Source organism: Chrysemys picta, chromosome 5 (assembly GCF_011386835.1).
Source record: "Chrysemys picta bellii isolate R12L10 chromosome 5, ASM1138683v2, whole genome shotgun sequence".
Taxonomy (NCBI): domain Eukaryota; kingdom Metazoa; phylum Chordata; order Testudines; family Emydidae; genus Chrysemys; species Chrysemys picta.
Window position 1 is genome coordinate 9,635,013 of NC_088795.1, and position 266,912 is coordinate 9,901,924.

The 266,912-nt window shown below is 44.2% G+C and overlaps 4 protein-coding genes and 1 non-coding gene across 11 annotated transcripts; 1 reads left to right on the forward strand and 4 right to left on the reverse strand.

The window, feature by feature from the left end:
- Nucleotides 1-23,345: 23,345 nt before the first annotated feature.
- Nucleotides 23,346-23,417, reverse strand: TRNAA-UGC (transfer RNA alanine (anticodon UGC)). Its single transcript has one exon. It is a non-coding gene; the product is annotated as a tRNA-Ala (tRNA).
- A 6,418-nt stretch (nt 23,418-29,835) lies between these two features.
- Nucleotides 29,836-110,669, reverse strand: CENPC (centromere protein C). 3 transcript variants are annotated; one of them, XM_065595859.1, is made up of 19 exons: nt 110,490-110,669; nt 81,425-81,471; nt 79,788-79,852; nt 79,372-79,469; nt 75,532-75,622; nt 75,140-75,422; nt 74,509-74,712; nt 70,236-70,648; nt 68,412-69,294; nt 67,102-67,140; nt 64,828-64,910; nt 64,401-64,469; nt 61,463-61,567; nt 52,679-52,765; nt 48,259-48,354; nt 47,739-47,893; nt 46,999-47,089; nt 46,358-46,430; nt 29,836-30,102 (listed from the first exon to the last, which is right to left on the reverse strand). In XM_065595859.1, the coding sequence occupies exons 1-19, from the start codon at nt 110,652-110,654 to the stop codon at nt 30,060-30,062; spliced, it is 3,090 nt and encodes a 1,029-aa protein (XP_065451931.1). In that variant the 5' UTR covers nt 110,655-110,669; the 3' UTR covers nt 29,836-30,059. The 3 variants fall into 3 exon arrangements, with proteins under 3 accessions (XP_065451931.1, XP_065451933.1, XP_065451932.1); XM_065595861.1 differs by lacking the exon at nt 110,490-110,669 and adding an exon at nt 109,117-109,645; XM_065595860.1 differs by lacking the exon at nt 110,490-110,669 and adding an exon at nt 91,043-91,313.
- STAP1 (signal transducing adaptor family member 1) lies at nt 95,707-126,687 on the forward strand. 2 transcript variants are annotated; one of them, XM_065595863.1, is made up of 10 exons: nt 95,707-96,226; nt 103,089-103,160; nt 105,864-105,977; nt 107,460-107,516; nt 113,152-113,324; nt 116,592-116,720; nt 118,265-118,334; nt 120,699-120,798; nt 121,260-121,400; nt 123,531-126,687. In XM_065595863.1, the coding sequence occupies exons 1-10, from the start codon at nt 96,104-96,106 to the stop codon at nt 123,605-123,607; spliced, it is 1,056 nt and encodes a 351-aa protein (XP_065451935.1). In that variant the 5' UTR covers nt 95,707-96,103; the 3' UTR covers nt 123,608-126,687. The 2 variants fall into 2 exon arrangements, with proteins under 2 accessions (XP_065451935.1, XP_065451936.1); XM_065595864.1 differs by lacking the exon at nt 107,460-107,516 and having other exon boundaries at nt 95,976-96,226; nt 123,531-123,747.
- A 362-nt stretch (nt 126,688-127,049) lies between these two features.
- UBA6 (ubiquitin like modifier activating enzyme 6) lies at nt 127,050-178,273 on the reverse strand. 4 transcript variants are annotated; one of them, XM_008173256.3, is made up of 34 exons: nt 178,093-178,230; nt 176,186-176,300; nt 168,866-168,928; nt 166,315-166,409; nt 165,179-165,207; nt 163,818-163,912; nt 163,137-163,248; nt 161,952-162,032; nt 160,463-160,585; nt 158,521-158,644; nt 156,848-156,951; nt 155,565-155,627; nt 154,329-154,405; nt 152,541-152,607; nt 150,701-150,844; nt 150,053-150,120; nt 149,581-149,659; nt 148,366-148,446; nt 147,750-147,827; nt 145,273-145,454; nt 143,877-143,982; nt 142,653-142,742; nt 142,442-142,522; nt 140,731-140,859; nt 138,658-138,709; nt 138,491-138,554; nt 137,262-137,331; nt 136,752-136,823; nt 135,625-135,742; nt 134,472-134,665; nt 132,076-132,203; nt 131,067-131,154; nt 130,647-130,741; nt 127,050-128,520 (listed from the first exon to the last, which is right to left on the reverse strand). In XM_008173256.3, exons 3-34 carry the CDS (start codon nt 168,904-168,906, stop codon nt 128,385-128,387), a joined length of 3,066 nt encoding a protein of 1,021 aa, XP_008171478.2. In that variant the 5' UTR covers nt 168,907-168,928; nt 176,186-176,300; nt 178,093-178,230; the 3' UTR covers nt 127,050-128,384. The 4 variants fall into 4 exon arrangements, with proteins under 4 accessions (XP_008171478.2, XP_008171479.2, XP_008171480.2 ...); XM_008173257.4 differs by having other exon boundaries at nt 176,186-176,404; nt 178,093-178,226; XM_008173258.4 differs by lacking the exon at nt 178,093-178,230 and adding an exon at nt 176,405-176,543.
- Nucleotides 178,274-190,933: 12,660 nt separating this feature from the next.
- On the reverse strand, nt 190,934-258,820 carry LOC101946165 (transmembrane protease serine 11B-like protein). The gene is made up of 12 exons (XM_065597430.1): nt 258,770-258,820; nt 254,092-254,198; nt 249,406-249,527; nt 248,372-248,490; nt 240,035-240,205; nt 226,734-226,801; nt 223,203-223,366; nt 202,589-202,627; nt 198,338-198,533; nt 197,351-197,610; nt 196,345-196,487; nt 190,934-193,580 (listed from the first exon to the last, which is right to left on the reverse strand). The coding sequence occupies exons 1-12, from the start codon at nt 258,818-258,820 to the stop codon at nt 193,419-193,421; spliced, it is 1,602 nt and encodes a 533-aa protein (XP_065453502.1). The 3' UTR covers nt 190,934-193,418.
- Between the last annotated feature and the right edge of the window lie 8,092 nt (nt 258,821-266,912).

Below are 266,912 nucleotides of genomic sequence, written 5' to 3' on the forward strand. Positions count from 1 at the left end.
AATATTGGTCAGCATAGTAGGCCGAGGTCTCAGCACACTAGCAGCCTAATCATTGTCAAGTTTTTTTGTAGGCATCACGGCAAAGGAGAGTGTTAAGGAGGGATTTGAAGGACAACATGTTAGCTGAGCTTATTCCATGAACAGACACCAAACATACATTCCTCCCTCATCCTTGCATTGTTCAACACCAACAAGCAACTAATTGCCAAAGGAGACTTGTAATTGAGAAAGGAATCAGGTCTCCAGACACTGAGCATTACACCGGTGGGAGGGCTTGGCTTTTGGGGAACGCAAGGCACTATTTCATGGCCCCAGTAGTGGTCGATAAAGCAGGGTCAACATTGGCTTTGCTGGACTAGGATTGTGAGCCGGTGTGACGAATATAAATGAGTGTTTCAAAGGGGGGGAAAGCTACAAAAACAAATAAACGATACATTTTATTTTTTCCAATTTCAAACCTTACCAGGAATTGTGTCGTCAGTTCAGTACAGAAAAGGGGCGTTTATAATCCTTAAAAAAAAATTGCTTGTATTACACTATGTCTTTTAGAGTCGGTTGAAATAAAGCAGCTATAATCTCTGTGACAGTTGCTACCATTAATGCCTATCATAAAAGCCAGTAAGGAGGCAGATATGTTGATTTATCATGCACTGCTACTCCCATATATCCACTTTCTAATAAAAAAAATCAGTGAAATTATTACTGACTGTGGGCTTAGTGTGCCCACATTTGTATTTTAACGTCAGCTACTGTAAGGTTTTAAAGTTTTATTTATGCTTTTTTTGTGCGGGGGGGGACAAAGTGCTAGCAATCGGAGTGTACCCCACTGCAGCACCATGCTGTGTTAAAGCTTCAGACTAACTGATTCTTTGCTGGAGAACCAAGTACTTTTAACTGAGGTCTAATTCAAGCTTAGAATCCACGTGCCACGGTACACAAGAGGCACCATGACTCAGTGGGTGGTGTACAGGAGCCCGGAGACCTGAGTTCTGTTCCCAGCTCTTCCTCTCATCTCATGTGTGGCCTTGGGCGAGTCATTCACCTCTTTGCACATCTGTTTCCCCTCCTCCTCTGGCTATTCAGAAGTATGGTCTCTTTGGGGCAGCAGCTGTCTTATGTTATGTAGATGTACAGCGCCTAGCACACTGGGTAGGGCACCTGAAGGTGCCACTGTCATACAAAATATAACGTATCGCTCTCTATACATTCACCCGGGTAGGGTTTTCCCCAGCCTGATTAAGTGTTATCGGTCAGAGCTTCAACGTAGCTCCCTTGCAGTCTCTGCAGCAGGTATGCCAACATACACCCACCGAGGATTGGGCCCTGTGTCTGTTGTTTCACATCTATTTTTCCCAACACATTTTATTGAGTACATAAGTACAGCACACGCTGAGAAGATGGATACATAATTCTGAGCAGGGCCTCCACTGCTAAACCATTTAGCATTGTTTTGATTCATCTCCACTTCATGCTTTTTCAGGGGTTGTAAATACATTCCATCAGCATTCGGCACCACATGAAGCGTTCTGAGTGTTATGAGGAAGAGCTACAAGGAGCTGATACTGGGGGTTAAGCGCCATTGGGAGAACATACAGATGCCTTATATCAAAGACCTCTAGGGGGAAGGGAGTGTGTTTCACCAGTATTAAAGATCATGTAATTATGACCACATGGGGTGTGATTCTTTTGCAATATAATGCAAGCCAAGTACTGTAGGATGGGGTGAGTCACAGCAACATTTCCCTACCTGACAGGCAAAGGAAGCAAACAACTGCAAGGGAGTGTCTGCTGTGGGAGGGTTCCCAAATCAGGTCAAGACAGCAGAGCTGGTCAAAGATTTTCTGATGGAACCAGTGTCCATCGGAAAATGCTGATTCCATGGAATTGACATTCTGTGGGAAAAATTTGATTGAGTCAAAACATTTAACAGAAACCAAGCAGGTGAGACAGTGCCCAGCCTGCCAACCCATCTTTTGGTGGGTGGCCCACTTCCCAAACTTTTTCATGAAAAGGATCCAGTTTTTCACCCATCTCTACAAGACAGCAAGGTAGCATCACCCTTCCTGGGGGCAGGGCCGGCTCCAGGCACCAGCTTACCAAGCAGGTGCTTGGGGTGGCACGTCCAGCTGTTTGGCGGCAATTCGGCGGACGGGCCCTCACTCCTGCTCGAAGGACCTTCCACCGAATTGCCGCCGCAGATCACGATCGTGGCTTTTTGTTTGTTTGTTTGTTTGGCTGCTTGGGGCGGCCAAAACCCTGGAGCCGGCCCTGCCTGGGGGCCCTCTGTGGCTCAAAGTACTGACAATAGAATTTCAGGGCAATGGCTTTAGATTGTAACGACTGGTTTTTAATTGGTTGATCAGTTGTGACAGGCAGCATCTTGTGACACGGGCCTGTACGAGTCAAAATCAGGGCTCTCTCTGGATCTTTAAGCTGGGATTTGCCCAAGGATTTTGGGCACCTCATTCCCTTATACTTGTTTCAAAATGCCACTCCTAGATAATACAACTGCTGTCTTTCAGGAAATGCAAAGGAGAACCTGCCAATACATTTCAATAGTTTTTAACCAGAGTTTCAAAATGGCTCAGCGTGCAGTTTCTCTAAAGTGATGGGTTTTCAAAACAGGTGCTGAGCACTTTATTTAGCAGTTTAAATGGGAGCGAAGCTCAGTTGAAAATCTTGCCCCTGTTGTGCTTGCTGCGCACTTTTGAAAATCTGGTCTAGGACATAGGATGATAGGAATACACACTGACACTGGAAAGCCAACCTTTTATCAGGTCAGTATTTGGATCAGCGCTAGAACAGGAAAAGAACAAACATAAGAGCAGCCATACTGGTTCAAACCAAAGGTCCATCTAGCCCAGTATCCTGTCTTCTGACAGTGGCCAGTGCCAGGTGCCCCTGAGGGAATGAACAGAACAGGTAAATCATCAAGTGATCCATCCCCTGTCGCCCATTCCCAGCTTCTGGCAAACAGAGGCTAAGGGACACCATCCCTGCCCATCCTGGCTAATAGCCATTGATGGACCGAACCTCCATGAACTTATCTAGTTCTTTTTTGAACCCTGTTATAGTCTAAACAGAAACAAGCAGCCAGCATAGAACACTCGTGCATCTAAAGCAAAACAAGAAGCAAGCATATTGTTGTAGTGTACGATGACTCCAACCACGGTCTTTCCAACATGATCGTATCGATGGTTGGACCTGCCATGTGTAGGCTGGAAGCGCTGAGTTTATAAATGCTAGGAAGAGAATGATGAGCAGGGAGCTCCAGGAAACTTGATCTGGCATGAAGAGCACTACTGGGATTGTCACCAGGTTGCAGCTTCCTGGCATGAAGAGTGAGGCCTAGGATGACCATATGTGCCTTATGTGCACTGATAATCATGCCAGAGGAACACTTTGGCCCGGCTACAGCCCCGGGGCCGGAGGAGATCTCTGCCTTCCTCACTATAATGAACCCCTGGCTATACTGAACAAATGGCTTGGCTCCCCAGGAATTCATTATAGCAAGGGTGTACTGTATAAATGACGATGCTGGCAGTACAACATGCTCTGACACACTAGCGGACCGCATGCATTCCTCCAAACAGAAGAGTGACTTTCCATCGCCCCAGTGATAAAATGCCAAACGGAAACAAAGCAAGAGCAGTGGTGAAAGAGAAGTTAATTTAAATCCTTATGACAGTGCTATAGTAACAGGTCTGATGACTAGTCTGACCAGGCCCCTCCCTTTCACTAAATTTGAAGCCTGGAGATTATTTTTCAAATGAGTATCCTCTTCTGCTCCATTTCGTGTTCCATAACCAAGCTGCGCGCCTCCCGTGGCTGCTGTTTTGTACATGAAAAAGGGAGGAGATCATTGCCAGCTAGGGGCACAGAATACCTAGGACAAGACAAAACAAACAATCCTTGGATCTAAAAACCATGAGCATTGGCTAATTAATTGTAAGTGCTACCCAGGTGAATTTGTCAAACCACTGACAAAAACAACACAGAACCAACTTGGATGGTGCTTGCTGGCTGAAATTAATCATGGAATCTAGGAATTAGAAACGCTTGGATGTTCCCGGGTAACCGTAAGCCCAACGGTTATCCAAAGGGGAGATGTAAGAGGATGCAACAAAGTTAAGATTTTGAATCAATCTTTCCTAACTTAGCCCCTGTGTTTGGTAAGGAGATTCGCTCTTCCTTGTTCCCACGAAACATGTTCTGGGTTCGAAGGTTTGGGAAGAGGTTGCAGTCTTTTGATGAGGCCAGGGGACTGGGAATCGGGACCTGTCCAGTCCTTTCTTGCCTCTGCCCTTGATTCTTGTGACTTCGGGCAAGTGTCTTACCCACTGTGCAGTTCATCTGTCGAATGACTAGAACAATATTTAGCTGCCTTCATGCTTGTGTTTCCAGACCAGTTAGGTGCGAAGCTTGCAGCATGTATAAACTGCTCTGAGATCTTCAGACGGGCTATGTAAGTGCCCACCAGTTGTTTCTAAAAACATTTCTGATTAGAAAATGCTGGTGGCTGATTTGTTACTTGTTATTTTTACAAAAAGAAAAATACCTAACAATGCTAAAACTGTATTATTTAAATGATGGTAGCACCTACAGGTGCCAACTGAGGTCAGAGCCCCATTGTGCTAGGTGCTGTACGTAGTAAAGGCATCTCTGCCCGGAACATCGGACAATCTAAATAAACAACACACACAAAGGGGGCGGGGGAGTAGAGGCAGAGAGAAGGGAAGTTACTCGCTCAAGGGCACAGAGCAGGTCAGTGGTAGACCAGGAATAGAGCCCAGATTTTGATTTATTTCTTTTAAAATCAAGGTTACAGAATACAATCCTGCCTGGTTTCGTCATCAGATTAGAGCCAGCCAGCAGAGAACGAGAAAGGAACCAACATCCTTAATCCTCTTCCAAATGATGTGCATTAGTGGCCTAACAGTGGGATTGATGTGGAGGAAAAAGCTACCTAGTTGTTAAACAACAGGTATAAATTAGAGCTTTATACGCCAAAGGCACAAAAACTGACTGTGCTTCTGCAGAAACCGTATAGAGTTCATGAACAGAAAAAGACGTGCTCCAAAGCCAAAAATAGCACAAGAACACAGAGCTGCCAAAACCCATTCAAATGAGACCTGGGCAGAAAAAGCAGGTTGTCACGTTAGGCAAAAGACGTTTGAGCTGGGGGCTTCTGTTTGGTCCCTGAACCTGGAAAAATTTGTAAACCACATTAGTCACTGGTATGCTCCCAAGAAACCGGACCAGGATTTGAAATTGGCCATGGTGTCTGACACACACAAGAGGAAAGGAGAGGAGGTAGAAGGCATGCCAGCCCACCCTGAACGGTGAAATAGCCCTGTCAATTCACGTTTAACATTTGCATTCCAGAATCCCAAAGAATTTAGCAAACTCAAGAACCACCCAACCCATCCCTCAAACACTTCCACCTCTGGGGTGGGGAATGCAGGAAGGAGAGAGAAGCATCTCCCCACAGCACTTAGGATAGGAAGTGAAGGACAATGTATCCTTTTGAAACCAAAGAGTTTTAGGTACTCGGAGCTGGTCAGAAAGTGATTTTTTTCCTCCATGAAAATCTTCATTTTCATCACTATTTTTGTTTGAAATTTTGGAGGGGGGAGGGGGGTTATTGAAAAAACTCCAAATTGAATTTTGGAAGGGGGGGGCTGTTTGTTGGCGGTGGTCAAAATCTATTGCAATCTAAATGTGAAAATTTCAGTTTAGTCAAAAAGCCATTTTTCATTTAAAAAGAAAACAACAAACATCTTGGACTAGGGTGACCAGATTTCCGGATAAAATCGGGACTGTCCCGATATTTAACCCTTTGTCCCGCGTCCCGATCAATGTACGATCGGGACGCCATTTGTCCCAATATTCAGGTAAGAAGGCGAGTGGGAGGGAGGCGCCAACTCCGCGGGTGCTCCAGGGTTGGCGCACCCATGGGGAAAAATTGCAACCAAGCTCCCCTCTCAGCGTGCCGCGTCCCCGCTCCTCCCCCTTCCTGTTGCTTCCCGCTGCCTAACAGCTGTTTGGCGGCACTTAGCGCTTTCTAGGAGGGAGGGGGAGGAGTGGGGATGCGGCGCGCTCAGGGGAGGAGGTGGAGAAGAGGCAGGGGCAGGGACTTGGGGAAAGGGGTGGAATGGGGGTGGAGCGAGGGCGGATGCTTGGGCGGGAAGAGGCGGGGGTGGGTGAGCACCCACCCTGCAGAGGGGAAGTCGGCGCCATAGGGGTGAGTGGCGGGCGGGGAGGGGGAAGAGGTGAGCAAGCAAGCAGCGGGCGGAGGCGGCAATCAGTGGGTGGGGGACTGAGGAGGGACACAGCAAGCCAGCAGGGGGCCAGGGGATCAGGAAAGGCGCGGGTAGGGGGGGCAGAGAGGGGACAGGACCTGGGGCAGAGTGGGGGTGGACTGGGGGTAGGCTGACGGCACCCCAATGTGTCCTGATATTTTATTGTTGTGATCTGGTCACCCTATCTTGGACCCAAAGTTTCAGACAGGTTCTACTCAGAGTGTAATTGCCCAAACTGCAATTCAGAGTTCACATTCTTGCAGCAGATACTTACGATCTCAGCATGATGGGGGTCTTGTGCTTAAGGCACAGGGAGAAACCTGGGTTCTATTCCTGGCTCTATCCAAGAAGACACTGGGGAAGTCATCTAACCTGCCTAGGTCTCAGCACGAGCTCTATGGTAAACCACACAAGTGTGTGCCCTGGAATAAACATTTCTAGAGAGCATGTACCAATGTATTAGCAATCAATTAACTCAAGTTAAGAATCTCTAGTGTAGACAAGTGAGGATGGGAATTGTCTCCTACTATGCATATGTACCTTACCTAGCGCAGCTGGGCCCTGACTCAGGTGAGCCCTCTGCCCTACCAATAAGTCTCAGATCTTTTGGAGAAGATGTTTTTATTGTGTGTGTGCCTATAAGCTGACAGGTAGAGGCAGTACACACATCCTAATGAAATATACGACTGAAGATAGTATAACTAGAGAACTCTACTCCATGGATTTTAGCCATTCAGTATAGTGGCCTACTTCCCAGTGTCTAACGTGACTCTTTCAGGAGAAAGATAGGGGCAGTGAATGGGACGAAAATGTCTCTCTCTGCCATTTAACATGCTGATAGTGGATCACAGAAAAGCCAAACTATATAATGAACCTCACACAAAACTCATGTAAGTTCCAAGCCTAAGGGCATCTCAAACTGGGGCCCTTGAAAAATTAAACCACCAAGGATGAAATCCTGGCTCCGCTGAAATCACCTCGAGTCATTTTGACAGTACACTTCACCTGCAACCCATTCAGTACTAGAAACTAGCACTGATACCTTTCTGGTCTTTGAATCAGGACCTTGAATTTGAAATCTAGTCTGGAATTAAGTAGAGCTGGTCAAAAAAATTGGCAGTTTTCCCTGTGAAAAACTTGACATGAAGAATCTCCAAGAGAAATTAAATGAAAATTTCTTGTGTCAGTTTTCAAAATGCAAATCAATTTAAAAATTCTCCTTTTGTTTTAAAATTTCCTACAGAAAAATGGAATGAAAAATGACACTTTTTTCCTGAGACATTTTCGTTTTTGATTAAACCCATTTTTTCAAGCAGCTCTAGGGTGAAGAGGGTCATGCCTATGAAAAAGATAGGAAAACAACTTCCAAAAGTAAGCAAGGTTTGTAACGACCTTCCTTTATTACAGGCTAGTGAAGGCAAATGGCATGCTAAAAATGGGGAAGTGTTATTGCTCAACAACGAACATGTCATCAACAGCAAATGGGGAAACTGAAATGTCCTGGTTTTACAGAGGGATACACTGCAGGGACATGAAGTGCTTGTATTAAAAATGCATAATTTAATCAAGAGAAAGCCACTAATTAGGTGGAAATAGGCAGACCTGATATTGGCTCTTTAATATTATAGTCAAGTATCAGAGGGGTAGCCGTGTTAGTCTGAATCTGTACAAAGCAACAGAGGGTCCTGTGGCACCTTTAAGTCTAACAGAAGTATTGGAAGCATAAGCTTTCGTGGGTAAGAACCTCACTTCTTCAGATGCAAGTAATGGATAAAGTCCCTGCCACATGGGGCCACAACAGGGGTACCCCTAACTCACCCAGCAATATCGTCAATTTATCCAGCTACACACTCAACCCAGCAGAAGAGTCTGTCCTAGCTCGGGGACTCTTTTTTTGCCCCAGCACCCCCATGAACATGATACAGTTCTGCGGTGATCTGGAAGCCTACTTTCGCCACCTCCGACTCAAAGAATACTTTCAGGATAACACTGAACAGCGCACTGATACACAGATACCCTCCCACCAACAACACAGGAAGAAGAACTCCACATGAACTCCTCCTGAGGGTCGAAATGACAGTCTGGACCTATACATAGAATGCTTCCGCCGACGTGCACAGGCAGAAATTGTGGAAAAACAACATCACTTGCCTCATAACCTAAGTCGTGAAGAACGCAATGCCATCCACAGCCTCAGAAACCACCCTGACATTATCATCAAAGAGGCTGATAAAGGAGGTGCTGTTGTCATCATGAACAGGTCTGACTACCAGAAGGAGGCTGCCAGACAACTCTCCAATACCAAATTCTACAGGCCACTTTCCTCAGATCCCACTGAGGAATACACTAGGAAACCGCACCATCTACTCAGGACACTCCCTACACTAACACAGGAACAAATAAACATACCCTTAGAGCCCCAACCGGGGTTATTCTATCTACTACCCAAGATCATCTGGAAATCCTGGATGCCCCATCATCTCGGGCATTGCCACTCTCACTGAAGGACTGTCTGGATATGTGGACTCCCTACTCAGACCCTACGCCACCAGCACTCCCAGCTATCTCTGTGACAACACTGATTTCCTGAGAAAACTACAATGCATTGGTGACCTCCCAGAAAACACCATCCTAGCCACCATGGATGTAGAGGCTCTCTACACAAACATCCCACACACAGATGGAATACAAGCTGTCAGGAACAGTACCCCTGATGATGACACAACACAGCTTGTTGCTGAGCTCTGTGACTTTATCCTCATGCACAATTATTTCAAATTTGGTGACAATATATATCTCCAGACCAGTGGCACCACTATGGGCACCCACATGGCCCCACAATATGCCAACATTTTTATGGCTGACCTGGAACAACGCTTCCTCAGCTCTCGTCCACTCCTGCCCCTTCTCTACCTACGCTACATTGATGACATCATCATCATCTGGACCCATGGGAAGGAGACCCTGGAAGAATTCCACCATGATTTCAACAGCTTCCACCCCACCATCAACCTCAGCCTGGACCAATCTACATGGGAGGTCCACTTCCTAGACACCACAGTACAAATAAGCGATGGCCACGTTAACACCAGCCTATACCGAAAACCCACCGACCGCTACATCTACCTTCATGCCTCCAGCTTCCACCCCGGACACACCACACGATCCATCGTCTACAGCCAAGCGCTGAGGTACAACCGCATCTGCTCCAACCCCTCAGACAGAGACCAACACCTACAAGATCTTCACCAAGCATTCTCAAAACTACGATACCCACACAAGGAAATAGAGAAACAAATCAACAGAGCCAGACATGTACCCAGAAGCCTCCTGCTACAAGACAGGCCCAAAAAAGAAACCAACAGAATTCCACTGGCCATCACCTACAGTCCTCAGCTTAAACCTCCCCAACGCATCATCAGTGATATATAACCCATCCTGGACAATGATCCCTCACTTTCACAGACCTTGGGAGGCAGGTCAATCCTCGCCCACAGACAACCTGCCAACCTTAAGCATATTCTCACCAGCAACCACGCACCGCACCATAACAACTCTAACTCAGGAACCAACCCATGCAACAAACCTCAATGCCAACTCTGCCTACATATCTACACCAGCAACACCATCACAGGACCTAACCAGATCAGCTACAACATCACTAACTCATTCACCTGTACGTCCACCAATGTTATATATGCCATCATGTGCCAGCAATGCCCCTCTGCTATGTACATTGGCCAAACTGGACAGTCACTACGCAAGAGGATAAATGGACACAAGTCAGATATCAGGAATGGCAATATACAAAAACCTGTAGGAGAACACTTCAACCTCCCTGGCCACACAATAGCAGATGTAAAGGTAGCCATCTTACAGCAAACAAACTTCAGGACCAGATTCCAAAGAGAAACTGCTGAGCTCCAGTTCATTTGCAAATTTGACACCATCAGCTCAGGATTAAACAAAGACTGTGAATGGCTATCCAACTACAGAAGCGGTTTCTCCTCCCTTGGTGTTCACACCTCAACTGCTAGCAGAGCACCACACCCTCCCTGATTTAACTAACCTCGTTATCTCCATACTGATTTATACCTGCCTCTGGAAATTTCCATTACTTGCATCTGAAGAAGTGAGGTTCTTACCACGAAAGCTTATGCTCCCAATACTTCTGTTAGTCTTAAAGGTGCCACAGGACCCTCTGTTGCTAATATTATAGTGTTCTTAGATTCTGCAATGATTTCGTACAGAACCACCAAAATGTAAATTAATATAAAAAGAAACAGTTAACAAAATTAAGGGATGAGATCAAACATTGCTGATTGTTGGCAGCGTCCTGCTGACTTGTGATATTAAGTACAGCATAAAATGCTCAGAATAAAACAAAACATGCATTCAAGCTCGTATTTTGCCCCTGGTCACAGTAGCTTGAAATGAACACGGGCGCACTTGTTCACCTAGTTAGTAAAAGAGGAGCTAGGGAACCCATTACAATTGCGACAATGATGCAACGCTCTCAATCTCCCAGCTAAGATTGAGTGTTCACATGTGATTTGCACCACGTTCTATACTCCCCTTCCCCTCCCTCCCATTTTCCAAATGAAGATGAATAGGATGTTAGGACTTGGGGTAATGCCAGCTCTGTACTAATTGGCCATTACCTCCAGGGTACCAGTAGTTTCCTGCCTGAGGTTTGTGGTGGGAGGGGTTCCTTAGCAGGCAGGCAAACATACTGACATGCAGCATATTAGATGTTTTACTCTGCCATAGACCAGTGGTGGATTCATGGGTTCCTGTTCCTCACCAGTGGACGGCTTTCCAGATGCTTACTGACAGCTATTTAAAACATTATTTGCCCTTCTGCAGCACGTCCTCTGAGGATCTCAATGCTTTTTATCTATGTTAATTATGCCTCATAATTAGCTATCATCTGCATTTCACAAATGGGTAAAGCGAGGGGTCCAAGGTCACCCAGCCGTCATACAGGAGTCTCGGCTCCTAGCCCTCTACTCCAGCCATTGTGCTCCATCTCTTACGCATACAATAGAAGGAAACCCTGATACGATCAATATGTTTCCAACCTGAACATTTTCTAAATCCAAGACATTAAAAATGTCCAGACTAACTGGTACTTAAACATAGATGAGCCATCCCATAATAAGAATGTAACCGCATCAGGGATGGTCCTCTAGGTGACACAGCAGATCCCTGGCAGAGCTGGGACTAGAACCAGGCCTGGTTTCCATTTCTAGTCTAGTGAGATCGTGCATGCAGGCAGTCGGCACTAGGAACAACTGGAATGTACATTATATACTTGTCTTGGGGAAAACATCTGTAAGTCAACTAGTCTCAAACACTGAAAATGGGCCACTCCCTTCCCCTCTGTCTAACTCACCATCCCAATTTAATATTTCCGAGATGGCGATCAATATCAGAAGAAGGGTGCTCTTGTTGTTAAGGCACTAGGCTAGGACTTAGGAGACCTGACACATCAGCCCCTCCTCTGCCTCAGACTGAGAGACCTTGGGCAAGTCACTTAACCTCTCTGTTCCTCACATCCCCATCTGCACAATGAGGGTTATATAGTTATTTTGCAATAGTGCCCTATTGTGCCAGGCACTGTATAAACACATAACGAAAAGACAACAATACTTTACTGCCCCTACCCATTTAGATTGAAAGCACTTCAGGAAGGGAGTATTTCTCACCATGTTTGTACAGTACCTTGCACCATGATGTCTACATGCAGCTGGAATACAAATAATAATAAAAATAGGAAAGAATAAGGAGAGTCTCAGAACTAGCAGAATTTGCACTTTACTATATATATAGAGAGAGGGAGAGAGTTAAATAGAACAACCTAAGTTAAAAGAAATGGAAAATATAAAATTACAATATCAATCCTCTGCCTATGCAAAGGGGTACTCCGGTATTTCCTCAAACAAAACCAAATCTTTTATTTACTTTTTGCATTATTTTCCTTTTATTTCATTTTCTACATTAAGATTAAAGATTCATTATTTCTAAAAACACTCCGTTAAGATTCCCTCTCCTGCCTCTCTATTTTCTTCAGTCTCAATCATCAGATACCTGCACCTGCACTTAAAGGGCTCAATAAGGGTACGTCTATACTTACCTCTGGGTCCGGCGGTAACCAATCGATCTTCTGGGATCGATTTATCGCGTCTAGACAAGACAAGATGGATCGATCCCGGAAGTGCTCGCCGTCGACGCTGGTACTCCTGCTCCGCGAGAGGAGTACGTGGAGTCGACGGGGGAGCCTGCCTGCCGCGTCTGGACCCGCGGTTAGTTCGAACTAGGACCTTGCCTACACTTGCAAGTTACAGCGCTGTAAAGCCTCCCCCAGCGCTGTAACTCACTCCCCGTCCACACTGGCAGGGCACTTGCAGCGCTGTATCTCCCTGGGTACACCGCTGCAGGTACTCCACATCTCCGAGAGGAATAACAGCTGCAGCGGAGTGGCTACGACTCACAGGTGTGAGTGTAAACACTTGCAGCGCTGTACTAATCACCTTGTCAAGTGGCCAATCCTCTCCATTGTTGTGACCGGCTGCAGGAATGCGGAAGTGCCGGTTTCAAAGCTCCTACCGCAGAGAAAAGCAAACAGTTTGCAACTTGCTTTGAGTGAGTAAACGAATGAGCAGGGGGCCGGGAGTTCGGAACTTGCAAAATAGAGAGCTGACAGGATCCAAAAAGCACACTCTCTCCCCCCACACTCCCTGTCACAATCCACCACCCCCCCCATTTTGAAAAGCACGTTGCAGCCACATGAATGCTGGGATAGCTGCCCATAATGCACCGCTCCCAACACAGCTGCAAATGTTACAAGTGTGGCCACACCACTGCGCTGGCCGCTGTCAGTGTGGACAGACTGCAGCGCTTTTCCCTACTCAGCTGTACGAAGACCGGTTTACCTCACAGCGCTGTACAGCTGCAAGTGTAGCCAAGGCCTCTGATACTTCGACTTCAGCTACGTTATTCACGTAGCTGAAGTTGCATATCTTAGTTCGAAGTGGGGGGTTAGTGTGGACCAGCCCTAAGTGTAACATTATTATATTACATACATATCAGCCATTGATAGTGTTAGATAAGTGCTTGAGGGCAGTTATGGTTTCACATGCACAGAGCCAGATTCTGCTATCAATATACTCCAAATTTCCACTGGTGTAAATGTGATCTTTATTTTCTTCTATTTACAACAAAGCATTCGCCTTTCGCTGTAGTTAAAGACAGCGAAGGAAAGGTTTCCAGGGAGCCATTTGCCACATCCCCCAGCTGGTGAATGTTCAGTCCAGCAATTTACATAGTCTTCCCTTAAAGGTTCAGAGCATCACACCATGCCAGTTGCTGAGGTGAGGACATCATTTCCAGGTGGCACTCCTGAGAATGATTTAAATAGGGAGGCCAGCACTTTTCGGAGTCACTTCTAACCTAATCGCTGCCGTGGATTCGAGGGAGACAGGAGACTTTCCAAGCTCTCGGTAAGGCCAGTCTCCTGCGATGTCAGTTGGGGGGCCAAAACTAGGAAGTAGCTCAGGTAAAACGACGGGAGAGTTTACCCGCTCACATAGCTGTTGATCTCGCCAGAGGGGCTCGGTGGGTAGGAACTAACAGTTCAAATAACGTTCTGTGTTCCTCCTGCGCAGAGGCACTAAGGAATGGGTCTGACAAGCTACAAAACACTTTCAACACCTTCCCATCAACCATACGGTGTCCCTTGCTGACTGGTGACAGGAAACCGGGGTTCAATCCCCAGTTGTTTAGAACCTTTCCGTGCCTCAGTTTCCTCTTCTAGCTATGGTACTTATATGGCCCCTATCGGCATAGTAACTGACCACTTCATTTCTCTTCATAAACATCCCAGTGAGGGAGGGCAGTGCTATTACCCCATTGTACAGATAGGGAACTGAGGCACAGAGAGACTAAGTGACTTGCCCAGGCTCCCACAGAAAGCCTGTGGCACAGCAGGGAATTGAACCCTGGTTTCACAAGTGCCAGGCGACCATCCTTCCTTTCCGGATAATGGGACGGTAATGCCTGCACGCTAAGACCTATAAAGGGCCATTAAGTACTAACTATTATTACTGAACAACAATCAAGATTTACACACACAATCCCACCTTTTCACCACCCAAACCATTTTCAGCTGAAGAAATCCAGACAGCTTGGCTGCTCCGTGAACCGACACAGCAGCAATGATGCAGGATGAGTCAGCCCCAGGGAAGCTTGCCCAGCACCGAGCTGAAGGCAGCATTATCACGTCTCTTTGCTAAACCCTAAATTCCCACACCATTTTGCCTAAAGACTAAAATCAGGCTGACAAAGGAGAACCTGTGGTTTGTCCTCACACCTGGAAATCAACCCCGCTTTCTTCAGAACGATGGACCATTGTGCATATCGAGATGCCCGACTGTGAACAGAGAATGTAAAGCCAGGAAAGTTACACCCAAACAACCGCTGCTTTGCTTACATTACACTTGTAACAGTCTGAATGTATGGAGATTATTCTAAGACCACATTTCTATCTAGTTATTACAAACAATGGGAATTTGGAAGGAAACCATGCATCGCCCCCTGAGCAAGTGGAGAAGAGATTCTTTAGTTCATCGGAACTTGTTGCCCTAGGAAATCCTGAATGGGAGCATTGGCAATTGAATTCCACTTCATTGGAGTGTGAGCCATTTCCAAAGGAATAAAGAAACGCTTTCACTACCAAGGTGGAAATTGAACATGTAAGCAACAGGTTTAGAAGGAAAGAAAGGACTTTTCTGCAGAAAGACCTCATTCGTTCCCTTACATCTTACTGCCCTCTAGTGGTGATTTAGCAGAGTGGAAAATATACTTCTATATACACAGTATATGCATGAGTGTACGCACACAAGGAATATGGGTCCAATATTCTGTATTAGACACATGAGGAGTTTATCCACTACTGCCAATGGACGAGCCACGCTTGTAGGCAGGGTGGGGACTTGGCACTTATAGCTAAGAGGAGATTTTTGCCCTTCTTGGTAATAGAAGAAACAGCACCATCTGTTTGTCTGTACCCTTGACATTCAGACGCACTCATGAGGGGCGGAAACAGTATAAAAAGCCAACACGTTCTTCCAAAAAACAAAACTGCAATCTAGTCTGGGAAGGAGTTTGCAGCAGACATTCAGAGCCGCCTTTCAGTAAAATGCCCTTTTCTATCCACGTATCCCTTTGTTCCCATATACGTTTTCTTACTAACTGCTCTCCACAGAGGAAAGAGAGAACAGGGAAGAGAGAGAAACTTTCCCTATAAGGCGACCCCTTGGGTTTGATTATTTTTGTATTGCTGACTGCATAGCCACTGTAGCTGCGTGCTCTAAATGTTAATGCCTTCACTCCTTGGGTCCCAGCAGCTTGGCTACTCACACGGCGAGTTAGCGTGTGGCAATGGCAAGCCAGTGTGAATCTACCGCACATTAGCGTGCCGTGCATCAGCTTGACATGCGGACCCCGCTACTGTGCATTAAAGGTTCTGCAGTGTACTTTGACGTACTCCGGTTTCGAACAGCAGTACGTCAAAACGTACTGCAGAACTTTTGGCGCCCGGTAGCAGGGTCAACACAGCAAGTTAGTGTGCGGCGACCTAATGCGCTGTAGATTCACACTGGTTTTCTGTGCACTAATTGCTGTGTTGACAAGCCCTGAGAGGACACCAAAATAAAGACATTAGTGACTATCTGGTAACAACGCTCACCTAGCATCTAGAATTAGCAAACAGATGGGATATGGATATATTTTTAAAACACTACATTTAGGGGCTGATGCTCATGTCAGGCCAGTTTTACACAGTATAGCACCACTGACTTCAATGCAATTACTCCTGTTTGTACTGGTAGAGGTGAGGAAAGAATCAGACCCAATTGATTAACTATTGGAAATCAGGGAGAACAAAACAGCACCTTAACAGGAACTAAGGAAGTGACCCCCAAAAAGAGAACCACGAAGTCAACCTGAGGAAGTCAGTCCAAGGCTTACACGGGTTTGAGAGATGTCAGGTAAAAATGAAATGAGCAGACCACGCATGGCTTTTTGGATAGAAAAGCTCTCTCTTGACTGGAATTGGTTCAAGTCAAGACCCTATCCAGCAGAACTCAGCCAGTCTGTGACACGTTGTCAGAAGATATAGCAGGAATTACATAGGGCCTCTCTAAAAGCAGCAGTGGTGGTCACTGGGTAGTGCAGACTTCTTAAAATTGTCTGCACTTTAGTTTGTGTATTGCCAGCTGTCCTAAAACATTTGGTTTCACTGCCTCCTGTAAATCCTGGTGTGTCAGAGTTAAAGCGTGTTGTCTCTAGCCCTGCTGAGGTTTTTGCCTTGCTTAGCACCCCTCAGGTGGGCAAAGTAATCCTCACTTATAGCCCCAAATGGTGGAAGACAGGACATGTGCTCTGCAGATTCTGACCTTGTTCTGTGCAACTGAAGTGCGAGGCCCTTCCCCAGGCCACAGAAAGAGCTGCAAGGAAGGACGTCATACCCTATGCCACCCGGGGCGGACTCATACACCTGGTAACCAGAACAAGAAGGAAATGGCAGAAGGTACATTGTTCGCATGAACACCGAGAGAAAAAGAGCAACGCAAAGCATCACAAAATGGCAATACACATTGTGGAACCAGCAAGCTATTTCCTGACTATTACTTTGTTCTGTTGCATCTCTTTTCCACCCTTTGTGTTTTGTTGATTTAGCCCTGGGTGCAGGGACCTGTCAAGACAAGCTTGTGAAAAGCCTAGTGCGCCTATGAGAGCTGAAGAATAATAGTTACCAACATGATGCACGGCTACTAATTAATTACACATCAGGTTAACAGACTTGCCTAGCAGGCACGGAGATCTACGGAGTTAGGCTTAGGCCTGAGTGCCAGGTGACTTGGCGTCAAGTCCTGGATCTGACTTATTTGCCGTGATCTTGGTCAAATCACTTACCTTCCCCCTCTGCGCCCTGGGGATTTCAGTACTTGCATACCTATTTCACAGGGATGCTGTTAGGATTCATTAGGAATATTTGTAGCCAGATTTTCTGAAGCACTAAGCAGCTCCCATTGTTTTCAAACATATTCCCCGCCAGCTGGTTGTGTTCACAACTGGTGGGTGCGGGGCACTTTCCAAAATCTGTTAGAGGCCCAAATGGGAGCAGAGCTGTTTTGAAAACCTGGCCCCCAAACTCTCTATTTATTTATTAGTTTCTGCCCCTTTCCTCGGTCCCGAGCCTGGAGATTTTCAGGCCATAGAAGGTAAGGAATGGAAAGGATAATATGGAGCAATGTTTGGCACAAACCATCCTCTCTGGTGAGAGAAGCCGATTTAAAAGGAAAATGAGAAAGTTCCCAGAGCAGCAATTAAGCATTTTGAACTGTATTGAGGGGAGGGAACAGCAGCAAAAGGAATAACCAATAAGGCCAATCAATCTCCACCCACATTACCCAGCAAGAAAGACAATTGTTTCCTGGTACCTCTCACAATTCTTCCCAGCGACCCTGAGGTCTCAAATCAGGACACCACAGTTTCTGCTACATGCGTGCACAGCTAGCAATTTTAGGCATTCCCTGTGAAAATCTCTGGCCCTGGATGGTGCCATAAGCAAAAACGCAGCTGCTGTGACAGTAACAAAAATATTTACCACGCAAGACTGGGCACAAAGGTAAAGTCTGCCTGAGATGGACCAGACACACCCTGGGTATCGGGCACTGTCTGCGGCAGTGGAGAAAGTACTGAGGCACCGGGGTGCGGGGGAGTCTTACATACCCTGCAGCACCAAACATTCAACAGGGCGAGGAGATGCTTGTTCACCCCAATAGACACGGCTTTAAAGAGGGTTTCATGAGCTTAACACCAGGGGTGCCTCACAAGTGGGAATCCCTACAGGACCTTGTAAAGACTGAGACTGATCACCAAATCTAGTCAATGGCCGCAGGCCCTTAGCAAGCAGAGTCCTACCTCCTAGGGCTCAGTTCCTGAGGTAACAAACTAGCTACTAACCTAAACTGCACTTGCAGTGAGCTCCTGAACGCAGCAATCGGGCAGTGGGTGTCCCAGCCTGATGTCTTCCTCACTGCTGGTGGGACAGGCAGAAGTTCCAGCAGCTGGAACACAAGTCAGCTTACAGAATGCTCCAGGCGGCAAGTAACCGCCCTCTCACCAGGGCTCTCGTGAGTGCCTCATGGAAATCAGCTCCTCAGTTTTAAGCCATCCAAGGGCAGACAGCTGGGAGCAGCAGCTCTGCTCTCTTCCTTTTTCCTGGAGAGAGACTGCTGGGCAGTGGGCTCTGTTGCTCTTCTTTGCCCTCCCAGGTGAGGAAAGTGTTGTAGCAATGATCTGCTCAAAGGCCAGCCGAGGGATCCAGGAGCCCTGCGTGAGCTCATGCTCTCTGGGTCTTACTGGTGTTCGTTCTCCATCCTCTTTTGGGGGGAGTCTCTGAAACCTGCAATTAACAGCCCTGAGTCTCCGCATTATAAATACCAGGTGTCTGTCCCTCACAACTTGATTTCCTTAGGCTCTGTATTGGTCCAAGACCTGCTTCTACTGGAATAATGTTAAATGTGCTGAGAAGAGGCTAAAAGAGCCTTATGTTCATGTCATAGGTTTGGTAATAGTCAACCACGGGAGCTCCTGACCCGCTGTTACAAAGTGCTTGCCCTACTACCACCTGCAGATCTTGTGCACAAAGTTATAGTAGGTTTGTTTCTCTGATACAGGGCAAGCGAGAAAGATGGCAAGAAGGAGCAGAATCTGAGATCACTACACTGAGCAGGGGCAACTCTCCTGCAAGACCAGTATAAATGCAATGCTCCTCAGACAATATTATATGCTGTCTCCCTGGTCACGTTGTCAAACCAGAGCTGGGCTCTGTTTGGGCCCCTGTAAGGATGTTAGCTGTCAGAGGAGGATCGCTCTTGGGTATCAGGCGAAGTCTGGCCCATACTCCCTGCCTGCCCGTTTTGGCACGGCTCTACTGTCCCATTGTCGGCTGCAGATTACTAGGTTATCAAAGAGGAAGACTAGCGGGGAGAGAGTGCCCCTCAAATATAGGTGTGTGTGTGTATTCCAGCACATGCTTCATTACCAACACCACAGGCAGGTGAGAGCCCTGGAGTCAGAATGGAGGATAAGGGAAAGGCTGACGCAATACCAAAGGAGAAAGCCATCAAACTGTAATTGTGTCCACCTAGTCCTATCACTCTGCCTACGCACAATAAAAAAACTCCCGCATCCTCTCAATTCCTCACATTATCAAGCCTAGCTAGGTATCTCACACACAGGCAGGGTACAAAATCCAATTCAGAATAGTTAGCCAAGGAACAGCTTTCATATGATACCCAATAATGATTTAGTTAAAACTGCTTATTACCCATGAAACACGAATCTTGTTTTTGCGAGCGCTGAGTCCCAAGAGAAAGCAATCAGACCATAGCACTCCAGTGTACTTCAATCCAGTGCAAACGATATAGTGGCCTATGGGAGTGGGCAGATCTGATTTAAAACCAGATTAGACAACAGCACTGGAAAAACATACTGTATTGGCCAGTCCCGAACTGCAAGGTGCATGGTTAAATGTGATCTCAAGTAATAAATCTCTTCCTTCTCTATCGGACAACAGAGCAGTCCTGAAGTCTCGCCTAGTGTGCTAAAAGGAGTGAAGTGTTTATCTCTATCACACCGCAGCGTGCCTCAGAGAAGTGCAGCTCCTCCAACAAACATGTTCTGATGGCTCCTCTAGGGATGGCCAATGGCCATTATAGCCCTGTACTATAATTAAGTCTCCTGTGTGCACATGTACAGAGCAAGATAAAGCATTGGTCATATTCTTGTTTAAACTAAGGCCCTTTTACTCTACTTTGCCAGTGTAAAGGGGCATTTGTGTGAATCAGAATCAGGCCCATAGTCTTGTTTTCTGTGTATTATTACTCAAGAAAATATGCAACGCTTTTAACGAGGGGAAGAATTTCTCTCACTGTGCTAAACACTGCTAAATCTGAAATCAATTCAGCCTTCTGCCCTTTTGAGCCCTGTGAAAAGCATTGCTTTGGGCTCCTTACCACTTCTCAATCCCTGCCCTGATTAGTGGTTTCCAACCTTTCCATGGGTGACAAAAAAACATGAAGCAACAGGATTGTGATCACTTGAACAACGCTGGAACCACATACTGGAGGAAGGGCCAAGACCGGCTCCCTGCTTACTAAATGAAGGGGCCATACCTTCTGCTTTAGTTCAATGTATTGATTTGACCCAAATAATAGAGAATCTGTTTTCTCTTTTAAGAGTTGCTATCCATGGAAGAGATTTTCAAAAGTGCCTAAGGGATTTAGAAGCATAAAGTCCCATTGACTTTCAATGTTTAAGGGACTTAAGCCCACTGAAAGAGCCTTACGCTTTTTGGAAAATCTTCCCCTAAAATGTACAGAAATGTAGAAAACCCTTGTCTATTGAACTTAGAAAACAGTTTAGATATTGGTGTTTGCAGTTGCTTAGTGCTAGCACAGAGGTGATGAGGGTAGACAGAAGGCAGGCATTCCTGCTGCGTGGCTCCTTTGGGTCTGCCATCAGAGAAGAATGGTCAGGACAACCCCTCATTCTGTCAGCAATTAAGTGCATAATCCGCACCAGTTCTGAGATCTCTAGTCAGCTACCAAAGAAAGGCCGCTGGACTGTGTCCATGCCACTGCTCAACTGGTAGTTCCTTTTCAGCCGAAAAGAAGAAAAACTTAATTGCTTTCTGCACTGCAACAGGACTAACAATATCACATTGCAATGAACAGCAAAGCCCATTAATAAACATGCAATGCTGGGGGGAAATTCCACTGAACCTCCTCCAGCTCATTAAATCCGTAGTCGTTTGATGGGCATTAAACAAAAGTGGGAGGCCGAGTGCAGTGCTGGTATGGCTGGCAAACAAACAGACCTCACCGCATCCACCAAGGAAAAGAAAAGCAATTACATATGACATTTAAAAAATAGATCATTAAAATATTTCATGAATAATTGGTTCGGAATAAAACAAAGGGAACGCGGCACTCACTTCTCCACAGAATGGAATTAAGAGGAACATTTTTATCAGTGAGGGTAATTAAACACTGGAACAGATTACTAAGGGATGGGACAGGTTCTTCATCATTTGGAGTCTTGAAATCAAAAATAGATGTATTTCTCAAAAATATGCTCTAGTTCAACCACAAGTTATGAGCTCCACACAGGAATCACTGAGTGAAAATCCATGGCCTACATTATGCAGGAAGTCAGATTAGATCAAGTGTTCTCCACCAGGGAGTTGGGACTAGACAGGTGTCAAGGTAGGCAACCACTCTGCCCTTCCCATACTGCTAAGTTGGAGGTGGTCCCATAATAAAATTTCCATGGTGGGACAGCCAAAGGTTGAAAACCCCTCTACTAGATAATCATAAGCTTTAAAAAAAGAAATAGTTACTAACCTTTCCGTAACTGTTGTTCTTCGAGTTGTGTTGTACATGTCCATTCCATTGTAGGGGTGTGTGCACTCCAGTGCACAGTTGTCGGAGAGTTTTTCCCTTAGGAGTACCCATCAGGGCATCACAAGCACCTTTGGCTGCCTCGCACGCCGTGCATAGGCATAAAGGGGAGAGCTGCTCCGGACCCCTCTCAGTTCCTTCCTACCAGCAAGACCTCGACAGACAGTGGAAGGAAGGTGGGTCATGGAATGGGCATGCACAACACACCTCAAAGAACAACAGTTACGGAAAGGCTAATAACAGTTTCTTCTTCAAGTGATTGCACATGTCTGTTCCACTGTAAGTGGCTCACAAACAGTCCCAGCTGGAGCGGGGGCTCGGAATCTATTTGAACAGGGACTACAAGTCCATCAGTCGAAATTTAGCATTGTCTCTAGCTTATTAGGAGATAGAGTAGTGAAAAGTAAATGTATGACATGATGACCAGGTTGCCACGTTGCAAACATTTAATATGGGAGCATGACCTGGACAGGACACAGAGGCTGGCTGGGACCTAGTCAAATGACCCAATGCTCTATCCAGAGACTTCACATTAGCCAGTTGGTAACATAGCTGAATACAACTGGATATCCAGGACAAACTCCTTTAAGTGGATACAGAACAGCCCTTCATTCTGTCTGCAAATGCAATGAACAATTGAGTCAAAGATCTGACAGGTTTAAAACGGTCTAAATAAAAGCTAAAGTTCTTCTAACATCTTGCGTATGCAGCCTCTCCTCACCTTTATGAGCATGAGGTCTTGGGAAGAAGGTCAGCAAGAAGATTGTTTGGTTAATATGAAAACTGGAAAACACCTTGGTAAGAAACTTTGGGTGACGACGAAGGTAAACTTGGTCTGTATAGAAAACAGTGTATAGAGGATTTGATACTAATGACTTCAATTCTCCCACTCTCCTGGCCAACATACTGGCCACCACAGAGGCCATTTTCATAGAAATGTGCACCAGAGAGCAGGTCACTAGAGGCTCAAAAGTAGCGGGGGAGCGGGACCCACCAGTGTCATCAGGACTAGATTCAGGCTCCACGGGGGAATAGGATTCTGCACCTGTGGAAATAGTCTGGAAATATTCTGTCCAGGCCCTTTAAAACTCTTACAGACATCAGATTGTGCTGAATAGAAGTGAGGACTGGGGAAGCCTCTTTCAGTCTTGACCAGACACAGAACCTCTTCCATTTACCCAGGTAAACTCCTAGTTGGTGGTTTTCTACTATCTAGCAGCACCTCCTGAACTTCCCTAGAGTAGTACTCCTCCTCCCATGTTAATCATGAAGCCTCTAGGCTGTCAGGTGAAGGGTCATAGATCATAGATGTGATCATAGAAGATCAGGGTTGGAAGGGTCCTCAGGAGGTCATCTAGTCCAACCCCCTGCTCAAAGCAGGACCAATCCCCAGATAGATTTTTACCCCAGTTCTCTAAATGGCCCCCTCAGAGATTGAACTCACAACCCAGGGTGTAGCAGGGCAATGCTCAAACCACTGAGCTATCCCTCCCCGCCATAAAGGCAAATGTGGAGATATTGGGGAATGAACCCAGGGCCTCATACATGCAAAGCATGCGCTCTACCACTGAGCTACATCCCCAGATGTAGATTGGGATGTAGGAGGAGGCCACGATTCTGTGAAATTAAGTGTGCATGAGGTGGGAGTGACAGAGGAGGACTAGCTGAAAGGGCTAAGAGCTCTGAAAATCAGTGCAGACAGGGCCAGGCAGGGGCGATCAGTATAAGATGAGCCTTGCCCTGCTAGACCTTGCACAGAACTTTGGGCAGAAGAGGGATTCGGGGGGTGGGAGGAAGCATACAGGATTTCCTCTGAGCATGGCAGTAGAAAAGCATCCATCAATGAACCCGGGCTGTGGCCCGTTCGGGAGAAAAGCTGGTGACATTTTCTGTTGACTTATGTTGCAAACAGGTCCACTCGGGATGCTCCCCAGAGTTGGAAAAATAGATCTTATGTCTGGGCACAGGGATCACTCATGGTGCTTGATAAACCACTGCTCAGATGATCTGCCAGTCTATCCTGGGCCATTGACAGGTAAGCCGCTTCCAGAAGTATAAAGGCGGCAATGCAGCAGTTCCGAAGTAGAATGGCTTCCTGGCAAAGCAACACAGATCAGGCACTGCCTTGTTTGGCATAAAACAATGCTGTTGTATTGTCAGTCAGAACTCTCAAGTTCCTTCTCTTAATGTGGGGAAGGAATGCCATGCAAGCTGATCAGATAGCTCACAATTCCCTGACATATATAGGCAGACTGAGATCCTATATCAGATCCTATATCTCCCCTATGCCTGGGGAGAGCAGAGACCTTGCTTCTGCAGGAGATCCAAGGGAGCCCTCCAAGGCAGCCACAGCTAAGGTCAGAGATTGTTGAAGTGGGGAGCAGGGAACTCCCTTGCAGACATTCCCAGATCTGTCCACCAATCCAGGGACGATAACACTCGAATTGGAATGTGAACGATTGTGTCTATGCGGTGCTTCCTTGGTGCATACACCTCAGCCAGCCAGCCCGCCCTGCAACAGTCTGAAACATAGCCTGGCATACTGGACTACATAAGTGCACACTGCCACATGCCCCAGCAGCTTCTTACTGTGGTGGGGGGGATAAATTTTTAAGTCTAGAATAATGATTTGTATCGTCTGAAACCTCGCCTATGGTAGTAACGCTTTGGCTCTCGTGGAATCCAGGACTACTCCAGTAATCGTCTGAAACCTCGCCTATGGTAGTAACGCTTTGGCTCTCGTGGAATCCAGGACTACTCCAGTAAATTCTACTTTCTGTAGAGAAGACGGGACTGACTCCTGTGTTGATCAACAGGCCAAGCCCATCCAATGTGGAACAGATTACGTCTAAACTGGACAACACCTGCGACCTGGATCGACCTTTTATTAGCCAGTCATACAGATTCGGAAAGACGTGGACTTCTGACCGCTGAAGGAATGCTGCTGTGAATACACGAAAGGCAGCATTGTGAACTGATAGTGGGAACTCACTGAGAATGAATCTTAGAAATTTTCTGTGGCTCTGATGAATTACCTGGTGGAAATAAATGTTCCTTAATTTAAGAGCAGCAAACCAGTCCCCCGGCTCCAGGGAAGGAATAATAGAAGCTAGAGTAACTATCCAGAATTTTGATTTCTTTAGGAATTTCTTTAACTCTCTTACATCTAAAATAATCCTAAGACCCCCTTTGCTTTCGGGATCAGGAAGTATCAGGAATAAAAACCCTTTCCCTTGAGCAAAAGAGGGACCTGATTTATAGATCCCACAAGAAGCAGCAATTGTATTTCTCGCAACAAGAGTTTCATGAGCGGGGTCCCTGAAGAAGCATGGGGAAGGGGATGGGAGGAGGGGTAGAATTTGAAGGGTGTATCCCACTTCTACCGGATGCAAGGAAACTCTGTATTGAGGGGGAAACATCCACGGTTTCCTAAATGGCCTCTGATACAGTACCGGTCTCCAACTGTGTGCAGCCCAAGGGTGTTTTCGGTATGCCCCATGCTGGAGCTGAGGCTGAAACCAAGGTGGGGAGGTACTGTATGCCGACTGGTGGGAGCAGTTACGCTGACACACATAGGAGCCCACTTCTGACTCTGAAGAGCCATACTCATCGGTACCGGAGAGGCAGGCTCAGAATCAGAAGGGGATCATCTGCGGCTTTCCTTTAGACGGTACCATCTTAAGTGGTAGGCTAACGGCTGAATCCGCAGGTCTCAGGTGATGAGGTGGTGAATCTGCTAGTGTCAGTACTTGGGCGCCAATGCCAGGCAAGACCCCTGAACCGTCGGTGAAGAGTCAATCTCTCTCTCACAGCCTCAAAGACCCCAGGATTACATGGAACCAGGAAAGTGTTATAGCCCTGTGGTACCAGAGTCTGAAACGATACCGACGATGGCACTTCAGATGTCATCTAAACAGGCCTGTGCTGGGCTCTGGAGTCAATTAACTCCCCTGCACTCCCGAGACTGTCTCCTTTTCGAGCACACAATTTGAGCTCAGTCTCTGAGTACCTGGTACCGAGCCTGACTTGCAGTGCTGCCTCTTTGGCACCAATGACACTGGTCTGCCCCTTGGAACAGCAAGGCCAGAGAAGCCCTGCTAACTGATGCTGCAGCGCTCAGGACCTGGGCCAAGGAGGACAGTTTAGATGGATGCTGGAGTGCGGATTCCAGACGCAGATATTTAAGCCTGGCTGCCCTGTCCTCCTTCGAATGGGGCTTAAAGCCCTTACAGGAGCTGCATCTGTCATTTACCTGAGCCTGCCCCAAGCACTTAAGCCAACTGGGATGTGGGTCACTAATAGGCATTGCCTTAACACAAGAGTGGCAGGGCTTGAAGCCTGGAGAGCACGGCATATCTCCGGTACCAAGACTGGTACTCAAACTAGGTGCCAGACGCACAATTTTTTTTAAAAACTAAGCTGTACTAACTACACAGAATCTTTTACAGCACTAGAAGAGAATTGCAGAGGCAAGAATGGGAGCTCCAACAATCATCCCAGGAGACAGAAAGAAACTAAGAGAGCTCAGGAGCAGTTTGACTCTTTATGCCTGCACATGGTGTACAAGGCAGCAGAGGGTGCTTGTGCCACCTCGACAGGTACTGCTAAGGGAAAAACTCTCCCACAACTGGCACTGGAGCACAAACACCTGTAGTGGAATGGACATGTGCAATCACTCAAAGAAGAATCTATACATCTAGATCCCAGATAGCTTTTAGTAAACCTGATTAACTCTGCTCTCTAATAAGAAACCACTCCACCTAGGGGCTATCGTGCAGATTTGAAAGGGACAAATTGAGCAGTTAAGTTCCATGTTAGTGGAACATGGTAAGCGCCTTGATTTTGCTGAGTGATCAGTGATATTTTAGTTAATTTTTTAAAATAAAATGCTATTTAGGAAAGTTGGATCTGCTTGTATGTCCAATGTATTATGACAAGAATATCTGCTTCCAGTAACTAAGCACAAACAGCACTACTGTAGGATGATCATAAAATGCACTGCATTACAGCATTAGAGTTGTGAGAACATACGGCTTTGCAAAGGTTAATTCTTAATAGTATCTAAAAGAGAGGGAGGGGAGATGAAACCAAATGCAGAAAGATGCTAGACAGGGGAAGAGTCAGACCACGGTTATAATATTCTGTTAAGGCAACTGATACACATCTGAGATGGATGTCTGAAAAAAATGTGAGAAGTACAGGAGATCAACATGCACAATACTGGATCACAAGATCAATTTTGTTGGACTGCAGTCCTACTGTGAGATTTATGACTGGATCTAATCAGCATAGGAAATGCATGTTCAGATTTTTCAGATCCTAGTAGAGAGCAGAGACCTGCATATGAGATCTTGTAGTCCAGTCCACCCCCCGACAGTGCAGGACTGTTCCCTGGAGTATATTCCCCAGTGCTTTGACCAAGCCTTGATAATTAGACACTAGATAATGGACAAAATTTTCAAACATGCCTATATGACATTCCATTTTCAGATGTGATTTAGGGTTGCCTTCAGGGCAGTGTCAGTTTGAGCTATAATTCAAATTTTGCCCTTAACCCGACTCCCGTTCTCACACACAAGTCTCTAGCTCAAGTTAAGTGGTGCCTTAAGCTCAAGCTAGCTATCCCATCCAAGGGGATTCAGCAGGGATTGGATGGAGCTCCAGTGCTGCTGAAGCTTGAGCTAGTAATGCCATGTGGACGTTACAATAATTCACCAGCTGCTAATCCAATCAGTGTGCAGCTCCACTGTTGTTTTGCAGTGTAGTTATTGACTCCCCTCTCACTTGAGCTTGGCTAGATCCAGTGGAGTAACTTGCGTGTACTAACTGAACTGTTGCGGTGAATTGCAATGTGATTTAGGGAGACAAGATGGGTGAGGTAATAGCTTTTATTGGTTTCCCTGACCTGAAAAAGATCTCTGTGTAAGCGTGAAAGTTTCTCTCTCTCGCCAACAGAAACTGATCCAATAAAAGATGTTACCTCCCCCACCTTGGCTCTCTAATATCCTGGGACTAACAGGGCTACAACAACATTGCATACAATGGGACTTAGGCTAATTTTGGAACTGGGAATTAAACGCTTTTGAAAATGCTACCCTATGGGAGTAAGTTAACCCCTTAGTGAACGGACTGATTTATTGTGATTTGATTTAGTCAGCTTTGAAAACACCATCACCTATCCTTATTTTACTTTCCATAATTCCTTATTTTTAAATTCTATTTTCATCAAAAAACATCGGAATTCTTGATTCTGTACGTTGGCTAAGCAACCCAAAATTCAGTGAATTCATCAGAACACAATACGTGTAATAGGTGTATTAAAATTACATCAGCTCCTGGGTGCTGTGTATTTTCACACGAGGAAGTCACCCCAGCTCTTTCTCCAATTTTCTATAAGCTGTATACTTATATATAAAGCACATCCTCAAGTAGGCGTGAGTCTTCTCCACTGAAGTCCAGGGGAGTTTTGGCAATTACTTCAGTGGGAGTGAGATCGGGATCTAACAGCATTGGAACAGCCTTAGCCAGAATTATGCATTGAAAGATTCTAGCTGGCAGGAGGCCGACACAGATTTTCCTGTGCAGTGTGAATGGGGGTGATCTGGGTACTAAACTAGTTAGAAAACCTTGCCAAAGGCCAGATTCCCACAAGTTTCTCTACACCAGTTTTATATAGTGGTGTGTAGCAGAAGTCACCCTGTTCAGGGAAACTTTCCTCTCTTTTCCCCCCATTCCAAAAGCTCTAAGGTTTCTCTCTCTCTCCCCCTTTACCCCCCGGTACATCTACACTGCAATCTTGGGCTGTGACTGCAGCTCACTCAGACATACCGACGCTAACTTGGATGAAGCTAGAGCGAGTACCAAAGCAGTGAAGCTGTGGCAGTATGAGCTTCGGCACAGGCTGTACAAGCCCACCCAGAACCCTATGTAATTATTTCGGTGACTAGTATGCACTGAAGCCCCTGCTGCTGTGGTACCTGAGTTTGTGCAATAAAAGCTAACTCAGGTATATCCACACGCGCTGCAATCACATTCCTGACTGCAGTGTACATACCCCTAGTTTGTCAGTGCTGCTCCAGACCCCCAGCTTGAATCACATGACAACACTGCCTCAGCCCAGAGCACCGTCTTCTTATAAACTAAGAACTGTAAGGATGTTTGGTTTTAAAAACACAGCCGTATCCACAGCTTACCTGAATCCAATTCAGATTTTAAATGGCTCTGGGGAGACCTACTTTTATGACCTATAGTAAAGATTTCTGAGAAGCTGAGCTTCTTGCTGTGGTATTAATAATAGATCTATGCAGATTGATATTCCTGGGAGATAAAAGGAAAGGAAAAATATTAAAAACTGATGCTTCTGGCAAATGAAAAACTAATGGACCATATTTTCCTGAGGGGATGGGAGGTGCTTTCATTTTATTTCACTCTGATAACTGTCGGAGACCTGCCATAGTGGGTAATGCTCAGAGATCACTGTCTCCAGCTAACAGAGAACGTCTTGAAAACAAAGGATGCTGAAGGAGATGCAAGTGACCTGTCAGATATTTCAAGATGACAGTAGCGAAGGCACAGGATTATGCACCAGGCTCTAACTAAATTTGTAACCCAGCTCAGCAACGGGAAGAATCCTCCGACGCTCACCTTTCGGTGTGGGACTCTGGGCTGCTTCTAAGACACAGAAGACCACCTGGATTTCAATAGCAATTCAGCTCAAAACTAAAATCACAACAATTACAGGCAGGATTTGCAAAAGCGCTCTCACTGAAGTCAACCATCAAACTCGCTTTGGCTTCAATGGGAGCAGTTAGACCAGTGATGAGCACTTTTGATGAACCCCCTGAAAAGTTTCACCGGTGTAGCTCAGATTTTAATGAATGTTACAAGTGAGACGCTGCCTGTTGTCATACGAACATCTGGATTTTTGTGAAGAAACCCCATAAAGTGCCAGAAAATACATTCTTAAATGTGCTATAAAAGTGAAGAATTTAAGGCTCTGATTTACACTATTTACTCTTTATTGATACAAAACCAGAACTGACTTGTGTGACCACAAATGGTTACATAAATTTACAACTTACAGCTGACAAAGAGATCTGTTTCAATGTCCGTGAAACAATATATTCCCAGACCTGAAGAGAATTCCAGCCAAAAAGTAATTATGGGGACTTCTTTAGAATCCCCCAATATCCAACGTAAGATGATCTCCAATTTGCTGGACAGGCTATGGGGAAGAGGACTCATTTAATGAACGTTCTATAATTGGCCTGAAATACAAAAAAGCATGGAAGTTAGTTTATTCAAACTAGCAGATAAATCTTACAGCAAAAATTTACTGCTCACCCACTTGCCCATACCATTACCTAAAAGCAGCCAGTGGACAGTATGGCAAATTTCATTTGTAACAGCAAGGAAACATTGTCCAGATACAACAGTGATTTTCACAAAAAACAACAATCCCATTTACACTAAAAAAGCAGGTTAGCCTCCACCAGATTAATGAAATCTGTTAAACCTATTCAATTTGACAGCTCCAAGATTTTATGGTTCCCTCAACCACTATGTCAGTTGTCAGTACAAAATCACTCCTTGCTATGACATTGCATTTTATCTATAAATGTAATTCATTTTATGCTTTATTTTGTTGATTATTGTGACTATGTATTTTGTGTAGTCAGAACAAAAATTATTTGAAGAGCAGAAATTACTGTTAGAACTTTTAGTACACATTTCAATGCACACAGTATTCACTCTACATGCACCACGTTATGTGGGAGGTTGCAACAGGGTGCTCTAAAATCCACATATATAATCAGACTGAAAACTGCCGTACTAGTTCTAGGCCTGGGGTAGAGTTTGTGGAGCAAGTCTGGAGGCATTTGATCAAAGCATTCCTAAGATAAAATGCCTTATTTAACATTTTAATTTTCTTCTAGTGCTTTTTCACATAGAGATCAGGGGAGGGATTTACAGGCATTACCCACACAACATTTCATTGAACTTCCCCTGCTGAGATCTCGAGTCCAGGACTAAGAACCAGCACCAAAATATAACTACCTAAAATGTATTAGATTTTCTTTTTAGTTCTGCAAAGTTGCACTGGGTTGCTATGGGATACGTATGAGCTCTGTTCACCACCACTATTTCATATGCCTACTGTAGCGGGAGGCAATTTACATTTAGCTTGCTTTGCAAACGGGAGTTGCAGAGTCACTTCTAAAGCAGCTGGGATTAGAACCCAGGACTCTAATATGAAAGACCCAAGACACTTAAAAAAATTATGGCTGAATGTGCCAGAGCTGAATTACCTTATAGCAGTAGTCAGAGGATGTGAGTCTGTGTATTAAAGAATTCAGGATGTTCAAGAAATTAAATATGGCCCATGTCCCTGTGGCTGAAACAATGGAGTGAGTGGGGGACAGAGAATTCTGTTCAGTGGTCTACTCCAGACTTGGTTTGTGAGGTCAGGAAGTCACCTGAACCAGAATTTTTAGAGGTGGTGGAAATCGCCCTCTGGGGTCTGTATGGAAAACACCACTCCACACCCCATGAGAGGCGGGAAAGATGGTCTTGCGTTTAACACACTGGACTGGGACTCAGGACTTCTCAATTCAGTTCCTGGCTTAGCTTTTGTCAATTCACAGTCTCAATGCCTCAGTTTCCAAGCCAGAAGGCTATTTTGGCTCTTCAGGGGACTGACCGCTTTGGCTGGTTTGATACAAGGAGCTTTCCAAAGCTGCACAGAGATTCTACATTGGGAATCACCCCCTACTCGAAGTGAGGAGCACTCTTTAGAGGTCCTGGAGGGCACCAGGAAGACATAGGATGGACTCTGCAGGTCTGGGGGCCAGTGCTGTGCTTGGTGTAACATTTTTAGATTAGCAGTGGTTATTAGGATCTGTCTTTTGCTGAAATGGGGACAGTTAAAGAGCCATTGTCTTTGCAAGCTCTTCTCAGCATGGGTGACGTTGAAAGCGGATTCTGCAACCTCTCTAAAATCCATAGAGGTCTGATTAACTGTCCTCTCTCCCTCCCCTTCAGTAATGCATTTCACTTCCAATTCCCCTTCCCACAAATTCCTCCCTCCAGGCACAGCCTCCTCACATGCCCTCCTGAAGTTCACTGTTGCCAGCAGGAACAGACCTACTCTCATTGTGACAGGTGGAGAAGAGACTCAGGACTTCCACTTCCTCCATGAACAGGGAAGGGGGAAGCCATACAGCCCTTTCCCTCTATCAGGAAACCCCTGAGGTATGCAACTGCACAGATTCCAATGAGAAGGGATTCCAGGGCTCCTCTTTTCTGCCACTACTGGGGAAAGGGGAGTGCAGACGACCCACCCCCTAGCTCGACTGGGAGGTGAAGTAGGCACGGTGCAGCTCCTCTCCCTCCCAGTGTTGTATCCAGCTTGTAACTGGACTCCTTGCAGCTCCTCCACCACTACCTTCCCTTCTCCTATTGGTCACTCAACCCCAACGGGTGGGCCTGGAGAGGCCAGGAGAAGAGGAGGTGCTGACAGATGAAGAGAACTAGGGAAGCACCACCTCCTCAGCAGTCGTGCCCTCCCCCTCACTACCTCAGCTTTCTGGAGGGGCAGAGGGAGTAACAGAGGGAGCGTGTAAATTCACTTGCTAAAATGCTTGTTGACATGGAGCTACAATTGCAGGGACAAAACAGGCCCTGTGCTCTTCCAGAATGTCAGAGTTTGAGTCCCAGAACCCAAACAACCTAGAAAAGCTGCAACGAAATGTAGACTTAAGGTGACGCTTCCCACACAACACAATCACATAACTCATAGGAATACAAAGAGAAATTGGGAAGGTCACAGTACTTTACTGTCCCTGCACACAACCCCAAACCAAGACAATTATTCATAGTCCAATTGATCCTCAAAGTGCTCTGTGCATCAACAATCTGAGAAGTATTTGCTGCTTATTGGCAGAGACAACACAAATGGACAAAAAATGCTAAGGGAGACATAAGATGCTGTGATCTTCCTAAGAACACCTCAGCGCAGGGACTACAGAGGTCAGAGATAAGGTTGTGTGAGAACTGTCACCTTAGCACTGGTGACAGTGCTTGATTTTTTCTAAGGTTTGTGTTTTGGTTTTATAACATTAACACTGTTGGTAAGGCATAGGTAGAGGGACCATACTTTGCATTCTCTTGTTTTCTAACTTTTGGAACATGATGTTCTGGAAAGGCATAATTTATTCAAATTCTGCATATGAATATTTATAATAGACAAATTGCATATTCACTTGATTCTATTACTTAGAAAAATACTCTAAAAATATATTATATCTAGATATGTCGGAATGACAGTCTTTGGAGAGGGTCTCCCCTCCCCCCCCCCATGCCTATATATGATTTAGGAGCTGGCCTGCGCCCAAATCCCACAAATTTCTGCACAAGCTTAACTTCGCACAAGTGAAGAAGTTTAATGCCATCAATGGAACTATTTATGTATGTAATATTAAGCATATATTTAAGTGTTTGCAGGACCAGAGCCCCTAGTTTGTTGTTGTAAAACAGAATGTAATAAATTACAAATTACTCTAAGCAAATCCAAGAGATTTAAAATCAAGTTTGGCACTTTGTTGTACACTTACTTAAAATACAGAAAGGTAATGACATTGAGGCAATAATTCTGATATTATTTATCCAAGTGGATAAATTACAAAACCAGAATTGGATTGTTTTGAGGAAAACTGAGGTGCAAACTGTATTATTGCTATAGTACACATTTAATTTTTGTTTTTTTTTCCATTTTCTGTCAGGTTCAGAAAGCAAAACAGGTTCTTCATTTTGTATCTGGAGAGTGTCGTTAGTCTGTCCATTCAATGACTAAGTCATTTTACTGAAGCAGAAGACTAAATTAATGAGAATAAAATGACATCTAGCCTAGATTGTGACTGGATGAGACTGATCCACTTATACTTTCATTTGGTTTATTTGGTTTAACCAGGAGGAATCAGACTAGATCACAATGGTCCATTCCTGGCCTTGGAATCTATGAGCTCTAAGGAGATCCTGAGACAAAAATACAAAAACAAAATAGGAACAAGTAGGAAAACATAAAAGTAAACATTAAACATGATCAAAACTTATTTAGCCCTTAAAATCTATTGAGCCGCATTTATAAGTTAAAATATTTGTTCAGCTATGACAGATGGGTATTAACTTATTACTACAACAGCCACTGTGCCTTAGCTATGAATTTTATAAAAGTGTACAACAAATTCTAGTTACTCAAAAAGCAAGTGTTTGCATTTACCAATATTAGTAAAATCAGCTACAATAATAATGAGGTGCAGCATGACCTCTACAATTATCACTTAATTGTACTTTATGGGCCAATACTGGGAGCCTCATACTTTCCTCTCAAGGTTTGTCCTTCCTTCAGCACTTTTTCCCTGCCAAGCTATATAATTAGTCCTATTTCATAAGCTTAATTGTAAATTTGTTTTGATTAATTAGCCCCAGAGCTGACTTGGCACTTATTGAGACATAAGGGAGGGTTCTTGGTCTATTCAATGGACAGACTACTGCACCCTAGGGGAGTCTCCCCATCAGCAATAAAATTCACAAATTGTGTTCGAAAAACTTTTCTATATTTAATTAACTTTAATTTCTTTAAATTGCCCATTTTGTACTATAATGAAGGTGAGGTTAGCATAAAGGAAGGATACAATTTATCAAGTTCAGGTATCACATTCTGTTGCTTTTATGGAATAATCACCAGGTGAACCCTGCCTTTTGGGTTGTTGATGAAAAAAAACTCATTGCTCCTACATGAGTAATGTAAGAACTACTGGAAACCTAGGACAGGAATTTAAGGTACCATGGTGGCTATGTTCTGTTGATAATGGCAAAGGAAATATTTCACTTGCACAATCAAACTGTGTTCTGCTCTTCCATTTCAATAGACAAAGTTCCATTCAATGGCATATTTGACTTTGAAGCATCTAAAGAAATTGTTTTTCTGCAATCTTACCATAACACCTTCTACCATGTTACTTAACTCTTGATAGGGTGACCAGATGTCCCGATTTTAAAGGGACAGTCCCATTTTTGGGTCTTTTTCTTATATAGGCTCCTATTACCCCCCAACCGCCGTCCCGATTTTTCACACTTGCTGTCTGGTCATCCTAACTTTTGACAATGTTTATACTTTACTCTAAAAAACAAAACAAAACAAAAAACTATTTGTGACCTTGGCCCATTCAGTTGCTTCTTTCCTATCACTCCCTTTGATTTTAGGCATGTTGGTTTAGGTACGTTCATATACTGATAGTTGATAATCCCTAAACTCTCTTCATACAACTGCAGTATTGAACAGGAGCTTTCATGTTTACTACAGTTAGAACAAGAAACCACCAACTACTGAATTCCCAAACTTTCTTTATTCAGACACTACATTCTTAAAAAAACTGTTGTGAAGTCAACAGAGCATTCAGCTGACATACAACCAATGGTATAGGTGCCATAAAAATACTTTTATAACTTGTCTCCTATTAGGCAGAAAGAACTGTGATGTTATCACCTCCATTTTAATTTTTTACAGTTAAAGTTTTCATTTCATTTGAAATTAAAACCTAATGTTTCTAGTATCAAAAGCTCTCATATGTGTTATATTTCTGTAAATATTTCAGAGTAACATGTTCAAAATAAAAAGGAAACGGGGCATGGTTATAGTATAAGACTGTATTAAGACTATCAGAAAATACTATGTAAATCTAATGAAAAGTGACCAAGAATTAAGTCAGATGTTAAGATAACTTTCCATGTTTTAAAGTATTTTAGAATTCCATTTAAATCATTCTAATGTTCCTTCATTTGACTCTTTCCAACTTACAGAACCTGTATAGACCCAACATTGCACAAGGTCATGAGAGTAACCTGGAGTCTTAAAGGAGATGTATCTTTTAAATAAAAACATCGACAAGTCTCATCTAGCCTTGCAAAAACCTACTCAGAAGAAAATCTTCAACTTTATAGTAGAAATTGTGTTGTGGAGTATTTGGGCATACAAATGAGGTTCAGGCAGATCACAGAGCATTTCAGTTGGCTGCCCCCAGACCTAACAAATGACCACTACACCAGATGAAGTGCACACACACAAGAGATTTCACTCAGTGTTCTTTCACAACCAACAAAAAGTGTCTTTGTCCACAGGCAAGTGTCTGGTTCAATGGATCAGGAATGAACAAGGATCAATCTCTATTGCAAACTAGTCCATAAACTGGGCCGTCCTTTGCTTCAGGGAGGTACTGGTAAGTTGTTCCTCTTTATCAGGAGAACATACTACAAAATCAACAGAATACACCCAGACCCTTACTTAAACAAGTTTCAGAGTAGCAGCCGTGTTAGTCTGTATCCGCAAAAAGAAGAACAGGAGGACTTGTGGCACCTTAGAGACTAACAAATTTATTAGAGCATAAGCTTTCGTGGACTACAGCCCACGAAAGAAGCATCCGAAGAAGTGGGCTGTAGTCCACGAAAGCTTATGCTCTAATAAATTTGTTAGTCTCTAAGGTGCCACAAGTCCTCCTGTTCTTCTTTTTACTTAAACAAGACGCTTTGTTCCAGAGGCTTATATGATGCACTTGAATCAGTTATATACTACCTGGGACTAAGGGTGTGTCTGCACTGTGACACAGAGTCTCAGAGCCCAGGTGAAGTGACTTGGGTTCACAAGAATTGAACTGCAGAACTAAAAATAGCTGTGTCGATATTCCCACTCGGGCTGGAGCAAGGACTCTGAGCCTGAGCTCCAGCCCAAGTGGGAAAGTCCACACTGCTATTCTTAGCCCCGCAGCCCGAACCTTGCAAGCCCAAGTCAGTTGATGTGGGCTCAGACTCAGCACAAAGCAAATAGATCAAACATGTTAGAAACTACACTGGGGCATAACACGTTTTTGGCTTTAGCTCTTGATTCGTTTTCATAAAATGTACTCAACTGACAGCCTTGAAGCCTTAAATCTTTGTCAACAGACCAGGCACATCTCTGGAGGCATCAATGGAATAATACACTGTACTGCCATTGTCTCTTTTCATGCCCATGATCTGGATGTACCACCTCCAGCAGTAACAGAGAAGTTCAGTCTTCAGGTACCTTCGATCCTTGATCTCTCTGCTAAGCCTACCAAAAGTATGGTAACTACGATATGGATGTGCCCAGGAAAAAGTAAACTGATGTCACTATTTCATCTCATACCTCAAAAAGTACAACCAACAGAAAACATTGATCTTGTTAAATACTAACCTGCCTCAGATCTGAACAAGTAACTTACTAGATAAAATGCTCTGTATTCTATTACCTAACTAGAGTCATCCAACCTCACTTTTATATAGCATTATACAATAGGCATCATTATGGTCTATCAAGTAAATAAAATGACAGGTTGTCCTATTTCCTTGGATAAAGTTATTGTATCATGTAAATGATGTGCATTATACAAACTCCCTAAAATAGCCGAATACAGATGCTGAACTAAAAAATAACTGTGCTTAGAGTTCCACCTACTGGAGTATATCGGAAACATTTCTAGTAATAGACTAGACAAGATTTATAAATGTAGGACTACGTTTTTTAAAAAATGTTTGATTTTCACAACTACCAGTATGTTTTTCTCTTCTGCCTTTCCTTCTCCCACAGAGAAAATTGTCCATAAACTCTGTCCTTAGAGCCAGTTTTATGTGTATTGCACTTCCTATTTTAGGAAGTCAGACTCCTTTTTCATGGCATACTGCAAGATCAAGGAAAAGTCTATTGCACCACTATCATTAATTGGTTTAATAATGTATTCCATTATTTATCTCAAAATGAAGTCTGTCCAAAGAAGATTAAATTAGGTCTGTGGGCAGAACAAGAAGGTACAGATGTCCACTGAAGAGGCAAGGCACCTATTAGGAGATATCTGCACACCTTCTCCAAACTCTACACACTAGACAGAGCAGCTTTGGCTGGGGCTACATTTGAACAGAATAGTTAGTACCAGGATCATAAACCGGCACTGCTACTTAAATAAAAACCAGACCTTCTGAGACCTAACTTAGCTCAGATTTTTTTCTTTACAAGCTTAAATGCCTTTGTCGCTTGTGTTATCTCAAGCACATTGGGCTTTCTTGTTAAGGAAGCTACCAGAAAGAAGCTACCAAACTTCTCCACTCCAAACCCCCTCTTTCAAAGGAATGATATTGTTGGAATGTCCAAGCACGTTTGCAGACAGCTTGGAAGTTAGTTAGCAGCTGACAAACCAAATACAAGGTACTGTGAAGCCAATTCATCTTCACTATTTTCATGTGTGCCAGAAGTTTAGCATAACAATCACTGCCAAGACTTTCTAAGAAGTGATTCACAGGTAGGGGTCATCAAAGAGCTTTCAACTCCTATTCAGCTTTTTCTACTTTCTCCTTTTCCTGTGCAATGGCAGAGGTAATTCAGAGAAGGGAGCCTATTTGAATAGTTGTGGTTTATCCTTATCTTAGGCCATAATGAAATTTGACTAGCCTGGGAGGCTAACGTTATCCACACCATCTGCTGTCTAGACACTTGGTTTCAGGAGTACACTGTAAGTTCCTGATTTTCCCAGAGGTCCTCATTACTATCCAGGAATTCATGGAGAATAGTAGAGGTAAACGTTAACAATTCTAATGCGGTTGGCAGTTGCCATACTATCAAGGTAAAAGGTGCAAGGTAAAATAAAATACGCACATTTTCAGAACTAACCATACACTCATTCTGTAGTCTTCATATACATCTAAATGCATAGGATGAACTGGGGACACAGTCCAGCAGCTCAACTATCTTTGGTTTATTTAAGATGACAGCACATTCTCTGAAGGGCAGGCAGTGTGGCTACACATTTAAATAGAGATTATTTTGAGAACCTTGCTTGGTATCAGGTTAATAAATATTCTACGTTCTACAAAGCATTTTATCTGAAGATCTCAAAACACTTTTCAGATATTAAACTTCACAATACTCCTGTGAGGTAGTTAAGTATTTTACCCATTGTATAAGCGAGAAAGCTGATATACTGGGAGTGGGTGGGAAGGGGGAGGAGAAGAGTGATTTGCCCAAGGTTTCACTGCAAGAAAATAGTAGAGGCAGGAATAAAAACCTGGAGTCCTGACTCCCAGTTCTCTTCTCAAGCCACTAAAAAATATCCCCCAGAATACTTGGGAAATAGTTCTGGTGCTGAGAACATGGAAGTCTCTCCTCAAGAAATTGCTGACATTTTATACTGCCCTTGTCAAACAGGGTGCTGTGCCTGTGGAAAAGATCAGATAGCCAGCGTGTGAAACTGTGACTTCTACAAGCCTTCAGAAGCGACTGCATTAGTAAAAACGTATATTCAAATATATATATATATAGCATATCCGGACACAAGGCTCAATATTGCACAGGAAGTGATATGCTCTACTCATGTCTCAAAGAAAATATTCCAGCTACTTGAATGGCAAGAAGTATGGTTAAAGAACTAGTGAAATCATTATTTTTGATTGAAAATCATGGAACGATTGAACACGCTCCAACATCTGACCCAAGACAGTTCCAAACCTATGCAACTCGTTACCAGATAAGAATGACCGCTAACCTCGCAGCATTCAGAAGCAAATGCAAAACCCACCTTTCTATTCAAGCTTTCATGCAATATCTTTACTCATACCACCATTCCACGATAAAAGCCAAGCCTGACTTCCTATCAACAGGAAAGGAAGAGACATGTCATTTGTAGTCTTTGGAGGTGCTCCAACTACGCTGATGGGCATCAGTATAGGGGAGGAGAGATTTATTTTACTTTAAAAACAGAGACTGACTTTTGTGGCTAAAGTCTGGTTTTTAGTAAGGCTGTTGAACTATTCTAATTTACGAACGGGTAGCTGTACTTTAAATGCAGGCTGTTCCCTTACCATGCCTTCTGCTTTATCAAAGTGAGTCTCTGCGCCAGTCCTAAACCAGGCATATATCTCTTCCTTCCTAAGCATCTGTCTTTGCTTTCAACACCGCTCTTTCCCTGGGTTCAGCTCTAGCCCCTCAGGGGCTCTGCTCCGTCTCTCTGTCCACTCATTCTTCACCCCTTGCCTCAGCCTGCCCCATTTCTCCTTCCCAGGGCCTCTTCCTACACTCCCTCAGACTTATTGGCTGCTCTCCCACTCCTTTATAGAGCACTGACTCCCATGGACGTTCTCCCTGGAATTCTTCTCTGCCTGGCTCTCCCACAGGCTGTTATCAGTCCCCATCCCAAGCAGGCCTGGTTTAGTCACATGACCCACCTGTGACATAACTTTGCTCTTTTCTGCCACATGGGGAGGCAAGTCAAGTGTGGCACAGGTGCAGCTGAGCCCCAACACTCAAAGGGCCAGCTCACCCTGTGACACCAATGCAGTTGTGTCTGTCCAAGTCAGCAGACAGCCTGAAATGCTAGCTCTGAGAAGCATGAACTACTCCTACCATCTCAATGACAACACCACTGAAACGATTTACAAGGTCAATACTTAACCATTTCACTACTGATTGAGGCCCGCAAGAAAGGGGAAGGATGATCGCTTCATGACTATATGAACAGTCTACTGCAAATGGTATCCCTATTAAGGGAGCAAGGCTTGAGAGTCCATGAAGTCCAGCAGAGGCATCTCATTATGGCACCGCAGGTGGGAACAGCTCAGAAGAATATGACGTCCTTTTCCAGTTTAACGCCTAGCTGACATGGATCTAAAAAAGGAGGCCTCTAGAAGTAAACTGTAAAGCACAGCCAATCCTTAAAGTCACTAGAATCTCCCAGTCAAACTTGAAGGCTGCTGCTTCTACAGAAATCACTCAGCGACAGCATTACAACACCTTTCATAAGAATGAAATGTTTTTAAACAAATGTATAGCTTGGCTAAATGATGAATAAGATGCGATAGATATGTTAACTTTCTACTACAAGTTTCTGAAACCTGTAAACTCCAAGGATTAGGTTAATTATGTGTAAATGAAGTTAATGGAAAACATATGCTTAATATTAGAACACTTCAGAGATGTGAAGGCTGAAGAGAAGGAAGGTAGAGCATCCCCTTTGCTTGTCTCATCAACAGGGTTGAAAGCTAGGATCTTTAGATCCACAACGTGAACTTATCAGTTGAGCTAATGGAGTAGCAGGTAACAATAGTAGGCTGTTACTCTCTCTGTGGACCAACCACAAGGGGGAGACAGTGGCTTACTCAACTAGTTGCTATATAGTAGAGCAGGGGTCCGCAACCTTTCAGAAGTGGTGTGCTGAGTCTTCATTTATTCACTCTAATTTAAGGTTTCAGGTGCCAGTAATGCATTTTAATGTTTTTAGAAGGTCTCTTTCTATAAGTCTATAATATATAACTAAACTATTGTTGTATGTAAAGTAAATAAGGTTTTTAAAATGTTTAAGAAGCTTCATTTAAAATTAAATTAAAATGCAGAGTCCCCCCGGACCGGTGGCCAGGACCCGGGCAGTGTGAGTGCCACTGAAAATCAGCTCGTGTGCCACCTTTGGCACTTGTGCTATAGGTTGCCTACTCCTGTAGTAGAGGAAAGGTGGGAATCCAAACTCCTGGGTTCTATTTTTGGCTTGGAAGGGAAGTGTGTTTTAGTGATTAGAAACACAGATTTGTCACATTCATTCTGAAAATCAGCATAGCAAAGTGGAAGGGTAGGGTTTGTCACATTAGAGCGCTGCTATCTATTCCTAGCTCTGTCAGTTGTGTCCTGGTGCAACTTTTCAGTTATCCCATCTGCACAATGGAGAAAATGTTATTGCTCACCTCCTCAAGAAAGTGCACAAAATCTTACTCAATAAGGGCTGTGAAAAGCATGGGATTCCCTTACCAGTTAGTGGAACAGCTGAAATTACAACTCATGATCTCTTAGTTCCCAGCCCAGAACACTTTCCCTAGGCCAAAGCATATTCTGCAGCTGCTGTAGTGCCTGTTTACCCTGTGGAGGCAGGCAGGGATTTCAACGAGGCCTTGGATCAAGCTCAGTGCAATTAAAATGTTCAGAGTTTCAGCTACAAGCCACTAACAAGTTCTACTGAGCATAGGCAAACAGTGGTTTTCAGAGGCTTATAATTTGGACAAATCTGGATGGACTTTCACAAGGACAGAAAAAGGTATTTCTCTGAATCATCCCCCAGAGTGTGCCGATGATCAGGACCTTGGAGAGCCGGGAGCTTCCCTAGGGTTTCAAGGGAGCCAGTGAGGAAATGAGTGGGACATAGGAAGCCAGTATGTACCAGGCCATGACTCTCTGTGCCTGCTGTAGAATCGGTCTCAGTACCAATGCTCTTCCTCTGATGGTGGTTTTAGAAGACTTTGGCAGCTGACACCTAGGAGGGGATGGAGAAGTAGAGGACGACTCCAAAGCCTGCTGCAAAAGATCCTCCAGGTAATCAATAGGGAATGGAGAGGCCAAACCTGAAAGGGCCACTAAGTGTCCTGCTCTGTCTGTAGCCCATGGAAAAAACAGCATCAATACCAAAGTCAGTACAGTAGTCAGTTCCAGGAGTACCGCATGAGATCGAGGGTACATTGAGAGGCGGAACCAAGAAGGGCTTTGGCCCCGGTGCCAAGATATAGGACACCATTGTTACACTGTTCAGAGAACAGCCTGATATTGAAACTGCAGAAGCCAAGATGGAGGCTGATGTTGAGGCCAAAGAAAAAGCCAGTACCAACAACAGTGCTGGGTTTTCTTCAGCAGGCTTCCTAGGCAGTACTGACAATTGTGCCAGTAAGTCTACACTGCAAGGCAGCCTATCTGGACAGGCCAGGAACTGAAGGGTGCATCTCCACAGCAGAAAACTCATGAACCAGAAGAGACTCTGGAACAGAAAGGCACAGTAAGTCAGTGGCTGCCTGATAAGCCTGTAGCATCATGGGTACTGACAATGCCAGGACTGAAACCGAGCTCATTGGTACTGGACTCAACAGCTGTTACCCAAGTTGATGGCACAGTATTAATGAATTCTGGCCTCATTAGCATGGAGCAGATGGACATTTCTGATCTATCCTGGGTGCTCAGAGTGTCTCGGTGATGGTCCACACTCATTTTAGAAGAGGAGAAAGTCTCTGAGCTGGAATGTCCCCAGTCAGTCTTATCAGTTCTCTTACATAGAAGCCCAGAGGAAGCAGAACAATCTATTCATCTCCAAAGGAAGAGTCAAAATCTAGAGGTCTATATGAGACCACTGCCATCTTTGAGGCAGTGTGAGGGGCCGGATGATCTGTCACAGGCCCCGGTGTTTAAGCAGGCCTCCTGGCTTTTCCATGAGGTGCTGTTTGTGATGCAGTTCTCCATGAATTTGCATTCTCTTGAATGACCAGCAGATACTGAACATTTCTGTTGTGTCCCTCATTGACAGGGTTCCCTCCCCACTCTGAACTCTGGGGTACAGATGTGGGGACCCGCATGAAAGACCCCCTAAGCTTATATTCCACCAGCTTAGGTTAAAAACTTCCCCAAGGCACACATTCCTTTCCTTGTCCTTGGATGGTATTGCTGCCATCACCAAGTGATTTAAACAAAAATTCAGGGAGAGGCCACTTGGAGCCTTATCCCCCCAAAATATCCCGCCAAACCCCTTCACCCCCTTTCCTGGGGAGGCTTGAGAATAATATTCTAACTAATAGGTTAACAAAGGGAGCACAGACCAAACCCTTTGGTTTTTAGGACACTGAAAATCAATCAGGTTCTTAAAAGAAGAGCTTTATTATGAAGAAAAAGTAAAAGAATCACACCTGCAAAATCAGGATGGAAGGTAACTTTACAGGGTAATAAAAAGATTTAAAACCCAGAGGACTCCCCTCTGGACTCAACTTCACAGTTACAAAAAACAGGAATAAAACTCTCTCTTAGCATAGGGAAAATTCACAAGCTAAAACAAAAGATAATTTAACGCATTTCCTTGCCTTACTTACAATGTTTGTAATCTTAGATGCTCATTTCAGGTATGTTTTTAGGAGATGTTTTTTCCTGCTTGGTCCCTCTCTCTCTGTGCAGAGAGGGAACAAAGAGTGCAAACAAAACCTCCTCCCCTTTCACACCCAGATTTGAAAGTATCTTCTTTCCCCATTGGTCCTTCTGGTCAGGTGCCAATTAGATTAATTGAACTGATTAACCCCTTACAGGTAAGGCAATTCAGTACAGCTACTCAGAAGGGATTTTATGCTACCCTTAGCTCTATGTTTATGACACTCATCGAGACACAGCAAGCACTGTGTGATCAGTGTGTGGGGATCACCCCACACTACTGACAGGGCTTAAACCTGGTGAGGGCATATCACCAGATTTCTAAACGAACTACTTAAAATGAATATAAACTAAGTAGTGGGTACTAAACTATTAACAATCTTCAGAAACAACACAGAGAAAACTCACTGTGATGCAGTAACTATGAGGTAAACTGTACAGGGATCTCCGACTCAGGCTGTGGGTAGTGAGAAGGAACTGGGGGCGCAAGGGCAGTGCCACCCTTTTATATAGCCTCAGAACGGGGCCTGAGGCGGCACAGGGCACGTGCACCAACCCGACAGGTAGTATTACACAAAGTTCTCCAGCTATGACACACTGAGCATGTGCACACCTGAGTCCAACATACACCTGCAAACACTTGAAGAACAACTATTGGCATTAACACTAGCTCTGCCTGTAATATTTTTATTTGAGTTATAAATATATTTTGAGTGCGATAATTGGCCTAATTGCAATGAAAATGCTTTCCTATTGTCTTTGGTTAGTCATTTTAACAATGAACTAACAAACATTTTATGAGGATAATTAAACTGCTTATTGATAGTGAAGCAGTCCTAATGCCAAATAGATCAAATTCATACAGAAATGCTCTAAATATGTACCTAGACAATTAAAATGTCTTATTTAAACCATGGCAAGCTGATAAGTATACAAAGGAGTGTGCCTAGCAATTCAATGACTCCCTTTGATCCCATTTACATATCTGTTTTGTCAAAAAACTGTCCCTAATGTTGATAAGCAAATTTGAGATCTTATATCTCAGCATTTTCCTGGTTTAGAATGTTAACCCCAACCCATTAAATAAAATTAAATAAAATTCTTGGCTTGAAAGTCATCAAGTTTGGTGAAGCCTCCTGGGATCACTGGCCATGGACACCTGAAGAGAATAGTACTCTCTCTCTGACCATTTCAACTTTCAATGTTAGGTGGGATTGCAGACAAGGGATTTTAACAAGCCCTCAAACATTATAATAAACCTTTTGGATGGTCAACTTAAACATTCATATTTTCATCTGTAAAAAAATAATGTAAAAGCTGTATTTTATTTTCAGTTATGACCATCAATTCTGTTAAAACTTGACAAATGAAACTATACATGCATCCGACGAAGTGGGCATTCACCCATGAAAGCTTATGCTCCAATACATCTGTTAGTCTTAAAGGTGCCACAGGACTCTCTGAAACTATAATTGTTAGGCATTAAACAATAAATTGATAAGGACATGAAGACTCAGCATGCAGTATGATCAGACTTCTAAATGATTAAAATGAAAATCTATATTCCAATATATACAAAAGACAATTTGGAAATGGTCCAGCATTCAGTCAGATTGTTACTGAATTGGGGGAGGGGGTTACCAATGAGGTGAAGGTTCATTAATTTCAATGAGAGGTAATTTGTCAAGCAACATAGGATGTGTCAAGAGAGATTACCTAGATCTCATCTTCCTTTTTCAAAAAAAAGATGAAAGCACTGAACTGCCAGGAGAAAATATAGTTGTTACAAAGAGACATTCAGAGATACCCAGAGCTGACAACTTTTATCTCTGCTAACGTCTTGTCCCCTGAGATACATTACAGTGCAGTGACATCAAAGCTGGACAGACAATTGTGATTGCTATTATCAATGACACAAGGATAAAAAGAGGCCTGAGGTATCTCAGTGACAAACAATATAGAAAATCTACCATAAAAAAATACTGCCCAAAACTTACCCAAATACCGACTTTCCATTGGTCTAGTTTCTCAAAGTGAGGCATTTTGCATTTGAAAAGGGCATGTGAAAATCTCAAAACTGTCTGCAACCTCTACTAACAGCCACCATATAGGACTTGAGGAGAGGGCATAGAACAAGGTGGTATAAGCTTTCAACCATAAACTATAGTTCATTTATTAAGATATGATTTTTTTAAAATTAATACCTCTACCTGTCTGTTACACAATCAAGTCTTTATACTGTATACACACAGGAGATCAGAGTTAATTGGTACAAGGGACCCTTTAAGTGTCTTAATTTTCTTAATTCCATAGCTCAGGTATCCTATTTTAGGTAGTGGAAAAATTGCTTTATATATGCACAGCTATAACATTTAAAAATGCAATTTTTTAAGAAATAGAATGTTGAGATGGACATAAAAGGCCTTTTTATATTCAAGAGTAATTGGATAATAGAAAACCACACTGCATACAAACTTTAAATGTATTTTGGGTGAAACCTTTATGTACAAAGTTATTTTCCCCACCTTTCTCCTTTCAGCTGTGTGAAAAGAAGAATACTTTCCTCATTCAGGAGATTGCGTATGTTGTATCCATTTCCTAAGAGTAAAAGAATAAAAAGTCATCAGAATGTTTTATAGCATTAGGACCAAGTTGCTGTAGCAACACTTAACTTTGAACACTTTTCCTATAGACATTTTTAACTCTTTGGCAGCTAGGGTAGGTCAGCAACTTAAACAGGATTTCATCCATAATTCCGAAGAACAATAATGGGCAAGCCCCCAAAGTCTCAATGTGAATTTAAAATTTATTAATAGTTGGGAGGAAAGAAACTGCACCTAGAATTGTTAACTTTGATATAGAGTTAGACTCACTTTAAGAGGATGTGTATTGAGGAGTGTCTTGAAGGGAATGTGTAAGATTGGGCCATTCGCCCTCAACAGCTATAAGAAAACTTTAATCAAGGCTGTGATTTTCATACCAAAATCAATCAATCAAGGCTATCCCCTCAAGGGGTTCAAACTTGTAACTGGAGTTATCAAATTTCGCAAAGGTTGTCCAATTATTCGCTAACTTTCTCCTAACCTCCCTTCAACTTAGTTTCCACCACTTATACTCTCCCTTCAGCTGGTCCCTTTACAACAAGTTGTTTTTAAAATGTACTTACCTTCTGGAACATAGAAAAAATCTCCTGTAGTTAGATAGTAGGATGTCTTATGAAGGGTAAAAATAATCTTGCCACGGATAACATGGAAAGCCTTCAGAAATTAAATCAAAAGCAAATATTCTATCATTAGTGAGATATTTTCTTTGCAAAATGATCATAGTACTATCGAAGAAAAAAATCCTTTATGCTGGAACTTTCTCCTCTCATATACACTAAAGCTTTTTGTACAAATACAAATTAAAACCCCAAAAAAATCTCAAAAACCAATAAGCCCCCAACTCATCTCATCACTCTCCCCACCCCACTGCAAATTATGGTTGTGAAATCAAGCATTTAATAAAGACACGTATTTGAAATGTAAAGTTTTCTTCTATATTAAGACTTTTACATTGTTGCCTACATTTTATGGTACTTATTAACAATATATGGATATTTACCATATAATGAAGAACACAGGAAGACTAACGTGTGCCAGGTGGCTGAGTTACTTTTGTAGAGCAAAATTTAACTTAGTGAATTTCCCTTATTTTTCAGTGCTTCATTCTACAATTTAAATGTTTCATTAATGTGTTTTCTGCATGTATTCCTTAAGAAAACATGTAATAAAAGTTACAAATACAGCATTAACTTCAAGTAGTAAAGTACTTCTAACAATACTAAATAGGTCTTTAAAGTATCAAAGCCTTTCAGTACATGGTATTTTGCTATACAAGAATATATAAGGAAACAGATGTACTCACTATATTATCTGTGTAAACAAATTGGTGCCCCTTTTCTTTAAGCGGTTTCAAGATCAATTTACCAGCAGCAAAAACGGATGTATTCAGGTTTTTATATATTTCCACTGACTCATCATTAAAGAAACAAGAATGATTACGTCCAGTGTTGACACACTCTACAGAAAAACAAAATTGCCACATATCCACATGTATATTAAATATTTTTGTCATTAGCACAGCACATCCTCCAATTTCTTAATCATATTGAGTACTCAGCATAGTACTTTGTTGTAAGATTCCAGGTTCAGCAGACTGAAAAATTCTAGAGTAGTATGCTATCTCCCTACCTTTTCCCCCTTCTCTGGCTCCCCTGACTTTCTGCATGAGGAAGAAAGAGGGATATCTCAGCACTTCAAGAGTTTAGGTGTGCAGAGGAAGCCCTGATCAGCATACTTCCCTGTATGACCCCAAAGGAGGACCAAATTCTGCAATCTTGTAACAGAACTCCTCAGAACCCAGTCATGTCACTTCAGCAACTTACCTAGCAAAACCTCTTCATTAATTGTTGGGTCCCATACAGCAGTTGGCTTAGAAGTATCTGCTAGGGAGACATTCAAATATTCAACAACATGATGCCCTGCAAAAGAAAAGCGTAAAAAAAACCTAATCATTGTACATTTTTAAACCAACCTGAGATGATGTTATGCCACTATCATTTCTCAAATAAACCTCTACCCCGATATAACGCGACCCGATATAACACGAATTCGGATATAACGCAGTAAAGCAGTGCTTCAGGGGGCGGGGCGGCGCACTCCGGTGGATCAAAGCAAGTTCGATATAACGCGGTTTCACCTATAACGCGGTAAGATTTTTTGGCTCCCGAGGACAGCATTATATCGGGGTAGAGGTGTATTTTAGAATTCAAATGCATAGTTAAGGATTTAAATAATTCCTCAGATTTTAAATATTCAAACAGGTTGAAAGACTACTCCCTTAATAAATGGGAATTACTTGTAATACAACATTTTTGAAGCTGTAATTTCTCAGTGGAGTCACTCTCTTATGCAAGACAGGCAGGGACTCCCTAGAACAGTGGTAACTGCTCCTGTCACAACAGTAACAACAATACATCTCCAAGACCATCTACCTTCTAAAGTTCATTTGCTACTTTAAAGACAATGGAGTTCCTGAAGCCACTTAACATTTTAAACATTTTATGAAGTCCCAAAAAAGCCTTTCCCCTACCAAATTCTGATGGAGGTGACTGAGTGAGTGGGAATGCTCAAAGATGAAACCTTCAAAGAAAAATTATTACAAGTGAAGGTTTTCCTTTTCTTTACATGATTACAGGATCTTCACTTGGAGATTAAAATCTCAAGGGATATTTCTAAAATAAAAGGTAAATCTTCCAGCCAAACGTCAGGAAGGCAGTGTAACTTCTTCTTGCAAAGTACAGAAAATTAAGACTCCTCTAAGGAAAAATCTTCAGGACGAGTGACGGTAACCAATCCAAAGTAAGATATCCCAAATCTCACACAAACTAAGAGACAGGACAGTTTGGGCACCCTATAACTGGAGAGTAATTCCTTCAAGTAGTCAGAACCTGGATTTCTTTCTTGATGTCAAATGCAACCTATATTGTTTCATAAATACATAGAGAATACCACGTGGCAGCTTTGCAGATCTCCTACACAAGGACAAATCTAAGGCTGGAAACAAAGCCACTCGGCCTCAGATAGATAAGTTTTGACTTGACCCTCTTCAAACTGCAGGCCTTTGTATGCTATAGCAGTAACAGATGCAATCAGATAGACATTTCAACATAATTCTCTTGGTTTCAGTAGAATTTAGGGATTCATGTTAGAAAATTTCTCAGGTTTTTTTTTTTTTTTTCATTTAAGGGATTTAGTCTGCATCAGTGAAAAATCCAATGATGTTTACTCACAGAGTTTATGCAGGAGTGCCTCTGGCTTATTAAACTGGAAAATTACCACCCCCTTTAGAGGGAAATTCAGAGATGTCTGAACTACCAGCTAGTCTTATGAGATTTAATTAAATATATATATAGTATAAAAGGTTTGGTCACTAGAACCTAAAGTTATTTTGCTACCAGCTGAAGTCAGAAATGACTTACCAGGTTGGAAACATGACCCCAAAAGTAACGTTTAGCATAATCAGGAACATATTACTATCCCATGACAGAGGGCTCTTTACAGGGGGTTTCAAATGCATGTCTTAAGTGAACTTGAAAAATGACTGCAGAAACTCATCTTCTTTCAGTGATTTCATGATAGGTCAAACCTGCTGCCAAAAGGACATTTAGTAAATGGGTCATGAATCCAAATTAGAGCTGTCGATTAATCGCAGTTAACTCACACGATTAACTCAAAAAAATTAATCGCGATAAATTTTAATCGCAATTAATCACAGTTTTAATAGCACTGTTAAACAATAGAATACCAATTTAAATTTATTAAATATTTTGGATGTTTTTCTACATTTTCATATATATTGAATTGTGTGTTGTAATTGAAATCAAAGTGTATATTATTTTTGATTACAAATATTTGCACTGTAAAAATAATAAACAAAAGACATTTTTCAATTCACCTCATACAAGTACTGTAGTGCAATCTCTGTCGTGAAAGTGCAACTTACAAATGTAGATTTTTTTTGGTTACATAACTGCACTCAAAACCAAAACAATGTAAAACTTTAGAGCTACAAGTCCACTCAGTCCTACTTGTTCAGCCAATTGCTGAGACAAACAAGTTTGTTTACATTTACAGGAGATAATGTTGCCCTCTTCTTATTGACACTGTCACCAGAAAGTGAGAACAGGTATTTGCAAGGCACTTTTGTAGCTGGCATTGCAAGGTATTTACGTGCCAGATATGCTAAACATTCGTATGCCCCTTCATGCTTCAGCCACCATTCCAAAGGACATGCTTCCATGCTGATGACGCAGGAGAACTGTATGTCCCCTGCTCTGTTTTACCCGCATTCTGCCATATATTTCATATTACTGCAGTCTCAGATGATGACCCAGAACATGTTGTTCATTTTAAGAACACTTTCACAGCAGATTTCACAAAATGCAAAGAAGGTACCAACGTGAGATTTCTAAAAATAGCTGCAGCCAAGGTTTAAGAATCTGAAGTGCCTTCCAAAATCTGAGAGGGACGGGGTGTGGAGCATGCTTTCAGAAGTCTTAAATGAGCAACACTCTGATGTGGAAACTATAGAACCTGAACCACCAAAAAAGAAAACCAACCTTCTGCTGGTGGCATCTGACTTAGATAATGAAAACGAACATGCGTCGGTCCGCACTGCTTTGGATTATTATTGAGCAGAATCTGTCATCAGCATGGACACATGTCCCCTGGAATGGTGGCTGAAACATGAAGGGACATATGAATCTTTAGCGCATCTGGCACATAAATATCTTGCAACACCAGCTACAACGGTGCCATGAGAACACCTGTTCTCACTTTCAGGGGGCATTGTAAACAAGAAGCGGGCAGCATTATCTCCTGCAAATTGTAACCAAACTTGTTTGTCTGAGCAATTGGCTGAACAAGAAGTAGGACTGAGTGGACTTGAAGGCTCTAAAATTTCATATTGTTTTATTTTTGAATTCAGTTTTTTTTTGTACACAATTCTATATTTGTAAATTTAACTTTCATGATAAAGAGACTGCACTACAGTACTTGTATTAGGTGAATTGAAAAATACAATTTCTTGGTTTTTTTACAGTGCAAATACTTGCAATCAAAAATAAATATAAAGTGAGCATTGTACGCTTTGTATTCTGTGTTGTAATTGAAATCAGTATATTTGAAAATGTAGAAAACATCCAAAAATATTTAAATAAATGGTATTCTATTATTAACAGTGTGATTAATCGCAATTCATTTTTTTAATTGCTTCACAGCCCTAATCCAAATTCACAAGTGAAAGTCTTTAGAGTTTTTGTTTTGTGCATTTTAAAATAAAGCAGTTTTAGTGGGAGGCCTATCTGCCCTACACCACAAACCTTTTCCAAGTTAAAATTATATTTTTTTCTGATAGACTCCATTCTAGAAAGTAGGAAGTCTCTATACCTCTGCTCAGAAATATCAGGCTTCTGGAATTATACCCATTACCAGATAACAGATTGACAAGGAGCCCCGGCTTCTTTACTGGGATGAAATATGGTGCTCTGGTTCTAAGTGATCATCTGCGGGACCAACTCAATCATAGAAAATGAGATCAGTCACCACCATCTGCAGTATGGACAAGAACTCTACCTATCTCATCAGCACAACCAGCTAACGTTTTTAAAACAACTGTCCTCATCCACATTGAGGGTAAAATCAGTCAACATCAAATTAGTTAAAACATGTTTGTTAACATGTTGTCTAACATAATGTGTTTTCCCAGTATACATAAGACCTTCGTGCATTGCCTTTTGGGATGATATTGGTGATGTTTGTGTTCATGAAATGTTTGATAGTTACAGTAGCTTACCTACACACAATAGGAGTACATGCATTAACTTATATTATCTAACCAATAAGCGGATCAATGACAGAACTACAGTTCACCTTTTTTACCCACTGCGCTGAATTTATCACCAACCTCCCACTCCCTCAAGTAGCTCCCCCTTTCTCACCACATGAAGTTATTCTTAATCTAGGGTTAGCCATAACCAATATTTTAAAGCCCAATGTCCCTGTCCATATTAACATGTTAGTTTTAATTCATATTAATATTGGAAGACAGGATACTGGGCTAGATGGACCTTTTGTGTGACCCAGTAGGGCCATTCTTAGGTTCTTAACATTAAACGTCTTACAAAATTTCCCCCCAAAGGATTACTGAGGGGTGAGAAGAGCTAGCACTGTGCATAAGCTGAACCATCGCGCCATACTGCTATTGAAATAAAAAAGCAAAATAAGTTTCAAGGAAGTTTATACTTGTTTTTGGTGTATGTTTTCTCTTTACGCTAGCCTTCTTGCATGGATCCTTTTCAGGAGACACTATTCCACCTACCACAAACCCTCCTGAAACAAAAGAAAAGTAACAAACATTACTGCATAGTAGGCATTTTAAAAATTAGTTTTATGAAAAAGCTTATTCTTTTTTTTAAAACAGTGCAGTTCAGAATTTGCTCTGTCTGGACACATTGCTTTTTTGGTTAACCTGTTTTTTTTTTGTTTGTTTTTTTTAAATCACCACCTTTGAGAAGCAACCCAGACACATTTGGGAATACAATCCAAAATCTCAGATTCTCTCTCAAGGCTAGATCCACAGATCCCCAGTGTGGGTCTATAGCTGTGGGCAGAATCAAAGCTGATTGGACTACTCCTGGGAACTAGTCCCCACCTTCCAGAGACCCACTGAGTTTTGCTCTGCCTCCTGTAACTACTTGCAGGGCAGTGGAATTCAGTACCTGCTGTGAGAGAATCAAAAATCCTGAAGAGGCAGTCTCCTGCCTGGGATTTCCACAGTGCCCGCCCGCCCACCCACCCAGCCCCTTGCCTGCCCAGGTAACAGGCTCAGGGGATGGTGAAGAAAGGTCCAAACTGGAGCCCAATGGTGTATTCCTCCTGCTCTGTATCCCGGCCGCATGGAGCAGGAGGAGAGGTTTAGGTCTCATGTGCACTCCAGCTTCCTCATCTGCTGGGTTGGAAAGGCTTTGCTTTGGCCACCTTACTCTGACCCAGGAGCCAGTTCCCCAGGAACACCCTATCAGTGGGGAGTCTGACAGCCGGGCTGCAAATGTATTGAAAAATGGCAAGAAAATGATCAGAGCCCTCAGCCACCAAAGGGAGTTTCATCAAAGGGTAGTGGCCCTGGGAAACCATAAGCAGGACCAGCGGAATCTGCCACAGACAGAGCCAGGAGCAGACTGGTTCAGACATGCACCCCATCACAGCGCAGGTTTCATCATCCCCCATCACTTCCATCATCGGACAATTTGGTCTCCTTCCTGCAACCTCAGGGGAAGTCAGAAATTCTGCATAGAGGAGAGGAGAAAGGAATCTCCTCCCCAACCCAAACGAAACGAACACCCTCTTTGGCTAAGGAGCTCTTGGATTTGGCAAGAAACATGCCTGCCATCTTGTGAGCCTCAATCAGCAGCTCCACTGTCCCCTAACAGACCTTTTACCCACTCTTAAAGGGGCAAACATAAAGCGATGCCGGTTAGCGAAACAGGTTCACAGTACTCATCTGACTCAGGTTCCGAATCCCACCTCCCCAAAGGAGTAAAATTTTAAAAAGGATTCAAGAAATTACCTCAGATACTTAGGGTATGTCTAGGGTTAGTTGGACTCAAGTCAGCTGACCCGTGTCAGAGAACTTTGGGCTTGAGCGTCTACATTGCATTTTAATCCTAAGTTGAGGACTTTCTAACCTGCACTTGAACCTAGGGATCTGGCGTCCACACTGCAGTGTACAGACCCGTCACAGTAAACATCCCGAAATGCTTAGCGCCTCCACCCCATGTCAACACTCTAGCCCTAAGAATGTGGTGCACTGTGGGAAAACTCTACTCCCCACCCTGTTTCCTAACCGTGGCAGTGTTATTAGTGGGACTCAGGTGCCCATAAGGAACACCTGGGTACATAAACGGCATACGCAGCTCCTTTTGTGGCTGTCTCAGTAGAATGACTGCAGTTTGAGAAGGCCTTATATTGAAGTACCATCTAACCTGAGAACTAGGCTCTCCATCTCTAGGCTGGGTCACGTTGGCAGGAAAATGCCCATGTGCAGCTGTTCTGAAGATAATTGGGATATCAGTCTGCAGGTCTATCAAACTATTAAAATTAAACTTTGCGATTCTTAATTTTTAAAATGGGAGGTTCAGCGAAGGTGTTTTTGGTTGGTTGGTTTTTTATTTATTTTTGCCTGTTTTGAAGTTTGACATAACGTGTAGGTTTCAGAGGAAAAACACACACGCATCCCAGCCTGACTGCTGACGGCTGCGGAGCAGTGAAGTGTATCCCCAGGGTTTGCGGTGCAGTGTGCTCCAGCACCCCCTGGGATCCCTTATCCCCACCCCAACCACATTCCAGGAGTCAGGACTAAAGGATTCCCCGGAGACTGCAGGGAAGTTTTGAGGCTGGCTCTCACTCACCGCCCTGACAGTACATGCAGCCTGGGTGCCCATGCACATGCAGCCCCAGGGAGGGTGGGGGGGCCAGGAGCAAGGGCCAGAGAGCGGAGCAAGAACCAAACAGCTGCCCTGCAGGGAGAGGGAGTGGCAGGGCTCCCAGTTCAGCATGACCAGGGGAGGGATGATTCCCAACATCCCGGAGCTGCCTCCCAGCTGTTAGCTTTGCTCCCTGTTCTGGGCAAGCTCCATGCAGCAGTGAAGATGAGCCGGAGCAGGAAGGGGGAGCACACTTGACCAGGCAGCTGCTGCTGGGAACTCTGGGATACATCCGGAGGTCTTCCGGGACCCAGGCCAAGCCAGAGTTTTGTGCCCACAGGAAAGCAATAGGGCTCGGACCCTAGGTCCCAGCTTAACACAAGCTTGGACCTTCCAGCCCTTCAGGGTCCTGGAACCCTGGGTCCAAGCCCTAGCTTAACCCAACTGGTGTGTGGCTACCACGGGGGTTTGATTTGAGCCTGGGCTCAAGCCTGGACATATACTTATGTGTAGACATACCCTTAGGAGAAAACTGGCCTGTTCTCCTGGGATAGCAGCAATTCCTCTGACTCATCACCAGGGGGCACCAGAGCTAAAGGCTCTGCTCAGAACATTTTCACACAGAGAAAGAAAAAGCATAATAAAAGGAATAGAATTGTGTCTCGGGTGGTTCTTCAGCTTCATCATCATTTAATTCATTTTCATCCTCTTCTTCATGGTTATCACAAAATAAAAAAGAAGGTTAGGAAATCTGTTCAATCTAAGTCCAAGAAAGGAAAGTCAGGATCGTCACAGAAGGAAGCTGAATTCTCAATCTCAGTCTGAATCAACGAAGCAAAAGCACAACGATCTTTTTTCCACCTGAATCATTTGAGACAATGTTACGAAAGGTGATTAGATGCTTGGGTATTCCATGAGATGAGCCCATTAGAAAAGATTCTAAGGAGAAGAAGAGCGGATTGGTACAGAAATTACAAAAAAGTATTTTCCAACCAGTTCAAACCCTGAATCACAAATTCCGCTTCATCTCTATTTGGAAAAAGTAATTAAGGCCAAGGGGGAAACACCGACAAAGTCCGTGAGATTGTCCTCTAGGACTACAGCAAAGCAAATGGAACCAGTCTAAGCCCAGACAGTGAAGAGGCCAGTCTTACCGCAATGAAACTGAAGACACCAGAAATAATGCCTGAATATGGTCAGGAGAGTTTGGACAAGCAACACCTTGGGGGGAGACTATTAAAATTCAAGGACCAATGGCCTCTCTGCACATCAGATAGATGGGTCCTGGATGTGGTTCAAGAAGAGTACATCACAGAATTCTCAAAGATGCTGAATGATCCATTTCCTTCCTTCTCCAGTATCCTCAAATCCACAAAAAAAGATAAATATGTTGAAGACCACAGCTCGTCTTTTGCAAATCAGAGATTGTTCCAGCCACTACTTAATCTTGTTTCTGTACCCAAGAGATCCAGGGAGGACTGAGTAGTGTTGGACTTAAACCACCTGAGCAAGTTCATAAGGAGAAACACATACAAAATGCAGACCTTGAAGTCCATAGTGGTGCAATCTGCCAGGGGGACTATCTTGTGTCAATCAAATTGAAAGAAACCTATTTTCATGCTCCAATTCACTAAACACACAGGAGATTTCTACAATTCACTCAAGGGACCCATCACTTTCAATACAAAGCACTGCCTTTCAGACGGTCATCCGTGCTTTGAGTGTTCACGAAAGTCCTTGTTGTTCTGTGGCTTTTCTCAGACAGAAAGGGATATAGATTTACTGCTTCTTGGACAACATTCTCATCAGAGCCCATCCAAGGAGGGGTCCACTCAAGCAACTGAGTCAACAATCCAAATGTTGCAACAGCACAGATTTATAGTAAATTTAAAAAAAAAAATCGTATCTTGGAGTATCGATAAAGAGAGGTACACAAAATCTTTCAGTCAGTTGAAAGAGGAACAAGATCAGATCAGCAATTAGCCTCCTGAGGAGGTCAGTAGGCACCCTCCTGAACTTCTAGGGATGACTGTATCCTGCATAGGGATAGTGCCTTAGGTAAAAAATGCATGAGGACTCCGTAGAATTTTCTGCTGTCCCTTCCCTGAAATGTTCTGAATTTCCCATCTCAAAAAGTAAACATTCCATCACTTGCGTTGAAATTCCTGCATTGGCGGATGAGTCCAGAAATAGTCCAGGGAGGGTTGGTCACAGCAGAGCCAGAGAGGTCTGTCATAACAAGAGACACACCATGTCCTCCAAGTCAGTGGCTCAAAAGACGCTGTCCTTGAAACAAAAAAAAACAAATTTTCTACAGCTGAGAGCATTAAGTATGCTCTTTGACAACTGGCCCCAGTGTTGCCAAATGATCATATTCTGATAACGACACAACCAAGATGGGAGTACGAGGTCAATGGATTTACAAGAGGAAGTTGCATCATTAATTCAGTGGGGGGAAACCCATCTACTGTCTAACCGGCCTTGCATATCAAGGGCACCACCAATATGAAGGTCAGCTGTCTGAACAGAAAGAAAATTGATCAGGCAGAGTTGTCTTCACTGCAAGTCCTTCGAATTGATCATCAAAAATTTCGGTGTTCTGAAGTGGATCTTTTTGCATTCAAGGCAAACTGGAAGGTTCACAATACTTTACAAGAAAAGGAAAGCCAGGAGCTCTCAGTATTAATTAGGTAAAAGTTTAAAATTTTAAAGTTTTTAATTTAACTTTTGCCTAATTAATGTTACTGCAGGATTCGGAGTATTCCCTGTACTTAATGTAGGGAACACCATAAATACTGTGTTAATGTTAATTTTCTTGCAATTCGTAATTGTAAAGATTGCTTTAATTTATCTATCTATCTATATCTAAAAATTACTGGACAAGAGGAAACAAAGAGATGTAATATTTAGATGTTGTTAACCATTTTTCTAATTCTAGCTTAAAATATACTTCGTTCTGATTAATTCACATGTATAAAAAAAGGCTAAAAGCTGGTAAACAAAGCATGATAGAGAGCAAAACAACACACATCCAATGCATAAAAGAAATCTGGCCAGCATCGATGGTGAAAAACTTTTTTTTGACACGAGTTTGCAACTTCATACAAAAAGGTCAGTGCAATTTTGGCCAGCACGTACAAAGGTATTTTATCATACATTTATACCTTTTTATACCAGGAACCTTACCTTCAGCTCTGAGCTTCACATCACATTACCAGAAGGATAGACAAACTGAAGGTAGTTTGGACAAAAAAATCTCTAATAAATTCTTGCAATGTACCGGGGACAACTTTTTTCAAAAGGTGAAGAAGATAATCGGGGAGCAGTCATTTTAGAGTTGATTCTAACAGGGATTAATTGGTTGTAAATCTGATGATAGAAAGCAACATGGGTGAAAGCAATCATGAAATGATAAACAGATTTCATGATTCTAAGGAAAGAAAGGAGAGAGAGCAGCAGAATAAGGACAATGGACTTCAAAAAAGCAGACTTTTACAAACTCAGAACTGGTAGGCAAGGTCCCAGGGGAAGAAAATTTTAGAGAAAAAGTTGTTCAGGATTGCTTGCAGTTTCTGAAAGAGACAGTATTAAAGGTCCAACAGCAAACTATCCTGATGTGAAGGAAATATAAGAATAGCAAGAGGCTAATATGCGGCTACATCAGCAGCTCTTTAATGACCTGAAAAATCAAAAAGGAAACCTACAAAAAGAAGTGGAACCATGGACAAATTGCTAAGGATGTATACAAAAGAATAGCACAAGCATTCAGGGATAAAATTTTTTTTTTTTTTTTTTATGGAGATATCCTATCTCCTAGAACTGGAAGGGACCTTGAAAGGTCATTGAGTCCAGCCCCCTGCCTTCACTAGCAGGACCAAGTACTGATTTTGCCCCAGACCCCTAAGTGGCCCCCTCAAGGATTGAACTCGCAACCCTGGGTTTAGCAGGCCAATGCTCCAACCACTGAGCTATCCCTCCCCCCCCCAGAAGGCCAAAGGACAAAACAAGTTACACCTAACAAGAGACACAAAGGGCAATATTAAGAGGTTTTATAAATACACTAGGTACAAGAGAAACATGAAGGAAAGCATAGGTCCACTACTTAGCAGGAAAGGAGAGCTTATGATGGATGACACCAAGAAGGCTAAAGTGTTTAGTGCTGATTTTGCTTCAGTATTCACTTAAAAGTTTGTGACAATAAGGAAGATAAGTCAAAATAGGAAAAAGATGGGTGAAAGAATATTTTGATAAGTTAGATGTATTCAAGTCAGCAGGGCCTGATGAAATTCACCCTAGGATACTTAAGGAACTAGCTTACGAAATCTTGGAACATTTAACAATTATCTTTGACAACTCATGGAAAACGGTGGGGTCCCAGAGGACTGGAGAAGGGAAAACATAGTACCTATCTATAGTACCTGGGGAATTATAGACCAGTCAGCCTAACTTTGATATCTGGAAAAATACTGGAAAAAATTATTAATCAATTTGTAAGCACTTAAAGGATATGAGGGTAGTAAGTAACACACAACATGAATTTATCAAGAACAAATTATGCCAAACCAACCTAGTTTCCTTCTTGGACACCGTTACTGGCCAACCAGATGGGGGAGAAGCAGCAGACTTGATATATCTTGATTTTAGTAAGGCTTTACCTCTCAGGGGTGCATATCCATGATCTCTTGAGACTGAAGGGTGCCTACCAAAGAAAGGCTTTTGACACAGTCCCTCATAAGCAAACTAGGGAAATGTGGTCAGATGAATTACTATAAGGTGGTGCACAACTGATTGAAAGACCATAGTCAAAGAGTAGTTATCAATGGCTCACTGTCAAACTGGGAGGATGTATCTAGTAGGGATCACACAGGGGTCTGTCTTGGGTCTGGTACTAACCATCATTTTTATGAATTACTCTAAGGTGCCACAAGTACTCCTCGTTCTTTTTGGATAATAAAGTGGAGACTATGCTTATAAAATTTGCAGATGCCATAAAGCTAGGAGGGGTTGCAAGTACTTTGGAGGCCAACATTAGAATTCAAAATGATCTTGACACACTGGAGAAATGATCTGAAATAAATAGGATGAAATTCAACAAAGTCACGTGCCAAATACTACACTTCAGAAGAAAAAAAAATTAAATGTACAACTACAAAATAGGGAATAAGGCACTGCTGAAAAGGCTCTGGGAGTTATAGTGGATCACAAATTGAATATAAGCCAACATTGTGATACAACTGTAAAAAAAGCAAGTATCTTTCTGGGGTGTTTTAACAGGAGTGTCATATGGAAGACACTGGAGATAGCTGTATCACTCTACTCAGCACTGGTAAGACCTCTGCTGGAGTATTGTGTCCAGTTCTGGGCACCCTAAGAAAGATATGGACCAACTTGACAGACTCCAGAGCAAAGCAATAAAAATGATAAAAGTTTTAGAAAGCCTGACCTATGAGGAAACATTAAAAAATTGGCATTCGTTTAGTCTTGAGAACAGAAGACTGCGGATGAGACCTTGATAACGGAGTCTTCAAATCCGTTATGGGCTTTTATAAAGGGGAGAGTGATCAAGTGTTTTTCCAGTCCACTGAAGGTAGGACAAGAAGTAATCAGCTTAATCAATAGCAAAGGAGATATAGGTTAGCTATTTAGAAAGGTTTTCCCAATATAAGCATCATTAAGTACTCTAACAGGCTTCCAAGAGAGGTTATGGAATTCCCATCACTGGAGGTTTTAAGAACAGGTTAGACAAACACCTATCAGGGACTGTCCAGATAGGTTCTGCCTCAGCCGGGGGGGCTGAACTATATGACCTCTCAAGGTTCCTTACAGTCCTACATTTCTATGATTCTAAAAGCAAGAAAAATAATCAAGCAGCATGGAGGACTGATCTATCCAGAAAGACTAAAACCCAAGATATGTAGGTCAGACATTCAGAACAGCTTAGCACAGTTTGGGCTGATTTTCAAAACGGCTTGGCACTCTTACAAGACACCTAAAGCAAAGCAGCCAGATTTTTTAAACAAAACCTCAGGATCAAGCAGCTCCCATTGAGAGCAAATGTAGCTGAGTTCTTTCGAAAATCTGGCCCTACCTCTAGGTATGTAATACGGAAGTAAGACAAGTCAACTATTTAAAAAACAAGGATGGAGAAAATGTAATGCAATCACAGACAGTGCGATTAAACTAAGGGAAAATGTAGGCTGATGGGCAAGGCAAAAGTCCTTGATAGTGAGATGTATTCCATTACTTGCGAGATTTTAAATTAGACTGGATGAATTAGAACAAAGGACACAGAAAAAAAAATAAATCACAAAAAAAGGATCAGAGTCAGCTCAACAGGTCTTTTCCTTCTCTTACCTTCATGATTCTGTATTGGAATCATCTGTATTCAGATCTGGAGAAATCACTTTATTCCCCCCTTTAGGAATACAACATTAACATACAGAAGTACAGAATGGACAGCTTCGCTTTCTGAGGGTGTGGAGCAATCTTCTGACATTATTTCTAGTTATATATGTTTTAAGGAGAAGAATAAGTCTCGATCTATACTCTGATAATGCACTGAATTAAGATTAAAGACAAGCAGAAATATATATAGGAACAATACCTGAAGGTCTCATCATATAGTTCACGCGCTCCCCTCGCCAATACTCCAAAGGCTTTAGTCGTATTCTTTTTGTCCGACGAACATTGGGTGTTTGGGATGGCATTACTAATGAACAGATTTAAAGAAAAAAATAATTCATATTGGATAAAATAAACCCAGAAGTTGTCAGAAGAAGTCCAACACACTCTAATTAGTTCCTCTGAATCATTACCCCTGTCGAAGACTCTAAAGTAAGCTGTCACTCCCCACAGCATAAGATATTTTACAAGTTTTTTAGGGATTTGTTTTCAATTGTGCATATTTCAATCTGGTGACTGTAGCATAGTATGAAATTTCACTAGCATGAGAGACTGTTGCTTTACAAAATGTACACTCTTTTGCAAAATTATTGCACGTTGTTTAGCTTTCAATTAGGCCTTTTAAAAAAAAATACAGCCATCTTTCCGGATAATATTCAAAATGCAGGTCTACTGGCAAGCACACCACGACTGGTAACATTTGAATAGTGTTCAACAACTGCTTTCACCATCAGAAGCTCAGAGATTACAACATTAATTAATATCAAACTATTTATTAGTCAAGTTTTTATCTGAATAGTGTTTAACAGACTACTGGTATTAAACCACTAGCACTATTTATTAGGCTAATACAGAATATTCATCACATTGTTAACACTTAGGCTATAACACATTGCTTTTATGACTGCGCAAGAAAACAAGCATTGCCAATCGTATTTCACACGCACACGCAGCACACAGCTATTTCACCCTATCTGTCCAACAATAGTCCCCATACTGGTTTTCCATTACATTTCATTCCATTTATCTCAGCAACCTCCTGAGGCATATCACAAAATGGGTTCAAATAGCAAGAGTAGTGAAGAGGCTATAATACATTAGAAGCAAGAGGAAGACCAAAGACAGAGTAGGTCCATTATTCAATGAGGAAGGAAAGACAACAGAAAATGCAGCAATAGGCAAAATGTTAAATGCCTTTTTGTTTCAGTTTTTAACCAAAAAGGTAGCAATGATCAGAGGACTAACATAGTGAACATCAGTGTAAATGGGTAGGACCTGAGGCTAAGAGAGGGAAAGAACAAGTTAAGACTGAGTTAGACAAGTTAGTGTCTTCAAGTCAGGGCCGGCTCTGGCCTTTTTGCCGCCCCAGGCAAAAAAGCCTCCCGGCCCCGCCCCGGAGTGTGGCGGGGAGGGCGCCGAGCCCAGCCATGGGCCGCTCTCCCCGGCGGCCAGAGCGCCAGGGGGAGGGCGGAGAGCTGGCCGGGGCTCCGCTCTCCCCAGCGGCAAGAGCGCCCGGGGGAGGGCGGCGAGCCCTCCGCGGTTCCGCTCTCCCTGGCGGCCGGAGCGCCGCGGGGAGGGTGACTAGCCCAGTCGCGGCCCTGCTCTCCCCAGCGGCCAGAGCGCCGGGGGAGGGCGGCGAACCCGCTGCGGCTCCGCTCTTCCCAGCGGCCAGAGCGCCGGGGAAGGGCGGCGAGCCCACTGCGGCTCCGCTCTCCCCGGCAGCCAGAGCCACCGCACCACACCGCCCCCCTCCAGGTGCCGCCCCAAGCACAAGCTTGGTGGGCTGGTGCCTGGAGCCGGCCCTGCTTCAAGTCAGCAGGGCCTGACAAAAAAAACATCCTAGAATACTTAAGGAACTGGCTGAAGAGATCTCTGAGCCATTAGTGGTTATCTTTGAAAACTCAGACAAGAGAGATCCTACAGAACTGGAAAAGGGCAAATATAGTACCTACCTATAAAAAGGAGAATAAGGGAAACAAAGGGAATTACAGACCAGTCAGCTTAATTTTGGTACCCAGAAAGATAATGGAACAAATAAATGAGTTTGTAAGAAAATAAAAGGTGATAAGTAGAAGAAAATATGGTGATAAGTAACAGTCAACATGGCCTACTATAAACCTTGGATTATACAAGAGGAAGTAAGAGCTCTCGCTACATCCGAAAGCACCTCATGGAGTGGAAACATAAGGCACTGGGGTTAAATGAAAAGAAAAGAATAAATGGCCAGGCTTAATTTAAAGACAAGAGGGTAAGAGCTTTAAAATATACAGAGAAGTTAGAGTATGTCTTCACTACCTGCCGGATCAGCGGGCAGTGATCGATCCAGCGGGGGTCGATTTATCGCGTCTAGTCTAGACACGATAAATCGACCCCCAAGTGCTCTCCTGTTGACTCCTGTACTCCAGCTCGGTGAGAGGCGCAGGCAGAGTCGACTTCAGCTACATTATTCACATATGAAGTTGCATAACTTAGATAGACCTCTCACCCCCGTCCCCCGATCCCCACGTAGACCAGGCCTTAGAGTTAGACAACACAATTTATAATATTTATAACAGAAAGTGGCAAATGTTAAATACCAAAATCCACGTGTTTAAAATATTTGTTAAGACATAAAAGACCAGAGTTTTAAACAATTAAATAAAAATGAAAGGGGTAAAATAAGATAAAATACTGATAACTAAACATTATTAACATTAGCATGGTGAGGCTAAAAAGAAAATTGTTGAATATAACCAAAAAAGAGAAAGTTCAGAATTTAGTCTACATATTTTTATATTTAAGGCCAGAGTTTAAATTTATTTTAAAAATTAGACATGGGTTAATTACGTTTTTAAAAGATGGAACTAACAAGTCTTGCCTATCACCATCATGACCACTTCTGCTTGTTTGTTGCATTCCATTCTCCCACCCTTGACATATTTTTCATCTTAACGGTAGGCTCTTGGGGATTGCACCTTTCTATGTTTGCACAATGGGACCATAATCTGATTGGGATTATCATACTACCATAATATAAAAGAGAAAATGAACAGCATATTTCTTATTTTTCCCCACAAGAGTTTTGTGGGTCTTTATTGCAAAATTGAAAGCCTAGTTGTATTTCATGCACTTACATAAAGGAACTTAAAAAATAACCTTACCTAGTTTATGCTTTAGTGGTGTGTTTGACAAAAATTCACTTGCATCACCCTTCAAGGCTATAGATTTATCTGAAAAATGCAATATAAATCACCAAACAGGGATTACCATGATCACATGCTATTTTTTTCCATAGGACTCTGGCCTCGTTACCTTTACATATAATTCAAAACCAAAGATATTTCAAAAATTTAGGTAAAACCCACTTTCTGAAGAAAAAAGCATTATATACATATGTTAGTGCATTCATGGATGATCCCAGAACTAAAGAACAGACCTTCTGCCTCTTGGTTCCTCCGAAACCTTTCATGATACTGCATGCAATTTTAAATTAAATTGAGTAGTTTTAAATACTGTAAATTAAATTTACAATATTCTCATGTATATATAAAAAAGGAACTCAAAGAAAATGCCACCTTTAAACCTTACCTGAAGATGAATCCTCCCACTCACATGCAATAGGCTCGTCATTTTTTGAAGTAAATTTTACATAACGTTTCAGTACAAGCCCACTTTAAAAATAAAAAAAAAAACATCGGCATGAAAATGTTAATTATGAAAAATAAAAACATTACAAAACGAATAGTATCAAATTTCAAGGTTTTTTTTCATAATGCATTAACAATTTGTCCTTCTAAATATGTCAAATATTTGTCAATGTAATAAAAAAACATAAATGAGGGAAGAGGAAAAGAAGCCGTGGAAATGGATGTAGACATTCCATTGTATGTTTGCAGCCTAGTATGGGGAAATGGGAACAAAACCACATCTGGTATTTAAAAATTAAATTGATGAAAATATTTGTAGAATTGGAGTTGCAGAACATCTGTACTTAAGGGGCTTGGAAGATAGAGGACATGGTATCTATAGATGCTCGAGCACAATGTAAGTAATCCAATGAACTTCGTAGATTGTTTTGCCCAAACAACAGAAATGCTTGACTGACAGACATCTGGGTCTGATTAGAAGCCAGAGCAGCCATAAAGAGAAAGTTTTGCACTTGCCCACATAAGACTCCTGACCTAGAAACAACAATCTCACCACAAAACCCTTTCTAGCTAAACAGCTGCATAGGCCATTGAAACCACAGAGACACAACTCTGGAGTCTTAACTATAGATCCTTGATTTAGGGGAAGGAATTGAAGGGCAGTTGGGTCCATGCTCCCTCAAATATGAGTACAAAACTAGGCAGTGTGTGCACACTGCCCAACAGACATGCTAGCTACTAGCAGAATGTGTGAGCTTGTGTGCCAGGGAGCACATCATTCAAGCGTGTGGATCCATGTAGACAATTATCGTGAGGAACCAGTTTACTCTAGTAAACATCAGTTCTATACTTAGCATTTATATGGCCCTTTCTATTGGTAGATCTCAAAGCACATTACAAACCTGTGTAAGTATTGTCCCCATTTTATTGCAAGGAAATGGAGGTACAAAGGTTAAGTGCTGTGTTTAAGGTCAGCAGCAGCTGGGAAAGGGAGGGACAGCCAAGCTTCCAGGACCTCTCATTGCCCCCATTTATACAACAAACAGGGAGACCCATCCAGGTCCCACCACCACATGGCTGCCAGCAGACAGGAGTTGAATCTGGACATTCCCCAGATCTTCTAGAAGCCTTAAAGCAGTCAGCTTCTCCCGATGTCAGAGCTGCATTTCTTCAAATCAGCACTTCATTCTTTGACTCCTTCACTTCCTGCAAACAGACTTTTGGTGGCATTTACTCCATCTCCCTCACCACCCTTCCTCCTCTCCTCCTCCTGACAGACACCAAGAACCTTTCCCCACTCCCTTCTCTTCTCCATGCCAACACTCTTTGCTCCTCATCATTATGCCGCCTCATCTTTCCCTTCCTTCCCCATAATGTTCCATAGGTATCTATAAGTGCTTTAAAAAATGTTTTAAAAGGAGAAGGGAGGGGACAGAAAATAGAGAAAATCGTTTGGAACTTGGACTATGTTAAGCCCAGTCTTGAAACTTGATCCTCAATGGCCCAATAGCCTGCTTGCATAGAGTCCCAATGAAGTCAGAGGAGTTCTCCACAGATCAGACTGCAATAACAGGGCTTCCGGGAGCAGTCTTATCATTGTTACCTCCCTTCCTGCCTATTGTTGGTTACACTAACTCCATTAAGGCAGTTAGGACCCAACAGTCTGTGTTAAATTATAACCAAAATACTCTACAGCAAGGTGAACATAAAATTTGCAACTCCACTCACTGAACTCTGAGACACTGGTGTGGCAACCAGAAATTCTGCAGCAGCTTCATTTAAATTAAAATATTGAGTTTCATTGAATTAAGATATGAAAATTAATAATAAAATCAACAGATGAGCCCCTGTATTATTTATTTTGATATTACATTCCCTGACTGTGGATGTATGCATATATACAATGCCTAGCACAATCCCAATCTCAGTTGGGACCCCTATTACCATTAATAATACACTCTTACATCAATAGTAATGCTATTGATACTACTGATACTACTATTAGTATTATTGGTACTACTGTTAACAGCTATTTACCAAGCAAGATTTAAAAATGCCAATCTGATTTGGGATCAAGGCAACAAGTCTCAGGAAAAAAAGCAAAATCCTGGTGATGGCTCATTTATCCTACCGAGAAGGCTTTGCAGCGCTGCTATGGTCTCTTAGTGCTGAGAAATATTAAGATGACAGTTCTACACACAATAGAGGAAATTACCTGTTATGATTCTTGTTTTTCTCAGGTGCAGGAGAGACTCTAGAAGAGAAGCAATTGTTAGTAATCTTACTGAAAGTAATTCTTTATAGTAAAGAGGGGCATATGGACGGAATTTTAGAAAAATACTGATACAAAATAAGAGTACAGAAGTTAGTTTGGCTGAATCAGAGACAGGCTTCATCAGCAGTAATGACCAATCATAAATCTAATACTAACTTCACTGCAAATAAATATTGTGCAAAAGTAAATATGACATCTCCTCCCACTACATTTGTTAAAAGTAATTGATCAAAGTAACAGATTCCTTTTTTTAAATAAGTAATATCAGGAAGTCATAAAATTGCTTTTTCAAGCCCAACGCTAAGGTGAATAGTTTGGTCACTTCTCTTTATGCTTGTCACTCATATTTTGGACATTATTCTTGGTACTTAGGATTAAGGTGAGTGGTAATTTTTAGACTGTAATAATGACTATTATTAATAGAATTTACTTTTCATGGTCTCTTCTATTTACTATATAAATCCACTCACCTTGAAAAATATCAAACTAACCAATTTGATTTCTTTTTGAACAGTTTCCACACTGTTTAATTTGTGTCTATATATTTCTAACATTTCCCTCCCCCCATTATCTGGATGTCAGACTCATAGAATGCTGCAATGTCTAGCTTAACTATATTATTCAACAAAAAACCCTACGCATAAGCAGTTTCCAAAGAACTATTTCTATCAGTCTTGGTTTTGGAGAATTTGGTATTTTACAGGTCTAGACATTTATATGATAAGAACAGTTGCATTAGACAGAATAAAACATTTAGATATCAAGAAGGAGTACAAACTCTCTTGGATCAGGGCATAAGTCAAACACTAACTAATAGGGTTAGGAGGAAGCACCCCCTTATGAACAGGTTGTTACGTATTTGTCCACTATAGGGTTTCTTGCATCTTTCTCTAAAGCATTTAGCACCGGGCACTGGGAGACAGGATACTGGATTAGACAGGCCCACTGGTCCTATTTGGTATAAGAATTCCTAGATTCCTATGTTTTGTAAAAGTATTTTACCAAAAAAAAAAAAAAAAAAGTGAGGTCCCAACTCAAGCTGATTGCATCCTTTAAAATGCAACTGATTACTTTTTAAAATTAACAGCCATGAATATAAATTCAACTCTGAGTTTCCTCTTAAGGCTCTTCAGAAATTTTACTGAATTATTCTATACTTTAATAATGCCTCAATCTTGACAGAAGATGTTTTATGAACATCTTAAGTTGCACTGCGTATTCATTTAAAAAAAGTACACAAAACCACTTACTGTGATCGGTGGAGATTACTCTGTTTTTTATATTTTGTTTTCACAGATGCATTTGACTTCTTGTGGTTTTGTTCTGCCATGTCCTGGCCAGAAGAACCCTTGTGATCTGTTGTATTCCCAGGTTCAGCATTTTCAGGATTTGAACAATCAATCATATTTGTTCTTTGATTAATCCAAGTAGCTGTCCTCTGTAGAGATTTAGCTGATGCTCTTTTCCCCTCAGAGTCTTCTGTATTGTCTATGAAAATCTGTGAAGGTTTTTTAGATTTTGCAGGAGTTTTGATATGTACATTACCAGATGATTCCAGTGAATGTATGAAGTTTTTAGGTTTGGGGGATTTATGGGACTTCTGTAATGCAGAAGTCGGTGATTCCTGTTGCAATGACGGGGCAAACACTTTGTTTGACTTTAAAAGCTCTCTTTCAGCCACCTCCTCTATGGACTCACTTTCAGAACTCTCCGAGATTTGTATCCTGGATTTTCTACTACTGGATTTAAGGGTAGATTTTCTAACTTTGTTTCTTCGGTTTTCTACCAGTTTTTTAGACGATGCAATTTTTGAAAGTTTCTGCTTAGCAGTTTGTTTCTTGTGGGATGAACATAGAGCAGTTTTTAAAATGGACTGGGGAGGTTTTGGAAAATTATGATCCTCTTCTGAAGACACAACTTTCTCTTGAGGCTGCTCAGTCATACTACAAGATCCAAAGGGATCTCCATTAGGTATTTCTGTTGGTTTAGGTTGTTCTGTATCGGAAATATCTGTATCCGATTTGGAAACTGAAAAAGTGAATTTTTTGGGCTGTATCTGTTTCAGGGCCGTGGAGTTTTTCTTGTTTGGGGTTCTTGTGGATCTTTGTCCGTGTGTGTGTTTTTTACTCTCTTCTGCCAACATACAAAAATGCACATGTTAATTTCCTTCTTTAACACCATCAGAACAGCTTTATATATAAAACGATATCATACGATTAACTGAAATATCATGAACATAAATTTTTCTCTGGTGGGTGATTTCACTTAAAGTTCTCAAAGCAGCACTATCTAGTGAATACTCTGTGTACAATGGTAAACATTCAGTGTATCACAGTCCGTTCATCTACTGGGTCCTAATCCCTAATCTAGAAAGATTTGCAGCAACTTTTGCTCTCACACAGCTGTTTCCAAGTCAACTTTCTACTCTTCCTGTTAAGTAGTTCTCCCCCATTATTCCTCAAATGCTGATTCCCTGCAGACACACCACATATTTCTAGCTCCTTCCCACAAAGTTGGGAGTGGAACACAGATGTTACCACCTTCCTTGGTCCCCATGACAACAGGGAAGCAAGTAATCACTGCTACCTTCCCTGATATCTCCACATGTGGGAAAGGGGGAAATGAGTCCCTGTTGCCTCCCTCACTGCCATATATACACATAAACCATAGTTCCTCAGTTGGTCCTTCCATCCCATTCAGGACTCTTCCAACCTGCCTCCCAACTGCTGAATAATCATAGAGAGTCTCAGGAATAAGGGGACCTAGGAATATTTTCCTATGTTCCCCATTCCCTGATTTAACATCTCCTGGAATCAATCAAAATATCCCCAAGGAGATCAGCTCCCAGTAGAAGTACCACCATTCTAAACCAAAGGAAAACGTCTTCGGTTGTTGACAGATTCGGTTAAGAACAGGCAAATCAAGGGCAGAAGGATCTCCCATTAATAAGGAATGTGAAAGACTAATTGTTTTCTTTCAGCATAACAACAATTCAATTTTCAACATTTGCCTTTGCAAGTATAAACATTCGAAGAGTCTTTACATCTTGATCTGTTTTTCTAAATATGACTTACCCATGTGAGGACTGCTTTGCCTTACAGATTTAAGAGCTTCTCTCTTTTTGTCAGCTAAACCTAGATTTGTATCCGAAGCATTTTGTAACTCGGCTTGTATCCGTTCAACAGCGTCACATGTTTTCATTTTCGACTGTTCCATACGAGTCAGTTTAACAGGTACTTCATTCTGTGCCTTTCTATCCTTGCGTTTCTTGCTTTCTTGTACAACTGCCTTTTTCTTTTCGGAAGGCTGAGATTGTGGCTCAGGCTTTGATAAGGCCTGCTTCTCTATTTTTTTGTTCTTTTTGGGAATTGAAAACCAGGATGTAAAAGAAAAACCATCCGATTCGTCAATTAAAAACTCACACTCATTTTCCATTCCTAAATCTTTTACAGGAGAAGGTGGTGGTGGTGGTATTGAGGCTGAATACCTAAGGATAAAAATACAAAAAAAGGGTTCTCATGTAATTTGGTTTAGCAAATATAGAAAACAGTTTTAAAAATCAATGAGACAAAGTATTAAAGGAAAGATAAATGCCTAGAATGTTTTGGGTTATTTACCAACTATATAATATATGGGGGAAAAAATCACCAGTAATTTGAGCATTGTACTACTATGGACAATATAACAATCCATACAGCAAAATAATTACAATTTTAACTTGTTTTTCCTGGAATGTTCTTCAATACTTTACACTTGTATGTTCAAGATTTTAACCACCAGTAAACAATTTTCAGAAATTGTCTTATGCCAACTGGGACTAATGGGCTTCTGTTTTTCATTCCAACTAAAAGGAAGATGATTTAATTCAATTTGAACTTTCATCTCTGAGCAGTATTCAAATGCTTCAGTTTAAAAACTCTGAGTTTAATTCTGCAAATCTAACAATGACTTTACAACATCTGAGCATGTTACAAGGTACTGCTCAAATGACTGCAGCATTCATCATTCCATCCTGTTCTTTTTTCCTGCCACTTGACCAAATGGGGACAACGCCCCTTTTTTCCTATCTGTGGCCACAGGTTTGTACCTCATCATTAACTCAGACACTTTGGAGAGCCATAACACTGCTCCCACATGATCCCCATCCCAACTAACTTCCTCTCCTATTAAGTTAAACTCCCTGGAAAGCAATATTCTACCTCAGGCTAAGAACCATACACCCAACTTCCAGAGAGCATAGCTCTACCACCGCTCTTAAAAGTCACTTCCACACAGCCTTGCCCCAGCATAAATCCACCTCCACCCCACTCAGACACTACTGTTTTTGTATTGAATCCACAAAAAACTAGGCGTTATACACTACTTTGGCACACACAAGCAAGAACAATAAATGTCAAACCATAAAGGTACAAAATTGGTTAGGTTCGTTGGTTAGTTCTAATGCTATCACTTGGACAGCGCAGAGGCCATTGAATTTGTTATGCACCTCTATGATATCCTAACCTGAGCCAAATCTGGCACTTTACAATGTAAGATCCCAATGAGGGACAGATGTTTGTTGACACCCACTAGCCCTAATGTTCTAGGTTTTCCTGGGGGTCTTTTCCTCCCAGCTTTCATTGGGACAAAGTTGAAGATTATTCTCTCAGGGAAGTCGGTAGGCATTCAGAGCAGATAACGATACTACATTAAAGAGCATTGGGCAACCATTTGAGTGAGTGGAACCTGTTTAGTTAGAAAATGGATCTCTTCATTTGACTTGAATTTGTACCCTTTGATGTTTTTGATCGTTTGGAGATGCTTCATCTGAACTGTATCCAACTTCTTTTCAATTTTGACAGGGAATGACCATATTTCCGTAAGAAAGGTCAGAATACTGACCACCAGCTTCACCTCTCTACTTAAACAATATTCAGTTTGCAAAAGACATTCTTGATAAGGTGGCCTCCATTACTGACAACACTTTTGCAGTGCAGGTTTCAAGTTTTCTTGATACCACTCATGTTATAAACAACAGACGGAGGTAGGTGAAATCACAGATGATCTCAACTGGGTGTTCACCCACCAAGATGCTGGAGCCCGCAGTGTGTTTGAAATTGCTGACTGATAGAATTTTGGTTTTACCACCAACTAATTTTCAGGCTGACATTTGCCATTAAGCTCTCCAGAGCTTTAAGGGCCTCAACTAGCTTGTCCGTTGATTCAATGACTAGTGCTATGTCGTTGACAAAATCAATGTCAGTGAGGTTCTTGTCATCAAGGCATATGTCTGAAATGCATTTACTTAGTGTCTGGTCAAGCACAGAGCCTTTAACGGCACTGGAGAGTTCTGGGCAGCAATGTATCCTTGTCAAATGCCTGACCTAATTCAAAAGAAAGTGTTTTTTTCCCCCATTTAAAAGAATGTAGCTTGAGGAGTCATCATCTAGAAGATGGAACATTCTACAGAGCTTTTAAGGAAGGCCTGCAAGTTTTCAAGTTCAGCCAAAGCACTACTTCGTCAACGGAGTCCAAGGTGGCTTTAATATCCACAAACACAGTGTGAATGAGGCATATCTTCTCAATAAGCTGGCACAGAATGAAGATTTGCTCCATCATGAAACTGCCAGGACTAAAGCCAATTTGCTATAGTCTTCTCTTGCTCCTTAAAATATCAGCAGCTCAGACCAACAAAACAGAAACATATTTTTTCCCCAGGACAGACAGAAGAGTAATGCCACAATAGTTACAATAGTCTTATTTGCTGCCTTTAGATTTCCAAAGCAGTAAAATGACCCGTGTGACACTGGTCAATGATTCATAGCTCCGGAGGCCAAAAAGGACAACTTTGATCTAGTCTGGGAGCTCATGTTCAGCTGATTATCTACCACTACCCCCAAATCTTTTCTAGAACCACTGACGAATGATGAAGAGTCCCACATCCCATAAGTATGGCCTACATACGTTCTTTGTTCCTAAATGTACATATTTACATTTAGCCACATCAAAACACATATTGTTTGTTTGCACCCTGTTTACTAACAGATCTCTCTCTCAATGACCTGCCCTCTTCATTATTTACCACCCAACCCTCCATCTGTTTTATCTCAAACTTTCAGTGATGATTTTATGTTTTCTCCAGGTCATTAATAAAGATGTAAAACAACATAGGACTAAAAATGGAAACACACCTGTTCAATGATTCCCCATTTACAAATACATTTTGAGACCTATCAGTTAGATGGCACCCATTACATGTATTAAAAGCTATGTTAATTTTATATCGTCCTAGTTTTTTAATCAAAGTGCTATGTGGTACCAAATCAAACACTTCACTGAAGTCTAAGTATACTACATCAACACTATTACCTTTATCAAGCAAACTTGTAAATCTCATGAAAAAAGATATCAAGTTGGTTTCATGAGATCTATTTTCCATAAGCACATGTTGATTGGAATTAATTACATTACCCTCCTTTTATTCTTTATTAATTGAGTCCTGTATCAGCTGCTCCATTATCTTTCCCGGGATCAATGGCAAACTGACAGATCTATCATTACCCAGGTCATCCTATTTGCCCTTTTTTAAATATTGGCAGAGCAATAGCTTTCTTCCAGATTTCTGGAACTTCCCCAGTGTTCCAAGAATTATTGAAAATCAGCATTAATGGTCCAAGAATCCCCTCAGTCAGCTTTTAAAACTCTTGGATCAGAGTTATCTGGACCTGCTGATTTAAAAATTAGTCTAACTTTAGTATCTGCTGTTTGACACCCTTCTGAGATACTAATGGAATGGAAAGAGTGTTATTTATGGACTACATCAACTGTTTCCCCCCCCCAAATACAGAAATATGTATTGAACACTTCTGCCTTTTTTGCATTACTGTTGATAATTCTACCATTTCCATCTAGTGATGAACCAATACCATTGTTAGGACTCTTTGTTCCCAGTATACTTAAGAACTCCTTCTAATTGTCCCCAACTCCACTGGCCATAGATTTCTCCTTTGTACCCCTTTGCTTCCCTTATCAATTTTATATCATTCCTACTTCTGATTTATATTCACTACTATCAACTTCCCCTATCTTCCATCTGTTATATATCACTCTTTTTATAGCTGCCTTCACTTCCCCTCTAAACGTTGTCCATTTTTTAACCACTGGCCTTTTTCCTCAATTGTGGCTTTTTGGGCACCTTAAAAACACTTTATTAACTGCCATTATTTCCAATTATCTTTTTTTTTTTTATTACTTTTAGTAATCAGATGGACTGCTCTAATACATCATTCAGTATTAGATAAATTTGTTGCTACAGTACTTCAGATGGTGTTAATTACTTGCTAACAATTAAGTTTTACTTCAATGCACCTTTTTTCAACAGCTCCTGTTGTTAAAGCCACTAAGAATGCTGAAGAAAGCGACTTCTTTTTCTGTTCAGAAGGTACAGTAACACATTTTGCTCTTTCCACTGGAACTATCTGCTCTTCTGTCCTTGCCGGAGGACCTTCTGACCTTTGAACTTCTGTCTGTCTCTTCTTCATTGCTGGAGTTGCTTTTTCATCAAGACTTAATCTATATGTAAAAAAAATAGTATTTAGAGCGGATACTGTTAATCTCTAAATATACTTTAAGTTTCTTCCTAAATCCTCCTCCAGTTTACATGATGTTTCTTAAAAAAGTTATGAAAATATATCATTAAGCTAAGAGCAAACATTCTGTCAAGCAACTTAAAATATAGTTTTGCAGGTGACTATTTTAGCAGCTCTACATTTCTATTTCTGTGACATAGTCTAACATTAACTTCTTCTACCATGTCTGATAACTTGAAGTGAGTTTGCAAAAATTTTTTTGGAAGGAACCAGGGCTATCCAATACTCACACAAAAGTCTCATTTTAATCACTACCACTTGACTTAAATTTAACTGTGAGCACTGAAAACCGCTATACAGTAGAATTTACAAACATTTCTTCTGTAGATTTAGCAAGTGAAGCAACTTACAAGTGTACAGATGTTTCTGCTTCCTCAACAAGAAGAACAGGTGATCCAATGACCTCATAATTATCCTCATCAGTATCAAAGATGCCAGCAGGGCTTTGGCTTGATCTTTCAACAGCTTTTAATATACTATTTGCTTTTTTGTTAGAGCCAACAGGATCATTGGCATCAAAAAGCTCATCTTCGCTTGAGCTTGTATCTTCTTTTAACACACACTGCTCCTTTTTGTCAGAACTAACTATGTTACCAAGTGCTATAGATTTCTGATGTGCTTCAGTTGACTGTCCTGTTATAGATATTAAACAGCATTAGTGTTTTCACCTTAAAAAACAGTGTAAAAATCCCAAGAAATATTTACCCCACAAATTTTACAATTCAATGATAATAGCACCAACCTGAACAGCTGATTGATTTTAATGGTGATGCATCTACAGAGGATGTAGATTTAAATATCTTCTTCACAGAGTTAAATAAACCTGAATTCAACTGTTATGTTTGACAGCGAACAGCAGGAGAGGTAGAAAAGAAAAAAGTTTGTTATGATACAGCAACAGTAAAAATATTAACAAATAAAAATCCTTACATTACATCCCTATTTTCTGATTATAATCTTGCTTAAAATCAATTAAAAGCAGATTCTCATCTCAATTTAATACTTACATTTCCAGTCAGTAGCTGTCTGTAAAGTGATAAAACATTCAAGTAATTAAACCACTTCAAGCCTCTCACCACAATTCAATTCTTAGTCCTATAAGATGCTGAGCAAGTTATTTAGCTTCTGCATCAATGTAGGTTGATGTAAGTAATTGATTTAAATCACCTTTTTTTAAAAAAATCACTCATGAATCACATTGAGGCTTTGTAAAAACTAATTTGAAAATATGTGCTATTGAAACTTTAGTTTAATATATAATAAACTAAATTTAATAAACTAAATTATAAATGCTGAGAAAGAGGGGTCTTAATACCACTGCTGATGGAGTATCATTTGATTTTTACAGAACTGCTATAACCAAACAAAATACTGAAAATTAAGGCCCTGTCATAAACATACAGCTAAGGGTAGCATAAAATCCCCCCCTTCTTACCTGTAAAAGGTTAAGAAGCTCAGATAATCTAGCTGGCACCTGACCAGAAGGACCAATGAGGAAAGAGGATACAAATTGCAGGGGGGGGGCTTTGTTTTGTGCTCTGTGGGTATTCTCTCAGGAGACAAAGGGAGAGACCAAGCAAGTAATCCAGTTTCTACTAAAATGATACATCTAATATTACAGAAATAGTAAGTAATAGCAAGAAAATACGTTAGAGTATCTTTTGTTTTAGCTTGTGAATTTTCCCTGTGCTAAGAGGGAGGTTTATTTCTGTTTTTGTAACTTTAAAGTTTTGCCGAGTGGGGAAATCCTCTGTGTTTGGAATCTTTTTGTTACCCTGTAAAGTTATCTTCCATCCTGATTTTACAGAGGTGATTCTTTTATCTTTTTTTTAAATAAACTTCTTTTGAGAACCTGATTGTTTTTTCAGTGTTCTAAAGACCCAGGGGGGTTGATCTGTGCTCACTTTATAACCAATTGGTTAGGATATTATTCTCAAGCCTCCTCAGGAAAGGGGGTGCAGAGACTTGGGGGATATTTTCGGGGGAGGTAGAGCTCCAAGTGGCACTCCCTGAATGTTTGTTTAAATCACTTGGTGGTGGCAGCGATACTAAGGGCAAGGAAGGAATTTGTGCCTTGGGGAAGTTTTTAACCTAAGCTGGTAGTAATAAGCTTAGGGGGTCTTTCATGCGGGTCCCCACAGCTGTACTCTAGAGTTTAGAGTGGGGAGGGAACCCTGACAGGCCCTAACGCTGCAAATTCTTAAGCAGGTTTGTAACTTTACTTGAATTGTGCCATTGACTTCAATGGGACTATTCAGGTGTGCAAAATTAGGCAATGTGCATAAATGATTGCAAAATCAGAAATTAATTTTTTTTATTAAAAACTTATCTTAGTGCCATCAAATCTTTGTTGATTTAAAACAAAACTGCTTCACAATGAAAATACAATACATTAAATACATTTCAATACATTAACAAAGTTATTGTGAACTTTTTTTATACACAGGCCAAATTTAAAAAAAAATTGAGTTTAAAGTTAAGCTCTTAAACCTCAGATTTAGCCACCTAAGGGTGGGATTTTCAAAAGCACCTGAGTACCTTAAAAGCAAAAATCCCATTGACTTCAAAATACAAATTATGATGGACTATTACTGCCTCGCCAAAGGATTTCAGTTTTATTGTTTTGTGGAAGTAAAATGTATCAGAAAGTGGTATTGGTTGCAAATATAGCAGGGGCTATTTGCTTATTAATTTTTTGCTTGAGTTTGTATTATTCTCACAGTCAAAATGTTAAGTGAAGCTTTGGACTTGTCTTTTTCAGCATAGATAAGCATGTTAAGCGTGAAATTTCTTAGTACAAAAAACCTATATAAAATTTGAAACTCCACTAATGAGCAAGAAGCTAATTAAAGTGTCACATCTACTTCAATAATTTAGTAAGACTATAAAAAGGGAAGTGCTAACATATAAATTAAATGTCTTAAATTTGAAAAAATGTAATTAAAGATTGTGATTTAAATAAAAGTTTATTATTGATTTTTTTAAAGTCATGATTTTTATCAACCCCGGAGTAAAATAAGGAATACCTCCTTACTCAGTGGTATTGTAAGGATAAACTGATTAATATCTGTAAAGCAACTGGATAGGATGTTGACAGGGGCCATATAAACGTCTAAGTAGACCACACACATACAGAAGCACTTGTTCTGATAAATATAGGACCCCTACAATGAGCTGTCTTAGTTGAAAACCTGAAATATGCAGAATAGTGGTAAACTATGGGTATGTCTACACTGCAGTAAAAAAAACCCCAAGACACTGAGTCTGAGACTCAGGTCAATTGACTTAGGCTTGCAATGCTCGGGCTGCAGGGCTAAAATTTGCAGTGTAGACATTCAGGCTCAGGGTAGAGCCCAGGCTCCGAGACCCACCCTCCTTGCAGGGTTTCAGAGGCTAGACTCGAGCCTGAACATCTAGACTGCAATTTTTTTGGCCTGCAGACCAAGCTCCATGAGCCCAAGTCACCTGATGCGAGCCGGCTGCGGGTCTTTTATTGCAGTATAGACGTACCCCAAGAGACTGCAGATTGACCCCTTTGGTAGCAGAGACTACCCAGGCAGGTGCAATCACAGGGCAAAGACTTTCTGTTTCAATGAAGCCAGCTAGGAAGTGAATTACTCAACCTCTTACAAACAACTGAAGATTATGAGCTAACAAGCTCCTTTTATTCAAGCGTCATCCTTCAACACCTCAATTATACTACTTCCATTTGATTGCTGGGAAGAACACCACTAAGAAAGATCTAACAAACGCAACTGAATTCTCTTGCACTAGGGCATAAGCTAGCTCTACCAACCAGCAGTGGGAGGGCAAGGAATCATTCATTGCTTTTTGCAGCAGTGGGAGTTTTAATTGTAAAGGTTTAGTGGGACCAACGGCTAAAGCTGGGAGGGTGACAAGAGAAGCACATGTTCAAGGGAAGTTTGAACCTGAGAGACTACCAGGGAAAGTTATCAGGAATGAAAGCTGGGTAAGCTATTATGAGAAAAAGGATGAGGCAGGGAGACAGACAACTTGTTAGAGAATATGCCCAAATTGTTTTAACATGACAACTGAGGAAAATAATGTTATCAACTGTTACAGTAGAGCAGCAGTTCTCAAACTGTGAGTTGGGACCCCCTTTGAGTGGGGTCGCCAGGGCTGGCTTAGACTTGCTGGGGCCCAGGGTTGAATCCCAAGCCCCACTGCCCAAGGGCAAAGCCAAAGCCCGAGGGCTTCAGCTCTGTGCGGCAGGGTTCAGACTGCAGACACCATGCCTGGGGCTGAAGCCCTTGACGTACAGCTTTGGCCCCCCTGCCCAGAGCAGTGGGGCTTGGGCTTTGGCCCCCCCACCCGGGGCAGTAAGGCTTGGGCAGCCTCAGGCTTCAGTCCCCCTTCCTGTGGTCATGTAGTAATTTTTGTTGTCAGAAGGGGATCACAGTGTGATGAGGTTTGAGAACCCGTGCAGTAGAGGGCTAAATTATGAAACAAATATAAAGAAAATGTACAGACTGTATACATCAAGAGATACATGTATAAATGGGAACAAAAGGGAAACTGTTCCCCACACCAAACAGTTACATAGTTATATTAACAAACTGACCTCTTTGCTCAGTAATAAATCCTCCTTTTGCTTTAAAATGACAGGGGTTGAGCAATGTGTTATGCTTGGAGAATTTATTGTCGAATCACTAACACAATCTAAAAAGAAAAAAGTAAATGTAACGAGATAAATGGAATAGTACATAGCTTGCATGTTTTCAAAAATATGATTTACTCAGAATTAATGAGAAAATATCCAGTCAACAGGGAAAGATAGAGTTTATGTAACAGGTTATAGTGCAGTTTCCATGCATTTTTAGAAAAATCATTGCATTTTTTTGCATTACGCTATAGACATGCTACATGAAAAATCAAACCGCTTATATAACTACTTCTTTTCCACTAGGTGAAATTAAGGAGAGTGTTACGACTTGCTCATAAAAAGATAAATCAAACAGACAAAAGTTTGAAGCTTACTTTCAAAACAATCTCGTATAATTTTCAGTACATTTTGGCCTGGCTGTACATTAATCTGTTGTTTTCTAGAGGGAAGAAGGAAAAAATACATTGAATGAATCATTTGCAGTAAAAAGTTACCTACTTTAAATTTGCACGTAGCCTGTTTATCTCAGCATATGCAGCAGCAAACACTATGCTTACCGTTACATAATGGTTGACAGTGCAATCACTATTTACATTAGTTCATAACTTCCTGTAAACTTTTCATTTACCATGCTTAGTTTTCTTCATGGAGTGTTTTGATTGGGTTTTTTTGTTTTGGTTGGTTTTTTTTTGTTTTTTTTTTTTTTTTGTTTGTTTTTTGAAAATTCAAGGGAAAACAGCTCAACCAACGTTGAGTGTTAGGGGAGTGAAGGAATGTCTTCTTCCCATAGAACAAAATTTACAACTTTTTTCCTAAACTGCCGTACAGGTAAAATGGTTTGAAAATGAAAGGTGAAATCTGGCATGAGAGCAGCCCTCATTGGGTATCACTGACTAGTGGATAGGAAGAAATAGTTTTTTTATATGAATAAGTTACAAGGTTTTAAAAATCAGATATTAGGCAAGCAGGGTAGATTTTTTCACTAAGCTAATAAAGTGTGCACCTAAAAATGGACTCCCAGCATATGCATGTGTGACTTAGATGCATAGTAAAATAACAATGTATTATTGCAAATTGGCAGGGACAACTGCAAATAGGGAAATGGCTCCTGCAGAAACTAAGGTGTGAAGGGGCTGCATAAGGTCCCCAGTGGAATTTGCAATGGAGGAACAGGTTGAGGAACAACTCCTGCAGACTGTTAAAGTGCACAAAGGCCAATGAAGCATACCTGAAAATTCTGTGAAGTGCTTTACCTATCTGGTGGGGTGCACAATTATAACCCCATCCACACTGGAAGCTAGGATAGATGGGGAACAGAAACAGAAATTTCCCTCCATCAAGTAACAACCAGTGAAAGCACAGCAGGTTGGTCCCTGAAGTGAGCACTGAGCTTCCTGCTCCAGAACTGCCTGCATCCACCCCCTTCCAGTAGCTCTTTGACAAATAGCTTGGTAAGAGAGACCTGCAAGTCCTTCACCCTCACCACCAAGATCTCTATCCAACCTGGGGTGGCTGAAATCAATGCTCTGAAAAGATCCTGGGGCCTGAGGAGGGAGTATCAACAGGCCCTACCTTCACTCAACCTCTTACCCAGAGGCAAATCAAAGGGTTGCTGGATGGGGTAATGCAGTAGCTAATAAGCAAAAAGCAAGATTAAGGTTGTGTACACAACCTAAACACTGGCATTAACTGACTTCTGAGTGACCAACCATGCACTCGCTTTTCAATGTCCACCTCAAATATTCTATTTAACTGAGGATTGCTCAACTGTCCATGACATCCAAGAGAGAGAAAAAGAGATGCTTCCAGTATAGCTACTTCAGTATTTAACATCTTAACTTCCACATAGCCACAAATAAAAGCAAAACACTAAGCAAATTTGATAACCAATTTCAAGGGATATAGCTGATAGGCTGCAATTATGATATTATCCTGATATAAACCAACATAACTTTCACAAGTGGTCAGTGTCTAAGAATTAAAATTTAAAATGCAAGCACAAATTAATTACCCTCCTCCGCTGCAGAATCTTGCTCTGTAGTCATTTTTTAAATGATTCTGTTAAAAAACAAAAAAGTCAATTTCTTGTTATCAAACATGATACTACTTGGAAAAGAAAAGAAATGGAAATTAATTTAACTAGTTCTTGTTCCCCGAGTACATCAGTCCAGAGGATTCCCAGGCTTTGGTTTTGTGCTGGTGTGAAACAGGTAGGAATTCCCTTAGCTGATGTTTTTTGGCCCTCTACAGTACTGGTAGCTGTGCCCACACATGTATACCAATAGCCAGTAACTCAGCTTACCTCTAAAATAGGGGTGTAAAGCATCCAGACAGCATGATTTAATTACATGGCACACATGACATTCAGGGTCTCCAGAATCTAAGCTTTCACTTTAAAATTTTCTAGTCATCATGACTGCAGGGATAATTTTTCTAAATGAACAACGAATGTAACTGATGCAGTCATGTCTCCCTGAGTCTGCAGACTGCCTGAAACAATGACTCAAACAGGTGAACTCCCATGTCTTCTATCAATCTGATTGGAGCATCACCTTAATGTTGACACTGAAGTGTCATTTAAATAGTTTAATTCAGAAGGTCCCGAAAGTGTGGGGCGCATCCCCCTAAGGGGGCCTGGAGGAACATTCGGAGGGGCGCAGCGCGCCAGCCCCAGCTCCTGACCCCACCCCCAGTCCTGCTCCCAGCCTCGGCCCCGCCCCCAGGCCGGGCCGCAGCTGCATTCCCAGCCAGGATAGGGAAGAGAAAGAGCCTGCCTTCTTCACAGCACCTATCAGGCCAGGTCAGGAGACAGGAGATATGGGGAGAGAGAGACAGCATGGGGTTGCTGGGGGGTGGTCACAGACGGGGGCTCATAAGGGCTAGTGGAGGAGGGCAGACTGGGGCAAGGGATGAATAGGAATGGAGGTGCAGGGCCATAGGGGGGAGGGAGGTGCAGAGCTACAGGCGGAAGGCTGTGTGGGGGCACAGACACACATGGAGACAGGGGATGCAGGGACACATGGAGATATAGGATGGGGACTGGCTGAGGGGGGGAAGGGACACCTGGGCAGAGGGGGAGGGGGTGCAGAGATACAGGGGGAAAGGAGGATGGCTGAGTAGTGGCACAGAGACACATGGAGACGGGGCAGATGTGCCTGACTGAAGGGAGAGGCTAGGGGTCAGCCAGGGTCTGCATGGGGACACTCCCTAATAATTCCTCCAGGCCCTCCCAAAAAACCTGCTCCATACTTTTTCCACCCATATCCAACAACCCTTCAAGTTTATACCCAGGCTCCTTCCCACCAATTACTTCCCTCTCCCTCAGCTCCTCCGTTACCCCGGACTCCCCCAAGCCTTTGCACTGCTTCTGAGGGGTGCAGGAAATACAGTTCTGTACTGTAGTTTAAATGACTTATTACTCAGAGTTCTGTATTAATATGCCTAGTAATTTGTCATAAAACATTTCCTGAATCCTTTTTGTTGTCTGTATTGTTAGACATTCTTGCTGGCAATTATTTTGAAAATTACCGAAAGAATTGTATGCGGAATTAAAATAGTGTGTGCAGAATTTTTAATTTTGCACAGAATTCCCCCAGCAGCATTTAGTGGATGGAATGGAGAAGGGGAGGGGAGTGATGCTCATTGGGCTGGGAACTAAGACTTGCTGCAGAGAAAAGAACAGGGAAGACTCTCAAACTGGGAAGGAAGAGAGAAACGGGGAAATGAGGATGGGGAAGAAATAGAAACAAAAGGCACAAATAGCAGCAGGTTTAAAGGGGAGCTTATTTTCTCACTGATGATTAATGCAACAATAAAGCACCGAACAAATATAATCTTCTTCTCTCGAGCTATATAAATCTCCTGCTGGCATCAGTGAATTCTACTATGTATTGTGGAGAGTGCATAGTTCTGAATTTATACCATAATTAAAACAGAATTCAGCCCTCTCCTCCAAGTGAATCTGGCGCCCTGCTCTAGAACATTCCTACCTAGGTCCTTTTTAAGCAAGAAGCAATGGCTACAAACAATATTTCAACACGGTTCTTTTGGTAAGAGAGGCAAACACACACACACACACACACAAAAGGGTTTGATGGCTTTATTCCACTAATAAGTCCTTGGGGTTTTTAACCTTAAACTTGTAACATGGCTAGGATGGGCATGCAGGCCACTGAAGAAAATTGCCAGAATATTCTTATAATTAACACCACATAGATATATTGTCATGGCTCTGGTCCTGCAGTTCTTCTGTGTTGTCTTCAGCACAATTTGTATTGAGTCAGCTCTTGTGATGCCATTAGATTTTGAGGCTTAAGGCAGAGTAGTCAGAGTCTGGTTGAGATGAGAAGCTTCTTCATCAAAGGTGAAGCAACAATGGTATATTAGAGAGCTACTGGATATTTCACTACCTCGGAGCACTTAGGTTGGAGCTGTCACAGCTTTAGTAGAGCGCCTCTTCTTGGCCACACACCAGACTGTTGATAAATCCTCTATCTAGCCCCCCCTTTCTAAGAGCTGCAACAATGTTACCCATTGCCCAGTCCCTAGAACCAGCAGGGGCCCCTCAACGTTTAATGTTAGACAGTTACAGAGTCATGTTAACACCTTGATTCCATCTAAATTAACACAAGTCCCTTTGTCCTGGATCAGCCTCTTCAGGTGATCCCAGACACTTACCAGGTCACTTTATTGATAGGTGATCTCTCCTCTGATAAGTCAGTTCTCCTGGATGGTAGTCAGCCAATTTTTTAGAATGATTCAATGTCAATGGGAAAGCCCTTAAATCAAGGACCATCTATTGTTAGCCCTTTGCCATCAACCTTTGGAATTTAAGTCCAGCATGGAGGTAACAGGACAATAGAGAACGTAAAAAACACATCACAAATGGAGTCTGCAGTCTGATATAGATACATATAAAAAGACCCCAATATCAAACAGAATAGATTGCACACTCTGATCCCCCAAATTGTCACAGGAGCAAAGCCCCAATGCTAATGCACAAAAAGCTATTCAAACGAGAGATTTTTAGCTTGTATGAAGATACAAACTGTTTCAAGACAAGCTTCAAAATGGCACTGCTGGGATTATGCCAACCTAAATAATGCCACTGCAGAGTACCCAAGCACTCCGCAGAGAAACGACAGGTTTGTACTTTGAGGTAGACAACTTTGAAAACAGTTCAGATCAGCCTCAGGACAGCTTTTAGCAGAGCGTCTCAGAGGACCTAAGATAGAATTTCAGGTATTCCTGTCTAAACCTAATGGGGTCCTTGATAACATCTGCTGGCACATCCAATACTCAATGCCACACTATACTCGACTCCCAGGCACTGAATACAGCTCTCATGCCTAGGCATGACTGAATGCGAAACTGCACTCAGTGGACACTTTAATGCCTCTGAACTTCCATTCTTCCACCAGCTAGACAAGAACAAGGATGACATCCTGTGAAGCACTAACCAGAGCAGCCACGCATCAAGACAAATCCAAAGGGCTCTGCGGTGAAGAATACATCAAAGCCACCACTTAACATGAAGCAATCTTCCTCAAGCATCAAAACCCAATGACAGTACAAGAGCTGATTCAAAGCAAATAGCGATCATGTCAATGGAGAAACAACTGCAGGACCAGAGCCTTGACCACAAACCTATTCGCTGGCTATGACACCAGGCAACAACGAACCCCCAGGACTATACTGTCAAGAAAAGCAGTAGCAGAGAAGTCATGGAGGTCCAGATCAATTAAACCAATATACACATGGATCAAGAACAAGTTACAAGTTAGCTCCCAAATAAGAATGAGTGACTAGAATGCTATTAATCTAATGCATGGAACAAAATCTGGTAAAATCAGAGACTAGGAACTAGCAGCAGACGTACAGATCCAGCAGGGAGTTCCATTGCTTGAACATGGTCAGAAAGATAAATTAAATAAATTAAATATAAATTAATGGAGATATCCCATCTCCTAGAACTGGAAGGGACCTTGAAAGGTCATCGAGTCCAGCCCCCTGCCTTCACTAGCAGGACCAAGTACTGATTTTGCAGATCCCTAAGTGGCCCCCTCAAGGATTGAACTCACAACCCTGGGTTTAGCAGGCCAATGCTCAAACCACTGAGCTATCCCTCCCCCCCAAGTTGGGAAGGATGTAGAGGGAGCGGAGATACAACAGTCAAAATCTCCATACTGATTTATGATAACTGATAACCTCGTTATCTCCATACTGATATATACCTGCCTCTGGAAATTTCCATTACTTGCATCTGAAGAAGTGAGGTTCTTACCCACGAAAGCTTATGCTCCCAATACTTCTGTTAGTCTTAAAGGTGCCACAGGACCCTCTGTTGCTTTTTACAGATTCAGACTAACACGGCTACCCCTCTGATACTTGACACCATGCAAGGCACTGCATTTAGCCGTATGGAATGGAAATCTGTCAACCTCATGAAGAAACTTGCACAAATACAGACAGATATCATCTTCCTTTCCAAATACAAACGGATGGACATCATACCAAATGGACTGAAGGTGAAAAATCCATTGCTATCTACATACTGCACAGACCACAGTGAGAGATTATGCCATACACTATCAAAGAAACTGAGGAACCACCTGATCAGCATCCTATACAGCTAACAGGAAAACATCAAGAAAGAGCTCTCCAACCTGAAGACTTTCATAAACAAACAACCCTCCACACAAATGGACTTTACTAAAATAAGACAGGAGATCTACATTACACACTTCACCTCTCTACAAAGGAAAAAGTACCGTAAGCTGTCTAAAATCCTACCTGCCACATGAGGCCACAACAGGGATACCCCTAACTCACCCAGCAATATCGTCAATTTATCCAGCTACACACTCAACCCAGCAGAAGAGTCTGTCCTATCTCAGGGACTGTCTTTTTGCCCCAGCACCCCCACGAACATGATACAGTTCTGCGGTGATCTGGAAGCCTACTTTCGCTGCCTCCGACTCAAAGAATACTTTCAAGATAACACTGAACAGCGCACTGATACACAGATACCCTCCCACCAACAACGCAGAAAGAAGAACTCCACATGGACTCCTCCTGAGGGTCGAAATGACAGTCTGGACCTATATGTAGAATGCTTCCGCCAATGTGCACAGGCAGAAATTGTGGAAAAACAACATCGCTTGCCTCATAACCTAAGTCGTGCAGAACGCAATGCCATCCACAGCCTCAGAAACGACCCTAACATTATCATCAAAGAGGCTGATAAAGGAGGTGCTGTTGTCATCATGAACAGGTCTGACTACCAGGAGGAGGCTGCCAGACAACTCTCCAATACCAAATTCTACAGGCCACTTTCCTCAGATCCCACTGAGGAATACACTAGGAAACTGCACCATCTACTCAGGACACTCCCTACACTAACACAGGAACAAATCAACATACCCTTAGAGCCCCGACTGGGGTTATTCTATCTACTACCCAAGATCCACAAACCTGGAAATCCTGGACGCCCCATCATCTCGGGCATTGGCACTCTCACTGATGGACTGTCTGGATATGTGGACTCCCTACTCAGACCCTACGCCACCAGCACTCCCAGCTATCTCCGTGACACCACTGATTTCCTGAGAAAACTACAATGCATTGGTGACCTCCCAGAAAACACCATCCTAGCCACCATGGATGTAGAGGCTCTCTACACAAACATCCCACACAGATGGAATACAAGCTGTCAGGAACAGTATCCCTGATGATGACATAGCACAGCTTGTTGCTGAGCTCTGTGACTTTATCCTCACACACAATTATTTCAAATTTGGTGACAATATATACCTCCAGACCAGTGGCACCGCTATGGGCACCCGCATGGCCCCACAATATGACAACATTTTTATGGCTGACCTGGAACAACGCTTCCTCAGCTCTCGTCCACTCACGCCCCTTCTCTACCTACGCTACATTGATGACATCTTCATCATCTGGACCCATGGGAAGGAGACCCTGGAAGAATTCCACCATGATTTCAACAGCTTCCACCCCACCCATCAACCTCAGCCTGGACCAATCTACACGGGAGGTCCACTTCCTAGACACCACAGTACAAATAAGCGATGGCCACGTTAACACCACTCTATACCGAAAACCCACCGACCGCTACGCCTACCTTCATGCCTCCAGCTTCCACCCCGGACACACCACACGATCCATCGTCTACAGCCAAGCGCTGAGGTACCACCACATCTGCTCCAACCCCTCAGACAGAGACCAACACCAACAAGATCTTCACCAAGCATTCTCAAAACTACGATACCCACACAAGGAAATAGAGAAACAAATCAACAGAGCCAGACGTGTATCCAGAAACCTCCTGCTACAAGACAAGCCCAAAAAAGAAACCAACAGAACTCCACTGGCCATCACCTACAGTCCTCAGCTTAAACCTCTCCAACGCATCATCAGTGATCTACAACCCATCCTGGACAATGATCCCTCACTTTCACAGACCTTGGGAGGCAGGCCAGTCCTCGCCCACAGACAACCCGCCAACCTTAAGCATATTCTCACCAGCAACCACGCACCGCACCATAACAACTCTAACTCAGGAACCAACCCATGCAACAAACCTCGATGCCAACTCTGCCCACATATCTACACCAGCAGCACCATCACAGGACCTAACCAGATCAGCTACAACATCACCGGCTCATTCACCTGTACGTCCACCAATGTTATATATGCCATTATGTGCCAGCAATGCCCCTCTGCTATGTACATTGGCCAAACTGGACAGTCACTACGCAAGAGGATAAATGGACACAAGTCAGATATCAGGAATGGCAATATACAAAAACCTGTAGGAGAACACTTCAACCTCCCCGGCCACACAATAGCGGATGTAAAGGTAGCCATCTTACAGCAAACAAACTTCAGGACCAGACTCCAAAGAGAAACTGCTGAGCTCCAGTTCATTTGCAAATTTGACACCATCAGATCAGGATTAAACAAAGACTGTGAATGGCTAGCCAACTACAGAAGCAGTTTCTCCTCCCTTGGTGTTCACACCTCAACTGCTAGCAGAGCACCTCACCCTCCCTGATTGAACTAACCTCGTTATCTCCATACTGATTTATACCTGCCTCTGGAAATTTCCATTACTTGCATCTGAAGAAGTGAGGTTCTTACCCACGAAAGCTTATGCTCCCAATACTACTGTTAGTCTTAAAGGTGCCACAGGACTCTCTGTTGCTTTTTACAGATTCAGACTAACACGGCTACCCCTCTGATACTTAACAGTCAAAATGAACAGGAGTACTTGTGGCACCTTAGAGACTAACAAATTTATTAGAGCATAAGCTTTCGTGGACTACAAAACAGTCAAAATGTGATTCTGAGTGTACAGCTACTGGTAACTCAAACCCATCTTTAAAATCTGGAGCAGATCCCACCTGTTATCACATGAGAAGCAGAAGACTGAAGAGTTACAAGCCTATGGATATGGTATTGCTTGAGAAAATTTTACTTGTTGCTAGTTCTGTTTCTCATAGTCCTTAGAAGGCCATGTCTAGGACCTGCTACCAGAAAATGGAGACGGGAATATTTAACATTTATGAGACTCTCCAACAGCTGAGGAAAACTGCCTGAGAAACTTTAAACACAATAGCACAAAGTTCACACAAAATCCAACTACTGTAAAACTAAGTTTGATAGGAAATCATGTATTGCATTGTGGAAGCCTGCTTAACAACAGTGTTGTGGTAAGACAGCAAGTTTAAAACACATATGTAATACACATGGTAGAACAAGCTATTGGTAATTAATCTACAAACTCTTAAGTAAAAAGCATTTGTCTGCATCTCAGAATGATTACTCAGACTGACCTACAGAAGTCACCTTTAAAAATGAACTGCAACGGATTTTTTTTAATTTAAATTTTTTTTTAGTTGATCCCAATTTTTGCTTCTTCATGAATCATTTGCTTAAAAAAGGACTAAATATTAGTTTAGCCAAAAAAAGGTTTGCGTATGTTTTCTTTATTTAGCCTGAGAAATATTAGGATGTCAATCCTGACCTGCCCTGAAATTGCTGGCGAACTCGTTGGTAATCTCAAATGTGTATGAAAACCTCTCACACCTTAACTAAAGAATTGGGAATTCTGGAACTTCAGGAAAGACTTTCTTTCTCATAAATGTTTTTGAATGTTTTTTTTTAAGTCATCATTAAAAATCTATTCAATTTAAACTGCTGAGCTTTCAGTCCTTTGTGTTGTCATAATCCCACTGGTTCTTCTACATAGTTCCAGACCTGAATTTCTAATATTTAAAATAAGTACATCATAAAGAAGCATCATAAAGAACACAGACTTCTTTCCCCCCTTTGCAGGTCACCATTAACAAGTCAACATTTGCCATTATATACCAGTTACCATAGTTATTTCCTATTATAACTACATAAGAAAACTTCTCCAATAACCCTAATGCGCAGTAACTGCTGGGAATTGTTGAGTTTAACGAGGATCCTGCTGTAGCAGGGAGTACTAGAAAACAGATTATCAAGTACATTAAAATGTCTGGATGATAGGCACTTCCTAAACATCCCCTTGTGTGAGACAAAAAGCCCCAGCACAGGAGACTTAGGGCTTGTCTACACTACCGCGCGGGGTCAATCTAAGATATGTAACTTCAGCTAAGTGAATAGCACAGCTGAAGTTGACATACTTAAATCTACTTACCGTGGTGTCTTCACAGTGGTAAGTCAACAGCTGACGCTCTCCCATCAACTCTGCTTGCACTTCTTGTTCTGATGGAGTAGCGGAGTCGACGGGAGAGCACTCACCGGTCGATTTATCAAGACGCGATAAATCAACCCCCGCCGGATCGATCGCTGCCCGTCGATCCAGCAGGTAGTGTAGACAAGCCCTAAGAAGCCAGGAAAATCTACCTGGCTTGCAACGTGCAGCCGCCATCACACAGGGCAGCATCAGCCCACTTGCAACAGGAAGGAGACCGCAGGCAAGATGGGCTGGCCTGTGCCACAGGTAGAGTGGACAGCTGACACCACCTTAACACCTACATCTGATTGGCTCTGCCCACTGTTGTATGCTTAGGCAGTCAGCTCCATAGGGCATGGGGGGCAAGCTTTGTATCCATACAGTGCCTAGCACAATGGGGCCCTGGCCTATGACCGGGGCACTTGGGTGCTATTGTAATACACCTAAAGATCTACCCCCTGGGAGGGGGCGCCTGGGTGCTACCGTAACCCACCTAAGAAATAACTACCCCCAGAGGGGCTCCTGGGTGTTACCATAATACACCTAAGAAATAACTACCCCCAGAGGGGCTCCTGGGTGTTACCGTAACACACCTAAGAAATAATTACCCCCAGTGGGATTCCTGGGCACTACCGTAACTCACCTAAGAAATAGCTACCCGCCGGGGGGCTCCTGGGCACTACCGTAACGCACCTAAGAAATGACTCTGTCCAGGTAGGGTCCCCACATTCACCTCCCCAACCCCGCCCGGCATCCTGCCCCGGAAACCACCCCCCGCCCAGCAGCCTCAGCCCAGACCAAGGCGGGGGGGGGGGGGGGGGGCCGCCAGCAGTAACCAGGCTCGGGCCGAGGCACCCCCAGACCCTCCCCCCGCTCTCTCACCAGCGGCTCCGCCATGTCGGCGCCAGCGCTCCCTCAGGCCCGCGCCGCTCCCGGTCCAGATCGCGCCCGCGCGCGCCGCCCGTCTCCGCTCCGGCTATTTGAAAACTCGGGGCTCCTCCGCTGCGCACGCGCTCCCGCCGAGGGAGGGGATGGGGAACGCTCATTGGTTAACGGGGGCGTGCGTCAGAGAGAGCCGTTCCCTCCTCATCGCCTGCCGGGGGGGGGACCGCGCCTGCGCACGAGACCCTGTTTCCCACCGAGTCGGCGGCCCTAGGCGGGAGGGGTCAGAGTAGAGCCAGGGAGCAACTTCGCACACCCGCCCCCCCCCCGGCCCCGCCCCTCGGCACACCTGCCCGTATCCCCGCCCCCAGGCACACCTGCCCGCCCCCCGCGCGCTCCCGTGCGTCCCTCCGCCCCACGGGCACATCCTCGCTTATCCCCGCTGCCCTCCGCGCGCGCCCCCGCCCCCAGGTACCCCGCCGTCCGCGCGCCCCCGTGCATCGCTCCCGCCCCCCCAGTCACATCCTCGCTTATCCCCGCCGCCCTCCGCGCGCGCATCTGCCCCCCAGACCCCCATTCTGTCCGGCCCGCGCACACATGCCTCGCCCCCTTGTACACCCAGCCCTGCCGCCTGGGCACACCTCGCCCCCCCAGCCGGCCCCCCACACCTCGCCCCCCACGCAGTCTCCCTCACACTCACTCAGCACCTTTGCCCACCCAGGCTTTGTTTCATTGTGTGCCCACTCCGCACGCCTCCGCCCTTCCCTACCCCTGAACCACCCACTTACCCTACCCACCCATTGCCCGTGCATGCTGTCGCCTCCCGCCACGCCTCGCTGCCTCACACAGACACCAGCCTCCCCCACTCCATCCTCTACCACACAGCCCTCACTCCGACCTGTGCCCACCCTTTCAAACACATGCCACTTCCTTGCCTGCTCTCACCCACCCCTTTTTACTCACACTTGGCCGCTTTCGCACACCGTGCTATCCCACGCCCTGCTCTTGTGCATTCATATACCATCCCTTTGCAAGCTCCTAGACATACACCCCACTCACCCTCTTGTTGCATCAGCCACGCTAAGCTAGCCTGTCATGAACTCGCAGCCCCTCATGCCTTCGCTCTGAGCTGTGTGGTAAATAGTAAACGATCGCAGCAAGTAATGTGGCAGAGCCAAGGCTAGAATCCCGGCGTCTTAGACCCACAGCCAATGCCTGACCCCCTCAATCAGTGGTTTACAGACCAGCTGTAGAATCTCTGGGGTGCTGAGTCAGCCCCCTGGAGAAATGTGGTTAATAGACTGGTTTTCATTTGTAGAACCCAAAGCAGTTCACAAAGGTGGGTACAGTTGGTATGGCAACACCCATTTTTTCCATGTTCTCTGTGTGTGTGTGTGTATATATATATATACATCTTCCTACTGTATTTTCCACTGCATGCATCTGATGAAGCAGGTTTTAACCCACGGAAGCTTATGCCCAAATAAATTTGTTAGTTTCTAAGGTGCCACAAGTACTCCTTGTTATTCTCTAAAGATACAGTACTCGCTGTGCAAGATTCTCACTCCTGCATATTGGCTGCCTAACATGGGACAGGTGCTATTCTAGCTTTGAGGCCCATGTTTTTATTATTATTTGTTTTGTTAAGGGCTGTAAAATGCGTGTCTCATTTTCTGGGTGCCCAGCTCTGGATACAAGGGCCTGACTTTTTAGGAGCGCTGAACACCCCTCACTCAAATGGAGATTCATTGAAGCTGCTGGTGCTTAGCTCTGCTAAAATCTAGGCTGTTGGTGCCAGAGGTGAGCACCTAAAAATTGAAGAATCAGAGGCCCTTTTTGAAAATGTGTCCCATAGAAATTGGAGGGACAGGGAAGCTCTGTCATTTGACCATTCTGGTCCCTTTTTGGCAACAAGCTGCATAGTCTGCTTATGGCAGAAACCACATGCTCCAGCTGTTCATCCATTCCAGCTGTGTGCTGCTGAGTACATTCTCTTTCCTAGGGTACCTCTCTTGTGGTCAGGCCTGGATTATTTTTAAATTCACAGTCTAACAGTCCATTACTATTGTGACCACAAACACCAACCAGACATCAGCCCTGTGACTCTGGCAGTTTCTACCATCTTTCTCCATTGGCATAACTGACACACAATCACATCGAGTATTCGGATAAGGGCAATTTCTCAAACATTTTACTTGTCCCAGAAAATTGCATCTTGCTTAAAAATGAGTGTTGTAATGGGATTTGCATAGGTAGATGTACATAGAGACACACTAGATTCTGCAAAAATGTAGAAGTAAAGACATTTTGAAGTCTTCTGATTTCAGCCTCAGAGATACTCTCATTTGTCTGAGGCTGGAGTAGCCCATTGGGGTCCTTCCGGCAGCCAAAAATAGCAGGAGTTCAATGGCATTGTGGTGATAGCCCTGGCATTCCTTCTAAACTGGAGTTCAAAGGGAGTGGCAGAGAGCCATTATAGTCAGTTCAGTGCCATCCAAGAAACATCTGTGCTAGTGATATTCCCTGGTAAAAAGCTCTGCTGTCTTCATGGTACCTTTTCTCCACTGGAGTGGAGTAAAAGGGCCATAGGGCAATGCAGAATAGGTTAGCATCTTAACAGAGGTTTTGAGGGGATCCGCTAGAGCCAAATGCCTCAAGTGAAAAAATCTAAGTTTTATGAAAATATAAAACAATATTGAAGATGTGCCTGGAATTTATCTGGTTGTTGTTTTGTTTAGTTTTATAAAAACAAAGTCACAAGAAGTTTTTGGAAACAGGTTGTGAAAATTACCTTCCCCAGTGGAAAAGGTATCATGGATGACATTTCATCATAAATGACACATCTCAAAAGAAAGGGAAGCTTCAAACAGGTCTAAATGCCACCTCTTAAAGGGTACAACGTATCCTACAGTTTGTGTGTTCAAAAAAAAAAAAAAAAAGATGAAAACTTCAAAAGGGAAACTGTCACACTCTGCTATAGAGCTGAGAAGGCAACTCACTGAGAACAAACAGTCACTTTAAAATACAACCAAAAAAGTAATTTAAAAAAAGAAACATTATTTATTTAGGAATAGTTAAGAGGTTTACAAATCCTTGTTATTTAAATATCAGTGACAAAACAAGATTTCCACAGCAAGCTTCTGTTTAGAGAAACATCACACATTGATATACTTTAATATGGTAACACCCTGTTACAGAGATGTGGTGATTAAAGAGTGAGAATCTTTACACTGTATGTGACATGCTGTTTCTGGTGATTTTTTTAAAAAGAAGCATTCTTAAGAGTTAATAAACAAAGGAACTGATACTCCAGCACCCTACAATGTATATAGTCATTCACGTCCCTGCAATGTGAGTATAATGCTACCATTCTGATTTACTAGCATTTTACACCCGTTTTGCATTCGTGATGTACAAACACCCACATAAATTGCAGCACAGTGATCAGTCAGGTCTAGTATTATTTAGATAGTAATGCTTTAGATCTCAAGGGTCTACCTCTGAGTTGAAAAAAAAATCTTTTGGGGTCAAAACCTTCACTAAATCATGTTGTAATCTGTCAATGTAGTAAGAATGCATCAATGTAGTAAGAATGTATCAGTTATTACATGTTGATTTCTGTTTTGAACTGATGGTGGTTTTAGACTGTGCTGGCTTTCCAAGGCTGGGAGTATAGTAAGTGCCCCTCTTTAGCTACTGAATGTCGCAAAAATGGTGCATATCTTGCCCCATTGCTGAATTGCCCCAGTAGAGTCAAGTTCTGCCATTTTACTACAAAAACATGCCAAAAGTAGCACAATTGGAAAAAATTTGCCATCTAATAAATTCTTACAAAAAGTTAATAATATGGACTTTTCCAAGAAGTCATTACTTGCAGAGTAAAAATAGATATTTTACTTTCACATAGTTCTGGGAAGTACCAGATTTTCTGATATTCTTGCCTAGCAATTGCACAGTCTAAAAGTTCCTTTGCAAGCAGGTCACATATATTGGATCTGTGTGAAGATTGCAGGGAAGCAGAAAAGGAGCCCTGAAGGTAACCCACAAGAATAAGGGGGAGAAATGTGTTCCCTTTTTCTACAGCACGCTTTCAAATACTTTTTGCTTGTTTAAAGCAACAGAGGGTCCTGCGGCACCTTTAAGACTAACAGAAGTATTGGGAGCATAAGCTTTCGTGGGTAAGAACCTCACTTCTTCAGATGCAAAGAATTTGCTTGTTTGTTACCTATAGAAATATCCCAATGTCTTGCTCTCCCTGTTCTTTCTTGAGGATTTCTGGAAGGGACACAAACCTGAAGATAAATCCTGGCCCTGTTGAAGTCAACAGGAGTTTTGCCATTGACTCCAGTAGGGCCAGAATTTCACCCTGGGAAAGGGAACTCTCCCACACTTTGTCTGAACTTTTGGGGATGATGGATTTTTCACAACGAAAGTTTTCCCCCCAAGTGTTTGTCAGAAATCTGAGTTACACATGCATCAACAACAAAAACAGCAGTTTTCACTAAAAATACCTTCTTCTCTCAATCACTCTTATGTCAGAATTCCACCAGATCTCCAGCAAAAGCAATTGTCAGACGTTCTTAATGTAAAAAGCCAAGTGGAATTTTAAAAAGCCAAAACAAACATTTCAGAAGCAGACGGGCACAATCTCTCTTTCTTTGCAGATCACCTGTAAAGATTCCAGAGTCTGTGAACTGTGAGAGGGAGGTTTCTCTGACAGACCCCCAACTAAATCCAGTAATGATAATCCTGGTAAGAAATGGCATAATTATCATTTGTGATTGTGAACCTTGGTCTGCAGGATGGAAACATACAAATAGCGGGCTAGGAAAGTTCCCTTTAATCCATTTAACCTTGTTCCTCTTCGGATTATACAGTGAGCAAGGGTCTGTGCGGTGTGTTGTTTATTTAAAAATAACTACCGAGACTTCCTCTTTGTACCGTCACCTTGTTCTCTCAAACCGGGGTGAGCTTTCCTTTGCCAGAGGCTGAAGATAAGCAGACAAGAATACACAGAGGAAAAGAACACAGCCAAGATTCAGCGGATAGGGAGGGAGCAGGATGGCTGAGCCTGAGAAAATCCCTGAACCAGCCCCACGACGAATCTTCCAGGAGAGACAGAGGATTACTGCTCTTCCTCTGTACTTTGAAGGGTTTCTATCTATCAGACGTGCACAGTACCAGGTAAGGTGCACAATCCGAGCAGCTATGTTCAATTAAACTTTTTCTGAGAAATGTGTTGTAACTCATTACAGGTTTTGAGACCTGTTCCTGAGGGCTGGTCTGCAGCACCCCAACCTGCACTGAAATAATTAAATCTGTTTTAATTCACACCTTTAGTTATTTTAGTGAAAGTCCTGTGCACACTTTATTTCAGAATAGAAGTGTCCCATTACAATTTAGTTGAAGTCAATTTTTTACCAATTTAAGCAAAAGCAAAATCAGAAACTCTTATTCTGAAGTAAGTATCTACACTGAAATAACTAAAGGTATGAATTAAAACAGATTTAGTTATTTCAGTCAAGTTTGTGTGTAAATAAAATCTGAGTATCTCTTGGCAGTTTCTGCTGTTGCATCAGGGAGTAATAGTTCCCATACTTGAAACTACTTTTTTTTTGCTTTCAGATCCTTATTTATATATATTCAACTAAATAGACTCTTTAACAAAATAATATAAATATAAAATGTACCATAATAGTCTCCATATTTCTAGACATGCATTTCCTTTTATGTAGACAATATTATAAGAAGCAAAGATAGAGAAAGATGTTGATTTCTGAAGCTGTAGTTTATTTTGGGTTTTCCAATGGACTCTTAGTCCATCTCAGTTTTATTCTGTATATATGTATATTTATATTTGTATATATGTATATTTTATTCTGTATATATGTATATTTATTCTGTATATATGTGTATTTATTCTCTATAAATGTATATAATCAAAACAACTGCATTACACACCATAATAATTATTCAGCACCCCATCTTTTTTTTTTTTATAATCTACAGGAAAGTTGATTGAGACTGATTTCAGAGCTGCAATAATGATGAGACACTTAGATTACATTTTAAGCCACAAGAACAAAGTTTGATTTGTTTATATTGTTCTGAAATATCCCATACTAGTCTTAAACCTGAAATTCTCCGTCATCTAGCATTTAAAATGAGCATGTCTTACAATAATTAAAAATATATAATGCTGAAATAATTAACTTTTATTTATGGACTACTTTGGAAACACAGGACAGTGGAATTTTTCTGAGGCAGGATAATAATTTATGCCCTGGTCCTGTATGCATGTGTGAACATTATTAGTAAGTATTTACAGATCAGGTCCTTGAACATACTGATTGCTTTTTAGTATATATTTCTTTATTTTAGCTCCTGATAGCGATCATTAGAGTTAAAATTGCAAAACAGTTTCCATTATAATCCTTTCGCCTACCCAGTCATGGCTATAAAAGATTTAATATTTTCTGTGCTTGATCACTGCTCAAATATGATTTTTTTCAAAAATAAGTTTGAAGGTAAACTTGTATTTCCCCATTATTCGTTTTTAGTAGACTCGGGGGGGAGGATGCACTTTATCTCACAAAGAGAAAAGTAACTACTACCTTTTTTTTTTTTTTTTAAACTACAGTATAGCAAGAGGAAGTTCGGAACAGTGATATTTTTGAACATTGCTATTAATGATGTATCCCAACATGGAAGATTGGTTGAAGTTTCATTATGCTGCATAACAGTCCAGAAATAAACAACAGATATTTTTCAAGTTCCCCCATATGTGGAAGCTTTTAAAACCCACTCTCTCTCTAGAGTCACTAGCTCACATACTGGCAGTTCACTGCATAACACTGAGATCATACATGTAACTGATCATTTTTCAGAACTGCAATATGATTTTCTTGGGCATCAGAAAAAGCCATGGAAACTTGTAGTGAGACTATTCATTTCAGGAATGGGAGTGGTATGTTACAGAACTAATATCTGTTAGTCTTAAAGGTGCCACAGGACTCTCTGTTGCTTGTTACAGAACTGCATTTCTGATGAAATTTTAATAATGGGAGGGGTTGCTATCAAGGTTAGGTCAAAAGGGTCCAGGAGCAGGGGTATAACAATAGATATTAGCAAAAGTTTGGCTTTTGCAGACATTTACACTCCATCTGTATTCCTCTTTCCCTCTTTATGGTCTTAACTTAGCCCTCAACCCTGCCGAGAGATTCACATAGGTGGACCCTTATGCCCATGCAGATTCCTTTTCGGGAGCAGGGCTTTCGGCCATGCGTTCTCTAGGGCCTGGAGTCTGTCTGTATCTGTATTTTAAAGCACCATGCACATTTATGGTGCCATGTAATTAATAATAATGATTGGGTATGCTAAGATAGTCAAAAGATTTGAAGGCAGCTTCAATACATAGATGGGATGGAATAAAGATACTTCTGCCCATCTCTGCTCTCCATAATTGTTTTGCCTGCCACCAGAAAAGATCAGTTTCCCTAGAATGTTGTTTCAGCAGGGGGTTAAAACTCTAGCAGGTCTCCCCAAGCTCCCCTAGGGGTGTGCGGTGTTGATAAACATAGTGGGGATTGCTGGTAGTATGTGAAACCTAATATGTGTAGCAGTGAAAGGGATAAAATAAAAATAAACAGAGCCATTGACAAAATGTGTACTGAGGTGATTACAGATGGTCCTAGACAAATGCAACACCCACCCACTGCTACACCAAGGGATCAGCGTAAATTTAAGGTGCAATACCTCAGAAACCGTCATGGCTAGAAATATTGTAAATGGTGTCAGCTGTTGTGGTCCAGGGGAGATAGCATTGCTCAGCTCCTCTGAATATCAGGTCATTTACTTAGGCCTAAAGGAGAGTTTAGGAGCCTAACTTTTAGACTTTCATTTTTGAAAATCTTGATGTTTCAGGACCAATACATGACTGAAGCTCTCATCTTGGACCAGTGATTAGAAAAATAAAAACTTCAATCTGAGATACGACCATCATTAACAGTGTTATGCTTGTATACGGAGCATACTATAAAATAATTTAATAGAACGTTTATGTGGGACCGTTCATCCTGAAATAGCCTCCAAAACGTCACATACTGAAAGACAGCCAGCTGTAGGGAGAGAAGATGATGACCCACTGGCACACAGTACGCAATGTAACAGACTGAGGAGGGGAAAACATTGGCTAGGAAGACCAGGACAGTACACCTCTCTTCCAAACTTTCACATGCAATCTTTTATGATCAAGCGGAGCACCAGGAGCTCTGTGTTTGAGGTATCCGTCCAAATGTGTATCTGCTATTAATAAAAAGTAGAGCCGGAACCAAGCTGTGAAGTTTGCAGTTGGATCTGGAGTCAAATTTCCCCAAAGACAGGATGTGGCTTGGATCTATGATTCTCGGTCAGGGCCTGTTTATAATAAACAAATTAGATACTGCACATTCATTATTTGCCCTTAAAAGTCTATTTGAATGTGAACCACATGAGCAGACCTCTGTGCCCATGTGGATTCCCCATTGACTTCTATAGGGCTTTGCACAACCAAAAAGTCAACTTGCACAGTTCTTTTTGCAGAATCGGGTCCTTAAAGACCACCTTACCTGTCTCTCCCTGTTCTCCTTTCTGTCAGCTCCAAATAAATGCCAATGTTGATGTCATAATTGGCAGAGCCATGAAAATCAGTCAGAGAAACAAGGATCCTCCATCTGTTTATATCCAAGTCTAAAGAATGACTTCTGTTGACAGTGGTAGGCTAGTTGGCATTGACAGAACATAATTTTGCCAAAGCTACTTTTTAAAGATAGGTATTTTTAAAAATACCTATTTAAAAATTGAGGCACCAGCCATCAGAATTATTTAAATTAAAATTTGGTCAAGAAAAGGTTCATAACATGGAGGAAACTGCAGTGTAGATGGAGCCAGAGAGCACACAGGCGTTACATGCTACTAAGGATGGACGCGGTTGAAAGACAAAAATAGCACAGTGATTCACATGCATAGTAATAGGTAGCACAGTAAACCGAAACACCAAGAAACCACAAGTAAACTACTGATCTTGCTATTCAAATAGCTAGCAGCAATCAGACTTATTCTAAAACATTTCTTCATTTTATCTAGCATGATGGAAATAGCCATGTTTAGTAGCACTTTCCCACCAACAGCTTTAATATTAATAAATGTGCATTTATATAATGCCTCTGCTCTTAATCCCCAAGCCTTTTACAACTAGGAATCGCTTCACTCACCTCTGAAATCCAATAACGCCTTGAGTAGAACGTGGCCATTATTACTCGGGCCACAGCATTATCACACAACAAATCGGAAAAGGGAAAACTAACATTACATGCAATTGAAATGGCAGTTCTGGACAGCCAGTTACAGAGCAGGTGCTATGCTGAGAAGGCAGCACGGGTTCACAGTTTTATTAATTTTAGTTGGAATAAAGGTGACCAAGTCTGTGCACCTTATTTGTAGGCAGTGAGGAGGTTGTTTACCCGTGACCCAAAGACATTCCTGAATGCATAGAGCTTGTAGAGTGACTGGTTTTGCTCATTCTTATTAGGGTGAAATTCATGCCTGTGCAGAGGGTCCATATAAAGACTATGCACTACTTAAGCCTTCAAAAGAGGGGGTTATGGGAGATTAAAGTGGTGCATAGCCCCTGTGTCAGCTCACTGTGTGTGTGTGTGGGGGGGGGAATTCATTGACTTCAATGGAGCTATAGTGGTATGTGGAGAATCAGACCCCTCTTCTTTTACACGTTATCCAAAGTGGGGAGCCTGACAACTATATCTGTATGAGAGGATCAGGTCTCCCGAGTACTCATTTTCAAAAGTAAATCTTCTTCTCGTAAAATGTTGCCAATTTCCTTGGTCTAAATTGTAGCTTTGCCACAAGGTCATTTTTGAGAAGCAGATAAAGATTCACAGTCTGCGTCTGCTTTGCAACGGGGCTGGAGAGGAACATACCATGTATCAGCTCCATGCTTGGTGCAGTGTACATCCCTCAGTTTATCAGTTCAGGGGTTACAAGGATGCTGTGGGGAGAAGCACACTAGTCCACAAGTGGTTCTGGAGAACTCCTGAAAAGAATTATTAGGAGACTGAAATCTATGGGGGAGAGGTCACCAGGTAGAGGTTTGGGGGGAAATATCCTGCATGCCTTAGTTTGTCAGGCCTCGCACACTTGCAGTTTTTACCCTTGTGTGAGAAACTCTCCCCTTTTTTTGCCAAAAAAGTACATCTATTTTACAGTTTTACTATCTTCATTCACTAGTCCATAATTAAGGCCCTTCTTTTTTGTTTCTCTTTTTAAACCAAATTTTACTAAAAAATCCCCAGGTTTTACAAAGGGTTTTACTGATTTTTCACCTGAATTTTGGAGCACTCAAGTATGTGACCATTCTGGTTATTTAAAAAAAAAATCCAATCCATGACATTAGGTGGATGGGTTTAGGTTACTAATAAATTAGTCTAAGTGTAAATGTGAGGTTGTCTGTTAAAATAAGGCAAGGTAGTGGAAGAGACACAGGCCTGCATGGGCATATGTATACATACTGTTAATGTAGAGTTCATGAAATACACCACAGCCTGAAACTGCTTTTACGTTCAATACTCTTCCTTTTCTCTATCCTGTCTCTCAATATTAACCACCCTCGTATTTACCCAGAAAACTATTACGTTAATTTTATGCACTGATTTTCACTTGTTTTTTAATTTTTGTAATGAACACCAATAAATACTTGGGCAATTTTAAACAAATAAAATCCCCAAATGAAAGGCTTTGCCCATAATATATGCTTCTCATGCATCCTCAGACAAGAGACCAGAGTGTTTAATTGCAATTGTCTTACAGCCTTTCCCATCACTAACTAACACGTTCATTGCAGGGAAGATTGAGAACAATAAGGCAATGGTTGGTTGCAGATCGATAGTCTTTCGTCATTGAAAGGGGAAGTAGATAAAGAGTCACTGTGAGTGTAACAATCTAGCTTCAGGTTAGAGGGAGATATTGCTGAACAAACAAACCAGTACAGTTAATATTAATCTTTGTGGGACTAGATTGTTCAGGGGAACAATGACAGGATGTGGAGGCTTTCATCTCTCAATTTGTTTGCCTTCCACTAGTTTCCATTTGGCCCAGGTTAGTAGAGACATTATCGGATGACTATTTTACAGCCTGTATATCAAATCTCCCACTGAAATCAATGATAGAATCCTAGAAATGTAGATCAAGTCCAGCCCCTTGTGCTGTGGCAGGACCAAGTAAACCTAGATCGTCCCTAACAGGTGTTTATCCAACCTGTTTTTAAAAACCTCTAATGATGGGGATTCCACGTGATTGTTTCTGGGTGATAAGCACTTTAAAAAAAAAATCAGATCCCACTTAGTTAAGTACTTAGTGTGACATCCTGACACCCCAATATTCATCACTGTCATGTAATTAGGATGTGTTTTGTACAAAGTATGTCTTGTGAGGTATTCTAAAGGACTTGATCTGCTAGACATTTTTATGCAATTTAGGGAGAGCAATGTGAAAAATAAAAGCTATTAAACAGTTCTCTCCCCCAGGCTGGAGCTCACATTTTAAATAAGGGGCAAAAATGTCAAAAAATATAAACTATTTGGTCATCAGTACTGAGAAATTGTCAGTGCTATTGATAATCCATACTGATACCAATACTTGGTCAGTTACCATAACCAAGATATTGAACGTGGATCACTACGATGCTACTCTAGTTTTAAACTTGAATAACTCCAGTGAAGCCAATAGAGTTACAGTGGCGTAAACTGGAGTAACACAGTAATGAATCAGCCCCGAAGTCTATATATCGGAACTCCTGACCTGGAATGAAATAATTTTACAAATTGTTTCATTTACTGGAAGTTAGAAGCAGAAGGTCTTTGACCTTTACCAAACTATAAAGCACTGAAATAAACCCACCTGGGTTATGGTAATTTTCTTATCCATATTTCATTCACTTTTCTTTGGGGGCTAAAAAGATTTTTTAGGTAAACTGACACTTGTTCTTTTCAAACAGGATTTTGAACAGTACTGGACAGAACTCAGAGGAACTACACTTTTCTTTTATAGTGATAAGAAAACCCCAACCGTGAGTAGTAAAACATGCTTGTGTGTATGTATATATGATTATTTTTAGTAGTCATTTTCACCGAGTATATATTCATTTACTGCAAGTGCCTCTCCCATCCCTGTAACCATGGAACATGTATCAAGCACTGTAACAGAGAGCCTGAGCTACAGCATATAAAGTGAACAAAATAATAAAAATAATGTGTCTGCTCCTAACAAAATGACTAAGAACCTTCCTTCAGGCTATTCTGTGTATTCACTTTTGAGATGAGAATTAATTGAAGCCACCCCATTTACCATACAGGGTCATTCAAGAACATGTTGCACACGGCACTTATTAGAGCAGGGGGGTTGTCCAGTCCTTGACTAAGACTTTCCCTCCCTCATGTTTACCTCAGATGCAACTGCTGTATGTGTGTATACACTTTTTTAACTGTTTGGAGATCAGTCAGGGTGAAAGGTGCGGTATAGTTATAATATGCACATCCTCTGCATCTTGCATATGGGTACTTAAACCAGTCTGTCCAATAAACTGCTCCAACACAGAGCTTCTGCCTTTCTAGCTGAAAATCTGCACCTCAGAAATGAGGACCAATATAAAGCAAAAGTTCTTTCATATCCCACATGGACATAGTCTGTCTTGTTTGAGCTATGGTTGAAATTCTGCTCGCCACAACCACGTGTTGTTTATGTATAGCTTCTCAGAGCAGCATGGGCAGGGTTTTTTTTCTGAGACCCAGTTTATAGATAAGGGCTCCAGTTCTTCTCTCACATACAATATACCCTGTTGTGGATCCATTGACTTCACTGGGTTTATTCTTGATTACACTTGTGCAAATGAAGAGCGTATCAGCCCTGTTGCTTTAGGCATTCTTTATAGCATGGTTTATAACATGACTCAAACCAAAAACTCCAATCCACATTGCTCAGTGAAACTACTTCAGTTATATTAGCAACAACTCTGTTCAATGAATGGAGCTGTAAGTGCTGTTCATTTCAAATCAGAAGGTGACTGAGCAAGACACTCACACCAGCAATTGTCAGTAATTACCCTAAAGAATTAACACACTTTTACTGTACATTTCCACAGAACTCAAGCAACATCCCCAAAATGTTCCCCATCACAGGCTGTACATACTGAAATGGACTCATGATGGGAGAAAGATGTTTTCTCCTTTATCTTTTTCTCCAGCAGATCCATGCATAGTCAGACACCTCCTGTGCCCCCAAAAGTTAACCACAACAGAACTTCTAGAGGAAACATTTAGTGAAGTACTGTAACTCCTGTTGTTAGTCTACAAGGCTCGAAGCTAGAACGTTGTGTGGGTGTTTTGTGTAAGAAGTGTCACCTTAAAGCTGCATTTCCCGGCTTTCTAACATTTGTTATTTGTTTTTCACTGTAGCTCTACTGTTCTTGCCAGTGGCATGCTTGGGGGAACCTTAGGGCAGAGAGAAGAGTTTTACCACTTCATCTCAGTATAAAGTAGCCACAGTGAAGTGGCCTCAGAGCAGTCAGATGTCCACAACAGACACCCCCTGGAGAAGGGGCAGCCTGGGAAGGGAGAGCGCAGATGAGGAGAGCTCAAACTAAAGTTTATGAGCCTATCAACAGCATGTGTCATCCATATGCACCCCTTGCTGCCAGGTCCAGCAGTGAAGGTGCACCCTTCCTCCATTTCCCTGAGTGGCTTTAGCATGTCACACAGCATCCCTATTACCAAGGGTCTGATTTACTACTGGGAAGTTCACAGAAATGCATGACTGAACTACACCCAGGCTTCTCAGCCAGGAAACAGACTACTTCTGAGTTTATCAATCCCACAGCCAAGCCCTTTGCTAACTCTCATCCTTGATTTTTCTGCCGGAGCCAGGGCTTTCCTGCTAACTGCAACTCTTCTCCCGACGACACATGGCTGTAGGGAGCCCAGCCTGTGAGGAGCTATTTCCTTTCCTTGGGAACCCCTCTTCTTAGGAGTAGTCTCCCTAACTGACATCTGGTGCCTTTTATCAGAGGCAGGTGGTCATTAGCCGCCAATCAGCCACTTAAGGAGTTGACTGCTTACAGGTGAGCTGAGCTCATTCTCCTTAAAGATGCCTGTCGTGGGTACAGTGGACCCTGACTTCCCTTAAAGGGGCAAGCCACCCCATGACGGGCCCTATACCGCCAATAAATAACATTTATTCATATTGTGTGTTTATTGGCATGATAGGGCCCATATATTTTACCCTGCCCTCTCTGCTGAGTGGGCCCTTCCTAGAGTTTCTCCATGCAGGACAACCTCTGTCCCACCATTTAATTATCTCTTGCTCCAAAGAGACTAAACTTTTTATGCTCCTCTATTGCAGCTAATGAGACCCACCATATTTGGCTGCCAGAGTGAATCAGTAAAATAGCTACATCTCCACATGGGACACATCAATGTAACCCAGGGCTGAATCTAGCACAATTTGTAATCAGTCTGGGAATGTTGTTAAATTCTGGGATCCGTGCTGCATACCCACACTGAAGAGTGGTGAGAAGTTTGCCCAAAATGTATATTGTAGCTGAAAATAGCTTCTAAAAGAAGCAATGACAGACTTTGTATTGCCATGTATGTTAATGGCACCAATCTGAAATTTAAGAAAACCCTGGAGTGTTCTTGTTTCAGTTAGTGTCTGCTGGGAACAGCTGACTTGTTTAGATGTGCTCTAATGCGTGCCCCATCTCTCTTTCCTTTCTCAGTATTTAGAGAAACTAGAGCTGACGAATTTGACATCAGTAGTGAACGTTTATCCAGAGGAAAAGTGCAGTGCACAGTTTATCCTGATGCTGAGAAATGACAAAGTGGAGCTGAAGGTGAGTGAACCCAGTGAAGCTGGAAAGGCATGACTTATGCACCTTTGCCCTGTTTGACCCAAGCTGCTCCTGATCCCCATAACATAGCAGAAAGCAATGGCAGGGCTGTTGTTTTCCAAAGGTTGGTGCACGATACCCACTGCCTTTTGGGGGTGGGGAGGGGCATTTTGGAAACAAACATTCTAGTTCGTTTAAATAACAAATGCACGCAGAATGGAACCTCCTGCCTCTGGGAGAGAGCACTGCCACTCCTGGCCTGGGGAGGGGTCTCCAGGGCTTCATCTTCTGGGACCATGGCACTCCCCTCTTTCCAGCCCTGTTGCTCTCTGCTGAAGCGAGGGGGCTCCTCCTTCTCCTCCCCCCGCTCCTCCTGGCCAGTGTCAGGGCTCAACTTCCGCCTGTCTCTACTTTCCCTTCCTCCCATGTCATCTCCTTCACTTATTGTATGCCTTCTATAGCACCCCAAGCACGAGTGGCACCCCATTGTGCGGGGCACTGTACATACACTTAGTCAGAGAGGCCCTCCCTGCCCTAAAGAGGTTACCGTCTAGCTAGGCAAGACAAACAGGACGTGAGGTGAAACAGAGGCACAGAGCTAAGAAGTGACTTGCTCAGAGTCTCACACAGCAAGTCGATGGCAGGGCCAGTTAGGGAACCCAGGTCTGCCTCTGGTGCAGCACTCACTTCCACTTCCCTTCTCTCTCACGTACAGTGAGGGTGAGGGGGAAGGGACGAGGAGAGGAAGAATGGGAAAGGGGATAAGAAAGCAAGAGGGAGTGGTGAAGATGAATGTGGGGCATGGAGTACATGAGGGGGAATAGTACTCTCCCCCCCGCCTCCAAAATAGTTACGTGGGGGTCTTCATCCCCTACTGTGCCACTCCCCATACACACAGAAGCAGAAGTGTAGTGATGAGGTACTGGTGCCTTTGCTTCTCTCTAGAGCACCTGTTCTCACCCTCCACCTCTGCTAAGTACTAGGCAAAGGGAATCAGTTTTCCATAGCCTACCACCCCCTCCACATTATGTGAGAAGGGGTTTGAGGGTGTCATACAGAGGGATTGTACCTGTCTTCAGTCTCAAGGTAGGTAGTCACTATGGCATCCTGAGCATTGAATCAGAGGGGGAGCTGCCAGAGGAGGTCAGAGTTAGGTGACCATATGTCCCGTTTTGACCTGGACAGTCCCTTTAAGCCCTGTCCCAGTGGGGAGGCAGAGCTTGGGCAGGGGACAGGCAGAGCCCTGCGTGGTGTCCCGTTTTCCCTTTGGGAAATATGGTCATCCTAGTCAGAGTACAGATTGAACACTCAGTGGCGGTAGATAAGAGGTGACAGTGAGGAAACCTGGTTTCCTTTGGAAAGTTGTGCTCAAGTCAACTTAAAAATGCAGACTCAGAGGGGATTGTGAGAGGGACACACACAGGAGAGACCAGGGAATACTTGGTTTTGGAGTCACTCTTAGGTTTCTACTTTTTATTCTCTCAGGTCGAGGACTATGACAGTGGGGAGGAATGGAAAGGCTTTATCCTCACAGTCACACAGGTAGGGAAGCTCTTTAGTGCTGGTTCTCAGCAGATGGTAAATTGTATTGTCAATTGCTTGATCACATGTTGGTTTGTATGAAATATACTCGAGACCAAATAACCAATATCAGCCTTGTTTATTGTGGAAAAATCAATAGTATAGTGCAGGGGAAAAAACAGCTCAATACAATACCAGTTTTCAGGAAGCCATCTCATGCCGTATTAAGTTCACCTTACATAGGAGGTGTGCTTCCAAAGTAACACCCCAAGGCTATCCTACCTGTTCACCAGTAAAATGCCTCAGCTGAGGCTAGATTTAGCCAATCATCTTTCCACCTTGTTTTTAATGGTACCAGGTGTACCTCTTATCTCTTTGTTCTGAAGAAATGCATTACCACTACCAAGGTCATGAAGGCACCTCCTAGGCTTGTACCATGGTACAACATCCATCTGCTTAAGCCAAAGCCTACTTCAGCCAACGCAAGGTGTTATAGGATACTGAACATAAGTGAACAGGATTATAGAATTCAGGCCAAGTAAATCGCTACAAATGTGTGTGATTTTGTATCTCACACACAAAGTTACATTGATAGTGTGCTAAATATTAATGTGGTAGTGATTAATTATATCAATATGAATTATTCAAACATATATTAATATGCATTAAAGCATAGTATATATATACACACATATATATATATACACACGTTTATGTATATATATATATATATATATATATATGTTCTAATTGTGTGCTTAATATATATATGTGTAAATAAAATGAATATATGAATTTCATATGAAATGATATACAAATAAATAAAAATCACACACATTTCTAGCAATTACTCGGCCTGAATTCTATAATCCTGTTCACTTATGTTAAGTACCCTTAAGTATACCCTTAAGTATAACACCTTGCATTAGCTGAAGAAGGCTTTAGTTTAGCCCAGCGTACATTTGTAGCGCCCCTCTCCACCTAGTTACCTCCTTTAATGGCAATCCGCTTCCAGGTTTTGATGGACAGGTCTGGGTTCTTTTGGATCCCGCCACACACTCAGCAGGGTGAATCTTTTTTGTTTTCTATGAAATTATTTGGCGGTGCCTCCACCCCCCTCACTCCTTCCTGGCAGGGTCACCAGGGCAGCTTGGGCAGAAAATTCTAACTACAGAGTAATCCCCACTTACTTGCCAGATAGTTGCAGACTTCCAAGAAATAACACAACACACAAAAATATATTCAACACAATAATTATATTAAACAGGCAACAAATACAACATAACAGGGTGAAACACTATTTTTAGGGTCACCGGTGCCCACACTGAAAATACCTGTGACTTGATGTAACAAATGTAAAACTAGTGTCCTATTGGTACGCGTACTTTGCTGGGGCCCTTGACGACCTATACAATTCCCTGCAGTGGTTTAGCAGTGTGGCTGACTGGGTTCAGTACAGCCCAAAAGTCCCACAAGTGGGAGGAGGTGGTGAATCCCTCCACAGGTATAATAAGCAGCAGGTTATAAAATCCTCAAACCCTCACTCCCTGGCTTGAGGACACAGTTCAGGGAGTAGGGGGTCCCCAAAACAAATTCCTTAACTAAAAAACGGTGCACTCACGAACTCCATGAACAATCTTCAGGTTGGAAGATGACGCTGGACTCTTCAGTCACTGCAGAGGAGCTGCTGTCTGCTGTCAGGGATCCTCCTCAAGCAGGAATCAGGCTGCATCGGTCCCAGGATTTCCCCTCACCACGAAGGGGTGTAGGGCTCAAGGTGTAGGTTATACAACTACCCTAACATCCAAACTGTAGCCTCCTAGCCCAGCCTCCAGTCACACACTCGGCAGGCAGCTTCCCTGGACTAGCAGAGCTGACCGTGTGGTGACTGGTCTCACCTAGGGGGCTGGGGGTGAACCCAGCCTGGCTGGGGAAATTTCTCAGCAAACGCTACCAATTGGGACTCATCCGTGGGGAAGGAAAACCCAGGTGAGGGATCGGCTGTCAGGTCCCTAGAGGCCAGTTCTCAGGGAGAACCCTGCTTGCAGGCCTGGGACTCACCAGCTCCCCACTCTCCAAAATGGCTTCTCCCCTCTCTTGAACTCCCTGGCAGGGGCATCTCACTCCCTATGGGTTGCGGGGCAGACTCTGAGTTTGCCTTGGCTCCTCCTCCCTGAGCTGCCAGCAGACAGAGCTCCAGGAATCTAGGTAATCTCCTGGGGGGTTACACATTGGTCACAGAGTTCTCTAGGCCAGTATTGCATCACACCTGCTTCTTTCCTGGATATCAGTAAAAGTTCATCCATTTAACAGAAGTTCCTTTGTTCAAAGGTTATTCAGCTACTCACAGCTGTGTGCCAAAACCTTACTCATCCATGAGGGCCGGAGTTGGTCAAATGCCCTGTATGTGACAGACTGGCTCCTACTTGTACAGAGTCCTGCCATCAGTGTACTTCTCACTAGTCACATGATTCAAACTGAGCCAGTGGAACTGGTCATGTCATACCCAGGGGATTTCTTTACAGCAAAACCCTCAGGCTGTACTTTTACTGAAGGCTCAGTCTACCTTCCTTAGATACACCCATGCTGTTGTACTGGGTTAGAGAGAGATCCAGGCCTCAGTCTATATGCTTGCCTTGGAAATGCACCCGACAGCTGTGAAACTGGGAGCCTGCTGTGAGGTAAAGCTAGGCTCCCTAAGGCACTGATGCTGCCAACACTTTAGGCACAAGCTTAACTTTTAACATACCCATAGCCCTCTAAGTCTTTTCACTCACTGCACCACCCCTAGCATTAGGGCATGGCATTGCAGGGGTCTTTGCATCTAGCACCCCTTAGGTGCTTCTTGGGCCCTCCAAAGGCCTGTTTCTGCCCACAACTTTGCCCACCAGCTAGTAGATAATGTTTTCACCCCTCAGCAAGGAAAGTCTTACAGGAGTTCGGCTCCTCTTCAGCCCACCCTCCAGGCTCGGTTCCCAGCCTCTTCTAGGTTACCTTTAAGTCACTCTCTGGCTTTGGAATAGAGCCCAGACTCTTTTCCTGAAGTCTCTTTAGGCCCTTCTTCAGGAAACTGTCACGGTCTGTCGTTCCTACTGCAAAGTGAACCTTCTCGGCCCTAGTATGAGGCTGGGTGCTTAACAGGCTGTCACCTGACTCCATTAGTCACCTGACTCTCTCTCTAAGATGCGGCTAATTATGGCACAGGTGGGCTGACTGAACAGACCAGGCTGGCCCCAGGCCTGCGGGTCCTTACAGGGGAGGACCACCCTGTTTCAAAATACCATAACATTAAGCATGTGCCTTTGTGTTTGCAGGATTGTGGACTCGAGTTCATTTTTTACAATTTTGAGCAGTTGCAGTGTTTGCCATATTCCCTTTTAGTAAAATACTAAATTTTAAAAAAATTCAATAGTTCAGTATTGCACAAAAAGGGATTTACCCGTTGGCAGACTGAGGTTTCTCCCCAGGGTCCAGGATAACCCATGCTTTATCTCTTGTGCTGTTCTCTTCGGACGTTAAAGTTGAAACACCTGCAATACTGTCTCTTGTAAAAAGAACCTATGGAAAGACTGCTGTCCACGAAGGGTGGTTTCTTTTGGCTTAATTTGAAGTTTCTTCGCTCTGTGACAAAGTCTGGGCTGTTCTGTTTAGTTTTATTTAATTGTCATTATTAAATATAATAACTTCTGCTTCACTTATAGTTTTTCTGTGGACAAGATGCTTCTTTGCAAATAATCTCCCATTGTGCTCAGACCAAATCACTGGAGTGTGATTCTGCTTTGGTCAGAACACAAGCCTTGTCAAATGCTATTGGGTTAGTAGAAAAGACCTGAAATAAGCTGTTTGAAATGTCTTAACTACAACAGCCTGACCTATACAGCCTTCTCCCTTTTTCTTTCTTTCTTTCTTTCAACCCAGTGGTTTTCAACCTGTGGTCCACAGACCCATAGAGGTCCTCAGACTATGTCTAATATTTCGAAAGGGGTCTGGTACCTCCATTCAACATTTTTTAGGGGTGCGCAAGTGAAAAAAAATTGAAAACCGCTTTGTTCTAGCCAATTTACAAGGGATTGTTCTTCACCAGGCTCAGACTTAAGCCACATTTAAACACAAAATTTACACCAGTTTAACTAAAATAAGTTTCAAAATCAATTCAGTTAAATTGGTGCAAACTCCTATGTGGACATACTTCTGTTTGTTCACAATTGGCGTATATCAGTTTTGCTTAAATGACCAAATCGGTGGATAATGATTGGTTATTGATATAAACCAGTTGTAAACTGATTTGAGTATGTCCACCTGGGAGTTTGCATTGGCTTAATTAAATTGATTTAAAACCTGATTTTAGTTAAACGTGCCAATTTCATATGTAGACCAGCCATTAAGGGTTCATCGTCACTGCAATAAAATGTCCATGACATGGCTGTGGCTGGCCCAGGCCAGCTGACTTGAGCTCACGGGGCTAAAAATAGCCGTATAGACGTTCGGGCTGGAGTCTGGGCTCAGAAACCCTGTGAGGCAGAGGGTCTCAGAGCCCAGGCTCCAGCCCAAGCCTGAATGTCTACACTGCAGTTTTTAGCGTCACAGCCCCAGTCCTGTGACCTGGGCTCTGAGGTTCAGTGCAGTGTGGACACACTCCATATGACTGATTTTCAGAAGTGCTAAGTATCCACAATTCCCATTGAAATCAATGACGCTATGGGTGCTCAGCATCTCAGAAAGTCAGGCCACAGCTGCATTTGGTTGTTACGGCTCCCCTGCCCTCCCTTGGTTCTTGTCACGCAGCCAGAAAGCAGAAGACCAGAGTCCAAAGCGCAGGCAATGTGATGTTTATTGGGGTGAACGAGCAAGCATATCCCAGCTCTTTACACCAGTAGAGCTCTCCTGTTTCCCCCCCCCCCTTCTCCTTTTTAGTAGGCTTAATTATACCTGTAGTGCTCACCCCTGGTACCACCCCTTACAATTTATGGTCATATTCCATTTTGGAGGGTCTTGAGTCTGGGGGCTTTGGTACCACCTCTTTTGTGCCCATGGGAGGGGTAGGGAGTGACATTGTGTTTCAGGCAGGATCACCATTTCTTTGGCTTTTATGTTTCTTATACCTACTCCCTCACCCCTCCCGCCTGGTTGCTTGACCTTGGCTTGGGAGAGGAGTTGGGCAGCCTTCAAGTGTACGTTCATATATTTAACTCCCACCCTACCCAGCAACGCTTTAACTCTATTCCTTATCTTTTCTCGTTGTGCTATAAACCCCAGCTGGCTGTGGGCAGATGCAACACACACTGTCTTTGGTCACACGTTCGTAAGGATATAAGAATATCTAAAGTCAAACGGGCAAACAAAACCCAAAATTCTATCTCAGGCTAATAAACAGGCCTAGATACTATATTTCCATCGCCAACGCTACTATGAACATCTAGCTCCACTTGCTCGGAATCACTTTGGAGTTTTTATCCAAAGGTAGAATTTTATCCAAAGGACACAAGGCAGTACTAAGTCCAGCAATTAAAAAAAGATTTCTGCTTTGTCGTTGTCTTTTATTAGAGTGTTGGGGTGGGGGGGGGGGGGGGGGGTTGGGTTCACCACCGTTAACTCCCACCAACGTTGTTCTCCCCATTCCATTTCTTTTGCAACTTGATTTTTTGTTAATTCTCAGTTGTCAGTTCCCATGTGTATATCACTGCTACCTGGACAGCTCATTAAGCTGCATGACGTGCTAGAGAAAGAAAAGAAAAGGAGGACGGCAATGGAACAGTCACCCAGTGCATCTTTGAGCACCGAGAAGACAAACAATGGAGACTACGTTAACCTAACGAACACTATGCCAGAGTAAGTTCAGACTGAACTATGTCAATACAAGTCTGATCAGAATTTTCTCTTTTCTTTCAGAGCATTTTAATTTTCCTCTGTATAAGCTACAGGGGTCTGTACTGGGCCCAGACCTCTTCAACATAGGGGTAAACAGGGAGGTGGCAAATTTTTTAGATGATACAAAACTACTCAAGATAGTTAAGTCCCAGGCAGATTGCAAAGAGCTACTAAAGGATCTCTCAAAAACTGGATGACTGGGCAACAAAATGGCAGATGAAATTCAATGCTGATAAATGCAAAGTAATGCACATTGGAAAACACAATCCCAACTATACATATAAAGTGATGGGGTCTAAGTTAGCTGTTACCACTCAAGAAAGATCTTGGAGTCATTGTGGATAGTTCTCTGAAAACATCCACTCAATGTCCAGCGGCAGTCAAAAAAGTGAACAGAATATTGGGAATCATTAAGAAAGGGATGGATAATAAGACAGAAAATATATTGCCTCTGTATAAATCCATGGTACGCCCACATCTTGAATACTGCATGCAGATGTGGTCGTCCCATCTCAAAAAAGATATATTGGAATTGGAAAAGGTTCAGAAAAAGGGCAACAAAATTTATTAGGGGTATGGAACGGCTTTCATTTGAGGAGAGATTAATAAGACTGGGAACTTTTCAGCTTAGAAAAGAGATGACTAAAGTGGGGATATGATAGAGGTCTATAAAATCATGACTAGTGTGGAGAAAGTAAATAAGAAAGTGTTATTTACTCCTCATAACACAAGAACTAGGGGTCCCCATATGAAATTAATGGGCAGCAGATTTAAAACAAACAAAAGGAAGTATTTTTTCACATAATGCACAGTCAACCTGTGGAACTCCTTGCCAGAGGATGTTGTGAAGGCCAAGACTATAACAGGGATCAAAAAAGATCTAGATAAATTCATGGAGAATAGGTCCATCAATCAGTATTAGCCAGGATGGTGTTCCTAGCCTCTGTTTGCCAGAAACTGGGAAAGGTCAACAGGGGATGGATCACTTGATGATTATCTGTTCTGTTCATTCCCTCTGGGGCACCTGGCTTTGGTCACTGTCAGAAGACATGATACGGGGCTAGATGGATCTTTGGTCTGACCCAGTATGGCCGTTCTTACAAACAAAACCAATTATTTATATCAATCATTAGTAAGACTATGTTTTAGTCACAGGTATTTTTAATAAAAGGGTATTTTTAATGACAGGTCACTGGCAGTAAACAAAAATTCATAGTCTGTAACCAGTCCATGACTTGTACTATATACCCCTGACTAAAACTTGGGTGGCCTGGAGACCCCGCGGGTGCTCTGGGGCAGGGGGTGGCCCAGGGGCGCTGCGGGTGCTCTGGGGGGGAATGGCCCAGGACTCCAGCTTGTGCTAGGGGAGGTGTGTGGCCCGGGACCCCCACTGGTGCTGGGGGGCAGCCCACGGCCTGGGAACCCCACTGGTGCTGGGAAGCAGGGGGAGGGCTGGCAGGCTCCCTACCCAGCTCTGCGCAGCTCCCAGAAGCGGCAGGCATGTCCCTGCAGCCCCTAGGTAGAGGGGCAGCCAGGGGGCTCTATACGCTGCCCCCGCCCTGAGCGCCCGCTCCGCAGCTCCCGTTGGCCAGGAACCGCGGCCAATGGGAGCTGTGGGAGTATTGCCAGCAGGCGGAGACAGCACACAGAGCCGCTTGGCCATGCCTTCGCCTAGGAGCCGAGGGAGGGACATGTTGCCACTTCCGGGGAGCCCCCTCCCCCCGAAGTAAGCACCACCCAGAGCCCTTACCCTCCCCCCCCCCCCCCGCACACCAACTCCCTGCCTCAGCCCCGAGCCCCCTCCCACTTCCAAACTCCTGCTGCTGCTGTGTGAGAGAGGCACGGTGGCCCGAGACTGCCCCAGCAGCGGTTGGCAGCCCCCAGGCCAGCCACACCAGCCACTGCAGAAGTCATGGAGGTCCCAAAAAGTCACAGAATACGTGACTTCTGTGCCCTCCATGCCAGACTCGCAGCTTTAATCATTATACATTCAGGGGGCTACGTTTGACTTTGTCAGGAGTAGCACAGAATTTTATGCATTTGTTCTTCCACTGAACACTGTACTACACTTGTCCCTTTTGGTTTATTGAGCCAGTGCTTGAAAATATCTATTGCATAAAAAGAAGAGGGAGCCAGAGGTCTGAGAGCAACTGTTGCTAGCTTGTTTCCTTGTAGCATATGTTTATATGTATGTATGTGTGTATTTGATGGGTGCATTCTTGGTTTCAGGAACTATCACGTCATTATCTTCAGAAAAAATCCCTCATAAACAATAGGAGCCATGATAGACTGCAGGTTCTTCCACAGTGATGGGCCAAAGCCACCATGTCAGGATCTGGATTCTGACCACATCAAAATTCAGGCAGAGGTGTTCGGTGCTGAGATTTTGTTTTAGCCCATTGTAGAGATTGGGATCATTTGCAAAGTTTAGCTCTGGATTCAGCTGTGGGTTTCAGTGCACAGAGTTTGGGTTATTTGGATATGGGGGTTTGGTTCAGGCTCATCTCCGTAATTCAGTAATCACTTAGATTACTCTATCAACACTAGAGAATTCTGGCATTTCAGCCCCATCACTCCTGATACTTCCAGTTACTGTAGCAGCATTCCAGAAAGGACACTGCCCTCATCTTGTCTCTCTCCACGCGCCAGAGATTTTTGTCCTTGCTGTTTCAATGTGTTTTGTTTTGAGAAAGTACAAATGGGCCATATGCTGCTTCCCTGGAAGCTTTTTCAACCAGGCCTTAGACTGTCACATATGTTTGTCTTTCTAGGAAAATTATACTGTACTAGGTAATATATTTGCTGGTGATGGATAGTCAAAGTATTCCACGTAAGGTGAGCAAAATGGGTCAGTTTACATTACTCGCTTTCCTTTGGGTATTAAGCCTTGTTGGTTACACAGCCTGCCATCTGAGCTGTGCCCCATGACCAACACGGCTACCACTCTGAAACGCTGAAAGGGATGAATCATGGCGATCTGGACTTCTGCCGATTGGCTAACATGGTGGCATCGCTCTATGGAATGACGCTTTCAGGTGTGAGACTTCTTGGAGCGACAAAGGCAAAGGGCAGCCCCGGATACCTAAGTTACAGGATACTCTACAAATAGGCTGATGAGGCAGGTCTAGTCCTCAGGTGGCCTCATGCTACTTGCCCATAGTGGAGTGATCGGCTTCTGCTAGTGGAACTCAGTGTGTTCATGCTGCTTCTCTCCTCCCTTCTTTGCAGGTGCTTCTATGCAGTGTCACGGCAGAAAGCGATTGAGATGTTAGAGAAGAATCCTTCTTGGGGAAACTTGATCCTGCGGCCTGGTAGTGACAGTAAGAACTACTCAGTCACTATCAGACAGGTGATAGAGTAGGTTGAATCCACAAGTTATTATCTAACTGCTAATTGACATGTACTGCGTTATGATGCCTAATTTAGAATTCCCAGGGATCGCTTGTGAAATCTGTCCCATATTGTGAGAATAATCGGGAGAAGGTAAATCAGGCATTGAGCATGGGCTCAAGAGACAGTGTGATTGGCTTACGGAGGAGGAGAGGATTGACACGTCGACAAATAAGATACAAATCAGCCAAAGAGTGCTGGCCTGATGAGGCGGGGGCATGAGCCTGGTCCTTGAAATGTCTTATCCTACGTCATGGAATCTTAGACTTTCAAACGCCAGAGTAGGCACCAAAAAACACGTGCACACGCTGAAGCCATATCTAACACTAGAACAAATGGTCAGAGTTAAGGCTAATAAAATTGAACTCGGCATCAAACCACACAAAACTGGTTACATTTCAACGTTTGGAGAGCTTCAAAACCAGAGGCAGCTGAGACCCAAAACAAAGTTCTGGGGCTGTAGGTAGCAAACACACTTCTGCTCTCCTCTTCCTGGCCTCACTCACCTCAGGGACTAACCTTTTCTGCCTCCTTCCCTAGGGGGACCAGACTTTCAGCCAGGACCCCAACATAGACAGGAGTACCCAGGAGGGTTTGGGTTGGTGACATGGGCACTGGAGACTGGGGGGGGGGGAAGGGCAAATGGCCATTGCTAACCATTTTTAAAGGGGGGGGGAAACCATGTGCCTCCATGTTTGAGAACCTGAACTCGGAACAATAGAGACAGGGGGCCCAACCCCTCCCCCCCCCACTTTGTCCCCTGTCTGAAGCTGAGTGACAATGACAGAGCCCTTCCCCACTGGAATGACGGAGGGGCAGGTAGGCCAAATTCGAGTGAGGGGTGTTGTGACCTGGTGCATGGGGTTACACCATCACTCAAATTTGGCCCATTTGGTTCCTTCCTCCCACACACACACTTTTGCAGTCCTTGTGGTGCCAGTGGTTGGAGACCGGGATGGTCCATGACACAGAGGGTTTTGGCTGCTGGACGCACAGAAGGGTCCCCTCCGCCCCGGTCTAGGGAATTCCTGTGCTGTTTTGAAACACGATGTAGACCATTTCTATAACTGTCTGAGTCTGAAATCTAAAGTCATTAAAGTTTCTGGCATTCTTTCTATGAGATTTTCACCTAGAAACCAGAAAACAATTCCAAGAGGCCCCACACCCCGAGGCCCTGCTGCTGTTTCTAGCGTCCTCGAGCAGAACCTCGGAAGACAAAACTTTCTATTCCTGGTATTTCTAAAGTAAAACAGAGACCTAAAAAATACCTTTCCAGCTTCTGCTTGATACATCACAAAGCAGCAAAAAGGCAAACAAACCATTTTTTCCCCCTTAGCTGGTCACCTTTAAACGAACTGTTTCAAAAAGAGATTAATAACATTAGTGTATTGAAACTTTCCACCAAATGAACAGCTTAAATAAAAGACAGGAAACCTGCAGCCATCACCATTCATTTATACTGTATTTTATGAACAGCAATGTATTAATACTGTATTTTCTTTTTGTTTCAGTGGTCCAAGCATAAAGCACTACAGAGTGGTGAACATGGGCAAAGGTTACACCATTGAACTGGCAAGACCAGTAAGTGGGTGTTTCCTTGTTGGAGATATCAAACCATGTCTTGGGTCTGTGTTAGAAAGTGGGAAAGAATATGGAAAAGTAGAACAAAAAAAAGCAGGGATTTGTCTGGTTCATAGATTCTAAGGCCAGAAGGGAAAATTGTGATCATCTAGTCTGATCTGTGTAGCACAGGCCAACAAACTTCCCCAAAATAATTCCTAGAGCAGATTTTTTAAAGAAACATCCCATCTTGATTTCAGAATAGTCAATGACGGAAAATCCACCACGATCCTTGGTAAATTTTTCCAATGGTTAATTACGCAGTTAAAAATTGATGCCTTATTTCCCCTCTGAATTTGTCTAGCTTTAATTTCCAGCCATTGGATCATGTTATACCTTTGAGAAGTTTATTCGATGTCTGTGACCAGCCTGGAAATTGAACTCGTATCTGAACTTGTCTACACGCAGAGTTGTACCAGTTTAACTAAAAGTGTGAATTAAAATCAATTTAGATAAAACAGTGCAAAATCTGGGTGGACTCTCTTATTTTGCTTTTAGCCAGGCTTGTTTCAGTTAAATCAATTAAGAACAGGTTTAAGCTAAACTGAAATTACCCTGGTTTATACAGAAATAAGTGTCCATACAGCTTTTTTTTTTTTTTTTTTTTTTTTTTAAACCAGTGTTGAAATTCACACCTTAAATTAAATCGGTGCAACGTTCTCCTGGGTGGCTCACACTTTTCTTCTATCTAGTTCTGAAATGCCTGGTCTTCCATCACAATTTAGAAATTGAAACTTGAGAAATCAGACTGCTTGCCCAATATTACCATGGCACTACAGGATGACTTTTAAGGTTTCATTTGGATTTGCAGGTTGGTTAGATCTCTGTGCCCATACTGGCCCTTGCCAAAGTAGGCAATTGTAACCTCTTTTGCCCTTGACTGGGTTCTGAAGGGTGTTACCACACCACACCCTCCAACTCAGTCTCCTGAAATCTACAAGAAGTTTCCTTTTCTCTGAGGCATCTGCCACTGAATAGCCCCAGATTAACTGGAATTGGATGTGGGGACTGTTAGCTCAAATAAAAATGTTATTGACCTAGTACAGAAAGGAGGAAAAGGACTAAACCAAAGATGGTTAAACAAGTACTAGTTCAGTGGGTTGCTATAAGTGCCCAGAGGTAGAGCCCAAATGTTACGTCAGAAATTGGTTTAAAAAGCTGAATTAAAACAAAAGACCAAATGAGAGGCAATGTTGCCTAGTGGAGAAGGCATTGGACTAGGACTCAGGAGACCTGGGCTGTATTCCTGGCTCTGCTAGATCACTTTCTGCCTCCGTTTCCTCACCTGTAAAATGGAGATACTGAGCGTGATCTCCTATGTAAAAGCACTTTGAGATCAACTGATAAAAAGCACTGTGAAACACTAATGACAATTATTTTGAACACCAGACAAATAGTAAAGCCATGGAGCTTCACAAACCGGCAATGGTAGAGGTTGCAGCAGCTTCCAGGGATCACAGACAAGGGTGTCATAGGCGTGCAAACCTAGGGGGACTTGGCCATTAGAGGGGAAAAATCTGGAAAGGGAGCACATGTTGTACTTTGCATTGGACCCCCGAAAACATCAGGCCAGCTCTCCACTCCCCTGTTGTCCTGGAAGCATCTCTCAGGTATGAGCATCTCCTCCTGCTAGTCAAACATCTGCCTTTGATGATGATCCTAAAATGAAGCTGTGCCATGATGGGGGTGGTGGAATATCCTGCGGAGCCATTTTATTAAAACATTTCAGCTCATTTTCTCCCTCTCCCACAACAAGATTAAAATCCAAGGCCAAACCCAGGAGTTCACGCTCAACCCAGATTCCCACTGTAGGATCTGATAGCCTGTCTAGAAAAGCTTTGAGCTGAAGAGGGGCAGAACCTCAAGAGACAAGTATTTTTCTAGTGGTTTGTGTCATGTTTTACTTTGGGGACAAGGGAGGAACCCACGCTGTATTGTACTAGCACTTTGCCCGGCTGGAGCTGCACTTTGCACTGAGGGAGAGAAAGATCGCAGGAGGGGTTTCCGGGCAGCAAGCCTAAACTGCAGCCTTGTTCAAGGCCCAAGCCTGCGGTGCATCCCCCTCAGTGCCATGCATAAGCCCCCTCCTACAATGTGCCTAACACACAAGGCTGATTTTCAGCAAGTATTTTGTCCTTGTATTTGGGTGCTCCGGGAAGCTCCTGTTTTCACTGCACTTCTAGTAGGTGGCCCTTGAAACACAGTGCATTGGGGGTGAATCCAGTTTCAGCTACTTGACGATATCTTTAAGTACCTACCTGCTAACACATTTCTGACTGAAAATGTAGCTCACAGTAACTTTTCACACCCCTTTTTGTTACCTAGGTTATACGCCAGAGCCTTCATGATGTCATCGATTACTTTGTGAATCAAACACAAGGGAGCTTGAAGCCATTTGTCACACACACGTATGACAACAAACTGGGTATGCGGCTTGTTTCTACACGTAGGCACAGCTTCTGAATTCCAGCTCTTAAACTGCGTTAGTGCGAGGGGTCTATACTGGCAGTAACCAATCTGCAAGCAGGGCTGAAACGTGTGGGCATAAAACATGGATTGAATATTTTGAACAAAAACATCTCATGTTACAAACAGAGGAGTTAATTCTATCAGGTACATGAATCACTCTAATTACAAAGTAACTGAAATAAGCCACCTATTAATTCAGCAGAGCTGGGAGGGTCCGAGCTTGGGCTGCAGCCTGAGCCAGAAGTCTACACAGCAATGAAACAGGGCCACACCCGAGCCAACTGGCACCAGCTAGTCGCCTGTTTTTCTTTGCTGTGTAGACATACCCTTATTCTTAATAACTGGGGCTAGGTTCTTCAGGAAAGAGACTGCTCCCACACACAGGGGAACATTACATCTTCTGTCCTTTTTCTGCAGCCGGACTTTCTTTAGAGCATGTCCCAAGAGAGATGCACCCGGCGATTGCCCCTCAGCCCAGAGCCAAGCCTCCCCGGAGATCTATGCCTGAGAAAGTAGCAGCACCACTTCAGGAGTATCCTGTAACCAGATACGTGCCTGGTGAGGATAGGACAGCTTTGGGGGCCTTCTGTTTCTTTGGAAGTTAGGTTTGAAAACGGGAAAGTGATTTTTTTGGGGAGGGAAGTGTCACGTGCAGTGAGGGATACAGCAGCATTCGGAGCATCTCTCCTGATCTATCAGCCTGCACACCCCTATTATCAAAAGCAGCATCGCTTCTCGCTTCTCAGGATGTGGGGTAGATGCAAGCAGATATGGTCAATGAACAGAGGGAGGGATTAGAGATGGAAGACAGAGGTTTTTGCCTCCAGCTTATTGGTTCAACCCAGATGAGGACGGCAGTGACTGACACCTGTTCAGCGCCCCGTGTTAAATGAATTGGTGTGGTCTGTCCATTTCTGTGGAGCACGAGCCCGTTGATACTGACACTTGGCAGTCTCAGGAACGAGGCCAAGGACTGCATGGGCTATGGACACTGTCCTGCCCCACTCTCCCTACACGCGATCACATGAAAGTGGCACATGGAAACCGGGCTGCTGCCAGCGGGGCTAGGAAACTTGTCTTCAGCCCTGCCCATCACAGCTGCGATTCCTGTGCAAACCCCTGATTTAGGCAAAGCCATAATTTGCACTGCCACAAATGGCAGCTTGGAGTGGCTTTGCCTGGCTGGTCCCAGGCTCAGAGAGAAGGTAGATACGGTCCAGTAAAAGCTATTCCCTCACCACCTTTTGTCTCTTTACATATTCATATTTTTCAATCTTGCTTTTTCTTACAGCTCTCTAACATCTAGCCATTCATCAGTCCGTCTGTCCGAAACTCTCATCCAAGCTCTTCATTCACCTCTGGGACTTGCATCCTTGCTCTCTAAGTTCCATTCAGAATGCTGCTAAAACTCTCTTGGATTGTCCTCTGACCATGTTAATCCCCTCGGAGTCCCTCAGCTAGCTCCCTCCTTCACTGCCTCATAAGAGGCCCTTCTTACCTACTCCCACCCTCCCTAGCTGCTCTAGTAATCAATCATAATGTCAGCCCCTGGCCTTTGCTCCTTTTCTCCCCCATATTGCCCCTTGTACATGGGCAAAACTCTGAAAATCTGAACAGTTCCTAACCGCACGTCCTCTTCAAACCTCACGTTCGCCCTGATGCCTCCAAAAACCGCCATTCTGATCATGGCCAGGCAGGTGACAAGCTGTGACTCTTCCACTTCCCCAATTCTCTTCCTCTAACCCGTTTAAAAAACCACCTTGAATTGACAAACCTGTGTCACTTCACCAGATTTGCTTCCATGTTATACCGTCATCCTCTTTCTATCATTAGACTGAAGTTCTTCAGGGCCTGGAGCTCTGTTTGTACAGCACCTGGTACGTTAGGGCCCCAGTCACAATTGGGGCCTTTAGGTGCTTCAGTGTGAATATTTACTACTAGCCACCTCTGTTGGACACTTACCTTGCTTATGCTGCAGGACACGGACTTCAAATTTGCCCCCAATCTTAGACTTTTGTCAGAACAAACTTTATTAAAACCTAGAGCCAAGGGAAATGCTTCCCTGTATTAAAGTAATCCAGTTGATTCCTCTGCAGAGGGAGGAAGCCAGACCCATGCAGTGCTGAGAAAATGACTCAAGGATTTTCAGAGAAATTGAAAAAAAAATGGTGACAAGCAACAGAGTTTTAAAAACTGTTGCAATAATCGAAGCTGCTCTTACCGACCTAGGAAAAACACGTACAGTAGATAATGTGAAAGGGCCTCTGATCACGGTGGATAGAGTAGACAAAGCACAGGTCTGCTAGTGCTGGCTAGGGCAGCACTTGAGTTGGAAGTGCACTTCTCCCACCCTACAATTTAACAGCTTGAATATTTAAATCATCTCCCTCCAGCTTCTCCTGTTGTCTTAAGACAGAAGTCAGGGCTAGCCCAACACAGAAGGAATGGAGTGTTTATGGCAGCTGTAGTATGGAAAATGAAACAAGTGTGTAGGTACGTGTACAGTGCCTATCCCAATGGAGGCTGTAGATTCTACCTACAATATAAATAAGCAGAGTGAGAGTTGAGAAGCCATGTTGCAATGACAGTGAAGAGTGCAAGCCCTGCTGGGAAGCTGCTGAAGTTGGAATGGCTCTGTCAGGACACTTCCGCTCTCTATGTTAACAAGTGTTTTTCCCATTCTTTCAGAAACTCTTGGCAAAGAGATGAAAGAAAGAAAGAAGAGACAAGCAGCTGACAGACAACGTGCAAATCAGCCTCTTTGAAGTGGAGTATGTAGGAGGGACAGATGTTTTCTTAGGGAAAAAGTGTCACATTCTAGCCCCGGAAATCCCTGTGGGCTAAATTTAGTAGTACAGTCTCACCTTGTATCAACTAATCTCAGAAGCCCGTGGAATAAATTACAGCACATTAAACTGGATATCTGTTTCCTAAGGCTTCCAGTTGGTACAAAACAAAGTCCATCTCCATGGCTCTAAGCACATTTGTCTCAGCAACCTTATGAGATTTTCTGGAACACACTAGAATGGTCCCACCCCCAGTCTGACAGCCTCTGTGCTGTTGAGGAGGATGAAAGTCTCAGGGAAGGAGAATATCCAACTGGAGCAGAGGGAAATGCTCCCATAGTTGGGACCCCCCTTCCAGATGATGATGTGGTATCCTCTCGCACGGAGGTTACCTCTCCGGGGGAGGGAACTCCAGTTATTAGGAAGAGACAGATAATAGTTATGGGGGATTCAATCATTAGAAACATAGCTGGGTTTGCGATGACTGGGAGAACCACATGGTGACTTGCCTGCCTGGTGTGAAGGTTGTGGATCGCTCGAGTCATTGAGATAGACTTATGTGTAGTGCTGGGGAGGAGCCGGTACATGTGGTACATGTAGGTACCAATGACATAGGGAAGGATAGGAGAGAGAACCTGGAGGCCAAATTTAGGCAGCTAGGTAAGTCACTGGGGGGGGGGGGGTCAACAAATGAAATGGGCAGATTTAAACAAACAAAAGGAAATATTTTTTCACACAATGCACGGTCAACCTGTGGAACTCCTTGCCGGAGGATGTTGTGAAGGCCAAGACTATAACAAGGTTCAAAAAAGAACTAGATAAGTTCATGGAGGATTGGTCCATCAATGGCTATTAGCCAGGATGGGCAGGGATGGTGTCCCTAGCCTCTGTTTGCCAGAAGCTGGGAATGAGCATCAGGGAATGGATCACTCGATGATTACCTGTTCCGTTCATTCCCTCTGAGGCACCTGGCATTGACCACTGTCGGAAGACAGGACAGTGGCCTAGATGGGCCTTTGGTCTGACCCAGTATGGCTGTATTTATGTTCTTATGTTCCTCAAAAGCAGGAAGGGGGGGACCCATTTCAGCCCTAGATCTTAATGAGTGTACCTTCCCTCCCCATACCCTGCGAAAAGAAATGATCTTCAGAGAGCCCCATAAAGTCTAAGGCTTGGGCTATTGTGGCCCAATAAAGAGGAAAATGAATGTTGAAGTTCAGAGGCCCTCCCAAAGGATTTGCTTCCACCAGCACTTGTATTAATTGAGTAGCTCCAGCTTGAGCAGTAAATAGCAACTGCAGCAGCACTGTATCGGGGGAGAAAAACAGTCCCTCACCTAGGAAGCTTCCAGTCCCTTTAGAGCTTTATAGTTCAGAGCTAAACACCACTCAGAAATCAACAGGTAATCAGTGAAGTTTCCCCACTGAAGTTGAAGTTAGTACACTCTGCACCAGCTTCGAAAGGATAATGTGCTGTAGAGCAAAATCTTGAGGTGATGGACCGTGCTTCTGTAGACAGTGCCTAACGCTGCAAGAAATGGTAACATCTGCCTAGCCAGATGTAGCTCAGAGGTCACTGCTGCTATGGGAGCATCTAATAGCAACTCTGTAGTAGCCCTAGACTGCGAACTGAGTAAAAAGAAGCGGACGGATGCTCTCAATATGGCAGAAATAATCTTCATTTCTGGTAGGTGCTTTTCCCACCACTCTTCAGTCTTATTCAAATGGAGAAATAAAGGAGAGCACACTGCTTTTCCCACTGTACACTGTTGTATCCTTTTTGCTGAACAGTGATTTTTCCAAAGTATTAGAGAGCAACTTCATGTTTATAAAAAAAGCATTTCAGATTCTTTCAGTACATTCAGAGGAGGACCATTCTGCTGAAGTCATCTGTCTGAGCAGCATCACTTAGCAGAAGTTTGCAATACCCAAAATTGCCATTTGAACATTGCTGTGAATTGAAATAATTGGGAATTTCTATTCTCCTACACTACATGTGTGTCTTGTACTTTCCATGTGCAAATTGTGGCTTTGCTAAAGTGATTAGCAGTAGCATAGTTCATGTTGTCATTAGGGCTCATGCTTAACGTATCATTGATATGAATCAGTGCACACCTGGCAACTATGATGTACTGTAGACATCTCCATTTAAAAACATGTTCATTCGCTTTGTCAGTAGTTCAGGTTATTTTTAATGTGAAAAAAGATGAAGAGCAATTCTTAGTGGCAGGTCGGGCAACATATATCTCTGTCATATTAAGTTCTCTTTACATTTGTTAATAAAAACCTACTCATGTCAACCTCTGTTCAGACAAATCCAGAGAAGTACATATCAAATGGAGAATGCGCAATGACCTAGCATATATACTACTCGAAATACATCGGTTCAGCTAGGCAGAAATCATCCACAGAACAGACATCCAAAGGGCACCCACTGTTTGTGAGACGTGGAGATGTATCTATGTTTTGCTAATTTTGGCCCCCAATTCCTGCCACCTGTATATTTAGAGTTCACAAAAGTGCACGAGTGTTTTCAAGTGCCAACACTGCATGTAACTACATACTGTCAGGCAATGAGAAGCTGTTAACAAAGGCCACTCAGCATGTTACATTTGAATATTGACTTTTAACCCTGAAGAGACCATCAGATGTAAGTCAGGAAAGCACCCAGGCTAACAGACTTTTATAGACTCCTTTTCAAAGGTGTTCTGTGTGCTATTAACATCCAGCTAACATACCCGACTCCGCTTTCAAGTTGAGTAAATGAACAAAGAAGTTAGTTACTCAAATTACATTTTATTGTTTCCCAGCCCCTGACTTTTAGAGTTCACAGCGCTTTACGTTTGCCCCAAACATTGAAATAAAAAATAAAACCCAGATCACAGATTTCATTTGGGATTTACACTCCCTGCTATTGCTGGGGGGAACACACATTTCAGTCAGCACTCAGAAGCAGATATTTACTCTCAAATAGTCTTCCCTTTCTGCCTTTTGCCCTATGTCGATTATGCACTTTGCCATCTCTAAGAATGCCATCTCTGTGCCTGTTTTACAGAATGTTTGTTTTTTTAAAGAATAAGTTGTAAAAAAAATAAAATAAAATAAAAAGTTAAATAAACCAGCTGGGTTTCAAATCAAATTTGTTAAAACTATAAAATATCTATAAACTATGTTGAGAGTAAAAAATATATACACCTTACAAAAGAGGTACTACATTTAAGACTTATTCCCAAATATTGGAATAATTGTAATGGATTCCAGCTTGTATATTCAATACATATTTGGTGTCCAAATGCCCAACCATCCAGATATTTTGTTCTTGAATAAGCAAATTGGGAGGAAAGGGAAGATGAGAACAAGCACAGTTATCCAATATTTTAGGCTTCAAAAGATCCCTAAAGGTTAATAAACTGAATCACACATTGACATCACTGATTTTATAGCGGTGAACAAGTTTTGCATCATATGCAAGAGATACAGTAAATGCAAACTATTTCCAAAGCAAAAATAATAATGTTCAGGGCGATGTTAGTAGATTCGATTTTGTTCCCATCTCTCTTGCTTTAGTTTTTCCATAATCAGGGAAACAATTCACAGAAGCTCACCTGTCCGGGGCATAGATGCTGAAGAATTCTGCCACTGATGCTGTCGTACTGCCCCAGCATTTTCTACTAACTGCTATAGCCAAAATGATTTCCTGATTGTTGCTAAATTAAATGGATCTATCAGACTTTAGACGCCTCAATTATAGATTGAGGCCAATCTAAACTCGATTTCCAGATGAACTCAGATTTGTGTTGTAGAGACGGATACGCTATATAAAGTTTCCTTCTAGAGTTATGGCGCCAAGAGGAGATAAAAGGAACCAAATGTTTGATATGAAATACATAGAATACCCTCTTGACCCTCCCCCTTCAAAAAAGTAACAATTTGCTACCTTGCTCTTAATTTGGAGGCAAAAAATTTTAGCCATAACTTCACCTGCCTCTTCATCAAGCAGAAGAGCTTAACTGGGAGAATAAGGACCCAACTCTCCAACAGATTTCAGCTTTCCCCATACTTCACTGTTCCCAAATTGTGCTCTTGGGGCAGAACTCACTTGTCGCCACTCGGTTGACTTCAATGGAGCTCTGACAGTTTACACCCTCTGAGAATCCGCCCCCTGCGTTTCCACATCCAGACTGACCTAAAAGAACTGCCCCAACATACAGTAATAGCAATGGCTCAGAAGAGAACACCAACAATGTAAATGAGGCAAATTCATTTGCTTTTTTAATCAAATTACACTTGGGATGAATTTGGCCCAGCGCTCAGATGATGCAGTTGGCACCCCAATTTTAGAAGAGAGTCATGAGAAATGGATTATAAAACATTACTGACCACCATGTTATAAAACAATAATTTCCCCAATTTTTGCTCTCTCCCTCCATTTAACATTTATCTTGCATATTGAAATAAGATGCTAAGTTTGCCATTTCCCCCCTCCCCCATAAATTAATATAAATCTCTTCTTTGTGGTACGCATTCTACAGGACATTCCATTTCAGCAAACCTCCAATCCTCGTTATGAGCAGACAGATGTATGCAGAGACTAGGGACAGGTGAACGGTAAATCCAGTTTGACAGACCTCTTCAGTGCAATTCACTGACTTCAGCTGTTCCTGTTTTAATTAAGGCTTCACCAAAGAAATATGTATTACTTGTATTACCGAAATCAGCACACTCCCTTCAAAGCAAATGGTCCTAGAGCATTACCATCAATTGTCTTCATGGATGAAGTAGTATCTCACTGGTGGCCCCGGCAAGTCTTCATCTCCATCTGTTTCTGGAGCAAACGACACTGTGAGATCCACGTATTTTTTATCAGCTGATGGTTTCACTAGCTTTTGCATCCTGCAAAGAGAGGAAGACGAGTTTTGTAAGAGCAGGAAAAAGAGCAAAGAGCTGGCTGGGCTGAGCTATCCTGCGTTCTGGAAGTTGTTTTATTTCCACAGCTCTACCAGGAGTGAAGTCCAACGCAGCAGAAGTTTGGTTAAAGACAGTGAAACTTCTGCTTATGCGATGTCCCAAAGTTGCTCTGTCTTGGTTGCGGAAGGTCATGTTTCAGTTAGTGTATTTCTGCTTTTGCTCTCCGAGCAGCCAATGTCTGAGCTACTACGTTGCTTGTGATAAAAAGCAAAGAAACGTTTTTGTGCAGGGCTGGGAGACTGGAGGAAAACAACAATTCTTTCCCCCACCATCCGCCAATAGGGCAGACAGATCCATGCAATGGCTGTTGTCCCGATCATATGGGCAGTAGTCATGGCCACAGCCCTTTGTACACTCGCATGTGGTTTTGACCAATGGATTTATACTGTGTATGAACAAATCCAATGGTCCCGCTTCTAGAACCACCCCTGTTCATCGACAAGGGCTCTCATAGAGCTCTGCGTGCAGGAAGTTATGGGGTCCCCTTGCAACGGGACTGTTCTGCTGCAGTTTGGGCCTTCTATTGCCAGGGATTTGGGAGTTGGGTAGCGGCGGTGGCAAAGAGCCGGGATTGAGCCCTTGCTGAATACTAGCTGCAATGCTAGTAGACTAATTGCAGTAGATAGCATGAAAACATGCCTGTATGTGGCTTTATTATTGAAGTACCACCCTGGAAGAGTGGCCTCACTGCACAGCATCTTATTCTTAAAAAAAAAAAGTTTATAGTCAAATTCTGAACTGCGAGAGCCAACACTGTGTTTAGATTACACATTTACCAGTTATCCAAAACTATTTTGACTATTTCGATTGAGTTGACACAACATATCAGTGCTCTGCAGTCAGATTCTATGAGTTTTGCCGTCTTCATTTGGAATTTAGTTGAAGTTTGCTCTCTTTGAAATTATTTGCTATATTACAAGAACCACTGAAGGTGTAAGTCTCTTCTCACCTGAACAATAAGGGTCTTACCCTTCCACAGTAAATTCAATGGAGCTACCCAGCCATCCTTAAAAGCAAGTTTCATAAGACAGAATGACAAACTCATGCAGCAGATCATCATTCTGAATGCCAGGATGGTATCAAAACGCCTACATTGGCACATTTGAGCCATTTGGTGGTTGCAATTATTTTTAAAGGAAGAATAAAAATGTGCAGCACGTTGGAAATAAAAACAAATTCGGATTTATAAGGTAATTCAACATGCACTAGTCACCAGTGCAGCTAAAAACTAAACTTCAAGAGACCAAAGAAAACAATTTTGTAGGGTGAATAAAATATAATCAAAGTTATGGGGGACGCCATTTTCACTGTGGAAACGCCTGCTGGTAGCCAGCTATAAACTGCAGCTTTGTGCCCCCAGCACTCAGTACTCTGGAAATGGAGGTTACTTACTGTAACCGGAGGTCCTTCAAGATGTGTGGACCCTATCTGTACTCCACACGTGGGTACGCATGCACGCCATGTGCCCAAGTCTAGAGATTTCCCAGAGCAGAATCCATTGACACGCACATGCGTAGTACCTTCCCTTGTGCTCCCGACCAAGGGTGTGAGAGGCAGTGCGGGTCGATGCCACTTCAGTTCCTCCTCTTAGCACAATCCAACAGGATCCGAAGCAGAGGGGAAGAAGGGCAGGTAGTGGAATACAGATAGGGACCACTCATCTCAAAGAACTTCCAGTTACAGTAAGTAACCTCCATTTCTTCTTTGAGTGCTGGTCCCTATGTATATTCCGCATACTGGTGACTGGCAAGCCGTGTTCAGAGTGGAGAAGGACATAGAGAAGCTGTCGGCAGAGATGCTTGTAGTACTGCCATCCCTACAGTTGTGGCTTGAGTTAGAGCGTAGTGTCTGGTGAATGGGTGGACAGAACTCCAAGTTGCTGCTCAAGAATCCCTTGAGGGAATGGAGCTATCAAGAGCTTTCATGTAGGTACGCTGGGCCTATCACCATGGTATCTAGATGCCAGCCACATTAAATAAGTAAAAGGAATCAACGTACCAGGTCACCTCCCTGGATCCACAGTTTGTTTTTACTACCCTATTAATACTTACGTCAGCTTTAATCTTTTGATGTGACCAGGCATCACAGGAACATACAGCATTTTGACGCCCTGTACAACCATTGTTGGCTCTATTCCGTATTTCTCCTACAATTCAGGAATGCAAACATGTTAGCAGACTGCACCATACAGACAGACAATTAGTTCCAAATGATGGAACCGTTTTTAAAAGTCAACATCCCAGACAGAAAAATGTCCATGCATTAAATATAAAATTGACCAATGGTTTATTGAAATTGATTTGATTAAATCTTTTTATATATTCAATTACAGCACGGATCAGGAGCCACGCAAAATGCACTTAGTCCTAAAAATTATTTTGGCATTAATAGGTGCTTGACACAAGCCAGAAAAAAAATGAAGCCATTTTCCCCACATCTCTACTAAACCATTACAATAAGTGAAGTCTTACTCTAACAGCATTTATGAAGTCCAGTAGAGTGAAATCTTCTTTCCCATAAATAGTCCACCTGTCCCAGATTGTAAACGATATTCCATTTCTGTTTGAAAAAGAACAGAGTGCTAAACATTCATTTGATCTTGCACCCTGAAAGTGTAGATTCAAAGTATTTTTTTCAGAAATCGATATTGTCATTATCAGTAGCTCTGCTATTAATCTATGTTTAACTTTCCTCCTCTCTCTGCCCCTATTTCCTCTCCCTCCCTTTGTCTGTCTTATCTATTCAGACCAAGTTCTTCGAGGTAGAGACCATCCCTCAGTATGCATGTACACATTACCTAGCACAATGAAGCCCTGAATCCAGATTAGGCCTTTACATACTACTGTAAAACAAATAAGGTGAAGAAAGATACTGGCAAACTTGTATTTTTATACTGCATAGATATGTATATTTGCAACCAAAGATTATGCAGACTGAACAATGTTTGACTAATACATTTATTAACTGAAATAATAGTTAAAAAGGCAGTAAGTAGGGGCCAAACATTCAGAATTGTTCAGTAATCAGCAGCTCCCATTGAGAACAATGCTGAGCACTTAGGAAAATCTGGTCTCCGGTTCGTATAGGTCAGAATGGTTATGTTGGCTTTCCAAACCCTGGCACTGTACATTTGAGAACGGCGTCACCAGATCTAAGGATACTAGTAATGCTTCGTGTAGTGATAGGAATTGGGTACTACCCCTCCAAGTGCTCGCTGTGTTCTGTGGTTTAGAAACCAGCCAGAGCTCTAGGAGGTAGCGAGGCCTTGTATGTCTGTACAAAATTAACGTGGTTGCTTGGAACCCAACTGTGGGGTTTCTTCATATTGTTGTTGTGTGAAGCCCAAAGGCCAGGTTGTATGGGTTCCCTCCAACTCCCATACATACTAACTGTGTGTCTCCAGATCCTGATGTAACATTACACCCCTCTCAAATATCAAATGTAAGTTCCTAGACAACACACCGTCATTGTACTCCTTACCTTATTTCTGTTTTTCTTACTTCAGCAGCTTCTGTGAACACTATTATTGGAATGGCTAGATTTAAAAAACAATTCTTATATGCTTCAAATGGATGTTCACCCACAACTTTGATCAGTTCCAGGGCAACCTAGGGTAAACACAAAGACAGAGCTACTTAATACTTTACAAATTACAGGATTTCTTGGGATAAAGCTGGTACATAAAATCTGATGTAATCAGCAGCACGTCGATTCAAGTAAAAGGACTTACAGCAGGTTAAGACTGGTATGCAGGAGACATTTGGTACGGCCTTCTATTAATATTAATAGGAACAACAGAAATCACTGTCAGAGAAAGGGGACAGTGTCAGCATGGCAGGGCATACTTAAGGTTAATGCTAACCTTCCAGTGTGCCCAATTTCAAACACCTTCCTAATATCTCTGATTCTATGTCCAGGCACATGTGTTCTTACAGTAGGGTAGAATTTTCTGGAAAGCTTGAGACAAACCAGACAAGGAACTTGGGAGAGACGGGTTCAGAAAAAATAAGGTGGTGATCTCAGATCTTAAACATTTTAAATATTTTGGTTAGTAATAACCCAACATCTTGGCCTACTAACTCCAAGTATGTTTTATTCTGCTGGTTTTGGAAAGGACTAAGAGCTTTGAGTGTTTTTTGGTGGGAGAGCGGAAGAGAGGCTGGGTTATTGGTATTGCAAAGAGTTCTGAACTCCAATACAGCAAAGTTCGCAGCACCTCGGACATGGAGAGCAGCAGGCTTAGGGGTCGTCTGGGGAAGGGGTGGAGTTTATCCCTGCAGAAGTTGCAACTTCCTCAGTCACTGCATAGCATGAAAGTTAGTCCCATCACTGACACTTTGCCATCATTGTTGGAAAATGAGGAAATTCCCAGCCAAAAATGGAGCTGGGTATAAATAACTAAACTTTGAGAGCACTCACATTACAATGGATTTTCCAGTTTAAGATTGATGTTTTCTGCAAAAATGCCAATAGCATCTTCAGGTTTTTTCTCCCTCGTTGGTAATATATTTATTGCTTTAGATTCAAAATTAATGATTTTTTTAGACCTTGACATTTGTTTTTATTCTGCTACAAATGAAGTTCTATTATCATAACCCAGATATGCAGCAATCACGAACATGGGCTGGCTCACACCCTCCTCTGGAAAGGTTCCCTCTAGTGGAAGAAGTTAAGAGACTGTATACTTTGAAGGCTGAAACACCCCACCCCACCCCAAAACCCAGCAGACTGAAAGGCACTCTTAGCTCTGCTAGTCCCCCACTCCCACAGCGTTACTGCTCCTGTTGGTGCCATGCCAACACTGGCCGTCCAACAGCAGTGGAAAGGACCCAAAGTGAGGGAATAGGACTCTTCCACCTGTATTACTATGTAGAAATTGGTGCACAGAGCAAGGGATGGTGCTGCAGAGAATGCCTACCCCTCTGTGTGGAAGTGACAGTGTCCTACTTTTCCTGTGGAAATTTCGAGATCCATACACAGATCAGCAAGACACAGTCCAGGCCTTTATTCTTCTGGACTATAAACAATTTTTTTGCTATTCCACTGCTAAAAATACATGACCTCTTCGCAACAGAAAAAGGAAGGGGCATGAATTTAATTTCAAGTAATTAAAAAGACTCTCACCTACTCTTACATTACATAAGATTAAACTCAGTGGCAACTGTTTCTCTCCTTGACAGCACATGGCCTGTATTGATCACAATGGAGTCAACATTTCTCAAATATAAAGTGAGGAATGTAAGTGAAAATAAAGGATTGCAAACTGACATTTTACCTCAAGTCTGGTAGCTGACACCTTCTTGCTAAGACATGACACACTCACACTGATGTTAACACTAATACCGGTTTATCCTACTTTAATACTAGTTAATCAAATCTTTTGTAAATGCAGTAGTTACCCTTAATGTTTTCACATTAAGGTTTCCTTCTAATTGCCAAACTAGCATTAAAAGCATGATAGAAATTGGTTTATAAACTGTGCTATCGGATTCTCATACTGCTAACATCAAATACTGTATCACATTCAAAATGGTGAGTTTTCACACACACATTCTATACCACACAAAACACTGCTTCTTGCCTTTCAAAGTTTTCTACTTGTTTAAAGACAAGTATATTATACTGGTAATTAATACCCCCTTCCCAGTCTTTCCACAATGCCATAAAGCCTACGCTACAGGATCACAGAAGCAAGAGGCCACTGTGAAGTTATACTTAGATTAGGATCAGTTTTACCAAAAGTCTTGCAGCAGGGATGTATTAGCATTAACCAGCACTCAAACAATGAAGAACAGGCAGAAAAGAGGGTCTTTGCTTCTCGCAGATCAGAGGTGGTTTTGCAAAATAAAGATTCCTCACTATGTAAACTCACTCACCAAGCCAGACACTGCAGCAGTAGCAGTTGCAATAGCAGGAATAATCTTTCCAGCGATGCGCTTTGTTTTGAGCCGATCCGCTGGTTCAATGTTATACATCTTGGCTCGCAGATTAGATGCTGCTGCTATGAAGTCTATATGCCCGTTAGCATCATCATCTTTTTCAAAGGAGAGCATCTTCATTTGCAAGTCATCTGTTCACGAAACAAAAATCAAATGTTCACCAATAAGATGAATGAATTCTAAAATAAATGACTGCTGTTCTGGGTCTATTTTATTAATACACTTTCAATTATGTGCTTTATAAAGATTAGGGAGTATTAGGTCCTGCTACAGGGGTATCTGTGCTACAAAGAGAAGCAGCTGCTATATTTGATGATTGAGTTTATTGCATTTGGGTGGGGGGTTTTTTTGTTTTGTTTTGTTTTTAATATTAACAGAGACACCAAGCACTTAATTTCCTTTGCAGTGTCAGGAATCAGGGTTGGACTGTTTTGTGGGCATTCTTCCCCACCCAGGCACGGGGTTTTTCTCCCCACCCTGTACTGTATGGATCCCCTTGTGTAAGTATTAGCCGTTTCACTAAGACTAGAGTTACATCTAATTATTACTTTTTAAGCATCAAAATCTTCATGTGTCTGAAGTACCTGACCAGGTACCCTTTTACTATTAGAGCAATTACAAATCAAGTTCCTCTTTAGAAAGTAATTCACCTTTTGACCACTTCCAATCTGGCTGAGATCTAGCCAGGACCCCCCACACACGCATAGCAATGGGGAAAGGGCAGGGTGGTCACAATGCTCTGACACCCATTTGTGACTCCCAGGTTGGGAACCTGTACTTCAAGAGATACAACAGTCATAATGGCAAAGCCACAAGGACTTAGATGTTTATTTCTTAGGGAACCCTTGGAAGCCATTCTGCGTCTTTTATATTTTTAAACAACCAGTTATGGATAGCTATTATCACTTAAAAGAAAGTTTTAGTTTTGTAGGTGATACACAACAAGAAAGCTTTACAAGCCCTCACCAAAGTGAAAAGCTGGTGAGATACTGAACTATTTTTCCAAAGACTTGAGCTGCACACTGCTGGCACTACGGTAGCAGCTAAAACTCAACAAGTAGTGGTGTATTTTACAAAGGAAGTTACTCACTTTTCAGAGCTTCATTGGATAATATGGCTTTTTCCAGCTGGAAAATAGCATTCCTCTCATCTTCACTGCTTACTGGAATATGGTCTGGTTTCCTTGCAGTTTCATCTGTCTGCACAACCTATGAATATATGCAACAACTGAACATGTAGCATGGTATTACCCTTAACCCAAGAGCCAGGTTTGCCCAAACTGATTAAATGTGGCATTTGCCTTGCATTATCACCACATCTAACCAAAAAGCTGATGTTTTCTCAACGTCTAGGAAAACGGAAGAAATCCACATCCCTGAGCGGCATCGTTAAGCCGATCTAACCCCTGTGTAAGCAGCACTAAGTCAACAGAAGAATTCTTCTGTCGACCTAGCTACTGCCTGTCAGGGAGGTGTTCTTACCTGTGCGGGCAGAACCCCTCCCATTGGTTTAGGCAGTGTCTCCACTGAAGTGCTACATGTGCAGAGCTGCAACTGTGCCGTTGCTGGATTTCAAAGGTAGAGAAGCCCTGACATGTATCTTTCTGTCAAACTATCAAGATCACCAACAACATAACAGTACTACACATGAACAGGATTTATAGTCTCAACAATTAAAAACTCCATTCTCCACAGAGCTGCAACATAAAACATTACAAGAGACAGTTTGCTGCCATGTATTTTAAGTGGTTGCAGCCTGATCCGACCCATTGAAATCTTTTTGGTTAATACAGCTCTAAAACATTAGCTTTACGTCATGGAGAAAAATAATGCCGTTCTCTTGCCTAGTATTAAAATAATGTAACCCGGAGCATTTACTGTAACAGTAATTAAAAGTTAACTAAAAAACTTTGATGTGCAGGTATAAAAAAAGCCTGGAGGCTTAAAGTCATGGACTGCACTTATAGGATTCAATTTAAAAAAACAAAAAATAATTGTGAAGAGCCCAGATCATTGTCAGCTTCATTTGGGCTCGATTTAGCTGCGATATTTAAATGCAAAATCTTGACTATACAACATGGGGAAACAAAACAAGAACCTATGCTACACAAACCATATTCTCACCAGGAGTTCCTCCACATAACGGGAAGGGGAGAATTACCAACATCACAAGAAAGGTGTTTGCTTAACTTAGAGCTTAATAAAATATTAAACCTACTTTATTTGAAGGTCTGAACTCTTGTATATTTACTCCTGAAATGATCTTCAAAATAGTTTCTTCTGACAAATCCTGTTTTTTTAAATAAAGATAACTGCAGCTTACTTTTATAAGAAATAGACAAAACCTTATTAGATCTACTACATTTTTTTTAAAAAGCAAAGAAAAAAGTTTAAAAAATCTTTGTAATGTATAGTTCATTTACAGCAGAATTACAGTTTTATGGGCCAGGTACCCCGCACTTACTTAACACTGAAGAATCATCATAAACTATCAGGCTGGGGGACACAAAGGCATTTCATGGATTAATATGGATAAAGAGCAGCAATGGTGGCACTGGACCATCATGCTGAAGATTAAAACACTTGAGGGATCAGTTGTAATTCTAAGAGTATTTTGTTTCTCAACAATTTATTACTGAAGACCCAACAGAAACAGTAGCATCTGAATGCATACCGAGTATCAAGTGCATCTAACCTCTGCTCTAACTATAATTGAATTATTTCCTACCTTTTCTGTGACAGCGACACAGTATACTCTTGCAAAGAGTTTTGCACCACTCACTATGAAACTGTAGTGTCTGTTGAAAAAAAGAGAAGGCAATTGTTCTTGTACCAAAATCTAAATTCAGATTTTAAAATAATATTTGTGTTTCAGTAGCACCCTGTAGCTCAAATCAGGATTGGGGCGCCAGTGGGTCAGGCTCTGAGAAAAAACAAGAAGGTAAGGTTCCTGCCCTGAAGTACTTATGATCTAAAAATGAAGGAGGATGTGTTACCAAAGTACTAACAACAACGTATCATGGGATGCTTCTACACATCAGGGAACTATTGCCCAGGAATAATTTTCCTTACGTGACAGGATCATTAAGAAAGTAGATGAAACACACGAGAAAAGGAGGATTTTGGCTAATCACAGCTAGTACAATCAAAAACTATCTTGTCAAAATTTTAAAATCCTCACTGAGGGCTTGTCTTCGCTACCGGGGAAAGATGACCTAAGTTACGCTACTCCAGCTACGTGAATAACTGCACTGCGTCGATGGGAGACGCTCTCCGGTCGAGTTACTTTAATCTTCTCCGGGAGCTGGAGTACCGGAGTCAAGCAAAGAGCGCTCTGCCATAGATTTAGTGGGTCTTCAGTAGACCTGCTAAATCGACACCCGCTACATTGAGTGCAGCAGCATAGTGAAGACAAGTCCTGACACTGCACAACTTCAAGGCCTGTGTGATTTACTTTTAGTCTTCCCCTTATTCTTGTCAGTGTCACACCAGAGAGAATTCAATGAAATGCTTGTTACAGGAACTGCATACCTTTCACACGCTCAAACTACATCCAATGCACTGCCATATATTCCCATTTGATCCCACTTTTTAGGACTCTGAGTTCATAATCTAGGTGAGTGTTCCCCAAGAGCGGGGAGCAGTTTCCCAAAGGAGAAGTCGATATTTCATCTGACAAACCTCAAGACATTGACATGCTTCTTTTGCAATAAAACTTTGAGTTTAGTTATTTGCAACACTGAAGTCTAGCCCCTTGGTTACACTGAGGTTGCTATTAAGGGGAAGGTGCGGGCGGCAGTGAATCCAATGCAAACCTCACTTCAGTTTATGTGGTCTTAGCTCAGTTCAAAACTTCAAGTTCTATAGACAACAGTTTTTCTGCTACACAAGCCTATTACATAATATCCCTCCCTTCCTCCATGTATATATAAAATATCATAGAGGTACAATACTTACAAAGGATCACTGAATTCAAACTTTATTGGAGAAGGTGGCCTCTTTGGTGACTGCCAAAACAAACCTGGTAATGGGAAGAATTTAAAGTGAAATTCTAAGTAGTTAATAACATAGTAACGCAATGATTTACTATATAAAGTCACATCAAAGTGGCTATTTATACTTACTTCCATCTTTTAATCGTGTATCAAGGGGAAAAGAATGAAGTAGTTGAAGAGCCTAGAGAAGAAATGTCAGAGGACTATTAATACTCCATCATACACAAATCAGCGCTTCAAAATATGAATGAAAAAGAAGAGATGTCATTGTGGTGCTCTAAAGTCTTGATCCAGCTTTGTCATATTTCCCTCTGATAGAGGGAAAGTTTTCTAATCAGTTATGAAAATAAAAGAAATTTATGTTCACGTAGGGTAGGGGTGGGTAAACTTTTTGGCCCGAGTGCATACAGGGCCACGAATGTAATGCAGGGCAGGGGGTTGGGCTGCAGGAGGAAGTGCAGGGTGTGGGAGGGGGAGCGGTGTGCAAGAAGGGGCTCAGGGCAAAGGAGGAGGGGTGCAGGGTGTATGAGGGGGCTCAGGGAAGAGGGTTGGGGTGCAGCAGGGGTGCACAGTGCGGGAGGAGGCTCAAGGCAGTGGTGCAGGGAGGGGTGCGGAGTGTGTGGGGGGGCTCAGGGAAGAGGGGTGGGGTGCAGCAGGGGTGCACAGTACGGGAGGAGGCTCAAGGCAGTGGTGCAGGGAGGGGTGTGGAGTGTGTGGGGGGGCTCAGGGAAGAGGGTTGGGGTGCAGCAGGGGTGCACAGTGCGGGAGGAGACTCAAGGCAGTGGTGCAGGGAGGGGTGCGGAGTGCAGGAGGGGGCTCAGGGAAGGGAGTTGGGGTGCAGGGGGTGAGAGGTGCAGCAAGGGGCTCAGGGCAGGGGGTTGAGGTGCAGGCAGGGGGCTCACGGCAGGGAGTTTGGATGCTGGCTCCGGCCTGGTGCCGCTTACCTGGAGCAGCTCCGGGGTGGCAGCGGTGCGCACCGAGGCTAGGGCAGGCTCCCTGCCTGCATGCCTGCACTGGCCCTGGCCCTGCACTGCTCCGGGAAGCAGTCGGCACCACGTCCTTCTGGCCCCCCGAGGAAGGGGGGCAGAGGGTTCCGCGCGTTGCCCTTGCCTGGGGGTACCTCCCCCGAAGCTTTCATTATCCGCGGTTCCCCATTCCCGGCCACTGGGAGCTTCGGGGGAGGTACCCACAAGCAAGGGCTGCATGCGGAGTCCTCTGTCCTCCCCTCCCCTATGGGCCGCAGGGGCGTGGTGCTAGGCACTTCTGGGGGAGGGGTGACAATCCCGTGGGCCAGATCCAGCCCACCCTGATGTAGGGAGCTCCTTCCCAATTGTTCAGAACCACGGGGTTGAAGTAATTAAAGTATTCGTGCATATCAGAAGATATAGGTGCCAACTGAATATGGCACTCTCCCGTCTTCATCCAAAAATGTTGGTTAACATGTGAAGTACACACTAGCAACCAAGGAACTGTGCATGCAATTAGTACATTTTTTTCCAACACAGTCACCCATTTGTGTACACATAATTTAAGCACATTACATATCACACTTTCAAAACTACATCGACACAATAGGCATGTTTTAATCATCCTGCCTGCTATATATTTGAGAAGACTGAATAAATACACGGATAAAAGAAGTAAGATGACAGCAATCTTAGTGCAATATTAAAAGAGTCTACTGGAACAAAAGAGAGACAGGGTAGGTGAGGTAGTATCTTCTATGGACCCACTTCTGTTGGTGAGAAAGACAAGCTTTCGAGCTTACACAGAGCTCTTCAAAGTCAATTCACTGAAAGCATAAGCCATATTTTAATAGAGGGGCAACCTTGTGGGATAGCAGGACTATGGTATTTATTCAGTGGATACACTGCCAAAAAATACAGTAAGTCCCACCTGAAGTTTCAGTCTAGAGACACTAAGATAATGTGAGGATTTATAAAATTAAGTTAAAAACATCTAATACTTTATGCAAGACTATACCCAATGTGAAACCTTCTCAAGAGATGAGCTGGGTTTTGCGTTTTTTAATTGTAGCATTTGTGGCAAAGATTCACTGTCTGGTAATTCTGGAGGAAAGTGACAGGAAACTTTTTGCAAATAATTTTGGTATTTTATCCATGAGATAAATAAACAAACTCTTTTGTAAGCCTCAATTAATCAAAAGCCATTTCTCAACATTAACAGGTTTTATATACAAACCTTATGTTTAAAATACTTCTCAAATTTTATTCTTGCAAGTTCCACACATTGAGACCAATTTCGGGGTCTTCTACTGAGTGATTTGATAGCTTGAAAACAGCCTTCTAAACTCTCTCCCGACTTTATTCTCTGAACAGAAAAGGGGAATAGGAAAACAGTATTAGACTGGACAAGCTCCGTTACAACCATTTAATAAAATAAAAGAGTAAATTAAACTTTGTTACCTTACTAAGGGAAAGTGGAAGTCTAGTTTAGGAAATATTCTTTATTCTAGGCTTCACTATTTCACTTCATACCACCCTTTTTGCAGCTTCAGCTTTGCAATTTCTCCAAACACTATTGCCTAACATAACAGTTCTGAAGTTACCTGCTTGTTAGATGTTTATTCCATTTTGTTTCTATCAGCCTCAATCCTGGTTACCATGAGGTAATCAATGTTCAGTATAGAGAATGAGTGTGCAAATCCTCTTACTGGAAGTTGCATATTAATTTACCATGCAGAAAAATGAAATTATTTACTTGGAAGCAAATTCGTTTCTTTCTAGTTTCTTCAGATTAGTTGATACACCAGTTCTCAGGAAGATGCTCAAATATTTTCTCAATATCAGAGGGCAGTATAACTCCTCACTGCTCCCACGCACGTGTACAGGTACACATCAGCTAGAGAAGCTTTTTACACACAACTGACTCAGCTTTGGGCTACTAACGGAGACAGTGGCAATTCGGGAAGTGGTAGAGGTGTTCCTGATGATAAGGCTACAGTGGATATTTATAACTAAACTTATTTTGCACCCAATGTGATCAATGATTATTAAGGCTACGTTTTAGTCACGGGTATTTTTAGTAAAAGTCACAGACAGGTCACGGGCAGTAAACAAAATTCATGGCCCGTGACCTGTCCGCCTTCCCCCTCCCCCCCAGTTTTATTCACTGGTATTTGTAGTAAAAGTCACGGAGATGCAGCGGGCTGCCCTGGGGCCCCGTGGGTGCTAAGGGAGGGGGTGTTGGGTTAGCGGGGCCAGTAGGCTCCCTACCTGGCTCCGCGCCTCCCCCCCAGCAGCAGCAGAGTTTGGGTGTGGGAGGGGACAGGGGGTTGGGACATGGGACAGGGTGAGGCAGGCTCTGGGCGATGCTTACCTGGGGGGCTCCCCGGAAACGGCAACATCCCCCTTGCTCAGCGGCTAGGCAGAGGCGTGGCCAGGCAGCTCTGTGCGCTGCCTCCGCCTGAAGCCACCACCCCCGCAACTCCCATTGGCTGTGGTTCCCGGCCAGCGGGGGCTGCAAAGCCAGGGCTCTGGGTGGAGGAAGTACACAAAGCTGCCTGGCCACACCTCTGTCTAGGAGCTGAGCGAGGGGGATGTCGCCGCTTCTGGGGAGCCCCCCAGGTAAGTGCCGCCCACAGCCCGCCTCACCCCATCCCGTGCCCCAACCCCATACCCCCTCCCACACCCAACCGCTCCTGCTGCGGCGGGGGGGGGGGGGGAAGGGCGAGGGGGGTGTGCATGCGCGTGCCATGGCGCACCGGCTGCTGCAGAAGTCACGGAAAGTCATGGAATCCGTGACTTCCGTTACAAACCTGCAGCCTTAATGACGATCATCAGATCACAGATTCTGTATAAGGAATGAAAACAGAACTGAACTTGAATCTTGATCTTAAAATAAGAGCCATTGCTTTAAAGCCCTTATTTTAAATCACAACATTTATTCCTACCTGCAAGACCTCTTCTGCGGATGGGTAGGTTTGCCAAAATTTGTTAAACAATGAAGGCTTGTGAGAAAACGCACTTTCAAACTAAAAAACAAAAGCAGAAACATGGTGTTGTGCAGGTCACTATTCTCTAAGTTGATTTCCCCCCCACCCCCTCCACACACTTTTCTAAATACAGAATGAATGCGTGTACCTTGCCAGGCAATACACTTACCTTATCCCTTGCCCACTGTATTGTGTGCTCAATGGCTGCTGGGAAAGATTTTAAAGTGCAAAAGGGTATTTCTTCTTCTGGTGGATCTCGCTAAATTAAAAAAAAAAAAAAAAGAGCAGTGTATACGGACAGACACATTAAAGTAGATTACTACCAGTGCCCTGTAAACGTCTCTATTATCTGTAGGTTGAACTTCAGCTGACATTAAACAAAGGGTGTTGGGGGGTGTTTATAAAAGCATTACAATTAGATTGCCAGAACAAAGCTAAATTGCCACAGTGGCATTAGACGTCTCTTTACAGGCAAGAGGGATGTTATAAGTAGAACTGTTTTCACTACAACTGAAAAACAAAAAACTTAAAAGGCAAGAGGATAGGAGCTCCAAAAGCAAAACTGACCCATGAAATGCTATTGGACAATGGAGTGAACTGCATTTATGTAAGGGCATCACTTCCCCACTTTCAAATAAGAACAGGTGCCAACATTTTAAGAAGTTATTTCAGAATTACTTTTAATTTCTGATCCCACTGGAACTGCTGGTTAAATAGAGGAAACAAAACCCTTAAAACATATTAGGTTGGGTTCTCCTCTGCGAACGTCTTTAGAAAAATAATTTTTGCCACATTTTTAAGTCTGACTTTCCAACAACAGGAGGTGCACCTTCAGTGACTCAAACGGGTGTGTGTCACTTGTGTGACGGAGCAGGGAGCGGGGCAGATTTGACCTGGGACCTGTTGCAGGGGAGTTACATTGGGGATAGGAAGGAAGCTACCTGAGCTGTAACCTGAGCCAGGAGGGGGGTTGGGAGAAGTGACACCTTCTGGCTGGGAGACTGAACAAAGGAGAAGAGGAGGAGCGGGGAGACGGGAGAGAGCTGGTGGAGGAGTTTTTTTGTTTTCAGTTTGGGCTGGGTGGTGCAACGCAGGGAACCCCGGGCTGGGATCTAAGCTCCCTAAACCCCCCAGAAGGACGTGATTGAGGGATTCTGGTTGTATCTACACGCTCTGCTTGGGACTGTGTTCCTGTCATCTAATAAACCTTCTGTTTTACTGGCTGGCTGAGAGTCACGGTGAATCTCAGGAAGAGGGGTGCAGGGCCCCGACTCCCCCACACTCCGTGACAACTTGTATTTAAAATACACAAGAGGTAAAAAAAGTATAAGAAAAAAGGACCTTGTAGGATCAGCCACACATGGTAAGTTACTGTTACAAAAAGAACACTTACATGGCTGTTATAGGACTCTGTCAGATGAGGCACAATCGTTTCTGTGTGTCCTTTAGTTCCCATTGTTCCAGAGTCTAAGAGAGGACGCAGGTTTGCTACACAACGACTAAAGTGGAAATACAACATAAAAGATATCAGGGGAAAAAAATCATTCGGAGAGGTCAGCGAGACCCTGGACTATCTGAAATCAAGCCAAATGCCCTTAAAAAAAATCTTCATGGATACTCTTGTTTTGCTTCTGGATGTTTTGGAAATGAAGGATAGTTTCATTAGAACTCAAAAACAAGGTTTGCTGTCAAACCTGATGTTTTAGCCCTTGACAGTGTTTGCCCTGACTACATTCAAGACCTCTCTTTTGAGCATTCTCTGGCTGGGATTCTGTGCTTGCAAACCATCTACTGGTTGAGTTTTCCTTCATAGTGTCCTGGAGTTGGCAGGTCTCATTTTTCCTATGGTGGACCATTCATGATAGAACTTGTGTCCTATCTCGTGTTTCTCTACACTCTTCGAAAGCATCTCCATGTTTTTTCCCCATAAATGTGTTTTCACAATGTCTACTCTTGGCCCTTTATTATCTATTCTCTCCCAATTACACTTCCCTTTAAAGTTGCTACCCTCAAACCCTTTGTATTTTAAGTTTCTATGCTGTATTTATTATCCCATCACTAAATACTTTGCTGAACGGTGAGTTATATAATCTCGGTAATAATACATAGCAAGTTCAATATGGAAGTCACTGAGCCACAACAAAGGGGGAACCTCATGATGCAATATTTAAAAAGAGTCGCTTCTCAGACCAGAATCAAGTTTCTTATATCTGTGCTCAATGTTTCCATTTTCCAGGCTAGATGGGCATTCAGTGTGCAACTAGAAATGGACCTCGCTTCCCTCCATTTTCAGGAACTCCAAGGTCATGCATTATCCAGTGATGTCACAAGTATCCAGTAGTCCAAATGGATTTTAAGGATATAGGAAAGACTTAAAAAAAAAGACTGAAATTGGCTCCTGAACTTGTCTTGGGCCTCGTCTCACTGGGGATTTCAATCACTTATGCCATTATGAACTGATTTGCACTGGAGTAGCTTATTCCTGCTTAAAACTAGGGGAAGCCACACTAGAACAAATCAGTTTATTGCGGCCTTGCTTGTCTACACTAATGGATGGCCAAAGATGGCCGTAACTAGAGCAATTCTCAACACCTCTGAGGTGGATTTTGCTGCATTTTTTTTTTTTTTTTTTTTTTTTTTTTTTTAAGGCAATCCAGTTTGTGGCCTACGTTTCTCTCAAGGTCTGAAAGACAAGATTGAGGATACTCCTGTCAAGCCATATTTAAAAAAAGATTTGGGGCGGGGGGGAACCAGAAGAGCAGATATGACTCCCATCTCACCACACTTACCTGTCTATATATCGCCTTGCCTCCACATTGTCTAGAGCTGTAACAATGAGGTCTTGCTTGGTGTAGAATTCATCGTTGTAAATGTTCTCGGTGGCTGGACACACTTTATTAAGATACGGATCTATCTTTAACTGAGGATTGATGTTCAGGGTTGCTGCTGCTGCAGTATAGCTTTTAGGTTTCTAATCAAATGAAAAATAGGTTTCTTTTATTGCAATATTCGTTCTAGAACCAAGAGTGAAACAAGGTGGCTAGATTTAGGTCACAAAAGTTCCTCCAGGATTGCAGATTAAACAACCATTCAGCGTATAAAATGTATAAATCTGAAGCCCCACTGCTGAAAATGAGGAAATAAAAAGTTAGACAGGAAACCAAGTTATGGTTACTCAAGAGATGAGTACTTCACCTTTAATCATCCTATTCATCCAAAACAGGCTGTGAAAGATCTGCTCGGAGTGCCTGGCCAAACCCTATCCAGACAAGATGCAATACTGGTGGTTCGGGGACACTGGAGAGAAAGTGTCTATAGCAGGGGTGGGCAAACTATGGCACGGGGGCAACATCCGGCCCTCCAGACGTTTTAATCCGGCCCTTGAGCTCCAGCCAGGGAGCGGGGTCGGGGGCTTGCCCCACTCCGCGCGGCTCCTGGAAGCAGTGGCATGTTCCTACGCGTAAGGGCAGCCAGGGGGCTCTGCAGGCTGCCCCTGTCCCAAGCACCGCCCCTGCAGCTCCCATTGGCTAAGCACTGCGGCCAATGGGAGATGTAGAGGCGGCACCTGTGGACAGGGTAGTGCGCAGAGGTGCCTGGCCGTGCATTCGCGTAGGAGCTAGAGAAGGGACATGCCACTGCTACTGGGAACTGCTTGAGGTAAGCGCCGCCCGGAACCTGCACCCCTGACCCCCTCCAGAACCCCAAACCCCCGCCCCAGCCCAGCCCGGATCCCCCTCCCGTCCTCTGAACCTCTCGGTCCCAGCCTGGAGCACCCTGTACCCCCAACTCCTCATTCCCAGCCCACCCCCAGCCAGAGCCCTCACCCTCTCCCGCACCCCAACCCCCAATTCTGTGAGCATTCATGGCCCACCATACAATTTCCACACCCAGATGTGGCCCCTCAGGTCAAAAAGTTTGCCCACCCCGATCTATAGGATAGGGTAGAGATGGTGTCTGCCCCTATTATTCCAGTAGGCTTTCTGCTTGTGGTGCTTCTGAATCCCCTATTGCCCCTAGGTAGCTTTTGTGGCTAAAAGTTTATTTCAATTGTATATAGGCAGAAAAATGTGACCAGTGCTTACCCAAAGTAGACCTCAAACAATAGCCAATAGCATTGTGATTTCAAAACTGAATTATTGAAATGTCATTTACATGAGGCTGACCTCAAATGTCACAGTAAAATGCCATTATCCACCTAATTGACAGCATTAACTGGGGGAACATGTTATTCCAATTTTCCAAAGACTTGCACCTAGAAATAAGTGCACTTCAGTGCTGACATTGGTCTGTAAAGCCCTATATAAGCTGGGTTCTAGCCATGCAAGACACCATCTCTCCCCTGATTTGCTGCCATTTCCGTCTTTGCTAGCAACAGCTACATCTGAATAACTGAGGGGAAGGTCTTTGGGCTATGGAACTGGCGTTTCCCATTGGTCTGCCAAACCTTGAGTCTACTGCAGGTTGCAATGCAAAAACAACCATCTTTCTCCTTTTAGTAGCTTTCAAAGAATGAACTATTGCTTTGTGTTGCCCAATGATTAATTACATGCATTTTTCAAAATATTTAATTACTTAATGAAAAGAGACTAGTTAAGACAGCGTATATTTATAGCAAGGGTGCACACAGGCAAGCAAGTTGATTTGACTATTATGAACTGCAAATTAAAACATCTAGTATCATAACTCCAGGGTCTCCATACCAATATTTCAGAAAGTCATGGCTGAGGTATTTAAAGCAGACTAACACTTTTCCATAAATGCTGTTTTAATATTTCTGCTCACACGATTCCCGCCATTATTTTTATACTGCTTTACCACAGTTTTCAGTTAAGTAATTCTGACATTTCAATTGTCAACTCACAGCAACCTGATGCAAGATGTTTACTGCTTGTAAGTTCATAATTCGCATCGCTCTCAGTGGCCTGCCAAAGCTCTTGGTTCGGATTCTTCACTCACAGCTACGTAAAGGAGGAATAGCTTCACCGCAGTCTATGGAGTGACACTGGTGTATATGAGTGGAGAATCAGGCCCTTTGAGTCCATTAAACTGGTGTCAATATAAATAGTAAATTTAGATGTATGAATAAGTCTAAATATTCGATTTAGTATTGTTAAAGTCTATTCCCTCCTCCCCTCCCCCAAGGCTTCTCAAAGACTCCTTTCTTTGCACACAAATATTTATATGATTAAGCTAAGGTCTCACAGTGAGTAGAAGCAGCAGCACATACTCTGGCCGGGAGACACTATGATGCAAAAAGAAAGTTTACCTGTATATGATGGGGTCGAAAAAGAAACTGTCTGTTCAAGTTGGATTTCTCTATCAAGTCTGGATCTGTAATTGTGACCTACAGCAAGAAGGAAAAAGAGAATAGCTGAAATTATAAATTAAGTGTGCTATTCAGCACTGCTCTTTTTGTACAATCTAGTTTCCAGTGTCAAAAGAAGATTGACAGATGGTAACATGAGCATTAAGACTGTTACAATCATCTATTTTAACATCTTAGAGTTTAAAACAAACTATTTCCCAAGAGCGCTGCTCATGAGTTCTACTTCCAAATTACACATGAACATCCCAATTTACACGTACCTCTCTTCCTCCTACCCAAGGACTCAATCCAAAACAAGATTAACGCCTTAATAAGACTACAATGGGATACAATTTTTATTTAAAATATGTATCTGTAAGAGGGTATTTAAACTGGTTTTCATTATAAACAATCCTCTTTAAAAGAGGGGGAAAATTAAACAAGCACACATCTCTGTATACCATCATCACTTTCACCTCAGTCTCCAATACATCCAAAGCATGCCATATTTACAATAAACGGTCTTGTGTTATTGTTTAGATATGTAATGACAAGTCAATGTGTGCATAAAACTTACCATGCCTTTGTCTCCGCCACTACCAACACCAAGAAGTGCAAAATTTTTTAACATTTCACAGCCTATTGCTCCACACCCAACCTAAAGAAAATACAATTAAAGTGGTCAAAGACATCATTTATTTCTATGACTTCAAAAAATAGGAGGGGACTTCATAACATAAGATTAGCTGAAAAAGTATATAAATTACAGTATATATCGAGGTGAAATTCAAAATTCAGATGTTTAGCTACAAAAGTCCTAGTTATCAGAGACACCTAGTTATCAGAGCCACAACAATTTCACTCAGAGGGAATGCTCCAACCATGTAAATGAAGGGTGAAACCTTCAACAACTAGGAGGAGGATGTTCTTCGTGGCAAGCCACCATCAACTCACTGCCAATTATACAATTAAATCCTAACCTAGCCGCTCTCTGAGTGAGATCCAAGACATTGTTTGATCAGGCTTTTCACTAACTTGCCTGACACTTTTTATACTAGCTTCTAGCTACTTCCATGGATTCTTTGAGGAAAATTAGGTTGGCTGCTTTGATGGACTGCAAAGCAGGAAAGACTATGTTCGGAGCTGTTTTATGAAAAAGTAGCCCAGAAACCAAAGCAGTGGACAGCTAATAAAGAGAATTTTTCACTTGACCAGAGCTCAAAGAGCCGGGAAGCGATTACCATTAAAGTTTACCCAGTTAGGCTGGTTAGATGAGCTTTTTGGACAACTACAAATAGATTTTCTCCAAATCACTGTTCACTTCTTGCTACAAGATTTTCTCCGAAGATTTAATACATCTTGTATTAATAAGACTTGTTTTCTATATACAGACACAGTTCCTTTTCATTTAGGACATTATGAAGCACCACAGCAGGAACCAAGCGGTCATTCTAAAAACTATAATTTAGCAATGCATTCTTGGTATACTTTATTTTTATTCCTTTGCTCATTAAGACCCTGATCTTCAAGGAAGGCCACATGAGCAGCGTCTCATTGTACATAGCTCCTTGCAGGTTCAAGGCATCATGTACACAATTCAGTAATTGACAATGGGTCTCTTAGACATTAGTGTGTTTTACTGAGAATCTACTTTTACTTTTGAATGGTTATCTGGCCAGTTATTCATGTAACTACTGCAGCTCTGGCTAATTTGAGGAGAATTATAATGACTTGCACCATAATGTAAGACAGGTCACATAACACATGACTTCGTATCATAAGCCAAACTTACCAGGAAAACATTCAACTTGTGCAACTTTTGGCATAGCGACTCTCCAATGCAAACCCTCAAGGCATCATATTTATCTCCCCTGTGCAGACACATTCAGGTAAAGAGGGAAAACAGTAAACTGGCAAGAGTGATACTAACCTACATATGATAAATGGCATAGATTGTGCTTCAATATTAGCTAAGATAACGAGATGAAAACTTCCCCACAACTCAGACAGAATGAGGACTCATTACTTAGTCCTGCCTTGAGTGCAGAGGACTGGACTAGATGACCTCTCGAGGTCCCTTCCAGTCCTATCATTTTAACAATACGATATGCCCACCTAGGGAACATTTCCTCTAACAGATTAAAAAAAAATGTGCAAAGTATCTACTGAAGTATTACTAGGTTAAAATCTTAAAAATTGGATTGCATGCCCACAAGTGATTCAGTACATAAAACACTACTACATTTAGAAAATGTCAGCTTTACCTTGGGAGGAATTCTTCACAACTGGTCTTGTCTAGAGATATAGCAATATCCAATGCATCAATATACAGCTAAGGGGGGAAAAATAATTTGATCACGTGAAAATATTTCAGATTAATGTGTAAATGTATTTGATTTAGAAGGAGACAATTAGGAATGCACAATTTCTGTGTACAATATGAAGCCATGAAAATTAGGAAAATTCAAGATGAAAGACAAAAGCTAAATCTCTACTGTCAATATACGATTAAATAGCATCATTAACTTGGGAGTCATTTTTCCTAGCTACTAAAAGTTTATAATGAACTTGAAAATACACGTTTATGCCAGAGAAAAAACTGGTACGTTCATAGCATTCAGATGTCTCTTTTGAGCCATGACAGTTACATCGCTTATCCAGTCCTTTTGAAAGTAGTTCCCAATGAATCTCAGACTGTTTTTAACCTAACTGCATTCTAGAGGCCAGTCCCAGCACCCTTGGCAGCACCATTCTTATCTACAGTAGTTCAAGTTAGCACACACCATATATTATACCTTAACACAGACAATGACAACAATAAGTGTCTATGCATGCCTTCAATTTCAGCAGGTGGAAACAACTATGTATTAATAAAGCTAAACATCAAAAAAGAGGAAAAAAAAAAAACTTACCCACTGCTGCAAAGGAGAAAATTTTCCCGTTACTGCTTTCAAGACTTCTTGGCTAGCAACACCACCTACTGCTGCAGCAAGGGGAGCTAGAAATCCCTGAGCAGTCCTAGAGAGCCATTTCACTATGTCTTCATTCACCTGAGGCTGAAAGATAATCCACAATAAAAACAATTTTACAAATTTCTCCCAGAAATTAAAAATATTCTGTGCTTGTGAGATAGTGCTATCAATCCGGCAATGACATGCACTTTTTATCCAGAAAACAGGAACGGCAGTCAACCCTGACCCGAAGGTACCAGCACTTCTAGAAGTGACAGTATTTCAAGTCTCCAGACCCATTCAACCTCTGGCTTTTAACATCATCCAACTCTTCTGACAATGGAGCCAACAGATGTGGTTTTCCTATGGGGGAAGAGACACTGAAGTGGCTAAAACCCTACAGATTAAGGAAGTATGCCCTACAATCCTGGGAGAAGGCCTGCCACTCTTAGTCAAGACAACATCAACAAGGGACATGACATGCTAGAAGTTTTGTTTTAACTGATTTGTTCAAAGGCTAAGAAATCTGCACTGCTTGGGGCTAAAAGTGGTTTTGAGAAGCCTAGTGTAAGTGTCTGGATAGAACAATGAGAACTTTTCTGAGGGACTGAAAAATAGAAAGTGCACAGAATTTGAAAAGGTGCTTGTCAGTTTTGGATTTATTTGCTCAATGTCTGTCTGCTCCTTTGCTTTCCTTTCCTTTTCTGCTCCAAGTTGCAGCTGTAATGGATAGATCAGGGGTAGGTAACCTATGGCACGCGTGCCGAAGGCAGCACGTGAGCTGATTTTCAGTGGCACTCACACTGCCCGGGTCCTGGCCACTGGTCCGGGGGGGATCTGCATTTTAATTTAAATTTTAAATGACGCTTCTTAAACATTTTAAAAACCTTATTTACTTTACATACAACAATAGTTTAGTTATAGATTATAGACTTAGAGAAAGAGACCTTCTAAAAACGTTAAAATGTATTACTGGCACACGAAACCTTAAATTACAGTGAATAAATGAAGACTTGGCACACCACTTTTGAAAGGCTGCCAACCCCTGGGATAGATGGTCTACTGGACCTTGGGCTAAGTCATTTTTCAGACCCAATAGCCCCTCCTAAATGGTTCTGGTTTTGAACCCTTGCCTGCTCATGAATACAGGGGAGCAAAAACAGATGCAACTAAGGTGTGGAGTAGCAGTTCTGTGGTAAGTGTCCCTAGCGAGCCTACAGGAACACCAAGTGGGGATTCCAGGGCCAAGGGGAACTGCCACTTGGAGGCCAGTTCATCTAATAGCCACCCAGAGTTCCAAAAGGAAACCCTTATTGGATTTAACCATGTTTTAATCAGCAATAGCTCTCTCTCGCTATGCTTCCTAAACCACTACCCTCAAACAGGGCATGGTCAAAACATGCAGGCGAAAGCAAACTGCAGACAGGATGGAAGGAAGGAGGTTTCTAGAGAGCATCCTACATAGCCCAGAACCGCACAAGACTCGAGATCCAGGGTCAACGGAGCCTGGTTTTCATATTAGACTCCAGGGAGTGGTCCAGCCTGTATGAGGCCAAACCCTCCCTGAGGAAAGGATGCATAGTTCTCTTTTCCTGCATGTCTTCCTGCAGCAGGAGTTGTAGGTTCTTCTTTTTCAAATCCATCACAAGAACAACAAAAGCTGGATCAAGGGCCAGAAACTAAAGCAAAGCAGGTGTACATGTATTTAAAATGATCTATAATAAGAGTATTAATCGCATTCATACTATAACCACCTACATAATACTGTAGAGTAACTGCAACTGAGCTAGGAGCTACTCACTTTGCTTTCCAGTGTTTCACTGATGGATACTGCTATTTTCAACATCTCCTCAGCATCTTGAAGGCATCTAAATCCCAGGACAAAAACAGCAATGAAAGCTTAATAGTAAAGATTTTTTTCCATGAATATGGACATAGAAGAACAATTCTCTATGCAAAAAGCCAGGAAGCAAACTCAAGAAATTTGTTTAGTTTCTGACTGTAAAAGTGTTGAAAATACAGCTTAAAATCTGTTTTAAAAGTGTAATATTTAGTTCAAAAATAGGTGTCTTTACTGGATATCTCTACACAAAAGGTTTTCATGTTGGTATTTTAGCTCTGACAATATAAGCTTAGAACAATACCTGAAGTCAAACTCCTAAAGCAGGGGTGGGCAAACCTTTTGGCCTGAGGGCCACACCTGGGTATGGAAATTGTATGGCTCGCCATGAATGCTCACAAAATTGGGGGTTGGGGTGCGGGAGGGGGTGAGGGCTCTGTGGTGGGGCCAGAAATGAGGAGTTCAGGGTGCAGGAGGGGGCTCCGGGCTGGTGCAGGGGCTTGGGATGCGGGAGGGGGTGAGGACTCCAGCTGTAGGTGTGGGCTCTGGTGAGGGGCCAGGGATGAGGGTTTTGGAGTATGGGAGGGGGCTCCGGGGTGAGGCAGGGGGTTGGGGTGCGGAGGGGGGGGGGGTGAGTGGTTTGGCATGCAGGAGGGAGCTCCAGACTGGGACCGAGGGGTTCAGAGGGTGGGAGGGGGATTATGGCTGGGGCAGGAGGTTGGGACATAGGAGGTGGTCAGGGGTGCAGGCTTATCTCAAGCAGCTCACGGAAGCAGCGGCATGCCCCCCCTCCGGCTCCTACTCGGAGGCACGGCCAGGTGGCTCTGCATGCTGCCCCATCTGCCCCCACAGCTCGTGGAAGCTGCAGCATGTCCCCCCTCCAGCTCCTATGCGGAGGTGCGGTGCCAGCCAGGTAGCTCTGCATGCTGCCCCGTCTGCAGGTACTGTCCCTGCATCTCCCATGGGCCGCAGTTCCCAGCCAATGGGAGCTGCAGAGCTGGCACTTGGGGCAGGGGCAGCATGCGAAGCCCCTTGGCTGCCCCTACATGTAGGAACTGGAGGGGAGACATGCCGTTGCTTCTGGGAGCCGTGCGGAGTCACAGCATGCACGGAGCGGGACAAGCCCCCGACGCCGATTCCCTGGAGCACCGAAGCGGGGCAAGCCCCTGACCCTGCTTCCCAGCAGGAGCTCCAGGGGTGGATTAAAAGGTCTGACAGGTCGTATGCGGCCCGCAATTTGCCCATCCCTGTCCTAAAGGCTACTTATGTGTGTATGTGTACAGAGACTTAATTATATGAATTTATTGGTGGTGAAAAGTGAAGACTAAAATTCTCTCTTTATCCATGCAAGAGGTAGGGGATCACATAATGCAGTGGCAGTGCAAACTTCTGCACACTGCTCCATCAATGGGAAACCCCCAGGACATACAGGGACGGCCACTGAAGAAAAAGTAGGTAGAGATCTGGCCTCTCCTGGTGAGACTGACAAGGAGGTGCCAGATAGAGGGGTGGTTTTTGAGTGTGTCATGGACTAAGACGAAACTAATTAATGGCTGTTCAGTGGCATATCCATAGATTAGTAATGATAGAAAGTAACAAACTGGCCTTGATTTGAACTCATGATCTAGAGATGAAAAACTCCAGGTACCTCACCAGTAACAATCCATCACATTCCCCTGCAATTGTCCGATATTGGAAATGAAACAAATTAAGCATCAGAAAATAAACACGGTATTAAAATCATATTACCCAATGTTCGGCATGCGACCAAAGTTTTCCTGGAACTGGTTCAACGCAAGCATGGCAGTGTGAATTTGCAAAGGTGCCTGTTAAGGAAGAGGAGATGTCTGCTTTACACGGAACTAGTCCATGGCTAACTCAGGGCTCATCTACACAGCGCAGCAATGCACACCAGAGGGATATAAGTTGTAGAATGCTCTAAAGTGTTGCACTCTAACTGACCTAGGTAGACCCTGCTGATGCGCTCTAAAACGTACCTAGTGCACGTTGATGTAGTCCCGTTTGAAAAAGTACTACGTTAACATGCACTAGGAACCTTTCAGAGCACAGCAGCAGGGTTCACCCAAAACAGTTCGAGCACAGCACTTTAAAGCACTCTAGAATTTACACCTCTCTGGTGCGCACTGTGTACACAAACCCTCAGAGGACACTGCCAAATACTTTTTTATAGTTAAGATAAAACTTCCCTTTCCCCCCGCACATTTTGGTCCTTTTTCTAGATGGCAAACATTTTTCCACAGTGTTCTGAAAGTTTTGTTAGTTATCTTCTTGCTGGAGCACAGGTGAAGGTCAAAGTTAACACTACAGCCCTAACAAAAAGCGTTTGAATGCAAGGCTTTCCAATACCTAATAAAGCAAATGATAGTTACTTTCTGCAATACATCCGCCAAACACTAGTTGTCAGGAAAGGAAAGCCCCCCAAAAAAGAGGGAAAAAATGAGTGTGGGATGGAATCACCAGCACAAACGTTTTAATTCAACATTTAAATGGGATTAAAGTTGTGAGAGTTTGAGGTCCATAGTACTGTTACTAAATCAGTGGTAGGAAGACAACAGCACTAGATTCAAGTATTAGTAAGGCAGTTTTTAACATTCAATATCTTGGTTAGGTAGAGATTAAAGATTTTCACCAGGGAGCTCTCAGATTTCAAGCAGCAGAAATCATTGGTTAGTAGCCCTAGCCAATCACAAAATATTATACCTTATAGTTAGATTATATATATGAAAAATGAGAATTCTTAACAGGTTACTGAATTTGGCTCTTATATTTTCCCACAAACCCCCGAACAGGGCTTTTACAACAATAGGACAAAACATACATTTTCACACTGAGACCCCCTTTGCCTTCCTACTCCATACTTTCCAGTACACTCTCATTTAACCAATACAAAATTAGATAGATATGCAACTTCATATTGCTAAATTATGGGAAATTTAGTCTTAAAAAAATCCACATGCTAATTACCTCAGGTTTGCTAAAATCTGCAAGAAGGTAAGTTGGGTTTTTTAACTGCTTCTCCAGCCGTTCCTAGAAGAAAACAAGATGTCATGAACAGAATGTATTACACCTATTTACATACATATCCTGTTCTATTGTGGGGCAATGAATGGGGCAACAAAATAGAAAGCAAACAATGGTAACTGATCTGTAACCCAACACATGAAGCACTGAAATCTGCACATACCTTCTTTTCGGTGTTCTCATCTCTATTACTCTTCATTTCACTAATGCTACAGAAGTTAATGTATTTCTACTTTTGCTCAAAGAGTTCCTACAAATGACATTTTCAGCTGCATTAGATATCCAACTGGCTATACCTATTCCAGCAATACTTCTGCCTGTTAGTTACTGGTGATTCTACACCAGCGGCCAGTTCTGTGATGGTTTTGTAAGTGCACAAGGAGAGACTAGATAAATGCACTTGTGTATCATTGAGTGGTGGCTTACAGGATGGACCTCCCACCACATGAAATGCTATTTCTGGTTGTCCATTAGGAGCTCTTGGAATCCTCTGGGAACAAACACTTTAAAGTAACAGAAAGTCCAAAATTTGAATTCAGGTCTCCAGAGGTGATAAGCCAGTGCACTGTTCCATTGCACCATCTAGCTATCACTTCACACTTAATGATAGGAGCAGAAACAATAAAATCAGAGAACAGTTGAGCAGTTAAGATTATATGCAAAAAATCTGGTGTAGAACCCAGACTAAATAAACAATTTAAAGGAAAAGTGTGTGTATGTCGGCAGTGCAGTGGGGAGAGGGCACTAACCTTTCACTTCTAGAGACATGGGATAGTAATTTGGGCTTGCCACAATACAAGCGACCACATGAAGAGTTAACAGTGGAAATGCTATACATATTCACATATGTGAAATGTAATCCAATAGTCTTGTTCTCTCAGTATGCTGCTGAAAGCACTACATATTCTCCAACATCCCAGCCAAGAAGTATTCTTACAGCATTCCCTTGTGGTAGGGTTAGGAGGCTTATCAAACATTCAGATTTACTGGACTGATGAATAACAAATTTAAGTTGACGTTTTCAGGCTTCTCTGCAATTGAATAATGAAATTACTATTTTTCTGAGCATATGAGGGTACCACGTTAGCCAAAAAGTTACCTGTCCATTCATCCTATTTATACCTTCTACATATACCTTTATATGCAACCACTCAATTCTCATTCCACTTTTTTAAAAACACGCTTCCATTTAGAAGAAAAACATGCTGCACCAAGTGCACACTTACAAAGCAAAATATTTTGGGTGTCTTTACTTGGACAGCTATGCCTCCATGTAAGTAAGGCTCCATATCGGAAGTATCGCCAATGCTGAAAGAATAAGGTGACACCACTGAAAAGATAAAAGATTAACCATTATTTTGGTGACAATGTCATGTACTAAGCAGCTTAGGTACATAGAGTTATTCCATTTCTCAGGAATGTACATTATTTCTGCTAATACTTCTACTCTCTCATTGCGTCTTTTCAGGTTGTAATTGCTATAGTTCAACCCTATGACAAAACCAGGATGGTCAGTGCAGTTTACCCATTTTTCAAGATTTCATGTCTTCTCCCAGGTATGGGCCTAAAGCATTAGTTTAAAATAATTTGACACTGACACTGACACACACACACACACACACCTTTTAAAGTGTCAGGATCTTTTCCTATCAGTTTGGCCGTAAAGGAACAGGAAATATGAAGTATTAGTTTCCCCTGGGACTGGACAATTAGAGCAACAATTTAGCCCACTCAATACTCACTTACTTTTGCACTATCAACCAAGCTCAGCACCATAGCAGAATAATATGAAAATAGAGGCAGGAACTTTTGCAAAGCAGCTGGAGCACTTAAGGGCAAACCTACCCACCCTGCAGTCACTGCAAGGCTGGGCCTGGCTCCCTGCTAGGGGCATGGAGACTCGGCACATGGGGTCACAGCGCCACTTGGGTTTGGCCTGTCTACCCCTCCATCTCCATGGGGCTGATGGGCCAAACCTGAGTGGTGCTATGACCCCATGCATCAGGTAGCAATGCCACTAAGTTTGGGGACCTAATCAAATGTAGTTTTACATTCATTTCCTAGATTTCAAGGACTCAATTCAAATGCATGATTTCCATGACCTCCATGCCAAAATTGTAGCCCTAAGCATCAGGGTACTTTAGCAAACTGGAAAACAAAGGCAGGAAGAGGGACTTGGGGAGAACCAGGGAAGTTAGGAGGAAAGAACAGAAGCGTTCAGTTCAGAAGAGCTCAAAACAAGACAGACATTTCATCACCAGCATTACTGGACTCTGTGCTATAGATTTACAGTTCCTACCTCCAACACAGCTAGGATAAGATGTTACCCAAGAAATTTTGCACTACAAAACCTACATGATGACATTAACATAGCCAGATGTCACCACAAAAAATTAAGTACTATAATTTGGAGGTCCGTGATAAAGAACAAAGAACTGACTTGAAATAATTTGGCACAATTGTGCAGTAAATTTCCCCTTCAGAATTTAAATTTTACCTCAAAATTTACTTTAACAAGTTTACAGTATAATTAAATTTGAGAGACTGGCTGAGATTTAGATACGATAGGAATTCCATGTTTCTAGAATACTATCAATGACTGAATGCTAAAAATATCAGGTGTCCAAACTCTGTAGATGGTCCCAAACCCAGTGGTTCTGACCTCTTCATACTCATTTTATAAAAAAAATCCTTTCACACCATCTCAGCGTGTTCTAATCTAGCAGACCACCAAGCAGAGCTCCACAAACAGGAGATCCTTTAATTCAGTATTGATCTACACCAGTGTATCTACATTCTTCCTGCTGCAAGCATACTGGCATTGTAGTGAGGGAAAATGCACATATCTACCAACAAAGTGTTCCTTTTGCACAAGTAAAACAATAGATATAAGGCCTACCCGTTATTTGTTGCATGGATCCATTTAAACAAGACATTCCATTAACTTCCCGAAAGGTTAAGCACTGTCCCGTTTCCAGCTTGTGAGGATGATTTTCAAGGCAAGTGACAATCCCAGGGTTTGACTGAAAATGGAATCGACTGCAAAGTTAGTAAGGAACGGTCCTGAATGTGTAACCTCAGAAGCAACTAAACACGTAGAAGAGGTAGGAGCAGGGCTCTGTTACCTTACTGGTAATATCTTTGTTACTAAAGACAAAACTGCAAAGAGGGCTGGCTACAGAGTGCGAGCCATGTCTTAAAGCAGTTCGTGAAAGACACCTGTTACACATTCCTTCCTTTCCCTAAAAAAAGTCTTCATTCCAGAATTCTGTATCCAAAACTGATCTTACTACCACTTATCTGAATTCATCAAAATACTATTCCCTAACAGATGCTGGAAAAAATTCTTGAGATCCCTGGAGAGAAGTACAGTACTTCAGAAACTTGAGTTCAATAAACCCGGGAAACCAATACATCATTTAAAAAAAAAACCCTGGTCTTTGCCCCTCTCCATACCACACTCCTAATTCATTTCTTCAGTTCTGCACTCCTGAAACCAGAAAGACCCCTTGAAGAAGTTGGTCTCCGCACCCATACCATTTTTAACATTCAGATGTAAAGATAATTACCTGTTCTACTTTGTAAGAAACAATTCCTGTCCAAGAAGGCATTAATCTGATGGACAATGTAAGGAGAATTATGGATCTATTCCACCCTCACTAGATGAAAGAGAACGCTGGCCAGGTCAAACAGAATGTTTTTATTTAAATGTATGTAGTTTTCCCTTGGCCAAACTAATTTTATTCCTCCTCCTTACATATCCCCAGGAAATCTTATGTTATTTAGAGGGGTGCATCTGCAAGATAGGGACTAGTATTAACATATCTATTACACCAATATGAACCTCTGTTGCACTATATAACACCATTGTTCACTGTACTTTAAGCTTGTTGTAAAAACAAAACTTGGAAAATAGAACTCTAGCCAGATCAAGTCAGTAACTGGAGTTTGAGAAATAAAAACAAACAAACAAAAAAAGAAATGAACCCCCAAATTTTTAAACAAACAAAAGGAAAACAATTGTGGCATTAACATGACACTGCCAAGCCATCATCCTGCTTATACATTATATTCTTTTCCCTTTGTCTGCTGAGCTATTGAGACCATAAGTTTTCTTAGGCCGAGACTGTCTTCTACTGTACGTTTGTACAGTGCCTAGGAGCAAAATGAGGCCCCTCTGGATTCTAGGTGATACCACAATACAGACACCTAACAACTAGGCGGTCATAGATTCTGTAGGCTGAGCTCTTTGCACACACCAGTGCTCCTTGCATCCCTGTGCCTCCCCCTCCCTCCAACAAGCTCCCTGCATGCTACCCTCCCATGTCCCTCTACTTCAGGGTTTGCCTGCAATCCCTGCCCACCCTCTCCTCTATGGCTCTGTGCACCCCTCCTTCCTCCCACCCCCGTAGTAGGATCCTCCATTCCCCCTCCCATTCCTTACTCCCACCCCTCGTATTTCTTTTCTTTCCATCTGGGAGAAAAGTCATGCAGTCATGCATTTCAAACTGTACTGGTATGATGAGCAAAGCTAAGATGGGAGGTATCATTGTTAGTGGCTGCCATCAACCCGTTCTGTGATCTATACACAATTACAGAGGTAGTTGAAACTGCTCAGTCTGCTAACCACATGCCAGGGGCTGCATGTGTCTCTTACTTCTCCCTTTCAGTTTCCATCAAATTAGGATTCTGTCTACTGATGCCTAAACCATTCCCTGAAATTCTGGAACTGATCAGATGCAGCATCCAAAATTTACCATGTTACAGACAGACGACATCAAGTTAAGTGTAGATCATAAAAAAACAAGTCAAATCATGGCAGTATGATTACTAGCTCTTACTTGTGTTATGTTTGAAATGAAGATTTCCTTTGGTTCTTCTCCTGTAGCATCCAGCACTTCAAATTCATCACCAAAGTCACAAAACAAACGTGACCATATTCCATACACATCTGCACTGATAAACTATAAAAGAAGGGAAAACGATGAACATTCTTAATGGTGCACAAAACAGAAGTGTTCTTGTCACTTAAGGATACTAACCAATGTTGTTAATTTAGGTGCAAATTCCACCTTGTGTACTGTATAGAATCCAACAAACACAGTGCCAAAAGACAAAATTTGGCCCTACATCAATCTTTCTAAATGAGCACGTACAGCTGGAACCAGAGATGGCATCAGCACACAACAAAACTAATGAAAAAGATGTTTTCCATCTCTTGTACTTCATCTTAGCACATTCATTCTGGATCAGATTCACCACAGAATCATAGAATCTCAGGGTTGGAAGGGACCTCAGGAGGTCATCTAGTCCAACCCCTTGCTCAAAGCAGGACCAATCCCCAACTAAATCATCCCAGCCAGGCCTTTGTCAAGCCTGACCATAAAAACCTCTAAGGAAGGAGATTCCACCACCTCCCTAGATAACCCATTCCAGTGCTTCACCACTCTCTTAGTGAAAAAGATTGTCCTAATATCCAACCTAAACCTCCCCCATTGAAACTTGAGACCATTACTCCTTGTTCTGTCATCTGGTACCACTGAAAACAGTCTAGATCCATCCACTTCACTTTAAAGCTGTAAAACATTTGTACTCCTTTTCTAGCAGCTCTCTCCATCAAGCTGTGGAGTGTACCCAGAAAGAGATAATAAAGCTACAAGTTCTTCTACCTCCCACTTGGGCATCTATCCAAAAATCCAGGAGCAGGGCAAGGAATGGTACCATTAAAAGTAATATCTCCCCATAGCATGCCAGCAAAAGGGGATTGTGGAAGGCAATGTGTTACACAGGGCTTTGGAGCTGTGCTCCAGCTCCAGGCAAAAACCTGCAGCTCCACTGCTCCGGAGCTGCTCTGCGCTCCAGCTCCGGGCTCCGCTTCAAAGCCCTGGCTGTGAAGGTAGCATTCCCCCCTTCACACTTCTGTGTAAAGAGGAGGATGAAGGAAGAATCCTCCACACATGGATCAACACAGGATGATCTGGACCAGGGGTAGGCAACCTATGGCACGCATGCCGAAGGCGTCACACGAGCTGATTTTCAGTGGCACTCTCACTGCCCGGATCCTGGTCACCGGTCCGGGGGGATCTGCATTTTAATTTAATTTTAAATGAAGCTTCTTAAACATTTTAAAAACCTTATTTACTTTACATACAACAATAGTTTAGTTATATATTGTAGACTTATAGAAAGAGACCTTCTAAAAATGTTAAAATGTATGACTGGCACGCGAAACCTTAAATTAGAGTGAATAAATGAAGACTTGGCACACCACTTCTGAAAGGTTGCCGACCCCTGATCTGGACCAATAAGTCCACCAGAGTTTAGCATTACCTTAATAGGGGGGTGTTGAGCATGGCAAAAATCATTAATCCTCTTCTGCAGCGCTAGCCTCGTTTCAGTCAATATGACACACTGTTGACAAAAAGGTACAAGAAATAATGTCTAGGTGTTGCTGAAAGCCAGTAAGAAAAAGAGATGCGCCTTTCCTTTTAGAGTGCAGGTGTAAGAAAGCCTCTATTGTGCAGATTTAACCATCACAATTTGAACAGATGTGCTTCTGTTCTATTAACACAGTCTTACAGAAGTGTCTCCAGACAAACAGTGACAGCAAAGGTGAGAATTCACTCCTCCTGTACAGTCAAATAACCCCTCCTGCAAGTAGTGAGGTTCAAAGCCTAACTCAGACTATTTAAATGCTTGTATTAGTCACAAGGAATATCTGCTTTAATGGGGAAAAAAGACAAATTCAAGTAAACCGTGTTAATACAATATTTAAGGTTAAAGCCATAAAATTAGGAAATGCAAACAATATTGGCTTAAAAAAAAATTAAGAAAATGTGCACTGTCATATGTTCTAATGCAAATGACTTGTACACACTGCAAGTGTTGGTCAATGTCCAAGCTGCAAACTCACACCAACATGCAAACATGCTTTTAAACATGTAGGACTGCCATAGATTTATAGATTCTAGGACTGGAAGGGACCTCGAGAGGTCATCGAGTCCAGTCCCCTGCCCTCATGGCAGGGCCAAATACTGTCTAGACCATCCCTGATAGACATTTATCTAACCTACTTTGTTGCCACTACATCACTAATTTGATCACATTGCATACATGTAGCATTTTCCATTCCTGTGTTTTTCAGGTTAAATATGAAGCTCAATAATATAACAGCTTGTATACAAATATAATACAAGTTGTACAATACAGCCAGGTCAGTGCTACAGTAGAAACTGTAATCTTTGCCATTCTCTGTCTTTGAATTTAAATCGTGAAACAATCGGACATTTAACTATGAACTGATAGCTTTAATTTCAATGTCAGGAACATGTTCTTTCAGTCTTGCACAATTATGTTAAAATGTTTACCAGCCCAGGCACAATACCTATTCGTCTTCTTTTTAACATGATGAAAAAACGAGTTTGAGGTTTTTGTTTCACTTCAGACAAAAAGGAGAAACTACTCACTCTGGTCAGGTAGAATATTGCACAGCTACTTTAAATAAATACTACATACCTGATACTTTTTTAGAAAGGAGATGTCTGTGGTTTCATCAAGTGGTGCAGTCGATGATAAAACATGGACGTATGGGTTGAGCTCTGCGATGTGAGGAAGTGTGGCCTCAGCTCTGAAACAACAGCGTTCTGGTTTTCAATGGCATCTTCCAATCAATTCCCAAAACACTTATTTCTTTATAGTCTTCTTTTACGACAAACACTTACTGCAAATGACTACTCATGCTTCCTCACATTTAAAATGTGCTCTGATAACTCTGGCTCCATCAACCAGATAGTAAGATTTAGAGTCTGACCACTAACACTTTTTAATATTTGCTTTGGAAGAGTAAAGACTACAAATAAGGTGTTTATTGGCTTTCTTCAGCCAACCTAGGAAAGATGGAAGAGAAATGCATTTCTGCTGTTTCATTATCTACAAGGAAACAATCACTGCTTAAATGCTGCTAGCTATGGGAAGTCAAGATGCGCAGAGCAAACAGGACTCAATCCCACTTTAGAATGCTCTCCCTTTATACCTGGGCACTGCGCTCAAAGGCAATGACTCCAATAGAACAAGATGTAATGCACACAAAATATACAACATAAAATATATGTCACGGCCAGTGGAAAACTAACATTCTTGTTACACACAAGTGACAGACAGTAGATAGCTCAAATACATCTAAATAAATGTACTGACCTGTTCTTTAGATTTATAACATCATCTTCACAGATGAAGAAGTTGGTTCCCAAATCCCATGTCTTGCACTGCTTGGTATCATGAACTGTAAGAGCCTTCAAAGACGTTCAGGAGGGGAGTGTTAAAACCGACAAATCATGGAAAGAAATTCACATAGTCACGATATACTCCAGCCTAGGTATCATGTTCAATACGGAGATTCTGAAGAACTAATACTGCAGTAAAACCAAGTGAGCTAAACAGAAGTGCTAGATGTACTGCTTTAATTAAAAACATTAGACTCCACACCGTTTCCTACTGCTATTGAATAAATAATTCAATCAGAGAATATGTCTGCATTTCAGCGTTTTGCTCAGTATAACATGGCAACAATGACGCTTGTTTAAGGTATGAAACTTGATTATTCATAGCCACTAACTGTAACTGGTAAAAAATACGTAAAAGCTGTCACTGCAAAAAATGGAAGATTCCCTCCCCCCCCCCCCCAGAAATGGGCAGCAGTGCTGCTAGCCGCCACTAGGAGCCATGGACTCATCAGAGCCCAGTTGCACACAGAAGACACTTCCGGAGGGAGGGAGAGGGAGCTAGAGGGTTCCTGGCAGCTGCAGTTCCCAGCATGCCCTGAGAGAAGGAGGGGGTGGTGCGCAGGAAACTCCCTGCAACCCTGGGACCCAGCATCAGGCTGTTTCTCCCTCTGGATCCTTGAGCTCCTGAGGGGGGAGAAGGAGACAAGTTTCTGGGCAAGGAGAGGCCCTGCAGCTGGGCTCTGGCGGGAGAGGGGATGTGGGTATCTAGGCTGGGGGGGCCAGTAGTTGGGCTCTGGGAGAGGGAAGGGATTGTGAGTGTCTGGCTCCCCAGCTGGACTCTGGGGGAGGAAGGGGGCAGAGAAACAGGAACTGGGTTGTCAAAGAGGTTTCTTTAACTCTATAGTTCTGGGGGAATTTTTGTGTGTGCCTGTATTGTTACCTGTCAGCAAGTATGTTTGTATTTTGAAATAAATTACCAACATAATTGAACCTGGCGTGATTATGTAATGTTATTTTGACAAATAAAATTTGCAGAATTTTAAAATATTGTGCGCAGCATTTTTAATTTTCTGGCACAGAATGCCCCCAAGAGTATGTATTTCAGAGTTCTTTTTCAAAAGGGCCCTTCTATGTGAAGACGACTAAGGAGAGAATCAGAATGTACTTCTGGAACAAGTATAGCCTGTCTTATCAGCACTGTGTGATAAAACTATCGATTCCTCAATCATTTGATCCCTGAACAAGAACATTCCCAGTCACTGCAAAAATGAAAATGTTACTGAACTAAAAGGAAATTTATAACAATTCCTTTTACAACAACAAAAAATTACATACCTTTATTCCAGCTAGAACTATGTTCTTAGCTGAAAGAAGAAAAAAAAACAACAACAACATTTACAGGATTGAACGTAAAGCTCTTAATCAGCAGTTCTCAAACTGTGGATCAGGACCCCAAAGTTGGTCACGACCCCATTTTAATGGGGACACCAGGGCCAGCATTAGACTTGCTGGGACCCAGGGCTGAAGCTAAAGCCTGAGCTCTCCCCCAACGCGGGGTGGTAGGGCTCAGGCTCTGGCCCCCTCTCCCTCCATGCCTCGCCCCCGGGGTCATGTGGTAATTTTGTTATTAGAAGGGGGTCGTGGTGCAATGAATTTGAAAACCCCTGCTTTCAGTGATTGAAAAGTTACCTGCCAGGAGTGAAATTGCTCATTCCTTCTATTTACATAAAAATTTAACAGCTTGCAGCCGTCACATCTCTTTCTGAATAACTTTTTTTTAAAAGAGTCAGTTCAGCTCCTCAATGGAAATCTCAGAGAACACAGAAGGAGCTTTTTATCCCTCACTTGTGAACTGCATTTATTTTCTGGCAACCCTCTATCCAACAAGCATCATTACAGGAACTCTAATTGAAAGAAGGGCTATCATTACCATTTCAAAAGACCATGCACCCAATTCTGGTGTCAGATAAAACTCCCAATATGGTCACTAGAAGGGACCATATGCCGGATAAAAGTTGCCAGGCACAGGAGCACTCCGGTGACACGCCCCTTCCCATCCAAAGCAGAGGTCCCCTATACCAGGGGAATTCTCAGATGACCAGTTAGGGCCAAATTCTAAGAACTTTACCCCACTCATCGAGTGAGAATACGGCCTGTAGTTTCAGATTATTTAATCGTATAAATTCACAGATTAAGGCCAGAAGGGACCATTATAATCAAGTCTGACCTCCCGCATAACACAAGCCAAAGAATTTCACTCAATAATTTCTGCATCAATTTAACAGCATAAATAGCCTTACAAATGTATTTCAAAATGCTTTACAACATCTAGCTACAAAAATATTTCTATATTACATATTGTGGTCCTGTTCTATGTACATAAATTGTACATGTATTCACTCATGTACACTAAATTTAATTTTTTTAAATATACCTTTAATAATTTATATATAAGTGCCACCCAAACTTACCAATCTCCACACCAAGGCCACCCATACCACTCAGGAACACATTGGACTGGGCCATCTTCTGCATTGCTGTGTCTCCAAGAACATACCTCTGCCGACTACAAGCAAGAAACAAAAAATAAGTAACAAAACAACACACCAATAGAATAAGTACACACTATTTTAAGAATTTGCAGGTATTTTCACGTGCAAATTGCCAGCCCTGCAAATTTAGCCTGGGTTCTGATAGCCAAGCCAGCTTGTTTCCAACTCTCACACTGTTACCAGCGATACAAGCTCTGCAGACCAAATGATGCCATCAGTAAAACGTATACAACCCCATTAGCCATTCAAAGACTTGCACATATGTAACTAAGGACATTCTAAAAACAGTGGGATTGCAGAGTAGTTTAATGACACAGAGATCCTGCAAGCCAAAGTATTAGTAATGATGCATGAATTGAAAAAAGCTCTCCTGAGTTTCAGAGGCCAAGGAAAGTTTGTGGGGTAGGAGTTAGAAAACATTTTTAGTTGCAAACTCAGCATAATTGATATGGAAATCTGAGCAATACAAAGAAAAATTAATGCTGTTCTGCCCTAAAATCTGGCATTGTGGGGCCTGTATTCGTTGTAATGTAGTTCAAGACTTCTCTCTTCAGGATACATCAGGGCATACTTGGAACTACATTTCTTGCAGGCACAAGCATGCTCAGAACCAGGAATTTTCCTCACCAAATCAGAGTTCAAAGTAACTTATGTACATCCAACTGCTGAACTTTTAGAAATCTTCAGCTCTCTAAAAAGTTTCCAGCCATCTGGTTTCAACTCAGTATATCCAATTATTTAAACCATTTTTAATTTCATTTACTGTATCAAGAGCAGTGACTTATTTTGTAAATGATTAAGCAAGAGAGAGAAATTAAGTTTGTTTGATATGCTTCTACAAATACCAGTACTACAGTAATTAGTCTACCCAAAGATTTGTCACATACGTTTTCTTTTGGGTAGGGTGAAGAGGAGGGAGAAGTCCTGGGGCAGAGGGGATGAGCAGGAGATCACAAGAAAGGCAAATAGGTAAGTGTATACGACGTGCAAAAATACCATGCCACTAAAATGTAAGGGAATTTGGTATGTTTAGAGTATCAAGTTAGGTGCATGGAACATCATTAACGGAGAACTTATATCTTTCCAACAAATAAACTTCTCTCCCTACTTCACCATCTTCAGGGCTATGGTGTTCCAATATAGACGGGTCCTGTTATTGTCATACTGTAGGAGTCACTTATGAGTTACAAATTGCAAATGGAAGTCTTAGAGTCCAATTCTGCCATTTGAGGACAAAGTTTGACTTTTAGCACTTCCAACAAATATTGTGAAAGACAATAATAAAATATATAACAAGATATTAAAATCTACCAACTGTTTAGTTAAAACACATTTGTCATGATTTACAAACATGAAGTAGAAGGATTTTAATTTCTACAGTATGTGTGATGGAGCTGAACCCACCCTTCTAACATATCAAATTCAAATATCTTGCTTTGTCTCTCTCTGTAATAGAATTATAGAAGTTTCGTCTCCAAGGAAGAAAGAAGTGGCACAGCTGAGGTTTTTGAGGACAGCAAAATTCAATGAGCCCATCAGCACACCATCTTGTTAAGAGGTCTCAGGAAGCTTTGGATAAAAGGATCACAAGGATTTTGGGTGCACTAAACTCCCAGCCTGTTCCAAGGGAGCACATTTCTACTGGAAGAATGATGAAAAAACTCCATGAGCTGAAGCAGCCAGGGTGGACAGGGAGTTTCAAGTTTATCAGACCCTGAACTAGTCAGCAATCCCCAAGGAGGGTTCAGCACAGTGATTGACTGGGTAAGTTAGAAAAAAGAGAAGTGTAGTACGGACAGGTTTGGAGGGGGAAGAAATAAAGAGACAGAAATTATGTTTTGGAGAACACAGAATACAGTGTGGAATAGGCCGGAAGAAAGATAAGGGGTGGAGGGAGAGAGAAGGAGAAGAGGAAATAAATAGAAAACAATTGAAGAAAAGATACACTATAGTCTATTTTAGGAAAGAAACGGTGACTGTGGATTGACATCAGGAAGGAAGAGAAAATTTACAAAACATAAGGGGTGTAATTATGTATGGCTGATCATACAGTCATTTGACAATTTTTATTAAATAATTTTCACTAGTATTGTTCAGATAATTTGGCACTTACTCTGCAGTATCTGATCAGTTCTTTAGCTGGACAAATGTATTATATGGCAAGTACCAGTAAAATGAATTAAGTATACAAAAAATAGTCTGCCATTCAGCTAGCCCAACAGCAAGTTACAAGTTTTGAAAGACTGTATTAAATAGAAAGTGGAGTCACAATGTTACTTGTGTGTACTGTACTTTGAAATGTTTTATTCCTTTAAACTGCAGAGGACACAGCAGGAGATGTATTTTCACTCTGGCTAGTAGGCAGCAAATACATTTTTCAAATCCGGGTATTAATGCTACAGCAAAGTATCTATTTGCAGTAATATCAAAGATACACCTTACAGCGATATATCAGGTATGACATTCTTACCTGTATAAAGCATCATCGATCTCCATAGAGTCTGTTGCCATGATGGGATATAATTCGTTTGTGCTGGGGGGGGAAAAAAAGGATGACAAAATTAATAGAGCATGCTTACAAATGAAGCAACTTTATAAATACCTACTATTGTTTTCTTAGGTCACATCAGAAACAAATTAGGTATAGATTAAATACAAAAAACAATACTGATTTGAAAGTCAAACAAGATAATAATGGTTCCTTCCAGCTTTTAAAAAAAATAATCTGTGAACGGATGCAGTGTTATATACCCAAAAGTTGAAACACACAAGAGTCAAGAAACCAAAAGTTAAGGATCTCAATGCCATTTTAAGTCTGTCCTCTTAGAATAGAGACAAAATCCCTGCTTTAAGTGCAAAACTCAACCCTAACTATGGAGCTGAAACTGACTTCTTCATAATGCAGAATTACATGTTAACTTACTTAGTGCAACATGTCCAAGTTATGCCAGATGAGAGAGACAACTTTGAATTTCCTGGCTTTGAGCATGTAAAATTTCAATAGCTTTACATTTTTATTTTTGTTATGAAAGTAGGTTCGATGGATTTGAAGAATAAGAAAGAATAATTGGAAGGAATTATCTGAACCACTCATTAACATTGCTGGGAAACAGATACTGTACCACTTAATGAAAGCCAATTACTCAGCAGAAGTAAAAAAAAACCCAAAATATTGGGATGTGTAAAGAATGGAATAGGAAATACTGAAAACTGAATGCCTTTACATAAATTCAAGTTTATGACAGGGCTTTTTTTTTTTTTTTTTTTATCACATTTAACCACAAGGTAAAGGCCAAGAACTTGGTAGGATTCAAAAAGGATTAGACATTTTTATGAATATAAACATGTAGTTACATTAGACAGAACAAAAATACACTGGATTTGGGGCATAAGTTCACCACTAAGAGATGAATTTAAGAAGAAACTTCCCCTCTGGACAGGTTATTCCATAATTGTCCAGTTTGGGAATCAAGGCATGTTCCTATGAAAGATCTGGTAGTGGTTCCTAGAAGAGACAGGATACTTAACTAGATAGACCACTGGTGTGATCCAAAATGGCAATTACGATAGTTGTCATTAGATGACACGTTCAATTCCAATTTCCTGAGCTCTGAGAGTGATGAAAGTGCACTGCACTTAAGAGTGCAAGATGTGGATATTGTGATAAGGGGTCCAACAGAAAGACTACAAGCCCTTTCTATCAACACATTGAAGGTAGAGGCCCAGAAGGTCTGAACAGTTTTCCTGATGAGAATTCAAATGCTGCAGAAATAGCTTCATTTTACAGAAACGTCTGTCACGGTTGTTAGGTTCAAAGGTTAAATTTTTGTTTGACTCATCAAATGCACCCTAACATGGCATCTAACAAAAGTAAGTCAAACAAAATCATATACTCTGTCTTATATCTCCTTTAAAAAAAGAAAAAAATTGCTCAAAAAACAAACCAACTGCTCCAACCTCCCCCCCGCCCCAAGCAAACAGCTGAGAATACATGAGCATCACACCATACTTTAAAGGTAAACAGAACTTTTATTTTCCCCATCACCACATTTGTTTGCAACATCCAGACATTTCTTGATTCATGCTTTTTATTTTTCTAATATACATTAATGCTATTTTATCTGGCCTTTTAGTTCAGTGGTCAGTTACATTTAAGATGTCTTCCTCACCTCTGATACTGTAAATTAGATATCCTCTAAGAATAAAGCAAATAAGAAGTTTCTAGGCCAAGCCTTTTTTGATATTTGTTTTTCAAAAAATTGTTAGACTTTTCAAATGAAAAAACATTTCTCCCCTCACATCAGCAAAATAAAATCTAGTATCCCAGAAAAAAATAGCCTGATCAATTCAAACTTTCCAAAAAAATGTCTCCCATAGCCAGCTACAACTCATGTCACGTTTCAGGCAGAATGAATTTTTACTGAAAGTTAAGAAATTGCAGGGGTAGATGCAGAGGTAAAAAATATGTTTATAGTGGAAAATGAGCTACAACACTTTACCAATTAAAGTGTTTCCACAGTTTATGTATACTGTGCTCCACAGTTTATGTATACAGGGACCATTTTCATGCAACTTTATACCTGCTGGCTCATGTATCAGCCCTTAGGGACAAGATGTCACATATATCCATATTCTCCTCCTTTACAGAAAGCCCGGCTGCTTGTACTGTAGTGGTATGCTGCTGGTGGCTGATTCACCTCCCTGTCACTCACCATTCACTGAGAACGTACTACCACCTGTAAATTCCCAGTCTTGTCTGAATAGTAAGATTGAATTAGACATGAGAACCTTCTCCTCATATATCCAGACTTGGAAGGATTCAATTTTTATCAGTAAATGGAGGTGAACATCGATTTAACCATATACACACCCAAACCGGCCAAAAAATATTTCCATCTATAATCATCAAAATTTACAGATAGGCAAAGTAAGAAAATTCTGCTTGAGAACTTACTAGAGTTCGATTTAAGGATATTTACTTCATATATTTTGACACGTGATGCTGACAATGTGTTTTAACAGTTATAAAGTTTTAATTTTTTGAATCTCAACATCTATTACTAAAGTAACTATAGTCTGACCTCCCATGATTTTCTGCAACTATGAATATTTAAGTCAATAGAAATAAAAAAAAACCTTAGTTTTGCACAACTGTGAAAGTTTAAATTGATAATCGAAAAAAATGCCTGAAAATAAACATTGATATTATCCATCAAAATTATAAAAAGATAAAAATCTAATTCTGCCAAGCTTACGTATACCACACACAACTTGCTTGGACATTGTTCCTTCAGTGTACATATAAATTCCAGATTTCCCTCCAGTGTCTTTTGTACAGCCATGCAAAAACATCGCTGCCAGTAAGCCCATTATATTTAGCAGCAGATACATCTCTTATTCAATAAGAAACCTTAAGGATACTGTTCTTCTTAAACTCCTTTCAAGCAAACCGAGAAATATTTTGCTGTAACTAAATCCTGTCTTCATTTGAATGTCTTTCAAAGGACAAATAAGCTTACGGGACAGTTGGACCAAGATTACTTTCTGCAAGTCTCTCGAAGATGTGCATATTTGGTGTTTTGTTGTTTGGCTGGTAGTGAAGACATACCCTGAGTGACTTGCCCAAGGCCACACATGAACTGAAGTGGAACAGAAACTGGACCCAGATCTCCCGAGAACCAATCTGGTGATAATCAAAAGACTATCCTTCCTCCCCGTGGATAGAGGACTTCAGGGCTGTCAGACTATTTCTCCAGCATACATTCATACTTAAAAGAGGAGGATGTGACAGAAATAACATACTGTCTTCAGAACATCCATCATGCTCAACAAACTCGTGGCTAATTATTAAGCAGTATTGATAGAGATTCTCTAGGTTATAGTCAGGAGCAGAGGATAGAAGAGGATAAAGTAGGGGCCAGATCAGACGAGAAACATTCACATAAAGAATAGGACACATCAGAAAAGGGCAGACAAATAAACAGTGACAAGTTTTTAAAGTGCTTGTACACAAATCCTAGAAGTCTAAATAATAAGATGGGTGAACTAGAGTGCCTTGTGATAAAGGAGGATATTGATATAATAGGCATCACAGAAACCTGGTGGACTGAGGACAATCAATGGGACACAATCATTCCGGGGTACAAAATATATCGGAAGGACAGAACAGGTCATGCAGGGAGGGAGTGGCACTATATGTGAAAGAAAATGTAGAATCAAATGAAGTAAAAATCTTAAGTGAATCCACATGTTCCATAGAATCTCTATGGATAGTAATTTCATGCTCGAATAAGAATATAACATTAGGGATCTATTATCGACCACCTGACCAGGACAGTGATCGTAATGATGAAATGCTAAGGGAAATTAGAGAGGCTATCAAAATTAAGAACTCAATAATAATGGGGGATTTCAATTATCCGCATATTGACTGGGAACATGACACCCCAGGATGAAATGCAGAGACAAAATTTCTCTATACTTTAAATTACTGCTTCTTGGAGCAGCTAGTACGGGAACCCACAAAGAGAGAGGCAACTCTCAATTTAGTCCTGAGTGGAGCGCAGGAGCTGGTCCAAGAGGTAATAACAACAGGACCACTTGGAAATAGTGACCATGATATAACAACATTTAACATCCCTGTGGTGGGAAGAACATCTCAACAGCCCAACACTGTGGCATTTAATTTCAAAAAGGGGAACTATGCAAAAATGAGGGGGTTAGTTAAACAGAAATTAAAAGATACAGTGACTAAAGTGAAATCGCTGCAAACTGCATGGATGCTTTTTAAAGACACCATAATAGAAGCCCAACTTAAATGTATACCCCAAATTAAGAAACACAGTAAAAGAACTAAAAAAGAATCACCGTGGCTTAACAACCATGTAAAAGAAGCAGTGAGAGATGAAAAGGCATCTTTTAAAAAGTGGAAGTCAAATCCTAGTGAGGTAAATAGGAAAGAGCATAAACACTGCCAAATTAAGTGTAAAAATATAATAAGAAAAGCCAAAGAGGAGTTTGAAGAACAGCTAGCCAAAAACTCAAAAGGTAATAACAAAATGTTCTTTAAGTACATCAGAAGCAAGAAGCCTGCTAAACAACCAGTGGGGCCCCTGGATGATCGAGATACAAAAGGAGCACTTAAAGACGATAAAGTCATTGCGGAGAAACTAAATGGATTCTTTGCTTCAGTCTTCACGGCTGAGGATGTTAGGGAGATTCCCAAACCTGAGCCGACTTTTGTAGGTGACAAATCTGAGGAACTGTCACAGATTGAAGTGTCACTCGAGGAGGTTTTGGAATTAATTGATAAACTTAACATTAACAAGTCACCGGGACCAAATGGCATTCACCTGAGTTCTGAAAGAACTCAAATGTGAAGTTGCGGAACTATTAACTATGGTTTGTAACCTGTCTTTTAAATCGACTTCTGTACCCAATGACTGGAAGATAGCTAATGTAACGCCAATATTTAAAAAGGGCTCTAGAGGTGATCCCAGCAATTACAGACGGGTAAGTCTAATGTCAGTACCGGGCAAATTAGTTGAAACAATAGTAAAGAATAAAATTGTCAGACACATAGAAGAACATAAATTGTTGGGCAAAAGTCAACATGGTTTCTGTAAAAGGAAATCATGTCTTACTAGTCTATTAGAGTTCTTTGAACGGGTCAACAAACATGTGGACAAGGGGGATCCAGTGGACATAGTATACTTAGATTTCCAGAAAGCCTTTGACAAGGCCCCTCACCAAAGGCTCTTATGTAAATTAAATTATCATGGGATAAAAGGGAAGGTCCTTTCATGGATTGAGAACTGGTTAAAAGACAGGGAACAAAGGGTAGGAATAAATGGTAAATTCTCAGAATGGAGAGGGGTAACGAGTGGTGTTCCCCAAGGGTCAGTCCTAGGACCAATCCTATTCAACTTATTTATAAATGATCTAGAAAAAGGGGTAAAAAGTGAGGGTGGCAAAGTTTGCAGACAATACTAAACTGCTCAAGATAGTTAAGACCAAAGCAGACTGTGAAGAACTTCAAAAGATCTCACAAAACGAAGTGATTGGGCAACAAAATGGCAAATGAAATTTAATGTGGATAAATGTAAAGTAATGCACTTTGGAAAAAATAACCCCAACTATACATACAATATGATGGGGGCTAATTTAGCTACAACAAATCAAGAAAAAGATCTTGGAGTCATCGTGGATAGTTCTCTGAAGACATCCACGCAATGTGCAGGGGCGGTCAAAAAAGCAAACAGGATGTTAGGAATCATTAAAAAGGGGATAGAGAATAAGACTGAGAATATATTATTACCCTTAGATAAATCGATGGTACGCCCACATCTTGAATACTGCGTACAGATGTGGTCTCCTCATCTCAAAAAGATATACTGGCACTAGAAAAGGTTCAGAGAAGGGCAACTAAAATGATTAGGGGTTTGGAACGGGTCCCATATGAGGAGAGATTAAAGAGACTAGGACTTTTCAGCTTGGAAAAGAGAGACTAAGGGGTGATATGATAGAGGTATATAAAATCATGAGTGATGTGGAGAAAGTAGATTAGAAAAGTTATTTATTTATTCTCATAATACAAGAACTAGGGGCCACCAAATAAAATTAATGGGCAGCAGGTTTAAAACAAATAAAAGGAAGTTCTTCACACAGCGCACAGTCAACTTGTGGAACTCCTTGCCTGAGGAGGTTGTGAAGGCTAGGACTATAACAGCGTTTAAAAGAGAACTGGATAAATTCATGGAGGTTAATTCCATTAATGGCTATTAGCCAGAATGGGTAAGGAATGGTGTCCCTAGCCTCTGTTTGTCAGAGGGTGGAGACGGATGGCAGGAGAGAGATCACTTGATCATTACCTGTTAGGTCATTCCTCTGGGGCACCTGGCATTGGCCACTGTCAGTAGACAGGATACTGGGCGAGATGGACTTTGGTCTGACCCAATACAGCCGTTCTTATGTTCAGTACTGATGCTCTTTTGAGAGAAGTTCAGCTCTGACTTTTGCAATCCTGAAAGTTGTCAGAGTGACAGCTCTAGAGGCTAGGGTCATCTAATCCATAGAGCATTTATTATTTATGCAGAACTATAAATGCACATGGCACTTGTCACAAATGCTCTGCCTCTGGTATGTTTCCCCCATATACAGCACCAATGGGCTTTCTTTACGCTGTGAATATCTCATCATTACAGCACCAGAGAACTACACCAGCGCTAACAGTAGAAGCAATTAACACATACTGACTTCTAAGTTTATCATCATCGTATCATCTAGACTAGACATACTAGAGGTATGGCCGGCCTGACTTATAAAAACACCTGCAGCTAGTCTACACTAGTGCCCCCCACCATAGCTAGCATCAGTGCTATGCACCAACAATGACACCATTTCACAAAAACTACAGCCAAGACACAGCCTATTTGCCTTAACCCATTCTAGATCACATCCAGGGCAGGATTGGTAATTCAGTCTCTATTTCTAATAATCTGAGCATTTTGTTGAGACCACCAAGGGTGCCAGTCAGCTCCAGTTACAGGATTTTTGCTGTCCTACACACTGAAATGTGTGCCCCACTAAGCTCACAATCTCACACCCCAACAGCACCCTATTTGCCTAATGTTTAAAAGACTCCTGCAGGTATCCACCCTAACTTCAAGGCAGAGACAATTATACTGTCACTTCCTATATGAACATATGTGCTACAAATTAGATTGAAATCCTAATCATTTGGGAGGAAAAATGATATGTAAGATTTGTGGTATGAAACTCTGGCACTTACTCAAAAGGGAGAGCACACAAATATTCTGGTATTTGGTTAGTTCAGATATATTGGGAGGTCAGCAGGATCTGTTTCAGCCACTTCTGGTTGCTGGTAAGAGTTCAGAAGGGCTTCGCTGCATCAAGAAATAGAAGGAGAGGAAGGATGAAGGGGAAAGTGGTTTGTATGAATACGAAACACCTCAGAGATGACCAATGACTGTAAAGGTAATGCACACACCTGTAAGAACAGTAAAACACTTGGTAAGATTTCTGCTACCACTGACGGAATGGGATTTAAGAGCACCAGTGTTGGGTTGGGGGGAGGGAAATATGGGAAATGAAAAGGGAGAAAGGGCTACAACTGTTGTGATATTTTATATGGAAAATAAATGACCTCACATGTCCCATATGGAAAAGATGAGACCTAAATAAGTGCCTCATACAACCATATCCCTCCCTATATCCCCCATACTCATATTCCTATAACCCCGACCATCCACCAGCACCCATTCATTCTTATTCCTCTCAGCTCATACCTCCTCCCTCTCTACCCCCCACACCTACCCCAACACTCACCCCCCAAAACCCCACACACACTCCAGCCACAAGTCCCTCCACCCAACACACCCCTTCTTACACCCTCCAGAACCTCCCTCACGCACCCCCACCCCACTCCTGAGTCACCACCATGGGGGGCGGTGTCAAGCATATTTCCCGTGGGGCCACAACTGCACCTCTCAGAACAGATCCACCCCCCCCACTCCACCTACCCCTTTCCCTCCCACCACACCTGCACCCCACCTACCCCCACCCCTCCTACCCCCCTTTCCCTCCCACCACCCCACCTACCCCCACTCCACCTACCCCCCTTTCTCTCCCACCACCCCACCTACCCCCACTCCACATACCCCCCTTTCTCTCCCACCACCCCCACCTACCCCCACAACCCCCACCCCCCTCCCCACACTCCACATCTGCACCCCACCTACCCCCCTTTCCCTCCCACCACCCCACCTACCCCACAACCCCCACCCCACCCCCGCACCCCACCTACCCCCCACAACCCTACCCCACCTACCCCCCTTTCCCTCCCACCACCCTACCCCACCTACCCCCCTTTCCCTCCCACCTACCCCCACTCCACCTACCCCCCTTTCTCTCCCACCACCCCACCTACCCCCACTCCACCTACCCCCCTTTCTCTCCCACCACCCCACCTACCCCCACTCCACCTACCCCCCTTTCTCTCCCACCACCCCACCTACCCCCACTCCACCTACCCCCCTTTCTCTCCCACCACCCCACCTACCCCCACTCCACCTACCCCCCTTTCTCTCCCACCACCCCACCTACCCCCACAACCCCCACTCCCCTCCCCACACTCCACATCTGCACCCCACCTACCCCCCTTTCCCTCCCACCACCCCACCTACCCCCACTCCACCTACCCCCCTTTCCCTCCCACCACCCCACCTACCCCCACAACCCCCACCCCACCCCTGCACCCCACCTACCCCCACAACCCCACCCCACCTACCCCCCTTTCCCTCCCACCACCCCACCTACCCCCACAACCCCCACTCCACACCTGCACCGCACCTCCCCCACAACCCCACCCCACCTACCCCCCTTTCCCTCCCACCACCCCACCTACCCCCACAACCCCCACCCCACCCCTGCACCCCACCTACCCCCACAACCCCACCCCACCTATCCCCCTTTCCCTCCCACCACCCCACCTACCCCCACACAACCCTACCCCACCAACCTCCCCCTACTACCCTACCCCACCCCACCGCACCCCTCCACCCTCCCCTAGGCCGGCCGCAGCACGGCGGGGGGAGGATTCAGATGCGACCGGGCCTCGCCCCGCCTCACCCCCCGGCGCGGCCGGGCCCGCTCCCCGCTGCCCGGCCCGGTTCTCACCGCCTGGCGGGTTTCAGCGGCTGCGAGGCCTGGGCGCCGCCAACGGCACCGGGAGGTGAAGCAGCAGCCGGGCCGGTGCCTGAGCCAGCGCTTCCCCGCCTGCGCGACAGAGGGGCCGGGCTCCCGCCGCCGCCAATCCCCGCCGCCCCGGCCCGGCAACTCGCCCCGCCCCGGCCAGGCCTGGCGCCCAGACCCGCTTCCCGGCACTGCACAGCCCCTCCCAGCGCTGCACAGAGCCCCGGGCACCCAGCCCAGTCCAGCCCAGCCCCGTACAGAGCCCCGGGCCCTGTACCCAGTGCAGCGCCGAGCCTCAGAGCCCCGGGCCCTGCACCCAGCCCAGCCCCGTACAGAGCCCCGGGCCCTGTACCCAGCGCAGCGCCGAGCCCTAGGCCCTGCACCCAGCCCCGCACAGAGCCCTGTCCAGAGCTCCCGGCCAGCCCAGCACACACAGAGCTCCCCAACCCAGCCCTGTACAGTGCCCCAGCGTCTGTGCATCCCCTTCCCCTCGGCTAGGGTGACCAGACAGCGAGTGTGAAAAACCGGGACTGGGGTGGGGGTTAATAGGTGCCTACATAAGAGAGAGCCCCAAATATCGGGACTGTCCCTATAAAATCGGGACATCTGGTCATCCTACCCTCGGCCTCTGTAGCCAGCCCCACTCCTACACAGAGCCCAATACAACCGGGCCCCTCAGCCCCTACAGTCCATCGTGCAGTAGAATCTCCCAGAGCCCTCCCGCCTTCCTTAGCCCCACACAGAACCCCAGTGACAGAAACCCCCCCACCTCATACAGCCAGCCGCACCCCAGGTGCCCCTCCATGTCAGCCCAGGCACAGAGCCCGATACCCTACACAGCCAGCCCTACTCCACAGAGTCCCCTGGCCTCCCACCAGCCCATACAGAGCCATTCTCACCCCCAGATGCCCTTTGCAGCCCCACCCAACTAGCCCTCTTTCCCACCAGCCCCACCCTGGAGAACTGCCCTTGCCTCTCCCATTCACTATTCAGCCATGCCTATCCTCTACATCCCCCTTGTCATCTTCCTCCCGCACCTGTAGTCTATAGCTCCCTCCTCAGGGAGACACCCCACTTAGGGTTGTCAGGACATCCGGTCGGAAAGGGACCCTGGTGGCTCCGCTCAGCACTGCTGACCAGGCCACTAAAAGTCCAGTTGGCTGCAGCGGCTACCTCCACACAGCTCCCGGAAGCAGCCGGCCTGTCCCTCTGGCTCCTAGCCACAGGGATGGCCGGGGGTAGGGCAACCAGATCACAAGAGTAAAATATCGGGACACATGCTGGGGGCGGGCGGGAGCCATAGGCTCACAGCCCCCACCGGAGCCATGGGGGAGGGGGTGCACAGCTCTAGGAAGCTGCAAGGTGGGGGTGGAGGGGCACATGGCCCTGGCTGCAGTCCCCAACAGAAGCCGTGGGTCGGGGGCGCACTGCCCCAGCTCCAGCCCCCGCCGCGGGTCCGGGGCATACGGCTGTGGGTCGGGCATATGGCTACGGCCCCCACTGCAAGGCAGGGTCTCAGGGTTGGTGCGCGGGAGTGGAAAGTTCAAGGTGCTGACTGCGGGAGGGAGTTTGGATGCGGGAGGGGATTCCGGGCACGCTTACCTCAGGCAGCTCCCTGAAGCAGCAACATCTCCCTCTGGGTCCTAGGCAGAGGCGCAGCTAGACAGCTCTGCGAGCTGCCTCGCCCGCAGATGCTGCCCCTGCAGCTCCTATTGGCCGTGGTTCCCAGCCAATGGGAGTTGCGGAGCCAGCGCTCATGGCGGGGGAAGCACGCAGAACCCCCATGGCTGTCCCTGCACCTCAGACCCAGAGGGAAATGTTGCCACTTCCAGGGATCTGCGCAGAGCCAGCCGGGTAGGGAGCCTGCCAGCTCCATGCCAACCGGAGGCCTGGCAACCCTACAATATTGGGAGAAATGGTGTCCCGATTGTACATCGTTCAGGATGCGGGACAGAGAGTTAAATATCGGGACAGTCCCGATTTTATCAGGACGTCTGGTCACTCTAGCCGGGGGGCTCCGAGCGCCGCCCCTGCAGCTCCCATCGCCCAGGAACCAGGGCCAATGGGAGCTGTGGTGGTGCTGCCTGCAGACAAGGCAGAGTGCAGAGCCACCTGGCCACCCCTGTGCCTAGGAGCCAGAGGGACATGTCGGCCACTTCCAGGAGCCGCCTGAGATAAGCGCCACCCGGAGCCTATGCCCCAACCCCCTCCCGTGCCCCAACCCCCTTCCCCAGCCCCTCACCCCTTCCTGCACCCCAACCCCTACCCCAGCCCTGAGCCCCATCCGACACTCCAAAACCCTTGGCCCCAGCCCAGAGCCACTTCCTACATTACAAACCCCTCAGCCCCACCCCAGAGCCCACCCCCCCAGCTGGAGCCCTCACCCCCCGCACCCCAACCCCCTGTCCCAGCCTGGTGAAAATGAGTGAGTGAGCGAGAGTGGAGGAGAGCGAGCGATGGAGGGAGGCGGGATGGAGTGAGAAAGGGTGGGGCCTCAGAGAAGGGAAGGGGCAGGGCAAGGGTGTTCGGTTTTCTGCAATAAGAAAGTTGGCAACCCTAACCCCTATCCCAATGCTCCATCATAGCCCTGTGTATGAACTCCAGCGTCTACATTCCACAGCGACCACCCACATCCCTACTACCTCACAGAGCCACACTTGTCCCTGCTTCTCCCCTATACAATCATCCTCACTTCCCCATCTCATCATACACAGCTGCCATCACCTCTCATCAGCCTTTCCCTAGAGCAGTGGCTCTCAATGTTTCTAGATTACAGCGCCCCTTTCAGGAGTTTGATTTGTCTTGTGTACCCCCAAGTTTCACCTCACTTAAAAACCACTTGCTTACAAAATCAAACATAAAAATACAAAAGTGTCACAGCACACTGTTATTGATACATTGCTTACTTTCTCATTTTTACCATAACATTATAAAATAAATCAATTGGAATATAAATATCTTTCTTGCTTTTCAGTGTATAATATATAGAGCAGTATAAATAAATCATTGTATGAAATTTTAGTTTGTACTGACTTTGCTAGTGCTTATTATGTAGCCTGTTGTAAAACTAAGCAAATATTTAGATGAGTTGATGTACCCCCGGAAGACATCTGAGTACCCCTGGGGTACACGTACCCCTGGTTGAGAACCACTGCCCTAGAGAACCAGCCACACCTCCCCTGACCTGCTACACAGCCACCTGAATCCCACAGCTTCCTCCTCACAGATACGCCCCAGTTGCTACGCTTTGCCATAACAATACACAGCCACTGTCTCCTGAGAACTATCCTTACCCTTCCCGCCCCATAGAAATGCCCTGTCCAACACTCTCATCTCTTCCATCCCTCATTGATACCCATCTGTTACCCCCACAGAGACTCCTTCACCCAACCCTACAGCCCCCACCATTACACATTTCACTTCCTCCCCACAGAGATACCCTACCTTCCAATCTCCATAGAGCCCCTAGGTACTTTCACCTATCTTCATCCTCTGTAGATATAGGTCTGTACTGTAGACCTGGCCTAGATAGCATAAAGTGATAGCAATATTATTGTTTTGATTTATAGTGGGTTTTAAAATACATTTCTCACACAGCTGAGCTGGGATTGCCCGATAAACACACGATTCATGTTCAGTTTGTCTTCACCTACATTAGGGCTATTTTTCAAAAAGTTCCCTTTGTTGCTTGCTAACAGCAGTTCACCTCCAGTGCTGTTAACAACTTTGAGAGCACTAATGTAGACAGGCTGTTGCTATTATTTTAGGCTCTGGTTCAGCACTACCTAAGCACCTTTGTGGGTAATTACCTTGTTGAGTTGGAGCTTTAATCATCTTGTTGGATTGGACCTTCTCAGGGTAAGTCTAATCAAAACATTGCTTAGGCTTGGTCTATACTAACCCCCCAAATCGAACTAAGGTACGCAACTTCAGCTACGTGAATAACGTAGCTGAAGTTCGAAGTACCTTAGTTCGATCTTACCTTGGTCCACACGCGGCAGGCAGGCTCCCCCGTCGACTCCGCGGTACTCCTCTCGTCTAGCTGGAGTACCGCAGTCGATGGCGAGCACTTCCGGGTTCAACTTATCGCGTCCAGACAAGACGCGATAAGTCGAACCCAGAAGTTCGATTGCCAGCCGCCGAACTAGCAGCTGGGTATAGACGTACCCTTAGAGGTATTAGCAGCCATCAGCCCCCCAACAGTGTAGAGAACAAAAAAGTATTAGTGAGTTGAGAGACTTGCTGATTTCACACTTTCCCTCATGTTATGGAGTTTGAGTTCCCTTTGAAGTTACTGGTTATAGGAATTGCTTTGCCATATCAGACATGTGGTCACTCTAGGCTGTTGTTTTGTGTCTAACGGTGACCAGATGCTTTAGTGGAAGTTGCAAAATGCCACATAGCAAATAATTTAGAAATAATTGCCGTAGGAGAAGTTCTTTCTAAACCCCATCAATTAGTGGTTGGAGTATGCCCCGAAGCATGACAGCTTATTTGCAGATGAGTTAAAGTATGATTAAGTTGTCTAATGATTGAAATCGTTCTTCCTTTTGTGACCTATTTCCAGGGCAAGAAAGACACCCTGCTACAGTTGGGTATTGTAAATGCAGGGATCCTGTTCTGCACTGTTTGGCCCTTTGTGTAGCCTGGCATAATTTGGTAAAGTGAGTATGAAAGGCCATTGAATAACCCTACTTTGTACTTCATTTGCACAGGTGTAAATGATTGCGCAAGGTGTACGGCACTGGAGAATCAGGCCCAAAATGCCAATGTAGATGAAGAGGCTGAATCTGAGAAGTATGTTCACCCCTGATGGAGCCATGTAACTCCCATGAACTAGCTTTGCACATATACATCTAAGGAATATATAGCATAAAAGTGTGAAGTTACATACTAGCTGTAAGCCTTTAAAGATACTTCTGACCAAAATGCAAGGCTGGAATTTAGAGTATGTACCAGCAGGAATAGTAAGTACTTTTAAAAATAGAATAATTTAGAGTCTTAGGTATCAGGGGGTAGCCGTGTTAGTCTGTATCTACAAAAACAACAAGGAGTCTGGTGGCACCTTAAAGACTAACAGATTTATTTGGGCATAAGCTTTCGTGAGTAAAAACCTCACTTCTTCGGATGCATAGAGTGAAAGTTACAGATGCAGGCATTATATACTGACACATGGAGAGCAGGGAGTTACTTCGCAAGTGGAGAACCAGTGTTGACAGGGCCAATTCAATCAGGGTGGATGTAGTCCACTCCCAATAATAGATGAGGAGGTGTCAATTCCAGGAGAGGAAAAGCTGCTTCTGTAATGAGCCAGCCACTCCCAGTCCCTATTCAAGCCCAGATTAATGGTTACCCACGAAAGCTTATGCCCAAATAAATCTGTTAGTCTTTAAGGTGCCACCAGACTCCTTGTTGTTTTTGTAGATACAGACTAACACGGCTACCCCCGATACTTAACACAATCAAAGACCTGCTGATATCAAGGGGAGTGACTCTGGGAAATGTGCAGGTCATAGTGGATGGCTTTGCTGGACTGGGATTCCCTAACTGTGGTGGGGCGATAGACGGAACCCATATCCCTATCTTGGCACCGGACCATCAGGGCAGCCAGTATATAAACCAAAAGGGGTACTTTTCAATGGTGCTGCAAGCACTGGTGGATCACAAGGGATGTTTCACCAACATCAACGTGGGATGGCCGGGAAAGGTACATGACGCTCGCATCTACAAGAACTCTGGTCTGTTTCAAAAGCTGCAGCAAGGGACCATAGGCGTGCGCACGGGGTGTGCCAGGTGTGCTTAGGCACACCCCAATGCCCTGCGCTCCAGCTGGGAAGGCTGCTCCTCCCTCCTCCCCTTCTCAGATGTTTGCGGGGCAGGCTCAGATCAACTGCTTCCTGCTCCAGCAGGGGCTGAGTGAGTCTCAAAAAAAAAAAAGCCTTAGGGTTAGGTGTGGGCGGGAGTGCAGGGCTATCAGCAGCAGCACAGCCCCTGCTTGCCTAGGCCGCCCCGCACCTCTTGGGCTGGTGTATGGCTGCTCCCTGTCAGCCAGGCTCGACTCCGGCCACAGCAGGCAGCAGGTGACCCACGGGAGCCCAGCTAGGCTAGGGCTGGTGCAATGGGAGGAGAAGCTCCAGATACCGGCAGGGGCCATGCGGGGGTGGGGGAAGAGAAGCCCTGGACGGGGCTGGAGCCACGTGGGGGAGGGAATGGGGGTGGAGGAGAAGCCCGGACCCCGGCAGGAGCTACACTGGGGCGGGGGGGGGGAGAAGAGGAGAAGCCCAGACCCAAGCAGGAGCTGCACTGGGGGGGGGGGAGGGGGAGAGGAGCCACACTGGGGCAGGAGCTGCACTGGGGTGGGGGGGAGGACAAGCTCAGTCCCCAGCAGGAGCTGCACTGGGTGAGGGGGTGGGAAAGGAGAAGCCCGGACCCCGGCAGAAGATGTGGGGTTGATGTCCCCGTCTCAGGAGCCCCAGCCACCCTAGTGGCAAAAGTTGCAGGGCTGAAGCTCAGACCCCACTCTGTGTGGAGCTGGCCTGAGCCCCTCTCTCTCCCATCCCCCCTGTGGAGCTGGGGCTGTGCGCTTCTGCGGGGAGGCTAGGAGCCTCATCTCATGGTAAGGGCTCTTTTGTGATTCTTGCTCTCCATCATGGTCACCTTTGCTGATGAAATCTGCACTCACCTGCAGATTGCCACGCTGGCCAAACAGGAAATGAGATTCAAAAGTTCGTGGGGCTTTTCCCTGTCTACTTGGCCAGTGGATCGGAGTTGAGAGTGCTGTCCAGAGCGGTCACAATGGAGCACTCTGGGATAGCTCCCAGAGGCCAATACCATCGAATTGCGACCACACTACCCAATTCGACCCAGCAAGATTTATTTCAGCGCTAATCCCCTCGTCGGGGAGGAGTACAGAAATTGATTTTAAGAGCCCTTTAAGTCGAAAAAAATGGCTTTGTCGTGTGGACGGGTGCAGGGTTAAATCGATGTAACGCTGCTAAATTCGACCTAAACTCGTAGTGTACACCAGGGCTAAGACCCTCGTCCAGCAATGAGGCCCATGCAGAGACCCATTGCATGATCGCCCGGCTCTTCCTGTGGTGGGGTGTCTGTCCGATATCTCTGCTGAGCGAGGCCGAGCTGCACCATCAGCCCACCCAAGGGTCTAAAAACCCAGACAGCTGCGAGGCTCAGCAAGGCCAAACATGGTCATGGGAGCGAGCAGGGGCATGCTGCAGTCCCCAACACATATGATAGCCCAACCCGGGAGGGATACCTCAGTGGTTTGAGCATCGGCCTGCTAAACCCAGGGTTGTGAGTTCAATCCTTGAAGGGACCATTTAGAGATTTGGGGCAAAAATCTGTCTGGAGATTGGTCCTGCTCTGAGCAGGGGGTTGGACTAGATGGCCTCCTGAGGTCCCTTCCAACCCTGATCTTCTATGATTCTAACCCCAGCACAGGCCAGGGCATCCACCTTCCCCAGTCAGTGGGAACCTTGTACCACCCTCTCCCTGGAGGCCCAGGACCCCCTGCTGCCCTTCCTGTCTGGGTTGTCGTCATCTTCTTCTCTAGTGGGTTGCCTGGAAGGCAGGCACATTAAAGAGGGCCACTGGGGAAACCAGGGCTCCAACTCTGCAAAGATTTACACGCTCTTCACTTTATGCACTGCAACTGCTCTACTCACAATGGGTACAGTTAAGCACATGAATAAGTCTGCAGGATCGGGGTCAGAGTTCCTGCCACCAAACCCTTTATTTCTCAGGCAAAATGAATGGGAAGATGAAAGGAAGTTTGGTGTGACCACTAGAGGACACCAAAATTCTAAATTGTGTGACTGGTTGGTGAGAGCAAGGGAGAGAGCAATGCAGTTGTTCAGGATGAGGTTCAGAAATGAAAGGTACACGTAAGAATTATATTTGCTCGCTCCAAATAGTATATATTAAAAAACGGAAAATACAAGGATAAAACATTTTGTTCTTTGGATTGGAACCAGGGTGCTCTTCCTCACTGTGAATATATTTATATATACATAATGAAAAAGACATGGTCCTTCTCCTGAACATGCTAAAATCTAAGTCCTGGTCTACACACCAAGTTGTACCAGTTTAACTGAAGGTGTGATTTTATACTGGTTTAATTAGATGGCTGAAACTTTGTGTGTGGGCACTCAGATCAGGTTAAACTTGGCTTGTAGTGGTTTAGCTTGCATTTATAATTTTACCGGCAACAGCTACGTTGGTATAACCAGTTCTAAACTGATATAAGGAAGTGCACGCACAAAAGTTGCACGGGTTTAAAATGATGCAAGTTGCATAACTGCAATTTGTCAGTGCAATTTGTGCAAACTGCAACAGGCACACCAAAGATGAATGACTCAGACACACAAAGCACTGGGTGACAAAGTGAGGGAACCCTCACCCAGAGAGGCAGGATTTTAAAGTTATAATATGAGCACTTGTGCAGGTGGCGTTCACAGAAGTGTGAGTGGAGGCAGGGCCGGCTCCAGCTTTTTTTCCGCCCCAAGCAGCAGAAAAAAAAAAAAAGGCGCGATCGGCGACACTTCGGCGGCAGCTCTACCGCGCCGCTCCACTCCTCGGCGGTAAGTCCTTCCCTCCGAGAGGGACTGAGGGACCCGCCACCGAATTGCCGCCGAAGACCCGGACGTGCCGCCCCTTCCCATTGGCTGCCCCAAGCATCTGCTTCCTGCGCTGGTGCCTGGAGCCGGCCCTGAGTGGAGGAGGTTTTTAAAGGAAGAGAGTCTGGGATGCTTCCCACTCCTCAGGGAGGGTTCAGGCCTATGGTGAAGCAAGCATGGGAGGAGAGTGCAAAGGGAGTGCTTTAGGCATGAGGTGATGACTAAGTCCTGGTCTACACTGGGGGGTGGAGGGGAGGGGATCATTCTAAGTTACGCAACTTCAGCTACATGAATAACGTAGCTGAAGTCAACATACTTAGATCTATTCATTGCGATGTCTTCACTGCAGTGAGTCGATGGCTGATCCTCCCCCATCGACTCCACCTGCGCCTCTCGGCCTGGTGGAGTACGGGAGTCAATGGGAGAGCGCTCGGGAATCGATTTATCGCGTCTAGGCTAGACGCGATAAATCAACCCCCACTGGATCGATCGCTGCCCGCCGATCCAGCGGGCAGTATAGACATACCCTAAGTGGAAGGGGAATAAAAGAACATGGGAGAATAATATAACGGCAACACTGAACTTGCAAGTAGAGACAATTGCATGAATATTTACCAAGTAGCAGATCATTAATATCAGCATCTTTTTCTTTAATTTCTTCTTTTGATTACTTAGAAAGGGATCTATGTCTAATCCTTGTCAGATTATATTACACTAACCTTTGTCATCTGAAAAAATTTACTAACCAAGTGTGGCCTGAAATATAAACATCACACATTTTACTGCTTCATTTGTATCATTTTTATTTTACATCCCATTTGCACATGTATTTCCTATAGCTCTCTGATACTGATCTAATAAAACCCTGTACATATCGGACTTTCCTCCCATTACTTTATATACCACTGCCCTGTCCCGGATGGCATGCCAGAAAGGATTGGGGTGGCAGGGCTGGGGTGGGGTGGAGCATGTTACGTTTTTGGTGATGCAACCTGTAGCAGATATAGACATAAAAATCCTTGTACATAAGTGCTAACGTTTCACAGGCTAGCACTAGCTTTAATTTAAAAACACAACAAAACAGGCACTCGGCTTCATGAAAGTAAATAAAAACATCTGCTGGAAAGTCAATCAAGCAGCTGCTGAGGTAACATAACAGAACGTTAAGGTACTGTACAGTCTTGTTTACAGCACATGAGGGGGTTGAGCAAATCTGCTTTGAGATAGCTGAAGGCTGGTTTATAAGAATACTGCACTTCTGCTGACGCTCCGCAAATATCCTTTACACCACCGTGGGTGAAATTCGGTGTTGAAGCAGCTCCCTTTCAAGTTGGCTGGAGGCCAATGTGCATGCTGGAGGATTCTGTACTTGATTCCAGAGAGGACAACACAAAGTTTGGAAATTGAGCCAAACCTCTTGGAACTGTAAAACTGGGAAATCTCTTGTGAAATTTTGAAACTCCCTACAGCTGGAAATACAATGAGGACAAGCTTTTTCCAAGCCCAGAAGCAAGATATGTTGAACTTGAACTTGTTCAAACCTTAACAATGTTCTAAGTTCAGACAGGAGCTCAGGTTGAATCTCAGTGTATGTAGTTCTTCCATCTCTCCCACAAATCCACCTCTTAGTTTTTGAGCTGAGTTGTGGACTATGTGGCTATGTCTTTGCAGAAATCTCTGTTGGACAACCATTATGCAAGTCAAACCTTTCTGAGATCAGTGAGAGAAAAATAAAGGCTCTAGTTTTGCCCCCAAAAGTTGGAAAACTAGACTAAACCAGATTAATGTGAAATATTGGAAACAGAAAAACTTGGGCTTGGTTACTATTAAACCAAAAATGGACAATAACCAAAAGAGAATTTTTAAAATATATTTAATCACACTTGACATATAACCATTTTAGCATGTTTAAATCTCTGACATAGCTTAATTTTAACAATACTATAAGGGGTCTTGTCTACTTTCCTTCACTTATACAAGGTTCTCTTTGTTCTGTTCTAGTGCAGCTAATAAACTCTGCTTTCATAAATAAAACACTGGCATGCAGTAAAGACAAAACCAGGCCAGACAGTTCACTAGTACCATGTGAAGAACAATGCTTCTGTCTGGCTTGTAAGTCCCTGAGTAAGGTGGAGAGTCATGCTCCCCTCGGGTGCTTTGGTTTCTCACAGGGAAAATCTGAAGTAAATGTTGCCTTTCCCACTTCCAAATTGAGATTATATATATATATAAAATCACAGTTAACTCACAAAATTAACTCAAAAAAATTAATCATGATTAATTGCACTGTTAAACAATAGAATACACATTGAAATTTATTAAATATTTTTGATGTTTTTCTACATTTTCAAATATATCTATTTCAATTGCAACACAGACTACAAAATGTACAGTGCTCACTTTATATTATTTTTTATTACAAATATTTGCACTGTAAAAATGATAAACAAAAGAAACAGTATTTTTGAATTGACCTCATACAAATACTGTAGTGCAATCTCTTTATCATGAAAGTGCAACTTACAAATGTATTTTTTGTTACATAACTGCATTCAAAAACAAAACAATGTAAAACTTTAGAGCCTACAAGTCCACTCAGTCCTACTTCTTGTTCAGCCAATCGCTCAGACAAACAAGTTTGTTTACATTTATGGGAGATAATGTTGCCCACTTCTTAATTACGTCACCTGAAACTGAGAACAGGCGTTCACATGGCACTGTTGTAGCTGGCGTCGCAAGATATTTATGTGCCAAATGCGCTAAAGAGTCATATGCCTCTTCATACTTTGGCCATCGTTCCAGAGGACATGCTTCTGTGCTGATGACGCTCATTAAAAAAATAATGTGCTAATTAAATTTGTGAATGAACTCCTAGGGGGAGAATCATATGTCTCCTGCTCTGTTTTACCCGCATTTTGCCATATATTTCATGTAATAGCTTTCTTGGATGATGACCCAGCACATGTTGTTCGTTTTAAGAACACTTTCACTGCAAATTTGACAAAATGCAAAGAAGATATCAATGTGAAATTTCTAAAGATAGCTACAGCACTCGACCCAAAGTTTAAGAATCTGAAGTGCCTTCCAAAATCTGAGAGGGACGAGGTGTGGAGCATGCTTTCAGAAATCTTAAAAGAGCAACACTCTGATGCAGAAACTACAGAACCCGAACCACCAAAAAAGAAAACCAACCTTCTGCTGGTGGCATCTGACTCAGATGATGAAAATGAACATGTGTCGGTCTGTACTGCTTTGGATTGTTATTGAGCAGAACCCGTCATCAGCATGGACGCATGTCCTATGGAATGGTGGTTGAAGCATCGAGGGACATATGAATCTTTAGTGCATCTGGCACATAAATATCTTGCAACACCGGCTACAACAGTGCCATGCAAACACCTGTTCTCACTTTCAGGTGACATTGTAAACAAGAAGCGGGCAGCATTATCTTCTGCAAATGTAAACTAACTTGTTTGTCTGAGCGATTGGCTGAAGAAACTGAGGACTGAGTGGACTTGTAGGCTCTAAAGTTTTACATTGTTTTATTTTTGAATGCAGGTTTTTTTGTACATATTTCTACATTTGTAAGTTCAACTTTCATGATAAAGATATTGCACTACAGTACTTATATCAGGTGAATTGAAAAATACTATTTCTTTTGTTTTTTACAGTGCAAATATTTGTGATAAAAAATAAATATAAAGCAAGCACTGTACACTTTGTATTCTATGTTGTAATTGAATTCAATATATTCAAAAATTTAGAAATGTCCACAAATATTTAAATACATGGTATTCTATTATTGTTTAATCGCACAATTAATCTTTTTAATAATGCGATTAATTGTGATTTTTTTAATTGCTTGACAACCCTAATATTTATAGATACAGATAAAGATACACACACACACACACACGTCACTTTCAGTATACATTTGGGACCAGTTGATTATGGGTTATATAAGCTGAGCTTGGACACCCATTTTGTAGGCAAAAAAAAAAAATTTTTTTTTCAGGTACAAGTCAGAGCCCTTGCCCTTTTAGCCACCTTCTTCTCACCTGCACTCCAGTAGTTACAGGGACAAGTACCCTGATTTGCACCGGCTGTTCAATTACAAGACAGAAAAATGGGTGACAATTTTGCAGGCACAAAAAGGACAAGGGAGGCTGCCCTTTGGAAAATGTGGCCCATGATTTTTTATTTTATTGTATAACCTGATGTTCCTTCTGGAGATGAGAAATTCCTTCCCTCCCTTGTTCCCTGTCAATAATGTGGTCAGGACACACTGACTGAGAACACTGTTCATAGAGATCCTGATCAAACTCCCATTGGATCTCTTCCTTGAGTACCGGATTTGGCCCAGAATGACATCTTAGCTGAAAAGGAGCCGCAACAGAAAAGTGCATGATGAGCCACCTTTGCCAATAAGTGAAGGTAACAGACCTGTTGGATTTGACCCAACCCTGAATATCCCATGATATCTTTTGTAGTTGACTGGCAGAGAAAGAAAAAGAATTTAAAATGACATGGCAAATCAGAATAGAAATGCCGCCATTTAAAAAGTGGAGATTCATTGCACCCATTTTGTTCAGACCAAAGTAGAATGGCTCAAGAGACAGGAAAACCTTCTCAACACTAATTAAGTGTGAAAAATATCTGAAAATAAGCCAAGATTTTCAAAAAATGGGGGCCTAGAGTTAGGCTCCTGAATCCATATTTAGACACCCAAGTGAGTGGTTTGACCTATCATACAGTGCTGAGCACCCTGCAACTCCCACCAGCTTCAGTCATCAAGGGCCACTGTGATGCTTGGGTGTGAAGATGTGGGCAGAAAAGAAAGCAGGGAACTTTGAAAAGCTCTTCGGCAGTAGGAGATTTGCAGCTTCTCTCAATCCCCATGCCGATCCTCTGTATTTTACACCACCAGCTGCTTCTCCTGGCCAACCAGAGACAGGAGGAGGAGCAACCGGACTTACTTTGGTGCCTCGTGGCAGTGGTGAGTCCCAGGGGGATTTGGAGGTGGGAAGGCGAGCATTATGCATCTGGGATCCTTTACTACCAGTGTTATGCATCATGGCATTTTTTTAAAAGTGTATTATCATTTGAAGGGGTGGGTGGTAAAGTTCTTGTGCTGGAGCAGAGGGGTCATCCCCAGGGAATTTCCTTTTGAATGTCCCCTCTGGCCTATTCTTAATGTTTAAAATTACCCTTTAGTTGTAGCCTTCTGAGTCAGGATAATGGTCATCCTTGGCAGGGATAAATCCACCAGTGCAGTAGGAAGCCAAGCACACAGGTCTTTCTTTTCAGTGAGCCGGAGGCTCAGAATTGTCCAGGATATCTTTACTTAAAGCTCTAATTTATGGTGAGCATTTGTTCCCCTTTCACAAACATCTAGATGAGCGCCTGAACAAAAAGGGTGGGGGAATCTTTTCTGCAATCCGATTTTCCTCCCCGTTCTTTAAAAAAAATAAACTGCATTGCTATTGCACAATAAGCACCAAAATAGGATAGAGCGTGTGTTTGAGGCAATTCAAGAACATTGTGCAGACTGAGAGAAGTCAGCCTAGAGGTACATTAATGGAGCAGCAGCATCCAACTGTAATAAAGATTTTTAAAAAATTAAAGATAATCTGTGCTTCACTGAGTCCATTGAGTTGCTATTAAAAATATACTTTATACCCGCATGACAGATTTTCCCTCCCAGGAATCTACTTTTGGAGTCACTGAAATCCTCCTTCATCTTAGCTAGGCTCTGCCCTTAGTCCTGATTCTTGTGACTTCCCCAGACTCTGACTACCCCTTCGAACCTCTGACTGTGGGCTCTGGGGACTGTTAGATTCTCTTGGGAGCTCCAAAACTCCCTCTGAAGTTTCTTCACAGCAGCCATGACCCCTCATCGTAGTCCCTGGCTTCCTCAAGAGAGCTGAAGGTGGCGTCACATCCAAGTTATGTACTCACTGGCACAGCGCTACTTACTGTTGCAGGAGAAGGTAGTGCTACCTGCCTTTGGTTCCAACAGAGTTCTGAGGTCAGCAGTGATGTTGCAGTTTAAGATTATGTGCAGTGCCCTAGCGCCAGGACCCTGCACTGCCATGCTGTATACTCTAGTTTATTTCTAGTCCTCCTCATTCAATGTTCTGGAGCAGTGGGGGAGGCCAGGCACTCAGCAACTGGAGGGAAATGCCCTGAGTCTTAATTGCAACCAGTGTCCTGTGATTGGTGAACTGTGCTGATAGGCTCTGAAAGGAGGAACTGTCCAGCCTTGCCTGGCTAGAATAAAAGTGGCTAAGACTTTGGGCCCCAGTGGAGGAGGAGGAGGGTAGCAAGGCTGGGGGAATCATCAGACCTTGGGACAGGTAACTCTCCTTTCCTGGGGAAAGTACATACACTTTTTAACTAGTAAAATAAATAAATCAGCAGCTTTTTTTCATTTTGATGGGGGCTTTCCTTTCCTCTAATAGGCCAGAGTGGTTCGGAGTTTGGAGAGGAGGCAGGTGATCTCACACATTCAGTGTAAATTCACAAGGGGCTATGGCATCTCCAGCAGCGAAGCTCGCGCTTGTTTTGGACAGGAATTGATGTAGGGATATATAGATTAAATGACACCTTGTAGAGTTACAGACAAGTATGACCTGCATACAGCCTGTGTAGCTTAGTCCAGTTGTGACTTCTGCTGCATTAGAGGCCAATTTTTGAGGTGATCCAGTCCCGATAGTAAGTCACTCGTGTGTAGACTCCCGGCTTATTTGGTTTAGCACATTCATCTCCCCAGCTCACTATTCCCACGAGGTACCACATTCCTCTAGAATCTGGACTAACCAGTGGGCCACCAGAGTCACCCTACGAGAGGAGGAAAAAAGAGAAAAAAGAAATTGAGTGTACCAGAAAGGAAAATATAGCTATTTTCACAGGCAATAGGGTGTGGAAAGGGACAGCTTCCTTTGATGGAAGATGGGAAGAGAGCATTATTTAAAGGAACACCATCAACCTGGAACTTAGTCACTTTCCAAAAACTAAGGGTACATCTATCCCGCAAATGAAGGTATGATTGGAGCACAGGTAGGCATACCCATGTGAGTTTTAATCTAGCTAGCACGGATAACAACAGTAGTGAAGATGTGGCGACACCAACTTCAGCGTGGGCCAGCAACCAGAGTAGGTATCCGGAGTCCCTGGTGGGCTTGTACTGAGATGGCTAGTCTGCGCCGAAGCCCGTGCCACCACGTCTTCACTACTACTGTTATCCACACTAGCTAGACTAAAGCTACCATGGGCATGTCTACCCATGCTACACTCACACCTTTATTTGCCGTGCAGATGTGCCCTACAGCACTGGTTCTCAACCAGAGGTACGCCTACCCCGGGGGGTACTCAGAGATCTTCCGGGGTTACATCAACTCACTAAATATTTGCCTAGTTTTACGGCAGGCTACATAAAAAGCGCTAACAAAGTCAGTACAAACTAAAATTTCATACAGACAAGGACTTGTTTAACCTGCACTATATAAGATACACTGAACCGTAAGTACAATATTTATATTCCATTTGATTTATTTTATAATTATATGGTAAAAATGAGGAAGTTCAGCAATGTGTCAGTAACAGTGTGCTGTGACACTTGTATTTTTATGTCTGATTTTGTAAGCAAGTCGTTTTGAAGTGGGGTGAAACTTGAGGGTACACAAGACAAATCAGACTGTTGAAAGGGGTACAGTCGTCTGGAAAGGTTGAGAGCCACTGCCCTACACGATAAGCTGTGGTTCTTTGCCAGCCAAGGAGCCCCCCTGCCAGTTTCTGTGGTTTTACAATCCCATTTCCCAATTATAATTTGTTAAGTTTCTCTCTCAACAGGGGAACCTGACTAAGGACTTAATCTCAAGCCCACTGAAATCAGAGGGAGTCTTTCAGGGGAAACAGTAAAACAGCTCTACACAAAGTGCTGTCAAACGCGCACAGCAAACGGAACAAGAACAATATTTTCCCCGCAATCCTTTCCCTTCTAAACAATCTTAGGTGTTACTTGTAACTATAGTAGGTTAAAACGAAGTTTTCAGTCAGAACTGTGGTTTTTAAGTTGATGACATTTCTTTACATGTTAAACACATTAGCCTCTTTCAGATTTTAAATTCAGACACTGTGTAAATAGCATCACACATAAATCAGATTGGTCTGGGACGTTTACGGGATTTCAGGCAAGTTAGTTCTGGTATAACAGGGAATATATTCCCTTCCCCTCCCCAACTTTACTGAAAGATATAAATGACAGCCCTTTTCTATGTGGAGTAGAATGGGAACACAGGAACTAGGTTATCTGGACTGAAGATATTTAGGCCCCAATCCTGCAAAGACTTTTGCATATAATAATTTCATGCACATTGAATTGAATGGGAATACTCATATGCATAAAATTAAGCACATGCAGAACTCTTTGCAGGATTGGGGCCATAATGGGGAGCTGTTAAGTATTTAGACTCAACATTTCAATGAACTTTCCAGAACCTCAATAGAAATGTTAAAAATATTGCCATGGAGATAGTTTTTGTTTGGATATGATCCTGGCAGTCTGCACGTCAAACGTTGCAGCATCCCATGTACATCTTGTTGTTTTAGAACAATCTTTAATTATTGTTTCAACCAGTTTTCCTGGTCCTGAAGCTGTCTCACTGCTCCGTAATGCCTTAGCACCTTTTAAAAAAAGACAGGTACATTTGCTGCTCTCCAGACCAGAAACTGATTTTAATGAGTGATTGCACATTTTAATAAGCGATTGCTCAGCCACTTCATTCCTAAACTCCTTCAGAATTCTTGAACGGTTACTGTCTGGTCCTGGCTGCCTGCTGCTGTTGAATTTTTTAATGTTTGACATCTCAGATGATGCCTCATTTTTATTATCTGGAAAAAAGCAGGTCAGGGATCACTCAGCGTCAAAGCTAGCAGAGAGAGAGTACAAAGTAATTTGTTCCTTACGGGACAGATTCTCATTTATCGTATGGCCACTTTATTGCACTCTAGCAGTGCAAAAGGGCCTTAAAATAGGCATAACTATAATTCATCTTAACTCTGCTGTCATGACTAGCTCCAGCATAACAATTTACTCTCACATTAAGGCGCCTTTATAGAGCAGAGCCTGAATGTAAATGGGAATCAGGCCCACTTCCTAGCAGAAAACAAATCACTTGCCAACAAGAAGTCAATAGCTGCAGGGTGGGGATGGAGGAAGGCTGAAGCAGCGACACGGGGAAGCCAGGAGATGGCAATACTTGTGGGAGCTGGTGGGGAGTGACAAACTGTGCAGGCCATGATGGGAGATAAAGATTGGGCACCAGCCAACTTTGAATTACAGGGCTCCAGTTCCATCTGGCACTTTTGAATTTTACAAGTACTCTCCTAGTTCTGTTAATATGAGTTTTATGTGCTAAACTGCAGGTAAAAAATGTTTTATTTTACAAACCTCTTTGCCAGAGTCTTGGTTGAATCAGAACCCATATAAACAAAGAACCCAGGGAAGGAGCAGACACAGTATTGGTTAAGATTTGGGGATCACTATATTTAATCATTTAAAGTCATTTTCCCTACTAGTTCTCAGTATTGAGCTTAGACCTACCTGACAGGCATCTACTCCTCCTTCCAAGTATCCAGCACACAACATCCCAGGTGTGATGACCCCATCGTACACTTCTTTCCTATTGCAAGTGTTTGAGTCTATGAGTTTCACTGTTGCTTCCTGGAGAACATTAGGACTCGGGCCTGAAGGGAAAAAATGACTCTACAAATATAAATCCTTTGCACTAGCTAAGATGTGGAAGGAGCATTTAGCATCTGTTCATGGGTGAGAGTGCTGGGCTGGGCTAAGAAGACATAGAGTTGCTCCAGCTTGTACCACTTTTCATAGATTGAAGTAATATACGGGAGGAGTTGTACATACATTATAATCAACATTACTTTGTAGGAAGGGCTTGAAGGGTTCCATAGTAAAGAGCTGTGAGTCACTGATTAAGATGGCACACTCTCATATGAGGACATAGGAGCGGTATCACTGAGGTGGGAGAGGAGGCCTACCACAGTCGATTTACTCCTGAGTACAGTACCATACAATGGAGCAGAGGCTAATAATTTCAGCAGGTGACACGGAGCCAAGATGGCTAGTTCTATGGCTAGTTTTGTTCTGACTGTGTGAACTTGAGTAAGCCACCGATCTCCAGCTCCGTTTGCACCCCTGCTCCATGGGTTATAATACATATCTCACAAAGGTTTGGGGAAACCCCAATCAAGGTCAGCACCCTGTTGTCATATTCACTGTACAAACACATTGCTAGACAGTGCCTGCCACAAAGAGCTTGCAATCTCAAATGTATGGACAGAAACAGAATGTCAGACTCCTCCCCAGTTTCTGTTTCAGTGGCTGGCAGCTTTGTCTTTTTCCAACCCAACATTAGAGAGCAAGTAAATGCAGAATGTGTTTCTTATAGTTACACAAATCTATGAATTTTTTGCAAGGATTAAACAAGATGTGGCCACACAGCTGCTCTCACTTAAACAGTTAGTTGGACTCATCATTAATGTAAAACGTCAGATGTTATTTTTTTTTTTTTGCAGACGGAGGCACTCACCATCGTCGCTCAGTGCTCCCCAGCCTGTGATGACAGCGTCAGAATTATATGGGAAAATCTGAGATGGATCTGGCAGACAGACGCGATGTACGGTATTTGTAAAATCAACTCCTTTCGAGAGTTTCACGATAGCTATATCATAGTTGTGTGCTGGATAACGGTACTTTTCATGGACAATAATAGCTTTGACAAAGCGTTTCATTCTTGAAGGTCTTAAAAGAGTTCCAAAGGTAACAGTCCATAGACGTGGGTTATTTGCTCTGGAAAAGATGAAAGAACTTTGTAGATATATTTAAGCCATGGAGATAAAGGTCTCTAAATCTGGTCCAGTGTATGTAGCTCAAAACCTCACCCATACTTCCTTACAAAAGCCTCGGAAGATCTTGGTGGAATGGGGAATTGGGCCTGCACCATCCCATCTGTATTACTCACTGGCCAAATCATAAATGTGGCCAGGTAGCTTCCCAATACACAAAGCGAATACAGCACACTACAGCAGGTAACCAGAGGTGCTTGCCTTGCCATTTGCTGACCCTTAATCTATTCCAGTTTTTATATTGCCACACCCTTCCGAAGCAATGAGTCTTCACTGTCTCCTTGGCTATTCAAAAAAGGAGTGATGGAACCATCAAATTCTAACCTCTGCTCCAGGGAACACCACACACCGCTGTCCATAGAAGGAAAGGGGTAAGGTGACCTAATGGCTCAAAAAACATGTATATTTGGGCCAAGCTGTGATAGCACGAAGTCATTCCTCTTGCTCTACCTAACCAGAGCCGCTTCCTTTGGAGCATCTTCCAGAGCCTTTTCCTCAGGAACTATTTTCTCAAGCTTCAAAAAGAACGGTCACCGCTCTCTGCCTGAAACGCTGCAACTTTACTACGGCCCTTCCGGGGCTTGGCATTGGGTCTGAATGGAGCACCATTTGATGTGCAGGTCAGTACATACCACATCTTACTGCCGTCTCTTTCAGAGCTGGGAACTTACTTTCTAAAGCAGTGAGCTGCAGACAGAAGCCACGTGTTGCTGATCAGCGTTGCACCACAACGGTGGATGTTGTTCTGCCGTAAACTCGCTTGCCACGGCCAATCCCCAAGCTCTGCAGAAGCCAACCCTCCGACTACTCTTTCGGACGTTGATGACGATTTTGATTTTGATGATCTATTCTGTCGTAACCCACAGACTGTCAAAATGGGGAGAGAGAAAATAAGTCATTTCTCAATGTACTAATTGTGCCTCTTGATGCCTCTAGGCACATGTACAAAATGTACCGTAAGATAACATGCAATTAGACACTGTAATGACATAATGTCAAACTCAAAACACGCCCTGATATGGAGGCTGTCCACACCCACCTCAAGTAAAAGTCTGAGAGAACAGATGAGGCTTGTGGAGAGCCATGAAGTTCAACAGACTCAGGCTCAGTTGCATGACTAAGAGGAGCAAATTCTAGAGTCGAGAGCCCTTCACCCCGCCTCCAAGGAGTGTCGGTTTGAATGTCACAGCTGGTCTCAGTTGCTGGGATAAGTTGCTCAGTTGCGCCTCTCTAAGACAGATGGGACCCACACCATGTAGTATTTTACAGAAAAAGCAGCACCTTGAATTTCAGCCAGACATGACTTGGAAGACAGTGCAACATATGGAGCGTGTATGCAATGCTCTCTCAGTGAAACACTGCTATAGAAACTGGCAGCTGCCATTTGCACCAGGCGAAGTTTCCAAATGGTTCTTGAGCGTAGCCCCAAGTAGAGCATGTTGCACTAATCCAAGCCGGAAGTGACAAAGGCATGGATAACCATAGCGAGGTGTGCATCTGACAGGAAAGGTGACAAGCTCTTTGCCAAGAGGAGACAAAGACAAGATTCTTGGCTTCTGCTACTACCTGGAAATCCAGGAGTAGCTGACGGTCTGTCAGGCATAAGGCCTTCAGCTGCACCTGTTCAGTACTCCTGACACCCTAGGCTGCCTGATGGACTGCCCTGCCTGACTGGCTGAGAAAGCCAGAAGGCCGGTTCTTAACCCTAGCAGCAGCAGTAGCTTGCTGGCTGCTTAACACACATGTTCACAGACTCTCTGTCTCCCTGCACCCATCTCTCCGAGCCCTGCTCCTGCTCTGCTCTTCCACAGCTCCAGCCGAGACCCTGACCAGCCTTGTTCCCATCCTGTCCCAACCTTGCTCCTGCCCTTCCCTGACTCCTGGTCATCTGGTTCCGATCCTCAGCTCCGACTCCTGACTCCAACTCTGCCTCAACCTTTGGCTCTGTCATTCGGACTCTGACTTCAGTTCCAATCCCCAGCTCTGACGCCGACCCTGTTTTGACCCCAGACTCTGGAATTCGGCCTCCAACCACTAGGTCTGACTCCTGCTCTGACTGCCTATGACCTGGTCTCCTGACAGTTTGAGCAGCCCAAATTCTAAAACAGGGGAACTAGACTGACAAGGGGTCCAGACCAGTGGCTAGTACAGATCCCTCCTGGCCAATCTTTCCCTGCTCCTATTTCTGCTGCGCCCGCAGTTGTTCCCCACTGACCAATGCAGAGTGGAGCTCATTATTAGCCGGCTGACTGGGGAAGCTCTGGCCTGGGCATTCCCACTCCTAGAGAAAGCAAGCCCACTCCTGGGCCAGCTTGAAGCCTTCATTCATGCCGTGGCCACGATCTTCGAGCGTAGAGCCGAGAGTACCCTTCGGGCGTCACAGCAGCGACCTCAGCACGTTGCTAAGTATGCCCCAGAGTTCCACTGCTTGGTAGCAGAGACTGAATGGAACGAGGCCGCGCAGTATTATCATTTCTGCTTCAGCCTAAATGATGACATCAAAGATGAGCTCACACGAGTGGACTCCCCACCCATTATGGATGTCCTGATTGACCTCAGCATAAAGACTGACAACTGCCTGATGGAACGCAGCCAAGAAAGAAGTTCAGCTTCCCAGCTCCTGCCAGTCCTCCTGTCTCCAGCCCATCAACCTTCAGTGCTTTCCCCACAGCCCGAACCCATGCAGCTCAACAGAGAAAATGCAGCATTGAGCATTGTGGCTATGCCTGTACTGTGGAAGACCAGGACACTTCGCATTGGGCTGCCCTGCCAAGGTCCACTCTGCACCCAGGTCAGGGAATGCCAAGCTGCAGCCCCCAGGAGGGAGTCTGGGTGGGGGTGGCGCTCTCTGCCTCTTATCGGTACCCAGCATCCGTACCTGTCTGCTGATACGCTGACAATGACCAGGTGTGTACTGACACATCTGCAACTCCCTCTGCAATCCCGCACCCCTCCATCTCCAACGTCCACCTGGAGGCGCTGGTAGATTCTGATGCCTCCGGCAACTTCATGGATCAGGACTTCGTATGAGTACATCAGATCCCCGCCCAACGCAAGGACACTCCAGACTTGGTGGAATCTATTGATGGCTCGCTCATTTCATCAGGCCCAGTTACCCCCCAGACCACACCCCTGCAGGTGGGGACTCTTCGGGGTCACCAAGAAACCCTTCAGTTTGCCCTTATCTGAGCACCACATTTTCCAGTTGTTCTCAGCATGCCCTGGACACTTCTTATGATCCATGCATTCATTGGCAGGCAGGCACAATACTGTTCGGCTTCCCACATTGCCAACAATTCTGTCCCTGGAATCCAAATATGGGGACCGTAGACTGGGAGCCTTCCTCGAGATTCCAAGTCTGAGCAGGTTAATCCCCAGGGAGTCTTGTTACCCACTGCAGTCCAGTCCACTGCCTCCAAGTTACCACTTAAATATAAGGATTTTGCCAATATGTTTGAGAAACAGAATGCAGATGCTCTGTCACTCCATTGCAGCTGTAACTGTCCCATCAACGTTCAGCCCACTCCAATCCCCTTTGTCCGCATCTGCTTCCTTTCGGAGCCAGAACGTCAGGCTCTCCATGACTACCTCCAGGAATATCTACAAATGTGGTTTATCCATCCTTCCATGTCTCCAGCCGGGGCTCCAATTTTCTTTGTGAAGAAAAAAGATGGATCAATAAGGCCTTGTGTTGACTATCGGCTGTTAAACAGAGTCCCAATTCGAAATCAACGTCCTCTCCCTCTCATTAACGTGCTTTTACAAAAGACTCCGCTCTGCAAAGGTTTTTACTTTGCAGTAAAATATAACTTTGTCCCAAATAGAGAGGGAGATGAGTGGAAGACCAACTTCCATACGTGGGACAGACACTGAGTGCTTGGTCATGCCATTCGGCCTGTGCAGTGCCCCAGAAACATTTCAGTACTTCATAAACAATATCTTCAGAGATGCATTAGACTGCCACGTAGTCATTTATCTGGACGACATACTCATCTTTTCTGACAATCAGGCTTCTCTTGATCAGCATGTCCACGGCATCCTAGACTTTGCCAATGCCATCTATATGCAAAGCCCAAAATATGCAAGTGTGACCAGGATACAATAGAATTCTTTGGTTACATTATCTCCTCTGAGGGAATAACCAGGGACCCATGCAACGTGGCCATCACCTCCGACTGTGCTGCAGCAAAGGACACCAGTGGGGTCCAATGGTTCCTAGGCTGTGCTAACTTCTACCGGTGATTCATTGAGGGATTTTCCAGACTAGTTGCTCCTCTGAGCACTCTTCTGTGAAAAGGAGTCCAGTTCACCCTTGGAAACCCAAGTAGTAGAGAGAGGGGAATGTTGTTTCTACTGGAAGTGGCCAGGTTTCCTGTCCAAGTGCTCACAGCCCATAAAAACCTGGAATATCTTCGAGGAACCAGATACTTCAACCAACAACAGTTCCACTGGTCCCTCTTCTTCATCCAGTTTGACTTCATAGTTGCCTATTGCCCAGGAATCTGAAATGGGAAGACTGACGCTCTGTCCCATAAGGCTGAGTACCTGGAACAGGTGAGAAGACTCCCTCTGCGATTCTAAAGGCATCCAACTTCATCAATGGCACAGCAGACAACAGCGTAATGGAGTCAGATCAGCTCAGATCTGCCAGACTCTGGAGAATGTGGATGCCTCCTTCAGGCAAGCCCCCCGCAGGGTGGGAGGCTCAGGCGAGCCCCGGGTGGTGTTCCGTTTTCCGTTTGGGAAATATGGTCACCCTAGTAAAACCTGAAGGAATTGGGACGATGCATCCCCCATGACAGTGCAAGACTCTGTGTAAAGTGTAAGGTCAACTTCATTCAAGAGAAAAAGAGGAAGCTTTTTAAAGGGCCAGAAAAATAAAACAGTCAGAGAACTGCCAAGCATGCAGTGCTTTCACTTACAGTCACTGAAGAGGGTTTCAGCGCTCTCTCTCCTCATATCTGAAATAAACAAACAAACAGAGTGAGTTCAGCACAGCCAGGGGTTTTTAACCTATGAATGCAGCTTAAATTAGGCCCAGTCCATAGTAAAGGGTGGGGTGGAGCTGAACTGCTACAGAGGAATCACTTGGAGGTGGAATATTTCCTGCTGTGCACCATTATTATATCCCCTGATGGGGTACAGCTTGGTCTCTCTCTAAGCAGCCAGCCATCTCCTCTGGACCAGAGCACGGCCTGGGCACTGCAGAAGGCTCCGTATGCTCTCCCGCATCACACTCTGCAGCAGCATAAGGGTCAGACACAATCTGGCCCTGAGACTGTGAGCTCTTCGTGGCAGGGGCCACGGCGCAGCTCCCCAGTGGGTGTAGTTTGTCAGCGTTGGCTCCGACTTCAATGGAGCTAAGACAACCTGCACCACCTGAGGAGCTGCTCCCGCAGCTTCTTATTTGGACTGGGAGGTGCCTGGTACACTTTTGGAGGCTGAAATAAATAAATAAAATGAATACTAATAATTTGGTGTGTCCCTGTAGGGCATTGATGGCACTGTTGAAATACCCTCCACCCCCAATTCATTACACCATATCTATGGTGTGATTCAGCACTCACAGAAGTCTGTGTAAAGGTTGTCAGTGATGTTAATGGGCACAGGGTCAGGCCCACAAACATCAATATAGTCCCCTGGCTACAACACCCACTTTCTAACCAGAGACCCGTTTCTGGTTACTTGCAGGCCAGTGGAAAAACTCACCTGTTCAATAACATTTTGAAGTTGTCCAATGACTCTTGAACAGCAACCTACACCTAGGTATCTACCGTCACTTCGCTCTCCTCTGCCTTCCCTACTGTCACCTGGGTATCACCCAACACCTATCCTCATCCACGTCCCTCTCCTCTGCCTTCCCTACTGTCACCTGGGTATCACCCGATACCTATCCTCATCCACGTCCCTCTCCTCTGCCTTCCCTACTGTCACCTGGGTATCACCCGATACCTATCCTCATCCACGTCCCTCTCCTCTGCCTTCCCTACTGTCACCTGGGTATCACCCGATACCTATCCTCATCCACGTCCCGCTCCTCTGCCTTCTCTTCCGTCACCTGGGTATCACCCGATACCTATCCTCATCCACGTCCCTCTCCTCTGCCTTCTCTTCCGTCACCTGGGTATCACCCGATACCTATCCTCATCCACTTCGCTCTCCTCTGCCTTCTCTACCGTCACCTGGGTATCACCCGATACCTATCCTCATCCACGACCCTCTCCTCTGCCTTCTCTTCCGTCACCTGGGTATCACCCGATACCTATCCTCATCCACTTCGCTCTCCTCTGCCTTCTCTACCGTCACCTGGGTATCACCCGATACCTATCCTCATCCACGTCCCTCTCCTCTGCCTTCCCTACTGTCACCTGGGTATCACCCGATACCTATCCTCATCCACGTCCCTCTCCTCTGCCTTCTCTTCCGTCACCTGGGTATCACCCGATACTTATCCTCATCCACTTCGCTCTCCTCTGCCTTCTCTTCCGTCACCTGGGTATCACCCGATACCTATCCTCATCCACTTCGCTCTCCTCTGCCTTCTCTTCCATCACCTGGATATCAACCGATACCTATCCTCATCCACGTCCCGCTCCTCTGCCTTCTCTTCCGTCACCTGGGTATCAACCGATACCTATCCTCATCCACGTCCCTCTCCTCTGCCTTCTCTTCCGTCACCTGGGTATCACCCGATACTTATCCTCATCCACTTCGCTCTCCTCTGCCTTCTCTTCCGTCACCTGGGTATCACCCGATACCTATCCTCATCCACTTCACTCTCCTCTGCCTTCCCTACTGTCACCTGGGTATCACCCGATACCTATCCTCATCCACATCCCTCTCCTCTGCCTTCTCTTCCGTCCCATGGGTATCACCCGATACCTATCCTCATGCACGTCCCGCTCCTCTGCCTTCTCTTCCGTCCCCTGGGTATCACCCGATACCTATCCTCATCCACATCCCTCTCCTCTACCTTCCCTACTGTCACCTGGGTACCACCCGATACCTATCCTCATCCACGTCCCGCTCCTCTGCCTTCTCTTCCATCCCCTGGGTACCACCCGATACCTATCCTCATCCACGTCCCTCTCCTCTGCCTTCTCCACCGTCCCCTGGGTATCACCCGATACTTATCCTCATCCACTTCGCTCTCCTCTGCCTTCTCTTCCGTCACCTGGGTATCACCTGATACCTATCCTCATCCACGTCCCTCTCCTCTGCCTTCTCTTCCGTCCCCTGGGTATCACCCGATACCTATCCTCATCCACGTCCCGCTCCTCTGCCTTCTCTTCCATCCCCTGGGTACCACCCGATACCTATCCTCATCCACGTCCCGCTCCTCTGCCTTCTCTTCCGTCCCCTGGGTATCACCTGATACCTATCCTCATCCACGTCCCGCTCCTCTGCCTTCTCTTCCGTCCCCTGGGTATCACCTGATACCTATCCTCATCCACGTCCCGCTCCTCTGCCTTCTCTTCCGTCCCCTGGGTATCACCCGATACTTATCCTCATCCACTTCGCTCTCCTCTGCCTTCTCTTCCGTCACCTGGGTATCACCCGATACCTATCCTCATCCACGTCCCTCTCCTCTGCCTTCCCTACTGTCACCTGGGTATCACCCGATACCTATCCTCATCCACGTCCCTCTCCTCTGCCTTCCCTACTGTCACCTGGGTATCACCCGATACCTATCCTCATCCACGTCCCGCTCCTCTGCCTTCTCTTCCGTCCCCTGGGTATCACCCGATACCTATCCTCATCCACGTCCCGCTCCTCTGCCTTCTCTTCCTTCCCCTGGGTACCACCCGATACCTATCCTCATCCACGTCCCTCTCCTCTGCCTTCTCTACCGTCACCTGGGTATCACCCGATACCTATCCTCATCCACTTCGCTCTCCTCTGCCTTCTCTTCCGTCACCTGGATATCACCCGATACCTATCCTCATCCACGTCCCGCTCCTCTGCCTTCTCTTCCGTCACCCTGATATCACCCGATACCTATCCTCATCCACTTCGCTCTCCTCTGCCTTCTCTTCCGTCACCTGGGTATCACCCGATACCTATCCTCATCCACGTCCCGCTCCTCTGCCTTCTCTTCCGTCCCCTGGGTATCACCCGATACCTATCCTCATCCACTTCGCTCTCCTCTGCCTTCTCTTCCGTCACCTGGATATCACCCGATACCTATCCTCATCCACGTCCCGCTCCTCTGCCTTCTCCACTGTCACCTGGGTATCACCCGATACCTATCCTCATCCACTTCACTCTCCTCTGCCTTCTCTTCCGTCACCTGGGTATCACCCGATACCTATCCTCATCCACGTCCCGCTCCTCTGCCTTCTCTTCCGTCACCTGGATATCACCCGATACCTATCCTCATCCACGTCCCGCTCCTCTGCCTTCTCTTCCGTCACCTGGATATCACCCGATACCTATCCTCATCCACTTCGCTCTCCTCTGCCTTCTCTTCCGTCACCTGGGTATCACCCGATACCTATCCTCATCCACGTCCCTCTCCTCTGCCTTCCCTACTGTCACCTGGGTATCACCCGATACCTATCCTCATCCACGTCCCTCTCCTCTGCCTTCCCTACTGTCACCTGGGTATCACCCGATACCTATCCTCATCCACGTCCCTCTCCTCTGCCTTCTCTTCCGTCACCTGGGTATCACCCGATACTTATCCTCATCCACTTCGCTCTCCTCTGCCTTCTCTTCCGTCACCTGGGTATCACCCGATACCTATCCTCATCCACGTCCCGCTCCTCTGCCTTCTCCACCGTCACCTGGGTATCACCCGATACCTATCCTCATCCACGTCCCTCTCCTCTGCCTTCCCTACTGTCACCTGGGTATCACCCGATACCTATCCTCATCCACGTCCCTCTCCTCTGCCTTCCCTACTGTCACCTGGGTATCACCCGATACCTATCCTCATCCACGTCCCGCTCCTCTGCCTTCTCTTCCGTCACCTGGGTATCACCCGATACCTATCCTCATCCACGTCCCTCTCCTCTGCCTTCTCTTCCGTCACCTGGGTATCACCCGATACCTATCCTCATCCACTTCGCTCTCCTCTGCCTTCTCTACCGTCACCTGGGTATCACCCGATACCTATCCTCATCCACGTCCCTCTCCTCTGCCTTCTCTTCCGTCACCTGGGTATCACCCGATACTTATCCTCATCCACTTCGCTCTCCTCTGCCTTCTCTTCCGTCACCTGGGTATCACCCGATACCTATCCTCATCCACGTCCCTCTCCTCTGCCTTCTCTACTGTCACCTGGGTATCACCCGATACCTATCCTCATCCACGTCCCTCTCCTCTGCCTTCTCTTCCGTCACCTGGGTATCACACGATACTTATCCTCATCCACGTCCCTCTCCTCTGCCTTCTCTTCCGTCACCTGGGTATCAACCGATACCTGTCCTCATCCATGTCCCTCTCCTCTGCCTTCTCTTCCGTCACCTGGGTATCACCCGATACCTATCCTCATCCACGTCCCTCTCCTCTGCCTTCTCTTCCGTCACCTGGGTATCAACCGATACCTGTCCTCATCCATGTCCCTCTCCTCTGCCTTCTCTTCCGTCACCTGGGTATCACCCGATACCTATCCTCATCCACGTCCCGCTCCTCTGCCTTCTCCACCGTCACCTGGGTATCACCCGATACTTATCCTCATCCACTTCGCTTTCCTCTGCCTTCTCTTCCGTCACCTGGGTATCACCCGATACCTATCCTCATCCACGTCCCTCTCCTCTGCCTTCTCTTCCGTCACCTGGGTATCACCCGATACTTATCCTCATCCACTTCACTCTCCTCTGCCTTCTCTTCCGTCACCTGGGTATCAACCGATACCTATCCTCATCCACGTCCCGCTCCTCTGCCTTCCCTACTGTCACCTGGGTATCACCCAATACCTATCCTCATCCATGTCCCGCTCCTCTGCCTTCTCTTCCGTCACCTGGGTATCACCCGATACCTATCCTCATCCACGTCCCTCTCCTCTGCCTTCTCTTCCGTCACCTGGGTATCACCCGATACTTATCCTCATCCACTTCGCTCTCCTCTGCCTTCTCTACCGTCACCTGGGTATCACCCGATACCTATCCTCATCCACGTCCCTCTCCTCTGCCTTCTCTTCCGTCACCTGGGTATCACCCGATACCTATCCTCATCCACTTCGCTCTCCTCTGCCTTCTCTTCCGTCACCTGGGTATCACCCGATACCTATCCTCATCCACGTCCCGCTCCTCTGCCTTCTCTTCCGTCCCCTGGGTATCACCCGATACCTATCCTCATCCACTTCACTCTCCTCTGCCTTCTCTTCCGTCACCTGGGTATCACCCGATACCTATCCTCATCCACTTCGCTCTCCTCTGCCTTCTCTTCCGTCACCTGGATATCACCCGATACCTATCCTCATCCACGTCCCGCTCCTCTGCCTTCTCCACCGTCACCTGGGTATCACCCGATACCTATCCTCATCCACGTCCCTCTCCTCTGCCTTCTCTTCCATCACCTGGGTATCACCCGATACTTATCCTCATCCACATCCCGCTCCTCTGCCTTCTCTTCCGTCACCTGGGTATCACCCGATACCTATCCTCATCCACGTCCCTCTCCTCTGCCTTCTCTTCCGTCACCTGGGTATCACCCGATACTTATCCTCATCCACTTCGCTCTCCTCTGCCTTCTCTTCCGTCACCTGGGTATCAACCGATACCTATCCTCATCCACGTCCAGCTCCTCTGCCTTCTCTTCCGTCCCCTGGGTATCACCCGATACCTATCCTCATCCACTTCACTCTCCTCTGCCTTCTCTTCCGTCACCTGGGTATCACCCGATACCTATCCTCATCCACTTCGCTCTCCTCTGCCTTCTCTTCCGTCACCTGGATATCACCCGATACCTATCCTCATCCACGTCCCGCTCCTCTGCCTTCTCCACCGTCACCTGGGTATCACCCGATACCTATCCTCATCCACGTCCCTCTCCTCTGCCTTCTCTTCCATCACCTGGGTATCACCCGATACTTATCCTCATCCACATCCCGCTCCTCTGCCTTCTCTTCCGTCACCTGGGTATCACCCGATACCTATCCTCATCCACTTCGCTCTCCTCTGCCTTCTCTTCCATCACCTGGGTATCAACCGATACCTATCCTCATCCATGTCCCTCTCCTCTGCCTTCTCTTCCGTCACCTGGGTATCACCCGATACTTATCCTCATCCACTTCGCTCTCCTCTGCCTTCTCTTCCGTCACCTGGGTATCAACCGATACCTATCCTCATCCACGTCCCGCTCCTCTGCCTTCTCCACCGTCACCTGGGTATCACCCGATACTTATCCTCATCCACTTCGCTCTCCTCTGCCTTCTCTTCCATCACCTGGGTATCACCCGATACCTATCCTCATCCACGTCCCTCTCCTCTGCCTTCTCTTCCGTCACCTGGGTATCACCCGATACCTATCCTCATCCACGTCCCTCTCCTCTGCCTTCCCTACTGTCACCTGGGTATCACCCGATACCTATCCTCATCCACGTCCCTCTCCTCTGCCTTCCCTACTGTCACCTGGGTATCACCCGATACCTATCCTCATCCACGTCCCTCTCCTCTGCCTTCTCTTCCGTCACCTGGGTATCACCCGATACTTATCCTCATCCACTTCGCTCTCCTCTGCCTTCTCTTCCGTCACCTGGGTATCACCCGATACCTATCCTCATCCACGTCCCGCTCCTCTGCCTTCTCCACCGTCACCTGGGTATCACCCGATACTTATCCTCATCCACTTCGCTCTCCTCTGCCTTCTCTTCCGTCACCTGGGTATCACCCGATACTTATCCTCATCCACTTCGCTCTCCTCTGCCTTCTCTTCCGTCACCTGGGTATCACCCGATACCTATCCTCATCCACTTCGCTCTCCTCTGCCTTCTCTTCCATCACCTGGATATCAACCGATACCTATCCTCATCCACGTCCCGCTCCTCTGCCTTCTCTTCCGTCACCTGGGTATCAACCGATACCTATCCTCATCCACGTCCCTCTCCTCTGCCTTCTCTTCCGTCACCTGGGTATCACCCGATACTTATCCTCATCCACTTCGCTCTCCTCTGCCTTCTCTTCCGTCACCTGGGTATCACCCGATACCTATCCTCATCCACGTCCCTCTCCTCTGCCTTCCCTACTGTCACCTGGGTATCACCCGATACCTATCCTCATCCACGTCCCTCTCCTCTGCCTTCTCTTCCGTCACCTGGGTATCACCCGATACTTATCCTCATCCACTTCGCTCTCCTCTGCCTTCTCTTCCGTCACCTGGGTATCACCCGATACCTATCCTCATCCACGTCCCGCTCCTCTGCCTTCTCCACCGTCACCTGGGTATCACCCGATACTTATCCTCATCCACTTCGCTCTCCTCTGCCTTCTCTTCCATCACCTGGATATCACCCGATACCTATCCTCATCCACGTCCCGCTCCTCTGCCTTCTCTTCCGTCACCTGGGTATCAACCGATACCTATCCTCATCCACGTCCCGCTCCTCTGCCTTCTCTTCCGTCACCTGGGTATCAACCGATACTTATCCTCATCCACGTCCCTCTCCTCTGCCTTCTCTTCCATCACCTGGGTATCACCCGATACTTATCCTCATCCACGTCCCGCTCCTCTGCCTTCTCTTCCGTCACCTGGGTATCAACCGATACCTATCCTCATCCATGTCCCTCTCCTCTGCCTTCTCTTCCGTCACCTGGGTATCACCCGATACCTATCCTCATCCACGTCCCGCTCCTCTGCCTTCTCCACCGTCACCTGGGTATCACCCGATACTTATCCTCATCCATGTCCCTCTCCTCTGCCTTCTCTTCCGTCACCTGGGTATCACCCGATACCTATCCTCATCCACGTCCCTCTCCTCTGCCTTCTCTTCCGTCACCTGGGTATCACCCGATACTTATCCTCATCCACTTCACTCTCCTCTGCCTTCTCTTCCATCACCTGGGTATCAACCGATACCTATCCTCATCCATGTCCCTCTCCTCTGCCTTCTCTACCGTCACCTGGGTACCACCCGATACTTATCCTTATCAACGTCCCTCTCCTCTGCCTCCTCCACAGTCACCTGGGTACCACCCGATACCTATCCTCCTCCACGTCCCGCTCCTCTGCCTTCTCCACAGTCACCTGGGTATCACCCGATACCTATCCTCATCCACGTCCCTCTCCTCTGCCTTCCCTACTGTCACCTGGGTATCACCCGATACCTATCCTCATCCACATCTCTCTCCTCTGCCTTCTCTTTACCTTACTATATCTGGGTCCTGATCTAGCAATCAGTGGGGATCTTTCTACTGAATTAAATCGGCTTTGCATCACACTGCTTGTCTGTTGTGTTAATATCAGTGGCATTCTGCTTGTGGACTTGACACTCCTTTCTATCTATTCAGTGAATTCAGTTTGTTTGCAGTCAGCAATTACTGTACCTGGGCTAATTAATTTCCTTATATTAAGTTAAAAAAAAAGTATGTTATGATACAAAAACGAAAACCGTCCTGTCCACACACACGTCTTAACTTCCATGAGCATTAGCAGAGGGAAGGACAATGTTAAAGGAATAGACTGCTGTCGTTGTGCAGCTGCTGTGTTACTTTGTAGGGATGGGGAAATTATTTATGACTGACTTTAAACCATGATTCTCTGTTCTTCATTATAATGAAAGATTATTGGCATAATAAAGGTAGATGAATTTTGATCAGTGATCAAGTGGCCAGTTGTGGGCTCCAGTCACAGTATAAGTGTTCACTTCCGCTCTGAAGGATAAATCCTTAACTAGGCTTGGAAGGGTTTGATTTTAATGTTACGGATTTTGAGGGATAACATTGATGTTTATTTCCAAAGTATAGTCATTCAAAATGTACTGATTTAAAACACTGACGGCCAGATTTTCAGAAGTGCTCAGTGCCCAGCTGCTCCCACTGAAAACGTTTGATGGGTTACCCAATGAGAAGAATTGGAGCATTCATTTCTTACTGATTTCTAGCCAGATGCAGTGAACAGCAAAAAAGTGCACCTCTTCTCTACAAATGCAAGATATAAGATGTTTTCAGCATTCCCTCTTTGTTAATTTCAAATAGTGACACCGACTTCTTTTTCTTTTTGCCACTCTTGGGATGGAGGAACATCTAACTATTAAAAGCTAAAGTATAAAGCCTGCAATTAATTCCCATCACTTACATTAGGTTTCAAAACCAATCAGGGAGACAAAAGAATCAGCCAGTTTGTTCCAGCCAGTGCCAGAAGCGATTCAGTTGGTATGTTTTCACTGATCTGTGTCTCTCATCTGTACTGCTAAGCAGCTGTCTCTCTCTCTCTCTACTTCCCCTTCTAGCACCTGATAGTTGTCTAGGTTATTTATATCGGAAGTGGCACATACTGTACCTCATACTGGGCCGAATTCAGCTGTGACTTATACCTGTTGCCTTCAGTGGGGCCGCATGGATGTAACTGAAAGGAGAATTTGGCCACTTACATTTTGCCTTCCCGGGAAGGTGTAAAGGTCTATAAAAGGGGTAGGCAACCTATGGCATGCGTGCCGAAGGCGGCACGCGGGCTGATTTTCAGTGGCACTCACACTGCCCGGGTCCTGGCCACCGGTCCGGGGGGCTCTGCATTTTAATTTAATTTTAAATGAAGCTTCTTAAACATTTTAAAAACCTTATTTACTTTACATACAACAATAGTTTAGTTCTATATTATAGACTTATAGAAAGAGACCTTCTAAAAACATTAAAATGTATTCCTGGCACGCGAAACCTTAAATCAGAGTGAATAAATGAAGACTCGGCACACCACTTCTGAAAGGTTGCCGACCCCTGGTCTATAAGGAACCTAATGTATGTCTGTACAGCTTCATTTTTAGCATGTTTTACAGTATTCCATATAATCTAGGTCTGTGCAGATCACGCAAAGTCACGTCCACTCTCCACTGGGGAAGGCAGCATGATGGGAGGTGCCTGCAAATCACACAAACGTATGTCCTAAGGTAGGAGTATGACTTTTTTGCGGCGGCGGGGGGGGGGGGGGGAGCAGACAGGGATCTGCCGGCTGCACAGTGGCCCGGCCCATGCTCCCTATACTGAGGGCTGGGAGTGAAGGGGCATAGGAAACACTGTAGGAGCTCAACCCTACCAAAGGTCCCTTTAGGACTAGTAAAGGGACTCCTCATGTGAGCAGATCAGCTGGCATCAGGACTGCTTTGAGCCACTAGAGTGTCACAAAGCAGGCTTTGCACTGCAGAGAATTGGGGCTCAGGTCAAAATTTTCAAACTTGGGTTTATAAAGTTAGGTGACAAAGGCCAAGACTTTCAAAACTAGGGGCCTAAAATTCGAGCGTCTGTGAGGATTCAGGAGCCTTAAATACCTGGCATCATTTTCACACGGGATGAGCATGAGCAGCACCCATAAAAAAAATAAAAATCAATGGGAGCTGCTGGGTACTCGGCACTTATTGGTATGCTTCCACATGGATTTAGGTGTCTTGGCTTTATGAATAATGTGAAAAGTTTGGCCTTAGTTTTTTCCCCTTCTTTGTGGGTTTTTTTTAAATGTATTTTGAGTGAAGTTAGGGCCCTAAAAGGAACTGGATGGATAGCCTCACAAAGTGAATCCACAGCATCGTCCACAGCGTGCCTCAGCCCTGCCTCTAAGGGGTGCTTATTTATTCCATAACCTCGTTGGTCAGACTAGCAATTAGTGCCAACTGTGCTATTCTGTCCTGTCTTCTCGGGCCAAGGCCAAACCACTGTCTCCTAATATCTCGGGATCGACATGGCTACAACAACACTGTGTACAGTAGTCCCGGTTAACGTTCTTACGTTGCTGATCAATTAGAGAACCTGGTCATTTAAAGTTGCGCAATGCTCCCTTCTAATGTCGTTTGGCAGCCGCCTGCTTTGTCCACTGCTTGCAGAAAGAGCAGCCCATTGGAGGGAGGTGGTGGGGACTTGGAACCAGGGTGGATTGGCAGCCCCCTATCAGCTCCCCGCTTCCCTAAGTTCCCTGTGCGGCAGCTGCCCAGCAGGCTATCAATTGCCAGCAGTTCAGCTGTCCCTCCCCCGACTGCCATGTGCTGCTCCTGCCCTGTGCCTTGGAGCTGCTCCCAGGAGCCTCCTGCTTGCTGGGAGGGGAGGTGAGAGGGCAGGGGAAGAGGGGTGCTAATGTCAGGGTGTCCCCCTCCCCCCTGCTCCTGCCCCCCACTTACCCCATTGCCATAGAGCGGGGTGGGGGGGGGACATGACAAGGCTCAGGACGAAGGGAGCTTGCTGGCAGCAGCTGCTGTCTCAACTTGCTGATCTACTTAAAGAGGCAATGTACTTAGAGTTGGGTCAGCGTACTTAAAGGGGCAATGAGCGTGTCTCTCTCACACTCACAGGTTGTGTGTCTCTGTCTTCCATGCTGTCTCCCCTCCCTCCATTTGTGCTGCCTTGTAGAGTGTGAGGTTACATTAACAACCATGTGTTGTTGAGTGCTCAGCCGAGTGCTAGTTCATCATTTAGCAGTAAGGCATTCCCTGGGAAATATCCCACCCTCTGACTTCACCACCTCAACCAAGCCTCACAATCATCATTGCTGTGTACAGTATTAAATTGTGTGTGTGTGTGTGTGTGTGTGTGTGTGTGTGTGTGTGTATATATATATTAGTCTTTTGTCTGGTGAAAAAAATTTCCCTGGAACCTAAAACGCCCCCCCTTTACATTTATTCTTATGGGGAAATTGGATTCGCTTAACATCGTTTCGCTTAAAGTCGCATTTTTCAGGGACATAACTACAACATTAAGTGAAGAGTTACTGTAGTTATAAGCAACCTATTGACCTGATAGACTCTATAACAATGGATTAACGATTTATTGAAATATCTAATAATCATTAAACCATCCATAATAAGTAGTTTATAATTGCATCTGTTCTAGATGGAGATGTTTTTGGAACAAGTTGATAAATTAAATAGTGATAAGTCACCAGGACTAGATGGTATTCATCCAAGAGTTCTGAAGGAACTCAAATTCTGTACCAGATGACTGGAGGATAGCTAATGTGCCATCAATTTAAAAAAAACAACAACTCCAGAAGCAATCCTGGCAATTACAGGCCAGTAAGCCTAACTTCAGTACTGGGCAAATTGGTTGAAATATAGTAAAGAACAGAATTATCAGAGACATAGATGAACATGATTTGCAGGGGAAGAGTCAACTTGGCTTTTGTAAAGGGAAATCATGCCTCACCAATCTATTAGAATTCTCTGAGGGGGTCAACAAGCATGTGGACAAGAGTGATCCAGTGAATATAATGTACTTGGACTTTCAGAAAGTCTTTGACATGTGATTTTTCAGAATGGGGATGTATGTTCTACTTTTCTCCTCCAGGTCGTTGTCACTTGTATCCAAGTCGAAATACGCAGGCCGCCAGATACACTATTTGTGACACAACCCAATGAAGCATTCAGCAAAAATCCAGGTCAGATACTCATCTGCATGGCAATGAAGGAGGCTCCGATCAGGACAAGTGAGAACATCTATCTCCTAGATGCTGGTCTCCCTGCTTGTAAAGCGTCTAGCAAGTTTTGGGTGGTAGATAAATAAATAAAAATAATAATAGATGTCTTCTTATATGAAACCAATTTGTGACTCATGTTGTTCATGGTCAAAACCTCTGGCTCAGGGACAGATGAGAATACATTCTGCTTACTTTGGTGTGGCGCCAACAATCTTGCAGCTAGTTTCTTTTTTCCAGGCAGAAGCAAATAGCCAACTTTGCACTTGGCAAGGCCTGCAAGCTGGCACAGATGGGGAAATGGGTTGGCAATTGCCTTCCTTTTTGGTCCCCTTGCTGGAGCGGGGAGGGGATCAGGCTGTGAATTGCTTCCCCTTCTAATCCTGCTGATTGAGAAAGGATGGGAAGAAGGGAAAGAAATTAGGTCATGTATGCACCTTCTCTTCTGGTACCAGTTCTGTAAAGGAAGACGAAATTGGGCCATGATTCACATCCCTCTCCACACCAAGTGTCAGTAGAAGAATGAATCTATTCTCTAACTCCACCAGGGCGAGAGGCAGAAGCGGAGTCGACGGGGGAGCGGCGGCCATTGATCCCGCGCTGCGAGGACGCGAAGTAAGTCAATCTTAGTCGATCTAAGATACGTCGACTTCAGCGACGCTATTCTCGTAGCTGAAGTTGCGTATCTTAGATCGATCCCCCCCCCCAGTGTAGACCAGGCCTTAGGCACCTATCACTGCTATATCTCAGCACCAGAGTTAGGCCACAAGTTGCATCTTCCCTTCCTGCTGCCTTACTTGTTATCGGGTGAAAATGGGACTTAGGTTGCTTTCTCTTCCAGGAGAATTTGTATTATGAGCTACTGAGGCCTACCTGGAGCCCACAAAAGAATATGGGCTTGACTGGCTTCCAGCTGCATCTGTAGAAAAAGGCATAGTACCGAGAAGAGACAGGAAGCTTTGGAATATCTCCCAGGAGCTCACAGAAGCGGATGAGAGATTCCAGACATCTCTGTATTTTCTACTGTGTCTGGTGTATGAAGACACCATTATCTTTCTGCTGCAGAAATATCAAATACAATTACAAATTATTAAGTATAACTGCGGTATCTTCAGTACATTATCCACCAAAACTAATGTATTTCTGCAGATTTCTCTGTAAATACTATTTCCTTTCAAGTGTGTAATGATGAGACAAAATGTAGACACTTGGTGTATTCATCCCTTTTTTCAGCTTTGCAAAATTCCTACTTCCCAACTTGCTTGGTGCAAGGTGTTTTTGTTTTAAATGGACTAGTAAAATATCATCAGTCTTCCCAACATATCTGTCTCCACCACTCTGGTATAGGTGGGCAAACAAAATGTTGTGCCTGAGCTGGTGAATTTTTACACCAGCTTTGCAAAGCTGCCCTTGATCACGGCTGCAAGGTCACAGATGGTGCACCAGACTCCTAGGTAGTTTATTCCAGCTGCTCCCCAGCATCGCTAGTTTTGAACCAAGTACAAGTTGAGACACGGTGTTGAACAACAAATTGATTAGATACTAGGAGGAAGGTTTACTCATTCTCCCTATCGGAACCTCCTAATGTGCCATGCAAATGAGTACCTGACCTGGATTTTCAATAAGGGTTCAACCAGTTAGTGCTGCTTTTTTATATATTATGGCACAAACCCACAGGCTTTTGGTATATGACGTACAGTGAAAGGGTCTAGGCTGGCTTTAAGAAGCCATTAAGAATATGCTTAGGAATACCCTTATGTTTTGTAAGGACCACAAGAAACAAGATGGAATGAGGCAGAAGTTGGTAAGGTTACCTCATAACCTGGACAAAAGCTTGGTGCCCTCAGAATTTACTTGTCCTTTTTGTTCTAAAGGTTGATGCTGGATAGGGCACTTTGCGTTATGTGTTGTTCAGAATAGAGTTAGGCCTGAACTGCAAACCAGAGATTCTCTTCGGGACTCTCAGACACCCCAGAGTTCAGTTAAAGGATTTCACTTCTGCCTGTTGCAGGGATAATGCCAAAACATGACATTTTGGATCGGGGTTGCGCACGTTCCAGATCACCCAGCTCCCTACAAAGCACAGGGATACTCAGGTCTGGAGGGCTTGGATAAGTCCATCTGTCACTCTAAAGTAATACTATAAATGTGACCACTGTCAGGATTGTTAGAAGTGGAACTGCTTAAAATCGATTTACTTGCCAAGGCGTGGATCCCAAATGGAATCTCTTATTATTCTTTCCCAGAAAGAGCAGGGTATTGTTTTATGTTTACATTGTCTTTGTTTGGAGTACTAGAACTATGCTGTCAAGCTCGGTGGTTTGAGCGTTGGCCTGCTAAACCCAGGGTTGTGAGTTCAATCCTTGAGGGGGCCATGTAGGGATCTGGGGCAAAAATCTGTCTGGGGATTGGTCCTGCTTTGAGCAGGGGGTGGGACTAGATGACCTCCTGAGGTCCCTTCCAACCCCGATATTCTACGATCACTGTTTTACACTCAGATCAGGGTAGACAAGAAAAAGCAACCCAAAGATTATCTGCAGTACTTCTCAGTCCTATAAGTAATCAGATAACTTTATAAAACCTATTCTGAGAAGTCATCTTACTGTAATTGAGTATTTATGAACAATCTGATTCCATTTAACTAGTGAGTTACTGTAAGCAATTATAGTATCTTAACAGTCCTGGCCACGATGCATCTGTCAGTTAGAAAAACAAAGCGTTTCCATCATTTTATCCAATTCCCATCATTTACTAGATTCTGATTACACGCAGCTGATCAGGCAACTACTGTGTTTTCCCCTCTGCCGCTCCTGAAGTGTGAGAACTCCCTATCAAAATTCACAAAGCCAGCACCCTGTGCTCATCTAAAATCCCTCCTTAGAACCTACCTCTGCCTTAAACAGGGCTGGCCTTACCATGAGGCGAACTGAGGTGGCCGCCTAAGGTGCCAGACTGTGGGGGGGCGCCACTAGGACCCAGAGTGTAGACAATTGTGTCTGCTGCGGGTGCCTATGTATTCTTTCTGCTCGAGGTGCACAGAGATGGTGGAGTGCTGTGCTGGAGAAAGGAGGGCACAAGAGACAGAACAGGCAGGCAGGCGAAAAGGTGAGAGGGAATAACAGAAAGCAGCAGGAGCTGCGGGGAGAGAGAGGAGGAGGAGCCTCTTGTGTACTTCTCCAGCACCCGCAGGAGCCTGGACTGATTAACACCAGCTTCTCAGGGAGCTTCCTGTTTCCTGCTGCTTCCCTGAACCCACTTGAGGAGAACAGGCAGTCAACTGAAATAGTAGGAGCCAGTTAGGCCCTTAAGATGCTGATATCTTCCCTCACTCAGACTCTGCTCCCAGCCTGCTTATTTGTCCCCTTCAATTGAGTGTTGAGAGCCACTCTAGCTGGCACAGAACAGCAGTCATGAGTGAAAGAAGAAAACGCCCCTCTGGGGCAGCATTCAGAAAAAGAAAGAAAGCAAAAGAAGCTTTTCTATCTAAGCAGGAAGGAGCTCTCCTGAGATACACAGACACAAATAGCAACAGAGGGTCCTGTGGCACCTTTAAGACTAACAGAAATATTGGAGCATAAGCTTTCGTGGGTGAAACGAAAGCTTATGCTCCAATACTTCTGTTAGTCTTAAAGGTGCCACAGGACCCTCTGTTGCTTTATGCAGATTCAGACTAACACGGCTACCCCTCTGATAATAGACACAAATGTTCACGGTGAGCCTTCTGGCCCCAGTGAGGATGTGAGTGGTGAGGAGATGCCTGATCTTCCAGTTAGTCAGAGTGCAGGTGACCTGGCAGCTACTGCAGCATCCATATCTCCATCTCAAATGGGTGTAACCATGCCCATTCCTGAAGAAAAGTGTAGATCAGAGAAGAGTGTGGTGGAGGCGCAAGAAACAGCTGCTGCTGAGTTTAGTTCCTTAAGTCTAGATGATCCAGGACTGTGGACCCACTTGAGCAGTAGCCTGAGGGACTTCCTTGTACTGCATGGGCCACAGCAAGTGAAAAACTTCATGTTCCCCCAAAACAATGAAAATAGAAGTTTCCATCCAACACATTACTGGCGTGAAATCCCCAATGGTGACAAAGTGTAGAGGCCATGGCTCATATATTCAAAAATCCATAATGCTGCATACTATTTTTGTTGCAAACTCTTCCAGTCTAATATTCCAGCCACATTGGGTTCTACAGGAACAAAGGACTGGAAAAATCTGGCATGCCATGAGAAGGCAGCAAATCACCAGAGAGCATTCCATAGGTGGAAAGAGCTTGAGATGAGACTAAGGTTAAAGGCCACCATAGATGATCAGCATCAAGAGAAGATTGCATCAAAGTCTCTTCACTGGCAAAATGTTCTGAAAAGGCTCATTGCCATTGTGAGGATGCTTGCTACCCAAAACCTAGCACTGCGTAGCACTTCAGACCAGCCGTATGCACCAAACAATAGAAACTTCCTTAAAATTGTGGAGTTGATGGCTGAGTTTGATGCTGTACTCCAGGAGCATCTAAGAAGAGTCACCACCCAAGAAATGTACATACTCCACTGCCTTGAAAAAACAATTCAAAATGAGATCATACAGTTACTGGCAACAAAAGTCAAACAGAAGATTGTGGCAGATCTGAAGTCAGCAAGTCATTATTCTGTTATTCTGGACTGCACACCTGACATCAGCCATACGGAACAAATGACTTTAATGGTGCGTTTTGTAACAACAGCAGAACCTAGTGAAAATGTCCCTGCAATGGTGACTGTCAGAGAGTATTTTCAAGAATTTATTGACATTGATGATACTACAGGAGCTGGTATGTCAAATGTGCTTCTTAAAAAGCTGGAAGATACGGGAATTGTGATAGCTAACATGAGAGGTCAGGACTATGATAATGGTGCCAACATGAGAGGAAAGAACAGGGGAGTGCAGACATGGATCCGAGAGTTAAACCCTTGAGCTTTTTTTTGTCCCATGCAGTTCTCATTGATTGAACTTGGTGGTCACTGATGCAGCATCAGCTTCTAGTGAGGCTAAGGAATTTTTTTAATGTAATTCAAAGCATCTATGTATTTTTCTCTGCATCAACTCATCGATGGCAAATTTTGAAGCAACATCTGGGAACATCCTCTCTGACACTGAAACCACTGAGTGCCACATGATGGGAAAATCGAGTGGAGGCGATAAAGCCTATCAAACACCAAATTGAAAAGATAGATGATCCCATAGTTGCCATTATGGAGGATAATGCTATGACAGGAACTGTTCATGGGAGAACAGTGGCAGAGGGAAATGGAATCACCAGTAACATACATAACTTCAAATTTCTGTGTGGCTTAGTGTTGTGGCATGACATCCTGTTTGAAATAAATGTTGTAAGCAAGAGACTCCAAGGTGTTGACCTTGATATATCTGGAGCAATGGAACAACTGGACAAAGCAAAGTCACGCCTACAGTCTTACCGGTCAGACGAGGGATTTCAAAACGTTCTGAAGAGTGCACAGAAGTTGGCAGAGGAACTTCGCACTGAAGCTATTTTCCCACCCATTCAAGAGTCACCGAAGAAGATGACATTTTGATTACGAGGCACAGGATAATCCCATAAGAGACCCCAAACAACAATTCAAAGTGGAATTCTTTAACCAGGTGCTAGATTGTGCAATACAGTCAGTTGAAGAACGTTTCATGCAGCTCAAGGAACACAGCAGTATATTTGGGATGTTGTATGATATTCCAAAACTCCTCACTATACCTGAAGAAGACCTACACCAGCAATGCAGGGCACTAGAGACAGTGTTGACACATGATGACATGCGCGATATTGATGTGAGTGATTTAGGTGATGAACTGAAAGCCCTTTCAAGATACATTTCTGCAGGATCGACTCCAAAGGCTGTTCTGGAATATATGTGCACAAATAAGATGACCACCCTCTTTCCAAATGCTTTTGTTGCTCTGTGCATACTTCTAACACTTCCTGTAACAGTTGCCAGTGGAGATCGCAGCTTCTCCAAGCTGAAGTTAATAAAAACACATCTATGCTCCACAATGACACAGGAGAGGCTGGTCGGCCTTGCCACCATCTCAGTAGAGCATGAGCTGGCCCAGACTGTGGACCTTCAGGAAACAGTTCAAATCTTTGCAACCAAGAAGGCACAGAAAGCACTACTTTGATTATTCAAACAGATAAAAATGCCAGTGTTTACCATGCAGACAAGAAACGTTACATTTGCTGTTCAGGCATTTGAGAGTTAAGTGTTACTTAAAATTTTTGAACACGGCATTTTAAGTTGTTAGTTCTCCTTTACTGGGGTAGGTAGCAGAGCAGTACCATGAGAGGAGTAGAACAGGAAGAAAGCAAAATTGAGATCTTTCAAAGTTTTGGCCCAAGTGAGGGGGCATGGGGGTGTCATTTGAGCTCCCCGCCTCAGGTGCTAAAATGTTGTCGACCGGCCCTGGCCTTAAACCTGCAATTGACTCCTCCCCGCCGTCAGTTAGGCTTGCAGCTGCAACTGCGGAGACCACTGTGACTTCTAATTTATGCAAATCTCTCTCTCTCTCCTGTTACCTCATCCCCTTCCAGCACTATCGGTCGCATTGTTCACCTGCTGCATATGGTTGAAATCCCAGATGGTGAGTTTTCTGGGTCAGGGACTTTTTAATACACATTCTGGCACAATGTAGCCCTGATCACTGAATGGGATCTGTAGGCATCGCTGGAATATGAACAATAATAAATAATAATACAAAGCAGAACTTTTGCTACAAAGCTCATTGGCTGGGGGTGATCTGTCTGATTTTTAACCAGTGGAGTCTTCCACTTCTCCACATCACAGGTTACAAATGGCTCGTTCCTGAGGAAACACTTGGCATGAGCCAGCTCACATTTGGGTCTTACTCCATTCCTCCAAGGCAGCCCATACAAGAGCTGAGAGAAGGAAGGAGAGGCAGCTTGCAGTCATCTGTGACTGGGAGAAACCCTGGATCTAGCAAACATGGAGTCTGACCAAATGCTCTTGCAGTCAGCACTGATCTGGAAATTTCAACATATCTGTCTGGCCTGCACTCATCTGCATCAGATAGTCTACATACACTGTTACGGGAAACCAGGGTAATACAACGCCCAGGTGTGTATTATATCATCTCAGGGGTGGAGCAAGAGGAAAGCCTGCAATGCTGGAAGGTGCAGGTATTTACTCCTTTCTGTTCAGCTGTTTACCCTTGGATAGTTTAAGCCAACCCCCGCCTCCAAAGGAAGAGAGAATAAGGGAAGCTCGCCTGATTCATATGCAAAACAAAGGCCGTAAGTCTGCATGAAAGTTCCCTAACTTGGGCAGCTGCACCCAGAGGGAGCAAGATGAGGTAGGGAATTAATTCTTAAAGTGACAGTTTGTCACATTTACCGTACCAAAATTATAGTGCTGAAACTTTTAAAATAAATGGAAACATTCACGGTGTTTGGTGGGGGGAATGATGGTAAACTCACCAAAAAAAAAAAAAAAAACCACCAGAAAGGAGGTCAGGAAGGATGTTTTAGAGCCTGACACGTACACGGTAACACAGCTGGAATGTGTTTTCAGATGCTCCCACGGTGTCAAGTTTGTAAGGATAAGGGAAGACGCAAAGAGCCCCGGAAGCCAAGGAGCGCGCTTATTTGTGTTGCTGCCTGCTGTAGTTCAGCAGTACTGACTAGGGCTGTCCATTCCCACAGCTCCCAGCATTGCCCAAGGGGTGAAATTCATCCTCCTTGTGCAGAAAAGGCCAGCGCAAAGCATATGGCCCACTGAAGGCCCCCTTAAGCACTACTAAGAAGGCTTAAGGGCACACAGGCTTTATGCTAGCCCTAGGCACAGGGATGACTTTCACCCAGAGTTCCACTGGGAACAGATATATAAAGGAAACAACTCACATCTACAATGCAAAATAATGTGCATTATACAAAGAGAGGCAAAGCACAAAGAACAAACCAAGAGCAAAACAGAACCATGAGACACTTACCTGAGATGGTAGAAGATGCAAGATCTATTCGCAGCGGCCCAGAATATTTATTCAGTTTCTTCTGTAGGACACTATCGATTTTCCCCAGAAATGCTGCTGCGTTATCAGTGGCGGAGAAAAGGAACGTGAGCACAACCTGTGCCATCACTCCGCCCGTGTCAGGGCTGCAAACCAACAAGACAGAGGTAAGTGACTTATCTGCTTCGCTCTTCCTACACTTCCTGGTTTTTCATTCGATCCTACAGTGATTTCAGATTAATTTAAGGGATTATGTGGATTGCCATAGGTTGTGTAAAGAGAGAGGGAAGTGCTGAAAAATCTGAACAGGTGCCAGGACATTGTGACTGAAAGCTACACCCAGGGAGAAGCGACACTTCCTCTGAATGGGCAGTCAGGCCAACAGTCTCAACCCGGGGTGCCTAGAGCTGGGTCACTCTTGCTGTTCTGGGCACCCAAATAACCTGGTCACCTGCAGCTCCCCTTGATTTCAATGGGTGGCGGCTCAGCAATTCTGAAAACATCATCAGACAATTAGTGTAGCTGCCAGCAGCCTAGATATGGTATTGGGGGCCTAATTTTAGGCACCCAGCTTTGAAAGTTTGGGCCCCAGAAACTAACAGATAAAGGAATCTGCCTGCCCAGTTCAGCAAAGGGGAAACCTGGGGGAAAGGGGAGGAGCTGACTAAAACCATTCTGCCACTCCAGACTTGGATAGAGATAAAGCTGAATTCAGTGTCTCTGCATGGGAATCCTGGAGAGTCGTAGGACTGCAGAAACCACATCGTAATCACTGAAACTCTCCAACAAATCAGGGGTCCACTTTAGTTACAACTGAAAAGCTCCCCCAAAGGGGCTTTTAACAACATAACAGTATCATTAAGAAGAATGGGTGGATAACTGCTTCCACATACGGACATCTCTATAACTTGCAATGACTATTGCAGTGGTCTTTTTAAGACTGGGAAAAGGCAAGGGGAATGAGTTAATGCTAAAGAACCACAGGTTTAATCCAGCCAACATTAAGGCCTAGTCTTCACTTACCGGCTGGTCCGGCGGCACGCCATCGATGTTCTGGGATCGATTTATCGCGTCTGGTTAAGACGCGATAAATCGATCCCGGATCGATCCCGGAAGTGCTCACAGTCGGCGCCGGTACTCCAGCTCGCCGAGAGGAGTACGCGGCGTCGACGGGGGGAGACTTCCGGCCGCGTCTGGACCGCGGTAAGTCCGGACTAAGGTACTTCGAATTCAGCTACGTTATTAACATAGCTGAATTTGCGTACCTTAGTCCGAAGTCCGGACTAAGTGGGGACCAGGCCTTAGACATGTAAAGTCACTTTAATAACGTCAGTGTGCTGCCAGACTCATACTGTGGCTAGATTTTAGACCAAACAGGATAATTTTGAACGGATATGTACACGATCTTGGTAAGTGTGGAAAGTAGCTCATGGAGTGAGGTACTCAAAACTTATTCCCCAGGGTATAAACTCATCACTTCAGAGGATTAGGAAGAAACTCCTCCACATATGAACAATGGTGAAGGCTAAATTCACACCAAAGGATCCCATTGAAAGTAGGAAAGTTATACAAGGACTGAATTTGTTCATTCTCATTATTTATTTATCACTTTCTCGGCAGCATCAGTTACTAGCCATTGCCAGAGGCAGAGGATTGAACTATCTACCTCATAGATCTAATCCAGTATGCTCTTTGTGTAGATACTTTCCCATGACTGCTGACCAATTAAGAGAGGGTGTGTAAAGAGAATCTCTCCTTTCCACTCAGCCGCTTCTGCCTGCCCAATTCATTAAGTGATGACACAACCCCCAGTTGGTGACATCAGTTACTTCACATTGGATTCTGTGCATGAATGGTGATGTCATAAGCTATGTGTTTTACTATCACTGGGGACTCAGACTGCAAGGAGAAGCTGATTGGAAAAGAGAGAGCTTCTGATAATTCTGTGATATCTTCGCCATCACGGTGCCTAGCACAATGGGGTCCTGGTCCAAGACTAGGGCTCCGAGGTGCTACTTTAATATAAATCAATAATGGACAGAAAAGGGAAATACGTTTAATAAAAAAACGGATGCAAACGGCTTATACAGAATTCACCGAATCAGCCTCATGGTGACAATCCGCAGCAAGTAGAACACTTCTCAAAACCCAAATTGGGTTTTCCTGTTATCTGCTGGTGCTGGACAATGGAGAGACCCATTACTTCATACTGCAGTAGCCACTCAAAAGGCACCAGGCATTTTACAGTCACACGGTCCCTGCCCCAATCTAGACCCCGTAGCTACAAATGTCCTCTCCAGCAGGCTGTTTTGTTTAGCATCAGCCTCAGGGTTATCATCATCATCAAGTGATTATCTTCACTTATCACACGTGTCACATTGCATTTTCCCTCTTCCTGCCTCACCCCCACCCCCACTTCCTGTGCTGCACCGTACGGAAATGATGGTCAATTCCTGCAGGCACACCAAGAAAGGTACAATCAGCTCCGGCTCACGCCCCAGGAAATTAAAATTACATTAAAATATCCAGAGCCAAAGACCTTGAGACAGAAGATGTGTCACCTGTCTTGGTAAGTCATTTGCATTGCTATGATTTATAGTGCACCACAGAGAGGCATGTCACTTCCTGGCCAAATTACAAACAACTGCCCTGCCCCAAAGAACCTACAGGCTAAACAGCTAAACTAGTACTGGAGTTCAAAGCGCTGAAGCAGTCTCCTGGATCGAGGCCTGAGGCAGAATGGTAACAAAGACTGGAGATATAAGGAGGGATCCATCCACAGCAATACGATCATGAAGTAGCTTTGGTTCGTCTTGGGGGTTTAGTACATATGAGTGAGTGTAATATTGTTACTGTGCGGGCGCCTAGACTTTATGGTGCACTTTAAGGAGAGAACTGAACATGAAAAATAAAATTCTACATTCTAAGGAAGGAATAAAGGCTTGACTCTCTTCCTTTCAGTTTTGGACAGCTCAGTGGTGTGCCTGCAGTATGAACTAGTGCCTACTACAGACCCCAGCACAACAATGCACCTAGTTTTGGTGTGCAGAAGTTTCACCAATCTTCTCCGTCATCTACAGGCCACAACCAACCAATTCAAATGAGGGTTAGTGGTTAGCAGAGTATGTTCCTGCCTTGTTTAACTGAAGATCAAAAGACCATCGTGAACTGCGCTTTCAGGATCGACTTTCAGAGGTGTAAGCATTATCCCTCCAATTCCTCCAGCAACTCAGACCGTATGCTAGGAAACTCCAGGACATAGTGGTGGTGGACTATCAGCTAGACAGACAGACTGTTCTCCATACTGCCTAAGGCCACGGTCCTGCAGTGAGCTCCGTGTGGCCAGACCTCTGCACCAGCAAGGAGACCCACTGGAGCCCTCAGCAGGCAACAGCGATCACTGTAGGATTTGGGGGCCCCACGACGGGCTATAGTCTGCACTGGAACAGGATGTTGGGGTGGGGTGAACACTCAATTACATCTCCTGGATTTCCTGGCTGTAATCTTACATACCTCAGTCTGATAACACGTGACCTGATATATTTTTTTCTTAACATGGAACTCTGAAATGTCTTGTCTATCTGTTGAAAGAAAGGAAAAGGAGAAAAAAAAACGTTAAAAATACTCAGTGTAAACGGAGTGTGTGTGTTTACAAGGCACTCTGTTATAACAGTACCAGCGACAGGGCTGCTGCCTCCTCCTATAATAATTCACAAATTCATAGATTAAAAAACCAGAAGCAAGCATTCTGATCATCTAATCTGCCTTCCCATAAAACACAGGCCACAGGACTTCCCGGAACCAATTCCTGCTTGGACTAGAGCAGATCTTCTAGAAAAACATCCAACCTTGATTTAAAAATCCCCAGTGATTGCAATAGCGTCCCACTGCTCTCCCCTGGCTCTTAGGTACATGCAAGTCTCTCCTACATCAAACACAATCCTCGCAGGCCTTGCCTCCTAAGAACAGTTCGCCATACAGAGTGCCTTTACAAGGACTGAACTGTGCTTACCTGACCCTTAACATCAAAGTGTGGCAAGACACCTCCTTCGCTTCGCTGGGCTCAATGCTCCCCCTCGGGACAGGGGGCCTGGAATAAATCAGTCCCACTCCGGAGAGTTTTATTCCTTGCTCGGTTTTTATTTTCCAGTGTGTACCTGGGTAGGCCCAAGCTGTACTCTTCAGCCAAACAAAGAAACAAACTTGGAACACAACAAGGGAGTATCTTTCCCTGCTCCTTTTCTGGGGTGTCGTCCTATTACGCTGGCCTCTGGGTGCCAATCCTTAGTTCCGCTGTTTCCTCTAAAGGGAGGAGAGCAGCTTTCCCCCGCAGGAGAAGCCTCGTCTCCCTGCTGCAGGTTGTCCCTCACCTCTCCTCCTCTCTCACCACAAGACAGATGTTTTAAAGGTAACAGGCAACCCTTAGTTGGACTCAGGTGTCCCTAGCTGGCCTGAGGTAACCCCTTCTCAGCTCAGAGGGAAAAAGGCCTTCAGCATTCTAGGGCTAATAGACCTGCCTTCTATTACACACACAACAGCCTCTCCAGCTCCCACTGAAATCAGTGGCCAAAGTCCCATTGAGTTCAGTCAGACGCCCGCCCCACACACAATGTCTCTGCCTTCCACACCAACCTACTACCCCTTCATTTTTATTGTCAAACACTATTTACATCAGAGGTTTATTTACACTAAAGGAAACAATCCCACAAAATGTGATGTTTGCTGCTGTTTGTCACCCACTGCATCCTACATTGAAAGGGGCAGTAGTGCAGGACCAGCCCGAGAGAGAGCGAGCGGGCATCTTACGATGTGGCCTGATACACAGTTTGATCAGCATGAGTTCAGGATCGCTGCATTACTCAGAAGTGGCACAGCCATCGGTTAGCTGTGCAGTGCTGCCGTAGCCGTGTTGGTCCCAGGATGTCAGGGACACAAAGTGCGTGAGGTAATATTTTTTACTGAACCAACTTTGGCTGGTGAGAGAGACAAGCTTTCGAGCCACACAGAGCCCTCCTTCAGGTCTGGGAAAGGTATGCCCAGCATCACAGCAAAATGCAAGGTGGAACAGGTTGTTTAGCATAAGCAGTTAACACATATTTCAAGGGCCCATTTAGGTGAAGTGGCCTGTTACTACCCCTCACGTCATATGGGGGGAAAGGAAGGGGGAGGTTGATAGTGGGTTATAGATAGTTGTATAAGCCATAAATCCATAAATATAAGCCATAAATCCAGCATCTTAATTCACCTATACAGGTCATCACACAAGTGAGTACCAATAAAGCCTTCATACCACTATGTATTCACCCCATGTATTACAGAAAAACTGCTTTACAAATGCATCACAGAGTTTTAAAACTGTGTATTATTCAAGATTTTTCATATCTTTTCGCCTTTCAAGGCTGGCTTGGAACGCCATGTCTAACTGTACAGCCCGCCAAGGGAGAGAAAAAGAACAACGAACAAAAAGAACATTTAAAGGGCTGATACCTTGGAACCTTTCAGATCTAGAAACAAGTGCTGTGCGCCCCACGGAAAAGCTGGGGAACTTTCCTACTCAGGGATATAAAGGTCCTGTTCCTAGCTGAATTGCCATGAGCCATCAGACACTAAATCTGACATTGGTGCAGGCCTGAATATTGCCAGTACTCAGCCAGCATAATTTTGAGATGAAAACTGCACATTTGGGGGAAAGACGAAAAACACTTTTTGGCAGGTTTTTTACTTGTTTTATTTTTTGAGTGGGAGCTGTTTGAAGTTGCTCAGGGGGTCGGAATGTTAGAAGTGGTTCTGTGGGAGAAGGATGAGTGCCCAGGTCAGGCAATTGAAGGTGTATGCTAAATGCACTTTACCACATAGCTCTGCAGGTCCTCACCTGGTTATCACCACAGTTTAGATGGAGGATGGATTTGCATATAAAAGGTGCTGCATTTCCTGCAATTCTGCAGCCAGAGATTTTTTTCCCTCACAGAGCCATTCCACTGTGGCAGAATTGGGCCCTATAAACTAAACGTTCACTTTTGACTAATTATGTTTCTTGCCCTTATGGTTGGAAAGAAAACCTTTCACGTGTTAACTGTTTCTGCTAACAGGATCAGCAACGAAACATGCAGCCGAGGTGTTGAGCCAGCTTTGTTGGGTGTAATGGCGCTTTGTAAGCGCTCTAGGGCAGGGCCTCTCTTACTCAGTGTTTGTACAGCACCCTGCACCATGGAGCTTCAGTGTTGGGTGCAATCTCTTGGTGTCTACGCAACACAAATAATACAGTGACTAATAGCAGTGGGTTGGCTGGATGCTGTCAAGTGTTGCTGGGGTAGGCAGCTAGGAATTTAATACCTCCACAGAATGTCAAATCATCTCTTCCCCTGCCAATGAGAAAAGAGAAAAACATCCCCTCCCTGCTGCCAGAGCTCTCAATCTCCTCCGGGCTGTCCAAATCCTAAATCATCCCCACTCCTTCCGAGTACCTTCAATGCCACGACTATCTCCTGTGTAACTATCCAGACCTCCTGGTTCCCACCTAGACCCCTTCTACCATGAATTTATGCACCATCGTTAGCAAAATCTGCCATCCGCTGTAAACTGAAAACCCAGGGTCAGCACAGAATATATCAAATTGGATATAAATATATATATAGAGAGAGATACCTATCTCATAGAACTGGAAGGGACCTTGAAAGGTCATCAAGTCCAGTCCCCTCCCTTCACTGACAGTTTTTTTTTGTTGGGTTTTTTTACTACCCCAGATCCCTGAATGGCCCCCTCAAGAATTGAACCCTGGGTTTAGCAGGCCAGTGCTCAAACCACTGAGCTAACTCTCCTCCCCAATACAATAAATGGTGCAGGGAAAATTGCACGGATTGCATTACTTGCTTTCATATCAGATTCCATAACCCCCTGCATCCTCAGTCGGTCTGAGGTTGATGCAGAATTCAGCCGTGATGTGATGCACAGACGCCTGGGAGCCTTGCTGCAGACGTTAGGTCCAGATCTTCAGCTGGTGTAAATCAATACAGCTCCACTGAAGACAAAGAAACTGTGCTGATTCACGCCAGATGAGGATCGGGTTCAAAGACTTTACACACATCCCCACCCGCCTCAGTGTATATGTCTTTAACTATAGAGAACTATAGATGTATAGATATTTTCTCTCAGCTTTTGTGCATCTGTTTGCAAGCCATCCGCTCCCAGCTGGCCGAATCACTGCTAACTGTACTGGGAAAGCCTCATCATCCTTTCAGAGCACTTCTACATGTCAATACAGACAGATATGGAGCCTCCTCATTATCCTTTGTTTTCTTGCCTCTGTTTCTGACAGCTTGAACAACTCATTTGACTTTGGGTAGTTTGGACTCATAACATGCTCAGCTCCACCCTCCACAAGTCCCACGCACACCCCATTCTGGAGCACTATCTGAAAACATCGATCAGGAAATCCATGTCTTGCCAATATAGACAGATTCGATGATAGGGGATGAATCATTGTTTTGCATCTTACAGAAGAGTCAAACTAGCCCGAATATGAGTCAACCATCAGGCAAAAGTCTTTGTTTTCAGACTAAAAGAGGTCGGGTGATCCAGCCAGACATAACAAGGATGTCCTAGTTCCTTTCCCGGTTATGATACTGAACATTTCAAACCTGAGCAATCAATGTAAGCACGTAAACCCAGTACTGGATTTCTGTCTCTCGTTTGTGTAACTCCACACTTGAATGTGAAAGGGCATTTTCCCCTCATACTGAATGTTATCACAAAGTTTCCTCCTTTAAGAATTACATCAAGACGTCAGTACTAGTTCTTCTTTCTAATAACTCTGTTAATTCCTCATGGAACACTCCAGAGATGTTAAAGGAAATTCCTAAGGAAGCAAGATCTACTAAAGGATGTGGAAAAAGGCTAGGAACTTTGGGGTGTTTGCCAAAACCCACTGAACTATGTGGGTGAGATTTTCAAAAGCACCCAAATGACTCAGGAGCACAAGTCCTGTTGACTTCCAAACATTGGCTCCTGTATCTCCAACCAGTGCCAGATATATTTCTTCCACATTCGGGTTCGGAAAGTGCTCTTCTTTTATACCCTATTGGTTCCTTTCACTCTAGAGCTTGTTTTGGGACTTTTTTCATACTATCACTATAAAATGTAACTAGTCATTTGGTTCAATTGCTTTCTTTATAGCTTTTAAATGGAAAATAATACTAAAATATTAATTACTAATAACAAATATTACACATAATAGCTTCCATTTCCCTGTGCACTATACAAGAGAATATACCCATGTAACATAATTTAATAAAAACAAGTTTAAGAGGGTGATATTTTACAAACACATACAAACAAATGGATCCAATTTATAAGGGGGAGAGAAAGGGATCAGAAGAGGCGGGAATAAAGGCTCCCATAGTGAGAAGGGTATGTGCTGATGTTGTGCAGTCACCATGGGCTATGGACGGGGCAGAGATCTACAGTGTAGCTGGGCATCATTGTCATACTGATGACAATCTACCCTCTGTTTAGAAATGATTTCCCCAAGGGCGTGTCTATGCTGTAACTGGGAGCATGCTTCCCAACGGCTGTGTAGACATGCCCCAAGAGGTTTCATGTCTACGGAAACCTGTTCTTCAGGGACATCACATTTTAAATATCTTATTGCTGACACATGGTTGGCCAACCCCATTGATTGGGTTCCATCTTAGAGAGCAGCTCCAGACATCTCAGCAATGCCTCTTATTTGCCCAGGCAATCATACCAGGGCTGATGTATCAAAACCTGCTGAGAGGTCTCAGCGTGGAACTGCTCAAAAGCTGTAGCCAGGAGCAGATCATTTGAAGTCTGACAAGTGAGGTCTCCACTCCAAAGCAACGTCTTAAGCCAGGATAGAGTTGGTGGCCTTCTCAGTCTCTTTCTCTTTGAGAAGATGGAGGCTGGCTGGTAATGGAAAAGCATTTTGGCATCAGCGGATGGATCCCTGAGCGAGGAGGGACCTCTGCATGCTTTCTGGAAGCAGATACACCCCCTTTACTAATTGAGACACTGGTAATGCCAGCCAGTAATGACTCCACAGCAACATCATTTGCCTTAAGCAAACAAAATGGAGGGAAAGAGGGTGACGGCAACAATTTGTGGGCTTCAGGCAGCCCAGGAATAGAGAACATCCTCAACAGAAGTCAAATAAACACAACTAGTGTAGGATGGTCTGTCAGGGGCTTGCATCTCTCCTAACTGAAAGGGCAGGAAAGAGTATTCCTCACTCAGTCTATGCACAAAGACAGGTTTCAGAGTAGTGTTAGTCTGTATCCGCAAAAAGAACAGGAGTACTTGTGGCACCTTAGAGACTAACAAATTTATTAGAGCATAAGCTTTCGTGGACTACAGCCCACTTCTCTGTATGCATCCGAAGAAGTGGGCTGTAGCCCACGAAAGCTTATGCTCTAATAAATTTGTTAGTCTCTAAGGTGCCACAAGTACTCCTGTTCTCTATGCACAAAGGAGATCACAAGCACATCAGAAATCAAACGGAAGGGACTCCCAAAGAAACGAGGCAGGCAGGCATAATCCGATTGTACACTGCTGTAAAGAGTTCATCTGGAGGGTTCCTTGATGTGTCAGCCGTTGAGGACAAATAACTAATCAAGTATGTTAGTTCCTGAAGAGGGAATTTTACTTCAGGATTTAAACAACCACGATGTTTATCCCTAATGCAACCGATTTGACAGATGCTTTGCTGCATTATAGCTTCATGACAGCAGTAGTAATAGTGGCAGCCACAGTTAAGGTCACCTAAGTGTTTCCATTCCTACTCCCTGTTTTCAGTTGTTCATCACTAACTTTCTAACACTTTCACCCTGCAGATGAAATTTTCCGGGTCAATGAATGTTTTCACAAATTCTGAGAGAAATGGGTCAGACACTTTGGAGAACAAGGAGAGGGTTTTTTTTTTTTGTTTTAACTGCACTTTCCCCATTATAGCAACATTTTGCGTTTTGTTTTTTGAACAGCCGAAGCCCCAGAGCAGGTGGAGGTAAGAAGCTGAAGTTTGGAGGGAAATAGCCCTCCGGAGAAGAGTGGTTTTCAGTCTCCCTGGGAAGATTCATTTTGATGTGGTCTTGTTAAGAGGGTTTGAAAAATCATAATTCACACATGCACGGTGTTTTGTTTTGATTCTTTCCCCCCTAATGGATTGCACGTTTTAAACAACTGCCTCTTGGGATATCAACTATGGAGCACTTAAGGCTTTTATGAGGGCCAAATTCTGATCTCATTTATACCAGTGTTAATCCAGAGTCATTCCACTGATTTAATTTTCTTTAAGTCAGTGGAATGACTCTGGATTTATAGCTGTGTGACCAAGATAAGATTCCATTTCAATCATACACTCCAGATCTGAAATCCCAATTTCTTGGTAATTGTTCTTCATGCCATTTAGCTTATTTACTTTTTCTGTCTTCACTTATACCTGGAAAAAGAACAGGAGTACTTGTGGCACGTTAGAGACTAACACATTTATTTGAGCATAAGCTTTCGTGGGCCACAGCCCACTTCTTCGAAGCTTATGCTCAAATAAATGTGTTAGTCTCTAATGTGCCACAAGTACTCCTGTTCTTTTTGCGGATACAGACTAACACAGCCGCTACTCCGAAACTTATACCTGGGTTTCTTGTGCATCTTTTATAGCCATACGTTGGCAGGAGCTCCTGTATCAAGTTTGTCTGTAACAGAGCCTCAAGTCAGTTCCAAAAAGCTTCTTTCTAGTCTTTCCTCTTCTCAGTACTGACTTGGGACCCTGATCCAGTAAACAGCCCAAAGGCTGCACTTGGGGCACCCATTAGACCTGCAGGCAAATGATCTGCTTTTGCCCTTTTTTGCAAAAAGATCCTTCTTGGTACCTTTTTTCCAGGCTCTCTTATATGCAGGGGAATGTTTATTACATCTGGCACCCTGATAAACCAAGGGGAAAATGAAAAAGCAGCTGGTATGGATGTCATCAGGATGTTTGTTGTACTAGACGTACAAAAGGGGTGTGTGTGGAAGTAGAGCAAGGCCTGACAGGGATTGGAAGGGGATGTCAATGCAAACAGTCTCTTCTGTTAGCAAGAGTCAGGCTAACTGTAACCCTAATAACGCGAGACTTGTAGAAGCGAGGATTGTGTGAGGCAAGTGGGAAAGAACTGTGTGAGAAGTTGTTGCGACCTTGTGTAGATAATATGGAATGTAGACTAGAGTCTAAATAAGTGAGAAAAATAAGATCAGGATGGATTATGTATAAACAAAATGCAGCTGTTGCTCATTATTGTATGTAACAAAAGGTATAAATGCTTGCCTTAATTGTTTATCTTTTGAGAGACCTGCCTAGGAGAGGGAAACCCTGTGTCCTAGTGCACGCTCTCCCTCCACGCAATTGCTAGAGATAATAAAGTATTGGACTTTGCTGCACCCAACTAAAAGAGTGAGAACTGTGTTTTTCTCTGACAATTCTTTCCATAAAAAAAAAAGCTGTAAACTAAGGCAAACACTGGGTGTATATTTGCAGTTTTAAAGGAACACCGTCAACTTGAAATCATGTCAATGACAAAAATAATGAATAAGTAGTTTCAGATACCACACTGAATCTGCTAACTCTGGGACCTAAATCATATTTCCCTGGGTTTTGTGACTATTTTTCTCTCCCCTCTTGCTAAGTGAAAGACCTATATAAACACAGGTCACTGAGTAAGGCCCTGATTCGGTACAGCATCTCATCTGAGAGAAGCACCTTAACACATGCTTAACTTTAAACATATGTGTATGTTCCATTGACTTCAATGACACTGAAGCATGTACTTAACTTCAAGCACATATTCAAGTATTTTCCCAAATACTGAATGAACTTAAGACACAAATAAAGAAATGATGCCTTTCGTGTGTTACTGTCTTTCTTAGGGTACAGTGTGCATCAAGTCTCTGTAAAACCACAACTTGGTTATTTCCTACAGCTTTATACTGAACGTTGAGTATATTATAAACCTCCAATTCAATAGCTAAATAAATCAGTCATCCTCATGCCAACTTCCTCCGTTGTTCAGCCCCATTTCCCGGGAGGCTGAGCTGCAGGGAGACAATTGATTTTGCTGTTTGGGATTATAATCCCTGTCTAATTCCATGCTTTGTGCAGGAGTCAGCAGGATACTTTTTTGTCACATTTGAGTAACACCTGTAGAGTAGCATTTTCACCTCTAGAGGGAGCCCCCATTGTGACAGAATAAATTGGCAGTCATGTTTGTGGAAAAACAAGAACTATTCAGTTAGGTCTCCTAAGCAGAGCTTGTCAAAAATGGTACGTGTATTTCAGGAAAAAGCTCCTCCCCCACCGATAAATTTTGTTATTGTTGTTGTTGAAATTAGGTGCCAAGAAAAAAGTAGAACTTCTATTTGTTTAATGAAAAAATATAAACTAACACTTGGGGTGTTTTTCCAATGGTAAAATGGAAAAGGGCAAAAGGTAAGAAGGGCTGGAGAAGAAGGGGAAAAAATCCTAAATTGAAAAAAAATGAAGAACCTTTATTTAGAAAAGTAGAAAGTTTTTAGCTTTTCATGATATGCACATATTTTTCAACCCCAAATCGTCAGCAAAACAAAACAAAAAAATACCATCTTAGTAGGAAAAAAAAAATCTTTGAATAAACCATTTTGACTGGGTCTACTTCTAAGTCCTCATTTAGGTATCTAAGGCTAGGTCTACACTACCCGCCTGAATCAGCGGGTAGAAATCGATCTCTTGGGGATCGAATTATCGCGTCTCGTCGGGACGCGACAATCTATCCCCGAATCGACGCTCTTACTCCACCAGCGGAGGTGGGAGTAAGCGCCGTCGACGGGGAGCCGCGGAGGTCGATTTTGCCGCCGTCCTCACAGCGGGGTAAGTCGGCTCCGATAGGTCGAATTCAGCTACGCTATTCGCATAGCTGAATTTGCGTATCTTAAATCGACCCCCTCCCCTGTAGTGAAGACCTGCCCTAAGTAACCTGTGCACCCAGCACCTGTCTAAATAAGGACATAAGAGCCTAACTTTAGGGAACTATATTTAAAAATATTGTCCCATGAAGTTTATAAAACTTGATAAAAATAGGAACATCACATTGCTGGAGACTTGCTAGTGCAAGACCCCCTGCCTAGGACTAGCCTTGATTGCCCTTTGAAAGCTTTGGCTAGTGCAGAATATAGCTACAATACTTGCCTTCCGAGTGAGGCAGATGGAGGAAGCATATTTCCCCAGTGGATCATACCCTGCCCTCACTGCAAATCCATTTCCAGCTAAAGTTCAAAATGTTGGCCACCAACTAGAATGGCTGAAATGACTTAAGCCCGAGTTTTAGAAAAGTGGGTCATATTCAGAAGGGAGTTAGGTCGGGAGAGACTATGTCTAATTCACACCTTTTACCAGCCCTTTCAACATGTAAATTTAAACTAACCTAGACTTGCGGAGACTCACACCCACTTCCCAATGTATAATTTACTCCCTCTCACACCATAGCTGGTTTTATAATTTGGCCAACTCAGTCTTGGTCTCACAGGTGTACCTCACCCACTGCGGGGAGAGAAGCGAGAGCTGTAGCAGGATAAGCATTAGCAGGAGGGTACAAACAGGCGTATGGTGAAGTAGGCCTCTGCTTTACTCCACACATCCTTAGACCTCCTTCCTCTGTAAATTATTCCAGTTCAGACTCCTTTGGACTCTCATATACCCTCCTCCCAATACTAGAGAACCAGAGTGGGTGAGGTCATATCTTTTACTGGACCAACTTCTGTTGGTGAGAGAGACACACTTTTGAGCCACAAAGAGCTCTTCTTCAGCTCTGAGTGCTTTTCCCAGTCCTGGAGGAGAGCTCTGTGTGGCTTGAAAGCTTGTCTCTCCCACCAACAGAAGTTGGTCCAATAAAATATATTACCTCATCTACCTTATGTTTCTAATATCCTGGGACTGACAGGGCTACAACTACATGCTTCCCAATATGTAATTCCCACCACCCTGTACATCGCTTCTGAGTTTAGCCCTCCCTCTTCTCCTCTTCTCCGCCACCACCACAATTACAGTCACTGGGTGTACTCCATCACCCTGTCCCAAATGGAAAGCTCATGGAAGCTGGTGCTTCAGGAAGAGCTCCATGGCCAGCTCCCACCTCTGGGATCTACTCCTGCTGGATGTGTGCCTAAGACAAAACCTGGGCACAATAAGGCCCAGATCCAGCAAAGCACATGCTTCAGTTTAAGCCTGCAAGTGGTTCCACTGACGTCAAAAGAACAACTCACATTTGCTAGATCCAGGTCCTTAAAGTACCTTACAAGACACACCTGTTTGTACCAGCTTTTCAGCTAGCTGTTGGCCCTGGAATTCCATGCAGTCAAGTTTTTTCCTGTCTTTGTTCTTTAAAACCATGGGACTATGTAGGTGACGATTTTAATTCATGAGGTCCTAAAAAGCATGAGTTCCATAAAGCAACGGATTCCTTTTTGTTTGTTTGTTTGTTTGACTTAGTTCTCATTGTCATTCAGTCGAATTAGACTTTGCCAGAGTAAGGACTATCTAACAAAATTAACAACCACTCCACCAGATGGCCCTATATTTGGGATTGTTAATGGCTCATAATCCATGCTATGTAAAGTGCACCCCGATACCAGACTGATGCGTGCCTTATAAATGGATCTAATAAATAGAACTAGTTGTTTAATCATTGCATTAACTCAGGTGTAAAAATATAATTAGGCAGTCCAAAAAAGAATCTAAAGAGCAATTAGCCAAAGACTTAAAAACTAACAGCAACATTTTTAAAGTACATCAGAAGCAGGAAATCAGCCAAACAGCCAGAGGGGCCACTTGATGATCGAGGTGCTAAAGGCGCACTCAATGAAGATAAGGTCCTTATGGAGAAGCTGAATGAATTATTTGCATTAATCTTTACACCTGAGCCATTCTTTTTAGGTGACAAATCTGAGGAACTGTCCCATATTGAGGTGTCAGTGGAGGAGGTTGGGAACAAATTGATAAATTAAACAATAATAAGTCACCAGGACTCGGTGGCACCCAAAAGTATTGAAGGAACTCAAATATGAAATTGCAGGACTACTAACTGTGATATGTAACCTATCATTTAAATCAGTGACTGTAACAGATGACTGGAGGATAGCTAATGTGACACTAATTTTTTAAAAAGGCTCCAGAGATGATTCTGGTAATTACAGGCTGATAAGCCTGACTTCAGTACCAGGCAAACGGGTTAAATTATAGTATCAGATACATAGAGGAACAGGATTTGTTGCGGAAGAGTCAACATTGCTTTTGTAAAAGGAACTCATGCCTCAGAGATCTATTAGAATTCTTTGAGAGGATCAACAAACATGTGCACAAGGGTAATCCAGTGGATATAGCATACTCGGACTTTCCAAAAACCTTTGACAAGGTCTCTCACCACAGGCTCTTAAACGGATAAGCAGTCATGGGATAAGAGAGAAAGGCCTCTCATGGATTGGTAACTGGTTAAAAGATAGGAAACAAAGGGTAGGAATAAATGGTCAATTTTCAGAATGGAGAGGGGTAAATAGTGGTGTCCCCCAGGGGTCTTTACTGGGCCAAATCCTATTCAACATATTCATAAATGATCTGGAAAAAGGGGTAAAACAGTGAGGGGGCAAAATTTGCAGATGATGCAAAACTACTCAAGATAGTTAAGTCCAAAGCAGACTGCGAAGAGTTACAAAAAGATCTCACAAAACTGGGTGACTGGGTAACAAAATGGCAGATGAAATTCAATGTGGATAAATGCAAAGTAATACACATTGGAAAACGTAATCCCAACTATACATATAAAATGGTGGGATCTAAATTAGCTGTTACCACTCAAGAAAGAGATTTTGGTGTCATTGTGGATAGTTCTCTGAAAACATCGGCTCAATGTGCAGCGGCATTCAAAAAAGCTCACAGAATGTTGGGAATCATTAGGAAAATTATCGATAATAAGACAGAAAATATTGTATTGCCTCTGTATAAATCAATTTTGAATACTGCGTGCAGATGTGGTCACCCCATCTCAAAAAAGATACATTGGAATTGGAAAAGGTACAGAAGAGGGCAACAAAAATGATTAGGGGTATGGAACAGCTTCCATATAAGGAGCGATTAATAAAACTAGAACTTTTTAGTTTGGAAAAGAGACAACTAAGGGGGGACATGATAGAGGTCTATAAAATCATGATTGGTGTGGAGAAAGTAAATAAGGAAGTGTTATTTACTCCTCATAACACAAGAACTAGGGGTCACCAAATGAAATTAATAGCAGGTTTAAAACAAATAAAAAGAAGTATTTCTTCACACAACACACAGTCAACCAAAGGAAGTTGAAAAGGCCAAGACTATAACAGGGTTCAAAAAAGAACTAGATAATTTCATGGAGGTTCGGTCCATCAATGGCTATTAGCCAGGATGGGCCAGGATGGTGTCCCTAGCCTCTGTTTGCCAGAAGCTGGGAATGGGCAACAGGAGATGGATTATTTGATGATTACCTGTTCTGTTCATTCCCTCTGGAGCACCTGGCATTGGCCACTGTCGGAAGACAGGATACTGGACTGGATGGACCATTGGTCTGACCCAGTAGGGCCGTTCTTATGTTCTTAAGAATTCTTCCACAGACTCTGCCTCAAAGCATTCTTTCACAAAAATGATAACACCACTCACAATTACCACGTCCCCACTAACAATCATAAGAAAAAAAAAATCTGACTGGATACCATATAGCAGATGAAACCACACTCTTGATCATTACATTGATTGCTTCAGGAAAGAAACTGACCGGAAAATCCTTAAACATCACATCCACCACAATCTCTTCACCACCGAGAGGACAGCCATACAGTCCCTGAAATCTCACCACCAGATAGTGATCAAACCAGCAGACAAAGGGGGTGCCATCATAGTCCTCAACTATTAACAAGATCAGCCGACAATTCTCCGACACCAACTTCTACAGTATAAAGAACTCAAAGAAGACCCCACACCACAGTTTACCCAGGAATTTGAGGATATCATCAAATCTTTCCCCAAACAACTCCAAGAGACACTCTACAACCTCACCCCCCCCATGAATGCACCCCAAGGACCTTCTATATACTTCACAAGATACATAAACAAGGGAACCCAGGCAGAACCATCATATCTGGCCACATCACTCTTACTAAAGGAATATCAGAACTCATAAGAACCATCCTCAAACCACTCACCACACAAAGGGCCAGTTTCCTCCAGGACACAACTGCCTTCCTCCATAAACTCTGCAACATTAACAATCTCCCTCAGAACACCATCGTTGCCATCATGGATGTCATTTCTCTATACACCAACATCCCTCACAGTGACAGCATAGCTGCCTGACTCTAATATTTACAAGACAATGGACAGCCCTCCTAGGTCTACCCTGTGACGTTGCACTCTATATGATTTTATGAAAATATGCTAATGAATTTGAATATAATGTAATTGAAATATGCTTCATACAAAAGGTCTCTTGTAAGGTATCATTACAAAGTTTATAATCTACTGAGTGTGGTCGTCCTATTTGTATAAATGTATCATTCTTGTACCTGAAACTAGAAATATGAAATATAACTCTGAGGGCCTATTGTAATTATGCAAAGTGTGGGCCATTAATGGTGGTTTGGAATCTTGATCGCTCCCATCAACCAGGACAATTGACTGTAGATGGCACTGTTTTACTTGTGAGTATTCCTGTATAGGTGTGTGCTGGCAAGTGGGTAATGAAGTCTTACAGTGACATGTGATCATGTCACCTGAACTGGAATCCATCTTTAACTTGGTGCTTTTCCATTGAGAAGGAGGGGGTGGGAACCCGGAGAGGGACAAAGGATTCCCACCTTATGCAAAAGATATATAAGTGGGTGGAACAGAACAAAGTGGGGGAGCCATCATGAGAAATCCCCTAGCTACCACCTGATCTGGAACAAGGGCTGTACCCAGTAGCGTAGCTAGCCGGGTGCAGGGGAAGCAGCCGCTTCCCCTCACCCCTTTTCCCAAAATCGGCACCTTTCCAAAGGCGGCCACCGGCCGGAGGAGCAAGGGGGGGTGCAGGCTGGCCACCCGCAGCACGGCCGGAGGAGAGAGGGGGGAGCGCAGGCTGGCCACCCGCAGCACGGCCGACAGCCATGGGGGGGCAGCGGGCGCGCGGCCGAAGGAGCAGGGTTGCGCAGCATGCAGCCTGCAGCCGCGGCTGGAGGAGCAAGGGGGGGACACAGGCTGGCCGCCCACAGCGCGGCCGGCAGCCATGGGAGGGCGGCGGGCGCGCGGCTGGAGGAGCGGGGCGGGGGCCGTGCAGCATGGTGGCCAGAGGAGCGGGGGGGGAGGGGCGGTCAGCGGTGCAGCCGGAGGAGGAGCCAAGGGGGGGGGCGTGCCCGGAGGAGGAGCCAAGGGGGGGCTCCCAAACACATTGCCAGAGTCATCCATTTCATCTTCACCCACAATAATTTTACATTCAACAACAAACACTTTGTCCAAGCCATGGGAACAGCCATGGGTACTAGGATGGCTCCCCAGTATGCCAACCTCTTCATGGGCTGCCTTGAAGAAGAATGTCTGGACAAACACACCGCAAAACCAATGATATACTTGAGATAAACTGATGATATTTTCATCCTCTGCTCGGATGACAAACTCCCTCATCGATTTCCACAACTTCAGGAACCACCACCCGTCCATTAAACTCTCTGTGGAACACTCCCACACTAGCATCTACTTCCTGGACATCACAATCAGCTTCAACAAAGGAACCCTACAGACAACTACACACAAGAAACCCATGGATCACCACACCTACCTTCACAGATCCAGTAACCACCCCAAACACACCAAGAAATCGGTTACCTACAGCCAGGCACTCAGATACCACAGAACCTGCTCCAAGGAGAGAGGCCGGGACACACACCTTCACACACACAAAACTGTCAGGAATTGGGACCTGCATCAGAGCTAGTCTCCAGACAGCCTCGTCAGTACAGCTGGCCTGCAACAGCTGCCGGATAACCACACAACCTGATTGGCTTCCGAGGCCAGCAGGCTGGTTCTTAAGCCAGCAACAGCAGCAGCTCGCTAGCTTCTCAACACTCATGCCCGCTAGTGTGCCTGCTCCTGAGCTAGCTTATTCCTATCTGGTCCTGCCTTGCACCCAGCCTTGCGTCTGTCCCGTCCCTGCCTTGAACCCTTCCTTGCCTGCTATCCTGCTTGCTCAAGTTCCTGACCTCTGGTTTTGAGCCTTGCCTCTGGCTCCTGACTGTGGACTCTGGCTCGACCCCCGGCTCTTATATACAGTTCCTGATTTCCGGTCTTGACCCTGGCTTTGGCAACTGACTACAGCTCTGGCTCCGGCCACTTCACCTGCTGCCTGCTCTGGACACTAAGCTAGACCACCCTCATCCTGGTCGCCGGCAAAAACTGCCTTCACCAAACAAGGACAGGCCACCAGAGAAGTAAATCGATTCAAGGAACAGGCCACCCGTATACCCCAAGAGAACTTGCTAAATACAGAATTAACCCCCCTCCCTCCGACTGCACACCCCTACTTGTCACCTACCACCTCACACTAGAATCCATACAGGATATCATCAAACAGCTACAACCCATGCTCAATGGGGACCTCATCCTGAATGAAATCTTTCCTGAACCTCCTCTTCTGGCCTTCAAACAACCTCCCAGCCTCTCCAAGCTCATTATCAGAAGCAAGCTCCACACAAACCAGGCCACACCAACTCAAAAAGGCACTAGACCCTGCCAGAACAACAGATGCAAAACCTGCAGATATATCTCCACTACTTCAATGATCAACACCCCCCACAACACACCTTTCAAGATCCATGGGTCCTACACATGCCTATCACAACACATGGTGTACCTCATCCAATGCACTCAATGCCTCAACAACAACTATGTGGGTGAAACCAGACAATCACTACACTCTCAAATGAACTCACGCAGGAAAATGATAAAAGACAAAAACACCCTGTCACTTGTGGTGAACACTTTTCACACAGCGGTCACTCTATATCTGACCTCTCAGTCCTCATCCTCAAAAGAAACCTGCACAACACCTTCAAAAGATGAGCCTGGGTACTTAAATTCATAATTCTGCTAGACCCTAAAATCATGGACTGAACAGAGACACCAGATGTATGACTTATTACAACAATCTGTAACCCATTAACCAGCACCCCCTTTTTTCCCCATATGACTGCAGAAGTGTCAATAGGCCACTCCACCTTGAATGATCCCTTAGATTAGAATATGTATTAACTACCTATGCTAAACAATCTGTTTCACCTTGTATTTAACTGTGCTGCTCGAAGTACCTTTTCCGGACTTGAAGAACTCTGTGTAGCTCAAAAGTTTGTCTCTTTCACCGACCGAAGTTGGTCCAATACAAGATATTATCTCACCCACCTTGTCACAGTTAAACACGTCCCTCTAACCAAGTAGCATGGGTATAAATGAGGACAAAATCTGTCCCACATCATCCTGGTAACCTAATCCGGAACTCCTTTCATATACCCAGTTCCAAGACAGCCACTTCAGTGTAGTTCATTTCAAAACTGACCATTTTCCCCACAATCCATTTTGTAATACTTTCCCATTGACAATAAAAGTTATTTGTATAGCATGCTCTACATACTTTTCTAATAGCATTTCTAAATTTTAACAATAATTTTCCACTGTTTTTAAGTGCCTTTACAATATTTGGTAGAGAAGAAGCTGGATTTGATGCTCTGACAATGTATTATCTGCAAACCCACATTATTTGTCCTCAGACATACTCAGGTATTATATTTCAAGAGTGATATTCACTGAAGTAAGCCTATCCTAAACTGCTATACTTAAGGATGTGGTGGATTCTCCACCACTTGAAGTCTTTAATTCAAGATTAGATGTCTTTGTAAAGAAGATGCTCTTGATCAACCTCAAGTTATGGGCTAGGTTCAAGAGTAACTGGGTGAAATCCCATGGCCTGTGTTTTATAGGAGGTCAGAGTAGATGATCATCATAGTCCCTTCTGGCCTTCATATATATGCATCTAGCACCTTCCATCTGAAAGGAGACCTAAAAGTTTTATACATGCTGCACTGATCCGTACACCCCCTTGCTGACACGGGAAGTGGTGGTGGGGGTTCAGATTATCATGAAGGAAGACGAGGCAGACTTGCAAACCTGCAGAGACTGAAATCCAGTTCTACCCCCCAGTTCTTGGGGCATGTGTGTAGAGATCTGGCCCCTCCACACTTCTCCTTTGGCCGCACAGTTTGTTCTGGAGCCGCGCTGCCGCTAGCACCTCCACAACCACTGCCCACCCAGCCAGGAGCTGGCTAAACACCACACCCCAGTAGGAGAGTCATGGAAGAGGGGTTTAAATTTAATGCAGGGGGAGGGAGGGCAGGGGATGGAGGGACGGACCTGGCCAGGCCCGCGGCAGAGGAAGAGGAATCTGAAAGTGGGGATTTTCAAGCCATCTCAAAAGGAAAGCCCCACTCCTGCAGCCCTCTCCCTACTTGGGGCCCTGCAGTGCCACCGCTGGAGGTGGAGGTCACCCAGGTAAGCCACCGCGTGGAGAGCTGAGGGACCCCGACCAGGGTGAGGCAAGATAGCCACTACAGATGCGCAGCCCTTTGGTGGCTGGATCAGGGCAGAGCTGAGGCTAGCGCTACGGCTGTGCACCCCCGCTGAGGTTATTATTGAGTGGGAAGGGAAGCTGGCCTCTGGGGGAGGGGGGCCTGAGGGAAAACAGATGGATTTGATGGGGGCAAAGGAAACCGAACTAAAATCTGACATGGGGAAAGGCAGGAACTGTGGGGTTTAGGGGGGTGGGGTGGGGATGCAGAAAAGCCAGCGAAGAAGAAATGGTATCTGAGGAGTCTAGGAGGAGATCAGCTGGGTAGTAAGGGGGCCCACTATAAAATAAGCTTGATATCAGAAACCATGAACCCTGCTCCTTGGCTTCCTAGAAACCACAAACAGGAGGAGAAGATCTGGTTGAGTGTATTTTAGGGTGGGAAGGGAAGATACCTTATTCAGCTCGCCAGAACAGCGCAATCTGAGCTGAGATTGGATCAGGCCCCCAGGCTAACATCTTGCCCTCTTAGAAAGTGCTGAGGGAACTCTAAGGTCCACTCGGGGTAAGCAAGCCAGGAAGCAGAAACCTTTCATCATCTACTTCCCCACATCCTCCAGCTCCCAGCATTGCCCCGGGAATACGTATGCCAGACTTTCTAGTCAGTTGTTGGGTGCTGATTGGTGCACCAAGCTCATCAGCGCTCTGGCATGATTTCCGACCTTCCCGTCGGCCTTCGAGGAGACAAGGAAGCAGGAATTCATACTTGCTGTGTCGGTGCTCAGCACCGAAGCAGCATGGAGTACAAATGTGTACACAGCTGCTCCCAGGGAAGGTATTGGAGTCACTCTCCCCTGTATTCTACCAGCTCTCTAAACGCAACTCGTCTCTGACCTGCTCTGAGTATGGACGAAGAAAGCCTATTCAGACAAGGATCGGAGCAGGGAGAGCCTGCCAGGAGTTGCACAACAGGTGGCTTGAGCGTGTCTGATTGTTAGGGATGATTCACCTTTGCTCACCGTGTTTATCATTATGAAACGTACTGCATTTATCTACAAAGCATCCCTGTGATTAATGGCAATGTGGAGGCTTATGGCTGTTAAAACACCGAACCCAGAGGGATTCGAGTAAATCCAGATGAATTAGGAAGCAGGAACAACGACAACAAAGGGACAGGATGCTGGGTTTTAACAAACGGGTGAAAACCTTTTGGATCGAAATGCTGAGAAAACTGCCAATTAATAAGAATGCTTTGAATTGTCTGGAGTGGATTGGGCTGAATTAGGAGGAATCTCATGAGTAGAGGAAATGTTTCTCCTAGAACTGCCCCAGAGTAGAGGAACTGCTCCAAATACCACAGACAGCCTTTCTTTCTCTCAGGGCAGGTCTTCACTACAGGGGGGGGTCGATTTAAGATACGCAAATTCAGCTACGCGAATAGCGTAGCTGAATTCGACGTATCGCAGCCGACTTACCCCGCTGTGAGGACGGCGGCAAAATCGACCTCCACAGCTCCCCGTCGACGGCGCTTACTCCTACCTCCGCTGGTGGAGTAAGCGCATCGATTCGGGGATCGATTGTCACGTCCCGACGAGACGCGATAATTCGATCCCCGAGAGATCGATTTCTACCCGCCGATTCAGGCGGGTAGTGTAGACCTAGCCTCAGTTACGTCAGCTGGACTTTTGCCATTGGTTTCATTAAGGGGCAGGATTAGATCCAGTAAGAGTCTATCATTATTCATTTATATACTGAGTTGTTTTCTAAATTGCCCCGGGCAATTTTAGGAAGGTAGTCTGAATACATTCCATTCATTCTTTTTGGATAGAACATAGGAGGTTAAAAGAAAAAGCAGGGAAGGAGAAATGGTACAGTTTTTTTGTTGGGTGGGAGCCAGACAGCAGAGTGGTGGATGTTTTACAACATTTCTGTGGTAATAGACACATGGTAAAGGTCCAAGGGAGCTGGGGAGCTCAAGCCACCTGCAGAGAAGTTCACCTCTGGGGCAAGGACAGCTCTTGGGAGACGAGATCGTAGGAGTGGCTCCAGGAAAGCCGGTGTACTCCTCGGTGTCTTTATTAGAGCAGCACGAACACTGTTCATCCGATAATATAGCTAACAACGAATGCACTGCTCCTCAAATAAAATTAATCCAGGAAATAACATTATTCTTTTAAGTTGTGGAGGATTTTTCCCCTCCACCAAATTCTCTGATTCTCACACATTTGAAAACCCTGTATTTTTAGGTGCTTACGGTAGCATCTGAAGCCCCAACTAAATTCAAGGCCCCTTGTGCAAGGTGCTGTACAAACACAGAGTAAGAGACAGCTCTCACATTGAAACACTCGCAGTCTCAGGTCACAAGACAGACACAAGGTGGAAGAGGAAATAGATGCATGGAGAAGAGCAGTGACTCGGCCAAGGTCACACAGCTGAGCTGGTCATTGGCAGAGCCAGGAATACAGCCCGGGACTTTGCCTCCTAAGGCAGGATGCTTTCCCTAGTTGACATGTTGTTGTGACTACGTTGCACAGCCCTCAGTTAAATGATTGAGTAGTGCTGGGAGCGCAGGAAGCGCTGATTGCCCTGGAGAGTGAACAGCTAGGCAAGATCACTAAACAGCAGGTGAGAGAGACAAGCGTCCTGTCGTGAGGAATAAAAGACACGACCACAAGTGCTTGCTTATTGCTGCAAAGGGTTGAACTCTGTAATTATCACCGGCAGGGAAGTGTCATTTCCTTTCTTATTTTCGCTTCAAGGTGCAGTACGTATCTATTTCCCTAGCTCCTCGATGAGGGACAACCAATCAACTTTTGCCTGCCCCATGCTGTCAATAGAGTCATTACCCAATGCAGCATACCAAAGGGACCGCAAAGGGCTGGGTGCTGCTGGAGGCTGGGTGCCCTCAGCTCCCAGCAAAGCCATCGTTGACAGCGAGGGCTCTCGGCACCTTGCAGGACCAGACACTGTAATACATTTTTTTCCCTACAGAGAGAATCATAAACCGCAAATGGGATCAAGATTAGCTGGCTTGCTGACCCAACCAGGGGACTTGTTGAATTACTAAAGGGAGCGTGAAGGAGACTGGAACTCAAGTGTATTTTCACCCCGATTGCACTAGAGGCCCAGTCCCAGCGATCTCATCTAAATAGACGAGAGACAGTCAGAGTGGCCAGGGGATTGGCCTTTGCCCAGTCACACAGCAGGTGAGTGGCAGAAGCCAGGTCTACCTGCCGAGTCTGTCGAGGTTCTGAGACTGTTACCGCTCCACCCACAAGCTTTAGCTCGGGCTGTGGCAGCTCACGCTTCTAGCTCTGGACGTCCCTGGTTGAATCCCCGGCGTGTTGGCCGAGTTGGCGGCTGTCAGAGATAAGCAAACCCTGACATAGGCCAGCCCTGGAGCTCAGGGGACAGGAGTTGGAGGTTTCTGGCATAACAGCGCATCATTCTGATTTGACGTTAATCACCCTCTGCATGTTCAATGGTCGGTTTACAAAGGGAGGGAAGCAGAGAGAAATCCTGACATACCAGTCTCTCGATCCTTCCGCTCTGGTCTCTAAACTCTCCTGAGGATTGTCTGGCCAGGCCATCGCTGTACTGGATACTAGTGACTTTAAAGTTGCCATTGTAATAGAACAGCCTCTGATCTGAAAGGAAAGAAAAGGAATGGGTAATACTTGCATTACAGCCCATCCAGGGCTGGCTCAGACCACTCCGGGGTCTCCTGGGAAAACATCTGAAGGCCCAAGAGTGGGCAGACCTACACCTGCATGAATGCCTTTCAGACGGCCGCGGTGCAAGAGCTGGCCGTGGTGGATAAAAGCTTCCCGTTGAACAGAACAGGGGTGGGGGCTGACCCTGCCATGTGGACCGAGCAGAGCTGTAACAATGCGGGGGAAGATCATCTGATTCCCCAGGAGGGTGTCCCCATCAACCTCTCTGCCAACAAGCAGCAGTTCATATTCAACCCCACACGGCACCAGAGCATGGGCAAGAAATATCGAACTGGCACACTGCCCTCCCTCCTGCCCTCCTGGGTTTACCCAAAATTGTGTGTGTTGCAAGGGTGCTTAGGAACCACTCTCAAGGATCAGGGTCCCATCAGGCCAGGCGCTGTACAGGCACATAGCAAAGAAGAGCTCACAGTCCGAATGAGATGGACAAGACAGAGAGGCTAGGTGAGAGAGGAAGGGAACAACAGAACGGATAGTTTCTCAGAAAGGTCAGCTGGTCCCTTGGCAAACCAGCGCCACACGGCAGTGATGTGCAGGCATCACAGCAGAGGTGGGTATAGAGGAAGGATCTGAAAAGAGTACAAGCCAGTGGCCTTATGACCAAGAGACAATAGCGACAGTGACACTTGCAACCCCGAGTGGCAGGAGGAAGCATTGAGCAGAGATTGCTGAAGGGGGAAAGAAGCGGGAGATGTCGAAGTTGGTGGTAATTCCCCTCAGATGAGTTTTAATTCTGCTGATGGAAACATTGGCTCCCAGTAACGTGCAAAGCACCTCAACCTGAGGGAGCTGCACCATACCATGTGCCCAAACACACACAATGCTTACCATAGGCCAAAAAATACACCAGGATGCCGATGGTGATTGCCGCCGCCATCGCTACAGCCACAGCGATTAGAGCGATCTTCCAGGGCTTGAAAAATCTCGGTTTGGTGCCCAACTGGTGAACCCTGAAAAGCAAAGGGGGAAAAACATCCCCCGCCTATTAGTAAATGTACCAATAATCCCCCGCGACCTCCCTGGCCCAAACAAAATGCTCCAGGGCACTGCTGCCACCCCGAACAGTCAAAAAGCCTGAGCCAAGCCTTAAAAATCACGAGATTGGCTTTAAAATCATGAGAGTGTAGGAAAAACAAGTGCTGGGTTCTTTCTATTTGCTTTCTGGGTATTGAGTCTTTAGGGTTCGCCTGGGTCACATTTTCAAACTTCTCTTCACGGTCAAGAGTTCTAAAAACCTACTACCTCCTTTAAATGAAAGCCAAGAGGCTCACATAACTCCAGGAGCAGGAGCGCTAATAAAGACACCAAATATCACGAGACTTGCAATAAAATCACAAGAGTTGGCAGTGAGATAGGTCAAACATAATACCTCTCTTTAAAAAGGGGAACAAAGAGGACCCAAGGTATTATAGCCCAATCCGCCTAAATTCAACACTGGAAAGATACTGGAACAAATTATGAAACAATCAGAGGATCATGGGGTTATAAGGAATAGCCAGCATGGAATTGTCAAGAACAAATTATGCCAACCTAATTTCCTTCTTTGACAAGGTTTCTGGCCTACTGAATAGGAGGAAAGCAGTTGACACGATAGATCTTGATTTTAGTAGGGCTTTTGACACAGTCTCACATGGCATTCTCACCAGCAAACTAGCAAAATGTGGTCTAGATACAATTATTAGAAGGTGGATGCAAAGATAGCACTCAAAGTATCAATGGTTTACTATCAAAATGAGAGGATATATCTAGTGGGGCCCCATGGGGTCAGTCCTGGGTCTGGTACTATTCAATATTTTTATTAATGACTTAGATAATTGAGTAGAAAGTATAACTGGTAGTACTCCTGAAAATGATCTGAGAGTTATAGTGGATCACAAATTGAATGCAAGTCAACAATGGGATACAGTTGCAAAAAAGGCTAATATCATTCTGGGGTGTATTAACAGGAGTGTTGTATGTAAGACATGGGAGGTAATTGTCCTGGTCTACTTGACGCTGGTAAGGCCTCAGCTGGAGTCCTGTTCTGGGCACCACAATTTAGGAGAGATGTGGACAAATTGGAGAAAGTCCAGAAAAGAGTAACAAAAATGTCTCATGTCTCTGCCTTTCCTGCTATACACGCACCCCTTCCGCCCCCATCAGCCTGCAATTTACATGCATTTTGATCACCTACTGAATGCCAAATGAACGCAAGTTACAGGACTTCACCACCTACACCCATTTTTCAGTGCAACGTGTGTAACTAACCCTGCTGTTTACATCACCATGGCATTTGGACAACAGTCTCCCATGGGAGCTATGGATGCATCCAATCACACCAGGCCGCATTCAGAATACAGACCACATACAATCGTCTCCAACTTGCAATATGCCCATCTAAAAATACATTACCGACTCAAAGACTTCAGATTAAGTACGTATCTAAGTGTCCTTTGCTGGATCAGGGACCTAGATTTGAACTTTCCAAAATTTAGGGAGAGATGGATTGAACTGGGACCTTGGCTCAATTATAGAGAAAGGCACCAGCTGTTGAATTTGAATAGGGATCCCAACTTCCCTAAAGTTGGCCGTGTCTGGTTCAGCCCCTGCTTTATAAAAAAATACAAACAAACCCAGCTGCGCATGTAGAAACAAGAGCCAATGCTGATTCAACCGTCACTGAAATGCGCCCATGCTGCTTTCGAATGAACAACAGAGTCATTAGCTGTTGTTCTCAGCACCACCAACGCCCTGAAGGTTTTGATTTCTATTTCCTGCCCAGGTTTGCCGCAATGTATTTTCAGTAAGGAATAATGTGATTGCTGTATTAGTGAGATATGGCAGGTGCTGCAACGCCAATAGCTCATGGCTGTTCTTGTTCCAAAACTCGCTTGAATTCACACCTAACGAAAGCTCCTCTGAAGTCAGTGCAGTACAGTGAGCCAGGAAGGTGTTCTGTGCGGGGCACTTGGAAATGTCTTTCATAAGATGAGCCTTCTGAGAAGTCAAGCTAGTGTACTCCCTTGCTTCCCAGATCTACAATGATTTAATTCAGCGATTTGCCCTGTATTTGCAGGATAAGTGATGCAATTCTTTTACCTGATCTCCAAATGGCAAACTTCCTTTCCTGTCAGAAGGAGGCTACACACTTTACTCAGGCCTGATCTATGCAGTTTTTGTACTGGCATAACTATTTTAGGGGTGTGATTTTTTTTCTTATAACAAAATAGTTATATTGTTACAACCCCTATCATGGATGTAGTTTTATCAATATAAAAAGTCCCTTATACCAGTATTATATATTTCCCGTCTCTTAAAGGAATAAGCTACATCAATATAAGCACCTTTATACCAGTATAACTGCATTCACAATAGGAGGGTTGTACTGCTTTAAATATACCATAAGATACTATTAAAATATAGGTTTCAGAGTAGCAGTCGTGTTAGTCTGTATCCGCAAAAAGAACAGGAGTACTTGTGGCACCTTAGAGACTAACACATTTATTTGTCTCTAAGGTGCCACGAGTCCTCCTGTTCTTTTTATTAAAATATACTACACCAGCTTGTGTATAGACAAGCCTCTGCGATGCAATGTCACACCTAGATGCAAAAAAACCCCTTGAGAGGCAGCTCCATGGCCCATCTCGTCCTCACTCTGCATTAGGGTGACCAGACAGCAAGTGTGAAAAATCGGGACAGGGGGTGAAGGGTAATAGGAGACGATATAAGAAAAAGCCCCAAATATCGGAACTGTCCCTATAAAATCGGGACATCTGGTCACCCTACTCTGCATTCCATCATCACTTACATGCACAAACTCACCACTGTGCAAGATTGCACTGGGGCTTTGTTTCCACATTGAAATGCAAAGTAGCTGAATAGATGCATATCCTATTACAGATAAAAAGTTGAAAAGGGTGCTGCTACGGTTAAGAAGGACATAGGTCAAACTCGTTCTTTTCCTTTGTAATGGTTTGCAAAGACAATGCCATATTTTGTACAATCTTAAAAAAAAGTTTCAGTGCATTTAAAGACTAAATCTCACCAACCCAGAGCCAAGATATTTTTTTGTTTCAAGTTTCCAGGGAGAGATTATAACCAGCAGTACATTTAAAATATGTTAAACTTCATCAACAGTAAAATGTCTTACTAAATTAGACCCCCGAGCTTGCAATGCAATGGCATTGCAGGATCAGGACCTTATTCTTTTAACGCCATAATAAACTACTCCCTGGAGATAATAGTTTCATTGTCAATTTCAGTGGGACCACGTGTGGAGTACGGAGCTACTCAGGGAAAGGGTATCACAATCCGTCCCTGAGTAATTAGAGTCACACAGGCAAAAAACACAGGATTCATGCCACAGAAGCTTTGCCCTTTAAAAAACGGCACCTTACGTTGTTCAGCTTGGGGGCAGGAGGGACAGCTAAGTTAGGGGAAATATAAGGGAACATCCTCAGCCACCATACATTTCTAAATGGAAGCCAAAGCTTTAAGGTCTAGGTAAGTCTGGCTAAGGATTTCCACTTGAATTTGCTTTTCCGGCCCATGATCCAACTCCCGCATCAAACCCGGCTCTCCGAGTCATCCCACCCATGAGCCCCACCCACCCATCAAACCCCAGGTTCTCTTCCCATCCAGCCCGTGAACCCCCACAAACCAGGACCCCCCTTTTATCCAGACCAGTGGCTCTCAACCTTTCCAGAAGTCTGATTTGTCTTGCATACCCCCGAGTTTCACCTCATTGAAAAATGACTTGCTTACAAAATCAGACATAAAAACACAAAAGTGTCACAGCACACGAATACTGACAAATGTTGACTCTCATTTTTACCACATAAAATAAATCAATTTAAATATAAATATTGTATTTACATTTCAGTGTATAGTATATAGAGCAGTATAAAGTCATTGTGTGTGTGATATTTTAGTTTGTATTGACTTCGCTAGTGCTTTTTATGTTGTCCGTTGTAAAACTAGGCAAATATCTACGTGAGTTGATGTATCCCCTGGAAGACCTCTGGTTACCCCCAGGGGTATGCGTACCCCTGGTTGAGAACCACTGAGCCAGGCCATTCCACCATCTTGCGCTTTCAATCTGTGACCTTCCAGTTAGTTTCCCCTCCTCCTGCTTCCCCTACAGTGAATGCCTTCTCCTCTGGGGGTCTGTACATTTCAGAATGGTCCATCATGAGTAGGGTGACCGGATGTCCCAATTTTATAGGCACAGTCCGGATATTCAGGGCTTTGTCTGATATAGGCACCTATTACCCCCCACTCCCCTCCCAATTTTTCACACTTGCTATCTTGTCACCCTAATCATGAGCAACATTCTGCCTAAGCATCCTCACGGGCAGAGATGGGGAGAGATTAAGCCACTGGGCTTTGGAATGGGGGAAGAAAGGAGATGACTGGGGGCCTCGCTCCAGGTCCTTCAGACACATCTTAACGTAAACAAAATATCTCCACAAACAGCATCCCTTGCTACCATTAAGCGCCCAAGTCCAGCTCAGAAGGATTAAATACGTCACCTACCTTTGAAGGTCCCATGGCACACCCCGGTAGGTCTGGTAGCCTCTTTGGGAGCGACCGAAGTCTCGAAAGCACCGCGAATGCTGCTGGTACATGCAGTCATCGCACGGCTGGGTGTTGCAGGGAGAATAGGATGGTAAGCGAAGCGTCTTCATTGAGCTGCTTGTGGTGCAACACTCAGCAGCGTGTGGGTTTATTGCAAAACGCGGGAACTGGCACGCAAATAAAACCTCAAGCAGGTGTGAGCATGGAGGCAACAAGGAGACTCCAAGCTGCCGATCAGCACTCAGTTGTTCTTGACATTGACGGGCTCACATGGCAGAGTGGCCACACCAGCTAGGTGAAAAGACTTGTTCTTCACCAGACAGGATTCATAACAGGAAGCTCCACACATTTCCCTTCGGTTTTACTCCCTTTTTGGCAAGCTGGTGTCACCGGGCTGTGACCTAAATGCTAGCACCCTCTAGTGCAAACTCCAGGTCAAGTCCCCGTTCTTGAGCCTGCATCATTGGCTCTCCTACAGCACCCCTCCTAGATGACAAGAGAGAGCAAATAAAGGAATCCCAAAACAAATGGCTTCCTCCGGTCCAACTCTCCCCAGGTGCTCACTCCTCCCAGACTCGCTTGGCATCAGGGATCACAACTACGTATGCATCTGGCTGGGTAATTATATGCTAGGCACCTTGTGATTAGCCTAATCCCTGCCTTTGGGCCTGCGTAGCTCAGGGCTGCAGCCCTCTCACGTGATGTGGGGCAACCTAGAAGGTGTACCAAAGAGTTCTGTCTTTCATTTAGAGGGAGTGTCCGTCGCTCTCCCTTGCAAAGACAACCTTGAGCCCGATAAAAGCAGACAGGAGCTGACTGCTGGGGTTGAAAGCTTGCCACTGATTTTTCCTAACGATCAGGTAATTCGCACTCCCCCAAGACAGACTTTTGGGGTATTTAGAAATCACAGCGGTGGGTCCCTCTGATTTTGGTTCAGTTCGCAGCTGGGTGCGGGCGCTGCTACCCAGGGTTATGCTGATAGCATTAGGCCTGCTGTATGCTCCCCCCACAACCAGCTAACTGGATGAGGTCAAGCCCACTCCTGTGTCGGCATCTAGTGTGACTTGTCCTCACATGTAGGGGCAGCATAGTCCAGTGGACTAAGAGTGAGATTTTCAAAAATGCTTATTTCCTGAGAGGAACTTTCAATAGGATTTGGGGGTCTCACTCCCATAGGTGTTTCTGAAACCCTCACCCCAAAGACAGGTTGGAAAGACATTCCAAGTTTGGAGCAGCTCCTACCCATCTTATCTGTTCCAAGTCGAAGGTCAAGATGTACAAAACCTAAGCAAAGGGGCTGACTCCCCTTCATTGGGAGTCAAAGGGAATCTTTACAAACTGGTATATATATACACACACACACACACACACACACACACACACACACAGTGCCAGCCCCCAGCATTCAAAAATCATGAATCTGGTCCCAAAAAATCATGATTATTTTTAAGCCAATGATATTTTATTTTTAAAATTCAGTAAAATTCTGAATTTTTTAAATTTATTACATTCAGGTCACATTTTAAAACTTTTCTCTGCAAAGATGAGGGCTAGTGAAAGATGAGATTCTCACATCATAACACAATACCACCACCACATAATATCACGATCCCATGAGCGGGCGCTTTAAGAAAAACTCCAGATCTCTCAACCACAAGAAATGGCAACATTCCACACGTGCACACTCACTTGGGCTATATCTACACTTAAAATGCTCCGGTGGTACAGTTGTAGAATTCTTCCATCAACATAATGCTGTCTACACATGGATTTAGGTCATCTTACCTGTCACTCAGGGGTGGGGATTTTTCACACGCATGAGTGATGTAGCTGGTTTGATCTAATTTTCTAGTGTAATCCAGCTCTTAACTTTAAATGAAAAAGGGACTAATTAAACTAGGCATGTCAAGGATCATCTTACTATGAATCTGTCTACACCTAGGCTATGTCTACACTACATAACTTACAGCGGCGAGCTGTACCGCTGTACAACTTCTGATGAAGATGCTCTAAACCAATGGGGGAGAGCTCTCCCATCAACTTAACTCCTGCCTCCGTGAGAGGCGGTAGCTATATTGGCGGGAGAAGCTCTGTCTACACCAGCACTGAGGTTGGTATAATTAACGTTGCTTACGGATGTGGATTATTCACACCCCTGAGCAACATCAATTATGAGTAATTTGTAGTGTAGACGTAGACTTGAAACCCTCCAGTGGCACAGCTGCAGCGCATCACATTTAGGGCTTGGCTACACTTGCAAGTTAGAGCGCATTAAAGCAGCCCCAGGCGCCCTAACTCATGACCCGTCCACACTGGCAAGACACGTAGAGCTCCTGGATTCTGCAGCTGGGGCATTCCTGGTAATCCACCTCTACGAGAAGCGTAACACTTGCTGCGCCTCGGCTGAAACGCCCCAGTGTCAGTGTGAACGAGGTGTTGCATTACTGCGCTCTGATTGGCCTCTGGAAATGTCCCATAATCCCCTTAAGTCAAGTGGCCACTCTTGTCATTGTTTTGAACTCGGCTGTAGGAATGCGAATATGCCCTTTCAAAGCTCCGTTTCTGACAGCCGGCTGCTTATCTGCTCTGGGACAAAGCAAATCATTACTGTAGAATGTTGCTTGCTGTGAGTGGGAGAGAGAGAGAGGCGGGGGGAGGGGGATCTGCTGCTGTCTGAACTTACAAGACAGCATGCTGACATGCTCTCAGCCCCCCCAAAACCCACTCTCTCTGTGACAGTGCCCCCAATAAGGCTTTATGGAATATGCTTATGAAAGTATATATGACATAACTAGAATATGTTTTATGCTACGTATGCCATGTAACATATCTATGTAAAGGTTATGATCTACTGAATACATTCCTCCTATTTGTATGCATGTATCATTTTTGTACTTGAAGTTAGGAATATTGGCTGTCTACTTGCTTGATAGCCTTACTAAAGCATTTGGCCAGCAGATTAAGTGCCCAATCAAGAACCACTTAAGCCAACAATTAACTTGGAGACGCCAATCCACATCAGAGCTTTCCCAGGAATGTGGCTTGGCTGGTAAGAAACTCAGTCATGCATAGACATGTGACTTGCCCATGTGACTCCAAAATTCCATCTTAGAGCTGGACTTTGCATAGGAGAGAGGAGGGGGTCTCCACCCATAAGAGAAAGTCTATTTAACCCCCTGGGAGACCCCTCCATTTTGTCTTCAACTGGCTAAAGAGAGAGCCTCTCCTCCCCCAAAGATACCTGAAAGAGACTGGCACAAAGGACAGTAACTACAGGGGGGGTGAGTGATTGCTGGACCCAGACTCGAAGAAGACTAGTCTGTGAAAGGAAGTTTACTGAAACTGGTGAGGTTTTAACTGTATTCAGTTTTATTACTGTATTAAGCTTAGATTTGCATGTTTTATTTTATTTTACTTGGTAATTCACTTTGTTCTGTCTGTCACTACTTGGAACCACTTAAATCCTACTTTCTGTATTTAATAAAATCACTTTTTACTTATTAATTAACCCAGAGTATGTATTAATAGCTGGGGGGAGCAAACACTGTGCATAGCTCAGTGGTTTGAGCATTGGCCTGCTAAACCCAGGGTTGTGAGCTCAATCCTTGAGGGGGCCAGTTAGGGATCTGGGGTAAAAATCTTTCTGGGGATTGGTCCTGCTTTGAGCAGGGGGTTGGACTAGATGACCTCCTGAGGTCCCTTTCAACCTTGATATTCTATGATTCTATATCTCTCTATCAGTGTTATAGAGGGCAAACAATTTATGAGTTTACCCTCTATAAGCTTTATACAGGGTAAAACAGATTTATTTGGGGTTTGGACCCCATTGGGAGTTGGGCATCTGAGTGTTAAAGACAGGAACAGTTCTGTGAGCTCCTTTCAGTTAAGTCTACAGCTTTGGGGCACGTGGTTCAGACCCTGGATCTGTGTTGGAGCAGATGGGCGTGTCTGGCTCAGCAAGACAGGGTGCTGGATTCCCAGGCTGGCAGGGAATGCAGGGGCAGAAGTAGTCTTGGCACATCAGTTGGCAGCTCCAAGGGAGTTTCTGTGATCCGTCACACTCTCTCCCCCCACATACACACAACACACTCCCTGTCACACTCCACCCCACTCCACCTTATTCCCCATTTGAAAAGCACGTTGCAGCCACTTGCATGCTGGGATAGCTACCACAATGCACTGCTCTCTGTGGCGTTGCGAGAGCTGCTAATGTGGCCACGTCAGTGCGCTTGAATCTGACAGCGTGGACACACAGCAGCGCTTTTCCTACTGCGCTCTCCGAGGGCTTGTTTAACTCACAGCCAGTGGCGTAGCCAGGTTCTAAGTGCAAGGGGAGCAAACATAAAAAAGGCACCCCCCTTGGCTCCTCCTCCGGCCACGTCCCCCTTGGCTCCTCCTCCAGCCGCTCCGCGCCCCCCCCCCCGGCTGGCTCTTTCGGCTGCGCCGCGCCCCCCGGCTCCTCCAGCCACGCTGCGCTGCAGCCATGCTGCGACCCCCTTGGAGGGGCTCAGTCCAGGGGGAGAGGGCCGGGCGCAGTGCGTCCCGGCCCGGCTGAGGACGTTTTTAGGGTGCGGTCGGGGGGGGAGGGGGGAAAGAAGAGGCGAGAAAGTTTCATACGCCCCCGGGCAGGACTCACCATCTGCCAAGTGACCTCGGAGGAAGCCATGACACCATGCCGGGTGGCCATCGCGGGAGGGGGAGGGGAGAGGCGCGCGGGAAGCTCCAGATGGTTGGAATATAACCAGCAGCTAGAGGGTCAGTGCGGGGGTGCGGGGCCAAGCAAACAGGCAGGGAGGGGCGTAGTGCAGGGGGGTGGGGTCACGGGGGCGGCCCGAAGGGTGGGGCCGCGCTGTAACCACTTCGCACCGCTGCCCCAGGGCAATCCCCACATGCGGCGGGCTGGAGTCTCGGACGTGATGTGAGCAGGGAGCGGACAATCGGTCCCTCCCGCCTGTATAATGGGCCGCAAGCCGCTGCCGGGAGATGCTGCTGATGCCGCATTAGCAAGGGGCAGGGAGCGCTCGGCCGCCAGGCCCTGAGCCGCCGGAGGAGGTGGCCGCAGCGATGTTGGGGCAGCCCTGAGTGTGGGGCACAATGCCCGAGGAGCCAGCCCCCTCGCTCCTCCGGCCGCGCCCACCGCGCCCCCCCCCCCCAATGGCTCCTCCTGCCGTGCTGCCCCCCCTTGCCTGCAGGAGCCCAGCGCCGGCCCAGCAGGCCAAGCTTCAGAGAGGAGCGTGGGCCCTGCCCGCTGGTGCCATGGTAACCCCTAACTAAGGCGCCGCTTTTGGAAAACGTGCTGAGGGGAAGCGACTGCTTCCCCTGCACCCCCCCAGCTACACTACTGCTCACAGCGCTCTACATCTGCAAGTGTAGCCCTGCCCTTAATACAGCAATGGGAGGGGTTCTCAGATACTATGGGGCTAAGTACCTGAAAGAGAGAGATTATTGCCAATCCATTTTACATGGAAGGTGCCCAAATCCTGTGATAAACGCTAGCGCAAATCTCTTAGGCATTTCTGAAAATTGTATCTCTGACTCTCTATCTAAGTGACTGATGCACTTTTTGCAAATTGTATCCTATATTCCCACCAAATTACAGTTTACAATCAGAAAAATCTCTCCCCATGTACCCAAATCAATCCCGTGGCCTTGCGCTTTACTTTTGTATACATCTTAATCCTTTAAATACCCAGATTGCATCAATGAAGACGCTGAGCAAATCGAATAAAATAGAAAATGTTCCTTGACATTTGCATTTGGTGGAGCAAGGCCTTTTTGCTGCCCCCTCCCACCATCACCCCCTCCCCCCGTACGTTAGTGTAAACCTGGCCAATTTCCAAATACTTCATCTTTCCAAGATGTGGAATAATTTCTCTAAAGAGCAACTGCTCTTCAACCAGCACTATGGTGCAGCCACCATGGCCCCCCTATAATATTAAAGTCCAAAGTCCGAGGAATCTTTTAAGTGAGAATCTTTACCAGGAAATTCCCAGTCCAGGCACGGAAACAGATGGCCGCAGCGCACATCTCTGCACTATGCACCACTGCTCCCTGTCCTGAGCTACCAAGTGGTCCAGCGAAACAGGCCACGCAGCACTTACCTTCGGGTGCCGGCTGGCGAGGAGATGGAGGAGCCCTTCTGTCCAACCTACACTCTGCTCTGACCTCTCAACCTGACAGGTGACATGTTCAGCATAGATGTAAGGCTTTGATGGGCTGGATTAGGATAACGAAGGTGTAACCCTTGTGACAAGTGAGGTCGGCAGCAACAAGGGCTGGGTTCAATGTCTAGGGTTTTTTTCCAGTCAGCTCTATCTTTAAACGATGCAGGAGGGGCAGGTCAGATGGTATCTAGGGCTCGTTAGGCGTCTATACCACCACGTACAAACACCTGGCCTCACCCAATCTCTTCTTCACTGGGATTTGCCATCCCTTCCTCCTGCTTAACAAATGAGCTTCAGTTTAGGGGGAGCCCCTCAATCAGGGCAGGCAAAGCACAGTTCTACTGCCCTTTACTCGTACACTAAGGATAACCACATTTCATTACCCCTTGTCACTCTGTCTGGAGTGGCTCACAACCAGGAATGCCTATGGTCAAAAATAGGGCTGACACCCCAAGCTGGCATAGGTGCCAACTTTCTCCGGCGCCGGTGGGTGCCCGCGCCCCCCGCCCCTTTCCCCACCCTGACTCCACCCCAATTCCAACCCCATCCCCAAAGTCACTGCCCTAACTCCGCCCCCTCCCTGCCCCTATTGGATCCCTTCCCCAAATCCCCGGCCCGGCCCTGCCTCTTCCCCCAGCGCGCCGCATTCCCCCTCTTCCCCCCTCCCTCCCTGCCCCGCGAATCAGCTGTGTCGCAGCGCAAGTGCTGGGAGGGAGGGGGGAGATGCAGGACACGGCGGCGTGCTCGCGAAGGAGGCGGAGGTGTGCTGGAGCAGGGGGGTGGGGCAGGGCCACAGGGAGCTGCCGGTGGGTGCTGAGCACCCACCAATTTTTTTCCGTGGGTGCTCCAGCCCCGGAGCACCCACAGAGTCGGCGCCTATGCAAGCTGGTGGTGTGATCTATAATTAGCTTTCAGCAAACCAGTAACAAATGTGAACTCCTGGATCACTAAACCAGTCTTACCATGGAGTCACAGACAGTCCCCTGAGACTTTTTAGTCTATCCTGCCACCCAGACAAACTGGACTTAGTGATAAATGGTCACTTGCACCAAAGATCACACCACGTTCAGTTTGCTTCCAGTCCCAAGAGACCAGTCACTGACCCCAGATCAATTGGTACCCTAGATCTTACACCAAAGACAACACCTGTGGCCAATCCTGAAATAAACCATAAAGATTTCTTAACTAGGAAAAAGAAATGAGAGTTATTTACCGATTAAAGCAAGCAAACATATACACACCCATGAGTTACCATCGTGACAGAGTTGTAGTGATTTGTCAATTCAAAGGGTCTTTCAGGGTGGACCCAGGAAACAGCCCCTGGGGATCTCTGGCTTCAGCTTAGAATCTCTGACCCTTCAGCGTTCAAAGCCAAAAAGATGGAAATGTTTCCTGTGACTTTTATTTCCTTCATTCAGCTTCCAAGCCCACAGGACAAGCTTCCTGGCATGTAATATTGCCCAGCTGCGGCTAGGGCCATTAACCATTCCTGTGTATTGCGATGAGCCTTGATGGCCCATCTGATTTTGATAGGCCTTCTGGATGGGCAGGGGGTGGGGATGATTCCTGTGCCTGAATTCATAAATTCAGGGCAAACATTTTCAAAGTTATAAAGCAAAACTTCCGTATTTTCTTACAGCACGGAATACAGACACTGCCAGTACAATCAATGCAGGCAGCAACTTACAAGCATTTCATAGAGGCTAAACACTGAACACATTCTTATAAGACAAATAATATCTATTGCGAACAAAACTAACATACAGGTGACCTGGCTCCAGTGCCGAGGATGTCAGTTCTTAGCTAATGCCTGCAGCCTGGGAACAAGTGACATCTGGCCTGCCAGCACCATATCCTGCTTTCAAACCCCAAAACAACCAAAATCAATCACTTTGGCAAAGCAGTTCCCTTTAGGGTGACCAGACGTCCCGATGTTATAGGGACTGTCCCAATATTCATGGCTAAGGCTACGTTTTAGTCACAGGTATTTTTAGTAAAAGTCATGGACAGGTCACGGGCAGTAAACAAAAATTCACGGCTCCGTGGCCTGTCCATGATCCCAGGCCCCTCTGCAGGCCCTCCTACTGACACTTTGGAATCAGACTTGAGACCATGTGACAACATTAAAGGGTCCATGGCATTTTTTTTTTTTTTTTGCCAAGGTAACGGATTTAACTCTTGTGTCCTGTTGTTATTTATTTGCATGCTGGCAGCACATCCAAGATCAGGATCCCATTGTGCCAGGTGCTGTACAAACACAGAGCAAAGAGAGTCCCTGCCCTTTTTACCCCAGGAGTGGCAGCATTTCAGGAGTGGTGGCACAATCTCTGTGTATGGGAGCTTGTCAGAAACCAGAATCTCCGTTCCAAGGCAAATTCCAACATTTGTTAAAAAATTGTTCTGAATCGGAATGAAAAGGTCGAGGTTTCTAAATTTCCTATGAGATGGAAAATTCCAAAACTTTAATTCAGGACCATCAAAACATTTTGTTTCAGTGAGATAAAACTGTCACTTTGCTAAGGTAAGAAAGTGTCATTTCAACATTATGGTGATTCATTTTGTTTTGATGTTCACATAAATATTATATTTTAATTTTTATATCCAAAGATATGAACATTAACATATGGAGTCTAAAGGGAATTAATCAAAACGATAACGCTGAAAAGAAACACTTTTGACAGATGTTGATGTTATTTAAATGAACCAAGTTGGAATAACTCGTTTAGCCTTTTCCCACTGAAAATGGCCAAATTGACGCCTTCCTGCAAAACATTTCAATTTTGCCAAACTGCAGTTTTCCATGAAAACTGTTCTGGTCCCATTTTCCCAACCAGCTCTCTGGTGCAGACCAGGCCAGATGCAGAAGTTGGCACAAGATGATGCAAATTATACTCCGTAACCCCAGGCCTCTGCCTCTCTGGTGAGCTCTCCCGCTTGGGAGGGCAGGTGGTGTACCCTCCGTTGGGGTTTCTGTCATTGAGGGGGCATAGAGGCGGCATTAGGCTGCAATTAGCGCTCCTCACCAGTCCAAGCAGTTGAGAAGGTGAGCTAAGCATATTGACATGCATTTTGGGGAGGGTATTTTGCCCCTACAGGGCTGCCTGGAGAAGGGGAAGTTGAAGCTGTTTTCTGATACTATCTACTGGCAGATCTGGTGCATTGCAAGCCTCATGCCTGAATACTCGCCTGGATCTGGGCGTTGGTGTAAGTGTGGACCTGCCATTAGCTTCAGCTCTTGTGAGAATCCAAACAGCAGAGATGAAAAATCTTCCAGTCAGCGGTTTTTATTGCCCTCCTCCAGCATTCCAATCAATGGGACGAAGCCTCCTGCATGTACTTCTCCATGGGTGGATGGGGCAATCAACAAAGCTTTTGTCCTACAATGGCCCACTTAATTTTAATAGTCCTTCTGGATGGGCGGGGAAAGCCACTCTTCCTGTCTGAGTTCACAAGTCAGGACAGGCACTCTTACAATTATAAAACAAACCTATGTTTTACCTTGTAGCCTGGAATACAGAAATTATATGAGAGATTAATTCGGGCAGCACCTCACAAGCATTTTGTATAAGAATGTCTTTAGCAGTTAGATTGTAAGACTAATACCTATTTTGAAAGGTTTCAGAGTAGCAGCCGTGTTAGTCTGTATCCGCAAAAAGAAGAACAGGAGTACTTGTGGCACCTTAGAGACTAACAAATTTATTAGAGCATAAGCCTGATCCATAGATTATCAATGGCATATATCACATTGGAACAAAACCACTAACCCAGGAACCTATCCTTGTAACAAACCCCGATGCCAACTCTGTCCACATATCTATTCAAGTGACATCATCACAGGACCTAATCACATCAGCCATACCATCAAGGGGCTCGTTCACCTGCACATCTACCAATGTGATATATGCCATCATGTGCCAGCAATGCCCCTCTGCCATGTACATTGGCCAAACTGGACAGTCTCTACGCAAAAGAATTAATGGACACAAATCTGACATCAGGAATCAAAATACTCAAAAACCAGTGGGAGAACACTTTAACCTGTCTGGTCATTCAGTGACAGACCTGCGGGTGGCTATATTACAACAGAAAAACTTCAAAAACAGACTCCAACGAGAGACTGCTGAGCTAGAATTGATATGCAAACTAGACACAATCAACTCCGGTTTGAATAAGGACTGGGAATGGCTGAGCCATTACAAACATTGATTCTATCTCCCCTTGTAAGTATGCTCACACTTCTTATCAAACTGTCTGTACTGGGCTATCTTGATTATCACTTCAAAAGTTTTTTTTCTCTTAATTAATTGGCCTCTCAGAATTGGTAAGACAACTCCCACCTGTTTATGCTCTCTGTATGTGTGTATATATATCTCCTCAATATATGTTCCATTCTATATGCATCCGAAGAAGTGGGCTGTAGTCCACAAAAGCTTATGCTCTAATAAATTTGTTAGTCTCTAAGGTGCCACAAGTACTCCTGTTCTTCTTTTTACCTATTTTGAAAAAAGCTAACATGCAGATGAGCTGGTCTGGTTCCAGCTATGAATTTTTCTTGGCTAACACCTATGGCCTTGGCCAGCACTGGCCATTGGGTTACCAAGTACAAATCCCCAGCATGCCGGAATATATTACATAATAGGACAAGGCTGAACTTCTTGAAAGTCAGAGCCAGGCCTGTCAGTCTGGGTTACTGCACGAGGAGAGCAGACGCAGCCCATTTTTGAAATAACCAGCTCCTGAGATGCTGATGTTCTTTGTCTGCATAGAAACAGCTTATGAATTGATTAATAACACTTTGAAATCTTTACTCAGTGATTTGCCCCGACTGTATTTTTCAAATGGTTGTGTAATATTTGAGTCTGCTGGCAAGTTGAGGGGAGCCATCAGCATTTCGGGAAAGCTACATTCAACTACCCAAGAGAGCAAGAGAATCTTTCCTGAGCTCACGCATTCCGATTCAAACCGGTCAAAAGAAACTCCACCCTCAGAGTTGCCCCAGCAAGGTACAAAGTTACAAGCATAAGGAAAGGAGAGCACCCTCAGCGGTTGATCATACCTTTAGGTCATGATATACTTACCTAACTACTGAGCCATAACAAGGGATGCATTGAAACAATCAAACCAAGTGTTTCTTAAGCCGCCGTGTCTCTGACTTATGGCTCTTCATTGCATCTGGTCAATGTGTAGGTTCTGAGCTTTGGGAAAAGTGCTCTGTGCACTTTGCCTTTCCATACAGCAATGGGGGGCATTCCTAGAAAAGAATGCAAGATGGGGAATCTGGTGCTGCCTGTACTGTTTTTTGCTGGATCTTGTCTCTGCTGATGCTCTGGGAACTTCTCAAGTGGACATTGGCACTTCAAACTCAGACACCTCCTGTGCTTCCAACAGGGCTGGCTCCAGCATTTCTGCCGCCCCAAGCAAAAATAAAAAAAGCCGCGATCAGCGGTGGCAGTTCAGCGGCAGGTCCTTTGCTCCTAGAGGGAGTGAGGGACCTGCCGCCCCCAAATTGCTGCAGGTGCTGCCCCTCTCCCTTGGCTGCCCCAAGCACCTGCTTGTTAAGCTGGTGCCTGGAGCTGGCCCTGGCTTCCAAATGACTAGTTAGCATGTGATCCATAGGAGTCATCATACATCCCACCTTTACTTCTAGTGAGACTATGGCTGGACCAGGCGTGCTGTATTGTTCTTGCTGGATCTCTGCGGATGCTCTTTGAATAGGCCAGTTTTTCTCCACCACTGTTAGGTGCTACGGAGCAGATCTGATGAGCTCTAGAACTTTTCATTCACAAAGGGCCCTGTCTTCCCTGTGTGAGACTGGCTTGCGCAAGGGACTGGACACCCACTACTAATTTTTCCTTCTGCAGAAGTGAGCGGCAGGGTTTGCTCCCCTGCGTAAGCGGCAGCGGCTTCAGCCCTCCAAAATCAACAGATCTGAGAGGGATCTGCCAAAGGTGTAAACTACTCTGCACAGAGATGGTATGTCACTGCACTGCCTCCCAGCTGCTCCTCCAGTGCTATCACGATGCCGGCGGCTCTCCAAACAGCTGCCTGCATTTGGACCCCACATTGTGGGGGAAGTAAGCCCAGAACACCAACACATGCTGGGCTGCCCCATGGACCTGGGGGAAGAGAGAATCAAGCTGAGCACAAGCCTCACGGGTGTTGGAGCAAAGCTGTACCGATAGACGATGCATAGGCATAAGTGAAGGAAGTAATCACAATGAACCTGCAGGCCTGTATCCTGTAAGACATTGGCTTAAGCAGTTAGCGTAAGGCTTTGAAGCCTGTGAATTTTGGCACAGTTAAATGGCCCGCTGGTTTTGGGGAACTGGGAAACGTGTGTTGAAGGGGGAAGTGTAGATCAGGTACCACGAGAATACTGAACTGATACCAGGTTTTGGCTATTTTAGGACAGGAACATCCACAGCTTTCTGACCACAAGAGTGCCATGGCAACGAATTGACATATATGGTAAACTGAGCTCATTAATATACTACCCTATGGGATAAGCGCACCCGAACATTGGTAGGGTGAGGCAATACAAATAAGGAAAGGGGATGAAACCCCTACTAAATAGACGTTAGACCTAATGGTGTCATCAGCATAACACATCATAAA

Bases quoted from the DNA above. Each gene is read 5' to 3' on its own strand.
- STAP1 (XM_065595863.1), top strand. From the start codon at position 96,104: ATGGCTGAGCCTGAGAAAATCCCTGAACCAGCCCCACGACGAATCTTC. The intron at 113,325-116,591 runs GTAAGTTCAGAC...CCTTCTTTGCAG, and splicing joins CTAACGAACACTATGCCAGA to GTGCTTCTATGCAGTGTCAC. The intron at 116,721-118,264 runs GTAGGTTGAATC...TTTTTGTTTCAG, and splicing joins ACTATCAGACAGGTGATAGA to TGGTCCAAGCATAAAGCACT.
- CENPC (XM_065595859.1), bottom strand. From the start codon at position 110,654: ATGGAGTCAGGTGACAGCCTGTTAAGCACCCAGCCTCATACTAGGGCC. The intron at 48,355-52,678 runs GTATAAACTTCC...TTTCTTTTGCAG, and splicing joins AAAACATACACCAAAAACAA to GGCATCATGTTGTTGAATAT. The intron at 47,894-48,258 runs GTAAGTTGCTGA...GTTTTTCTGTAG, and splicing joins TAATGAAGAGGTTTTGCTAG to AGTGTGTCAACACTGGACGT.
- UBA6 (XM_024109860.3), bottom strand. From the start codon at position 168,906: ATGGCAACAGACTCTATGGAGATCGATGATGCTTTATACAG. The intron at 140,860-142,441 runs GTAGGAATAAAT...TTTTCTGTTCAG, and splicing joins CCGCAGAAGAGGTCTTGCAG to AGAATAAAGTCGGGAGAGAG. The intron at 128,521-130,646 runs GTAAGTATTAAT...CTCTCTTTGCAG, and splicing joins ATCAAAAGATTAAAGCTGAC to GATGCAAAAGCTAGTGAAAC.
- LOC101946165 (XM_065597430.1), bottom strand. From the start codon at position 258,820: ATGGCCACCCGGCATGGTGTCATGGCTTCCTCCGAGGTCACTTGGCAG. The intron at 196,488-197,350 runs GTGAGTGCCTCC...TTTTCCCTTCAG, and splicing joins GGGAGCACTGAGCGACGATG to GCCCGAGTCCTAATGTTCTC. The intron at 193,581-196,344 runs GTAGGTCTAAGC...CTCCTCTCGTAG, and splicing joins GAGGAGTAGATGCCTGTCAG to GGTGACTCTGGTGGCCCACT.